This window comes from Trichosurus vulpecula, chromosome 2 (genome assembly GCF_011100635.1).
Source record: "Trichosurus vulpecula isolate mTriVul1 chromosome 2, mTriVul1.pri, whole genome shotgun sequence".
Taxonomy (NCBI): Eukaryota; Metazoa; Chordata; class Mammalia; order Diprotodontia; family Phalangeridae; genus Trichosurus; species Trichosurus vulpecula.
The window spans coordinates 18,996,378-19,260,736 of NC_050574.1; the positions used below are offsets into that span (position 1 = coordinate 18,996,378).

General features: G+C 41.6%; 4 protein-coding genes across 6 annotated transcripts; all 4 read right to left on the minus strand.

Annotated features, from left to right (window-relative positions):
* Positions 1–10,317: 10,317 nt before the first annotated feature.
* Positions 10,318–158,644, minus strand: UBE4B (ubiquitination factor E4B). 3 transcript variants are annotated; one of them, XM_036744285.1, is made up of 29 exons: positions 158,540–158,644; positions 126,598–126,784; positions 92,193–92,328; positions 90,534–90,621; positions 76,071–76,215; positions 73,807–74,035; positions 72,939–73,325; positions 72,057–72,215; positions 61,973–62,114; positions 61,031–61,131; positions 59,475–59,589; positions 54,144–54,227; positions 51,953–52,009; positions 51,067–51,183; positions 50,867–50,965; positions 49,924–50,037; positions 49,331–49,529; positions 48,800–48,938; positions 42,584–42,683; positions 39,961–40,088; positions 39,364–39,462; positions 38,245–38,480; positions 29,648–29,774; positions 21,118–21,262; positions 17,375–17,509; positions 16,866–17,057; positions 13,116–13,290; positions 12,125–12,271; positions 10,318–11,738 (listed from the first exon to the last, which is right to left on the minus strand). In XM_036744285.1, exons 1-29 carry the CDS (start codon positions 158,561–158,563, stop codon positions 11,677–11,679), a joined length of 4,068 nt encoding a protein of 1,355 aa, XP_036600180.1. In that variant the 5' UTR covers positions 158,564–158,644; the 3' UTR covers positions 10,318–11,676. The 3 variants fall into 3 exon arrangements, with proteins under 3 accessions (XP_036600180.1, XP_036600181.1, XP_036600182.1); XM_036744286.1 differs by lacking the exon at positions 54,144–54,227; XM_036744287.1 differs by lacking the exons at positions 72,057–72,215; positions 72,939–73,325.
* Positions 108,596–109,270, minus strand: LOC118837421 (folate receptor alpha-like). Its single transcript, XM_036744288.1, has one exon. It carries the CDS (start codon positions 109,268–109,270, stop codon positions 108,596–108,598), a length of 675 nt encoding a protein of 224 aa, XP_036600183.1.
* Positions 158,645–215,850: 57,206 nt separating the features above from the next.
* On the minus strand, positions 215,851–223,233 carry RBP7 (retinol binding protein 7). Its single transcript, XM_036747088.1, has 4 exons — positions 223,161–223,233; positions 217,571–217,749; positions 217,372–217,473; positions 215,851–216,088 (listed from the first exon to the last, which is right to left on the minus strand). The coding sequence occupies exons 1-4, from the start codon at positions 223,231–223,233 to the stop codon at positions 216,038–216,040; spliced, it is 405 nt and encodes a 134-aa protein (XP_036602983.1). The 3' UTR covers positions 215,851–216,037.
* Positions 223,234–230,797: 7,564 nt separating this feature from the next.
* On the minus strand, positions 230,798–239,829 carry NMNAT1 (nicotinamide nucleotide adenylyltransferase 1). The gene is made up of 4 exons (XM_036744972.1): positions 239,702–239,829; positions 236,057–236,240; positions 234,034–234,179; positions 230,798–233,745 (listed from the first exon to the last, which is right to left on the minus strand). Exons 1-4 carry the CDS (start codon positions 239,817–239,819, stop codon positions 233,357–233,359), a joined length of 837 nt encoding a protein of 278 aa, XP_036600867.1. The 5' UTR covers positions 239,820–239,829; the 3' UTR covers positions 230,798–233,356.
* Between the last annotated feature and the right edge of the window lie 24,530 nt (positions 239,830–264,359).

The window sequence follows — 264,359 nt, forward strand, 5'->3', positions numbered from 1 at the left end:
TACCTTCCATTTATGCTATATAGATCCTGTATGTATGTAACTTTGCATATTTCCTCCTCCATTTGAATGTAAGCTCCTTGAGACCATGGGCCATGACTTTGCTTTTGTTTGCCCAAAGTAAGTTGCTCAATAAATAAATAAATAAATACTTGTTGACAGACTTCCAGGGACTATATGGGACGCTGGAGGTGTAAAGACAAAAATAAAAATAATCCTGCCCTCAATGAGTAGAGGGTTGGGCAGAGAAAACAGGTATGCAGACAAACACATACAAAACAATGTGGGGACTGAGAAACGCTTAACAAACGGGGAGGATCCAGAAAGAATTCTTGGAGGAGCTGGAATCTGAGCTAAGCCTTGAAAGAAGTCCCTCTCTTACTCTTGTGACAGGTGCTTGGAAACACACAAAATATTTTCAGTCAATTCCAACATAGGACCAGTGATGGCAATTCCCCAAACTCCAGGCTTCAAAGTCAACACTTTCCAAGAGGTCATGAGATCTGTCACAAGAAAACAAAGGAGTGGAACAAGAACCAGTGAGGTACTCTGGCCATTTCACAAAGAAATGCAGGAGCCTGGGATAAAATGGAACGGAGCTGAGCTGGAGCTGGGAGAAAGAGGAAGCCTCCAGTTCTGAGGAGAGTCACATCTTTCCTAGTGGTTTCAGAGAAACAGAAGGTCAGCAGGGTTTAAAGACAAAATAAACATGCACAAGTGTTTTAGAAGGAAAAAAAGCATCTCTCTCTTGAACAAAGTTCCACAACATATCTGAGCTGTTGGTTTAATTCATGAGCCTTCTATTTCATCTCCCCAAGTCATGATGAATAGAGCTTTTAAAAACATTCCAGCGATTCATCACATCCGATTTATGACTGAATGAGGTGGATTCTCTGGAAAGTAGTTCTCATACCCTAACTCCGTTCATCTTCTGGGATGAAGGAAAGAGCAAAAACAGACATTTGAGCAGCTCAAAGTATAGGTAACATGCTGAGACGGTCCTTGAGGGGCGTATACTCTAGGACAGGGGCTATACCCAGAGCACAGATACACAACACAGACCAATAAGGCAGTATCACATCCTAAGTGTTTCAGAGATACAAAGTACTGTGTGAGGAGTGATGTCACCACAAATCAACAGGATCTAGTAAGGCTTCCTGGATGGTGAATTTGGGACGGACTTTCTAAAACAGGTGAAAATTTAACAAGCCAAGAAGTGGAGGGGAAGATAACAGGGACATAGGGAAAGAATTTACTCAATCCCTGGGAGGGTGAACTAAAGAATTTCAGGGCAAAGGAGGAGCTTGGAGGCCATCTCATTCAACCCAGAGCTGAATAAGAAGTCTCAGTGTTAATGTTACGTTTAGGGTACCTCTCCTTGAAGACCTCCATTGAGAAGAAAAACATCACATCTCCCAATGTACGTAGCTCATTCTATTTCTGGACATCTCTAAGTATTCATTAGGAAATTCTTCCTTAGGTCATGCTGAAGTTGACTTCTTTGCAAATTCCACTTGATGTTCCTAGCTATGCTTTTTGGGGGGCCAAGCAGAATAATGCCAGGTATTCAGATACATGGAAGCAGCCCAATGCCCTCTTCTCACTTCCTTAAATCTTATATCCAGGTTAATCAAGTCCTCGTCCCTTCAATGGATCAACCTGAACTTGTCCATTGCTGGTCACCTTCCTCTTGATGATCTCTCAAGATCCTGCCCAAAATAGGCCACCCAGAACTGAACATGATAGATAGTAGGTAGGCTCTAAGCAGGGAAGAATATATCAATAGGATGATTCCCCTCTCTAGTCCTGAACCCTACTGCAAGCTACATGAGGTTTTTTTTGACATGTCGTACTGTTGCGTTGTTGACTCACATTGAACCTACAATCAAAATACGTAGATGGATTTGATGGCTGCAGAGGTCCATCCCTCCCTTCCAACTCTTACATTCTGTGATTGTGTGAAAGCCGGATCCCCTCTGGAGAAGCTCCTGTCTAGCCACCCCTCCCGCACCATCTTGTACTTGGAAGGCAGATTTTAAGGTTTTTCACTATCCTTTTGTAAATTTCACCTGATCAGCTTTGGCCTCAATTTCTAGCAGCCAAGATTTGGGGAGGGGGTCTTGACTATCTCCCAACTTAACTCTACCTCCTAATTTTCTGCAATTGGTAAACTTGATAACCATGACTGCTTCGGCCTTTGCCAATCAACCAAGAAGCATTTAAATGCTTCCTATGTGCTGGGTCTAAGTACTGGGGATGCATAAATAGAAATAAACTTTGCCTGCCTCCAAGTAACTAAAACTCTAGGGATTGGGGGGAGGGTGATGCTACATACGTAAGTTTATACAAAATAGATATATGATAAATTTTTAGGACACATGCATCTGGGGCTGGGGGGAGGTGAGGAAACGCTTCATTACATTGTCACTAGAGAGAGTTTTATAGAAAAGAAGGGATTCTGGGAGGTGGTGGTTAGTAAACCAACAACCATTTCTGCCTGCCTCATGTCCGACGCCCATCCATCCTTCTTTCAGCTGACACTGCAATTTTCTAAAGCACATCCCTGTGTCACCCCGCCCCTCCCACCAAATCAATAAACTCCAGTAACTCCCTATCACCTCTAGGATCAAATACTAAATCCTTTACAACCTCCCTCCCCCTTTCTTTCCAGCCATCTAACACTTTTCACCCCACACCCCTATGTACTCTTCGATCCAGTGACACTGGCTTCCTGGCTGTCCACCAAACACCACCACCACCTCTCAGCTTCTGGCATTCTCTCTGGCTGTCTGCCCTGTCTGCAATGCCCTTTTCTCATCTCTGCCATCTTCTCAGGCTTCCTTCAAGTCCCAACTAAAATCTCACCTTCTATAGGACACCTTTCCCGATCCTTCTTAATTCTAGTGTATTCCCTCTTTTAATCATTTCCTATTAATCCTGTCTACAGCTTGTTTGTACATATTTGTTTGCTTATCGTCTTCCCTATTAGATTGTGAGTTCCTTGAGGGCAGGGATTGTCTTTTGTCTCCTTTTGAATTTCTAACACTTAGCACAGTCCTTGGCACATAGAAGGCATTTAATATCTACTGACTAAGCATTTATTACATGTTTGGCACTGTGCTAAAGCCCTGCAGATACAAAGAAAAGCCAAGACAGTCCCTGCCCTCAAGAAGCCCCTGTTCTAATGGATAAGACAACATGCTAACAAGTAGGTGCAAACAAACTGGATATATAGGATAAATTGGAGGTCATCTCAAAGGGAAGGCAATGTATCGGGGGGGGGGGCAGGAAAGGCTTCTTGTAGAAGGTGGGGTTTTAGGGAGTGTCTTGTACAGGGAGCAGCCAGGGTCACTAGAATGTAGTGTATGTGGAGGGGAGGAAAGTGTGAGAACACTAGGAAGATAGGGATAAGTGGAGGTGATGAGAGAATCCAATCTAGACATGGTAGACAGCCAGTGCAATGGTGTAGAGACAAAAGATGGAGTGCTGCGTTGGAAGAAAGGAGACAAAGTCAGTTTGGCTGGACCGCGGTGTGGAGCTTAGTGTGTTAACTGGCTAGAGAATTAGGGGAAGGCTTTAAAAGCAAAGCAGACGAGTTTCTGGTTGATCCTAGAGGTTAAAGGGAGCCCCTGGAGTTTACTGAGTTGGGGGGTGACATGGGCAGACCCACGCTTCAGGAAAATCACTTTAGCAGCTTTGTAGAAGATGGATGATAGTGGGGGAAAGGAGCCCAGCTACAAGACTGTTCCAATAGCCCAGGCAAAAGGTTATTGGGTCCTGAACTAGGGTGATATCTGTAGGAATAGAGAGACTGTGGAGGGAGAAACAAGATTTGGCAAATGATTGGCTATGTGGGGTGAGGGAAAGTGAGGAGCAGAGGATGATGCCAAGGTTGCAAGCCTGGGTACTCGAAAGGCTGCTGGTGCCCTTGAGACTGAAGGTGGATAGAGATTTGAATCACCTGCAGAGATGGTAATTAAACCCACGGGGGTAGATGAGGTCACCAAGTAAAACACACAGAGCACACACATGTGCACACGTGCCCAGGTCCTCCACTTTCTTAAATCACTGATATTTATAAAATGCTTTGCAAACCTTGAGGTGCTATAAAAATGTGACATTATTATTGTTAATTATTTTCTCCAAAGAGTGAAAAAATATACACTGGTACTCATGTGTTGGCTCTCCCCCAATTCTTTGTTCATCCTGCTCCTTCTGAATAAGACAGTGGTGTCTCTGAGTCTGCTTTGCACCCATGGGTTAGGATCTCCAGTTCATCTCACTGATACGTGATGCATTTATATATAGACAAGCCGAGGTGTCCATGAGCATTCACGCTGGCTCTGTTCTTGGATATGACCTCCTGTGCATTTCAAGCCCTGTATGTTAGTCTTTACTCTATTCTGTAGTTCCTCTCCTTAGCACAGCCAACATAAGGAATTTTCACCATTCCCATTTCTTTTTCCGATTAAAGTCCTTTGGATTTTATTTACAAGTCTCTGAGAAAATGCATTCTAATCAGCCATCCTTTGGTGTGCTCCTGCCTATATTTTAAATCATGGTCCAGATATCCGAATTCCATTCTCAGGCATCTTCTTTTTAACCAATTGTTGACTCCCCAAATTTCTCTCTTTTATGAAGCCCTTGTGTTTCATGGGCTGCAGAGATAAAAATACCACCTGTACTCCTAAGGTTTTCTATTTCTTGCCCAAGTTGTAATCTTTAAGCAACGTTTTCTGGGTTTCTTCAGTGGCATCATTTGTGACCACATGGATCACCTGAATGAATGAAAAATGTATTTATTAAACATTTACTGCACGTCAGGCACTGCGCAATCTGAAAATAATACAGTGCCTGCCCTCAAGAATCTTACCTTCTAAAAGGGAAAGATGACACATGTATCTGGAAAGGAAGGAACACATGAGAGTGTTGAGTGTGACAGCAGTCCAGAGATGGCTGGGAAGTAGGGTTGAGGGCCAAGGTCCGGGCAAGATAAAGTCAGAGCCCAGGGTTCGGGACCAGGAATCTTGAATTTTCATGGGAAGAATGTGGAGAGCTGGCAGAATATCCTGGAGATGTCTGGGGAATGACATGGTGGGCCTGAGTCCCAGCAAAAGAAGATGAAAGCTTACTAATCAGAGTCCAGGGTGCCAGGGGCAAGAGCTCTAGTGGGAGGACGAAGCCCGTGTGTAGGCAGCATGGCTTGGAGATTGACGGAAAACGGATGGCAATTATTTGGGAAGTTCTCTGCCACTGGATGTGTGCTCCAGGAAGAGAGCAAACCCTTCTGTCATCAGGGGAATGGAGAAAAAGTGATTTAAGAGAAACAGCAAGTTGTACATAGTAGATTTGCAGTTTTGTGTGTGATCATCTTTTTTTATTATACTGTGTTATAGAAACATTTTATTCCATAAACTTAAATGAAATACATTTTTTAAAAAGTTGTCCTGGTACTTCACCAACCATCACTATTCATTTCTCTTTCCTCTGACCCTGGTGGGAAGACTTCTCCCTTGATAGCAGCAGCTGTGGAACTGCATCACAGAGCTGTGTGGGAAAGCAGCTGCTTTCACTTTAGAGATGGTGCCTCTTTAGGAAAAGTCTCATTACTTTAAAAAAAAATGCAACTATCCAACTTTGCACATGAATGAATATACCTGGTGATATTTAGCTGGTGGGGGGCGGCCATACAATACATGATTCCGGTTTATCTTTGGGTCATCCTTACAGAACGCTGTAATAAATGAGAAATAACTACTGCATTTCTGACTAAGATCTCATTAGATATAATCTCTTAAATGGCAGTCCCACACCACCAGCTGTTTAATGGACATCACTACCTGAAAATCCCATTGGCACCTGCAAGTCAACGTGTCGAAAATGAAAATCATCTTTCCTCCTTAATGTGCCCCTCTTCCAAACTTCCCCAGTCACCAATGTATCTTTCACTCATCACACATCACCCTATACCATTATCTGATTGGTTACCAAACCTTGTAGATTTTACGAAAGCAACTTTAGAAAGCATTCCATTCTCGCCATTCCCATAGGCACCACCACAGCTCAAGCCTTTATAACCTCTTGCCTGGATTTAAGAAACAATCTTCCACACGGGGAATAAAAGAACCTTTCTAAAGCATAGGTATGACCAGTTAATTCCCTAAAAACAAACAAAACCCCTTCAGCATTTCCCTATGAACTCTAAGACAAAATTCAGCCTGGCACTTAAGACCTGCACAATCTGGTCCCAAATGACCTTTCTACTCTCGCTTCACAGTACTCCTCCCTATCCTTCACGTACTACATGTTCTATGCAAATTGAAAGATGTGTCCCCGAAAGTCAATGTCCCATCCTTGCTCCCTCTATGTACTGCCCTAGACCATCCCCATGCCTGGAATACACTCATTCCTCACTTCTGCCTCTCAGAATCTTTATATTCCTTCAAATCTCAATTCTGGTGGATGTTCTCTGAGAAGCCTACCCTGACATTAACCATCTGCTCCCTCCTGAGATGATTCTGTATTTCTTTTTTAGTATGGATGTCATATTCCCACCCTCTACCCTGAAAGAGAATGTAGGTTCCTTGAGGTTGGGGACTACTTTTGTTTTTGTATCCTCAGGCACCAGAGCCTGGTGTATAAAAATACTTAATAAAAAAAGACTGAATTGAATTTAAAGCTTCCGGACCTCACAACCCTACATCACTGGCTGGAAATTAGTTCGATGAGAAGTTTTAACTAACAAGTAAAGGATGGTTCTTTTCATTGCAGTTCTGGCACTTAGACATTAAACCTCTTGATTCTCACACAGATGCTGAAGTTTACATATATTTTATCAGTTAATAAAGTCATTTCAGTTTGGCCAGCATGTTTGCCAGAGCTAACAGGGTAATAACATTAATGGCAGATGATTTTTGTGACTATAAATATAAGGTCTTATCTTTCCAAATTCAATGAGGCAAGTCTATGTCACCAAACACCTCAATAACCACACAGAAGCATGCTATCTTATGCTTCAAATCCAAAAGTAATACATTTTGAAATAAAAGACAAAGAGTTAAGCAGTGTTTCCAATAGAGATTTTTAAATCAAGACAAAGTTTAAGTCAAGACGAACAAGACGCTTGGTCTCATGTCTCCTACATCTGGAAAGGGTCATCTCTAAGCTGTGGATCTCTACAGTACACTTCCAATCTCCTTCTAAGATTTTCCTGTTCATTTAATCAACCAACCTCCTTTTGGACAGTCTACCCTTAAAATTCCTTAAAATCTAGTAATGTCTCTGCTCGAAAGATTAAAAAAATAACCAGTAGATTCAATAAAACAGCAGCAATGTACCTCAAAAATTTTTTTCTATCTAACAATTTTATTTTCAGTTCTGAATTCTTTCGCTGAGCCCTCCCTCTCTCCTGTCCATTGAGGAGGCGAGAAAAACAACACTCCTTACAAATATGTATAGTCATGCAAAACATTCTTGCATTAGCTACGTCCCAAAAATAGAAAAAAGAGAAGAAAATATACTTTAATCTGCGCGCTGAGTCCATCAGTTCTCCTTTTGGAGGTGGTTAGCATGTTTCGTAGTAAGTCCTTTGGAATTGTGGTTGGTCAGAGTTCCTAAGTCTTTCAAAGTTGTCTATCTTTACAACATTGCTGTTACTGGATAAATTGTTCTTCTGGTTCTGCTCCTTTCACTTTGCTTCAGTTCGTACTCATATATCAGTTCATATCAAAAGTTTTCCCAGGTTTCCCTGAAACCATCTCATTAATCATTTCTTACAGCACAATAGTATTCCATCACACTTACATATCACAACTTGTTCAGTCAATCCCCAGTTGATGGGCATCCCCTCAATTTCCAATTCTTTGCCACCACAAAAGGATTGTTATAAAGATTTTTATATTTATGGGTCCCCCCCACCCCCCTTTCACTGATCTCTTTGGGATTTAGACCTGGTATCAGTATCGCTGGGTCAAAGGGTATGCACTGTTTTAACAGCTTTTTGAGCATCATTCCAAAGCCGTCTCCAGAATGGCTGAACTGCTTCACAGCTCCAACAGTGCATTAGAGTTCTTGTTTTCCCACCATCCCTCCTGCATCTATCGTTTTCCTTTTTTTGGTCATCTTAGCCGATCTGATGAGTATAAAATAGCAATCTCAGAATTTTTTATTTGTATTTCTCTAATTATTTGTGATTTAGAGAATTGTCATATGGCTACATACCTCTAAAATTAAAAGCAAAAATGCATTAACTCTAGAGGCAGTATAAGTAGGAATTCAACTCCCTGTGCGGTTGAATCTATCATTTATGTGGCCTCTACAATTTATAGGGCATTAGGGGAATGTAGACAATGACAAGACAACTCTTGCTCTAAGTTTACATCTTTTTGTGAGGGACACACCAAAGACACAGATTTAATATAAGACAATATAAAGACTGATAAAAGACCAAGGACTGAGGTGGTGGTGACCTGACTTAGGATCCAAAAAGATTTTGACAAGATTAGAATGATGGGAATAAATGTCATGTCCTGTAAGCTGGATTTTTTTTTTAAATCAAAAATACAAGTAAACTGTGGAGTTCAAAACATGGGAAAACAATTGGTGTGAAAGAGATGTGAAAGCTTTAGTGGACTATAAAGTCAAAACGAATCCAAGAACGTGACACGGCAATGAAAAAGCCCAAGACAGTTTTAAGTCGCAGTAATGTTTTTAAAGAGGGAAGTGCTATGGTCTGCTATCTTTTGCCTTGGTTAGATGTCAGCAGGGAGCAACAACCGCGAAGGGAGAAAAAAAGACCGCCCAAGATAAAGACCTCAGGCACACCTATGCACAGCAGGCAGGACAAGGGTAACGACCAACTAAGAGAGGGAGGAATGGTTGGCTAAAGAGGAGGAGAACACCAGGCCGGAGCAGGGTCACAAAAACCCAGGGAAGAGTGTGTCTCGAATTGGGCAATAAATAGCTTGGTAGAGCTTAAAACCCTCTAAAAATGTGAGTTTTTATTCTAGATTGGGGAGGCAGGGGGAAGCAGCAGCCTAAAGGTTCAGAAATGAGCTTGACAGAAAGCCAAGCTTCCCCTCATTGTTGTAAGTGGAACTATACTTCAAGGCATCTGGGATCTCTGATGTGGCTATAATCTCCACCACAATGCAGATGACAACCTCTCCATACCTTCACATCCTGTGTGTATAGTCCATGTTCTCCTCTAAGTGCTCAAGGGGGACTTGGTTTAACATGATGTAGGCCCTCTAGGTATCTTCACATGGTGTGTGTACCCATTCGGCACTCAGGCTTGAGTGTGACTGCTTGCTCCCATTACGTGATTAGGCCACATTTTTTTCACATAGCTCCTGGATGATATCCTCTATGACATTTTTGGCTATATGGTGGCCCCTATTTACATCTACCATACATCTCTCCATTTCCCTTTGGGGTATCCACCATTTTGACACCTGAAAGGTTAAGGGTGTTCCATGAACCAGAGAGCCAGAAAAGACTGGTATTTTCAAAGATAGGTTTGTTTCAGGAAACAGCTTGGGATTGTTGAAAGGACTGTGCCAAATCTCAAATGCAATACAGCCCACTCTCTCAACCCAGCTCATTGTTCATCTGCAGTGTCAATCCAGAGTAACTGTACATGAGTTCAAAGGATTGTCCATCTGGATGCTTAACAGTCTGGATAACAGGCAATCTTCATCCCCTTGGTTTTTACTGTCTGGACTGTTAGACTAAACTCTTTTGAGTGGTGGTATATCTTATTAGGAAGGCTCTGTAGTATTTCAGGACTTGATGCAGTTAGTATAATACCAGCTGAAAAAAAGAAGAAAATCTGGAAGACTTCATCTACAGAGAATCCCTCTTCCAACTGAACTCTGGGTAGGAAATCCTTCATGATGGTGGCAAATAACTTTGATGAACACTTCTCCCTTGCTTTGTGACTTGTCAGATAGAAATAATCAGAGGATTGCTGAGGAAAACTCTTTCTACTGATGAATCTACTAGGGAATATGCAGAATTTTAACATGTATAACACCTTGGTGAGTCTTAAAGCCACATTTTGCTCTACTGAATCAAAAATACCAAAGAGAACAAAACACAGTGGGATCTTGCATTTTCTTCACCTTTCAGTCCGTTGTGTGACCAAGGCAGTAATGAGAACCAAATGTCAAAGGATAACACACAACAATGGGAGCGTACTAAATTCAGAAGCTCTCAACCGCACCAACAAAAGATAATTCACCACAGTCAAACGGACACGGCCCTCCTTCAGCTTCTTCACCCGCCCCTTTATCCCCTCTGAAAGAAAAGAGGAGACTCTAGGAAGGTTCCTTGTGAATGTAGATCACCATTTATTGTAGTTCAAGAGTCAGGAATTGAACAGAGGACACTGTCAGTGGAGAAAAAAAAGAAATAGGAAAAGAAAAACAAAATTTTTTAAACAGGCTTAATTTCTTTAAAACACTTCGTGGTTTCAAAATCCTTTTTCCCCCCAAAGGAAATTCAAGAATTCAAGTATTGTATGCAGGGGCAGTAATACAAAATCTTCTTGCATGTGTTGCTGTTTAGAAAAACATGCTTTTAACATTTCCCACACTCTTTCTGCTTTGGTAAGGCCAAGCCATGGACAGAAACTAGTTTTCAACATAAAAATGACCCCTGCTCCCAAACTCGCAAATTCAAGAGTTGAGGAATTTATTTACCCTCCTGGAGGTAAATAGGAAAGATTTAGAACTGTCCCTTAGCATAGTACATCACCAGTTTTGAAATAAAAAAAAAAAAAACCAACCAAAAAAAAAATCCCAAACCCCAACAATATGTTACTTAAGTCCTGATACACTCAAACACCTCCTTTTCTGCAGCTGTTTTCTTAGATTCCTAGTTCAGGGCTTGTTAAAAAGGACCAGAGCAACAAGATTCTCTTCATTTAGTTCACGATAAAAAAAAAAATTTTTAAAGGGACATTTCAAAAGAAAAAAAAAATCCAAATCCTGAAAATATTTTGCCCTTTTTTAAAAAATCACGTGTCACCTAACACCAATTAAAAAAAAACAAAACAAACCCAAATATGTGAATATGATATAAAAATACGATCCCAGGATTAACACTTTGTTGCAGGCACAGTTATTTCATAGAATATATGTGTTTAGAGGGCCAGGGGAAAAAGGAGTTTATTTTCTCATTTTTTTTTTTTTTTTTGCATCACTTAAAAAAAAAAAAGGAAAAGAACCAAACAGCAGTGCAAGTGGGGGCAGGGAGGAGAAAATAAGATTCTTTAGCAGCAAAATGTTCAAAGTTCTAATCACAATCAAATCAACGGATATCTGTTCGTAAAAAATAAAGTTGAAGGGATGCTGCCCAGATCCATTTGTCATTGCTAAAATGTTACAGCTGCAAAAACCCCAATTGTGACACTGAAGGACATGTTTTGCAACATGAGCAACCTCTTAATATGTCCCCCAAGCTATTGACCATCTTTTATCACTTAAATATATGTACAAGAATTAGGCGTTTCCTCTCACTGATGTCCTTCCAGCTCTCTGCTTTAAGTCACTGCTGGTGGGTCCTCTGCATCCTCTGCCACCTCCATCCTTCAATGATTAACCAGCATCACTGCTGCCAAGGTTGCTCCTGCTTGCCTCAAGAGGCCTGGCTATTTCAAGCTGGGGGAAGCAGGGCAGCCTAATGATCAGTGTTCTGTTTCTCTCTCATCCAGGCTTGGATTTGTTCTTTCAATTCTGGCACTGAAGGAGGAAAAGAAAGTAAATAAGGATTAGTGTTCCAAACAAGAGGATTTTGCCCCCTAAGGAATTATACCTATAGGCCTCCAAAATTGAGAAGAAAAAGCCATTCTTTTCATAAGACTGTTTGGTGAAAGTACTAGGGAGGAAAAAACAGGGCTAGGAAGGGAAGAAGAAAGAAGGCATTATGTGGCAGAGAAGAACAAGGGACATGTTCATGTTCTTTGCATGGTTTAATGAGACCAGACACTACAGTTTGTGGAGTTGGCAGACTTTAATTACTCTGTATTTCAGATGGGAATTTTATCATGATCTTCTGTAAGCTAACAGGCAGAAAGGGCTCACCATGCTCTGCCCCTCTATTGACCCTAAACTGCTCAGTGAAGTACCTGGCTCCAGCATGCTCTCTGTCAGCATCTGTCGATTGAAGGGGTCGGTGGGTGAATTCAGCAGGTGCCGAAGAATGATTGAGCGGTCCATGATGGTGCCAGAGGGCAACCTCACAGGATCAGTCATTAGGGTGTCCATTAACGGGTCTGAGAAGATAATGATATTGCCATTAAAAACCTGTCCCTAGCAGTACAGGGCAAAAACAAGGCAAGGATTCTTTCTCAGATACTAGAAAAACAAACTTCTGAAGGAAATCAATTTAAATCTAAGTCTCTGCTAATTCATCCAGTTTTGCATGAGGAGAAGAACTGGATCAGGTCAAGTGCTTTACTCTTTGGAGAAGAAAACCAATCTTTTGACAGCTGCTGCTGGGAAGAAGGAAACAGAGACATAATGTCAGACTCTCAAAGGTTTTGCAATAAAGACAGGAAAGGATCTTCACCATCTTAGGAATTCTTGGAAATTTTCTTTTTTAAAACTGGAATTCTAATTTGTAAAAGGGCTATTTGGTTAGTCTTAAAGAGAACAGATTAAACAAGTCTCTGGACCCAAAGGTAAAAAACTAGAGAGACTAGGCAGATATTGCCAGAGATCACTTTAGAGTTGATGGAATGAAAAATTCCCTAACAATTCGGGCTATCCCCAAATGGAAAAGCCTGATTCAGGATGGAGTGGGGTTCCCCTCTCCCTGAACATCTCCAAGCAAATGCTGAATGCTCATTTGTCAATAGATCATAGAAGGGTTTTGTTTCAGATATAAGCAGGACTAAAGGGCCACTGAGATCCCGTTCAACTGTGAATCTGTGAAATAAGACTAAGGAACTTAAAATAAGACTAAGGATAGAAGCAGGGGGAAAACACATTTAATGCTAAAGAAGCATTGCTTCAAAAAGAAATTGCTGAAATTAAAAAAAATCATAAAATATCTTTAAAAGTTATACAACTCTACAACAAATAATTTTCCTTTCAAAAGAAATGTAATCAGCTTGCCTCTGAATTCATCTGGAGCATCACTGTAATCAATTTCGGCCCGGGCATTCTTGGCTACTATTTCCTCCACCTTCTCTGCCAGCAGCTTAAACTTCTCTATTGCTATTGTGGACTTTATTCCTGCTTTGCGCATCTTCAAAATCACCTCTTCAAATAGTTCCTTGCTATATGATCTCTGAAAAAGAGACGTTTCCAAGTAAGAGATAGAGCAGATTTAATCCAGTGTAGAGTACTAGATTCAAGAAGTGTTTATTCATAGAAAGAAATGCTCAGGTACTGGAAGGAGTCATTGTCTCCCATTCACAATCAATTCCTATTGAAGGTGTTTTAGCTTATGTAGTTTCCCTTGATTGGGAAGCCTCAGATCAGGTAGATGGACTGTTTGGGGCAAATAATGGTCTTTACTTCCACAACAAATAGTAAGCCAAAAGAAATTTGCACATTAAAACCCATTTGATTTTGTTAACTGCTTTAATTTAATCACATAAAACTCAGGCCATAATTTAGTGACAATAGGTGCAAACTACACAAATAAAAGTTCTAAATCTAGGAATCTCAAAGGCCAGGGCAACACTACCCTACAAGTACTTAAGCTGACATCTAACCAGGCAATGTCATGGAGATATTCAGAATGGCTTTAGACCAAAGTCTGTCCTAAACAGCTACCGGGCAAGAGTGGCCGCACCAGGCAGAGATGAACTAATCTCTGGGACAACTAACTTGTTTATTCCTATGACACCACCCTTATTGTGGAAAGGAGGAGGCATACATCTGTTTCTCCCCCTGGGAGCTGAACATCTTGCTGCAAAAATTAGCAAGCATGCAGTAGGAAGAATGTTGGGAAGCAGCCAGTCTGCTGCAGCAAACTGCAGGAAGCCAGATCCACTCAGAAAATCTGCAGTCCCCATAGGCAGCATAAATCAATATTTAAAAAGCAGTTTCCCTTTTATTTCCTGACCCCAAAAAATAAATAAATAAAAAGGGTACAAGTTTAGCTTGGGGGGGGGGTGCTGAGCACTAAACTTGGCAGTGTGGATTAAAAGGCTCTCTGAATCTCTTTTCTCAGGGCGGTCTGTCGTTAAGAAGTTTTCTTTTGAAAAACCTAATACTGCACACTTCCTCATTAGGCCACCTGATAAAAATGTAACCAAAATCCTTCCACAGGTTTAAACTGAAAAAGGCTCAGGAGTAAAATTTTTACTGTGCACTTTTGGGAAAAACAACCAAAGTCCAGAAGCTCAAGAAATCATTGGTTTATTGAACCATGAGCTCCATTATTTCTGATTCTCCTCTGTCTAGTTACCCATTGATCTAGTTCTGTTTTTAAAATCAGTATCAAATGTTTTTGAGGACCACTTCTTTATGAGACATTTGGAGGCCCGAAAGTGCCATTTCCTCTTCATTCTGACTGTTTCCATCATTTCCTGCGATATTCTAGATAATTAGTTTCTTCAAAAGAATTTAAAATTTGAGTACTGTAAAGTATTCTATCAATAGTTTGACTGGTATAGTAATTAAAGTTATAAATTAATTATAAGGGAGCTTCAGAGAGCCTTGCTTCTGGAGTCAGAAATTCTGCAAGGGAATCCTGGTCCTGCAATTTAAAAGTTGTGTGACCCTTGGTCATTTCCTTCCCACTCCTGAGGTCTCATTTTCTCTATTTGTATGTTCTATATGCTGAATGGAAACATATGAACTGATACAAAGATAAACTAAAATGAAGCCAAGAAACAATATAAACAAGGATGACAGCAGTGTAAAAGAAAAGAAACATAAAACAAATAAATGTTGCAAAACTACAGAGAACCAGCATCCCTTCCCACTCAAAGAGATGAGAAGATAACTCCCTACACTCCCATTGGTGGATAGGGGCTCCAACCCAACAACGCTTTATGCACAAGAAATAACATAAAAGTATCCTACAGGAAATAGGACCTCTACTCTTACCCGTTAATTCATCCCCCTCCCCAAACAGAAGCTCTTCCTTGCAACAAGGAGCGGAGTCAAGCAAAACAAAGCAGCGTGTCAGTCACACCCGGAAGCCCATGTTCCATCTGCATCTTTGCCGCTGATTTTTGAGAAGTCACAACTGATCACGGCTTTGATTCCAGTTCTGAAGTCTTTCAAAGTTGTTCTTCTTTACGGTTACTGTGCAAACTGTTCTTGCATTTCTGTTCATACCATTCTGCATCAGTTCAGATAAATCTTCCCAAGTTTCTTTCAATCTGTTAAGTTTGTTCTATATTTTCGGCGTGCTATTTCTTACAGCACAATGTTTGATTATCATTTATTGCAATTTTGTCAGTTATTCCTGATATGACTGACAATTTCCTTGTTTCTAAGTTCTTTGCCACAATGAAAAGTGATGTTCTAGTGAATAACAGTAAACAAACATTAAAGGCCTACTATGTGCCGTGCGCTGTGCTAAGCACTAGAGATACAAATAAAGGCAGAAGGCAGTCTAGAGACAACATGAACTGAACAGAGGCGAGGGAAGGCTACGAGGGCATGCAGAAGTCCTGGTTTTTCTATATGAATTTGCCAGGCTTTTAATGATCTTCATTTACATTGTAGTCACTGTATATATCGTTCCCTTGCTCCATCTTTCCCCCTCTGCTTGAGTTCACACAAATTTTCCTAAGTTTCTCTGAACTCCTCCCATCTATCATATCTGATTGCTCAAATACATTCACGTACCCTAGGTTTGCATTCTTTGATGGGATTATACTTCATTTACAATTCTTTACTAACACAAAAGTACTGCTTTGAATATTTTGGTATACATTGGACATCTGATTCTATCTGACTTCCTCACAGTATGCAAGCTCAGGGGTGGAAGTCTGGGTCAAAAGGTACAGACAGTTCCTGGGGTTTGTGAACTTGTTTTTAAAAAATATTTTTGTAATTGTAATTAGTTTCTTTTGTAATCTTATGCCTTTAAAAACTATTCTGAGAAGAAGTTTGTGGGCTTCACCAATTTAATACACAAAAGGTTCAGGATTTCTGGGATTTTTGTTACTAGACTGGATGTTCTATGTAGCTCCTGAGGTCTTCTAACTTGGAGATTGTGTCATTCTGTGAAAAAGTACTACTTAGAAACAGGTAATCTGTTTTCCATTGATGCACATTCAAGAAACGCAAATATGGGGGCTCAATGACAGGGTAAGGAGATAAAGCCTCTGCTTCAGTTTTTGGTACAGATAGTATAAATGAACTCCTATTCCACGTCTTTCTTCTATGTGGTCTTTTAGTTTCAACAACACAAAAACCCAATCTCGTCTAGCTGAATTTTTTTTTGTGAAAAAAGTGGAAACAGTCTAACATATGCTTATGTTACAGGGCTTTTCTCTCATTCTTTTACCAAAACAAGCAGTTCTAGGAAGTAGTGAAGAGTTTCTCCATCCCAAAGGCTATAAACAGAAGCTATTTATTATAGAATAGATTCTTTTTAAGGTATAGGATGGGTTAGATGACCTCTGACGTGTTTTCAGGTTCTAAGATTCTGTGACTCATCCCATAACATACATGGGAATCAACCCATGAGTATGTGTTGTGACTATGTGACTCATCATTATATTTATATGGTATCGTTCTGTCAGGTGTCATTTTAAAAACCTGCTCTTCTCATTTTTAGGTGGAAAGCCATCAGAAAAGAACAAGTGATTTACATACTGTCATCCAAGGAATGAGCAGTAAAGCACATAGGATACTGAACTTCCTAAGAGCTGGGCTTCACCCTCTAGTACTTACCTGGTCATCTGCAATAGCCTTAGCAAAGCGGGCACAGTCTAGCTGCAAGTAAATATCCGTCAATTGGTCCAAGAGCTTCTTTGGTTCAAACCCATATTTCTCAGGGTTTTCCACTTTCAGGTCACGGCACTTGGGGCCACAGAGTTGCTGAAGATTAAAATTCAGCATAGCAGCCAAGCGTGGTCCAAGTTCCTAGAGAACCAAAGTGACACAGAAACTGATGGTGCCGAAAGCAGTAAGACCAAAAAAAAAAAAAAAAAGCTCTTCTGCCTTTATGAAGCAGGAATACCATTAATCTTCAAGGCAGCTGCACTCATTCCCCTCAATCCCTTTACTCTGCCCTCAAGCTGGAAAGAGATAAATCCATTTGTAATCCCCAATGACTGTATGAATGCTAATGTTCAGAGTTGGAAGCTTAAGTTTCCAGGCCTTCCAACCACTAACATTAAATGGTGACTACAGAAAGAGCAGTCTGGGAAGTGAGCACAGCAAACAGAATCTTCACTCACAGGTCTGAGGAAAGGCTTCTGGACTTGCTTGGTGAGAATATGAAACATATCCACTGTTTCTGTTGCTAGTGCAAGATATGAGCGAGACACACGCTCGTCCTGAGCGAGCTGAGACTGACGAGCCTGCTGCTGGTCCTAGGAAAAGGCAACCAATGTCAAATAAAGGGTCAGCATCTCCCCTCAGTTACTCACCAAAAGGCCACGGAAATCCCCGAGGCAAACGAGGGGCCATCTCTACTCCAGAGAATTTTATCAGTTAATAAAAATGCAGTTTACTTTGACCTTTTTGGAAGGAAATGTTGCTAAGATGTTATGATGTAGAATAAAAACAAATACAACTTTTCATTAATAACGTGGTTATGAAAATTCTTAGCTAGCCCCATGAAAACAGAATCCAGGGATGGAGCCCATTTGCTGCTACGGGCCTACAATGACTTTTTAATTCTTCTGTTTGCTTTCTATGGCTTTTCTCGTCCCTCCCTTCCTCCCCGTCAGGCCGTCACTTTTTCATCTCATCAGTCTGACTCTAGTAGACTTCTTGTATTTTCTAAACTGGCCCTCCCAATCTGCTATGAGTGAAGCAACAGCTTTTTGGAATTGTGCATAAAGAGTAAACGGGCTCTGACTGAGGACCTAAGGGGCTCTTTCTATGAATAACGTATATGAAATCTGACTGAGCACTCACTGTAGTAAAGCAATCCTCCCAATTCCTCCCTAATGGGTTTCCTATCTAACTCCTCCCCAGAAGTGACTGCAAACCTCTCCTTCTCCTCAAGATTTCCATACTGTCCCCTCTCCTCTCTCTCGGCTGAGGCCTGCCTCCTCCTTCATCAGAAAATGGAGGTGTTATGTGATGCAAGCCCCTTAAGCCTTACCATCCGCCACACTCCCTTCCCTTTGGTCTTCGATAACGAGGTGGCCCTTCTCCTGGCCAAGGCCAGCCCCTCTAGAGGTTCCCTTGGCCTGTTCTCTCCCATCTTCTCCTGGACAATTGCCCCCTCCATTCCATCCTCCTCCTGGCTCCTAGTTCCAAACATGCCCGAGTCTTTCTCGACCCTTATGACCCCTTCCACTGTTACCCTAAGAAAGCTGCCTATGCTTGGAATGGCTTCAAGCCCTTTCCTCCTGTTCCCTCTTCAGTCTTCTGACCTCATCACTCAGGTAAACTGCCCTCTCCAGGCACTGGAGCTCTCTTAACCGTACAAGGTGACAGTCATTTTTCAGTCCTCATCCTTCTGGATTTCTCTGCCACGCCTGGAGTTGCTGCTGTCTCTCTTCTCCCTCTACTCTCTGGGTTCTTGTGACACTATTCTCTACTGGCTTTCCTGCTAGGTCCCCTCCTTCTCTGAGTGAACCAAGAGAACCTTCTCTGATGGCTCATTACTGAGATCACTCCTTTAATATTGGGTTTTCCCAAGGCTGTGTCCCGAGCCTTCTCTATACTTTGTGTTCTGCTGACCTCATCAGCTCACATGTCTATGAAGATGACTCTTATATCCATAGAGCCAGCCCCAGTCTCCTTTATAAGCGTCAATCCTGCATCACTAACTGCTAATTAGACATTTCAAACCAGATCAACTCTTGCCTGATCCACTGCAATTGTCTTCTGGGAGAACTTCCTGCCTCTATTCTCCAGCCCACAGCTGCCATCATTTTCCTTAAGCAAAGGTCTGATCTTCAGCAGCTTCTGACCTCAGTGTAGCCTGGGGCTCTGAGAGGTAACGAGGCCAGGATGGGTCAGAGATTGGGCTCACCCCCAGCTCTTCTGCCTCTTGCTGCCAGCCATAATCAAAATAATGAATCACATTTTTATGGGGCTTGAAAAGTTCACAAAGTCCTTCCCTCACAGCCTTCAAACCAGGCATTAGATGATAAAATTATCATTGTTCCCACTTGACTAGGGAAGAAAAGTCTCACTTTGACATCACAGAGGTCTCTCTCCTCCCATACACTGTTTTAGAACAATAACTGAGAGACTGAACTTGGAGAGACACAGAAATGCCAAATGATGAAGTTTAGACATAAATGTTGTATCTGACTAAAAGTGACATACAAGTTATTTTTAATAGCCTTAACTTAGCAGAACTAGCATTTCTTCCATCGGCAGAGAATGAAATGCTGACACTATACATCCATTCATTCAATGAGGATTTATTGTGTACCTACTATGTGCAGGATACCATTGTGTTACTACTGAGTGGGACATAAGAAAATGTCCCTGCCCTCAGAGCGTATACAATCTAATAGAGATATGTACAAACATCTGCAACAGTAATGTCATGTCTGTGTTAAGTGCCTGCCGCAAAGGAAATGCTATAGGAGTGTGAAGAGAGGAGAGACCGCTTCTAATGGGAACAAGGGGGCAAGTGGTTGTGGAGGCCTGGCATGGGAGTGAGGACCTGAACGGAGGCTCTGGATAAGGGGAGGAGTGGGTGAGAGGATGATTGTTCTGACTCAAAAAAAGGAGGAGAGAAGCTGCATTCTAAGGTAAGGAGGCTACAAGTGTGATGTGTGCCTGCAAGTCGTCCCCATGGGCTAGACTACAGTTTCCTGTAGAAAGCTGGCTGGCAGTTAGGCTCGAGCTACATCGTGAAGGCTCTGGAAAGTCAGACTGATGAGTTTATACCTGGGGGACCCTGCAGCCTTGAGGACTTCCCCACACCGGTTTATACTATAGTGACCCAGATGAAACGGGGAGCCACTGGATGTTTTAGGTGGGAGAGTGACATGTTCAAAAGAGCACGTGGCACAACTACACAGAACAGTCAGAAGGTAAAGAGATCAGAGGCAGGAGATGGGCCAGAATGAGTCCAGGCAAGACATAAGGGCATGAACCCTGGCGGTGGTCATGCTGAAAAAGGAACACAGAGCAAGGTATAAAACGCCAAGCTGCTTCTCATTTCTCATGTTATTAAAAAAGTATCATTAAGTTAAGGGGAAAACATTCAAATTCAATATTCCTGCCAAACTTTTACTGAATAAACCTTTTCTCCATTTGCCATAAACTCTCAGCCTTGAGCTACAATCTGGCTTTTGCCACAGTGGAATTCTTTACAGATGAAGATTTAACAGATGTCCCCACTTTCGCACCATGAGGGGACTTGATTCCACAGAGAAACCCAATTCCAAATCAGGCTTTGATGTGGAATAATGTAACGGCTCTGTGGGAGCGTCTGTTTGGATCACCACATCAGGACAATTCTACTGCCTGGGTGACTTAACCAAATCAATGTCAAAAAGAGTGAAGCCTATGATGCTGGGAAGAGACACATTCCCCTCATCAACAAGGTTTCTATATGGCACTGGCAAAATGGAGCCCTTTTCCATTGTTACCTTCATCTGAAACAAAGATCCATCCATTTTTGAATGACTATGACAACACTTGGAATATTTTAGACACATCAAGACAAGCCTGAATAAGCATCAGATTCCTCTCCAGCAAACAGCATCTCAGAGGTCTGCTCTTTAGTTTCCTTCCCAAATATAAGTCAATATGATCAAACAATAAAGGTTTTTCTCTAAGCTCTTTAAAAACTAACAAGAGGTAAAGTTGTCAGGATACATTCTGAGATTTCAAAAGCTGAATCGGTCAATGCTTAGCTGTACACCGAATCCAAGATTGACTCAGACCAACAAGTGGTGACCTCCCGGGGGACTGGGTGAGGGAAACCAATGCACCACCTATGGGAAAGACCGGCCAGGCCACAGAAAGGCCACGGGGGCCTCTGGGGGCACATCCTCACCCGGGGCAGCAGGTCCCACTGCTCCTTGTTCCTCATTTCTTCTTGCACTTCATGGATCCGCTTCAAGGACTCCAGACTCTCATCCAATAAAAATGTTGTGTCATTTATCAGCATGTTTATGTACCGAACAAACTGCTTCCCAGAACTGGAAAAGCAAGCAGAATGCACACGTTTATGTATCACCCCTAGGAAGCACGAAAGGCTCTGAGAAGGCAAAATAGATGTCCTCCAGAAGAACAGGAGCTACTACCTGGACGGTCAATAATACTCCCTATGACATTATCGTTCTCGGCACAAGCAACCTGAGTTATTCTTCACACACTTCGCAGACTGATTGTGTCGCTGGATCTTTGTTTCTGCTTTTTAAAAATACATATCTAACACGTGACCCAAACTTCTTGTTGTAGAAGACAAGCTCTAAGTTTGGGAAACATGGAAACATGTTAAGACTCAACTGAGGCCCAAAAGGAAAAGCTATATGAGGAAAAACTAATCACTATGCAGAGAATAACAGAAACCTTAAATAATCAGCAAAGAAACTAACCAAAGTGATTAGCAGCTTCAACGAAGTAGTAAGGCACAAAATTCACCTGTATCTCAATACAGCGCTAACAAAAACAAAAAGAAATTCCATTTAAATAACTAAAAAATGCATAAAACATCCACCATTAATCTTCCATTCTGGGGTTATACGAGTATGAAATACACTTTACAGAAATAAAAGAAGTCTTAAATAATTGGAAACATTTACTTGTGGTTTGGCTGGGGCAAAACAACGAAAACAATAATTGTGTCTATAGCACCTTACAGATTTAGTGCTCCGTCAAAGTGCCGGGCACTCTCTACAACTAGAAAACACAAAGGATGTAACTGACAAGAGCAGGAATGAAGGGGCCGTTGGCATGATCAGATCTCAAACCACATTTTAATGCAGCATTCATCTAAACTATTCGGCACTTGTTAGAAAATAAAACAGTAGAACAAAGTAGATGAGCAGGACCTATTAACAAGTGAGCGTGGCATTAGCATGTTTAATGAACCCCAGTATACTAACTAGATTGAGGACTCCCTATTTGAGAGGAACACTGGGAAAAGTAGAAAGAAGTTGGAAAGTAACTGTTTGGTCAGGGGTGAGGAACCTGTGGCCTTGAGGCCCCATGTGGCCCACTAGGTCCTCAAGTGTGGCCCTTTGACCATCCAATCAAAAGGTCGAACCTAGAGGGCCACATGGGGCCTTGAGACCGCAGGTTCCCCAACCCTGGTTAGATCAATATTTTATATGACAGCCACAACAAACTTCAGGTAAATATGAAAGGTCACATAGAAAAAAAATTAAGTACCTCGCACAGCTATGACTAGTGGAAGAATTATTTTAAAAAAAAAAAGCTTTATTGATGCCCTTTTTCTTTTAAGTCAATCAACAGACACCAGAAATACTGAACCCTTCTTTTTAACAAAGACAAATGGTTAAGGAAAACCAGCAGAGTGAGACTGTGTCTGACACCCTGTACACCATCGTGCCCTGAGACCGCCGGCCTCTGGGGTTTCATTATCTGTCTTCTAGGACTACAAGAGGTTTTTCTGATCACTTAGAACATGCCTCTCCTTTTACACTGTTACAGTCACTGGGCAACCTCTTCTTCTGGTTCTGCATCAATTGACAGAGTGAAGGACGGCGTGCTAAACCAAAGACAGAGATAATCATAAGGGAAGGCAAAGGACAGGAATAACCACTTATCAAGCACCTACTGTGTGCCAGGCACCGTGCTAGGTGCTTTACACATATTATCTTACTTGATACTGACAACAATGCTGCAAGGCAGGTGCTAGTATTATTCTCATTTTACAGTTGAGGAAACTGAGGCAGAGAGAGGCTGAGTGACTTGCCCAGGGTCTCATAGATAGAAAATAAGAGACCAGATTTGAATTCCGGTCTTCCTGGCTCCCAGCCTAGGCTCTATCTACCACACTGCCTAGGGACTCTAGGAGAAATACAACCTATCAAACTGTATAAAAGAATGCTCCGGCTTTCTCATGAAAACACAAATGTAAAACGATTCAGGGGTTTGTCCCATCTCATACAAACCCAGACCATACCTTTGGCAAAGCTGACAAAGGATGGAAATGGTAAATATGGGGGGGGGGGGCCATGGGGAAGACAGGTTCACTAGTGTAGGTGGATGGAGCTAGGAAGAGTTTAACTACTTTGGAAAAAAATCTGCAATTAGACTAGTAAAGATACTAAACTGGTCATACCTTTTGACTCAACAATATCACTATTAGACATATGTATTACTCAAAAGGAAGTCAAAAGCAAAGGGAAGGCCTCCATACAGACAAAAATATTTACAATATACTTTTTTGTGCTAAGAACAGGAAACAAAGTAAATGCTGGCTGACTGAGGAATGGTGGGACAAACTATAGCCTATGAATGTAGCAGACAGGAATGCAGTATCACTGAGTTGCAAGAAATGACAGTTATCATGAATTCAGGGGAACTTGGAAGGACTTGTTTGAAGTGCAGAGGGAAAGAGTTGAAACCAGAACAATTTGCATAATGAAGAAAACAATTTTTGAAAGACATCAAGTCCTCTGAACTCTGATTAATACAATGACCAACTGTGGCTTCTGACAGTGACTTTTGACAGAAAGGTGGTAGATTACAGGTGTAGAATGTAGTATGCATTGTTTAACATGAGTGGCTGATTTATTTGCATAACTGTTCTGTTTTGTTACAAAGGAGAATTCAGTTGGGTTCATGTGGAGAGTGAATTCACTGGGAAGCAGTAGTGATGTTTTAAAAAGGCAGCAATAAAACACTGCTTTTTTAAACAACAATTAACCGGACCTCTTAAGCCTGTTCACCAGGGCACATTTCTATACTTAGCAGTCCAAGTCCAAGCCTCACCCTCAGATGGAAGCCCTTTTCCCCTGAACTGGCTTCTCCTTCTGACTTCCCCAGTTCTGACCATGGTGTTTGGTTAGTCTCTAATGCTCAAAACTTTACCTTCGACTCACTGCTGTCATTTCCCTTTCACATGACATCAGTTCCTAAGTCCTGTTGCTTCCACTTAAGCAATTTTTACTCTCGCTATTCTTACAGATGCCAACGTGTTCCCACCCACAGGAACTATTTCAATGTCTTTCTAGTAGGTCTTATAGCTATTCTTTCTTCCATCCAATTACACCTTTATCCTGCTGCCAAAACAATTTCTCATGCATGCTTAGAAGGATGTGACCCCTGCCATGTGGAAATTCACTATTACAGTTTATAACCACCTATGGTTGTGTAATAGGTTCAATGGATATTAAGTCTGTCCATTTATTAGCCCTCAAACTCATTACATAACCAGTCTTTTCAAATTAAATATTTCCTCAATGCTATATTTTATACCACTTCATTTGAATGTCATTGCTGATAATAGTCGTCTGCTACTTGTACCTATCACGCTCTCCAGATTACCTACTTCTCAAATTTCCTTTTGTTAATCTATTCTCCTATGAACCTACCACTCATCATCCATGTAACTTTCTGAATAAAATGGCCCCCACACTGGCCACTGTTCCCTATGAATGTCGTTTCCTCCATTAGAAAATTTCCCTGAAATGCAGGGAAGGGAAAGCAGTCTTTGCTTTTTGTATCCCCAACACTAAGCATAGTGCTCAGTACACACTGTGTTTAAGATATGCTTTTTCATTCATTTGCTCACAGACAGATCAGATCACTTAAAGACTGGCGTTAAAAAAAAAAAAAAAGACTGGCATTGGAGGCAGGGGATGGATCAAAACCACTAAGTTCTCTCCTAACTCTAGTCAATTCTCAGCCCAGTTCATTATCTGGCACAGATAAAGTCCAAAATATATAGCTTAATTCAGCAGGCTGCCTACCCAACTACCTGTCAGTCTAGACAATAAAAATCTGTCACCTATTTGGATTTTTTTCTATGTGTCTTATCTCAGCCATTCTCTTCTGAGTGACTGGAATCCACTGAAGAGGGCCTAGAGTATCATGGGACCAGATGCAACAAGACAAGATTATCTACCAAGAGATACCACAATAGGAATCTACCAGAATCTAAAGGATCTTACCATTCATCATCGGGAAATTCCTCTTCCACTGAGAATTTACATAGGACATCCTCTATACGACTGAGTACCTTTGGCACACATATATCAATTACCAAAAGCTGGTAGAACAAAATTGTCTCTGCTGTCGCATCTGTCTAGGAATTTTAAATGATCTTCATGTCAGCACATTTATAGACACAATGTTGGAGGAAGGCCTTAAAGAATGCACTTTGCTCAATGAAGTCAAAGTTATGTGTACACACCACACACACACACACACACACAGAGCCAACAAAACAACAAACCCTAGCATCTTATTTCTGCTATCTCTATTAGTCAAATGGCTGCCTGAAAATGCTGTAGAGAACTGTTACAGATTACCTATTCTAGGGAGCATGGTGGCATATGCCTATAATGCCTGTTGTGAGGAAGGCTGAGGCTGATGGGTGCCTTGAATTCAACAGTTCTGAACTGCAGCAGGCACGAATGTGACCTCCTGGAGCTGGCGTGCCATCAGGATGCCTAAGGAGGTGTCCTGAGGGTGGGTCAGAAATGGAATGGGTCAAAGTTCTCATGTCAATTAGTGGAATCAGGTTGTGAGTGGCCACTGAATTTCCAGCCTGGATGAGAGGAACCGAATCTCAAAAAGAAATAAACAAATGAATAAACAAAGCCTGCCTGTTCTTTGCTCCTATTTTGATTTCAATATGTGCATATAAGATTTTATAAAGAAAAGAAAGTAGATACATGGGTCACAAATTATTAATCTTTTTAATTTAAAGAACAATTTTTGGGGAGGAAGTGAATATTATCATCCATGATCTTTTTGATTCTTTTGAAATCTCCCAAGACAGCTTCAAAATCAATCTGAGTACCTTTAAAAATTGTGCTGCCTCCAGGATGGATTTCTTCTATGTATTTAGCCAGATTCAACAACTCCCCTAATTTCATTTCCACTATAACAGGTACTAAAGCTTAGTGTCCAAATGTGGTGGTTACACTATAATTGACCATGTAAACAGATCAGTCTAGAAATGCTGGCAGATCTGTTCCATTTCAGATCAACTTTCTGTTCTATGTGCAGTTTTCTCTGCAAATGCTCAGGATGTCATGACTCAGTTGGGTATCACGACTTACTCTTTGCAAAGTCGTTCTCCTCACCGTTATTTTTTCATTATTTTACAGGATACTACTTATATTCTTCCGTCCTCTCCTTTGTAGTATTTTGTAACGAGCTTATCTCAGTCAGTGTTGTTCTCTATTTAGAAGGACAGTTTCTGGACTATCTAGGTCTCCCCCTTGTAGTGACAGACCATTGCCATTTCTTAGAGGAGACTGACTAATTACTCATTTTTTCATATTCATCAGCTTATTTCAGCGGGTTAGGTTGAAGATTTTGTCATTCCATGTAGCATCTTGTTTCCTTCTAATCTGGTTGGTTTTGTAGCAGCCAATGATCTAACTGCACAGCTGATTCAGACAGAAATGACACCCATGTCAATTAATACAGAGTCGATTTCTTCTCTGAGACTTTGTACAGTGCTTGAAAATCCAGCAGCCCAATTCTCTTCTTGAATAAAATATTCATCATTTATGGGCATGAGGCTTTTGAATAATCTATAAATCTAAGGCATCTTTTGTTCCTTAATCATGAACCAGCATTCTCTGTTTATCCCTTCAAAATGAAATCACATCATATCCAAGCATAGGTTGGCTCATTGTAACATTCTTGTCAAGTTCTTCGTTCAATCTCTCTACTTCTTCATCTTGCTGCCACTATCTCCACGGTGGTCCTTCTGCCAACTCTCATTATGAGCGCTACAAAGTAAGATGACCAAGTGTCCCATCTAATATTTCTCCTTAATCTGGGGCACACAGTGAAGCCAACTCTGCCAACTCCTTTATTTACTACTCCAAGGAGAGCCCAAGTCATTCTTCCACTCGGGTAAGGCTTCTTTATGTCTTATGATTTCCATTTTAATAAGAATATCCACTCACATATCCATCCATCCATCCATCCATCCACCCATCCATCCATCCATCCACCCATCCATCCATCCATCCATCCATCCATCCATCCATCCATCCACCCATCCATCTATCCTTCAATACTGTATCAACTTGCTTTTTACGTGACAAATAGTTCACATTGAGGGTTCCAAATGTTTACTTTGGGAAAGTTGTGTAATACCTAGCATCCTGCCTCATTATTGCCAACTCCCAATTATCACTACTGAAGCGAAAGGGGCCTGCACAGGGCTGATAGTCATTTTGTATTTTTATATGTTTCATGAATGGCAATGCCAAAGAGTCTATCCTAGTGGGTGACCTACTGGTGATGCTTTTTTTTAGCTGGTTCTCTAATAAAAACATTTAGTCACCGGCACTATACTCAGGGCTTTTCTAGCTCTGTAAAAGCTCTCAGAGCTTACATTCCACTGGCATAGCCTTTGAAACCTAAAACCACCTCCGGGTCACAATAAGCCATAAGGGTATGACTTTTGTATTTCTGACGGAAAGAGAAATTACATTAAAAATGTAAGTATGATTTTATCATTTCACTTCTGTGCCAAAATTTCAAGGGCTCCCTTTGGCCTTTCTTTCTGCATAATCTTTTCTCTTACTCTACTCACCAAAAATGTTGTGCTCTTTTGCCTTCATAGCTGTGCTCACATCATACCCTATACTTGGTATTTCCCCCCTTTTTTGACTGTCAAATTTCTATTGATCTTATGAAGCCCAACCTAGAAGACACTTCCTCCATCAAACTTTTCCTGATACCCATAGTTGGGAAGAATCTTCCCCTGAGACCTCACAAATGCCTTTTAACTGTCTAATGCACTATCATGTTTTGGTCATTATATCTGTATGTGTTTGACTTTTCTCCCCTGATTAACTCTAGGCTCCATGAGGACGTGGACCAGATTTAATCTAAACTCTGCATTCCTCGCAGCACTTAGTAGGTTCTGCACACAGTAGAGTCTTAAGAGATATTTGCTGACTAAATGAATACTGATGCCAGACAAATTTGATTTTATGAAGAGATCTGATCACATCACTTCTCTGCTCCAAAATCTTCATTAGTTTACTATTCCTAATGAATAAATTTGAGTTAGAAGAAATCTCAATGGTCATCTAGACCAAGCTGCACTCTGACAAGGGGTCATCCCAACTTTGTTTTAAGCCCTCTGGTGAGTGGGAGCCCCACAGCCTCCAGAAGTGGCAGCCACTTCCACTCTAAATGAGCTTAAATGGCTAGAGAGCTCTTTCTGATACCCAGCCCAAATCTGCCTCTGCAATTTCTATTCATTTTTCACTCTGAATCATAAAGACCAAGTTGATCTATCCCTTGGTCAGCTGGGGACTCCTCAGTGACTTAATGCCGTCATGCTACTATGTTCTCCCTGAATCTCCTATGAACCCTCACAAAGGATGATCTCAAGACCGCACCACTCGTGTCATGGTCGGCCCTCTGAATGCTCTCCAGTTTAACAGAGGCCTTCCCTTAGATGTGTGGCCAAGAGTGAGTGTATTAATACAGATGTGTTCTGATCAAGGCAGATAATAGAAGCAACATCACTTGCTTATTCCTACATGCCATACCTTTCTCTTGGTGCGGCCCAAAACTGTGTTAGCTATTATGTGCCTGACACAAAGCAGACCCTAAACAAATACTTCTTGAACTGAATTCCGTTAAGAGTATTTGGTTTCTGGGGCAGCCAGGTGGTGTAGTGAGTAGAGCACCAGCCCTGAAGTCAGGAGGACCTGAGTTCAAATCCAGCCTCAGACACTTGACACATGTACTAACTGTGTGACCCTGGGCAAGTCATTTAACTCCAACTGCCCTGCCAACCGCCCCCCCACCCTCCAAAAAGAGTATTTGGTTTCTGTGACTGGCTAACAGGATGCTCCATGTTCTGGCCCCAAATGTCCCTCTTTATCTTCATCATGCCCACTCCCAAAATAAACTACTCTCTGGTCCCAAAGCACACTTAGAGATCTCCAGTGGCCTCTCTGGGTTAATGCAATCTACTAAGTCTCAAAGGTCCTCCCATACCCCTATTCACTTCCTAATTTCCTGCCCAAACTTTAAAACCCAATCAAAAGCTCTCCCACTATATTAAATCTCCCTGGATCTCCTAAGTCAGAAAGTACCCATTTCAGTTTGTTTTATACCTCTCTAATATCTTTGGTGCATAGGGTAAACCTCACAGACAAAACTTTCTCTTCCTAGCACCCAAAAGAACTCTATGTAGAGAAACCACTTTAAAATGCTGTTAAACTTAACTAAAATGGAGGAACTGGTCTAGCAATCAAGTCCAAATTCAGCAGCAATACTCAGAAAACTATGTATCATCTGAAAGCCCCCCCAAAATTGTATGAAAACTAGATATAAGAGAATTCCTATCCAAGATGTTTTCACAAGAGTAAAAACTGTAATTCTGGAAATCCAATACTTACTTGAACTCTTCCATAAAGGTGCCATGGTGGGCTATGTTTTGCCAGAGACTTTTAAAAATGGTGCTGATATGGTATCGGATTGTGAATTTGTCATAGAACTCGCTGGTGGCTCCAGTGTGCTCAACATCTAGAGAGAAAACAGGGAAAGAAGGTACAGTCAAGGCCACATGTTTTCTTACAAAATCAAGTACAGTTGCTACCACTTGGAACCTAAATATACAAGTCTGACAAAATTTGGTTTTATTTCTAGGGGGAATGGCCAGCAAGTTTATCCCTCAGACCCGTATCTCTTCACAACAAAACAAAACCTATCAGGAAAACCCAGGAAAATGAAATCAACAACAGCAATGAGGTTTTATCTACATAAACACAATTGAGCAACGGCTAGAAACTAAACTTTTGTCTTCCTTTCCACCTCCTTAAAAAAAAGACCAAAACGATTCAACTGAATTAAGTCCTGCTCCAGTAGGAAGCTGAGATCAGATTATCGGCTGACTTTTTTTTAGACCATACTTGTGATTTCAATCACTCAATAAACATTAAGCACCTCCTCTCTGCCAGGTATTGTACTAAGTGCTGGAGCTACAAAGAGTCAAAAGACAATCCCTGCCCCTTGAGAAGCGCAGTCTAAAGGGGGAGACGATGTGCCACTGGCATAGCCAGTCAGGGTGAGAAAACAACCTTTAGCCCTGGAGACGGGCACCTGCTCTGCTCATCTGAAAGAGTGGCCTGGGCTGTGATGAAGTTAAGTGACAAGCAAACGGCCACAGAGTGAATGTGTGTCCAAGATGAGCCATAAATCTGGGTGTTCTAACTCTGAGGGTGAAGCTCACTTCTCTACTAAGATGTGCCAAACTGGAGTAAAGATCAAGTTGGGTTAACCAGGTATTATTTAATCAATGACAAGGCTACTCACATTCATGAAACTGCTTTTCAAATAACTTTTTTTTTCTGTAAAATATCAATCAATAATCATTTATTAAGCACCTATGTGCCAGGCACTGCGTTAAGTGCTAAAAAAGAAGTAAAAGACAGCCTCTGTCTTCAAAGAGCTTACAGTCTAATGGGAGAGACAACATGCAAATATACATGAAGCAAGCCATATAAGGGATAAATAGGAAATAATTAACAGAATGAAGGCACTGGCAGGAAGAGGAGTTGGGAAGGGCTTCCCATAGAAGGTGGGATTTCATTTAAAGGAAGACAGAAGGTCAGTAGTCTGAGGGACAGACAAAGAAAATGCCTTAGCTAAAAGATGGAGCACCTTGTTTGTGGTAACCAGCCACGAGGCCAGTGTCACTGGATAAAAGAGTATGTGTTGGGGAGTAACGTGGAAGAAAACTGGAAAGGTAGGAGCGGGCTAGATTATAAGGGAGCTTTGAATGTCAAACAGAGCATTTTGTATTTGATACTGCAGGTGATAGGGATCCACTGGAGATTATTGAGTAGGGGGTGACATGGTCAGATAGGCACTTTAGGAAAATCACTTTGGCAGCTGAAGGGAGGATGGACTGGAGTGGGGAAGAGACTTGAGGCAGGCAGTTCATGAACCAGCAGGCTATTGCAATAATCCATGAAGGAATGAGGGCCTGCACCAGCATGGTGGTAGTGTCAGGGGAGAGAGGTAGGCATATTACAGAGATGTTGCAAAGGTAACATGGATATGGGGGTGGGAATGTGTATGAGAACAGAATTCAGGTTTGTTCCAAAATGTCCACGAACTCCCTGGCCCAGAGATCTTACTGGTAGGTATACCTTTATGGAGGTCAAAAACAGAAAGAAAGCTCCTATATCAACCAAAGTCCTCATTAGCGGCACTTTTGGTGGCAGCTCAGAACTGGATAAAGAAGTAGATGACAATCAATGAGGGAATGATCTAACAATCATGGTATACAAATATTGTTGGCGCATAAGAAGTGATGTAGGGAGCAGAACCAGAAAACGAGGCACACAATGCCCGAGAGGCTGTAAACAGAAACAGTAAAGACAAAAAAAAATTTGTGAAAATGTACCTTTCATTGCAGGGGAGGAGGGGAGAACAAGATGATAGGTGTGAAGTATTACATATACTGCTGGGCACAGGTGATATTGAGAATTGCCCCTCCACTCCTCCCCATCTTTCTTTTTTAATCTTTTTTACAAAAGAAATGGCTCACTTAGTAAGGGAAGAGGGAAGGATATATTTGGAAATGAAAGCAATATAAAATTTAAAGACAAAGAGAAACTGTTAATTTCTGCAGTTAACGAAAATTTCTGTTTAAAAGAGAGGAAAAAGACATAAAATAGAATGACTTACACATCAATAGCTCCAACATGAAGATCTAAAGGTACTTTTATGTACATAAGAACAACATGCCTACAAGAAGGATATAGATATACGTACTTCATCAAGGGATGGGATAGCCTCGGGACTCAAAGTCCCCATCAGAAAGACTCATGAGAACCAAGACAGCCACTTCTACATTCTTGGCACATCCGCAGCACCTGCCCACGGTTAATGTTCAACAAATTTTCTTCTCTCTGCCTACCTTACTTCACTCCAACACACAACCTCTACTATCAACAACAGTGTACCAAACCCCAAGTCCTATTAGCCACTGTTTCTCAGTATGTTTATTTGGTCTTTGTTTGAGTCTGCATCACAGGGCGTCCTCCTATTTGGATACTGGTGACTCCTGTTTTTCTAAGTTCTCTTTCACGGTGTCAGAAAGCTCAAGAGTTCACAGATTAGTGCATAAAGCAACTGCTTTTTCTTCAAATATATACATACACACATATATATGTATATATACACTCCCCTCCCCCATATTAGTCATGTTACGAAAGAAGACACAGACCCAAAGTGGGGGAAATACAGAAATTGAAAATTATATGCTTCAATCTGCACTCAGACTCCAGCAGTTGTTTCTCTGGAGGTGGTAGCATTTTTCATCTCGAGTCCTTTGGGACTGTCATTGTAGTGCTGAGAATAGCCAAGTCATTCACAACTGATCATTGTACAGTATTGCTGTGACTCTGTACAATGTTCTCCTGGTTCTGCTCACTTCACTTTGCATTAGTTCATGTAAGTCCTGTTTTTTTTTTAAGTCTGCCTACTCTGTCATTATAGCATAGTAATATTCCATTACAATCACATAGCACAACTTGTTCAGCCATTCCCCAATTGATACACATTTCTTCAACCTCCAATTCTTTGCCATGACAAATAGGGCTGCTATAAATATTTTTGTACATCTTTTTGTACATCTCTCAGGGGATACGGATCTAGTAATGGTATTGCTGGATCAAAGGGTATACATAGTTTGATTGCCCTTTGGACATACCTCCAAATTGTACTTCAGAAGGGTTGGATCAGTTCCCAACCTCACCAAGAGTGCATTAGAGTTCCAATTTTCCCACATCTCCTCCAACATTTAAAGTTTTCCTTTTCTGTCATATTAGCTAACGCTAATCTGATAGGTGTGAGAGCTGCCTCAGTTATTTTAATTTGGATTTCTCTAATCAGTAGTGATTTAGAGCATTTTTTCACATGACTACAGGTAACTTTGATCTCTTAATCTGAAAACTGCCTTTTCATATCCTTTGACCATTTATCAATCGGGGAATGACTTGTATTCTTACAAATTTGACTCAGCTCTCTATATATTAGAGAAATGAGGCCTTTATCAGAGACACCTGCTATAAAAATTTTTTGTTTTCCAGCTTTCTGCTTTCCTTCTAATCTCGGTTACATTGGTTTTATTTATGCAAAAACTTCTTTAACTTTATATAATCAAAATTATCCATTTTATACCTAATAATGCTCTCTATCTCTTGTTGGGTCATGAATTCTTTCCTTCTCCATAGGTCTAACAGTTAAACTATTCTTTGTTCTCCTAATTTGCTTATGGTATCACCCTTTATGTTTAAATCATGTACCCATTTTGATCTTATCTTGGTATGCAGCGTAATGTGTTGGTTTACACCTAGTTTCTGCAATACCATCTTCCAGATTCCCCAGCAATTTTGGTCAATAGTGAGTTCTTTTCCCAAGAGCTGGGGTCTTTGGGTTTATCAAACACTAGATTACTATGGTCATCTATTACTGAATTTTGTACACCTAATCTATTTCACTGATCCACTACTCTATTTCTTAGCTAATACCAGATAGTTTTGACGCTTACTGCTTTATAATACAGTTTGAGATCTCGTACATCTAGGCTACCTTCCTTCACATTTGTTTTCATTAATTCCCTTGATATTCTTGACCTTTTATTCTTACACATGAATTTTGTTATGATTTTTTTCTAGCTCTATAAAATAATTTTTTGGCAGTTTGGTATGGCACTGAATATACAAATTTAGGTAGAACTGTAATTTTTGTTTTATTGGCTTAGTCCAACCATAAGCAATTAAATGTTTTTCCAATTATTTGGATCTGACTTTGTGTGAAAAGTGTTTTGTAATTGTGTTCATACAGTTCCTGGATTTGTCTTGGCACGTAGATTCCCAAGTATTTTACATTGTCTACCATTATTTTAAATGGAATTTCTCTTTCTATTTCTTGCTGCTGGGCTTTGTTGGTAATACAAAGAAACCCTGATGATTTAGGTGGTTTATCTGATATCCTGTAACTTTACTAACATTGTTATTTACTTCAACTAGCTTTTTAGTTGCTTCTCTGGGATTCTCTAAGTATACCATCATATCATCTGTGAAGAGTGATAGTTTTGTTTCCTCATTGCCTATTCCAATTCCTTCAATTTCTTTTTCTTCTCTTATTGCTATAGTTAACATTTCTAGTACAATACTGAACAGCAGTGGTGATAATGGGCATCCTTACTTCACTCCTGATCTTACTGGGAAGGCTTTTAGCTTATCTCCATTATAGACAATACTTGCTGATGGTTTCAGATGGATACTACTTATCAATTTAAGTAAAATTATATTTTTGAAGCAACATTTTATTTGACCAAACATTTCCTAAACTGTGTCCTAAGTTAAGGATGAGTCAGGTTTCATGCTGCCCACTGCAGGCAACAGCTTCATTTTGCCACTTATAATGAGCTCTTGGCATAAGGGGAGTGAGTGAAAAGAATACTGGACTTGGAGACAAAAGACACTCCCACCTTGGTTCAAACACTAACTTGCTACACGTGACCTTGGACAAGTATCTTAACCTCTCTTAGTTTCTGTTTCCTTCAATGGTTGGCCCTTCCTTCTCAGACTCTCTTGCTGGCTTCCATATTCCATCTCTTAGGTTCAGTTGTACCCTAATACTCAGTCCTGGGTCCTCTCTTTTTCATTATATAGATCTTCTCCCTTGGTGACCTCATTGGCTTTCAAGGTTCCATTATTGTCAAAATGCAGATGCACAAGGTGTCTAGTGATCTGGTCCGATTCTCACTCCTGCAGTCTAATGCCACCTCACCCGCTGTTCACCTTGACTGTTTTACAGGATCACCAATTCAAACCTGCTGTTCTTCCCCTACACGTGCCATGCTTTTGAATTGTCCTTGGTTTTTTTGAGTGCACCATCAACCTTTTAGTTGTCATATGTTACAACCTCAACTTTTTCACTCACATTTCCATGTTCCTAATGTGTTGCCAAACTGTATCTTCCCCATCCAACCATCACCCACATCTGTCCCTTTCTCATCCACAGACACAGCTACCAACCTAGTTTAGGCTCTCAGCAACATTTGCCTGGATGAGTTCAATGGCCTCTAACTGGTCTCTCTGTCTATCATCTTTCTCCACTCCAATCCATCCTCCACCAGTTCCCAGAGTGATGGTCCTCACATCTGACAACATCATTCTTTTACTAAATCAAATGCAGCGGCTCCTTATTACCTCTAGGATAAAACAAACCTCACCATATGACATTTAAAATTCTTCACAACCTGGCTCCTACCTTTCCAGTTTTATTACTTATTATTTGCAACTGACAATCCATTCAGTCTGACCTTTTCACTGTTTCCCATACCTAACGCTCTACCTCCCACCTCTGTGCCTTTGCCCTGGCTGTCCCTCATGCCAGTTATGCACTCCTGCATCACCTCTACCTCCTGTAATCACTTGGCTTAAGTGATGAGTTCTACTGAAGCTCTTCCTGACCCTTTTCTCTCCACCCCACCCTCCCCATTCCCACCTCCACCCCCCCAGCCCTGGACAAATACCCATATCTATCTGTACATAATGTTTTTTTTGTAGAGGATTTAAGCTTCTGAGGTGCAAGGACTGAAGGGCTGTTTGGGTTTCTTTGTCTTTGAATCCCCATTGCCTGGCACACAGCTGGTGCTTCATACACATGACTGTATGATATTACAAAACTAAGTGTGGATAAAAGATCCATTCAAGTGCAAGAGAGACCAATAGATTCTAATATAATAGAGTACGAAACCTTTAATGACACAGGAGCTATCTTCAATTATCTGAAAGGGCTTTTAAAATACTACTCCCTTTTGCAACTACTTATCCATGTGAGGCCAGATTTTATTTTTATATTTCAACCAAACAACAGATTAAATGTAGCAGCAGATATGGGAATCCCCCTGTCTTCTAGTAAGCCAGACATTAAAGAGACTGGAAAAAATATAAAACAATGCCATTGTTCCCATAATTTCTTTTTTGGTTTGGAAAATAGCTGTTTTTCATAAAAAATATTAAATATTTCAGAAATTTGTTGGCTTTAATTTCTAATATGGTAAATACTGATAGATTCTACAGAAACAAAAGCTCTTTGGAGTTCTCAAAAATTTTTACTCTAATGCTACTCCTTAATTGTGTTGTCCTTATAATATCTTATAACGTGTCTTATAATGAGGGTAATCTTCTTTAAAGATGCCTTCCTGCACCATGCCCAAAGGGCTATAACAATGTGCATACTCTTTGACCCAGCAATAGCGCTTCTGGGGTGTATCCCAAGGAGATCATAAAAATGGGAAAAGGCCCCACACATACAAAAATATTTATAGCAGCTCTTTTTGTGGTGGCCAAGAACTAGAAACTGAGAGGGTGCCCATCAACTGGGGAATGTCTGAACAAGTCGTGGTATGTGAATGCAGTGGAATACTACTGCGTTATAAGAAATGACGAGCAGGAGGACTCCAGCAAAACCTGGAAAGATTTACATGAACTGATGCTGAGTGAAGTGAGCAGAACCAGGAGAACACTGTACATAGTAACAGCCACAGTGTGTGATGACTAACCTTGATAGACTTAGCCCTTCTCAGCAATCTAAAACTTTTCCAAAGGATTCATGATGGAAAATTTCATCCACATCCAGAGAAAAAACTATGGAGTAAGAATGCAGAGTGAAGCAGACTCATTTCTCTTTCATTTAGTTTTCTTTCTCATGATTTGTTATAATTCTTCTATGCAACATGACTAATGTGAGAATGTATTTCATAGGAATGTATGTGTACAGCACATATCAGATTGCATGCCGTCTTGAGGAGGGAAGGGGAGAAAAGTTAAAACTTATGAAAATGAATGTTGAAAACTGAAAATAAATTAAATATAAAAAAAGATGCTTTCCTGCCTCCCAACCTTTCAAAACAAAGAAAAAGAGTTCTCAAGAAGTCTTTTGGTGACACAAATGGTCAATTTAATTAAGTATGAGATAGGACTGGGGAATACCCAATCTTCGACTGACACTGGACTAAATGAAATACGGAATTTGGTCCTATTATTCCTTGTTTCTTTGGAAGACCACTTTCTCCTTACAAATTTGGACTTAATTACTAATTGTGTGCTCTCCTCCTCAGCCTTTTCTTGAACTCAAAAAAACCCATTTACATCTTTAGGTCAATTCCTTGACCATATCTTTCCCTTTCCCTACTGCCACAAGTCAACAGACTTCAAGGCCCTCCCCTCCAACACTTTAACTCCCCTATGTAAGTAAACCAACTCAGCTGAATACCGCGCCCCCCCCCCCATTCCAATCACCTATCGACTCCCCATGCCCTCACTACTCATGTACTCTATTTTATCTCTGTCATTTGTCTTTGGGCTTAGTTGGTTCAATGACCTTGGGATATAGCACAAATATGGACCGAGTTCAAAGGTTCAAAGCCTAAATTAACCACTTAGTTTTCTGAGGAGAAAATTTGCTATAACCATAGGCTGGATTCCAGCTGCAGGGAGATGACTGGTAAATGGCACTACAGGATTACAAGAAGTTTGGGGAGTCCAGTACATAACTCAGGAAAAAAAAACCCATTACTGGAAAAGTAACATGGTGCAAATGCCCTCTGAAGGGCAGCAAGGTGGTACCAGAGCGGATAGAAAACTGGGCCTGGAGGCAGGAAGACCTGAGTTCAAATCTGGTCTCAGACAAGCACCAGTTATGTGACCCTAGACAAACCACCTAATCCTGTTTGCCTCAGTTTCCTCACCAGTAAAAATGAGGATAATAATAGCACCTACATCCCAGAGTTGCTGTGAGGATCAAACGAGGAAATATTTGTAAAAAGTGCTTAGCAGAGTGCCTGGCATGCAGCAGGCACTATACCAATGTTAGCTGTCATTAGACACAAAATTGACAAAAACACTAGAAATGAATCTGATTATGACCAATACCAACTATCCCGTTAGAGAACTACAGACTGCCTCACCTGTATAAAACTTCATCAGTGAGGGGACTAGCAGCTTGGTGGAAAGAGGGTGGTTCTCTATCATTTCAAAGAACTTCTGGGTCCGCGGCTGGACAGAAGGGTTGGTCATGAACATGACCTCCACCAATTTGGCCACCAAGTATGGATTCCGGATATAGTTCTGGTTGCAGAGCATCACAACAAGGAACATGGCGATATCCTGAGTACAGGGCTCATACAGCACCTGAGGTGAGTATCTTAGCAGACAGAGAAACAGAAATGGCCAATGAAGTCTCGCCCCTGGTACCTAGTTGGAGCACTAGATACAAGTGAGTGGGTAGTATTATTAATGAACAGCTGATCACCTAATGCTTCTATTAGCCAAAGCATAACTTACTTACTCCTAAATTCTGGCAGTGAAGTCAACTTACGATTAAATCAGGTGAAGAGAATGACATAGGTGCTCCTCCCCCTCAAAATGATTATTGAAAACGAAAGACATTCTCTTTCCAAGTTATCTCTCCTTTTACATGTGGGAAGATTTGTTATGGAGAAGTTGGTATATCTCACAAAACCAAAGAACCAACAATGAAAGTATTTCTGGTTCCAGGGCCTCTGCTCCAAGGATATTTATTTCTCATATCATCCTTTGTCCATCACCATCTCCCAGCTCTTCCCACCCCCCACCCTCCCAACTAGACATTTGCTCTCATCAAATCCACTCCATTTTTCCTGAATACACTAAGCTCCCTGTTACTGTGCTCAGAGCTCTTCCCAGAGCTGGCTCTAACACCAGGGCTGGATTGTTTCCAAGATGGTCTGTCAAGGCAGCAGCAAAAAATGTTAAGCAAAGACGGGAGTGAAAACTGAAGCTTGTAGTGCTGTTCATCGAATGTCATAGAGTTTGTAGGTATAAAATGGGCTACAATCAGAGAACATGTGGGACTGTGGAAATATCACTGTGGTACGGCCCTTTTCTGTTCCTTAGCAGCTGTGGGATCCAGCCCCAAACCATCATCTGTCAAAGACTTGTCTGTAAAGTGGATGGGGTCATGCTGGTGAGAAGACCTTCCTTAGCAGGCTGCTCTAAAGGCTACAGCCATCCGAGTGGTACTAAGGTCAGAAGTGGACTTTACTTACTGTACAATAAAAAATAAAAATTCAGCAACATCTTCCACGTAAAACTCAGGCAATGCTGCAAACACCTTAGGGACATCTGGATTTAAAGGCAGTGTGATACTGTGAAGGAGAGAAAACACAACTTCAGACAAACAAAGAAACACATGTATAGCTCAGGCCCAGAAAGGGAAGTGGCAGCCCCTCCCCTGCCCCTGGCCATCCAGGCACCAGGAGTTGTTGCCTCAACTCTTTTAAGAGTGGTTCTCAACTAACAGAGGAGGCCAGAGGCAGGACCAGTGACTGCCGTCTCTTGTGCTCTGAATCAGCTGGATGTCACATCTTGGGACCCTCTGGTTGTCAATCTGTGATTTGTCTTGACCTCCTTCAAGGGGATACACAGGCACCAAAGCAGGAGTTTTTTTGTTTTGTTTTGTTTTTAAAGAGATTGTACTTAAATGCCATGCCTGTGCTGTACTTCTCCTGGACACGCTCTATGAACCAAGGGAAGCCAAACGCCTCGGCCTTCCAGGGTCTCTGAGCACTAACAAGTTAGGGTGGTCAGGCTGCTTAAAGACAAGAGAGCAAAAAGAAATCTGCCGAAAGGCAGGGCGGCCTTACTGAGGATAGGCAGGGTCAAGGATGCGCAGCAGCAGCTGGATTACGATGCCATAGAAATTCAGACATCTGCGCAGGAAGTTTTCGTCCAGCAAACCTGCATCGGCGCAGGCTTTGCATCGCACCAACTTCTGCGGAAACAAGGAGGAAATGGCCCTATTGAGTACAGTGCCGACATACATGTAAGCAGGATGGCTTAGACCAGAGGTCCCCAAACTTATTTGGCTTACCACCCCCTTTTCAAAAAAAAATTACTCAGCACCCCTCCCTGGAAATTTACTTTCTTTAACCCTTTACTGGTTATTTAAAAAAAAATTTTCCATCATTTCCAAAAAATAAAAATTTTTTTAAAATGATACATCTTAAATTTAATAGAAGACTTATCAAAAGACTTATAAGAAGGAAGTTTGAGGATTTGGCTAATGGAGCTGCTTTCATCCAGTGTGTGCATTCTGGCTAAAGACACAATCACCTCTGCTGGCCAAAGAAGTATAATTGTGAAATTTATAAACTATCCAACTGTTTAAATCTTCAAACAAACATCAAAAAAGTCTATAATCAAACAAGTATTTATTAGGTAAAGAGGAGAAAAATGTATGTGGAACAAATATAATGTGAATAAATACAAGTAAGAAGTAGCTGGATAAAAGGTATTGCAGGAAAAGCACTAAAAGTTGGGGGAGTCAGGCAGTGTTGCATGCAGAAGACTGTGCTTGAGCTGTATCTCAAAGGAAAAGGGGAACACTGGAGAAAATACATTTAAATTTTTGTGATTTAGCTATTTGTAGAAGGATTCACCTGACTCCGTGGGCACATAAATCTCCCCTCTCAATCAGCCCGTTGTGAACCCTCGTGATGTAGTTTAGTCTGTAACCTGACTTAGTTTGCCATGTGAGTCTGTTTATCCAGGTTTGCTTACTTAGGGGATATATGATATTATGATTCTTTCTAATTAAGTTTGTACAACTTTTATGGCTTAAAAGGATACACAAAATTGCAACATGCAAAAGAATTGTCTTTCTCTCTGAGGTAATTTTGTCTATAAAATGCCTCATTTGGCTTCCTACAGCTGAGGAATGTCAAAAAGTCTTCCCTTAATTTTGTCATTCCAATGGTCCAGTTTTGGCCAAGTAAGGTTAATATTAACAGTAAACAATCAGACAAAAATGAGAAATGACATGATAAAATGTAATAAAAGGAAAAGGAAAAATTTCCATCACACTAAAAAGCAGACCATGGGGCCTAAAACAAAACAAAAGACCTCGCATTTGCAAATGAAGTATATATAAATAGAACAATTCATTAATTTAATAATAATTTTTCCATTCTACATTGGTCAATATTTGTTTTTGGCCTGCAGAGCCTAGATGCAAAAAGCCATTCGTTTGCAAAGTGGGAAACCTAACAACATAGGGCCCGTATTGACAAGAAAACAGATCCCCAGAGAAGAGACCTGTCCACAGAACCGTGTACCCACATCTCCTCTGGGACTAAAATAATATTCATATTCTACTCATGAGAAATGGGAACCTTGATCTTTGCTGGGGTCCCAGCACACAGGTTACTAGTTCTCTGATGTCTTAGGGACCTTGAGGAATAATGAGGAGACAGGGAAAAATAGAATGCAGGGCTTGAAGCACCCTTCACAAGGCTTCCAAAGACCCCATTCTTTAGGCTAGGTTAGTCTTGCGTGGGGCGGGGGTGGGGCAGGCCTTATTAAGTACAAGAATCTGTGTTCTTAGCTACTGAGGCTAGGGTCCTTTTGGTAGCAAAGGCCTGAATCTATGTGTCTGACAACCAAGGCTCCTCTAGCTAGACTGGAAGAGGGGAGAAGAGGGAAGAAAATGAAGGAACCAGTTTTCACTAGGCTGGCTCAGTTACTTGTTGAGATAATATATGTATACACGTCAGGGTCGAGCCCCCTTCCTAAAATGATCACAGAAATCTCCACCGAATCAATCAAAAGTAAAGTATGAATAGATCCTCGATCAATCTGAAAGGATCATAGGGAGCTTGTGGTCTTTAGATGAAAGCAGATGAAGCCAAAAGGAAATACCTTGTGATTGGCTGAAGGAGTGAACATGGGAGCATGGGAGCTATGTATAAAAAACAGCAGTAAGCAACCCCTGAGGAAGAACAATTTGTCTCTTGGGGGAGGAGAGAATTTTCTCTCCTCTCTACCCTGCCTCCCCTTGATCAGACAGTGACCATGTGAATTTAGAAAGGTCAGACAATCTGGAGTTCCCATCAACTTCGGTAGCAAGGTTCCCAGAGCGCAGGGGCTGATGGCAAGCTGAGACACATGCTGAAGACAAAGAAGACATGCTGCGGCCTCTCCAAGGACACCACCCCTCAGAGCCCAGCAGAAAGCCGTACCCAAGGGGAGGAAATTGCTTCCAGGATTCAGGAGCAGGGAGCAAACGCAGGCTAAGGTTGTGACCACTCTCCCTAGGCACCCTGGGTGCATGAGGCGAGAGCGTGTTCACTCTCTAGAAGAATGTCCCCATACCTGTGGAAGGAAAATCTGATCTGCTCTACAGAATGACTATCACTTTACACGAACACATTCTAGTCTAAAGGAAAACATGATCTTACTGGATAATTACACCAATTAAATAGTGCGAACCTTGAGCTGAGTTTTGCAACGTTTCAACATTTCCCGATGTCTGGTTGCCAGTGGGGAATCTTTCCATTGATTTTCGTTGTTTTTAAGATCTTCCACAGTTCTGTAATCGAAGGAAAAGCAAAAAATCAAACAGAGGGAAATGTATTCATTTCATCTATTCAATCTGAATTACGACATGAATCAGTCTGTGCAGAAAGTGGCAGTTTATCCTTTTATTATGGTGATATGGGATGTGTGTGTGGGGGGTGGGTGGGTGGGAATATTCTGGACCACAAGCATTCAGTTTCCTTATTTATCTTCCTGGGATGAAAAGATTTCTTTCATCAAATGTTCAGGCTCTGATGCTTACTTACTTGCCAAAATCAAAAAACTGTGTTTTTATCAGAATGGTTTCCTCCTTTATTATTTTTATTATTAAATAAAAGTTCTAAAAACTCTGAGCTGAGCAATTTATCTGGGTATAAGAGGCTAAGGGGAAGAATTCCCTTTTTTCCAAAAAAGGAATCTCCATGAAAAAACTTAAACACTTCATCAAGGGATTATGAAAAAAATGTGAAGGCTTCATGACATTTGTGACCTTACTGATGTACATATGCCAGCAGGGAACCCATACCTGCCTCAGGAGGCCACTCACCACCCCAGGGCATTCCTCTGGGTTTCCTAACATTCTGTGCTACCAAGAGAATGTATAGGCTCTACATCTTGCTCCAAACCCATCTTCTTTTGTAGTTATAAATTTCTTTTATCTTTTGTGCTGCTCTTCTTTTTAAAAAATGTATTATACTTTTAAAAAAGTTAACACTGTCAGTTCCTAGTAACAGCAATCTCCCCCAAAGAGAACCCTTCCTTCAGAACAAAGGAGTGGTGAAACAAACAAACTGAGTCACTGGCCATGTGTGACAACAAATGCCTCATCAGACACCTGGCCAGCACCATTCTCTACCTACCTCTAGATTGGTCATTGCATGGGACTGAGTTATTTTTCACCCACGTGGTTTCTCTTATGTGGGTTAAAACAAACTCTTGAGTAACTATAGATCTCACTCAGATTCTGAATTATTAAGAGGGTTGGAAAAAATCAACACAAAGGGACACGTGGGGAGTGTCACCATGTAGAGGGAATCCCTCTTCCATCTGGACTCTGAGCTGAACACTCTACCTCAGTGGTGTCAAACTCAAAGAGAAACAAATCCCTGCTGGCTACATATTGCCTTAGAAACCACAAATTAACACTGCCTATGTCGTGCTGTATTTTTATTTTTGTTAAACATTTCCCAGTGACAGATTCATCTGCTGTAAGCGTGACACCTCTGCTCTAATCGACAGAAAATGCCTCCAGGGAGCAAAAGCCTCCCTGCTTTATGCCCCATTAAGAACTCTGATATCGTAAGCATCCCAATACCTGCGAGGCCCTGTGGAGGGCATTTCCTGCATTCAAGGAGCTTAATCTACTTGGGGGAATATAACCCATTTTACATAAGGAAGAGCACCAAGAACTAAGCACAGGGGGCAGGAAAAGCTTCCACAAGGTGACCCCTGGAAGGATTATGTATTTGGCTCAGGGGAATGGCCTGTGCAAAGTCAGAGAGCGAGGAGAGAGAATGTTCAATTTCGGGGGTGTGGGAAGGAGAGCAAGTCCATACAGTCAGCCTGGAGCTAGACTTTAAAGGGTCTCAAATGTCAAGGTAAGGAAGGTGTATTTAATCCTAGAGGAAAAACAGAGCCATTAAGTATTCTTGAGCAGGGGGATGATGTGGCTAGACCTGTGCCAAAGGATAATTACTTCGGAAGCTCAGTGAAGGGTGCACTGGAGAGGAGAGAACAATTAAGAGGTTACTGGAATAGTTCAGACAAGAGGTAACAAAAGGTTTAACTCAGGTAAGGAAAATATAGATGGAAAGAAGGGAACAAATATGGATGAGATTAAAAAAAGCAAAACTGACAAGATTTAGCAACTGACTGAAATGGAAGTGGAAGGAAGGAGACAGATCTGGGGTATAACTTCAAGATGGCAAATCTGGACAACTGTAATGCTGGTCACACCCTCAAGGGAAATAGGTGAGTAGGCTGAGGTGGGGAAGGGGGAATTCCTTCCGGACATGTTAAGGACACCAGGGGCATAAATACAGTCACCAGGCTCTAATGCAGAGCTGGCTCCATTGGAGCTGAATCCATTGGAACTCATGAGAGCACTGAGAAAGGATGAAGAAAGAAGAGCAAGCAGGCCAGGACCCCACCCCCCCTGGTGTGGGACAGTGATCTTTTAACAAATCATTCTGTTTCTCTTCAAGTCATCCAACATACTCTCTCAAAAGAGGTCCTTGCCTTATATTTGACACACCAAGAATTGCCTCCCTTTTTCCTTCTCATATCACATCATTCGGAAATCTTCCCCCTATCTCCCCATTCACTGCATTCTCAGATGAAGAAGCAGCCACCCTGTCATATGAACCCCTGATCCCACCCCCTTTCAATTTCTCCAGCAAACTGAACCCTCTATGATCCCCTCTTGCTTCTTACTGTCAACACCTCTCCAGCCACCATATCTTTCTCCCAAGCTTACAAACTCCCATTTCCTAAAAAACTCCATTTGATCCTGCCATCCTGGCTGGCTGGGATACTTTATCTCTCCTCTCCCCTTTGTGGCTAAACTGCTCCAGAGAAAGCTATCTTCTACTGTTTGAGAAAATACCGTTTCCTTTCCTCAACTCCCTTTGCAAATCAAGCTTCCAAACTCGTCATTCGGCTGAAATTAGCTTCTCCAAAGTTACCGATGATGTCTTAAAAAAAAAAATCCTTTCTTTTTCAATCAACAAAAGTCTGTCTTACCAACAATCTGTTAATTGCCAGATCAGTCCTCTGTAGCCTCTGACACTAGGGATCACCATCCTCTCATGGGTTTTCACGTCACCGCTCTCTCCTGGATCTCCTCCCACTCCTTCTCAGTCTGAAAAGGCCTTACAACTGTGGGTATCCCACAAGACTGTCTGAAGCCCTCTTTTCCTCTCACGTGGTAATCTCATTAACATCCATGCCTCCAATGAACATCTCTACGTAGAGGATTCCTAGGTCTACAGATCCTAGTCTCTCTCCTATGCTACAGTCCTGGATCATCAATTGATTTTTAAACTTTTCTAGCTGTATGTCTGATAGCCACCTCAAATTGAATATGTCTGAAACAAAATTTATTTTCTTTTACCCTAAAGCATCTTCCCTATTACCATCAAGGCTACCGTCACCCTTCCCCTCACCCAGGTTCACAAACTCAGTGTCACCTTGAATTCCTCACTCAGGACACACATCCAATTCACTGTCCAACTTTGTCATCTCTATTCACAGAACATCTCCTTCTCTCTACTTACATGATCACAATCTTAGGTCAGACCCTCATCGACTCTTGCCAGAACTATTTCAATAGTCTTCTAAGTGGTCTCTGCCTTAAGTCTGTGTCCACTTGGCTGCCAAGGTAATTTTTCTAAAGCACAGGCCTGATCACGTCACCTCCTGTTCCGGAAGTTTCCATAGTTCATCAAAGATAAGCTCTTCATAACCTGATCCTCTCCTACCTTTCCGTCTTCTTCCCCTCCATGTTATCTAGGGTCCAGCCCCACTAGTTAACTTGTTCCTCTAACATGACGCCCAGTGTCCTGTCTCTCTACTTGGGCATGGGCTGTCCTCTATGTTTGGAATGCTCTATCACGGCAGGCTTCTTGCCCGACTGCCACTTTTCTTGGGAAATGGAGTAATGCCATCCCAGTGTGTGCCAGTCTACTGCTTTTGAGGTAATGGAAGAGGTGTCAGATAAATCTGAGAATCATCTGGCTAGAGAGGATAGCTGAAACTATGGGAGCTGATGGATCACCAAGAGAAATAGCATATAGAGAGAACAGGGCCCAGCACAGACCTTTGAGGGACACTCACAGCTAATGGGCAGGAGGGGAGGCTGGGTGGAAATCCATCCAAAGAAGTAGGAGGCAGGAGAACCAGGAGAGACCAGTGTTATGGAAACCCAGAGAAAAGGGTTCCAAGGAGAAGAAGGCGATCAACAGTGTCAAAGGTTAGAGTGAGGCCAAGATAGATGAGGACTGAGAAAAAGCCAGCAAATTTGACAATGAAGAGATCATTGGGAAGGCAGATTTTTGTTGATTAAAAAAAGAATTTAAGAAAAAATTCATTGGTAACTTTGGAGATGCTAATTTCAGCTGAATGAGTTTGGAAGGCACATGGCAAAGAATTAAGATGATAATGAGAGGAAAGGAAATGGAAGCACTGATGTAGATAGCCTTCTCTAAGAGGTTAGCCAGGAAAAGAGCCGTAGGACGATTCCAGCTAAAATTCCACCTACTATGAAAAGTCTTTCCTGATCCCTCTTAAGGTTTTCTCTCTGAAATTTACTTCCAATTTCTCCCATATGTATCCTTTTGTACATAATTGCTTTCATGCTGTCTCCTGCATAAGACTGCAGGAGCTGTCTTTGGCCTTTTTTGTATCTGCAGCATTTAGGACAGTGTCTTGCATACAAGCCTTAATCAGAAACAGAATGGCTCTACCTCTTCAACGCCTCCTCTTACAATCTGTGGCTTCCTTCAAGGTTCAGCCTAGAAAAGGCAGGCGGCCTTTTCCAGGTTCCTCCAGCTGCCAGTGCCTCCCATCTCCCCTGCACCTTCCATGTGCCCAGATAGCGACATGCTGTCTCTACCATTAGAACAGATACAACTTGAGGACAAGGACTATTTTCTGCCTGTCTTTGTATCCCTAGCACTCTGCACAATCCCTGGCACACAGGAAGCATTTACTAAATGCCTGATTTGGATCTATGCCCAAAAAAGCTATTAAAGTGTGTCTATCCCTTGACCCAACACCACTACGAGGTCTATACCCACAAAGAGATTAAAGACAGAGAAAAGGGACCCACATGCACAAAAATATTACAGCAGCTCTTTTTGGGGTGGCAACGAATTGAAAACTGACAGAGGGTCAATCAATCTGGGGAATGGCTAAAGAATTTGTGTCAATGTGAATGTTAAGGAATACTATTACGCTCTAAGAAATGATGAAGGGGATGATTTCAGATAAACCTCAGAAGATCTGCATGAACTGATGCAGAGTGAGGTGAGTAGATTCAGGAGAACAATTTACAGAATAACAATATTGTAAAAACAACTTTGAAAGACACGGGAACTCAGAACAATGTGAAGACTAACCATGATTAAAGAGGACTCATGATAAAACATGCTACCCACCTCCTGAGAGAAAAGTGACGAACTCCGACTGCAGGCTGAGATATATTTTTTGGGATATGGCTAATGTGGGAATTCATTTTGCTGAACTATTCATGTTTGTAAGAGGGGCTTTATTTTTCTTGTCTTCTCAATGGAGGTGAGGTGGGGGGGAGGGAGAGGAGGATCTTGGTTTGAAAATAAAATATAATTTTAAAAAATGTCTTTGGATTTGTAATATCAAGGAAGCTTATATGAAATCTCATCATATGTATGGGAGATACTTTGGGAGAGTAAACGTTTTGAGGCTGCAGTTGGCTTCACACTTCATGAAATGCTTTTTTAAATAAACAACATACAACAAGCACAACTGGAGCTCTTATTTTTTGCAATTATGTATCATAAAATGAATGAGAATTTAGACCACCTGAAATAACAATTTTCCCATGCAACAGACTAACTTCAGGCACCATTTTTCAAACCACATTTCTAGTATATTGGTTATATGAAGATAAAGCAAATTGTTATAATTTTTATGGGGGAATATTTCTAACAACCCATAGAGACTTCCCCAAATCAAAAAGATGCTTCAGGTCTTGAAATTAAAGCCTTTAAGTCATCATTTGGAAAATGAGAAACAAATATTAGAAGGCACTCTAAAGCAGGTCATTAAGAGACAAAGTTCATTAACAGTCAATCTAGGATGTCTTCCAAACTTTGCAGTCTAGAGAAGCACACTAGACACTCTTTTCAGAGACTCAAGGATTCAACAGGAGAAATATGAATTCTACAGACGAACATAATAATGCAGTGGCTGATGATTAAGTCACCCTCACTCCTACTAGAGTCTGAATGCATGTGGCTAACAAGTATGCTACCATCCGGATTCCTTCTCCATTCAAGGTTATTAGGGACGTGAATTGTGTATGGGAACACATGATCTAGATATTGAGTAATGTCAAAGGGGATAAACAGATGGGGCAGGCAGAGCTCTAACCTGTTAAGCTCCCTGATGGCCCGGAGTCTGCGTATATATCGACGACAGCTTGGCAAAATAGAGAGGTGGTGGGCATGCAGCGTAAGGAAGAAGCATTCTGTAGGGAATTTCGGCTCAGAAAATGGAGACTGATCTCCATCTAGGGGAACATAAGAGGGGAGAATGAATTTAAAAACTAAAATGTATTTAAATACTTCATGACATTTCCCCTAAAATTTCACTGCTATCATGGAAAATTTTTTAAAAAGAATTCTGGCACAATGGAAACTATCTATCATATAGTCTATCATATAGACAACACTTTACTGAAAGACCCATTCTCCCTCCCCGCCAAGGAAATGTTCCAAAAAATAACTATTAACAATATACCAACTCAGCAAAAAGTACTACTGCTGGTGGAAAATTAAATAACATCTTAAGAAAATGTGAAAATATTAAAGTTTATTTAAGAAAATGAAATTAGATAAATGTTAAAATGCCAGGTGATCAGTAATATCAAAATAAGAAACCAACACAAAAGATACCACTCACAAAGTTCAGTCATCCAACTCGTAACCTCCTCCATTGTTGCTTTCACTCGTGTCTCATCACTTGGAAGAACGATACGACACCGTGGATGGAATATATAGGTGGGATCTATTGTTTCCAGCTTGATCTTTGTGCTTAACTGCTGCAGCACCCAAAGGAAATTCAGCATAAATCCATCCGTAGACACCAACCGGTCATCTGTCTGTGAAACAAGGAGAGACGGCATGGCTCAGAACAGCCAAATCACTGTCACTCCTGTGATATGTGAAAAGGCCACGGTGGCTCCAGGCAGGCAGCAGCACTAGGGCTGGAGCAGGGAGCGGGTGATGTCAGCTGCCAAGTATCACACACAGTCGTATTCCTAGCTTACAAACAGAATAATCCAACAAATGCCTCCATTTCAAGGTTCTTATCACTACCGCCCAGCTACCTTTAAAAAACCACCTTTCCATACTAGGCTGGACTTGGGCCAAGGTCTCTGGTAATGCACTCACCTCTTACCCCTCTGCTGAATTGTGAGTGAAACTAGAAGGACATGCTGTCAACTTTTCACCAATGTGCTAGGGGGCAGTATGCGCCTCCCCGGACCTCCTTACCTGCATCTGTGCCTTCTTCATGTTGGCATTGACAATAGCTGCCATGTAACTGAGAGCTGCCTCACGAGTTTCACCATTCAGCAAAATACTATGTAGAATCTTGAACAATTCTTGCTGAAATGTGGAACAAGAATAAACATATCAGTTGCCTTGAAGAATGAACAATTCCCTACCTAAAATCTCTATAAAAGAACATGCTGGGGCAGCTGGGTGGCGCAGTGAGTAGAGCCCCGGCCCTGGAGTCAGGAGGACCTGAGTTCAAATCTGGCCTCAGACTCTTGACACACTTACTACCTGTGTGACCTTGGACAAGTCACTTAACCCCAATTGTCCTGTCTTCCCCCCTCCAAAAAGAAAAAAAACCATGCTGAGAGCAGCACTCACACAAGAGGTGTTTGTCCATATCCAACTACACCATAAAACCAGCTCTAGGGTGCTAACAGGTATGCCTGAGCAGACATCTTAGCTTTGAAGAGGGAGAGACCGAGGAGTGTTTTTACTGCACAAAGAGGCTTTTACCATCTACTTGGCACAACAAAGAAGTAACTATTTCCACAAATATGTACAGACACAAGCCTGGGACTACTCTACTTGCTTCTGGAAGCTTTAGTCTAGGTTCTGGACAAAGAGGGGTCACGCATTTTTCACCACTGTGCTAAATTCATAAATGGGCCCATGTGAGAAAATGTGAACGTTTCAACACAAACGTCCCAACACTGGAAAGACAGCTCAGCCTGCGAGCCCTCTAAGAGAACATCAGTACAAACAACACAGGGCAGGAAAAGGCCAGCTCTTTGAGGGCAAGGACTATTGTGTCCCCAGGGCCCAACACGGAGGAGGCAACTGAGGCTTGTAGAACTGAGTCTTTTACCATTGTCTTGGAGGTTATTAAGAAACCACTTGTGGTTCTTTTGTAAAAAACCTAACTCGGCTGAACACTTACTCTGGCTGATTCCAAATAATGTTGTAGTGACTGGCTGACCACTCGGGTGTTCTCTAGGGTAATGGCAGGCCCTGAGAAATACTTTTCAACCACCTTTGCCTGCAAAAGACAGAATACGGTCAAGCTCCACAGAGTAACATTCGGAAGAGCAGGTCAATGTGCAGGCGAGAGGTGCAGAGAGCCAATGGTCAGGTACTCACATCGTCTTCGGCAAAGACGGAGAGACTGAAGAAGGCCCCCAAATAAGAGAGTCTTTGCAACTCCCGCCCAGAACCCGGGCTTAAGGACTTCGGCAGCCACAAAGGCAAAGAGGCGACCTGCAAAGACACAGAGTTCAGCAGGGCACATATTCAATGCTCAGCCACCTGCGTTGGTAACACGAATCCAAACGGCTTCTATCCCAGGAAGACATTAGGTGACTGTGCTGAAGTCTGTGAAGTTTTCATATGTCAGCCCACACAACTTCATTCACCTCTGTTGGACTTGACTTTAATTTTCAAATTCCAAAGCAAATATTTTGAACCAAAATGAACTCACCCTGCCAAAAAGTTCAAGCAATTTCTCTTCCGCAGGAGCTACTTATTAATAATTAACGAATACTCTCTATTCTGAAATACCATAAAATATAACCAGTCTGAATTTATTTGTATTTTTTCTGTTTATACCTTTATTTAGGTACTTGTCTTTCCCATTAGAATGGGAGGTTCTTGGGAATAGAGATTAATTTTTTGTCTATGTATTCCTAGAATCCAGAATAGTTCCTGGTGCATAGTAGATATTTAAAGAAATACTTATTGGTTACTTAATAACACAGCATTATTGCAAAAAAAAATTATAATTACTCAACATTTGAAATTCAATCAAAAATATTATCTACTACTCAAGAAAAAGTGCTTTTTATTTTTAACAGTTTTGTTATAAATTACTTATAAAGTTTTTAATAATCATAGCTCACATTTACATACTGTTCAATGTTTAAGCAGATGCTTTCCTTATAAGTAGGAAATGTTCCCAATATTGGTTATTTTAAGGAAAAGCTTCAGACCTGTGGTATGGTTATTGGGAGAAAAAAAAAACACCACTTACCAAACTACAAATGGGATGGGTTTTCCCAAACTTAATTTCACAGAGTTCACCTAATGCCTACAAGTAAAATAAGAAAGATTCAGTCAAATATGGTTTACCTAATATACATAAACAGCTGCCTATCAAAAGACACAAGCTACTTGACCCTTGTTTTTATCTTTAACAAGCATTAAGGAATAATAACTATTGATCCTGGCTAAAAAAAAGGTGCTTTCCGTATATGTTAGATGTTAGAGTGGCTACCACTCCACAAAGTTATACAAAATTCCAACAGAGAAACTAGAAAAAGCTAACTTGTACCTGAACCGCATAAAGCCATGGATTGTGCCTAAAGCATTATTATGGTAAGAAGAGATACACTGACTGGCATCTTTGCTAAGTCTCCAAATTCTGCCTGAAATCTGCAGTTGCCCTTCCAAGAGAAGCTTGTTTACCCTACGTCATGGGATTACAGGGGGTCGTTTAACACTAGATAAACCATATTAGGTGTCCTGATGTCAGCCAAAGCTTTAAGGGCTGGGGAGCGGAGCAGCCTCTGCACAGCACACATGCACAGTCACAATTCCTGCTAAGATGATCCACACAAGTTGCACGCCAACCAAGACCACGCCCTCCTTCTGGGGCAGGCGTCAATGATGGCACTTCATCACACTATTGTCCCCAGAACAGAGGCTTTTTGTCTTCTGATCAAGACCAGGACATTCTGTTGATCTTTAACACCAAAAAGTCTCATCTGAAACAGCAACTGAGCTTAAATTCACAAATGAAAAAAACTAAAATGAAAAAGAAAAGCTCCCTTTTGGGAAGGCAATGTTCGTGTAATTTTAAAAAAGGAAAGAAAAGAACAAGAAAACTGTTGTTCAGGAGGGTGCTTCCACCCTGAACTCCACGTCACACGAACGACTCCTTGCCTTGTACTCAATGCCAACGACAGCATCAATGACACAGCACGTCTTATGGTGAATAATGTGATTGGACAGAACCATACAGCATGGGCAGTGGTGGTGGCCCTTAACACAGAGACTGTACACAAGGACAATTTCTCGCATCTTACAAACATTTTCAAATTTCAGTCTTTAAAATGACATTTCTGTTGTTTACTTCCCAGAAGGGGTCTTATAGACTTGGAGCACCTGTCCAAATTCCTCCTTTTATAGGAGAAAGCTGAGGCCTGACAGGTTTGCCCCAGAACATGCATATGGAGGACCAAAGATCTGAACCCTGCTTTTCTGATAGCCCATCTAGTCCTTTTTTCACTAGACACCTGGGGTTCCCTTAGAAGTAAGAGACGCAATTGTGTGAGAGGACAACAGAGCATGCAGGAAAGAAGCCTTTTCTCATGTATATAAAACAAAGCTTTTCTATTAAATACCTCTGTTGACATATTTTAATAAGTTGTTTGTAAAGGAGATTGTTTGACTCCATATTTACATCTTTTCAAATTTTTCTAACACAAAAAAGATCCAGTTTCAAATATCAAAATATTTTTCCTCCAAACAGCCAATATCACAAATTCAAAGCCCGAGAAATCAAATTCTCCTCTTTTTAGTACCACCACTTATCATCAACCATAATCAGATGAGCCTTTAGCTGACAGCTCTGTCCATGTTGCATAATACTTCCTAAAAAGTGCGCAGAAATACAGTAGAAAGGTAAAGTTCTCTGCATAGGAAATCAAGTCTGAACACAAGGCTTATATAGTGTCAAGTCGCAAATAAAGGTGGCCCAGAGAATTATACTGAGGAGATTCAAAGCAAAAATATACTATATATGTACAAAATTAAAATTATGATTTGCTTTAATTTGTGCTTAGAATTGCTTTTAATGCTAAATTTGCATTCCAAACATGTTATGCTTATTACCAGGTGACTCAGGAACTTAAAGTCATTTTAAGTTGCTTTTTTCTCTCCTATGAAGAGACATATTTCGGTAATTGCTCAACTCCTAAAACATTTCCCAACTGGGGGCATGAGCAAAGCCCTATCTTCTGGGCTGCTAATTCGCCCCAATCATTCATCTCCCTGCACGCCAAACATTCCGAAAAACCATAACAAATTATTTTAAGTTATAATTTTAAACTAAGGAATACAAGCAAGGATTAATTATCAATAAAAGGAGGGAGTTGGTAATATTAAACGTAATCTCTGGGAAAAGAAAGTCATCTATTAAAGGGTTAAAAATAAAGCTTTACCATAAGGGGGTATTTAAAGTAGTCACTATCAAGGGAGCACTCTTTGGCAGCAAGAGCCAAACCTTGTAAAATAGGGATAAAGATCTGAAAAAAAAAAAAAAGAAAGAAAAAGCACAATGTTAAGACAATTCAAAAACTGGAACCAGATGCATTCAATAAAGCTCCTTTTCTGGGCCCTGGTCCTTAGCATACAGATAAGGAGAAAGGCACCCACCCGCTCCAGGCTCTCCCCTAACAGGACAGGCCCCGAAGCTCAGGAGCAGCGTGGAGTGAGCCAAGCCCACCTGTTTTCTCTGAACTATCAGAGCCTCTTATGGCACACAGCACATCTTTCTTTATCTGACTATAGTTTTCCAAATGCTTGCTTTATTCCCTCAAGCACAAAAAAGTCCCTGAGAGAAGGGACCACAACCCAGGAATCTTTGAGTCCTCTAAGTACCCAGGGTCAACAGACTCTTGCGGAACCGAGACTTCAACAAGTGCTTCTTGGCACTTGACAAATATATGTTTGTTGAATGAATGGATGGATGGATAGATGGGTGGATAGACGGCTTTGTGGCCTCAATGCCCTTTAGGTGGGACTTCCAGGGAGAGGACAGATTCTGTCCCCTGCCAACCTCATACAAAAGAGCCAGGTGACCTTTATAGGTCACCTGCTTAAACCACGTATGTTGAAATCAAAGTTGTTTTCTCCACATTTCCTCAGATTCATGGATTTGGAGAGGAAAAAAATTCTTACCAAGAAGTTGAGCTTCCCATTTAATTCTGTCCATTTTATTGATTCAATTTGGAGAAAGGAATAACAAAATCAATACCAGATCTACTCTGTTAGTTCAAACTGTCCAGTCCAAAGAAACATACAGCATAACAAAAAGGAAAACATATAACCAAGTTAGAATGGCCTGCTTTCAAAAAGAGTGAAATTGATGGGGCTGCACAAATTTAAGAAATGTTTCCCTAGAATACTCTGGGCATATGGCCACCACAAAGTTTATCCATCACATTTGCCCTCAGGTCTCAATACATTCATCTTTAGGACAGCCTGGTCAAGACTAACAATGTAAAGTAGAAAACATTGAAACTGAATTGGCTAATTCATAACCAAAGGTCTAAAGACCGATGAAGTCAGAAGATGTAGTCTAGGAGCTCGCAAGTAATACCTACCATAACCTTGGAGAATGGGACAATTGTGTTTCCTAAGAGTTTCGTCCCTCCTATCTACTAAGCCCTCTCCCCACTCATCTTCTTGAAGGCTTTTAAAAAGCAGAGTTTGACAAAGGCTCCTCTGGTTGGCACTGTCCTTAAGTGATCTGGAGATGGATGGAAGCACAAGCTGGAGCTCAAGTGTTTGGCTTAGTAGCTACAACTGAACCAGCTAGAGTGGAAGGAACAGATTTTTATAATCATCTAAAATGGCAAGCTAATACTTACAATCAAAAAACAAATCTCAAAAAGACAATTATAAAGAAAACATCCAGCAGTTATTTCATTAAGATCATCAAAAAAATCCTAAAAAAGATAACTCAATAGCACTGTTTACATCTGATACTCTAAACTAAACCCAATTCTAGCAAAAACTTGTCTAGGGAAAAGGGCAAAACATATCATCATAGCTTAACAAGCAATAACTTGAGGGGCAGCTAGGTGGCGCAGTGAGTAAAGCACCAGCCCTAGAGTCAGGAAATGAACTCAGACACTTGACATACTTACTAGATATGTGACCTTGGGCAAGTCACTTAACCCCAACTGCCCTGCCTTCCCCTCTCCAAAAAAAAAAAGTTAGAACAAGCAATAACTTGAGATTTGTTTCCTACTTTAGATTTTTAAAGTATTTGTTTCTATTTAAAAAAAATTATCCCTACAACTTTGAAGAAATGCTGGAGCTACTAAATCCCCAAAATAATGTCTAGTCAACAGTGGTTTATGTCCCGTCCCGCCCCACATTAAAAGAAGAGCTTGGCTTTAATGAGAAGATTTTATAATTCAATCTAGCCAATCCCCTAAGTCAAAATAGAGAAAAACCTCCCCAATCCAAACGTATTTCAATTTACCATCCATTACCAAACAGAAATTACTTTAGCTTTCTAGAGAAAAAAATTCAATGATAAAATACACAAGGAAGCAACATCATTTAAATTACAGCAAAAGTCTGGAGTTAAACTCTGGGCTAAATAACGTGGCCATCAACAACTTCAGTATTCTTAGAGCAAAACTAGGCTGAATGTCACAGAGCCATTGTTGAGCGGGTTTGGATCATGCTCATATTGCTACTGTGATAACCCCAGATAAAAGGAAGATTATTAGTAAGTGGACTCAGCCCAATTCTAGTAAAGCTCATCTCTCTATATTATTTCACAGTGTACATGTAAGGCAGCTGCTTGCAAGGAATGAATATGGTTCTTTCTAAAGTTCTTTTATTGGTTATATTAGTTTCATTATTCATCAGGCTCTTCTCATTCCTGTGACTCAAGAAGATTAAACCAATAAGTGATTTAAAACAAGAAAACCATTCGCAAACAAAACATATGTGTACACAACATTTCAAGTTAATGAACATTTTTACCCATGGAATTTTATCTCCAAATTTAGAACTATATAAAGCCCATATCACCACAGCTTCACAAAATCCTTGTCATTGACCAAAGGCAGAATTTGATTGTACCACAGATGAGCAGCGAGAGCTATGACTGCACTGTGTGTGTCCCCCAAGGCTCTGTCCTGGACTCTCTTCATTTCTCTATTATCAAACTTCATCATCTATCATCCCCATGGGTTCAATGAGCATTTCTAGGTAAATTATTCCCCGAATCACATATGAAGCTGTAGCCTCAATCCTGTATTTTGGTTCTTCATCATCAACTGCTTTTTGGACAACCTGAACTGGAGATACTGCAAACCTAACATGTTCAAAAGAGAACTTAGGATTTTTCTCCCCAAACTCTCTTCTTCTCAGCCTCCCAGTTACCCAGTGACATCCTGATCTCCTGACTCATACTCATCCCACATATGCAATCCACTGCCATAGCTTGTCATTTCTACCTTCACACCTCTCATATGATAGGCAGCTAGGTGGCACAGTGGATAGAGTGTCAGGGCCTGGAGTCAGGAAGAGTTTAAATCCACCCTCGGGCACTTACTAGCTGTGTGACCCTGGGCAAATCATTTAACCTTTATGTGCCTTAGTTTCCTCCTCTGTAAAATGAGCTGGAGAGGGTAACAGGATCTCTGCCAAGAAAACCCCAAATGGTCACGAAGAGTCAGACAAGACTGACATAGCTCAACAACACAAAATCCTAGCTCTGGCCCTTGTCACCTCACCTTGTGTGCTAAGTACCCTTCTAAGAGGTCCCATCTCTTGGTCTTGCTGTCTCATCTCTCCCCACTATAATGCATCGACCACTTAGTCACTAAAGTGATTTTCCTAGAGTAGAGGCATGATGATGTCAACACCTATACTCAACAAACTCCAGGAACTCTCCAAGCTCAAATATGAAGACCTCTGGTACTTTCCTTTCCACCTCCCCAGGCTTCTCACACTTTACATCCTCTATCACTCAGTTAGACTGGCCTCCTTGTTCTTCCTCAAACACCACACTCCCTCCTTCCTAGTCAGCACCCTTTCACCGGCTGCCCCCGTGGCTAGAGGAGGGTCCTCCTTCCTTCACCTCTTCCTCCTGGATTCCTTCGCCACTCACCTCCAATCCTACCTTCTGCAGGGAGTCATTCGTAGCCCTCTTCCTTCCACTGCCCAGATGCTGGTGTGCTCCATCTGGGAGTACTTTCCATCTACTTAGTAGATACACTTCATGTACCTTGTTATTTGCATTATCGTCTCTCCCAATCCAATGGGAGAGCCTTAAGAACAGGGAGAGCAGTTTTGCCTTTCTTTGTACACCCCCGTTTTTAGCACAATGCCTGGCATATAATAAGGGCTTAATAAATGCTTGCTGATTGTCTTGATCATGCCTAAAAAACTACTCAGCAGCCAAGCCAGGGAGATAAACATGTCAGTGGATCCCTTTATCTTTTCTAAGCACAGGTCGACTATCATCTCTGAGAGCAACTTATAAGGAAGAAGAAAAACAGCCTGCTTTGGGAGATGATGCTGTGTTACCAATTCTCAGGAAAACCTTTCAATTTCTAAGCATTCTAATGGAAAGTACTTACTCTCTAACTCTCCAGGGATGACCTATGGTTCTAAACCTGAAAGCTCCCAAAGTCTCTTACTCCACCAACACTTGGTGCTTTCATAACACTTGATACCATGACATCTTAAAAGGACTTAAAAAGAGAACAGTATTATGGCAGAAAAGGTCATTGAGACACTGATATCATACCTAGTTTACAAATGAAATGTTTCAGATCATTGGGCCGCTCTGTCAATACGAATGATTGGTGAAGCTTCCTCTGAACTCTAACTATCCCACCTTGCGGTATCCTTGAACACACTGTCATATCACTGTTTTAACTTTCAATGTATTTGCTTCTTCTCAACAACCAGATTGCAAGCTACTTGAAAAAAGGAGCAGATCTTCTTTACTGTTAGAAATGCTTCTGAGATCACCTGTCTTCGGACATGGGCCAATAAGCCCCAAACCACCCTTGTTTTTGCCTTGGTATCCTTAGCATTTCATGCACAACCTTGAATATTCTAAGCACTTCATAAGGATGGGATGAATTATGAAGTTTGAGATCATTTTACAGAAGAGGAAATTGATTCCCAGAGACCTTCTGTGACTTGTCCATGCTCCCAAGGGGTACAGGAAGGCAGCTCCGCCACATTCCAGGGGCACTTTCTACTCTACTATGATGCTTCTTGGAATCACTAACAGTGGAACTGGGCAGGGGTGGCACTTTTCAAAGGAAGTTTGTGGACCGACTGTCTGATCAAGCTCTCTGTTCAGTAAACATTTACTAAGCACCTGCTGGGTAATGGGAAGACAGAGATGGCAGAAGAGACCAATCACATACAAAGGGTTTGTCATCTAAAAGGGAAGAGATGATACAAGTAGAATGTGGCATGGGCAAAGGTGGAGGAACAAAGAGTGATTCCTCAAAGCTGGGGTGAGCAAGGGGCCTCTCAAAGGAGAAGAGTATTTTAAAATTCCTGATTTAATAGTAAAGTGTCTCTCCTTCCCAACACAAAGAGTAACAGGTAAAAATTCTTTGACATAGGCCACATGATTTTCATCCCTCACATGAAAGGAAGCTACTAGTTATTGCATATATGGAAAGGCTGCACAGGCCCCATCTCCCAACATCCCATCACTCAGCAGCCTTGGTGCTTATGGACTGAAGCTCGAGCGACTGGAAACGCCAGAAGCCTCTTACCTGTTTGAACACTTCTTCATCCTGGTGGGTTGTTCTCACCAGCTCTTGGATGAAACCAAATGGGAGGTTCCTACACAGCATATAGGGTACCAAGAGAGACTGCTGCTGCATGGACCTTTATTCACACAGAAACCAAAAACAATGAAGGCCGCTCATTACAATCTAACTCAAAGATGATTATAGAATCTCCTATTAAAAGAAATAGACTTGGGTTTTTAGGTGCTAAAATTCTTTGGATATTCTGTGTTAGTCATTTACAAGAGGACTCGAGAAAACCTGCTATCAACCTCTCTGTGTCTTCTTCGGTGAAGGCTAATGAGGGTCTGCAAAACAACCACTGTGTCTTTTCCCTCCAGGAAAGGGAAGGGGAAAAAAGGAAGGAAGTGATAGGAGGAGGAAGGGGGAAGGCAGAGGGGCATAGCGGGGAGAGGAGAAAGGAAAGGAAGCCACAGAACTTCTTCCTAGATGCACCTTATTAAAAATGAAGCATGGAAATCTAAGTTTATGCCCATGAAGCAGTAAGAACCTTGGAAACTTCTGGGAGTCATCAAGAAGCAATTGAAATCCTCTGTACAGAACCCCCGTTTATGATATTAAGGAGCATACACATTTTATTTTTTACCAGTACTTAAGTTTTAACAGACTCAGCTCAGAGAATAAAGCCTCAAATTATGTTTTTAAACCTACAAACACCAAACATAGGAGCACAAGAAAGAAGAAGGCAAACAATTTTTGCCAGTGAAAAGCAAGAATGAACTCTGTCAATCCTCATCTGAAAATAGGGGAAGAGATGGACACTAGCATATATTTAAGGTCCCTCCTGACACTGTGTGCTCTAACAGCCCTCCCAGATTGGAAGATATGCTCCAGGGCTCCAACTGCTATTACTCAGAGAATGCAAGTTACTTTGGATCACGGCCTAAGCAAACTATGAGATAGAAGGATAGGTAGGGGAGAGGGAAATCATATTCCACAAGTACCTGAAACTAATCTGAAGATTTTTAATGCTTTCGTCCATCCATGCCATCATCTTCTCCATTATTGGATAACCAAAAGTCGATCATGCCTACATCTACAAAAAGTAGTCTATGGCTTTGATTACTAGATGGTTCTATTTATTTTAACCCATGCTCATCCTGGAGCTTTTTAAAAATAAAAGTCTTGACTCAAAGATTCCAACACATTCCACAAAGCCAGATCCATAGTTATCTTAAGAAGGTATTAAGAAGCTCTCAAAATAAAATGAATTTTAGTTTATTTTCACCTTTCTTTCACATCTGCCACATAGCATAGGGGGAATAGGAGGGCAAGCTTGGGGTTGGGGGAAAGAAAGGGGAGGCATAAAATAAAACCCAGGAATCCCAGGATTTTAGAGATGGACAGGCACTCTCCATTTGCAGAGGGAAAAACTGCTAAGAGTTCGGTAAGGTTCCGTGACATACTAAGGCTTTACAATTACAACAGCATATCAATTCCCAGAAGGTTGCAAATTATTCAACTCAATGGCGATAATTCTCTCACTGTTAAACGCCCACGAATTCCCCAATGCTCCATACCTTGGTTGCGTTAATGAGCCCTGTAACACTAACGCAGCATGGGATATGCACTGTGAGCGGATGTTGCTCAGTAACTGGCTGACCGCCGGTTGGCTGCACATCTGAAAAAGAAAAGTGGAGGGTGTTACGCCAGGAACAAAGACAGCCCTTTTCTATACCAAAAACTGTCCCAAGAAAAGTGATCACAGAAAGGGAATTTTCTCCCTCCCCTATTCACAGTCAAAGGAAAACATTCTACAATAAAATCTCTGCTGACAGGACTTCTTACTGCCCTGATGTCTACTGTCGGCAGAGGAAAGTTTCAGAGTGGAGCTAGTCATTCAATCTAGCATCAACCAGTCCCAGGTCCACAAAGTCAATGGGTCCTCTTGGACTTGCAGAGCTAGCAATGACCTCTATGACCGAGCAGACCAACCCATATCACATGCCACTGGACCATTCTGTGGGTATAAAGGCAGTGTGGCAACGACCAATTTCTTTTGCAATTTAACACTGGGAGGGGCATCGAACAAGTACAAGATGGGAATGTCCTTAAAAACAACAATCAAAGAATCTCCGAGTATAGCAGGACCTCTGGTCTTTAGTCTTACCAACACTTGGACAAGAATCCCATACGTAAAAGACAAAGAGAGCCTCCATGCTGAAGGGGAACTGTCGGGCAGCCCAGGTCCATCTTGGACAGCTCTCACGGTCTGCCTCTCTCCTTCCACCTGTACCACTTCTACTGATTTCTCCGAGCTGAAACAAAATCTAACTCCTCTTCCACATGACAGTGTGGGGACACCTTCGCCATCAAGTCTAGAGCTTTCCCCACTCCATGCCAATCACTGGACTCCAGGGGCCCAAGGAGGAAGGGACAACCACCAAGTGGGATGTTTTGCTCCCTAGCAGAAATCTCCAGTGTTCTGAATTGCTCTGTTCTGCCGGCACACTCCAGCTTACCTTTGGTGCTTTTCTTTCCTCTATTCCAACTCTGTCAAAACATTCGATGAGGTAGTTCAGCATGTCTGTCTCCTTGCACGTTTCAATGGTGAAATGGTCGCTGCAGGAATCAGAAGCACTCGCCCCACCAGAGGCTCCCAAACTTGGGAAATAAAGGTGAGAAGGAGAAGAAAAAGAAAATTAACCTTCTTTATCCAATCGTCTTGAATTAATTCTTTCTGATCATAATTTGTTTCCACAGCAGAAGCCTGTTAGATTCCCCGCAGATCACACAAAGCACAAACCACCGTGCCACAACAACACCTTGATACCTTGTATTGTCTGCTCCATAACAAACCCGTGGCTGCATTTTGGCCCACTTCAAGAAGAAACAAGAAGGTGTGTATGCCTTCGATCACAAGAATCTCAGCTTCATCACTGTTGAGGGGGGAATGTTTGCAGAACCCAAAGGCTAGGGTTGGATAAAGTTCTAGTCATCTAGATGCTAAAACCCCAGTGCGGAGTCACCGCAAGCCAGGCTTCAAGGCTAATACAAGGCTATTTTCTGTTTGGAATAAAACTATATTCAGGGGGTGGATGGATGGGGAAATATGGCACTAAAAGAGTCTCAATTTCAACTCCCATCCTCTTCATTTCTTATGAGGTTTGGAGATTAGTAACTTTTTCTCATCAGTAAGTTGTGAGTTTTTATATCTGATACCGAGTGCCCAGTTTTCAAAAACTTTCAACAAATCATAATGCACTGTGTTGTGAAAAGAGTAATGGATAATTAGAAATTAGAATCTGGGCTGTAAAATAGCTAGGTCAACTTAGCTACCATGTGACATGCACGTACAATTTCTTAGCTTCAGTTTATTAATAAGAAAGAAGGAAGGAAGGAAGGGGGGGGAGAGAGAGGGAGAGAGAGAGAGAGAGAGAAAAGAAACTTCCTCTACTTGTCTCATAAAGTTGTCAAGAGATAAAATGAAAAAAATGGATGGAAAAGTACACGCTAAACTGTGCAGCACTGTAAAATGCAAAGAGTTTCTAAAAAGATCCAGAACATACCACAAATCAGTGTGGAAAAGAGCAAAATGAGGCAAGATCATTAATCAGCAGACCACAGACCAAGTCTTCTTTTCAATTCATAAACTGATTTATTGATATCCACTGAAGGCACAAAGGTTAATGCTGCTCCAGGAAGAACAAAATAAAAAAGAGCTGACACATCACAAAACCCCCAGAAATCTGAGACAAGCTCTTGAGCTGCAATTTTGGGCAATGGAGGCAAGGCACTTCAAACTTTCAAATGAACCTAGGAATGCATCCGGTTTTCTGGGAACAAGCATCAGAAGGCAGTCCCAAACAAGCAAGACGACAACAGTGCCAGACTGGGGTCTGAGGTTTTGTAACTTCCGCTAATTTGATCTACGGTTTCGGGAATCACTACACTATCTCGGTAAAAGACATTAACTTCACTGATAGAGTCAAGAAGCAGGCAGGTAACCACGGGCCAGTCACGCTGCCTGAGAAGGTAATGAGGTGCGTGAACCATCTGGCTTCCTAAGAAGACTTCTCCAGCAGAGGATGCCATCAAAAGAACATCTTGAAAAGGACCTCGGTATTATTCCTTTTGTTCTTATGTTAGTGTTTTGGGTGCAATTTGCCAGAATCTCATGTGTCTCTTTAGCAGTTTGATACCAATATTTCTGTACTGCGAAGTACAAGATGAATAAACCCCTACCAAGCAAAGACGAGCTGGGAAGGCAGAAGGTGGGGAGGGGGAGAGGCTTCACTGAGCAGTGGCAGGCCACATCCCAAGCCCAGGTTCTCACAGAAGGGCATGTGTGCCCTTCTGCTCGCTCTTCTATGTTTGGAGAACAAGTTTTCAACTTTCTGCCTGCTCTAAGACACTCTTGGTGACCACTGCTCAATGGACTTTCCTGTGGAATATCATATGATCAGCAGGATAGAGGAAGAAATATCTTTTCTCAGTTCATGTAAAATGAAAAACTCAAAGTAGGACCTCAACAAATTGACATTTGAAGCTTTTAAAAGTACTTAAGTTCTCCTAACATTTTTCTTCCCGACTTACAATGGGAAGTTACTGCAAGCCAAATCATTACTTCTTCATATACTACTGCACTCGTGCAACCAATGTTTTATAGAAATGGCAGCCTGTCACTGGATCTAGACATGGGTTCGAATATGCATTCTGTTTTGTGTGGCTCTGGTCATCTGTAAAATGAGAGTGAACACTGGACAAGAGCAAAGGTCACTTGGTGAATTGCTCTAAGTGGTATTTTAAAAATATCATGGAAAATGAAAGAGGTTCAAGATTGAAGAAAGGCAAGTGTCCCAATTTTCAAAAAGGGGAAGAAAAAAATCTACAAACTGCCTTCCATTCCTAGGAAAACTCTAGAATTGATCATCAAAAAGCTGACTGGTAGGCATCCAGAAAGGGAAGCAGTGACTACAAAAGAGCCAATGTGGCTTTATTAAGAATGGGTCATGTCAGACTAATCGATAAACTAGTTAATAAGAGGAATGCTATGGCTGTTTACCAAAATCTTAGCAAATCTCATGTTATTCTTGTAGAGAAGAAGGAGAGAGGTGGCCTACAGGGGTAATGCAATTAGGTGACTTAGAACTAACTGGATGGCTAGACTCACATAGTGGTTGTTATTGGTTCTATGTCAACCTGACCAGAGGACTCTAGTAGAGCACCCCACAGATCTGTGCTGAGCCACAGTGACCAGTGATCCCTTAGATGCTAAATCCAATGGACTTTTCTCAGTCCTCATCATATTTGACTGGTCTGCAGCTTCTACATCATGCACCCTCTTCCTGAAACTCTGCTCTCTCCTGTCTCTCTTCCTAGCTGTTTGGCTGTTCCTTCTCAGTCTCCTCTCCATCTCTGGATGGATCTCTAACCAGCCTTCCTTCACATAGACGATTCTCAGATTTATCTATCCAGCTCTCACCTCTCTCCTGACCTCCAGCCTTGCACTTGACCTGACTATTAGACATCTCAGACTAGACAGCCTCTATGCATATTAGAACAAATATGCACCTGTTACCCAGGTTTACAACTTCAATGTCATCCTTGCTTCCTCACTCTCACTTTCCAATGTCTTCGTTCTGTTGTTGCTACCTTTGTAACATTTCCCATCTGTGCCCCTTTCTTTCCTCTGGTACTGCCACCACCCTGGGGTAGGAGCTCATCACTGACAGCTGCTGGCTGGTCTCTCTGCCTCGAATCTTTCCCCAGTCCAGTCTATCCTGCATGTGGACGATCTTCCTAAAGCACAGGTCTGGCCATGTCCTTCCTTCTCCCACAATCAATAAACTCCAGTGGCTCGCTATTACCTCCAGGAGCAAACAGAAAGCCCTTTCTACCTTTCCTGTCTTCTTCCAACTCACTTCCTTCCATGTACTCTATTATCTGGTGACACTGGCCACCTTGCTGCTCCTCACCCAAGATGCTGTCTCCTTACTGCATTTTCACCAGCTTGCTCCCACTCCTGCACTTCTCCCTGTCTTCATCTCTACCTCCAGGCTTCCCCAGTTTCCTTCAAGTCTCAGCTTAATTTGCACCTTCTGCACGGTCTTTCCTGGTCCTTCTTAATGCTAGTTCTTTCCCTATGAGATTATCATCAATTTATTCCATTTTTTTCTAATCTGTACATTTTTTCCCCTATTTTGCAGGTTGTCTCCTCTATTAGAATATGAACTCCTTGAGGGCAGGGACTGTTTCTGTCTTCCTTTGTATTCACAATGCTTTAGCACAGTGCTTGGAACTCAGAAGGTGCTTAATAAATGCTTGCTAACTTGAGTTGCTTGGTGACTTATTCCTATTCTATTTTACATGCCTATGAATGATTTAGATAAAAGTAAATCAAATTTGATGATGACACTAAGTAGAGGATAACAATAAAATGAATATTAAATTCAGAATCCAAATCTTTTTTGACAGCATTGGACCAAATGAAATAATGTGAAATTCAATAGGGGACAAACTATTAACTTCTGATATTTGGTTAAAAAAATTAACATTACCAGTACAAGATAGGGCTAGGCATGGATAGACAATAGTTGTTCAGAAACGGATTTTTTTAGTAGAGAGCAAACTCAATATTAGCCATTACTGTGTTATTGAAGCAAAATAATCTAACACAATCTTGTGCTAAAATAAAGAGCTGCATAGGCTCCAGGAATATTTAATCCCACTGAATCAGACCTGATGATGAACATCAGGCCTCATCTGGAGTATTTTTAAGTGGGGAAGCCACAGCTGAAGGAGCTTACTGAGAAGCGGAAGATTTTTAAAGGGCAATGAGGGTGGTAAAGGACCTGGAGTGCATCTCTTCTGAGGACTGGTGGAAAGGTCAAGGCATGTTTAGCCTGGAAAAGACTCAGGTGATGTGCAAGCTGTCTTCAGGTACCTCAGGACTTGTCAAATGGAAGAGAATCTGCCCACGTTCTGTTGGGACCAGAGAGCAGAACTAGGAACAGCAGAAAAAAGTTGTGAAGAGATAAACTGGAACTTGATGTCAGTAATCAGTGAGAGCCTTCCCGGCGTGGAACATGCACTTTGACAGGAAGCAAGCAAAGGCTGGACAAGAACTTGGCAGGGCGCCATACGAGGGGAGTTCTTTCATGAAAGTGTTGGACTAGATGGCCAACAAGCTCCTTTTCAAACTCTTCCAAATTCTGGGATTCTATGAAGAATTCATGAAAAACTTCTATCCCTGGAGTCTATGATATAGAGAAGCTCTGTTGCTTTTGAGTCGTTTCAGTTATGTCTGACTCTTCATGACCCCTTGGGGGGGGGGGTTCCTTGGCAAAGATACTGAAGTGGGGAAGGGAAGGAGAAGAAATGTGAAGATAATAACTGTTACCGAGTATTTTTAAGAGCTTGTATATGAAAAGCTGCTCTGCTCGGCCTCTGAGAGCAGAACCAGGAGCTACAGGTGACAGCTGTGAAGAAGCAAATTTAGTCTTGACTTATCGTAACACTTCCTTTCAATGAGCATTATCCAAAAGTCCCATGAGCTGCTCTGGAAGGTAAATGGATTCTCTTGCACTGGTGATCTTTAAGCAAAGGCTGAATGACCACTACTTGGTTTTGCTCTAGAGGGGATTCTTGTTCACATCTAGTTTGAAGTAGCTGGCCTCTGAGGTCCTGTCAAACTCTGAAATTCTGTGATAGCATACAGTTTCATGTGAATAATCACCTTCTAAAATACATATTTTTAGGAAGTTGGATTTTGTATATCAAGTTTTCCTCAATACAAGTTACATTTGCACTTTTTAGCAGGTTGAAGCTTTATGAATGGAAGTTATAAAAGAAAAAAAATCTTGGTGTATTTTCATGTCACAAATCACAAAAAAATCACCACCAGAGCAAGAACAGCAATCTGATACCAGAGACCTACTTTGTGGTCTTCTAATTCTCCATGCACAGAAGGGAATGGTATTTGACATTCAAATTCCCACCTTACAAGATTCAGGCAGGGTTAAGTCCATTACCCTTTCTTCCCAACCAAGAATTTGATGCATTTTTCTCGGGATAAGCATCTATCACATCACTGGGTCTAACTTCTGGGACAAGGAGCACCTCTGCACCATAAAGCTTCTGTCACCTAGGATCCTGAATCCTTCCTAATATGACGTCACTACCATGAAGTGACTAGAGACAGGAAACATACTGTCCCTTCTAATCTTCTTTCATTTACTTAGTTTTTTACTGGACAAAAACAGAGGTAGATGCTCAAGTGAGTTGACTCATTATTAATGGTAAAATCTTTGAAGTGCCAATTTTAAGGAAAAATAACAGACTTCTTCATTGGTCTTGCCAAATACTGCTTTAAAACAATCGATGTGATTTCTAGATCCTCCTTTCACTCCTACTTCCTCTACACCTTGAGAGTTGGCAAAGACACTATTTTCTAAGGCTGTAAAGAAGCCCAAATCCCACAGCACTCACAATTTATTCATAATGAAATCTTGCTGAGGAGTCAACAGCACCTATAGAAATAGTCGCCAGGTAGTGTCTCCACAAAGGTTAACACCCCCTAGAGGATGACTGTGGGGACTGAACTGGAAATCGGGCCAGCAGCCTGGAGGCCCTGCTATTCCCAGGGATCTCTGGCTCAGGATGGTTGAGGCCGTGGCATGGAACATGCTGCTCCTAGCGTCTTCTCCCCCAAGATGTAGGCTTGCCTTTTCTCTGGTAGTAGCAGTTTGTGGGAACGACTGGTCCCTTCTCTACATGGGTGGTCCAACACAAATATCTAAGAACAAGAATTATTCCTCATTGGCTAAGTGGTCAAAGGCATAAACAGTGAGCCAAAGAATTTCAAAGTATTGATGCCCATCTGAACTACTGCCACTAATCATGAATAAGAGGCAAATCCAAGCAACGCTGAGGTTTCCCCTCACCCCTGGCAGACTAGCAGAGGTGAAAAGAGATGGGCATAGCTGAAGTTGGATGGGTCATGGGAAGACAGGTCCACTAATAGACTGGGGGCAGAGTTCAGGATCAGTACAAGAATTCTGGCAAGCAATCTGAAATTATATTAACAAAGTACCTAAAATACTCAATATTCTCTTAACAAGAAATTGCACTGCTGGGCACAGATGCCCAGAGGTGAAAAACAGAAAGACCAATGCCAGGTACACCCAAATATTTATAGCAGAACTAGGAACCAAGAAGATACCCAGCAACAGAGAAACACATCAACTGCAGTTTTGTCGTTGTCGTTCGGTCGTGTCCAACTCTTTTTGGTTTTTTTGTTTTGTGTTGTTTTAAATTTTATTTATTTTGTTCTGAACTTAAGAAAATAAAATAAGCATTTCCATAACATAGTAAAATAATACATGAAAATACATAGTAAAAAAATACATGAAACTGCAAATCTATTCTGCACAATTTGCTATTCCTCTTAAATATATAACAAACTTATCCTGTAACTTTTTTTCCCTTCCCCCTTCGCCCTAACCTTAGATATGACTACCATTAGACACAAACACGTGTGCGTATATATATATATATGTGGAAATCCATAGTGTACATACTTTTTTATCATTTCTTTCTCTGTCTTCCCTCATATGTCCTTTGTAGTGAATTTGTACTTAGTAATAGTCAAAATGACACTCAAAGTCGTTCTTAAAACAATATTGCTGTTACTGTATACCATGCTCTTTGGGTTCTACTTGTTTCACTCTCCGTTATTTTGTGCAAGTCTATCCATGTTTTTTCTAATACCACTGAGCTCATAGTTTCTTGTAGCACAGTAGTATTTCATCATGATCAGATACCACAACTTGTTCAGCCATTTCCCAAATGACAGGCTCTTTGTGACCCCTTTCGGGGTTTTCTTGGCAAAGATACTGGAGTGTTTGGCCACTTCCTTCTCCAGCTCATTTTACAGATGAGGAAACTGAAGCAAACAGGGTGAAGTGACTCGCCCAGTGTCACAACAGCTAGTAAGTGTCTGAGGCCAGATTTGAACTCAAGAAGATGAGTCTTCCTGATTCCAGGCCCAGAGCTCCATCCACTGCACCACCTAACTGTGGTATTATGAAATGGAATATTATTAGGCTATTAGCATCAGTGCATGTGAAGAATCTGAACAAGTATGGGAAAACATGAACTGATGAAAAATGAATGAAACAGAATAAGGAAAGTAATATAACAAAGAGAAGAAGATTACTAGAAAGAACAACCAAAAACTCTGTTACATAACCTAATGATCAAGTTCAACCTGGAAGAGAGAAGAAGGTGCCCTCCTCCCTGCTTTCACTGCAGAGGGGGGAGACTTGGGTATCAAGCACTGTATAGAAGTCCAGACTCCAGAGGAGCTTGGTTGGCTAGACAGAACTGTCTTTTTCCACTTCTTTTTGTTCACTGTTACAAAAGGAAGGATCTCTGCATGAGAAAGGGAAGAGCAATGTAACAGGAAATGACAATGATGTAAAAATAAATGATACTAATCAACAGGGGGGAGAGGAAGGAAAACTGCCAAACTATGTTCCAAATAAAACAGTAAAAAAATTAGAGGTCAGTGTCCGGTTTCTCTGTAGTGACCTAGAGAGAGCAATTAACTGTTAGACTCTCCGTATTAACGCAGGTTGGCAGCTCTCTGTAACTTAGAGCCTTGGAGAATTAGCCAAAGCGATGGTGTCAAACTCAAAATGAAACTGGCGGCCACTTGTCTGTCCTTAAGGAGCCCTGTATGTTGCAGATTGCTTAGTTTTAAAATGTAATGTTATGTGTTTACTGTACTTGTTTATTTTATTCAAATACTTCCCAATTATATTTTAATCTGGTGCTGGCCCACTTGGGAGTATTGTGGGCTGCAAGTGGCTTGGGGTTTGGTGGTCCACATGGCTGCTGTGCATCAAGGATGAGACTTGACAGCTAAGCCTTTCTGGCAATGTGACCTCTTCTGGAAAGAGGAAAACAATCAAAACTGACTGAAATTAGGATGACCCAAAGGAGAAAGGGAGAAGACATTTCCTCATACTTCTTCAGGGAGGCAGGGGGAACAAAGATCTAGAGCACTGTACGTCACATCCAACTTATTATTTTTAAGTTCATCTGCCTTGTGCAAATTTTTCCTTTCTTTTTAAAAATTCTTAGTTTTAAGAGAATACTCTTGGGGAAAAGTAGAGGAGAGATACAGTAAGAAAGTAGTTACTGTAAAAAAAATCAATAAAAATCACTATAAAAAGAAAAAGGAAAACAAATGTTCTGGCATAACAAGAAGAAACTTAAGAAAGTTTTAAGTGTATGACTCCTGTCCTTTTGCTGGGTGATTTCCGATTTTAAGTCGTTTTTTTCTATCCAAGGTATGAGATATGATTGAGTTGAATGGAGTTAAAAGTAACTGCTCCTTGATAGGGGATTGGGAGGGAATATATGAATAACTTTACTGAATTCTTTTCTTCCCATCAATTAGGATCACAGAGCTAGAGCACTCTCTAGCACCCACCACCAGCATAACCCAAATCCATTATTAGAGAGAATGATTGTTATATTGACAGGGATGAGGTAAGGGAAGCATTGCTTCTAAAGATAAATTATCTGAACTGGAGCAACAAAAATCCTTTTAACAGAGACGATGCACCAGGCCACAGAAAGTGTATTGATTTTGCTGGGCTTTTACCTTACACAAGCAAGATGACAGCTCTCTATGAATTTATGGGTGAGACAACATCACGCCCAACACAATTAACAGTCTCCAGATCCAACAACTTGCCCAGCGGTGCCTCAACAGCCTCCTCACACTCCAGATGTAACTAAGGGTAAATCTGACTTCTACCTAACTGCTGACACAACAGTCTTCTACTTAGAGTTTCAAGTCATTTTTAGACAGTGGTGATGGGTGCATATTAATTTTGACCAGAAGAAATCTTCACTTAAGGGCAAAGTTATGAGTTAATTGGGTTAGGAAAACAGTTCTTAAATAATCTCACAACAGAAACAAAATTTTTTAAAAAATGACTCTTTGGATTCTCAGGTAAGAATAACTAATGAAGTCATGAAATGTATTTTAATTTATATTTCTATTAATGAAGTGAATGGCTTATGTGAGAAGTTCTCACTAGACTATAAGTGTACTTTTAGAGAACCTTTAAAAAAATTCTTGCCTACTGTCGACATTGGCCTACATAACCCATGCATTAGAGGATTCTTCAATTGAATGCCTAAACATAGTTGGAGAAAAAATTGGCCAAGCTCTTCCTCCTCTCTGTTATCAGTGGCTATTTATGACTTTGTACTGTCAAGAAAACATGGCTTGCAATTTTTTACATGTCTGATAGCCAACAAAAACGCTTCCACAGGAACTAGAAGGTTCGCTTACTTGATCTCCCTGTGTTTTAGGCTCACGCTGTAAGATAAAACCCCTGTGCTGAGTTGTCCTTCTTATCTACAGATCCATGCACTAGTTCCTCATTTGTTCTGGACACTGGTTGCTACACACACCTCACTTCCTCCACCGGCATGCCTTCGAAGCAGCCACTAGAACAGGGCTTATGAAGTGAAAGGTTAGTTCTAAGTGCCTGTGCATGCAATAAAGCTCCATTCCTCAGATACCTGGACCCAAACTGGATACAAGCAAAATCATCATCACCACCACCACCTTCATCCTCATCCTCATCATCACCATCATCATCTTCATTTTCTTCATCGCTACTGTCCCCAGACATATCAGAAAGTGCGAGGAAGAGGAAGGAGAAAGGATGGTCGTACGTACTACCACGACAAAAGTAAAAAAGGGCCATCAGGGAATGCAGCAAAGAAGGTTACAAAACATCTGGCAACAGCTTTCCCTCTGCACCACAAGAACTGTTTCCACCTACATGCAAACAATAGGGTCAGCCAACTGTGGAAACATGAAGCAGACACACAGAAACTCGATGGGTTAAGAGAACTATGATATTGCTTATTAAGGAGGTCAGATTTGCATGCAAAAACGCACAGATTAATACGCCTCAGAGTCAGCTCTGCCCTTGTCTTTAGTAACGAGAAAGAAGGGTTATTTGCTACAGTAATTCAAGGGTAGTTAACACTAGAAACTAGCTGCTCTCCAAGTGAAGTGCACTTCAAATCAATACTCCAGAGGTTAATCTAAAGTGATCTGCTGAGTATCAACACTCAAATTCTAGGCTGATCTTCTATGGAGGTTAACTTGCCAGCAACAAATTTCTGCAGAAGTGAGTAGAATGAGGACTAGAAGAAAAATATCCTGATTCCGCAGGCCTCAATCCTAGCACATTCTCAATCCAAGGCTGGCAGAAGCATGGGATCAGGGATTAGAGCCTACTCAACTAGTTAGCCACACAATGAATTAATTAAACTCAAAACAGAAAAATAAGAGGCTTGTATCTAAGGTTAGTGCTAAACCATTTTTTCCAAAGTCTGTTACTGCCCAGTCCCCAGCACTGCACACAGACAACTCTCTTCTGGAGAAAATACCTAGAAGGAATCCTTAGGGTAGAGGGACGCCTGCTCATGGGACCTGGAGAAGCAGGAAACAAGGGTGGGCCCATGGCTGTGGATCTTTGTCTGGAAGGGCTGGTCGACAGGGCAGGCGGGTTTGGTGAGCTAGACAAAGCAGAGAGGCTCGAGGACCGCGGGGTGGGAGAAGTCGAGAAGCCCCAGGGAGGGGCCACAGTGTAAGGGCGATACCTCGGAGACGAAGCCTGGCTTCCTGCAGGACTTTCTCCTGGAATATGAGGACTGAGCGAAATGGAAGGCACAGATATCGGAGCGGTTGCATTGGAAGGTGAGGCACAGGAGGAACTCGTCACTGGCACATAGCTTGAGAAAGGGGTATTGGGAGTTGGGCTAGTGTCATAGAGGCTACATTAATTGTTGAAAGGAAAAAAAGAAGAGAAAGGAGAAGAAAAAGGCAATTGAAGAAAGAAAGTAGGAAAAACTAACACAAAAGACAGGAACGCTTACTTTCCAACATCATGTTTCCCTCCTCTGTGGGTCCATAAAGCAAGGGCTACACCTGTCTTTCCCTTTGAGCCCTTGGGCACACATCTGCCATGCACATATTCATAATGAGCTAAATGCTGGACAGTGTTAGATTCAGCATTTCTGATTCCTATATCCAAAGCTCATTATGCTAATAAGACACAACATTTGTTTCCCCAAATTTAAGCTTCCAATAGTCTAGCCACAAACCAGAAAACCGAGAAGACGATATCACCTCTGATGATCAAATCCACCCTTAGGAGTGTAAGATCTTATCCAACCTCATTGAAAAGGAAGCTTGAAAGAAATCTTTCCTATACATCATTCCTAGCTAGAGACATTCAAATGGAACCATGCTGACCTGGACAGTGAGCTGGCATTGAAGGAAGCCACATTACAGAACATGGGGCTCGTTCCTGGATTGGATCCTGTACTAAGCATCAGGTTTCTGTCCGGTGACCGAGCTGCAGTTGCAATCGGCTGGGAAGTCGCAGTCAGACTGGCAAAAGGATTCTCATCTCTAGTTTGAGTGGACATCATTAGCACTTCCATTAAAATCTGGCCAATCAAATCCTTAAAATCTGAGAACACTGTGGAGAAAGCAGGACAGAGGAAGTTAGAGTCTGTACCACAGAGGTTTATCCGAAGACCAAACATAGGACAACAGGAAATCAAAGTCACAGACAAAGTAAAGTCCGTGTTGGAGGCACAGGTTTCTGACTCCAACAGTGGCTAACAATCAACCACTGCCAACTGTGGAAGCAGGGTTATCAAACTGTAAGAAAAATGAACTGCCAGAAATGTTCTTCACCCTGTGAAGTCCATCAATTAATGGCAAACTACATGTGAAAATGGTTTAAGTTCCCAAGATTTTAGCGAAAATGGATTGAGACTTTATCCTGCTTTTTCATACTTACCAATGTCACAACATTCCCCTTGCACCTGAAATGCTTTCTTTCCTTCCCTTGGCTTAAGCATCTGTGTGCTCACATTATCCTACACCCCCTGAGATTCTAACCCATCTAAATACTCTATGGTTTAACCATACATTTATAATCTGGTTATTAAAAAGTGCTTGTAAATAGGTAAACAGTGATAGAAGGAATGTTCTGGTATTATGCTGATCAGAATTGAAAATAGACAACTGTTGAGCTCAATTCTGGAGCCTAGGCTAAACAGAAAAGCCCAGATGTCAGAGAGAAATTAGACTTGAAAGAGGATAGAAGGACTTTTTCCTTGTTGTCTTGGCAGAAAGCTAGTCTCTTCTCCCAAGAAAAGTAGCAAGATAAGAAGGGAAGAGAATGTGGTTGGTAATCATAGGAAAAAATATTTTCCCAACAATCTTCCTCTACCTATCCTATGTGGTAATTAGTTAAAAGGAGCCAAGCAAGTAAAAACGCTGAAAGCCAGTGTTTGATGGCTAATATTGATTATCTGTACATCTGGGATGGGCTAGAGCTAGAGGACAGAAAGCCTCACAGTCAGGGAGAGCAAGGTTCACTTCTTGTGTCTAACACATACTGAGTGGGTTCCAATGAATAAGTCACTTAGCTTTTAACCTTTCAATAACCCAGGTATCCAAGTCTCTAAAGCTTTAGGGCAGAGAGCAGTCACTGATTTAGATCTCCCTATTAGGAAGTTTCTAGCCCAGGCATTTCTATTCTGGTGAAATCACACGTCCAGGATGGGTCTCTTCACAGAGTCAAAAGAAATATGGATTGCTCTGATGGAAGAAATGGTTAATGGCAAGGACAAAAAAATGGGAATCCCAATAACACTGTATCAAATTCTACCAGTTCAACTAGTAAGTTGTATTGAAATAGTTTTACCCCAGAGTCCAAATCATGTCCTAAAAGATCCTAGAAGATACAGATGGCACCTTTTAAGCTGTTCAGATGTCATTTTACAAAATGCTGCAAAATAAATTCATGAAAGGATGGGCCTTCTAGGGATATCCCTAGAACCAAGGAGTGATCGATACTGAGGATAATGAAGGCCATTAATTTATTCAGATGGAGCTTTCTTTCATAGGAACCAAAAAAAGTTTATTTTTTACATTTTTTTATTCTAAGTATACCTACCAATAAACCATTCAAATAAACAAAATTTAAAAGACTGCATATAAAGCAAAAAACTCCAGACTATTTACAATTTGTTTCCAGTCTGTTAACTTTAACAAAACAATAACCCAGTGAGAAGCAGCATGACAGTGTGGATGAAGACTGTCCTCCAATTCCACCAGACCTTGGAGAGGCTTGGCCTCTCCCCCACTGGCCATGTGACCCTGGGTAAGGTCCTTCATCTCTCAGTGGCCCTGGCAGATCTCCATGACTCCATGCTTCTGAAGGGCTGCCAAAATTCACTAGTACGTGGAGTTCCTCACACCAATAAAATCATAGGTTCAGTCCCCTCACCCTGAAATAAAAGTCCTATTTGAAAGATGAGGTTATTAACAAGACCAGGAGGAAGAAGGGGGAACGAATAGTTAATTTGGCCTGCTGTCAACAACAAATGCCAGAAACCTAAGAGGTAAATTTAGATAACCCCACATGAAAATAACTCTTAGATCCTGCCTTACTTTATTACAATCAATACAATGAAATATGACAAGACAAAAATCTGTACCTTCTTTTGGATTCTGCTTAAATTGTGCAGAAAGCGAAGTCAAAAAGATGACATCTCTGTCCCGGTCTTTCCAAGAGACACGAAAGATCTTACAGACCAGCTGTAAGGCCTGTTCTTCTGATACCTCAGAACCCGATGACAGTTCCTTTAAAAGAGTAAAGAAAGATTTTTTTGGCATAAATTTCAAACGAAGTTTTGTGAAATATAAGCCAAACATTTCTATAAAGAATAATATTTTACATGATTCAAGGACATCACTAACAGAACACAAAAAAGAAATCATCTAAAAATATTAATTTACTGATAGAAGGAAACAATCTCATAAAGTTAATGACTATAACTGGGAGCTCACGTAAAATCTAGAGCTCCACTGTTTATAACATATTCTCTGAGGGAGTATGAAGGGATAATGACATCATCAGGCAATATCAAGATAAAAAAATCCAGAAAGGATCTATACATTCTGCTCACCCACATGTATTTACATGTTTTTTCATCTCTAAAACAGATCAACATTCTGAACACAAACCATTAACCACTAAAACGCAAAATGTAATCCTTTCTTGCCCACTTAACTGCAAAGTCTGTGAGGACTCGTAACAGGGAAGTGGTGATCTAATATTAATAGCCAAGAAAAGCTTACTGAGAATAATTCTAATCAAACAATATCACATTGGAATTTTTTTAGAGTTATAACCAAGAAAAGCTATAGTAACAGGGCATCTGAATTTCAGCAAGTCAGACAAAAAATCACCCTCTCCCACCTGGAAGGGATTGCAGAAGTTATCTTCGACTCATGCTGACCAGGAATTGCCCCTATAAGAACCCCAAGAAGCGATCACCCAGTCTTTGAATGAAGAACCTGAAGGAGGGAGGGAAGGAGAACCGACTTTTTCCCAAGACAGCTCATTACGCTTTGGAACAGTTCTAATTATTAACAAGGTTTTCTTTACTGTCAAGGTGAAGCCTGTCTCTCAGCAACTTTCAATCATTTTTTTTTTCTAGTAAGTTTTTACCCTCTCAAATGACAGTGCTCAAATGCTATAAAATTGCTATTGCCTACAGCAACCTACCCATAAGTCTTTTCTTTACCAGGCTATAGCGGTCAGATTCCTTTGACCAATTTGTATCCAGCATGATCTAAAAACTACTGACCATCCTGCCTTTCCTCCTGGACCTTCTTCACAATGTCAGTGTGGTACAACCAGAACTTCCACTCCACACATGGGGTGATCAAGGCAGAGTATAACAGCAACGTCTCCTACCTCCTTTTCAGTCCTATGGCTCTCTTAACGAAGACTAAGACTGCACTAAATTTTGTAATGGCCATATTACACAACTCACTCACAATAAGCTTGTAGTCTAGCCATACCATTCCCCATCTTAAAATTGGAAAGTTGATTTTTTTAGCCAAATAGCCCCCTCCATCTTATGCTTGGTAAAGCTGATTTCTTTAATCCAAATGAAAGACATTTGATTTATTCCTAATTATCTATTGTTTTATTACATTCAACTGAAGATCCTAACCTGTCAAGATCTTTTTTCATCCTGACAGTTATCCTTCTATGATCTATTCTTCCTAGCTTTATGTCACTTGCAAATTTTATATCTGTGCATTTATGGCTTTATCCAAGTCACTGATAAAGCTACTTAACAATACAAACCAAGAACTGTCCCCTAGGGAAACCAACCGGAGACCTTCTTCCAAGTGGTCACTGAACCATGAATGAGTTCTCTTTGGGCTCAGTCATTCAGCCAGTTCTCAAGAGGCCCAACTGTACTATAAGCTAGTGCACATCTCTCCATCCTATCCACAGGAATAATATGAGACTCTGTCCATGCTTTGCTGAAATCTAGATAAATCATATCTACTCTCTTTCATTCCCTTGATTCACAAATCCAAGAAGGGAATGAACTCAATTTGGCACAACCAATTCTTTGTGAAACCAGCCTAACTTCGTGATCACTGCTTCCTTCCTTAGATGCTCATTCAACATCCCTTTAATAATACGTTCTTGAAATTTGCCAGCCCAGAGTGGGCAGACTCTCATCTTCCTTTTTCTGAAAATGAGCACAACATCTGCTCTTCTCCAGACCTTCAGCACCTCTCCTATTCTCTATAATACTTCAAAGATCATGGATAGTAGCTTAGCTAATACAGGGGCCAGTTCTTTCTGTGCTCTGGAATGTAGTTGTTCTGGGCCCAGTCATTTCAACTAGTCAAAAGTAGCTAGATTTTCTCTAATTTTCTTTACTTATCTTGGACTTCAGGTCCCCATATCAGACATTTTTGTTCCTTTCTTTCCAGTTTTTCTATTCCTTCCAAGCTTTTTCCTTAGTAGAGAAAACAGAAGCAAAATAAAAGGCTATGTTGTTGTGCTTTGTCTTATCCACCCTAAGTGATGGTCCTATTCCTTCTTGACCCTCTACCTCCTGCATACAGCTAAAAGGATGCTTTCTGCTGTCTGGCTTTCTGTTCTAGCTTCAACTCCTTCTAAGACTTACAACGCTCTCTCTCTCTCTTTGTTTTTTTTTGGCAAGGCAATCAGGGTTAAGTGACTTGCCCAGGGTCACACAGCTAGTAACTGTCAACTGTCTGAGGCCAAATTTGAACTCAGGTCCTCTTGACTCTTGGGCCAGTGCTCTATCAACTGCACCACCTATCTGCTCCTAAGATTTACAACTCTTAACACTAATTACCCTTAAAGGACAATGACAAGTTTTTGTATTTATCCTGTTACCTATCACTACTTCCACCAATCATATTTTAGAAATATCTAACTTGACCAATGAGTTCCCAATGCATCCACATCAGTCTCTTTAGACAACGTCCCCTTACCTCCTCTTTAGAATTGTTTCTTTTCATGTCTTCATGAATTCATTTTCAAGAGTTTCCCATCCCTCCTAGGCTGACCACCCTCAAAGAGGGATCCTACCCAGGCTCTCATCGAATCTTTATGGACTGGAACATACTACAGTTAGATACACCTGCAGCTGGCTGAATCACCATATCCAAAGAGCATTCACTGGTGAAAGGACTGATGACAACCTGGACAGAAGTTCTTAGCAGGGTGCCACAGAGCCCTGCCCTCTTCAACCTCTTTACCGATGACTTGATTGAAGACATATAAGGCAAGCTTATGAAATGTGCAGATGACAAAAAGCTGGAAGACATAGCTAACAAGTTAAGTGTCAAAATCATGAGCCTAAAAAAATCTAGTCAAACTAAAATGATGAGACGAGACTAATAGGATTTTATTTCCTCCCCACTAATTTTCAAGCCCTAAACTGAGGTTCCAGAAAATCCCTAGCATAGGAAAGGGGAGACCTGGTTTAAGAGAAGTTTGTGTGAAAAAAGATTTAAGGGTCTTAGTTGATTAGAAGTTAAAAATGACGGGTACAATGCATATGTCAGAGAATACTAACGCAATCTTAAGATATGTTAAAATAACAAATGGAAGGGAAGGCACAAGAAATAACTAAAAGTAACCTTATGTCAGTAATGGTTGTGCAAGCAGTTGTAAATGACTGATTGGGTGGTTTTCTTATTGTTGAAAGTCAACAGCATTATTAAAAAACAAAATGTGTATATCATGGCATTACAATAAGGATTACACAAGACCCAGCAGCTACTATGTTGAAGGACTGTAGGTCTATATTCTGTAGAGCAAAAGAGCTGAGGTTATGACCAAGGGTAAGTTAAGTATTATCCTGAATAAAAAAAAAAAAAGGACATTTTATGACCTGAAAGACTTTGAGATATTTGTGACAAAGGCAGTGGAATTTAATGGAAAAACTGACATATAACATTCAGGAGAAATATAAGGTAAACATTAAAGACCAATTATAAGGGACTCAATATAGTCAAACTGTTTACTTCTTATATGTGAAAATATTCTCGGCATTCTCATGACTGTCATCATTATTTAGGTAGTCTGGAAGAAAGGCTTGAGCTGAGCTGTATATGATGGAGTGATTCTAAAAAAGTAAAACTGTATGGAGATATAAAAAGGTGTAATTATCTCATATAAATGAGGCATAAAAAGAAAAATTAATACAGAAGAAGCTAGTAGGGGGAAGGGCAGGTAGTGCTGGAACCTTACTCTCATTGGGAATGGGTTAAAGAGAGAATAATGTGTGTATGTGTGTGTATCTAGAAGGTTATAAAAGTCTTCTAAACTCAGGAATGAGAGGGCAAGAGAATAGGGTGGGGGGAGAGGAACTCTTGGAGGGGTGGGTAGGTTAAGGAATAGGAGAGTAAGATAGCAGGTAGCAGTAAAGCAGAGGAGTGAGGAGGGATAAGAATAGAGTGAGAAGGGTAGTGAGGAAAAATAGGAGGAAAACACGCAACAAGTAATTACAGCTTAGAAGGTAAATGGGATGAATTTACCTATAAAACAGAAATTGACAGCAGATTAAAAATTTGGATTCAACAATATACTACTTTGAGGAAATGCTATAAATCTGAGACACACACAAAAATAAAATAAAGCAGGGATAGTAATCAGGATCTCAGACAAAATTAAAGCTAAAATAGATTTAATAAAAAGAGAAAAATAGGAAAACTACACTATGTATCAGCAATACTATTCAATATTATTTTAGACCATTTAAAATAACTAGACGATATAAAATACCTGAGAGCAATCCTGCCTAAATAGACACAAGAACTATATGACTATAAACATAAAACATTTTTATACAAATAAACTCAGATCTAAATAACCGAAGTAATATTTATTGTTCTTGTGTAGATAGAGCCAATACAATTAAAAAATGACAAGTGTACCTAGCTAATCTATTTATTCAATGCCATCCCAACTAAATTACTAAAAAATTATCTTACTGAGTTGGAAAAAATAATAACAAAGTTCAGTGGGAAGAACAAAAGGTCAGGAACTTCAAAGAAACCAGGAAAAAAAAGACATAAAGGAAGCAGATTCAACAGAATCAGTCCGTGAGAGCACTGTTGAGTATAAAATGGTTAATTCTGATTATTTTAAATTGAAATTTTCTTGCATAAATAAAATCTATGCAGCCAAGAACTGAAGGAATGCAGAAAATTGGGACAAAACTTTCATAAACAATCTTTCAGACAGAACGTGACTGGGTTGGAATACTGCTGCGGTGTAGGAAATGATGAGCTGGTTGATTTGGAAAAACATGGACAGACTTGGACATGAGAAGGAAGATGCTGAGCACCTTCAGAGAAACAGGACAGGTGGAAATAAGCATAGTGTGGTCTTACATGTACGTGAATGAGTATATACGTGTATATATGTGCCTGTTTACAGGTATCTACGTATACAGGTATGTATATATGGGCATATCTATCTGTACACCTCCACGTTTAATTGTACCCTCCTTTAGGGAAGGGGAGGGGGAGGGAGGGGGGAAAATAAAGTAAAAAGCACACAGCAGAGAACAAAAGAAAACCTAGAAGGAAGCAAAGAAAAGCTGGGCCATGCTGAAAACATCAAATAGTATTTATTATATAGGTTTTCTCGAAATGGAAATGTATTGTTTTATATTGAATCCTCTCTTACGTTCTGCTGTGCACAAGGAAATGTTTTTTTTTTCTTTTCTCATTTTGTATTTAAGTTTCACATACATTTTTAAAAATTACAAAAAATAAAAACAAAATGTGTAGTGGTGCCTCTTTTGTGAAGTTCACCTCAGGAATTCTCTAACATCCTTAATAAAAGGATTTGTTCCGTGAAATTTGGATTCAGTAAGATGGCTGCATTTGAGGGCGTAGAGGCCACAAGTCCCCCCACCTCCAGGAGGAGGAGGACCCACATGGGAAGGGATGCAAGGTCCCGTACTGCCTCAATTTTTATTATTTTATCCCCAGGGCAAAGCACAGCATGGGGTGTAAGGTAAATGCTTAACAACTGCTGGCTCACTGGGGAAAGGCATTTTTCCAGAATCTCTCCCCCTGTGTTCCAGGTGCAAATTAAGAACAGTTTAAGCAAAGCAGACAATGAATAACTGAAATTTTGTTCCCTTTTGAAGCAGAATGGACAACATTAAAATGTCTATACTCAAGGCCAATACTACCTGCTCTCCTTAATTGTGGAGGCTGAGGATGCTCAACTGGATGGAAAAGGCAAAGCATAGGAAACAACAAGAACTCAGAGGTTTCCTTAAGAATCAACAAATGAGGTAACATTCCTAAAATCCCTCCTAGGCAACCCAACAGTTTCCTTCTTTCTCCATACGAACCTTGTTTTGTTCCCGCTCTACAAAGACAGTGAGACGAGAGAGCGTAAATGTAGACCCAAGTATGGCAGCTTTCCTTCTGATGAAACTGATCTTTCCTGAGGGGATGGGGTGGGGGCGGTGTATGTGTGAGATCTAAGCACTTATGCAGCTCATACTGTGTGCCAGCTTCTGTGCTAAGTGCTTCATAAAAACCTCATCTGATCCACACAACAACCCTGTTATTACGCCCGTTTTACAGTTGACGTCAAACAGCTAGAAAGCATGTGAGGCTGGATCGGAACTCAGGTCTTCCTGACTGCAGGTCCATCACTCGATCCACGGCACCATCTGCTGCCTCTCTATCTATTAGTTCATGCCCTAATCATTTCCTTTGTGCTTCCAGATCAAAAGGCCTGATCACTTTTTTCTCTTCAATATAAAAAGCTAATATTACAAATATAAGCTTGATCATTGTAGCAGGAGAGAAGGAAGGACTGGCTTTTCCTACAATTTTCCTGTAACCACGGGGACATCCTTGCACTTCTGTTTCATCTTGTCTCATACTCATCACCGACACTATGTAGTTCCCAGTCCACCCCACACTCCATACTGTAAGTCCTTGAAGACAAGGGCAAACAATTTTTAATGCTTTTAACTCTAGCACCTCGAAGCACTTAAGATTTCTTACATCAGACTACATTAAAATAAATATGATGCACACAGAGGTGAGTAAGAAGAACAGAAGGGGACAAAGAAAGAAGAAAAACTAATAAATGGATTTTTATGTATAATATATCCATGCCAGCATAAGTATTAAATGGTGTAAAAGGAGCCCGCTAAGGTTGCACTCCAATGATAGATTATTGGGAAATACAAGGAGAGCCAGGTTCTTCAAGTCTGTGCCAACAGAGCAAAACATTTTTTGGGTTAGACTAATTTAGAAAGGCTTTGAGTTCTGGCCCAATAATGGACTTTGCCTTTTGTGTAAGCATTAGCCTAACTAAGTTCAGAAGGGCTCATCACCAGAATAATTACAGAGGGGTGATTTTTATCTGTAACAGCAACCTCAAAGACCCATTTAACAAACCTGAATAGAGTTCTCATCTGTACTTCTGGAGTGAGAAACCACACTGCTAAAAGCAAAGTTCTGAAAAAATGTCATGTTGTGGGCTTACTTGGGTTTGTTTTTGTCTAAAGATAAAATGATAATAATTCTTTAAAAGCAAATTAGCATCCAGACTGAGAGCCAATTTCCTTTGAGTCTATGATGATCACCATAGATGGAATATTGTCAAGAAAGGTGAGAAAGATTCGGACAAGCTGGTGCACCTCCAAAACGTGCCATAAAAGGCACAGTTACTGAAATGGAGAACATTTCCCATGGAAAAGAGAAGACTTAAGGGGGCCAGGATATCAGTGTTTATGGGAATTCTCATATGCAAAGACAAAAGTACAGCACAGTGGAGAGAAGGCTGGTCTTAGAACCAGGGCCACCCGGCTTCAAGTCCTGACTCGCCCAAATCTCTACCTTTCACAGCTCACATTCTTTAAAACTATAGTTTGTATTGGTAGAGGCAGTTTCCCCTTCTAGAAGTTCCTTATCAATGAAATCACAACTGTGAATTGTATGGAACCCACCTACACGTATACTTTGTAATTTCACGTTAGTACTGTGACCAAAAATTATCAACATAAATTATACATTTCGATACAACATAGATGACACATTTCTATTCAAAAAGAAAATGTGTTAGGGGTTTGGCAGCTTCCACATCACTAGAAGCTGGATGCCTCATATTAGGGCTGCCCTGTATGGAGAAAAGGTTTTGACTATCAGGACCCCAAACTAAGAGTTTATGGTACTTCCATCCGCAGATAGAAATATCATTCATTTATAATTATAATTCCACCAAACCCTTGGATTTTAGTAATATATCATTGTTTAAAAATAGTGAAGTCTTGGGCAAGAACTGTACATCTTAAGGTCACAGGTGATGGCTTCATAATTGCTACCAAGTGAAGGTGAAAATTCCAGGAGGGAAAGGCAAAGTTGGGAAGTGGGCAGCTGGTCGAGAAAACAGGATTTTGCTTTCCGTACCATGAAGCTCAGCCAAGAACAGGTTGGTAATAGAGCATTCATCCAAAGAGCTTGAAACATAAAAGGACAAGGATGGGCAGAGAAACAAAGTAAACACCTGTATTCACTAAGCATGTTAAAGCAGCTACCAATTAAAGCAGTAACGATGTAGAGAAAACAAAAGCAGCAGATATACCCTGAAATGTGTAAGAGACAAAATCCACGTCAGCCAACATCTGTGAGGCAGTAGCTCCCATGGCCTCAGATATCTACACACAAATGCAGAAAGCATGGCCAACAAGTAAGGTGGAGAGGACATCCTAATCCAAGAAGGTAAATTTTACATAACAAGTATGACTGAGACTTTGTGTGATAGGACCCACGATTAGAATACTGGCTCTGGAAAGGAATAATCAAACATTCCAAAGGACTTGTGATTTCATCAATATAGCTTTTTCTTCTTATAACGAAGATGACAAACCATCCATGCCTGCCAGTACCTCATTCTCCCATAAGCTGACCACTAGGGTCCACCAAACATGCTAGGGGCCTACCTTGATTTCTCTTTCCACCGTGAAGATAGCAATGAATGGAACATATAAGCAAGTCATTCAGTGGTTCTCTCTCAGGATGCTCATGATCAGTCTATCTTCTTTTTTAATCATATAGTTCGATAACATTCTTTACTCTGCTTCTTCCTTAGAGTTCCTTATTTTGGGGTTGAGTCCTGCATGCATCCACTAAGTATCTCTCCCCTGTTCTGATACTCAATTTTTAATTGTTCAGAAACTGTAATATTTCATGGCCTGTAGCCATACAACACCAGTAGCAGAATATTGGCATCAAAAAGAGCCCTTCTTTTCTGGGAGGGTCATTAGTGGAGCTCTGCAAATTTCTCATGAGAAGTCCAATCAGGTTTCCTCCTATTTAATTCTAAACACAACTCACTGTCCATTTGCAGTGCTACTTCTGTGTATGCATGTATGTAACACACACACACACACACACACATGCACGCACACGAGTTCTGTAGGCTGTTCATGTGACTATCCAACATAACATGAAAAACAGGCATTCTTCATCTACTTGGCTTTTCCTATATAGACGATAAGTCAAAGATCATTTGAGTGAGTGAATAAATATCATCCAGGAGGTTCCAGGGCTTCAGTTAACCAGAACCACATCATGACAGAGCATATGAAGAAATTAACCATCTACATATGGAGTGTGACTTCAACTTAAGACTCAATAAGGGATCTCTCTTGCATGATAGTGGAAAATGGCAAGCACACATCTTCCTGTTTTATGCCTCATGTGAAACTAATGATCAGAGGTTCTTCAAACAAGGTTATTTCTGTTTTTGTATCTTTCAAAGGATCTTGCAGAATTTTCCTGTATAAATGGGAGAAAATAAGCCTTCCTTTAAGATGGTATTGTTTTTGTTTTTTTGAATAATCAACAACCAATAAGTACCACTTATTGTCTACTGCACAGCTTTCCATCGAATGTGTGATGATCTCCTAATTATGTAGCCTCCCAGCCAAGATTTCCTCTCTGGATGCTCTGCCCATCCCAGGCATCAGAGTGTGGCGGTTCAACGTCACTTTAGGGTGAAAGAGCTGGCTATAAAAATGTCTGCGAATCTTTTACGTCTTTCATCTGTTATGTTCCTTCCAGCTTCATCCCTAAATGCTATTGCAATGATTTTGCTTAGTTGGAGCTCTTGCTTCCAAATGGTTTTACGTTCCATTATTTCTATTTTATGAGACAACAGCGCTCATCACACACACCTGCGCACACACACACTCACAGTTACCCTTGGTCGGGTCTCTTTGTAGCAAGGTAGTCAGGTGTTTGCCATCTACGGCACTTTTTGGGTTCCTCTAATCTTGTCGTTAGTTGAACTTCTTCTTATTAAAATAATATAGTCCATCTGTCCCGTCTTCTATCCCTATCCCATTTTTCATCACCAATAATTCCTTAAAAATAGGTTGGGTTCTAGTTGTTTTAAAAGCATGTTGTGTATTTTCCATTTTTATTTTTTCTCCCAGTTTTGCATTAACTTTGATCTTTGCTTCAAGTGGTCTGACTTCTCAAAAACTACTGATTCAGAAATGACTCACACATCATTAATTAGTCATTTCCAGCCCCTACATTCTACAAGAAACTCTTTCCAAGAGGCTTTAACCTCAGCGTCTTTTCTCTGAGATTATCTTCAATTTATCCTGTACTGTAGTTGACGGTTACTTCGATGTTGTACGCTCCATGAGAGCAGGGACTGGTTTTTGCCTTCCTTTGAATCCTCAACACTTAGCGCAGTGAATGGCACGTAGTAAGATCTTATTAAATGCTAACAGACTGACTCACTGCCATAAACTATATTCAATTTCATTCTTAAAAGGTACATTTGGGATTCTCCACGCTCAGTACTTTTAAATTATTCCCTTGAACTAGATATGCTAGAGGTAGAGGCGTGAGGTTCTAGGTGGTAAGCACATCTTCGGCCTCTCTGATTCTTCACACAGGAAATATATTTATTCTCACTTTTGTCACCAAGTATTATAAAATACGTTCATCTGATTTGAGGCGCTGCTTGAAGTCTTTTATAAATGTCTCTCATCTCTCCACTCTCTTCAGTAGATGTTAGTGCATAACCCAGAATTATCTCATTGGGGGGTTTGGGTTTGGTTTTTTAGAAGGGAGGAAAGCAAAAAGTTGTCCAATCCAGACCCTAGAATTTTAGAAAGCTGATTTCAAATGTAGCCAGAAAGGCTGGTTAGGGGCCACAAACTAAATTCTCATTCTAGAGTTAGTAAGAGGGATGAGAAGATTCCCAAGAATGAAATCCTGAAGATACAAAGAAAAAATTCCTATGAAGAGAAAAGACAAAGATGTACACGAAACATGGATGTACTAGAAACTAATGGAATAATTAAAAACTTTGAAAACACATAAAATATGGAATCAAGGGCAGATAATGGAGGATCAAACCTCATGCTTAAAAAATACTGTCTGTTTTACAAAGTGAAACCTAGATCATCTTGTTTGACTACAATAATATGCTATTATCATCATCCCCATTTTACAGATGGAGAAGTTAAGGTTCACAAAGATTAAGTGAGGTTCTCAGTGTCAAACAGGTAGCAAGTATCTGGGACATTATCCAAACCCAAGTCTTCTCAACTCCATGTCTACTTCTCTCTTCATCATACATGGACAACGTACATACAATTAACAAAGACATAGAATGGGCCTGTAATAATAGGGCCAGGAGCACTAAAACTCAAAATGACTTGAGACTGAAGGGCCAAGTAAAGGACAACAAGAAAGAAATGTATTCAAGAAAATGTGGGGCTCCTATTCAAAATGAATAGTATAATGCTAATGGATGGCGAAAAGAAATCAGAGATGGGCAATTTTTGTTTTGATTCTGTTTTTGGAAAAAAAAAAAGACAAAGAACTCTGGATTAAAAAAGAAGAGAATAAAAATGGGCAATATGGAACGAGACACCCAAGCTAAGCAGGGCAGCAGTAAGAAGAAACACCTAACTGCTGTTGAAGAGTTTAAGACCCTGGGCGCAGGTGAAATGCGTGCCTGAGATGCCAAGAATTGGCCGGCACAACAGATGAGCTACTGCCACTGTTTCTCAAAGAGGAAGAGAAAGCGGGGTGGGGCACAGCAGCATGGGGGAAGGACAAACACTGCCCTCATTTTCAGAAAATGGAGAGAAGGATTTGCAAACCACAAACTGCTGTGTATGACTGGGATTCTTGGCAAAACTGGAAAATGTGTTATATGAGTGATCCTTAGTGAATGCCATGATCACACAAAGGGCCAGCAGGGCTTCATGAAGAACAGGTCCTCCTAGCCTAGCCTTTTCTGACAGGCTTCCTACATGGGTAGGTTAGGACAAGGATAGACGAAATTTGTCTGGTCTTTACAAAGCATTTTTAAAAATACTTAGTGCTGTTTTTATGAGGAGATAGACAGGGTGGATGATCGTAAGATTGGGATGTCTAGCTGGGGGCCCAGGAGTCATCATTAATGGCTTGACGTTAATGGATGAGTGGGTCTTTAGAGTGCCTAAATCTGTGCTTATTAACATTTTTCTCAAGGATCTAAAGACATAAGCAGCATGCTTATCCAATTTTCAGGTGACATAATGCTGAGAGACTACATGAAAGAGGAAAAGATCAAAAAAGATACTTACAGGTTAGAATATACGGTCAAATCTATTAAAACAAAATGTAATATGAAAAAATGTAAAGTCTATATTAGTATAGGAAGGAAGGAGGGAAGGGAGAGAGGGAGGGAGGGAGGGAGGAAGGGAGGAAGAGAGGAAGGAAGGAAGTGAAGAAGGGAGGAAGAGAGGAAGGAAGGAAGGAAGGAAGGAAGGAAGGAAGGAAGGAAGGAAGGAAGGAAGGAAGGAAGGAAGGAAGTAAGTAAGGAAGTAAGGAAGAAAGGGAAAAACCTCCAAAAGCTAAAAACAGAGTAGGCAGTGCTAGGCAATAGTCTTGTCTTTTTAAACTCCAGAGCATTTTAGTGGACTACAACTCAACGTAAAGTAGCATTGTGATATGGCAGCTCAATAAGCTAAAGCAATTTCAGGATGCAATAAGAGATGAATTGTGCCTAGAATAGAGATGCTCATCCTCTTGATGTCCTTTGCTTAGATGAGGTCCTCTCTGGGGAAGGACTGTGTTCAGTTCTCATGAGCTGAACAGTCACAAAGACAGGAAGTGACCTTGGGAGAGAACACCGAGGGGGCCATGACACATAGTAAGTAATGGGCAGTCTAACAACTAAGGATTGCACTGGTTCTCCTTGGCCCCAGTGGGGAGAATGAGTAACATGGGGCCAAACTGGCAGAGGGCAAGTCAAGCCTAACAATTAGAGCTGCCCCAAAGTGGGGTGGGTGCCCCTAGTCAGGGACAGTGCAGAGGGATGACTGACTGTTCAGAGAAAAGCTGGACTAGATGACTTTTCAAATGTGTGTGCCTGCATTGAAACTCTCCATACCTGTTGGTACAGTTACTGAAGGGAAGATAGAAGAAATTATCCATAATAATTTTGGGGGGCACATTATTTAAACATTTTTATTTAAAGTTTTGCATACCAAATTATATCCCTCTATCCCTCCCCCTTCCCTGATATAGAAAGCAATCAGATATAGGTTATACATGTGCAATTATGTAAGACATTTCTATATTAGTCATTTTCTACTAGAAGACTCGAATAAAAGAAAAAAAAAGAAAGTGAAAAATGGCAAGCTTCAGTCCGTATTCAATCAATATCTGTTCTTTCTCTGGAGGTGCATAGGATGCTTCATCATTAGTCCTTCGAGATTGTCTTGGATCACTGCATTACTGAGAACAGCTACGTCACATTCACAGTTCTTCATCGAATAATACCACAATAATTTAATTTGGTGGATAATATGAATATAATTACCAGGTATAAACGAACACTGGAAGAAATTTTCTTTCTCACAAACAAAAGGGTATTAGTTAAGTTATCAAAACATGAAGCACAAATATTTTCAAAGAGGGTTCCCAAAAAGGGAAATCTTCTACTAATAGAAGGGCCATCATCAGTTTCTCTCCTATGTCCCACACCTTTCTCAGATTCTTCAGTAAAGTGAAGAATCATGACTCCAACATTTCTCCTACTTTGCTATCACATCCCACCAAGTTTGCCCAAGATCCATTCTCAATCTGCTTTTTCATAGTATAATAATGGGAATTATCTATCAGTTTGTTCACCTGAGCAAGGATGTCCCTACTTAGCTCCAAGAAAAGTCAGCCTGCAAAAGAGAGTTTATTTACTCATCCAAGAGCTTATATTAATCAAACAGAAGCCTGAAGTCTAGAAGCACAGAATCCTTGACCTGGAGGGACTTCGACATCAGAAAGTTCAACCCAAACATGAATGCCTTCCACAACATTCACCTGCTGTCCTTAGATCTCCAGGGATAGAGAGCACACCAGTTTTTAAAAACAGCCAGTTGTAGGAAAGGAAATGTATTAAATCCCTTCTAACAGGGCATATTAAGCTATTACAACCTTTTTTCACAAAAGTGATTGGCTTAGAGGAGCTGTGGTTGTGTGTTTTTCCAACTCAACATAAAAAAGATGGCGCATTGTATAGAAAAGCTGAAGGAGGCATCGGGTTTCTCACCAACCTTATCAGAGAGGGTCCTTTTTTCTCTGCGATCATTTTCATCAACCTCCATATTTTCAATTCCTGAATCTACATCCACCTGGGACATGCTTTAAGTAGAAAGAAAAACAATTAACCTTAGGAGATCCAGATAATTTTTAATATCACCCTTAAGTAGGAGAATGTTCAAAATCAGAGAAAATTACTTACAGAAAAGACCTAAAGGGAACAGGAAGATTTAGAAGGACATGTGGCCATTAACAATCCTGGCCAGTAAGCATTTTTATTTCATTTCTTGTTCTCAACATCCCATTAAAACGGCTAACACTGATCTTTTCATTTTAACTGAGGAAAATGACTGAAAATTTGGACTTTCTAGGTTTGGACTCTCTAAGTTGGAATTTAATTTACCAACAAAACGTAAGCTCCCGAAGGACAGGGACTATATCTTACTTTTCTATTTGTGTCTTCCAGTACTTAGCACATATGAGGCATACAATAAATGCATGCTGATTGATGTTTCCAGTTCTGCTTCAGCCAGTTACACAAACTGTCCACTTACATTCCTAAGTAAGTTTATAAAACACTAAAATGATTACAAACCAGTAAAGGATACATGTGTGTGTGATGCATAACAAGTTAGTGATAATGGAGACAGCTGGGGGCATAATGGATAGAGCACCAGACTTGGAATCAAAAGGACTGGAGTTTAAATCTTGCCTCTTATACCTAACTAGCTGGGTAACTCTGTCGTTGCTGCTGTTAAGCTGTTTTTCAGTCGTTAAGCTGTTTTTCAGCTGTGTCCAATTCTTTGTGAGCCCATTTGTGGTTTTACTGGCAGAGATACTGGAGTGGTTTGCCATTTCCTTCTCAAGATCATTTTACAGATAAGGAACTGAGGCAAACAGGGTGAAGTGACTTGCCCAGGGTCACGCAGCTAGTAAGTGTCTGAGGCTGGATTTGAACTAAGGAAAATGAGTCTTCCTGATTTCAGGCCTGGAGCGCTATCCACCTATCTGCTCCAATGAGACTCTGAGCAACTCTCTTAACCTCAAAATAACCAACTCTGGTTAATCTAACCAGGTACCATATCGCCAATAAGCAATAAGGGTCTGCATGAAGCCCTCAAACATGAAACACTCCACAGATGTTGAAATCCTGTAGTCCCAAATCCCATCAAATATATGAATGACTTCAATATTGTACAATTCCCCTATATTCAATATTAGCTTCACTCTGATAAGTTAGAATCTTCTATGTCGACCTATAAAAGTGCTTACCTGGATATGCCAGTTCCATGGATAAGACAAAGACAGACTACATAAAAAGTCAGTCTGATAGAATGATTACCAACATCGCAAGCATCACTTCCATTACACAAAAATAATTCCAACATGCATAATTTTAAAAAACCACTTGTTATAAAGCTTGGGGTTTGCTGTAATGGTTAAGATAAAAGATCTTGTTCAACAGTCATCCATTAACATTTTCTCACAATAACTAGGATCTTTCTCCATCCTTTAAACATTTACCAGCAGTACTATTTACTGCATGCATGTGTATCTGAGAGCACTGTGAGGAAACAAGGCAAGGAGTTTGAGGGAGACTTCCTTCCAAGGACAGCAAGGACTTGGTATTTCCCACAACCCAATAGCTTTATGGAAAATCTGCCTCCTCTTACCTTTTCTCACAGGAGACACTGTCGATATCCATGCTCTGGGACCGTGAGAGAGACTGTGACTGCGTTTCAAGGCTATTAGACGGTGAGCTGCTGAGCGAACTGACTCCTTCACTGCTCTGGCTTCGATGCGTGACTCCTGAACAGGACAGAGAGGACAACACCGAGAAGGCAATGTTAAAACAGGAGAGCTTCACCAGTTGGATTCAGAGTATTGCCAAATTCAACAATGAATAAATTTCCATCAAGAATTTTCTGCTGCCATTTTTTGTAGGAGCAAAGAACTAAAACTAAAGATGCTCACTGGCTGGGGGTGGGAAACAAACGAGCGTCATGATAAAAGACTATGCTGCAAGAAACAATGAATAGGACAAATATAGAGAAGCCTGGGAAGATCGACATGAACTGATGCGGGGTGAAGAGGAGTAAAATACACACACATACACACATACGCACACACATTGACCACAACAAGGTAAACACAAAGAAAGTTAATGTCGAAAAATTACAAAGAAGAAAGATGAGAAGCCCCTGCCCCCTGTTCTTTGCAGGGGGGAGGGGCCACTGGTGTTGGGACCCTTGTCAGATTTTTTGAGTGTATTGTGATCAGTTTTGATTTTTTTTTACTCTTTATCATCTTTTTCTTTTTAAAATAAATTCTTTATAATATGGAATGGCTCTTCAGAAGGGAGAAGGATATAGGAGAAATTTTAAGTAATGTAAAAACAAAATGCATTAATTAAAAACTTATTATCTAAAAAAAGAATTGTTATTCTGTCACCTGAGGTGACAGTTATTGAAATCACCTAAGAAAATAATAGTGGCATAACAACATCACCCTTAAGTTTATTTACTGCCCCAAATCATGGGAATTCAGTCACATCAGCACATCACTTATTTTCCCAATACCTTCTCCAAAAAAGGGAAGCATTTTAGAGATAAGAAAACGGAGGTGGACAAATAGCGAGGATACCTCTCTGATGGGACCCTTTTCTGCCCTCACTCTGCTAACATGTTAGTTCTGGTCCTCAATATCTCTCATTTGGATTATCACAAGAGCCTTCTGACTCGTCTCCCTGCCTCAAATCTCTTACTAGGCCGGGTCATTCTAGACACCGCTACTCAACTGACTCCGCTGCTTTCCTACTACATCTGGGATCAAAGATGTTTTAAAACCATTCACCACCCGGCCCCAACCTATCTTCCAGGCCTCACTAGACGTCACCCACATTCTCTGCTCTCTCCAAAGCTTAGCTGCTGAATCCAACGGTTCTTTCTCAAACCTTATCCTCCTTGACCTCTCTACAGCCTCAGACACTGTTGATCTCTCTCTCCCCCCTGATTCTCCTCCTACCTATCAAACCAATATTTCTGAGTCTCCTTTGTTGTGTATCCTCATCCGGATCATGTCCTCTAGCCATCACTTCCCCCAGGGCTCTGTCCTGGGCCCTTTGCTCAGTTTATACTATTTCACTTGGTGACAGATTTAATTACTACCTCAACGCTGATGATTCTCAAATCTACCTTTCCTGTCTCTATCTCTCTGCTGAGCTCCAACATGACATCTCCAATTGCCTTTCAAACATCTCAAACTGGATGTGCAGGAGAAATCTTATACTCAAAATGTCCAAAACATTTTCTTTCCTTTTATTCCCCACCCCCACCCCCACCCCCACTACCTTCCCTGTTACTGTAGAGGGCACCACCATCCTCCCAGGCTCAGGCTTGAAACCTAGGTGTCATCTTAGAGTCCTCACCAACTCTCACCTCCATATCCAAGCTGTTAGCAGGGCCTGTTTTTTTTTTTTTCTTTGCAACCTCTCTCAAATATTTCCCATTCTCTCTTGCGACACTGCCCCGACTCTGGTACGGGACCTCATCACCTCACACCTGGACCATTGCAATAATCTGCTGGTGGGTCTGCCTGCCTCAAATCTCTCCCCACTCTAATCCCAAGCTTCTTAAACTGTGGGTCTTGCCCCACGTGGGGTTACGTAACTGATGGCGGGGGTCAAGAAAAATCTGGCAAAACTAAAAGGTTTTTGAACACACAACCAAAAATTAATTCAAAATGAGACACATAAGGAATCTGAGGTATCCATGGCAGCGCTTCTCCATGTTGCATCAAACAACTTCACTGCAGCCTTGGTTCTGAACACACAACATTTGCACTTTGCACTAGGCATGCTGTCATGCCATGCAACACCAACAAACGCTGCGAGATTCAAAACCACTGGATGTTATGAACTGCAGTATTTTTACCGTACATACAGACTTTTCTGCCCTTATAGAAACATAATAAAAAAATTTAATTACAGAAAATAAAAACTTTTAATATTTTCCTACCATCATTCCTTAGCATGTAAGTATAAAATTAGTATATCTTTGGATTGGATTGTGTTAGAATGTTGGATTTTTAAAATTGCTGTGATCTTCTTTTACAGAAACATAAGCACTTAATTGCTGCAAGACAAAAGCCCTTTAATAATATTTCTCCACCATCACTGCTGTACGTGTAAGTATGAACACCAATTTTTAAAATTAAGCACAAATGTAATTTCATACACTAAAGCTAGCATTTATTTGAGAAACTATTAGCAATATTTATTTATATTTTAGGACAAAAATTTAAGTGTCTAAATTTAGATAGAAGAGGTAAAAATACTGATGACAATGTGGCATAATCTCTGCTACCAGGTTGTACTACATCTAAATTGACTAGAAAAATATGTTGTATCATTTTTGCAATATGGATTTACTTTTAATAATGATGATGGTGTGGAAAAACCTCTTTGCTTAATTTGTAATGAAGTTTTGGCTGCAGAGATCATGAAACCAGCCAAACTAAAACCAAGCATGCAGTGAACTGCAATAAACCAAAGGAATATTTTGAACAACTCTTAAAATCTCCAAATAAAGAAAAATAATGTTTTGAGAAGTTTGTTACTGTCAACAAAAAGTATTTACTTGAATCTTACAAAACTTTTTTGATTGCAAAAACTAAAAAGCCTTGCATGATAGGAGAAGATCTTGTGTTTACTGCTGCTATTAAAATGTCAGAAAGTTCATGGGAAAATGTATGGAGATGAAATTCATAAAATTCTTTTATGAATGATAGTTTCCAAAAGAATTTCTGAAATTAGTAATGACCAATTCCAGCAGCTTATTACCAAGCTCAAGGGCAGCCCAAAGTTTGCAATTCGGTTAGATGAAACAACTGATATTTTGAACATGGCGCAATTGTTACTTTATGTAAGATATGTTTATGAAGGAAGCATACATGAGGAATTATTGTTTTATGTAAAATATGTTTATGAAGGAAGCATAACATGAGGAATGGGTTTATCACCCTTTGGGAAGGCACACAAGAGGGGAAGATACATATCTTAAAGTTGATGAATTTTTCACAAATGAAGGTTTATGGTGGAAAAATTGCTTTGGAGTCCGTACAGTCGGTGCTAGAGCAATGATGGGCGAGAATGTTGGATTTGTAGCAAAAGTTAAAGTTGGTGGCAATGAACATATCACTTTTACTCACTTGCAGGATCCATCAGAGCCACTCAAACAGCCAAAAAAAATCACCAGAGTTAGATGTTGTGTTTCGTGATACTAACAAAATCATTAACTTCATTAAAAGACATGCCCTTAATAGCTGTTTGTTTTCAAACCTTTGGAAAGACACGGACTCTGATTACAAAAGCTTATTACTACATGTAAAGGTAAAGTGGCTCTCAAGAGGGCAAAGTTTAAACAGATTACTGAAATTGAAAGATGAAGTTGTTATATTTTTGACTGAGCAAAAACTCGAATTTGTTCATATTTTTAATAACTTATGGCTTTCAAAACTGTTATTTGCTGTACATTTTTGAAAAACTGAATGATTTAAATATGTCACTTCAAGGAAAAATTGTAACATTTATGTTAAAACATAAAAATGGAAATTTTTGCTAAAAAAATTAACATATGGAAGAATAGGGTAGAAAATGTTTCTTTAGAAATGTTTACAGCTATAGATGATTTTGGAACTGAAAATAACCTTCCCAAAGATTTAATTGTAAGAGTTATAATTGATCATCTGAAGTGCCTGGAAACAGTTTCAGAAATAATTCCCTTCAAATTTTGATTCTAAAAAACTAAGTTGGGTTCATAAACCATACTCAACTAAAATCAAAAACATTAGTCATCTGCCATTAAAATTTTATTCAAGAAGAATTTACTGAGTTATCAAGCAACACAAGTTTAAAACTTGAGTTATCTAAAAATTCATTAAATGAATTTTGGCTTGGGATTAAGACAGAATTTCCAACAATTTCTGAAATGGCCCTAAACATACTCCTGCTATTTTGTATTACATATATGCTTATGAGAAAGGACGTTCTCAGTATTGATGATGATAAAATCAAAATACTGATCAACTCTGAAAAATACTGAAGATGCTCCATGTCCTACAGTATCCAATATTCTGCCAAGATTTAATTCTTGTAAAAAGAAAAAGGTAAAAATAAACAAGCACATCCATCTCATTAGGATGCAAATTTGCTTGTCTTTAATAAATGGTAAAATATGTATAACAAAGAATTGTTTTAAAATAAATTTCTTTATGATTTATTTTCAATAAATGATTTATATACCTATTTTATATACCTATATACCTGCGGTCACATAAAAATTTCTCTAGCGACAAGGGGTTGCAAGCAGAAAAAGTTTAAGAAGCCCTACTCTACTCCATCCGCCATTCAGCTGCCAAAGTGATTGTCCTAAAGGGCAGGTCTTATCATGTCACCCCTGCCCCACTCAAAAAACGCCAGTGGCTGCCTATGGTCTCCAGGATCAAATACAAAATCCTCTCATTGGCATTCCCGTCCCTTCAAAGTCCCCTCCTACCTTTCTCATCTTCTTATGCCTTACTCCCCTACATGTATTCTGCAATCCAGTGACACTGGCCCCATGTCTGTTCCAAGAATGAGACACTCCATCTCTGTTCTCCTCAATGCCCAGAATGCACTCCCTCCTCTACTCTAACTGCTGACCTCTCTGGCACCCTAGACGTCCCAACTAAAACTTCCACAGGAAGTCTTCCTTAACCCTTCTTAATTCTACTGCCTTTCCTCTGCTAATTATTTTCTATTTATTTTGCAGATAGCTCTCTTTGTAGATACTTGCTTGCATGTTGTCTCTCCTGCTCCTTGAAGGGAGGGACTGTCTTTTGCCTCTTTTTGTATTCCTAGTGCTTAGCAGAGTGTCTAGCACATAGTAGGGCTTAATAAATGTTTACTGAATGATTTGGCCTTCTCTCTGTTCTTCACACAATACTCCATCTCTCATCTCCCATCTCCTTGTCTTTGCACTGGCCATACCTCCTCCCTGGAGTGCCCTCCCTCCTTATCTCTGCCTCACAGATTCCTTCTCAAGCACCATCTCTTGCATGAAGCCATTCCTGATCTTCACAACTGCTGGTGTTTCTCCTCCCAAACTACTTTGCATTAAACTACTCTGTAAACATTATGTATTTAGGAACTTTATAACTATACTGCATTATGTTCATATATCTTTTATTTTCTCCTCCATTAGCCCCCTGTAAGCAGGGATTGTTTTATTCTTAATACTTGTATTCTCTGTACCAAGCATAGTGCCTGGCACATAGTAGGCACTTCATATGTACTTGTTGAATGAACTGGTAAATATAGCGTCTGCTCTGTAGTGCCCTGCCTCTCTCCAGACAAAGGCGTGCTTTGTTATCTACTGCCAAGACAATTACTTCCTTTCGGGGTTCTTTCATCTTCCATGTTGAAGTTACTATTGTCCATAATGGCCATGGTTCTTCCTACTTCCCTCTGCATCACATTCCTCGGGATTTTCCCTATTTGTCATTTTTTCATATTTCTGGATTTCTGCCCTCTGCTGACAAGGTACAAAAATGAAGACCATAGTCCATCCATGCGGTCCTGGCAGCCACACTTCTCAACAATGAGCTCCAGAGGCTCCCTAATACCTCCAGGACCAATCAAAAGTCCTCAGTCTGGGATTTACTTCCTTTCATTGTACTCAGCAAGGTAGCCACAAGGCCTACTCATAGTCCCTTGAACGTAAGACTCACTCTCCCATCTCCATTCCTGAATTCCCTCACCTCTGCCTCTTAGCTTCCCTGGCCTCTATCAAATCTCAGCTCAAAGGTTTCCTTCCAAAAAGGCATTTCCCGGTCCCTCCCTTGCCTCGCCACCCCCAGCTAATAAGACTTCTCTTTTATATTACTTTCATCTACTCTGTACACTTATGCATGCATACACACACACACACACACACACACACTTAGATATCTATATCTATCTATATATCTGATCATTTACATATAGTTTCTCTAGGTAGAATATATGCTCCTTGAGAGTAGGCTGTTTTTTTGCCTTTCTTTCTATCCCTAATAGTTTGTACAAACCTTGGTACATACATTTAAAAGCTTGTTAAATGACTGACTAGTTGTTGTGCACGTCCTCCCATTCGTTTAGCACAGGGAATCCACCCGCTGTACTGGAGCCTTCTTTGTTTTACCTTAACATCACAAGGATATTAGCGGAGCTTACCCGATGCCTATTGGTTAACCCTGCACACAGGTGGGGGATTATAAGCTCTGCATGCAATGCCACATTTGGTTGGTGGGTTGGTTAGTTCTGTTAAACTGTACTTTTTCCTTCTTTCATTTTTGTTCTTTGATGTAAAGGATGGCTCTTTGGAAGGGGAAGTAAGAGGTATATATATTAGGAAATGAAGATAATGTAAAAATGAAAGATAAAGATCTGAATTAAAAATTGTTTCAAAGGGACATACTGAGGCTCATTTGATGAACAGTGTTAACTTTAACTATGTGTGCTCAATAAAATGCAAATTACAAAGTGTCAGAATAGCAGTGTAGTATAATCAAACTTCTTAAACTGAGTAACTTCATTAAATAAAAACTATACAGTGCTTCTTCTGGACCCACCATTGAAGAGGTCAACACACCAGGAGAAAGAGCATTCCACACAGCTTTCCAAAAAGTGAAGGACTCAAATTTGTAGCCAAGGCAGCAGCGGTTTAAAAGCAACATTTAAGTAAGCTACTGTGTAATTCCGGGCATTCTAAACAACATTGCACTTTATCAGTACTGTAAACAAGTGGAAATGCAATTCTTGTCCTGGAGAATAAAATCTATTTAAAATTGGCACCATAAAAAAACAACCCCATACATTCTAGATGGGAGATATGCCACTTTAAAAGAAACAGTGTGATAAATTTCATTCCTGCCAAGTTTTGCTCCTGATATTTCAGTATTTCCTAAATAAGCCTGGGTGTTAAGTGAAAACAAGAAAATCAGACCAAAAACCTATTTTTAAGTTTTAATGATAATCAGCCTTGTTTTACGCTTATGACAAAATCACATTATTTTCAGTTCAACAAACTAACCAACCCATTAAACAAACCCGACATTATATCCAGAGTTCCCCAATTGTAACCCTCCACCTCTGTACTTTTTCCTTCCTTCATTTTTGTGCTTTGATATAAGGGATGGCTCTTTGACGTATGATAACTCTTCGCTCTCCTTTTTACATTTCACTTCAAGGCCTTCCTAGCAGTTTTAACTTGACAAAAGTTGAGAGGCATCTGACCTGGTGGATAAAAAGCTGATCTTAGAGTCAGGCTGACCTGTTTAAATCCCTACTGTCTCTCTATCTCTCTCTCTCACACACACACATACACACGCACGCTGGATTGATAATCATGTTGACAAAACACTTCTGTAATTATGACATTTCATCTAAGTTGTATGTTTTACAAATTCTCCCCTTAATTTTAAAAGCTCCTACTTAATACCTCATTATATAATTCTGATCAGTGTGGATAATCCCTCTAGCTATGCAGATAATTTAGGAAACTACGGGTAAAAAATTCATCTCCCTTTCTTCAGTGAACCTGGTCGGGAATTTCTCTGAATCTAGCTTAGATGGCAACTGGGAAACTGCTATGTCATTTATTATCTGGCCCACAATGGGACTTGATCAGACCTTCCCATTTACAAGCACAGGCTCTGAGCAGCCATGGGCAGCTTCATGCCCTGAAGAACTATCACAGCAGGACAAAGCTAATTTCAAATTTGTTAGAATAAAACAGATCAGATGTGTGGTCTTTTTGGAAAAAAAAAATCCTAAACAAGCGCATCATTAACTTAGTAAACTGAATACTAAGATTTCTGCACAGATTATAGTAACGAATTAAAAAGTTAAGGCTCAAAGAGCTAACGTTATATAAACACCAAATATCAGAGTATTTTATTTGGCCCATATCATACTCCCATCCTCAAAACTGTTTATAATTTATATACTCTATGCCTTAGCAGACACAGGTACATTATGCTAACAGCTAACCTTCCAACTATAATAACCAGATTTTTTCCCTCAAAAGAGAAACAGCAGATTCCTAAACATTATAAGAAAAAACACAATTGATAAGATACATTAAAATATATAAATTCCTCTCCTTATAGTCTAAGTAATGAATTCATATGCAACCAGCCAATAATTATATGCAAGTGATCTTAGGAAATCCAGATGTTTCAAATAGATAAACTGGCCTTTCTTATCTGACTTGCAATCTTTCTCTGATCTAGTTCATTAACACAATTTATCATACATCTGCCAGGTCAAAAGAGCAGATTATAACTTGATTCACTGGTTTTAAAAATCAATTTTATTCCATCTGAATCCAAATTTTCTCCTCAGTTTTAATTCCTGACAAACCAGCTCCCTCCTTAAAGCCAGCCTATTTGGAAATTTTCTCAGTCAAATGAACTAACCTATAAACAATCTCAATCCTGGAAAATTGCTAAGGAAACATACCTTCTTCCCACCTGTATGACCTTTGGGCAAGTCTCTCTGGACCTTATTTACAAAATAAAGGAGGTGTACTAGACTACATGATAATAGATTTAAAATGGGAAAGGACTTTAGAAAGCACCTGGTCCAACATCTCCATTAGGCCAAGGATGTTTGTTAAATGACTTCCCTAAATATACATAGGAAGCAAAGTGGCAAAGCTAGGATTCAAACACAGGAACTCTGAATCTAATTTCAGACTCTTTTTGTTTCTCAGTCATTTTCCAGCAGTGTCTGACTCTTTTGTGACTCCTTTTGGGTTGTTCTTGGCAGAGATACTGGAGTGGTTTTCCATTTCCTTTTCCAGCTCATTTGACCGATGAAGAAACTGAAGCAAACAAGGTTATGTGACTTGTCCAGGGTCACACAGCAAGTGTCTGAGGCTGGATTTGAACTCAGGAAGATGAGTCTTCCTGACTCCAGGCCTGGTATTCTATCTACTGTGCCACCTAGATGCCCCAACTTCAGACTCAGATGATCTCTAAGATCCCATCAGTTGTAATAGATAGATCTAGATAGATATGGGTCTATCAATCTCTCCACACTGCCAGGAGCAACTGATTTATCTGTGTGCTCTTCTAAGTTTATATGGGGAGCAGGGGAGGAAGAAGGTTAGGGAGGAGACAGGAGGAATGAGGAAGAGGAAGGAGATGGGAGGGAGAGTGTATCAAATTACCTAGATTCAAAAGGAAACAAGGATGTGACTAACTAGGTATGTGTGTGTCACCTCAGTCTCCTCCTCTTCTATTAAATGAGGGGTTGAACAAGATTGTCTCTAAGGTCCTTCCAACTCTATGGCTGCAGGATTCTAATCAAATTCAAACAGGGATGAAAAAGACTTGCTGTTCTTACCACAAATTAAAGTGTAGTCTTAGTCATACCTGAGTTTTTCAATCTATCCCTAAGTCAGTATGACACTATGCATACCATACTTCTAAATTTTCCACTTCATCTGAGACAGGGTGTGGAGCAGAAGAACAGAATCTTTCTATGCCAATGCTGATTAACAACTCTGGGATTTCCTATAGTATGTTCCATCTAATCTGTACGTATCTTGTATCTACCTATTCATACACATCTCTCCCACTACAATGTAACCTCAACAAAGGCAGGGACTATGTCTGTTTACCTGGAACATAGTAAAAGCTTCAGTAAAGCTTACTGATTGATGCGGTCCTAAAAACTCACCTACAGCCTGCGTGACCTTTGCCAAATCATTTCACATCCCAGGCCTCACTTTCATCACCCTCCTGGCTTTGCTTCTGATGTTCCTGGCTTTGATAACGTGGCTACAGAAGTGTCTTCACTGTGCACTCGCCTTTTTTCGGCCTCTGTTTTTGTGTTGTTTTCTCCCAGAAGAATGTAAGCTCTTTGGAGGCAGAAACCGTATTTTTGCTTGTATTTGTATCCCCAGAGCTTAGCATAGTGTCTAGTACACAGTGAGTGTTTAATAAATGCTTGCTGCCTTGCCTATAAAATGAGGCTGTAGGCATCTGAAGGCCCTTCCAGCCCAGTCTGTGCCATTCAGAAATCCAGTGAGTGTGTCACAATCAGGACTAAAACAGGTCAGCCTGACCCTTAAGATCAGCCTTTTATTCACCAGGTCAGATGCCTCTCAACTTAGTCAAGTTAAAACTCTAAGAAAGGCCTTGAAGTGAAATGTAAAAAAGGAGAGGGAGGAGCTAACATGTAGCAAAAATAAAAGGAAGGGGAAGGGGAATGGAGCAAGCATTTATACTTCACTTTCCACATGCCAGACACTGGGCTAAGTGTTTTCCATTTCTCTCATCTGGTCCTCACAATAACCCAAGGGAGGGGGTGTGCTGGTATTATCCCCATTTTTAAGGTGAGGAAACTGAGGCAGATGGAGATTTAGGCGATGTGCCAAGGGTTACACAGCTGCTAAGAGTCTAAGATGGCACTGTGGATAAAGCATTAGGCCTGGAGTCAAGAAGACCTGAATTCAAATTAACAGCACCTCCCTTCCAGGGTTACTGTGATAGTCAAAGGAGAGAAGAACTGGAAGGACCTTAGCACAGTCATGGCACATAGCAGGCACTAGGGCCAGGATGTCTTCCTTATTCCGGCCTATAGCTTGTTATATATAGCTCTTCTCATGTCTTCCCCAAGAGCCCCTGAACTCCTTTGAAAGCAGGGATTGTTTTTTGCCTTTCTCTGAATCCACAGAGTAAGCAGAATGCCTGGCATACAGTAGGTGCTTAATAAGTGCAGGCTGACATACATAACTTGTTGATAAAGGGGAAAGGGGATGACTCAAGGCAGAATTTCCTGTATAACAGCCATCTAACAGCCCAACCAGCCTCTATAGGAAGACCCTAAACAAGAGCAGGTGTGCATCCAAGACCCTAAAAGAAGTGTCTCTCACTAGGGAACAAAGTGTGGTACTGCTCATGCTAAAAACTACTTTCTACTAATGCACAGACTCACACACTAGCAACAAAAGTCCAAATTCTTCCTACTTTAGCTCCCCTCCTCGGCCTCAGAAGAACAAAGTGCTGATTAAACAGGTGCAGTGAGCAAAGCCAGGTGCTAATTACTGGCAATACACACAGAAAAGGAAGACAGCCTCTGCCCCCAAAGGGCTTCCACTCAAATGGGGAAGACAGCACCTAGAGAAGGTTTCAGCTACAGGTCAAGGGGCAAGGTCTCATGGTCCTTGGGCTGCAGTGACCAAGCAGATGTTAATGCCTGTTCTTTCATGTCATTTCTGATAAAAATCGTAATTTTCTGATATTGACAAGGCCGAGCTCTCTGTTCTGGGTCCTCAGTAGCTCCGGCGTAGTGCCTGCAAGGAAAGCTGCCAGGAGTAGTGGGTGGGCTCATCTCCACAGGGTTTACTTCCCAGGATGATGGCTGAGGGCACAGGGCTGGAAGGATTGCTCTCCCCAAGACTCTGGGCTTAGGGACCTGGGCTGTCACCGTGGGGTCTGAGGGGAGATAGTGGTATGTTTGATATACCTAGTCCACAGCTGCCTCCTGTGTCCCCCTCACCCAGGCTGGACTGCTACCCTGTGGGTGGCAGCTGGATCAAAATTAGGGGCATGGCTGGTCCCTTTTTCACAGGAGTTGCTTCACCAGAGGAAGGCTGGGAGGGCTACGACAGAAGCTGGGCATTGAAAGATGGTTAGGATTTGGATGGCTGTGGGGGAAGAAAGTTCAGGAGAAAAACATGAATAAATACTAAAGGGGAAATCAAATAAAAAAATGAGAAAAGCAGAGTGTATGCTCATAGAAAAATTAGGTTAAATGGGTCCAGATTATCAAGGGTCTCATATATCAAGCAGGATAATTAGGATTTAATATGGAAGGGGCAGGGGAGAAAGAGGTATTAGCGAACATCTCATATCTCTTAGTAGAATAAAAATACATTGTACACAGAGACTACCTACTGGTAAATGTGTATTCTCAAGCTGACTTGCCTATAACAGGTACTCAAATATTTGTTATAACGATTGAAAACACTGAAGTGGTGTTATGGGAAGCATTTATGTTCAACTGACACGTATGCAAAATGTACCAGAATGGGGACAATCAGGAGGGAGGGTAAAGAAGCCACTCAGGCTTTTACTGACTATATTCTGGAAGTCAGATAACAGGGTAGCTCAAAGAATTATTCTTCCATTCAAATTATCACCAGAGAATCCTCCTCACAAATATAAAAGGGGGGAAATCAACCTCATTGGTGCCACCTCCCACACATCAGACTGGCTAGGATAACCCCCCAAAAAAGGAAAATAGTGATTGTTGGAGAGGGGATAGGAGAGCAGATAGGTTAATCATTAAGACCTGTGAAGTGGTCTGGTCATTCTAAAAAGCAATTTGGAACTATGTTCCAAAAGTTAATAAACTGTTGCTACTCTGACCCAGTGGTATCACCAGTAGGCTTATATAGCCCAGAGAGATTAAAGAAAGAAGAAAAGCATCTCCATGTACAAAAATATTTATAGCCACTTTTTATAGTGGCAAAGGAATAGAAACTAAGGAAGTATGTATCAACTAAGAAATAGCTGAACAAATTATGGTATGTAAATGCAACGATATTATTGTACAGTGAGAAATGACAAAAGGGATGATTTCAGACAAACCTGGAAAGACCTGTATGAACTGATGAAGAGTAAAGTGAACAGAAGCAGGAGAATAAGAAAAAACAGGAGAATAACAAGCAAGAATTCAAGCACCAAGGGTCAGTCAGGATCAAACAATACTTTGGAACTAACATTATCATAGAAAGGATACCATGGAAAATATTTCAAACGGCAAAATATAAAAAGGCTTACAATCAAGAAAAACTGATGCTTAAGTATTACCCTCTACAAAGGGAAAATGGATCTTTAACATAGAAGACTTTGAAATACACTTTTTTTATTATTTTACCCCCCACCATTACATGTGAATTTTTTTTTAACATTTGTTTCCTAAAACTTTGAACTCCCAATTCTCTCCCTCCCTTCCAACCCTCATACCCCTACACCCTCATTGAGAAGGCAAGCAATCTGATACAGGTGTACAGTCTTGCAAAACATATTTCCATGTTAGCCACGTTGTGAAACAAAACACAAACAAAAAGAAAAAGACAGTAGAGAAAAAGTATGCTTCAATGTGCATTTAGACTCCATCTGTTCTTTTTCCAGAGATGAATGGCATTTTTCTTCATAAGTTCTTCAGAACTGTCTTGGATCATTGTATTGCTGTGAATAGCTAAGTCATTCATAGTTGATCATCATACAGTATTGCTGTTACTGTATACAATGGTCTCCTGGTTCTGTTCATTTCACTTTGTATCAGTTCACGTAAGTCTTTCCAGGCTTTTCTGAGAGCATCTTGCTCATCATTTCTTATAGCACAATAGTGTTCCATCATAATCATAGACAACAACTTGTTATGACTCATTACCCAAATGATGGACATCCCTTCCATTTCCAATTCTTTGCCACCACTAAAAGAGCTGCTATAAATATTTTTTGTACATATAGGTCCTTTTCCTTTTTATCTTTTTGGGATACAGACTTGGTAGTGGTATTGCTGGATCAAAGGGTATGCATGGTTTTATAGCCCTTTGGACACAGTTCCAAATTGCTCTATAGAATGGTTGAATCGGTATACAATTTCACCAGCAGGGCAACAGTGTCTCAATTTTCCCACCAATATTTGTCATTTTCCTTTTCTGATAAGCTGATAGGTGTGGGGTGATAGCTCAGAGTTGTTTTAATTTGCATTTCTCTAATCAATAGTAATTTAGAACATTTTTTCATATGACTATAGATAGCTTTATCTCATCTGAAAACTGCCCGTTCACAACCTTACACTATTTATCAATTGAAGAATGGTTCTTATTTCTAAAAATTTTACTCCATTCTTTATATATTTGACAAATGAGGTCTTTATCAAAGAAAGCTGCTGTAAAATTTTTTTCCATTATGATTATTATGTATTTCCCTCCATCCTGTATTTCATACTTATTATTCTCTCTCTCTCTCCCCTCTCCTCTTCTCCTTCTCTCTCCTTTCACCCTGTTCTCAAAAGTGTTTTGCTTCTGACTTTTACCTCTCACAATCTGCCCTCTCTTCTACCACCGGCCCTCTCCTTTCTTTCTATAATCCCCATTTCCCCTTCTACTTCCCTGTAGGTTAAGATAGATTTCTAAAACCAATTGAGCGTGTCTTTTATTCCCTCTTTGGGTCAATTACAATGAGAGTGAAGTTCGCATGTTCCCCCCTACCTCCTCCATCTTCCCCTCCACTATAAAAGCTCTTTCACGTCTCTTTAATATCAGATAATTTACCCTATTCTACTCTTCCTTTCCCTTGTTTTTTTTTTTTAGATAATCCTCCCATCATATTCAATTCACCTATGCCTTCTGTCTATGTATACTCCCAACTGCCCTATTAAGGAGAAAGGTTTTAGAAGTTACAAGTATCATTTTCCCATGTAGGAATGTAAACAATTTAACCTTATTGAATCCCTTGTGATTTCTCTTTCCTGTTTACCTTTTTGTGCATCTCCTGAGTCTTGTATTTCAAAGTCAAATTTTATCTTCAGTTGTCTTATCATCAGGAATGCTTGAAAGTCCTTTATTTCACTGAATATCTATTTTTTCCCCTAAAGGATTATACTCAGTTTTGCTGGATAGGTGATTCTGGGTTGTAATCCTAGCTCTTTTGTGACCCAGAGTATATATTGCAAGGCCTCTGATTCTTTAATATACAAACTGCTAAATTTTGTGTTATCTTGACTGTGGCTCTGTGGTATTTGAACTGTTTCTTTCTGGCTGCTTGCAATATTTTCTCCTTGACCTGGGAGCTCTGGAATTTGGCTATAATAATCCTAAAGTTTTCATGGGGGTGGGGGGGAGGGAATCTCTTTTAGGAGGTGATCTGTAAATTCTCTCGATTTCTATTTTACTTTCTGGTTTTAGGATTACAGGGAAGGTTCCCTTGATGATTTCTTGAAAGATGGTATCTAGGCATTTTTTTTTAAATTATATGTTTTAGACAGTATAATAATTCTCAAATATCTCTCCTGGATCTATTTACCAGGTCATTTGTTTTTCCAATGAGATTTCACATTTCTTCTATTTTTTTTATTCTTTCGATTTTGTTTTACTGTTTATTGATGTCTCATAAAGTCATTAGCTTCCATTTGCTCATTCTAATTTTTAAGGAATTGTTTTCTTTAGTGAGCTTTTATAACTTCTTTTCCATCTGGTCAATTCTTATTTTTAAGGAGTTGTTTTCTTCAGTGAATTTTTATACCTCTTCTTCCATTTGGCCAATTCTGCTTTTTTTAGAGGTTCTTCTCTTCAATAAATTTGTGTATATCTGTTCTCACGTAGCCAATTCTACATCTTAAGGAGTTTTCTTCAGTGAATTTTTGCACCTCTTTTTTTTCATTTTGTTAATTCTGCTTTTTTAAGGAGTTAATTCTGCTTTACACTTTTTCTCTTTCACCATTTGGCCTATTTTTTTTTTGGATCAATCAACATTTATTAAGCACCTACTTACATATGGACCAGTTACTAGGGATACAAATATAATTGATGAAATGATCCCTACTTGAAGGGAATAAAGAGGATACTTTAGAGAGGGTAGAAATCATATCTCATTTCCCCGAAAGAACAAAAGGGCAGTGGGTGGACTTTGCTATGCAGAAGAAGAGGTAGGAGACTGGAGTTGGAGCTACCTACTTAAAAGTGGGGAGGAAGGAAGGCACTACCTCCCTGGCCCCCTCAGTAGTGGGGTGGGGGGTGTGAAATCCAAAGTGTGGGGGGGTGTAGGTTTCCAAACAGAAAGCTCAGGTTTGAGGGGAGAGAATCCAGATTGGGAAATCAGGGTTTCAGGAGAGCCAGGCTGTGTCAGGCAGGAAGCTGGGGTCCAAGGGTCTCAGACTGGGAGTAAATCTTGGCTATTACAGTTTTACATATAGATTGGTTAGATTTTATGCCTGATGAGGGTTAACCCCAGAAAAGCAACAGCAGCGTCAAAGTCAAGAAGGGGAAACTGGCCCCCCAAATGAAGATGCCTGGGGCAGGGCAAAAGCATAATATTTATCCACAGCTTCACTGGGGTTTCCCTGGGCTGGGTCGAACCACATGTGGATAAATTTGCCACTAGCCCGGCCAAAAGAGCTTGCTTTATAGGAGTGACTCCAAATGTTCTCACATAGGGAGGCTGGTGTTGGGAAGTAAAAGGTGAAAGGGTGGCAGGCAGCCTCAACTGGGCACTTGTTAATCCCTGAAGTCCAATTCCAGTCTTTGTGCCAGTTCTCTTTGCAGGTATATGAGGTTTGGCAGTGCTCCCACCACTGGTTACAATCCTCCTTGCACAGGGGAGCATTCAGGATCCGTTCCTTCCTCCAGCTTGAGGACACCAGCTGGATCCAGGGTCCTAGGTTAAGGGAGCATTTGTAGAGACAAGTATCCTGAATAAAGTGGCATTTGTTGGCTGGGGTCATCTTTCCACAGTTGTCACAGTTGAAGTGGTACAGGTAGGAGGTATCTTTGTGGGCTTCAATGCTGGTGTTTGTTGTGCAGCAAGCATTTTTCTTCCATGGGCTACACTGGTGATGAAGGTCATCTTGTCCACCAGGCTCTGACTTGTGGGGTTTAGCACCCATGCAGACACTGAGCAAATCATCACCCTTCTGAAGTCCATGAGCCATGGCCAAGAGGCCCAGGAACAGCGACCCCCATCTTGGTTGAGTCACGATCTCGAGGGCCTGTCTCCTCTAGGTTCCCAGTGATTCTAAGGAAGCCAGGAGTCCAAAATAATAGCAAAGACTTGCCTATTCTTTTTTTAAGGTGTAATTTCTTTCAGTATTTTTTAGCAAGCTATTGACTCTTTTTTAATGATTTTCTAGCATCACTCATTTCTCTTCCCAATTTTCCCTCTACTTGTCTTACTTGATTTTTAAAATCCTTTCTGAGTTCTTCCATGGCCTTAGCCCAATTCATATTTTTCCTTAAGGCTTTGGATGCAGCAGTTTTGACTCTGTTATCTTCTTTTGAGTTTGTTTTGAGCTTCTGTCATCATAGTAACTTTTTATAGTCAGGATCTGTTTCTGCTGTTTGCTCATTTGCCCAGCCTATTTCATGACTTTTAACTCTATGCTAAAGTGGAGCTTTGCTTCCAGAGTGGAAGCACTATCCCAAGCTTCAGGTTTTTTGTGCAGCTGTTTTCAGAGATAACTCTGGGGACCTGTAAGTTTTTGGTTCTTCCAAGGGGGTATGATCTTGGGAGAGGTGTGTTAACTACTCTCCTGGCCTTGCTCTGGTCTGTGAGCAACCACAAGCACTCTTTTCTGGCCTGGAACTGTGACCAGAGTCCCAGCTCCCCAGCAACCACAAGCCCTGGCATGCTAGTGCTCCTCTTCATCCTGAGACTGAGACCTAGATCCAAATATGGGCAAAGCAACAGAGTCCTACCCCTGATGCCAACAAAGGAACCCCGTAATCTCCTTCTGACTCCCCCTTGCCATCTGAGGGCTGAGAGGTATGGAAACAGTCACTGCCGCCACTGACTCAGGTGCCCCCAAGGCCTACTGTTGGTTTGCTTGGGCATGGCCTGCTCTGTACTGTGCTCTACTCGAACCCTGGTGCAACAGACCTTTCCTATCCACCTTCTAAGTTGTCTTGAGATGGAAAATTGTTCCACTTTGTCCTTTTGTGTGTCCTGCTGCTCCAGAATTTGTTTTGAAGCATTATTTAAAGCTGTTTGGAGGGGTTTCCAGGGAGCAGAGTTAATATGAAGAGCTCAGGTGAGTCCCTGCCTTTTCTCTACCATACTGACTCCATCCCCTTGATTTTCTGAAAAATTCTTGACAAAAAGACTAGGGCCAAGAAAATACTATTAAGTGCAAAAAAAAAAAAAAGAGTGTAATAAAGAATTATAGTAAAGCAAAGAGAGGGGAAAAAAGGCCAGGGCTGAAAAGAAACTCTGAAATGAATGCACAGGACTCATGAAAAAGAGAGTCACTGAAGCAGTTTTTTAAATGCAAAGAAGAGAACAGAGGGAAGGCCGGAAGGAAACAGAGAAATAGGCAGGGACAACTTAAAAAATTACACAGTGAGTTAATCATATATTTAAGAGGAAATACAAGCTGTACATAATAGATTCATATTTTGTGTATAGTTCTCTATTTCTGTTCTACTGTGATGGTGGAAATTTTTTTGTTTTATGTTTATGTTCAGAATTAAAATTAAAATGAAGTTTAAAAACTTAAATATGGATGAACTAAGCAACCTGATAAAAGAGAACAGAGTGATGGAATGGTTAAAAAAAAAAAGCCAACAACTTCTTGCACATTAAAAAAAGTGTAAAAAGTAAAGACATCAAAAGAAATAGGTAAAAATTCAAAAGAAAATGGGAGGCTGGAACAAAATTTACTAGCCATCAAGGGAAAGCAAAAGAGCAAGGGTCACAATCATCCTATCAAAGTAAAGATGGCGCCCAGGCTGGAAATGCTCATTCCTCTCCCAGTCCCACTCTTTATTCTCTGGACTTCATACTGCAGACTCAGTTTCATTCTAACCCTGGAGAAGTCTCTATGCAGGTATCCCACTCTTCTGATTAGCCAGTGCCTGCCTAGAACCTCCATTTGAGGAAGTGTCCAGGCTCAGCCACCCCTTTCTCAGCTGGCTCCATTTCTGACTCAGAAATTTTATAAATCCAACCAGTCACCTTCTCACCTCGGAGCTACTTCAATCGAGGTGGTCCTGTTCTCTAATGAGTGTGCTCTTGCCCCAAATCTCCATTTCAGGAAGTATTCACAGTCTGGTCATGCTTACTTCTCTTCCAGATGTACTCGCTCTCCATATTTTTTATACCTGACCTCTGAGAGCATCTCTACCTGCCAGCTTTTCAGTTCTGTGACCCTAGGGCTAGATGTCAAAATTGTCTGCCTCAGTTTCCTCATCTGTAAAATGGGGATAATATAGTACCTACCTCCCAGGGCTACTGTGAAGATAAAATAAATTGTTAAGTGCTTGGAAAACCTTAGAGTGCTACATAAATGCTAGTCATTGTTAGTAAATTTTTTATTTTCTGCATTTGCGAGGTTTTTATGTGTTAACACATGCTCAGTTTTTATGAAAGTAATAGGCAAAGCTTAGGTTTATGTATACATTACAGATGTCAAAAACTGTTGATGCTGATTGGTTTTGCCTACAGTTTTTCCTCTTTTCAAAAAATTTTTGTTATAAGGGACAGTCATTTAGGAGAGGGGGCAGGTAGAGAAATATCATACCATTTAAGAAAACAGTAGCAATAAAAAGCTATTAAAATAGATATAGGGAACAAATTATAATAAAAATAAAGAAAATACTACCAAACTCCTTTAGGCTTAAGACCTAAACTAGGAAGGAACAAAGCAAAGAGTGACTACAGGTCAATTATTACTAACTACTGTTTCAAAATTATTAAATAAAATCCTAGCAGAATATAGCATAGATTAAAAAATTATCAACTTGGATTCATACCAGGAATAACACAGTTATATCAAAAGCAAGGCTGAAAAGCATATGATTATATCAACAGGTGCAGGAAAATACTCTGAGACACAGAGTAACATTCATTTATACTAAAAACTTTAGAATATGTTGGCACAAAAGAACCTTTTTTAAAAAAATATAAAGTTATTTGGAGGGCGGAGCCAAGATGGTGGCTGGAAAGCAGGGACTAGCGTGACCTCCCTGCCGAGTCCCTCCAAAAACCTATAAAAAATGGCTCTGAACCAATTCTAGAATGGCAGAACCCACAAAACAGCAGAGGGAAGCAGGGCTCCAGCCCAGGACAGCCTGGATGGTCTCTGGGTGAGGTCTATCCCACACAGAGCTGGGAGCTGGGAGCCGAGCCGAGCAGAGCAGAGCCCAGCGTGAGCAGCGCGGACCAACCAGACCAGGAGCCGGGTGGAATGTGCCCTACCACCCTGAATCAGTGAGCTGCGGCAGTTACCAGACTTCTCAACCCACAAACACCAAAGACAGCGGAGAAGGTTAGTGGGAAAAGCTGCGGGAGTGGAAGGAGTTCACAGTTCGGCCACCACCCCTGGGGCAGCGGAGGTGGGGCAGCTACAGCTGCTGCTGCTTCTGGCCCCAGGCCCACCTGGTGGGAGGAATCAAGTGGCAGATCAGAGCAGGAGTGCACAGCCTGCTGCAGATCTAAGCCCAGTCCAGGTTGGGGGTTCTCAGGGAAGGAGCAGTGCTGGTGTGGCAGAGCTGGCACATCCCCCCCAAACGTGGAACATAGAACTCTTTAGTCTACAAGCAGTCATACCCCACTGAAAAATTCAAGGGTCAAGTTAGTTGGTTGGGAATATGGCCAGGCAGCAAAAATGCACCCAGATTCAGTCTCAAACTTTGGATTCTTTCTTTGGTGACAAAGAAGACCAAAACATACAGACAGAAGAAGTTAACAAAGCCAAAGAGCTTACAATAGAAACCTCCAAGAAAAACATGAACCGGTCCCAGGCCATGGAAGAGCTCAAAAAGGACTTGGAAAAGCAAGTTAGAGAAGTAGAGGAAAAATTGGGAAGAGAAATGAGAAGGATGTGAGAAAACCATGAAAAACAAGTCAATGACTTGCTAAAGGAGACCCAAAAAAATACTGACAAATACACTGAAGAAAACAACACCTTAAAAAATAGACTAACCCAAATGGCAAAAGAGCTCCAAAAAGCCAATGAGGAGAAGAATGCCTTTTAAGGCAGAATTAGCCAAATGGAAAAGGAGGTCCAAAAGACCACTGAAGAAAATACTACCTTAAAAATTAGATTGGAGTAAGTGGAAGCTAGTGACTTTATGAGAAATCAAGATATTATAAAACAGAACCAAAGGAATGAAAAAATGGAAGACAATGTGAAATATCTCCTTGGAAAAACCACTGACCTGGAAAATAGATCCAGGAGAGAGAATTTAAAAATTACTGGACTACCTGAAAGCCATGATCAAAAAAAGAGCCTAGATATCATCTTTCAAGAAATTATCAAGGAGAACTGCCCTGATATTCAAGAGCCACAAGGCAAAATAGAAATTGAAAAAATCCATCGATCGCCTCCACAAATAGATCCCAAAAAGAAATCTCCTAGGAATATTGTCGCCAAATTCCAGAGCTCCCAGATCGAGGAGAAAATACTGCAAGCAGCCAGAAAGAAACAATTTGAATATTGTGGAAACACAATCAGAATAACCCAAGATCTGGCAGCTTCTACATTAAGAGATCGAAGGGCTTGGAATACGATATTCCGGAGGTCAATGGAGCTAGGTTTAAAACCAAGAATCACCTACCCAGCAAAACTGAGTATCATGCTCCAAGGCAAAATATGGACTTTTAATAAAATAGAGGACTTTCAAGCTTTCTCAGTGAAAAGACTAGAACTGAATAGAAAATTTGACTTTCAAACACAAGAATCAAGAGAAATATGAAAAAGTAATCAAGAAAAAGAACAAGAAAAAGAAATTGCAAGGGACTTACTAAAGTTGAACTGTTTTGTTTACATTCCTACATGGAAAGATAACATGTAAGATTCATGAGACCTCAGTATTAGGGTAGCTGAAGGGAATATGCATATATGTATATGTTTATGTATATATATATATATATGTGAATGTGTATGTATGTATATATCTATGTGTGTATATATATATATATATAGAGAGAGAGAATGAACGCGGACGCAGGGTGAGTTGAAGATGAAGGGAAGATATCTAAAAGAAATAAAATCAAATTAATGGATGAGAGAGGAACATTTTGAGAGAGGGAGATAGGGAGAGATAGAATGGGGTGGATTATCTCGCATAAAGGTGGCAAGAGGAAGCAGTTCTGTGGGAGGAGGGGAGAGGGCAGGTGAGGGGGGAATGAGTGAATCTTGCTCTCATCAGATTTGGCCTGAGGAGGGAATACCATACATAACCAATTGGGTATCTTACCCCACAGGAAAGAAAAGGGAAGAAGACAAAAAAAGGGGGGATGATGGAGGGGAGGGCAGATGGAGGTAGTCAAAAACAAACACTTTCAAAAGGGGACAGGGTCAAGGGAGAAAATTCAATAAAGGGGGATGGGTTGGGAAGGAGCAAAATATAGTTAGTCTTTCACAACATGAGTATTGTGGAAGGGTTATACATAATGATACACATGTGGCCTATGTTGAATTGCGTGACTTCTTGAGGAGGGTGGGTGGGAAGGCAGGAGGGGGGAGAATTTGGAACTCAAAGTTTTTAAAAACAGATGTTCAAAAACAACAAAAAAAAGTTTTTTGCATGCAACTAGAAAATAAGATACACAGGCAATGGGGAGTAGAAATTTAGCTTGCCCTACAAAAAAGGAAGGGAAAATGGGATAGGAGGGGAGTGGGGTGACAGAAGGGAGGGCTGACTGGGGAACAGGGCAACCAGAATATACGCCATCTTGGAGTGGGGGGGGAGGGTAGAAATGGGGAGAAAATTTGTAATTCAAACTTCTGAAAACCAATGCTGAAAACTAAATATGTTAAATAAATAAATTAAATTAAAAAAATAAAAAAATATAAAAAAGTACCTAAAACTAAAAACAAACATTAAATGGAATAGAGAAACACTATAAACTTTCCCAATTAGAAGAATAAAGCAAGGATGCTTCTTTTCCTCCCTCATATTAGACATAGTTCTAAAATGCTAAGAATAAAAGAATAAAAATGAAGTTCACAAAAAGACAAAATCATCCTTATTTGCTGACAATATGGTGGTTTATAGGAAAAACTACACAGAATTAGTAGAAAAACTGAGATTGTTAATAGGTTCAAGGTTCTAAAATAAACTCATAAAAATCAACAGCACTTCTATACAGAAATAACAAAACTTAACAGAAAATCATTGAAAGAGACATCCTGTTCAAAATAATATAATACATAAAATATATGAGCCAATCTACTATAGTACAACCAAGATCCATAAAGAAATAACTAAAAAACACTCTTTAAAGAAATAAAGAATGAAGAAAAACCACTGGCAGCTGTAGTAGAGAACAGGGAATGGAAAGGGGAGAGACTGTTAGCAAGGAGATAAATAGTCTAGGGAAAAGATGCTGAAAGTCTGAAATGCACTGTTATCTCTGTGTGTAGAAAGTAGACATATAAAAGAAGTGCTGTGGAGGTAAAATTGACAGGACTTGGAAACTGACTTAACATGGAGAATGAGAGCTGAAGATTACTTCAAGGTTGCAAATGTGGGTGACTGGAAGGCTAGCAGTACTATAAATGGAAGTGAGGATAGGCAGGTGGGCTGATGAGACCAACAGTCCAGAAGAGTGATCAGGGTTGGTAAATGCTTGATAACTGAATCCATGGAAGCTAATGAATTAAGACTATCCTTTGCTCTAGTCTGATCTTGCTATTTCTTGACTTTCTCTAGTGAAGGACCCCAAGGATCTGTATTTGGCCCTGTGCTGTTTAACATTTATATCAGTGATTTGAATAAACACATAGAGGGAACACTCATCAAAGCTGCAGGTGACACCAAGCTAAGAATGACTAACAAAGTAGCTTCATATACACTGGGCTAAATCTAGGAAGGTAGAATTCAAAAGGAATAAATGTCAGTCAACAAACATTTATTAAGCACCTCCTATGTGCCAGGCACTATGCTAAGCACTGGGGATACAAAAAGAAGCAAAAAAGAGTCCCTGCCCTCAAGGAGGTCACAATCAAGCGAGGGAGACAACAAGCAGGCAAATATGTATAAACAGCTATATACAGGATAAATAGGAAATAATTAGCAGAGGAAAGGCATTAGATTAAGAGGGGCAAGGTTTTCTGTAGAAGATGGGATTTTAGTTGGGAAGGAAACCAGAGGTAAGGAAGAAGAGCATTCAAAGAATGGGGGGCAGGCAAAGAACAAGCTAGAGATGGAGTATCTTATCCTCAGAAGAGCCAGGAGGCCAGAGTCACTGAGCTGTACAGCTTGTGGAGGGGAGTAAGGTGTAAGAAGACTGGAAAGGTGGCAAGGGGATAGGTTATGAAGAGCTGTGAATGCCAAAGGATTTTGCATTTGATCCTAGAGGCAATAAGGAGCCAATGAAATTTATTGAGTTGAAGGGTGATATAGTCAAGCCTAAGCTTCAGGAAAATTACTTTAATAGCTGAATGAAAGACGGACTAGAGTAGGGGAGACTAGAAGCAGACAGACCCACCAGAAGGCTACACCAAAAGTCCAGGTGTGAGGCGATAAGCGTCTACACCAGAGAGGGAATAGTGTCAGAGGAGAGAAGGAAGCACATTCAAGAGATGTTGCAAAAATGAAATCAACAGGCCTTGGCACCAGCTTGAATTTGAGGGATGAGAGATATTGAGGATGACTCCTAGGGTGCAAGCCTGGGGGAGTGGGATGATGGTGTTGCCCTCTAATAGGAGTATAAAGTCTTGCACTTGGGTTCAAATAAAGTCAACTCCATAAGTAAAAGATGGAAGAAAGCATGCATAGGGAACAGTTGTTCTGAAAAGCATCTGGAGCTTTTAGAAGACTGAAGGAGTCAGTAGTGTGTTACGGCAATCAAAAATGTTGCTTGAGCTGCATTAGGAGAGGCACTGCTTTCAGGAATAAGATGACAATTTCACTTCGCTCCAGCCTGGTCAGACCTCAACAGGAAGACTGTGTTCAATTCTGGGCACCAGAGTTTAAGGATATTAACAAGCTGAAGAAGAAGGAGGAAGGCAACCAGGAGGGTGGAGGCTCTAGGTCTGTGTCACATGGAGACTGGCTAAAAGACCTGGGCATGTTTATCCTGGAAAAAGAAGACTCAGGGTGGACACAGTAGCTGTCTTCAAGTATATAAAGGTCTGTCATGTGAAGGAGGGTCCCCAGAGAGCATAACCTAAAACAAGAGGGGGAAGATGCAAAGCCACAAACTTAGGCTCAATATCAGGAAAAAGTTCCTAATGATGAGAGCCATCCTAGAATGGAAGGGGCCACCTGGACAGGTGGTATCCCCTTCCTTGAGGATCTTCAAGCAGAGGCTGGATAGCTATACAGTCATTATCACCACCATCACTACTATTTTAAATGTAATAGCTTGCATTTACATAGTGCTACTATTATCCCCAATTGAGGAAACTGAGGCACAAGGGTTAAGCCACTTTGTCCACATGCTAGTAAATGTCTGAATCATTCCAACTCAGGTCTCCCACCTCCAAGTGCGGGGCTCTATGCCTGGTGCTGCCCAGGTGCCCTACTTGTCAAGTGTGTTATACTGGGGGTTCTCTTCTGGATGGGTCAGAGAAGATGTTAACTGAGGTTTCTTCCAATTCTCAAACTCTGTGATTCTGTGATTGCATTAATGTCATTCCACAAACCAAGAACATATTGCCCCCCATCTTTAACTTTCAATAGATCTAGCAAGACTCTGATCAGTTTTTAATGTTTAAAAATGTTTTAACATTCTTTTAAAAAAAAGTTTTGAGTTTCAAATTCTCACCCTCTCTCCAGTCCCTCTGCCACATAGTGAGAATGTAAAGCAATATGATACCCATTACACATGTCAAGTTCTGCAAAACATATTTCCATATAAGAAATGTTGTCCCCCAAAAGAACAATTGCAGAAGTTTTAAAAAAAATGTTTCAATCTGCACTCAGAGTTCATCAATTCTCTCTCTGAAGGTAGATAGTATTTTTCAGCATGAGTCATCTGGAATTATTTTGGATCATTATATTGCTCAGAGAAGCCAAGTCTTTCACAGGTGATCACTATTACAATATTGGTGATGCTGTGCATAATGTCTTGCTGGTTCTGCTCACTTTACTTTGCATCGGCTCATATAAGTCTTCCGAGGTTTTTCTGAAACCATCCCCTTTGTCAATTCCTATAGCACAACAGTATTTCATTATATTCACATACAACTTATTCAGCCATTCCCCAACTGATGGACATCCCTTCAATTTCCAGTTCTTTGTCATCACAAAAAGAGCTGCTCTACTTTTGCACACATCGGTCCATTTCCTTTTTCTTTGATCTCTTTGGGATACAGGTGTAGTAGTGGTATTGCTGGGGCAAACACTGTGCAGTTTTATTGACCTTTGAGTGTAGTTCCAAACTGTTCCGCAGAATGGATGGACCAGTTCACAATTCCACTACCAGTACATTAGTGTCCCTATTATTCCACGTCCCCTCCAGCATTTGTCATTTTCATTTCTGTCATGTTAGCCAATCTGCTACTTCAGAGTTGTTTTAATTTACATTTTTCTAATCATCAGTGATTTAGAGTATTTATTCATATGACTATAAATACCCTCGATTGCTTCCTCTGAAAACTCATATCCTTTGACCACTTATCAATTAGGGAAAAGCTTTTATTTTTATAAATTTAACTCAGTTCCCTCTATCAGGAAAGTTTGCTATAAAAATTTTCCCCCACTTTTCTCCTTTCCTTCTAATTTTGGCTATACTGGCTGAGTTTCTGCAAAAAAGAATTTTCTAATTTCACGTAATCAAAATTATCCATTTGACCTCTTGTGATCCTCTCTATCTCTTATTTGGTCATGAACTCTTCCCTTATCCATAGATCTGACATGTAATTTCTTCCAAGCTCTCCTAATTTGTTTATAACACCCTTTATGTCTAGATTGTGTGCCCAAATTTGACCGTATCTTGGCATACAGCGTGAGATATTGGTCTATGCCTAATTTCTGCCAGATGGCCTTCCAGTTTTCCCAGTAATTTTTGTCAAATGGTGGGTTCCCTAGCTTGGATCTTTGGATTTTATCAAACCTTGTGGATTCCACTGATTCATCATTTTATTTCTAATCCAGTACCAAAATGTTTTGATGATTACCTCTTTACAATATAGTTTGAAATCTAGTACTAATAGATTGCCTTCCTTCACTTTTTCTCCCCACTAATTTCCTTGATATTCTTGACCGTTTGTTCTTCCAAATGAATTTTGGTTTTGTTTTGTTTGTTTTTGGTTTTTTATCTCTATAAAATAATTCTATTAGTTCAGTCTACCGACGAGTAATTAATATTTCTCCAATTATTTAGATCTTTGTGTGAAAAGTATTTTATCATCATGTTCATATAGTTCCTGGGTGTGTCTTAGCAGTAAGAATTCCAAGTATTTTATACAGTCTGACGTTATTTTAAATGGAATTTCTTTCTAACTCTTCCTACTGGGTTTTGTTGGTAATACTTAGAAATGCTGGTTTATGCGGGTGTCTGTTATATGCTGTAATTTTCTTAAATTTGTTCATTGTTTCAACTAGGTGTTTGGTTTTTTAGCAGAATCTCTGGGCTTCTCTAAGTATACCATCATAACATCTGCTAAGAGTGAGTTTTGTTTCCTTCTGGTCTATTCTTATTCCTTCAATTTCTTTTTCTCTTATTGATATAGCTAGCATTTCTAGTACAATATTGAATAATAGTGGTGATAACAGGCATCCTTACTTCACCCATGATCTTACTGGAAAGGCTTCTAGCTTATCCCCATTACAGATAATTCTTGCTCTTGGTTTTAGAGATACCACATAATAGTTTAGGAAAAGATCCAATTATTCCTTATTATGTTTTCTGGTGTTTTTAATAGGAGCGGGTGTTGTATTGTCAAAAGCCTTTTCTGACTCTATAATAATGTGATTTTTGTTGTTTTGTTACTGATGTGTTCAATTATGTTTATAGTTTGCCTAATATTGAACCGGCCTCAAATTCCTGATATAAATCCCAACTGGTCAAAGTATGTGATCTTTCTGATAAATCGCTGTAAACTCCTTAGCAGTATTTTATTTAAAATGCATCAATATTCATTAGGAAAATTGGTCTATAGTTTTCTTTATCTGCTTTTGCTCACCCTAGTTTAAGTTTCAGTCATATTTGTGTCACTGAAGGAATTTGGTAGGTTGCATTCTTTTCCTTCCATAACTGTTCATTAGAAGTCTGGTAAAATTCACTTGTAAATCCATCTGATCTGGGGATTTTTTTTTTCTTAGGGAGCTCATTTATGGCTTGTTCAATGTCTTTTTCTAAAACTGGATTATTCAAGTATTCTATTTCATCTTCTGCTAATCTGGGCAATTTATATTCTTGAACATATTCATCCACTTCATTTAGACTATCAGTTTTATTGGCACATAACTAGGCAAAATAACTCCTTAATTTTATCTTCAATCATGGTATATTTATCCTTTTCATTTTTGGTAGTAGTGATTTGGTTTTTTTTTTTCCCATCAAATTAGCCAATGGCTCATCTATGTTATTGTTTTCCCCCCCATAAAACTTGCTCCTTGTTTTATTAGTTAATAGTTTGCTTTTTGTTTTACTTTCAGTTTTATTAATCTGTTCCTTGACTTGCAGGATTTCTACTTTGGTGTTTACTTGGGGATTACAAATTTGTTTCTTTTCTAGTTTTTTCACTCATATGCCCAATTCATTGATCTGCTCTTTTTCTCTTCTATGTATGTATGCATGTAGAGATATAAATTTCTCACTAATTACTGCCTTGGCAGCATCCCACAAATTTTGGTATGCTGTCTCACTGTTATCACCTTTAATGATTTGTTCTGACCTACTCATTCTTAAGAATTAAGATTATTTATTTTCGAATTAACGTTTAATCTGAGCTTCCAAGGCTCTTTCTGAATTGTGATTTTTATTGCATTATGGTCTGAAAAGAGCATATTTAAGATTTCTGCTTTTCTGCATTTATTTGTAAGGTTTTTATACACTAACACATGGTCAATTTCTGTGAAGGGGCAATGTACAATTAAGAAAAAGGTATATTTCTCTTTATTCCATTCAATTTTCTCCAGAGTTCTATCATATTTAACTTTTCTAAAATTCTATTTGTCTCCTTAACTTCTTATTTATTTTATGGTTAGATTTATCTAGTTCTGAGAGAGAGTAAATTGAGGTCCTGGTTTCACTTTCTATTTCTCATGTAACTCATTTAACTTTTCCTTTAAAAATCTGAATGCATATATGTTTAGTATTGATATTACATGTCTGTGGTACCTCTTAGTAAAATTTAATTTCCCTGATTATCTTTCTGTTTCAACTGTTGGTGCTTCTTGTAAACAAAATAATGCTGGATTCTGAATTCAAATCCATTCTAGTTTCTTTTTATGAGCAAGTTCATTCCATTCAGTTATGATTTTTAACTGTATTTCCCTCTATCCTAATTTCTTCTGTTTATTCCTTTTTTTTTCACCCTATCCCTCCTCAAATGTCTGTTTTGCTTCTTACCACTTCCTCCTTTAGTCTGCCCTCTCCCTTATCACTCCTTCCCTTTTCCCTTAGCCCCTTCCTCTCATACTTCACTACTGGCTAAGATGGATTTTGACACCCAATTCAGTGTACAATATGTGTGTGTATGTATACATATATGTATATATATACACATATGTACGTATATAATATATACATATAGTCTTCCCTCTTTAACCTTCTTTCAAGTATTGTCTGCTCCCCCACCTCATCTCCCCGACTCCAACCATTGTAAAAATTCTTCCTTGTACACCTCTTTTATGTGAAATAATTTTCCCCATTCTCCCTCCCCCTTCTCTCAGTACAGCCCACTTTCTCAATCTTTGATTTTTGTTTTGAGATTATCCTAATGTAATAGATTTATACCCATGCCCTCTATGTAAACTCACTCTAACTTCCCTAATGCTGATAAAGTTTTTGGGGTTACACATATTATCTTGCCATCTAGGAATGTAAACAGTTTAACCTTGTTAAGGTCTTCATGACTTCTCATTCTTAATTTTTTTATGCATCTCTGTGAAATCTGAAATAACTGAGGAAACAAAGGTTTAAGCTTCCACACATATCAATTTATTATGCAATGCATGCCAATTGCATAACAAATAGAGACGAGGACTCCTCAGATTGGCAGTAGACCATGAATATGAGGAAGACAGATTTTTATGCACTAAGAGAAAACATTTAACAGGATATAGACCAGGCTATAAGATTAGGTAATCTGATTAGAGGAATGATTAGGATCTTTTCAAGTTGGGAGGGGGAGAGCAAACAGGCACAATTCCCTGAAATCAGAAAAAGACGGATCTCACTCCCCTATCCCCGCAAGGGGTCTATATTCAATCAATGGAACAAGGAAGCAGTAACTGATTTATCAGTACAGGGCCAGTTTTTAGATAAGACATATGGATTGCTTAAGATGTATAACTGTGAGAAAAATCCTTGCATCAAGCTTCAGATCTGACTGGGTCTCTGGTCAGCATTAACCTAAGTCCATTAGTTAAGATAAAAACATCTAAGGAACAGGTAGAGATGGTCCAACTTTCTAGTCATGTTGGGCTATGTTCAAACAATGCAATAAATTTTTCTCACAATTTCATAATTGAATAGAAAGGGAACTGAGCTATATCCAGAAATAATTCACAAGATAGAATCAATATGGTTCACTCAATTCCCGTATCTCTTGAGTCTTATGTTTTAATATCAATTTTTCTACTCATATCTGGTCTTTCATCAGAAATACTTGGAATTCCTATATTTCATTACATATCTGTTTCTTCCCTAACAGAATTATACTCAGTTCTGCTGGGTATGTTATTCTTGGTTGCAATCCAGCCTCTTTGTCTTCCAGAATATGATATTCCAAGCCTCCATTCTTTTATCATGATAGGTGCTAAATCTTCTGTGATCTTGACTGTGGCTCCATAATATTTGAATTGTTTCTTTCTGGCTAATTGCAATATTTTCTCCTTGACCTGGAAACTCCAGAATTTGACTACAATATTCCTGAGAATTTTCATTTGGTGTTCCCGTTTATCAGTTTATATTTTTTCTATTTCTATTTTGCCCTCTAGTTTTAAAATATCTGTGCAGTTCTCCTTTATAATTTCTTGAAATGTGATTTTAAGCTCTTTTTTTTTTAATTGGCGCTTTCAGGCAGTTCTATAATTCTTAAATTATCTCTCCTCAGTCTATTTTTCAGGTCAGCTGTTTTTTCCATGAGATAGTTCACATTTTCTTCTATTTTTTGCATTCTTTTGACTCTAACACCTTAGAGAGTCACTAGCTTCCACTTAACCAATTCTAATTTTTAAGGAATTACTTTCTTCAGGGAGGTTTTGTACGTACTTCTTCAACCATTTGGCTAATTATACTTTTTAAGGAGTTGATTTCTTCAATATTTTTATCCCTCTTTTAAGCTTTTAATTCTCTTTGTAATTTTGTTGCATTGTTTTCATTTCCCTCCCCCAATTTTTCCTCTATCACTCACATTTGACTTCTAATTTTCTGCCCTTTTAAAAAAATCTCTTTCTTTAATTCTTCTAGGAATTCTTATTGAACTTCTGACCAATCTACAATTTTCTTTGAGACTTTGCTTATAAATGTTTTCATGTCATTGTCTTTTAAGTTTGTACTTTGAGCTTCCAGTAGCTTTTTGGGGTCAGGTTCTTTTTTTTGTTGTTTGTTCATTTTTCTAGTGTATTTCTTGACTTTTGAACTTTATGTCAGAGACGCTCGGCTCTCTCAGGGGTGAAGGGGGTGTAGGGGTGTCACTTTCACAAGCTTCGTTTTTTTTGTGCTACTCTTTTCACAGCTAGTTCTGGGGGGCCTGTTAGTTTTTGGGGTTTCCAATGTGGTGTGAGGGCAGCTAGGTGGTACACTGGATAGAGCACTGGGCTTGGAATCAGAAAAACTCATCTTCCTGAGTTCAAATTCAGCCTCAGACCCTTACCAGCCCTGTGACCCTGGGGGGCAAGTCACTTAATCCTTTTTCCCTCAGTTCCTCATCTATAAAATGAACTGGAGAAGGAAATGGCAGACTACTCCAGCAGTCTTCAAGAAAACCCCAAATGGGGTTATGAAGAGTCAGACATGACGGAAATGACTCAACAAGAGTGGTGTGATATGGGGAAAGATATGGTCATTGTTCTCCTGGTCTGTGCTCTGGTTCTTACGCAGGTAGGGTCCCCTGCTCCCTCTCAACCACAACTCCTCTTCCCCTGAACTGCAACCCAGAACTAGGGCCTCTGCTCCCTTGCACCCATAAGTACTCCTCTCTGCCTCTGCTCTAGGCTTCCTCACAGGCCCACAGTGGGTGTCATCACTGTTTTGTGCTGAACTGTGTTCCCAGCAAACCCTTGTCCCCAAGCTACAGACCTCTCCTTCTGACCTTCTAAGTTGCCCTAGGCTGGAAGAATGGCTCACCTTGACCTTTTGTTGGTTATGTTGCTTTAGAATTTTGTTTGACGTATTATTTTAAAGTTATCTAGAGAAGAATGTTGGGAGAGTTTGGCTGGGCTGTTCCTTTTCCTCTACCATCTTAGCTCTACCCCTAGATCAGTTCTTACCTCATTTACAACTCACTTTTACTCTTTACCCTATGGAGAAATTTTTGACCCCTCCTCAAATTTTCCCAGCACACAGATTTTTCCTTTACCCTATCACACTCTAAATTACACCCGGTATATTCTGTCTCCTCAAATGGAATACAAGTTTCTTGAGGGTAAGAGATGTTCTTTTTCCTCTTTGTAACTCCAGTCCTTAGTTCATAGTAGTTGGCTGAGTCTTCAATTCAAAATCTAAATTTATTCGTCTTTACATCCTTCTACATGAATAGCAGTAAGCCTTGCCCCAATTAGATTCTTAAATATTTGCTGAATAGACGCCTCTAAGTTGGCCCTATACTGTATGTATATTCATAGAGAGGGGCAAGTGGGAAGGAAAAAAGGCGATCTTTACCTTTAATCATCAAGGTAAGAGTTTCAATAACTCTTACTCTGGTAATGCTTTTAATTTAAAAAAAAAAATCACATGCCTAAATAAGGAAGAAAGAGAAATCCCAAGATTTTCTAGAAAAAATACATTAACTAACCCATACAATATTGTCACGATGGCAGAAGCACCGCAGGACGGTTCTCTCTTCACCAGTCTATCTCCATAGTTTAGAACTGCAGGATCACCCCTTTCCTTTATGTTTTATAGCATTCTTGCACAAACTGGACTGTATTCTTAAGTTACCTTCCCCCCTAGTTTTTACATTGGCCCTACAACTAAAGAAAATGTGAACTTTTAAGGATCGCCGTCCTTATTTTAGAGATGAAGAACAGAACAGCTCAGAGGTTAAGTGACTTGTCAAATATCACATGGCCTAGGCTTTCCAAGGAGCAGAAAACAGACTCTTCCTGATAGTACCAATGATCTCCCTGGGGATAAAACACTTGAAAAATCTCCCTCGGATATCCTTGTTCATATACAGAGTCAAGGACCACTGGCCGTGTTGGCAGGAATGCTAAGCACAATCAACCAATGATCTATCAATCACTAAAAGAAAATGTAATCTCTGGGGGTAGGAATCATGTCTGCAACACCTTTGCATCACCCAAGCTACCTAGGGATAGTGTTATGGCTGCACTCAGCAGCCACTGAGGTTGCTTAATAAATGATTGTGAAGAAGCGTATTACAACTCTTAGATAATTGAAAAATGAACCACTCTGGCCATTCTGATGGGTTGGCCGCTAGATTTCCAAAATTTCTTAAGAGAAATATGGAAATCTATTGACCTACAGTTGCAAAATGGAAGAAGTTAACTCAAGCTTTAAAATAGTGTCTCTCCTGATACTATTTCTCAAGGAAAAGAAATTAATTTTGAAAAAAATTATATTGCTTGCCTTCTCAATGAGGAAGAAGGGAGAGAATGTGGAGCTCAAAATTAAGAAAAAAACTAATGTTAAAAAATATTTTTACATGGAATTGGAAAAAAAATATTTAAAAAGTTAAAAAAGAAAAAAAACATTACACGTTTGATAGATTAAAATGAACTTTAAAAAAGACACACTGTTAAATGTATTCATCAGGTCAAGGCTTTTAAAACAGCAGTAATATTCCATTGTGAATGGAAGTGTATCATAGCAAATATATTTTAAGAGTATATAGCATTTCAAGATGTTAATCTTCATGTACCTAGAATCTGTCAGAGAAACTATACTATTTGCAGATTTAATGAAATACCATGGTCAAAGTTAAAGATTCCTTTCTAGGATTAAGCTAAGGCTCACCTGATGCACCTATTGGGGAGGTAGCTGGGGTCATGTTGTGGACATTTAGACCAAGATTATGGGAAGGGCCTGGGGCTGGTGCTGCTACAGGAGGGCCTGGTGGGTTTTCTCTCTGTGGAGAGGTAAGTGGGGTAGAGGGCTGTGAAGTCTGTCCACCAGCAAGTCGAGCAAGGCGCCTCCGTCGGATCTAGAAAACAAAGATACAATTTTTAAAGGTAATAAAAATCACTTCCCTTTATATAGTATTTGAAATTTTACAAACTGAGGCATATAAGTATCTTAACTGGTTCTCACAACAAGCATCACCGTCCTTATCTTACAGATGAAGAATAGAGCAGCTCAGGGGTTGAGCGACTTATCAAACATCACATGGCCTAGGCTTTCCACAGAGCAGAAAATGGATTCATCTTGACAGTACCAGTAATTTCACTGGGGATGAAGCACTTGAAAAAATCTCCCTCTGATATCCTTGTCTATATAACGGGTCAGGGACCATTGGCCATGTCTGCAGAATTGCCAAGCACAATCAACCAGTAAACATTTACTAAGCACCTACTATGTGGCAGGTACATAGATCACCAGCTCCCCTACCCTTGTTCCAAGACATCCTTTGAGGATTATCTAAGCAGCTTCAAGGTAATCCACATGTCCCTACATGAGATAAGCTGAGAAAAGTTAATACGTCCTAACCAGTCAAGACTGAAGTAGCAAATCAAGTACAAAGATCTTTCCATGAGGGTCCCTTTTCTCTTACAGTGGCTTATACTATGGTCTTTCCAATCAAACAGATTAAAATGTGTTAATTAGCCCCTATTAACTCTCACCAGCCCTCCCTTACCCCCCTGCCACTCCCCCAAATTCCCATCACAGAACAGATGGCATCTCCAGTAGATCAACGAAGAAAAAATGATTAGCCTCTTCAGATGAACTGGAGAATCTGCTAGTGAGTTAGACTTGGAAATCACAGAGAGGCTACTGGAAGATGAAGCCATGAGACGTGTTCCAGCCACACAAAACCCTTACTTTGAAGGGTGCACTGTCCTCCCCCACTAGCATGGGAATGTATACGAAATTGTACCCATGTGTATATGATTCTGTTGCTTCATTGTCTGTTATTTATTCTGCTATTTTGTCAGTTAAATGTTTTACTATTTGATTTAAAACCCTAGCCTAGTCTGTTGGTAGAGAATAAACCCAATGGGGGCCTCAATTGGTATCTGCATAATTAAAATTACCTAATGAGAGGGAATTGGTCTGGTGGATAGAGGAATGGTTTTGAAATCATGAATTTTGAATGAATTTCCCTACACAGAAGCCATCACAAATGTAGATCAAGAAGAAAAAAGAGATTACCCAAAAGACTCCCCCAACCTGAGGCAGCAAGGTCTTCCCGCTGTGTGGGAGCTGTGCTCTACATGTAATCTACGGGTAACATGAACCTTGACTAAATTTCCAGTAGTCAAGGTGTCCTCATTGAAGAAAGGTGTTTATACCAATCGATACAGTGGAGCTGGCATTTCATCTCACTGTTTTTCAAAACAATAAAGATTTATACAATACCAGTTAAGGAATTTTGACTCAGCAACCCAACTAAAAGGCTTATAGTCTGAGTAGGGTAGAGATAAGAAGAAAAAAGGGCTGTCAGTGCAAAAATGCTCACAGAAGCTAGAAGCATGATCTGTAACAGTAAAAAGCTGGAAACTACGTGCCCAGTGGCTGAATATCTTGTGATATGCGAATATTCATATTTTACTGCGCCACTCAGGATAACAACCAGGAAAATTTTAAAGAACTGTGGAACATGGAGTGATTCTGTATACAGAAAACAAAACCAAACAAACTACATATATGTGTGCATCTCTAAATATACATACTCTGACAACAATTATATAAATGAAGATATCATACAACCAGATTTAGGCTAAGCTTAATGGATAATGTTGGTGCTTTCCATGTTAAAAGTTCAGCATACAGCACCCCAGTAAATTACAAAAGGAAAGAATTATAGTCACAAACCTAAAGTTAGCTAGCTGGCCAAATGGAGGTAAAGTGATGGACCTGGAGTCAGTCAGATCGGAGTTCAGAGCTGACCTCGAATTCTTATTAGCTGTGTGACCCTGGGCAAGCCATTTAACCTCTCTAGGGAGAATAACAACACCTCCCTCCCCGGATAATTGTGAAAATAAAATAAAATGTATTTGGAAAGAGCTGTACAAACTTTAAACCTTTGCAAACCTGTTTTTATAAATGCTGCCTACTATTATAATAAATATCTTATTATAAAATGGGCAACTAGTTGGTGCAGTGGAGAGCGTGGTAGGCCTGGAGAGTCAGGAAGACTCATCTTCCTGAGTTCAAATCTGGCTTCCGACACTGACTAGCTGTGTGACCCTGGCCAAGTCACTTACCCTGTTTGCCTCAGTTTCCTCATCTGTCAAATGAGGTGGAATAGGAAATTGCAAACCACTCCAGTATCTTTGCCAAGAAAACCCCAAATGGGGTCATAAAGAGTCAGAAATGACTGAACAATAACATTGCAAACGCTGCTTTGTATAGTTCTACTTAGTGAATGCTAAATTAAAAAGAATTTTAACTCAACTGATAAACACAAACATACATCCAAAACATGAATCATACTAATAGTTAAGAAAGACAACACAAAAAAGATAAGCCTGTGACGACACACTTTAATAATTTACTGGAAGGTTGCCCTTAACAGCAATGTCCTAATCAAATCACTGGAGTTAAGAGAATGAGAGGGAAGGGGTGACATGGTCCACTGAAGGCTATTATGGTAACAAGGTGAGTCACACACAAACCCGAGAGAAAAGAATGACTCAAAAACATCTACAAGTAAAGCCTCAAAGACAAATACAGCTTCATCACAAGTTCAACCAGAATTCTTAGAAGAGATGAAGGGTTTGAAAATGTTATCATCCATAAGTGCAAAAATATTTATAGCAGCTCTTTCTTTGGTAGCAAACAACTGGAAATTGAGGGGATGCTCATCAACTGGGGGACAGCTGAACAAGTTACGGTATAGCAATGTGATGCAATACTATTTGTGCTATAAGAAACGATGAAGAGGACAGTTTTAAAGAAACTATGAACTGATGCAGAGTGAATTAAACAGAACCAGGAAAAAATAAATTTATACCATGACGACAAGCCTTAAGAACTCTCACCAGCAAAATGAATAACCACAATTCCAAAGGACTGATGATGAAACATGTTACCTCAGAGTATAGAATGAGACTTTGTTTTGGACACAGACAATGTGAAAATTTTTTTCACTTGACTATATACAGTGTTTTTAAACAGGTTTTTTTTTCTTTATCAATGTGGGAGGTGGTAGAAAGAAAAGATGGATTTTTACCAATTGAAAAAAACAAAACTTTAAAAAAAAAAAAACCCCAAGGTATATGAACAGGTAGTCCCTGAGAAAGAAACTCGAATTATCAATAACTCCTTGAAAATGTGCTGAAACTTTTTAAAGAAAGCACCTTGTATCCATTAAATTGGCAAATCCAGTTAAAAATTAAAAAACCAATATTGGTTGATGTGGGTACATATACCCACTATTACACTAGAGGGGGAGGGTGCTATGAGTTGGTACGAGCTTCTCAAAAAGGAAAGACTGACATTCAACGAAACACAAGAATGTTCATTTTTCCTATAGGTCAGTGATCCCATTACTAGGATTATACCTTAAAGATGTTCAAAAATATTTTATATAAACAGTATTATTTTAAATTGCAAAAAATTTGGAAACTGCTCTGTAGTCCAATAATTTAGGAGTAGCTGAATTGTGGTACATAAACATAATGGAATAGTATTGCACCATATATGACAAATAAAAAAATGCAAAAAAATTTAGTTAAATCTATATGAGGTTAATCAGAGTGGTAACAGTATCAAAACAATGTACACTCTGACCGCAAGTGTGTAAAAAATAAATAGAAGTGGCTCAGATTCCATCTACCTCAGATAGAATCTGGCCCGCTTGTGAAAATGAGCGTCATGAAGGGTAAGATTTCTTAAGACAACCCAATATGGGGAATCTGTAATAAACTTTGTTCTTCCTTGACTGTGAGAAGGCTTGAGTCAAATTCTTTCGAGCAGGACCCGGCATGCTGGAATTTCGGGGTCTTGAGCACCCCTAAAAACATATAGTTCCCTGACTTCTTCATATGGTTCCCTGACCAGGAACAACTGAAAATCTCAAGTTCTTCTCCAGCCAGGACTGGAAGGTTTGTAAGCATCCCCCTCTCTGTCCCCTTCTGGCCCTTCAGTTGGGGTTGCTCTCCAAGTACCTTGGAGGTGCTTTTTTCAGCCCTGACCTCGAAGGTCCTAGAAGGTCAGACAGCTAGGAGGCTGTCTCATATTCAGCCTGACACTCTCAGGTTATCGGTCCAGTGATTATGTTGGAGGCCATGGACCTGGGGCACACGTTCTGAAGCATGGAGGACAAGGACAGATGCCCCATCTGGAAGTGTATGCCTGATTCTTTCAATTCTCTTGGCACTAGGGAATTGGGAAAACTCAAGGTACTTTCTTGTGCCTACATGATGGCCTTCATGGAGCTCTCCTGGAACCCCGTCCTCAGAAAAGACTGTAAGATGCTCAGAGCTAAAGCTGCCCCAGAAAGGGGTAATGGGGGTCAATGGGACATTTTGGATGACTCCCTTCTTATGGCCCCCAGGGCTTCGGCCTCTCCCCCTTCAGCCCCTCTCCCTGAGGCGACATCTACTCTGGCCTCAGGGCCTGCCCCTACTGCATGCCCTTCAGTATCTACCACCATGGGCCTTGCCCCCATGCCAGTCTCTGGGGTATCTCCCCCTCTGACTCCTTCCCCTCCTCAGGTGCCAGCTGACCCTTTCTCTTGCCAGCCGGATCCCCTGGCCTTGCAGTCTAATCTAGTTCAGCTGGCACCCCCCCAGCCCCTCCCTCACAAGAAGTGGGACTTCCTATATACCTCCCTAAGCCTCAGTTCCCCACAGAGCCTTCAAGGCTTTTGCCCCTGAGGGAAGTGCCTGCCTCCCCTACTGGGACAAGGAGAGTACATGTTCCATTCTCCATTTCGGATTTCATTCAGGTTAAAGAGAAACTGGGGAGATACTCAGAAGATCCCACTAAGCTTACTGAGGGTTTTAAGAGCCTGTCCCTACAATGTGAGCTTTCTTGGGGTGATTTACACATTCTCTTCTCTACCTGTTATACCACTGAGGAGAAGAGAATCTGGGAACATGCCCCAAAATTTGGGGATCATTTAGCTAGCGATGACCTCACGAAATATCCCCCAGGAACAGCTGCTGTTCCCACTAAGATGGGGCTATCAAAAGAGTGAGGATGGGGGAAAAAAGGACCATATGGTACTCTGCCTGTTAGAAGGCCTAAGAACAGCATTTCAAAAGTGAATAAATTTTCAGAAAATTAGGGAAATTACTCAGGGGAAAAAGGAAAACCCTGCCCTTTTCCAAGACCAGCTAGTAGAAGCTAGTAAAAAGTATACAAGTTTGGATCCTGATTCTATAGAAGGGGTGGTAATCCTTAACATGTATTTCATTTATCAGTCTGCCCCAGATAATAGGAGGAAACTGCAGAAATTGGCAAGGGGACCCCAAACACCTCAGGCCCAATTACTGGAGATGGCCTTTGGAGTCTTCAACAAGAGAGACCTGGTTGTGGCAGAGGAGAGAGAATGAAGGGAAAGAACTAGAGACAGAGAATATGCTCAATTCTTGGCTGCTGCCACAGCCAGGAAAAGACCCAAGGAATGCCCCTCCAGGTTGCCCCTGTGGAGGAAGCCAGCGGCTTGGACCATGGGAAGGCCTGCTTTCGATGCCACAAGGAGGGTCACTGGTCCAAGGAGTGCCCCTCCAGGGTGCCCCCCTCCCCTCAAAGGAAGCCCCCAGGACCGACGTCTCCAGGACCATGCCCAGCATGTGACCAGGAGGGACACTGGAGGAAGGATTATCCCCAAGGTTGGAAAAGTGGTGGAGCCTCCTCCCAGTACCCTGTCCTCCAGTCTTCTCAAGACACGGAAGGAGGGGAAAGCCTGGGGCTTGGCAGTGCTCCCATTTTCTCCACCTCTCTCCCGGAGCCCTGGGCAAAATCAAGGCTGAAGGTAAGGTTACCCACTTTATCATGACTATGTTCTCTTGTGTTAACTAATTACAATGGCCCTACCTGCCCCTCGACCCACTGGGTCATGGGCATTGAAGGGGAAATTAAGGGATGTCTCCAGACATACCATACCCCCTCCCTGGCCTATTTGAGGATCTGTTGTTTGAACACTCCTTCCTTTTGCTCTCCTCTTGCCCTACCCCCTTGTTGGGAAGGGAGCTGATGGTGAAATTGGGAGGTCAATTTTCTCAAGTTAAGTCTCCCATCTCCCTTTTCCCTCTGTTCACTAGAACTCCCCATGTTCCACTGAAAGTGCAGGAGATAGTTGAGCCAATTGTTAGGGATCACGGAATTCCTGGGAGAGCTACTTCTGCCATTCCAGCCATAGTTCCCCTGCAAGATCTAAGAGTGTTCTCCTATTGCAGTCAATATCCAATAAAGCCCAAGGCCTGGGAGGGACTGAAACCATTAATTACCACTCAAGACCCTGACTCACTCCCTCTAGAGTGGGGCCCTAACCAGGCTAAAGCTTTTGAGACTTTGAAAACTAAACTGACTACCACTCCAGCATTAGCTTTACCTAATCTAGAAAAACCTTACACTCAGTATGTTGATGAAAGGAAAGGACAGGCTCTGGGAGTCCTAATCCAGTCTTTAGGACCTGACCCTAGGCTAGCTGCCTGTTTTTCAAAACAATTAGAGTCTATGGCTACTACAGACATTCTAATTGAGGAAGCTTCTGAACCTCTAGGGGACCAACCCTTAGAAGTTCTGACTCCCCATCTAGTTCGGAGTATCCAGGAAGCAGAGGACCACCAAATATCAAGCACTGCTCTTAGATACCCCTGACCTAATTCTGTGGGTGTGCTACACACTCCTGAGCCCCAAAGTAGTGTGGCACACAGAACAGGTAGTTAGAAGAGCTACATATGAAATAGTCATCTTTAATTCCCGCCAGGGAAACCGTCTTTTAGGCCAGAGAAATTGTCATTTCTCTATACTCCTATACTGCTTGTTTGGTCCAGATCCCAAGCCGTCAACTTCCGGATGACTGCTCAGACTGTGTACTCCTTGAACTGGACCCATGGAGGCAGGGCCACCGCTACACCCCTTGTCAGCAGGAAGAAATTTCAGAAGCTGAGACCTTCACCCTTAACCCCAAGGAATTTGGGTCCCATTTGTTTGAGGAGGGAATGATGAGGTTTAGAATATGGGAGTCCCCTTGAACTCCCCTTGAATCTTCCCACTGGATGAGGTATTAGCCTGAGGCCATAAGCCTTTCATTATTGCTAGGCCCAAATCTCTAGGCTAGGTTACTCTAAAGCCAAGTAGTCTGTTATCTCCAGGTAGCCTTCAGCTACTTTCCACCCTTAATCATATTCTCTTGGTTCCTGGAGTCTGACCTCACCCCAGTCCCATCAAGCTCCTCCTCAAAACCCCCCCTAAACCCTTCCTCCCATCACCCCGGAACCACCCTAGATCCCTCCTACAATCTTCGTGTATACAAGTTTCATCTTGACTCCATGAAGGTGCTCAGATTCCATCTACCTCAGATGGAATCTGACCCACTTGTGAAAACGAGTGTCACGAAGGGTAAGATTTCTTAAGGCAACCCAATATGGCGAATCTGTAATAAACTTTGTTTCTCTTTGGAAAAAAAAAAAAAGCAGGAACAAAACCTCCCCCCACCCCAAAGAGTGAGGGGGCAAATGAACACAAACAAGACATTACATTATGTTAAGGTTGGTGTAACATTCTGTATTAAATAAATGGAGGCCAACTTATCCCTGAGATTCCGCAGCTCCACAGCCCGACACTCTTCCCATTACATCATGAGGCTGATCAAGGTGTTGACCACGCGTAAGATTCAGAATCTGAACACCAAGATTCATTCTCAAAGGCACAGAAGGAAGGAAGCAAGAGGCTTCAGGAATGGAGGAGAACATGTGTGAGTTCACCCTGGCAGCAAGTTTCAGGATCATGGATTCCAAGACACAAGACCCCAGAAATCAGAGTCCAATTCCCCTCACTCTGAGATTAGGAAACCAAAGTACAAAGAAGTCATGAAGACTGGACTTGCCCAAGCTCACACAGGATTCCAATTCTGTTCTTCCTGACTCCAGGTGCAGACAGAACACTGAGTGAGGAACAGTTGTGCCCTTTGGCCAGAAGGGCAATGAAGCTAGCAGCACAAGGAAGGTGAGTGCTGGTTGTAGAGTGCCTTAAGGCTATAGGGAGCCCCTGAAAGTTTCTGAGCAGAGAAATGAGAAGTTCAGATTTCCATAGGCCTTAGGAAGATTACTGTGGCAGCTAGATGGAAGATATGAGAAAAAGAAGGGTTACTAGGAGACCCTGAAAGGAGTCTGGAAGAAGAATGATGAGGGTCTGAAACACAATGGTAGTAATATGAGTAGAGTGGGATGGATACAAGTGAGGCAGGGAAGTACAATCAATGGGATTTGAGAATTGCCTGGATAAGGCATGGGAGACAAGCTAGGAGGCAAAGATGACTGAGGCTGTGAACCTGGGCAACTGAAAGGACAGAAGTACCATTAACCAAGAGGTATGTTTGGAGCGGGGCAGTCTTGTTGATTTCCATATTGATAACACACTTGCAACCACTCCCCATCTCTACACTCACAGGGCTTCTGCCCTAGATGAGGCTTTCAGCACCTCACCTCAGGACTATTTCAATAGCCAACTAACTGATCTTCCCCTCTACAATTTACCCCTCACACAGCTGCTAAACATGCATGTGTATTTCTACTTCTATTCCTAAGACATATCGTGACCATATCACAACCCCTACTAAGAAATCTTCAATAACTATCTCTTGTCTGAAGGATTAAAAAAGAAAATCCTCAGCCTGGCATTTAAAACTCCCAACAATCTGGTGCCTACCAGCCTTTCTGGTCTAATCTCATGTGGCTGTTCTTCCTACACCTAGAACAGACATGACCCTCCAGTTCCTACCTCCTCACCCTGGCATGCAAGGTTCCCATGTTGGACACGCACTCTCATTTTCACCACATAAAATCCTAGCTTCCTTTGAAGCACAACTCAGGCACCATCTCCAACATGAGGCCTTTCCTGATCCCCATAAACTCTATCTTTGACAGCAGGCAGGCAGTACCAAGTACAGTACTTGACACACAGAAGGTGTTTTTTTGAATTAAATAATGATAGAAAACAACACCATCAGTATTGTTTTTAAAGACATAAAACAGTAACCCCCCCCCCCCCAATTTAACTTTAAACGCCATACATGTAAAGCCAATAGCCCCAGGAAAGACTACCCATTAAATTGTTACTAGAGGTGAGATCTGAGGAAGAAAACAATGATCAATGTTAAGTTTTCTGCCTTTCACACCATCGAAATCACAATGTGGGTCACCAAATTCTGCTCCCTACTCATGTAAGCCCAGATACCACCAACCAATAAATGTTGGTCAAATTTTATTGGCCAACTCCACTGGAAAATTTTATCCCAGAGAAAACAGCCAATTCATATGCCCTCTCTACAATACATTTAATTGATAACAATGAGATTCAATTATACATAAATTAAAATAAATAGGAAGTGGCAAAGTGGCAGGAAAAATGTTTCCCTAATACAAGTATTTTTTCTACTCTTTTATTAAAGCAGTCTTTTCATTAATATTTTGTTTAGCCAAGAACTGCTTTAACTACATATTTTTTAAGAAATTCTTTCCTTTTTCAGGACATTGAAGGGAGATCAAAAAGTCCACGAAACCTCCTGTTATGCCTGCTTTCACTTATAAATGAAGAAAAAAACACTGTTAAATGGAGAAAGTGGCACGGGTCTGGAGAAGATATCAATGGAGGGGTGTGTGATATTTATTTAACTCTTGGCCCTTGTCAGAAACAAAAGTATAACAGTTGTCTTGTCACAGAATTATCTGTTATTCTAGAATGAGTTCTTTTTAACTAAGATTCTCTGCTCCTTCCACATATCTAATACATGATGTTTCTGAAGATATGGTAATATCTCAAAGAATCTACTGAATCAAATATTAAATTTTGCCATAGTTTGTCATGTGTCTCAAAGGCCAAACAGAAGACGGACTCCAAATAAACAAGGTTCTCCAAATGTTCCTGTTTGTAGATAGCATCACACTAATCACACGAGGCCCACGGAACTCTTCAATGAGCCACCGAATCTAAAGACAATCAAAAGAGACTGGCCTAGGAATCTATGGAGGAAAAACAAAGTGGATGAAGAAGGCACATGACCCGGGTAAAGACAACATTCAGCTACATGGATGGTTCATCAGTATGTCATCACCAACACATGCAAATTTTGGACAGGTACTATAGGAAAAGAATGAGGTGGGATAAAAAATGAAAATGAAGAGACTGGGTTAGATCACATTTGGCAAACTGTAGATCATTCAATGATTACAAGTGGTTTACTGCCACAACATTTCTAATAAAAAAAACTTTTCCAGTGATGTCGCATGGTTCTGAATCATGGAACACCAGAATCACTTGCAAGGGACCCAAAGGGGCAAAGATATAAGAAGGTCACAGAGATGTGGTAAATATGAGAAACTGCACAAAAGACAGATCCAAAGGCACATGTGTCTGGGAAAGGAGGTGGACACATCCGCTGAGGAATGGTAGCTGGGGAAGACAGTAGTAGGTGTGGCAGGTGCCTCATATGTAAAATGTGGGTGATAACAGCACTGACACCTCCAAGGACAGTGGTGAGGCCCAAAGAGATCCTGTTAGTAAAGCACTCTGCACACCTGAAAGCATGACCTAACTGCCAGCTATTGTGAGCAGACACAAGGAGGTACAATGAACAGAACACTGGACCAGAGTCAACAAGACCCAGGCTCCAATCTGGCCCCCAATACTTACTACCTGGGGGATTCTGGGCACATTGCACAGCCTGCTTCCGTCTCCTCATCTGCAATGGGGCTAATAACAGCACCTACCTCCAGGGTTGTTGGGAGGAGAAAAGGAGGTCCTATTACTATGCTAGCTAGTCCTATTACTTCTCCTAGGCTCCCTTTAGGCACGGTGGAGCTTTCTGCTAGGATCCCAGGCTCCAGATGCAGACACCGGAACGAGCCACAGCTCAGCTGCCAAAGAAAAGGGTCCTCTGGATGAGGGCTGGGGGAGGAGACTGAGGCTTACTACTCCCACTCCCCAAGAGAATCCGCCTCAGGGGCTTAACTGGAGGGTTCTACCATGAAGCTGCTCCAGACACAAATTCCATCATCCAAGCCCTCAACCAATCCATCCAGTTCATCCAACAGATTTCAAAGGCATTAAAATGACCAAGGCCTTTTTTCACTTATTTCAAAGCCTACGGTTGATTCAGGGGAGGCAGCCTGATCTTGTTCACACCTCTTTAAGGTCTACACATAGCCCCTCTTCACTTACTTTAAGTAGGGTGGGCAGAGGTAACTGACTAGGCAAGGGGTGCTTCACCTTTTGTGTGTCCTGGACCCCTATGGCAGTGTGAGGAAGCTAGGTATCCCTGCTCAGAATTACATGCTTTTTAAAAAATTCCTAGTTGAAGAAAATGATACATTCCAATTAGAGGCTGATGAAAATAAATATGTACTAAAAAAAACCCTCAGAAAATAAATATGTAATTTTTTCCCATTTAAATTCACAGATCACCTATAGCCATGAGTTACTTTTTTCTTTTTTTTTGGGGGGGGGGGGGCAGAGACGGGAGTGTCTGTGAAACCCAGCATACAGGTTCCTAATCTAGGGTGAGCCCCACCATCCTTACATATGTAAATACCTTAAAGTGCTATGTAAATGCTAGTTATAATTATTAAGGAAGGGCATAAGCATCTGTATGTCACGCACTCCTAAGCATCTTAAAACGATCTCATCTGATCTTCAAATAATCTTGGAACATAGGTGTTGCTACTATCCCCATTTTAGAGCCGAGAAAACTGAAGTGAACAAGTAAAATTACTTGCCCAGGATCATGCTACTAGGAAGTGTCTTAAGGCTGGATTTGAACTCAAATCTTCTGACTACAAACCCAGCACTCTACCCACTGTACCACCTAGCTGCCTCTAGAGAAAAGAGTCTTCCATCTCCTGCTGGAGGGATGCAGAGGAGACTTCCATATTCCCCAAAACAATCCTGGCACATGCCAGGAATCTACCACTTCCTAGAGTTGGCCCTTCCTGCTGCACGGCCTTGTCTCCAGGCGGAGGTGAGAAGAGCAGTCAGACTTCATGACTTCTATCTGTGCCAGCACAAGGCTCATCTCCCAACACTGATAGTGAGAAACTCCCGTGTAAAGAGGAGCAGTCCTGTCTGATCTCAGACTTTCCATCTCATGGCAAGGAGGATGGCCAGTGGAGAGTGGGGCTTCCTTCTCTTGCCTAGTCTCCAGCCTTCCAAAGGAAGAGGAGCAGTGAAACGGGGCCTTGCATTGGACCATCTGACCGTGCTGTGTGCCATACCTCTCATGCTGCCCTGGTCTCCTGCCTGATCTCTAGGCTTTTTTGGGATGAGTGGTGCCTTCCATTCAATGATACACATTCTCTCATCTAATCATACTCAATTACATCCCAGCGATTCTGAACCCTTGGAGGTCACCATCCAAACACCATTCCATAGCCCTTACTACCCAATTCCTTATTCCCATCCCTCTCAATCCTCCCACCCCAAAGTTCCAAACACCACCCAGTCCTTTCACTGTGCCACATCCAGAATGTCTGTTCTAGAGGCAACAAAATTTTTTCCTCTCCCATCTTCTAGCTATTACAGAAACTTGGCTCCCTCATGACCCAGCCTCCCTGGCTACCTTTTCCAATACTGGCTGTCCTTTCCCTCACTTCCTTCAGCTCACTGAAGGCAGGGGAATTGAAATACTCTTTGTTTTCCACAGTCAATTCCAGGTTCTCCTCAGGTCACCATCATTCAGTCACCTAACCTTCATTAAGGTTCATACTACTCATCTCTACCACCCAAACAATATCCCAGGTCACAATGGCTGCCAAGTTTCCTCTCTTCCCCTTCCACTCCAATTTCCATCTGTGTCTCTGCCTCCCAGGTACCCCTGGTGGTACCCTGCCCCCCACACACTTTACAGCTTCCTCTTGTACATTGTCTTCCCCCATTAGATTGCAAACTCCTTGAAGGTAGAGACTGTCTCTCTTTTTTATTTATATCCCCAGTGCTTTGCAATGCCTGGCAAATAGTAGGTGCTTACTTAATGTCTAGTGAATTGAATTGAAATTCCCCAACTCTTGCCCTCTTACTAGGGGACTTCAACATACACACTGACTCTCCTTCAAACACCCTAACCTCACAGATCCTCAACCTAGTCCCTTCCCATGACCTACTCCTCCACCAACCTCAAACCACATACAAGATGGTCACAGCCTTGATACATGACGTTTCTGATGATATGGTAATATCTCAAAGAATCTACTGAATCAAATATTAAATTTTGCCATAGTTTGTCAAGTGTCTCAAAGGCCAAATAGAAGATGGACTCCAAATAAACAAGAGTCTCCAAAGTCCATCACCTACAAATGTACCACCACCACGTTCAAGAACTCCAAAACCCCCCTATTTGACCATAATCTATTGGCTTTCCACTTCTCCATCTGCCTTCCCTTAGCAAACCCTACTCTTCATCTATACCACAACCCTTAGGCCCTTAACCCATCAATTCTCTCCCTGGCCATCTTCCAAGCACTAATTCACCCCTTGTTGAGCCAATTCAACTCTACACTGTCCTATTCTCTCGAGTCCTTAGCTCCCTTATCATTTCATCAATTGTGCCTGACCCTAAGGCTCAGCCTGGGATCATCCATCGCCTACACACATGCTGCTGAACAAAGGCAGAAACAACTACATGACCATTCTGATTAGATCCACTACAAATCTATAGCATACAGCTTCGACTGAGCCTTCACCACCACTAGGATCACAGATTTAGGGTTTTGTTGTTGTTTTTCAGATACATCCAATTCTTCATGACCCCATTTGGGGTTTTCTTGGCATAAATGCTGGAGTGGTTTGCCATTTCCTTCTCCACTTCATTTGACAAATGAGGAAACTGAGGCAAATAGTGACTTTCCAGGGTCATATAACTAGTGTCTGAGGCCAGATTTGAACTCAGGAAGATGAGTCTTCCTGACTCCAGGCCAGGCACTCCATCCACTGCACCACCTAGCTGCCCTCAAGGTACCTTAGAGAGCCTCTAAATTCAACCTTCTCATTTTATGGATTTGACAACTAAAGCCCTGAAAGATTAAAGGTCACACAGAGAGTCAGTCGAACCAGAAGGCACACTGGTTTACTGATTCCAAATCTAATGTCCTTTCCCATATTCTACACGGCCCCTCTTTCCAGTTGGGTAGGAAGGATAAAACAAAAATGGTTTACAAGGGAATGCAAGTCAGGAGATGCTAAGACAGTATCCAATTACCCTCAATAACTTCTAGTAACTTGGCTGAGACGAAATAAATTCCCAGAGAACTTTAAGAACTTACAGAAGTGACTGCCACAGCATTGCTGGGGATCTCTGAGAATGGGGGACTGTAGAATTCTCTCTCAATTTGGGGGAGAACGGCACTGCTCTCTTCTGCTTCTTCTCCTGCCTGTCCAAACAGCCCTCTTTAGGCTCCTTTGCAGGATTACCATTCAGGACATGGACATCCAGCAGGCCTGGACCTTAGGCTGTCCCCTCTTACCTCTCTTGGCATTGTCATCTTTAAGAAGATGATTCACAAAGCAATGTAACTAGCCTAGCCATCATCTTTTTCTCTCACTCTAGTCCCATATCAAAAACTACCTGTTGGACATCTCCTGGATGTCCCAAAGGCATCTCAAACTCAACATGGCTCATAGTTACTGAGGCTCATGTCTGATCAGGTACCCAATCGAGCCAATACTACTTCTGGAATATCACCTACATCAATCCTCTTCTTTCCACTCATACGGCCGCCTTTCTAATGCGCTCTTACAACACCTTCCTGTCCCTCTCCTCTCCAATCCACCCTCCACAGTCCAAGTGATATTCCTTAAGTGAAACTCTAACCACGTCCCTTCCCTGTCTGACAAGTCTCCGGGGGGTCCCAGGTTGCCTCAAGAATAAAATAATGTTTGAAATTCTAAGTCCTTCACACTCCATCTTTTCAAGTGGATTTCCTATTTCACTTAACTACGCGAATGCTGTTATCCTCGGAATACAGGGCGAGCATCCTGAAGGCAGGGATCTGTTTTCATTTGCCTTTCTAGTCCCAGGGGCTGGTATATCACTTAACAACTGATATTCACATTGAATTACTGCTCTCTCCCCAGACTCTACTGTGTCAGCCTCCAAACCAGACTACTCGTTTCTCTAGAACAAAAACTTCCCTCCCCTGTCTCAGCGGCTTTCATTCCCTGCACCTAGGATACTTCCCCCCACCTTTTTCCCCTGTCAAATTCTTACCCATTCGTCAAAGTCCAAGCCAGACCTCACCTCCTCCATGAATCCCCACTATGCCAATCCCTAAGGGGGTCACATAAAATGCTTCAGGTGAAATGTTCTCTTTTTCACAGCAATCACTTGCTTTATATAACTTGGAGAGGAGTCTAAAAGACTGACACATTCTTTAATTCACCATGAAACTGCACTTGTCACACTGGACAAAAACCACAGCTTTGATCAACCATCCATTTTTCTAAGTCTAGCAGTCACTACAGCCCTTAGTTTTCCAAGGGAGTTTAAATCAGGGGAGTCCCTAGGTTCATTCCCACCTCTTGGATAAATTCCTCAACCTCTCATAACATCTGACTTAGTAGAAAGTCATGTCACAACATTCTATCTCCACTGAAAAAGTTCCTTTATTTCCCAAAACTCCCTCTTGGCATATCAGTATGTCAATCAAAGTTCATCCTTCTCTAGAAAGGGATAAGCCTTCCAGCCCCACTGGAAGATTCTGTTTTACAGCCTGATGAAGCTGTCCAGGTCTTCTAGAGATCTTCTAGCAATGCTTCCTGGGTAGCCCTAAATGCAAAAGGGAGCTTCACAGTGGAAATGACACCCTTTGCCAATCTTTAGCACTCTGAAAGTGGCTGCCTTACGCATGACAGGTATTTCTTTTTCTTCCTATCACTGGTTAGCAGCTGGATATTGTTTCTACTGGTCTCATGGTTTGTTCTTCCAACATCAAGAAGTCCATAGCACACATTAGAGGAATCAGTAACAGCTACTCAAGCTGCCAGGTCCAGCTGAAGGTTTGGGTTTGTTTTCTGAAGATTAATTGGGGGTTTTTGCAGAAATGGGTTCTCAATTTTTGTCATTTTGTTTTGTTCTTTCCTTTGGGCTTTGATAAAACTGATCCTTCCTCACACTAACATTAGTTCCAATATCTCTAAAAGTCCTTCTTTAAGAGCTATAATCTTTGCACATTTCCTTGAGAGTAATATTCACTCTTAAAAACCACAGTATTAAAAATAAACCAAAGAATAATACGTGTGGCAGGCAGGCAACAAGCACTTGTTACAAGTTTACCATGTGCCAGGCACTGTGCTACATCGGGGCATTACAACTACAAAGACAGTCCCTGCCTTCCAGAAACTTACATTCTAATGAAAGAAGACAACAGATAAAATGGAACTGGAAGGCTGGGGGCAGGATAGCAGGAACAGTGGCAAAGTCCATAGAGTCAAAAGCACAACTGGGAGGGAAATGGAGCATGGCTGGTCTGGCCTGGCTCCAAAAGCAATTCACCAATGGAAGAAGTGGGCCAGTAATGGCACAGGAATGTGCCGGGGATGAGACAGCAACTATGTCGTCCTAGAGGAGTCCACAAAGTTAAAAAAAGCAGCTCAGCCAGGAGGGGATGGTATATGACACAAAATCCTGCACTCAACTGTCAGAGAACTAACGAAGGTGGGAAAACCATTTCCTTCAAGCTTCACTTGGGTCAAGGTCAGATGTTCCTGAGCAAGCCTAGTGTCAGCAGGAGCACCCACATGTTAACAAATGTAGTTACAAAATGAAACCATCTCAAAATTATTGCTTGTCCCAAGTATGTAGCACACCACTGAAGATCCAAATTAAAAAATATGATTTTTATAGCAGTATAAAGGTTGGAGGAGGAGGAGACAATAAAGGTAAAGGTTATAGCAATAGTTGAGGCAGCTGCTATCAATGCATAGGAGAGAGGCAACAGGAAGAACCAAGAGGGAATGGATTCAAAGACAATTCAGAACTGCAACTGGTAGGTACCAGGAACTGACTAGACTTGAGGTAAGAAGAAAGGAAACTCCAAGACAGAGCCAAGGTTATTAATGGAGGAGCTTGATTTAAGAGTGGATGTGTTCGGAGTGGTGAGAAATAAGTGAGGAGCAGCAAAGGGCTGAGAAGCGAAGATTAGGACCTCAGTGTGGGACAACCTAAGAAGCCCAGAGGAGAATATCTAGGTGGAGATGACCTAAGGGCAGCAGGAGCTCCAATAAAGAACTCAGAAGAGAGATAAGGTCTAGAAATGCAGATCTGAAAGCAAAGTATAAAAGGTGATAGTTGATGCCCTAAGGGTGAAGGAGATGGCCAAGTGTAAGAAGACTAGAAAGGAAGGAGGGAGCCTCTGGCGTTTATTAAATGGGGGGCAGGGGTGACACAGTCAGACTTGCACTTTAAGAAGATCACTTTGACAGCTGAGTGGGGAGAAGCAGGGAAGGCAGACCCAGCAGCAAGTTACTGTAATAATTCAGGGAGGCAGCAGTAAGGGCCTCATCAGGGACTGGTTCTGTAGGCTAAGTGGGAGGGAAGAATCAAGGACAACACGGGGTTGGGAGCTTGGGCAACTGGGAACACGGTGGTGCTCACCCAGTGTAGAGAACAAGGGGATTGTACAGTCTTGTACTACAGTCCTCTGTCCTGGTCAGACATTTAGTTTGCAGGCGTTAAGGGGAATACGACTGCTGTTGTCAAAAATCAAACGGAAGGGGAATTAAGAGTTGTTTTGCTTGGCTAAAGAGGGCAAACTGGGGCAGATTTTGGCTCCATACAAGTACAAACTTGCTAATAATGAAAGCTGTCCAAAACCAAATGGGCTGCTTTAGGAAGTCAAGAACTCCGTATCACTGGAGGTCTTCAAGGAGAGGCTACATAACAACTTTTCAGGAACATCAAATGTAGGTGAGAGTTTTGGACCGGATGACCTTGGTGATCCTTTCAAATGCTGAGATGCTATGACTCAGTATGAGCCAGCAGTGTGATGGGCAGCCACAGAGCCAAGGTGATGCTGAGTTGCATTAGCCAAGGCCGCACCTGATTCAGGGAGGTAGGAGCACTTCGGCTGCTCTACTGTGGTCGGACCACCTCTGGGCATCATGTTTTCGATGTCACAGGGGTGCCGGTAGTAAAATAGCAAGATGAATGGATTTGGGGCTACTCACTGACTAACTGCGTGACTTTTAGCAAGTCCCTCCTTCCCCTCTTTGGGCCTGAGTTTCCTCATCTGTAAAATGAGAGGATTGGACCAAATGGTCTCCGAGGTCCTAGTCAGCTCTAAATCTATGACACTATGGCCAGTGTCCAGAGGACAGTCATTGAGATGATGAAGAAACTCAAATGCACAGCTGAGGTAAGTGGAGAGACTTTAGCCCAGAACACAGGAGCTGTCTCCAAAGGGGTAAGTGGGCTTGTGCTCCTTGGCCCCAGGGACAGAAGTAGAACAAGTTGAAGCTGCGGAAGAGGCAGACTTCAGCACAACCTATAGCAAGACTGCACAGCTGCTGAGCGACCTCAGAGTGGGATGGATTCCCCTGGGACCCACCTGGGCTCTTAAAGCAGACACTGGAGGCCTGTTTATTAGAGATGACACTGACTGAGAACTGGGGAGATGAAAAGACTGCTGAAGTCACCTATAATACATGGATCTGTTTTGCTTTACTTTAAATTTATTTGTTACAAGGAAAGATTTTTATTCGTGTGTGTGTGTGTGTGTGAGAGTGAGAGAGAGAGAGAGAGAGAGAGAGATAACTATAGAGAGGAAGGAGGGGGATTTTAAAAAAGGAAAGAGAAAGGAATATCAGTGAAATATTTAAAGACACATAGAAGGCAGTTCCGAAGGGCCCCCAGACAAGCAGGGCAGGCCAGGCAGATACTACCATGTTCAATGGGAGGCTCTGCAAGAAAGAATGAGGCTGACAACTGTGGGCAGCTCTGCCTCATTTAAGGCCAAATGCTGTACATAACAGGGATTTCACAGTTTTCACCCAAGTCTTCTGTTCTTTGCATGTGAAAATTTTCATGCGTTTAGAATTTTTCAAGTTCATAATAATTTTTGAAAAGACCTTTAATTTCCCTCTCAACTCTGATTCTAAGAAAAGCCACGAATGAGGACACCTAAGTGGCCCTTCTTATGCCAATTTTCATATGAAGCAGACTAAATAACAACACGTAGCAGCTTCTTAATCGGTACAAAGCCCTGCCCTCACAGGCGCTCTGAGGCAGCTAACCCGAAGCACTGCACTCGTTTTACTGATGAGGAAACAGGGCACAGAAAGATTAAGAGACTCCCTCCCTGGGTCACATGGCCAAGTAAACATCCAAACCAAGTCTTCCCCAAGATCAATACTTTTTTCATTACACCATATTGACCCACCTCTCTATATCCCTTCAACTCTAACCTGGGAGAAAAAAGGGACATCATTTTAAAATTGGAAGAAACCCCAAAACCCAAGAAGTGCTTAATAGATATTTCTATGGTATACACATACAGACACTACTGGGTAAGTACAAAGGCCAACTGATTATATTATAGTATTAATGAATCCAAGATTCGAAATCTGATCTGTGGAAAAGTTGGCTGGCAAAAGAAAATTTATTCCAAACCCTCTGCTGGCTCCAGGCAGCTTCAGGCTCCCCAGCATTTCCGGGATTCTCGACCTTTTCGTTTCTCTCTTGCCCTCTCCTGGCATCCTTCAAATCCTAGCTGAAACCCCACCTTGTACAGGAAAACCTTTTCAATGCCTTTGTAATACTAGTGCCTTCCCTTCGGTGATTCTGTCTCTATCTTATTTGCAAATATTTGTTTGCATGTTGTCTCCCCCATTAGACTGTGATCTTCTTGAGACCAGGGACTGTTTTTGTTTTTGTCTTTCTTTGTGTCCTTATCGGTCAACCCAGTGCCTGGTACACAGCAGGCACTTAATAAATGCTTAATGACTGACATGGCCAAGGTAGAAATTAGTTTTGCTTCACTGTGCATATTTGTTACAAGGGTTTTGTTTTTCTCTTTTTTTCTTAATTAGGGGGAGATGGGAGAGAAGACAAAATAAATGCTTGCTAATTAGAAAAAATATGTACTTGTTAAAAATAAAATTTGAAAATATTCAGTAAAGGGAAAATGAGAAAGCAACTCAAAATTATTCACTAGCAGTTATAAAACTGTTCATATCCTTTGACCCAACAATTCCAGTACCAGATTTACAGCCTATGAACCTATCTGTACAACAACATTTATAGCAGAATTATTTGCAACAGCAAAAAAATGGAAACAAACTCTGTGCCCAATGATTGGGAAAGAACCAAATTGTGCCATGTGAACATAACGGTATAATGCCATCCTAAGAAACGAGGAATAAAGAATTCAAAGAGATGCTTTAAGGCTTATATAAAGTTATGCAAAGGGAAAAAAGTAGGTCCAAAGGAACAACCTATGTAAAGGAAGACACTAAATGGCAACAAAGTTCAGGCTGAACATGATGGAAAATGCTGGCACTACTCTGGTTAAGCGCAAGGCCCAAAGAAACCAACTCTCAACGCTCACCTCATACACAGTAATTGGGCAAAGATAACAAAAATCAGTCAGGGTGGGAGGGCTGGACAAAGGCAGGCACCCTGTGAACTGGTCTGGCTATTCTGGATATCAAGACCCAGTAATCCCATTCCTGAGAAAATAGCCCAAAGAGGTAGAGACAGACGTCAGACACAAAGGTCCTATGTAAAACAACATACATGTAGCAACACTTTTTCTGGACATGCATCTGCTGGAGAATAGCAGGAAAAAAACTGTGGTAAATTAATCTAATGGATTATTCTTAAGAAATTAGTACTTTTATCTGTTTTATAAATTGTGTGTATATTGTTTTCCCCTACACGCTAGAAGATAAGCTCCTTGAGGGCAGGGGCTGTCACTTATGTCTTGGTACCCTTAGTAGCAGGCACAATGTCTGGCATGTAGTAGGAACCTTAATAAATTCTTGTCATCTTTGTCATTTCTTATTCAAAGAAACGCTGCAATAGTTATATGAACTGATGCAGAATAAAATAAATGGAAGCAAAAGAATATAAATATCTCTAAAAGAAAGCAGAATGCTGAGCTACTGAAAAACCACTGAAGGTACTGGAGAAGACAGAATAAAACGAACGAACCAAGCACTGTGGGCAGAGGAGGAGATGCCTAGGACAGAATGTTGTTTACGTTGTCTGACAGTCACTGTATCCAGGCGGTTTTGCTTAACTGTATTTCTTTGTTACAAAGGAGGTTTCAATTTGGTGGGATGGGAGAGAGAGGTCCAGAAATAAACGATGTAAAAACAAAAGGCATCAATAAAACTTATTTTTAAAAACTGTTAAAATGTTTAAGTTTTTAAGTTAATGCCCAGCCTTTCTCTCTTTTAAGAAACAAGAATAACAAAGCCATACAGCTGTGTACGGAAATAATCGGCAATCAGCTAGGTTTTTGCTTTACTATTTTCAGGGATTATACTTTTTTGTTTGGTTGATTTTGTATGTTTCATTAAAAGAAAATTTATCAATAAAACAAGTTTCTTTCAAAAACTGTGCAGTACAAGTATAACCCATATCAAAGTGCTTCAGAGAGTGGGGGCAGGCAGAGAAATTGGAACTCAAAATTTTTATAAACAAATGGTAAAAACTGTCTTTAAGTGCAATTGGGGGAAGGGGGGGGGGGAAGTGTTATTAAAGGAAATAAAAAACTGTGATGCTTTAAATGATGCCAGACTGCTTGCTAACCCAAAAGTATCATGTTCACACCAATATTCTTCCACTGAGATACAATTATTTAAAATCATAAAATGTCACAATCTTGAGTGAATGCTACAGGTGGGTACAACCAAGGTGAAACACACTAGCTATCTATCATACAAGAAGCAACAGTGAAAACTTCAAGGATGCCATGACCGCAACTGGAGGCAAGCCTGTCAGATGCTGGGGATAAGGTGTAACATGCACATCCCCACACTCATCTGGCTACATGAAAAGTTAAAAGACCAAGAGGAAAACATATGAAGACGATTCTCTAGGCAGAAGATAACAGAAAGATATGGATAAAGATGCAAGGAGGGAGACTACCCCCTCTGATGATATCACAGACCCACTCAAGTTCTGAACTATAGACAAACTGGGCAAGAAAATACACTGAATCAGTGCAAACCATGGGAAAACAGGCCTAAGCACGCAGCCTAGCTACCTCAATCCCATGGCTCTGCTATGTGAAAGACAGTAAGTATGAAGTATGTTAACATATGGTGGGTCATGATGCCTTCGTAGAAATCCTACAGAGACAACCTTCATCAAGTTCTATGTAACAATTAATTCACTGTGAATACTCTACACCAAACCTTTTCTCTGCAGTGTTCTACAATCAAAGTATTTTCACATATATTCTCTCGTGTTGTTTCTATGTATAGAATGACATTAAGTGTTTGTCTTAGAGCGTCAAAGGCAGAAAGTATCAAAACTTTAAAAGAGAATTGGGTGCCAAGAAGCAGCAGCCCCCATCCCAAAATGTTTACAATTCAATGGTCTGGTGCTGGCTAGTCCTCACGCATCTTGACATTTGACAGTATTCTCACACTGTCACTTGGTTAAATTATGATTTTACAGAATGACATGATTTTAGAGTTTACATTCACTTTCTTGGCTGCCATATCACGCCAGTCATCAACTGAACTTTTAGTCCCCCAGTGTGGACTCTTGTAGCCCAGAACCTTGTTAGATGAACTGCTATCTAGCCACAACTCCCTCTTTACTGTACTAATGATATTTTTAGCCTAAGTGTAAGATTTAACATTTACCCCTATTAGCAGCAAGGTACCATGAGGGAGAGACAAGAGGCAGCATGGGCCAGGCAAGTCAACCACTAGCAGCACGTTGACCACCATCTCCCCTCAGACCTCAATGGTGACAGCCCAGGACCCTAAGCTCAAGAGACTTGTGAAAAGCACTGCTTCCAGCCCCATGCCCAGCATTTATTCTGGAAAGCAGCCCTTGTGGAGCCGTACTGGCAGTGGCCCTACAGGTGCTACGCCCCAGCTCCTGAAGACCCAGAAAAAAAAAGTTCCAGCCACTGAAGTCCTAGACCCTGAAAACAGCAGAAACTTATATGCTAGTGGGTCTGCCTGCCTCAAGTCTCTCCCTACTCCAATCTATTCTCCATTAAGTCACTAAAGCAATTTTCCTAAAGCACATGTGGGCTGACCATGTCACCCCCTTACTGAATAAACTCCAATGGGTCCCTATCACTTGGAAATACCAAATGCTCTGTTGAAATCTAAAGCCTTCATAACCCAGCCCCCTCCCATCTTTCCAGTCTTCCTGCACCTTACTCCCCACCCATACTCTGAGCCACTGACGGTGGCCTCCTGCCTGTCCACCACCAAGACCTTCCATCTCTCAGCTCTGTGCATTTGCTCTGGCTGTCTCCCCTCCCTCCTCAACTCCCTACTCTTCAAATTATGACTAAAATTCTACCTTCTTTAGGGAGCCTTCCTCAATCCCCACCCCCCCCCCCTTAAACTCTACTGCCTTCCCTTTCTTATTTATCCAGTCAGCTTACTTTGTTTATTTGTTCACATGTTGCCTCCCCCATTAGACTGCTAGGGTCATCCCTTGTCCCTGAGGACAAGGACTGTCTTTTGCCTTTCTTTATACCCCCACCCCACCTTTAGCACAGCGAATGGCACATAGTAGGCACTTGATAAATGCTTACTGATAGATATTACCATTTTACCAATGGAAACGATATTAACGAAGTGGCATGACCATCTGCTTTGCCTCTCCACCCTAAGGATCACGAAACTCTGCCATCTAACCTGCAAGGGAAAACTCCTCTGCCTCGGCCATTAGAACGTGAACCCCTGAAGAGCAAAGACTGCTCCTTTTAAATCAGCAAAGGGCCACAGCCCAGATGCCAGGCAGCGCCAAAGGAGGCTTCCTTACAAGCTGACACCAAAGCTGAGTACTTCCCCAGTCCAGCCATTCACTCACCTCTGGATCCATCTAACGGCCCTCCAGTCTAGCCCGTATCTTCTCACCATCTTTTGCACAAGATCAGCTTGAGAGTCTTTATCAAATGCTCTGCTTTTGCCATCTATCTTCTGGACCTGATGTGTTAGAACATCACCATGCTGTACAGTCCTCAGTGAAGGATTAATTTGAGAAATATTTACTACTAATTGTATCACTGAAAACCGGTGCAACGCCAAATATCGCCATGACTGAGACACAACGCATGGCAGAAGCTTTAAGAATGTCTCATACCCAGGTACTAGATACCAGTCTCCAAACAGCTTCTATCCAAAAATCCTATGTCAGATTTTTTTTTTAATTAGAAGAAATTATTTTGAAATGTTCTTTCTAGGTTCTGTTTAATAATGAATAATCCTAAAATCACTTTTCTCAATATTTTGCCAAGAGGTAGATTTATATCAACATATTTGTGAGTTTAAATTTATCACCCTGCTTTAATACTCTAATCTAGGGGTGGGGAACCTGAGGCCTTGAGGCCACATGTGGCCTTCTAGGTCCTTGGGTGCAGCCTTCTGAGTCCGACGTTTGCAGAACAAATCCTTTTATTAAGGGGATTTGTTCTGTGAAGTTTGTGTGAAGATTCAGTCAAAGGGCCTAACATGAGGACCCAGAGGGTCACATGTGGCCTTGAGGCTGCAGGCTCCCCATCCCTGCTTTCATTACAAAATAGATTTGTTAGCCTTCCTTCCTCTCATCACAGCCCTTGCTTTTTTTGACAACCTCTCAAACTGCAGAAACAACTGCTATAATGTAATAATAGGTAACACTTATTTTGTGTTTTAGAACTTACAGAGATCTTACAAACATTCTTGAACCTCCTAGTTATTAAGAGGAGGTATTACATGGGAGGTAGGTATTACAGGTTTTCTGTTTTGCTTTGTTTTTTACAGTTCAGGAAACTGGGACCTAGAGAGATTATGTGGCTTGTCCCTGGTCACAAAATAAGGTCGGAGGTGGAATTGGAACCCAGGTTTTCCTCAAACCAATTCCAGAATTATATAATACTACTCACTCCTTTTCCTGTTAATGATTTAAAATTAATATTAATTGAAAAATAAAAGAAGTAAAAACTTCTCAATCAGAACAGTTTAGAGATGATAAAATAAGATATAACCTGAATGAAAAATGCTTATTGGAGGAAAAAAATCTTTCCATTAAATAACTCCGATATGTCCAAGATATGTAGGCCATGAACAAAAACACAAAAGAACAAAGGATACAAACAATTAATAGCTTAAGAAAGATTGCTCCAAACCACTAAGAATAGAAATGCAAATTAAAATCATCAGAGGTTTCACTTCCTACTGAGTAAATCAGTAAAGATGTTGTTTGTCCTTTATTTTCGAAGAGGGCCAATGACATCACAATGGAATGTCTTGACTCCCAGGCAAACTGGATTAAGTGAGGCAGAGCAGCACAAGGTCATCACCCTCATTCTCTTTTCCAGAATCATCGAAGTCCAATGACAAGCCAAAAGTCAAGATGACTCAAGATGGCCCTGGATGCAGTGGACGACCTTGGGGTCTTTGATGCCTGACCTCAGACTTCATGACGGTCGGAACAAAACTGTTCTCATCTGCCCATTCCGCCAGGGGAAGTCTTCACATGCTGAGAGTAGACACCCCCAACCCCCAATCTGGTTTAGCCCGTCTGCCAAGACGATTTGCTGGGGTGTGGCCACTGTACATGCTACAGCTTCTCGGAAGCCACAGGTGAGAGCTAGGTGACAGGCTGGACACCAAAGGTAGATGAAGAGCCCTGAAGAGGCTTCTGCAAGGCTTCACACCAGAGGGGTGCTAGTCCTCCTTGAACGACCACTATGTACACTGTATATATAACACAGTGCCGGGCACACAACAAGCACTTAATAAATGCTTATTGGTTCAACGGTGATAGGAGCTAGAGAAAATAACAACATGAGCTATATCCCGCCCTCGAAAAGAGTATAATCTAAGAGGGTAATAAGACATGTGCACATACAAGCACACGACATTTAGAACATAATAATACCAACAAATGCTATGAAATCAAATAGAAAAAAAAACTGAGGAAATCCAAGATCTTTTCACCCCAAAATGGTTAAGCATTAGGTAGCAATTGATAGGTTCTGAAGGCAGTGATACTAAAAAGGGAAGATTCATTTCAGCAATTGTGCGGCTTGCTTTTGTCTCTATGGTCCAGAACTATGAAATTGTATCTCTGTAGGTAACTCCCCACCCGGGGTAGCCAGGTGGCTCAGTGGATAGAGTGCCAGGTCTGCAGTCAGGAAGACTCATCTTCCTGAATTCAAATATGGCCTCAAAGACTTACTAGCTGTGTGACTCTGGACCAGTCACTTAACCCTGTGTGCCTCAGTTTCCTCATCTGTAAGATGAGCTAGAGAAGGAAATGGCAAACCACTCCAGTATCTATTTTAGAATTAATCATACATTTAAAAAGGAAATACAAACTGTACATAATATATTTTGTGTAATCCTCTATGTCTGTTCCACTATACTTGTGGAAATTGTCTTACTTTATTTTCAGAATTAAAATCAAAATGAAGTTTAAAAATTGTTAAATATGAATGAACTAAATAACCTAATAAAAAAGAACAGTGATGGAATGGTGAGGGGGAAAAAAAGGCAACAATTTCCTGCATATGAAAAACACATGTAAGAAATACTGAAAGAAACAGAAAGGTGAATTCAAACAGAAAATGAGGGCTGAAACACAATTTACTAGGCATCAAGGAAAAGCAAAAGGGCAAGGGAGGCAATCATCCTACCAAGGTAAAGATGGCGGCCAGGCTCCCTTCCCTCTCGGCCCCACTCCTTACTCTCTGGACTTTGTAAGCCTCAGCGGCCTTCTAACAAAAGGTGGAAGCAGTCTGTGTTGGAAAAGCTGTGGAAAGCAAAGCATGCTAATACACTGTTGGTGGAGTCATGAACTGTTCCAACCACTACAGGAAGCCGTTTGCAATTATGCTAAGAAAGGGGAAGGGAATAAGCATTAATATAGCACCTACTATGTGACAGGCACTGTGCTTTCATGAACTGTAATAATAACAACAATATTTATATAGCACCTACTATGTGCCAGGCACCGTGCTGAGGCCTTGACAAGTATTATCTGATCTTCCCATGGATCCTAAGAGGGTGGTACTAGTATTATCAGCTCCATTTTCCAGATGAGGAAACTGAGGTTCATTGCCCATTGTCACATAGCTAGTAAATGTCTAAGGGCAGATTTGAACTCAGGTCTTCCTGACTCTAGGCTACAGCTCCGTCCACATTGCCAGCAGGTCAAAGGCAGAAAGGTTCCACATTCACCAAAACATTTATAATATTACACTGCAAAATACTTGTAAGTTAACTCTCTTCTTTCATAGGATGCCTTCCCCGACGTCTCTCAGTTCCGCTGCCTTCCCTTTGTTAATTACTTCCTTGCTTTCTATTTGTTTGAACGTGGTCTCCCTTGTTAGACTGTAAGCTCCTCGAGAACAGGGATGTCTTTTTGTCTCTCTGGATCCTCGGCACTTAGCAGCTGATTGACTGATAACAGTATTTTTTGCAGAAGCAAAGAACTAGAAATAGGTTAGATGCCCCTAAACTGTAGAATGGCTAACACTGTGGAACAAGATCACGGAGTCACAGATTTGGAGCTGCAAGGGACCTGAAGAGGCGTCTACTCCAACTCCCTCATTTTACAAATGAGAAAACTGAGGCATCAAAAGATGAAGGAAGTTGTCCAGGGTCACAGAGCTCATATAAGTATGTAGGGGGGATCTGAACCCAAGTCCTTCCTGACTCTACCAAGTCCCTCAATCCCTCTATCCAAACACCAGAATGCCATTCATTACATGAAGGAAATGGAATATCCCTGCACCATGAGAAATGACCATAAGATCCCAGATGGAGAAGTGGAAGAGACCCCAAAGGTCATCAAGACCAACTTCGTTTTAAGGTGAGGAACATCAGAGCCAGGCTACACACCCAGGTCCTGTGCCGGCACAGCCAGAGCTTTGGAGTGGCCACTGACTAGGAAGAATACAGAAAAGCACTGAAAATCTTAGATGAGTTGTTAGAAACTTAAGTTAGCAGAACCAGGAAGAGGGCATACAAAATTGCCTCAACGATGTAAATGAAAAGAAGAAAGGTTTGAAATGGAATGCTGTATAATTGTAACAGGCAAGCGTGGCCCTGAATAAGGGAGAAGCAAAGGCATCTCCCCCACTTCTGGGTGTAGAACACTGTAGACACTGCCAGACTAGGCTGCCTGGGCTGGGCTGGTTAAGCTCCTCTTCTTCTCTTGTCTTCAATTAATCAATAAACATTTATTAAGCACCCACTATATGCCAGGCACTGTGCATATAACACTGCCTTGTTTCTTCTTGGTTCCTGAGGATAGATCTCTAGGTAGGGGAGAGGGAGGAGGAATATGTTAGAAATGATGTTGCAAAAATATATATATATATATATATATATATGCAAATGTCAATAAAAAAAGTTAAAGTCTCCTCATTGACCCAATTTCTTCACTTCAAAATCACCTAACTACTAAACTGATATTATAAACAACTTTTTTTGTTTGTTCTTTAATTAGAGTAGGATCATCTATAGAAGCAATCATCGACTGTGAAGAGCTGATGACCTAACAGTGTGAGGTAATGAGTGTGCAGGATAAACACACACGTAAGGGTTGTTTCCTTTCAGAAGAATGGAAGTGTTTCAAAGGCAGGGATTGTTTTGTTACTGTCTTGTTATCCCTACCATCGTGCACAGAGCAGGCACCTACCAAATGTGAATTGGCTCCAGGTATCAAACCACAAAGGTTTATACAAGTGCCAAAGGGAAGGCCAGCATCCCTTGGGCCTGGAGAAGAGAACGTGTCTGACTGGAAGAAGGGGCAGTGTGTGAGCCGGTCTTCAAGAACTGGGAGGCCATTCATCAGCAGAGGGAGCCGCGGATGGGGGAGGGGGCCCTGTCCAAACAGCCAGGCAGGGACAGAAAGGTGGGAGCAGAGGGCATGTCGGAGAGGGCTGGGCAGTCATGCCAAGTGAAGCTGGATGCTGCCTCTCAGCTTCTCCAGGAGTATGATGCTGCTATACAAATGGCCTGTTTGAAAAGTCTGTGGCACAAGGCAGAGCAGTCCTGGCCTTCAAAAGGGCCAGGTACCACATCACAATTTCGCAGTCTGACTCCTCCCCACCAAGAGCCTGCCCTACCCCAGGCGAGTTTAATACCTAAGTAAACACACTGACCACTGTGGTTAAACCAGCTGCACCAAAGCCTCGTCAGGACTAACTCAGATGGTTGACTACTTTCTTCTGTTCACTGTGGCGTAGTTCTTTGTGAACAATCAGAAGGAACTCTGAGGGAGCTACCAGAGCCCTGCTTTCTGAAAATCATCTTCAAAAAGCAGAGAAAGGAATCTGTGTAATTCCTTTCAGATACAACAGCAATAACTGAAAATGAAATAATTTGTAAGTTCTTTATGTGTATTATCTCATTTGATCATCATAACCCAATGAGGTAGGTACTACATTAAATATCTCCATTTAACAGATGAAGAAATTGAGTCTCAAAGAGCTTAAGCAACTAGGTCACACAAGTGCCAGAGGCAGAATTCAAACCCAGAACTCTCTGGACTTCAAGTCTCTTTCCACTAAAGTCAATGGCTTCCTGCATGGTCTCTACTACAGGAAGAAATGTGCACCAGTCTGAAATGCTGCCTATAAAGCCAGGAGGTAACCCAGACCTCCTTGTCAAACAGTAAAGACGATGTCTCCTCCCGTGTGTCAGTCTGTCAGCCAAGCAACTTGAATGTATAAAGTGCCTACTGTGTGGCGGGCACTGGGCTAAGTGCTGTGAGTTCCTGGAGAGAGCAGGGACTGGGTGGTTTGTTTGGGGGTTTTCTAGTCATTCCCAGTGGTTACTTAGCATGGCGCACAGTAGGCACCAGCTGACTGACAGACTGACATACGATTAACTGCTCTGGCTAATTATACGGGGAGACTGACAAGCAGAGATCTTTGGGTACCTTCAAGGGATCATTAAAAAAAAAAATCAAAAAGAACAGGGCACATTAGAAAATTGTGTTGTTGTTTTTCAAGAAGGTAACTTTCAGGTGCTCGAGCTGAGGTGCTTTTAAAGTAAAAATAACGGTGGAGGTCAGCCCAGGCCTTCTCACCTCTTCCTCCAAATCCACCCCACCTCCTGGAATCCCTTTCTTTCCCCAGACCCTACAAGTAATTAAGGCCTAGCCTAGGGTTCAAGATAAGTTCAAGGTGGAGGGTGAGCGAGGATATGCTGAGAACCTTCCTTCCCTCCTTCTGAGGTAGTCACCCACCCAAGTCTGTGGGAAATTCAGGCCCCCAGTTTTACCAGAGGATTGGCAGCCCTGGAGCAGAACCATGTCTGTCCAAGGCCTTCCCCACCCCCAACACACACACACAAACACACTCACTCACTCACACATACTCACACTTCACAAACTCAGAACACACTCACATATATTCACTCACACTCACATACTCTATCACAGTCAATCTCACACATAATCATCACACTCAGTCTCACACATATTTGCCCACATTCTCTATCACACACATATTTACTCTCAGTCTCACACATTCACTCTGAGAGCCTCAGTCTCTCACACTCATCTATCACACACTCAGTCTAACACATTCACTGAGACACACACCCCCTCACAATAGTCCATCTCAGTCACACACGTACACACACTCAATCTCACAAACATAAACAAGTCTCACACATACACACTTATAACACTATCACACACTTAGTCTCACACATACATACACACACAATACCCTACCACACACTCAGTCTCACAAACACTCAGTCACACATTTACACACTATCACACTCTGGCTCACAATATACACACTGCCAACATTCTATCGCACATTCAGTCACACATAAACACACTTTATCACACATTCTGTCGCACACATACTCACAACACTATCACACACTCATTCTCTCACATATATATGCACACACAGACACACTCTCAACATTCTATCACCCACAGTCTCACAATATACATTCACAACACTATCACACACTCAATCTCACAATACACTCACAAAACTCCTATCACACACGTTCATTCACACTCACACACTCAGTCTCATATATAGACACACACACACACATATATACACAATGCTCTATCACAGCCTTACACAGACACGCTCACAGCACTCTAGTCTCACAATACACACTCACGACACTCTATCAGTCTCACGCACAACACTATCACACACACATTCACAACACTGTCACACTCAGCCTCACAATATACATCCACAACACTCTATCTCACATACACACACTCGTGCCACACTATCTCACATGCTCAGTCTCACACACACACGCCATTCTATCGCACACTGTCACACGCACATGTAGTCCCCCACACTCTATCACACCCCATCTCACACACGTACACACACCCTCACACTCTCTCCCGGTCCCCCCCCTCCCCGGCCCTCGTCGCCCCCTGCCCGGCTCTCACCTCGTCAGCGCTCAGCTCCTCCATCGCTTTCCTCTTAATGGTGAAGGGCGTCGGGGCGAGGGGCGTGGGGGCCGGGGCCGCGGGGCTCGCTGCACGGGCCGGCCGGCCGGGATCCCCGTCGGGGCGCTCTCAGAATTGCATAGTCAGAGGGGAGGAGAGGAAGAGAGGCCCCGCGGAACGGAGCCGAGCGGCGCCCCGGGCGGCCGGGGGAGCTCTGCCTGGGCGCGCGTCTCCGCCGAGCCTGAGGCCGCCCGCGCCGCCTCCCGCTGCCGCCGCCTGGCCCCGGCCCGGCCCGGCTCTGCCGCCCGCCGGGCTGGCTCCTCGTGGCGGCCGCTGCAGCTGCAGCCTGGGCGCTCGCTCGCTCCCGCGCCCCCCGCCTCGCGTGCGCTCGGCTCGGCTCTGGCGGGCCTTCGGGCCCCGGCGGCTGCGGGCTGCGGGCGGGACGAGCGCCGAGGTGCTGCGGGGGCCGGAGCCTGCTGGGCAACCACTGACCCCGCCGCCGCCGCCTCCTCAGCCAAGGCCGGCCGCCACGCCACGCCCCGCCCCGCTCCGACGGCCTGTCTGCCCGCCCGCCCGCCTGCCTGCGCGCCAGAGCCCCGCCGGGGGCCGCGGAAGGGGCCGGGAGTGCGGGTGCGTCGGACCCGACCGCGAAGCCGCCTACCCCTCCTCCTGCCGCTGGCCCCCCTGGCCCCGCCAAGGATTATTCATCAAAACAACAGGGCGGCCATCTTGGAAAGGGATCACGTGACCCCCGCCAGGGAGGCGGGGCTCCCGGCCCCCGAAGGAGGCGGCCAATGAGAGCGCCGGCGTTCCTCTTCTCCCGCTTCTCCCATCCTTCCCTCCTCCCACCCCAGCTCAGCCCCGGCGTCGGGAGGCGGGAGACGGGAGAGGCGGGCGGGGCTAGGAAAGGGGGGCGGGAAGTCGGACGGACGGCTGCCACGGCAACCGCGCGGAGGAGGGCGGGGGCAGGGCGCGGGGACGTGGACTGGAGGAGGCGGGACGAAGACGAGAACGAGGCTGGGGCCGAGGCTGACACAAAGGGGGCCTGACGGGGCCGCGGCTGGGGGGGGCGCTACGCGTCAGCCTACGTACACACCTCGACACGCACACACCCCAGGGCCTGGAGAGGGGGCGGGGCGGAGCTCTGAGGAGAGCCTAGCTGTGTGTCCTCGCTGGTTGTGTGCTCACCCACGGCCCGAGGGGAGGGGTGCAACTCAGCTCTGGGGCAAGACACCCCATGTACACCCCGCCCACGGACACGCACAAATAACCCTCCTCTGCCCACACCCCAGGCCTGGGAGGCCTGACCAGTGAATGTGAGTCCACACCGTCCACACAGACGCACGTACACACCGTGCACAGCGCATAACACACAAATGGCCCTCATCGGCCTGACAAGGTGTGCAAAATATAAAATGCTTAGCGCGTGTGCCACCCAACCAAGGGCCATGGAGGACCGAGCTAGATTGTGTACACACTACCACACACACACAAATATCCCATCACCACATATACACGTTGTGGGGGGGGGGGCTCTCAGAAGGATAGGGCTTCCTGTCCTCACAGTCAGATTGTGCCTTTACCCCTACGCCCATCCAAAGACTTGTGGAGGGGAGCTGGACCTGGGAATGGAACGGCATGTCCCCATCATGGTACTGTAAATGCATCACCTACTTACACATACTTTTAAATCCTCCGTGGTCACTTATATACACACAGAGTGGGATCCAGTCTTTGAAGGGTGGAGCTTCGTGGTTTCACAATCAGACTGTGTACACACCACCCACAAACACTAACACAACCAACATCTCATCACTATACACACATAAATACAACTCATTGACATATGCAAAAATACATATCATCACATAAACACAAGCATACACTGTTACCGTATGCATATCACCATCACATACCTCCATACACACACCTGCCACCACACACAAATTCATTGTACATAATCACACTTATTATACACACAAATACAAATCTATTTCACTGTACACACTAGTAGAATACATCCCATCACCATATAGACAAAATGCATACCCTTCACTATGTATACATGCTAAGACCACCATTTACACACGCAAAAAAATACACCTCACTATATTGCACACACTCCTCATCATACACACAAAACACACACATACACACCATAGTCATGCACTTAACCGTAAACAAACACACCCCATCATGCAGTCTCCTCAGCATATACCCATAAACTCCCTCACCATGAACACAAACACACCTCAGTAGACACTCATACAGTTACTTTGCCATACAAAGTCAAACACACCTTATTGTACAAACATACACACACACACACACACACACACACACACCCTGCAAATGAAATCAAATCTCATTTCTAGAGGCATTCTCACAACAAATGTCTCACTGTTCACAGTCTCATCTTTTTCCCCCCTTGGTCTGCTAAGCTCATCCATCTGTTCCGAGATAGCTGACTGGGTGTGAAAAGATGGAACATGAGTAGAATTTCAGCTAATTTGACTTCGTTGGCTTTTTAAGAAAACATCTTGGTTGAGCTATTTGAATACATTCAGAAGATGATTAAATATGGGAACAGAGTAATAGAATAATGGAAAGTTTTAAATCTCTAGACACACAGTTCAATTGATTCCTCACCCCAAAACAATGAGTAAAAGCAGGGAAATCAGGAGCTACACAGAGAAGCATTTTCTGATAGGCATGTGTATCTGCACTGACATATGGAAAATACAAAGTGTCATTGCCAGGATTGAGTTCCAAGTTTTATCACATACAAAGAAGGTATTTGATTTCTTACCTGGTTGTAAGTTTCAAGATCGTGTTCCAGAATTGCAACAGTTACAATTCACTTCATATAGGCTTAAATTTAGTAACCTGACTGCTAGATATTTAAGGAATTTGTGATTTGAGGAGGCAGGTGGGGGCTTTGTAAAATATCTGCAATCCAGGAAAAGAATTCTTTTGTGAAGAGATTATCTGGAAAACTATTTAAGTCAAGTAGAGTATTGCCAGTAATTATGTGAAAGCAGCTTTCACCTTTGAATTGTCAAAGTTTTGTATAAGATACAAAGATAAAACCAATTCATTTCAATCTGATGTAACCCATGGTTCAGGACCGCCCAAGCTCTGGTTTCACACAGAGTGCATCAGATTTCAGGGACCTCCTCAAAAGGATTATATTTTCTCTTTGACTTGTTATGCCCCCATCCACAGTTTGTTCAAGAAACTAACAAATAAATTCCTGTCTAGATTTCTCCAAGACAACAAAATCCCTAGCTCCTATATTAACACTCAAGGTAAAAATTGCATGTTAGGTAAAGAACAACCTTTATTTCATGCTGAAAACAATGCCAAAGGTTCAAAGGACCTATAGGAACCCTTAACAAACACAGAAAATGCTCACAATAGTTCATAAACTCTTCTCAGAAGGAAATTGAACATGATGCTATCAATCAGGCAACACCATGACCAGATTTCTTATTCCTACATCTTACCTAATCCTTCCTAGATTCATAGGGCTACATTATGGTCCAGATTCCTCATACAGAGCAAATACAGTTTGGAATTATTAGTCATACCTCCCTCCCATCAGACCTGTATTATCTGAATAGCTGACTAAAAATGAGGAGCACTTGGGGCAGCTAGGTGGCATAGTAAGTAAAGCACTGGCCCTGGAGTCAGGAAGACCTGAGTTCAAATCTAGCCTCAGACATTTGACACACTTACTAGCTGTGTGACCTTGGGCAAGTCACTTAACCCCAATTGCCCTGCTGTGTTGGAAATCAAAATGGGCTCTTAGAACTCAGTTCAACCAAGTGCCCTTGAAGAGTTTGGCCTTTGTTTCCTTGATTAGTTTGGGAGTGCTTAGTGACCTCCTTGCCTCAGGGGAGGGCCTAGTTTACATGGGTTTGAGTGGCATGTTTGGGACATCAGAGGCTTTTAGACCACATGGGTTTAAGTCGCCTCTTTGTGACAATTTCAGGTCACGTGGGTGAGTTGCATGTGTGACTCACCCTTGACCCTGAAAAAGATATAAAACCAGGGGTTGTCTTTCTCTTTTTCAGAGCTCTTACCCACAGCCGTGGTGGCAGCATGACTCTGGGCCAGCCCTTGTTGTGAGCTCCTGAGATGAACTTAGATGTTGGTAACTATGAATTGTATTTGGTCTGTCAATGTTTGTAATTTGTTTATATTTGCTCTGAAGTTCAGGGTGCTGAATTTTTCCCCTGAACTAAGTGAATGGTATTTGTATGCCAGATTAAAGTAAGCTTGTTAACTCCTTAACGTTGCTTTCCTTAGTAAAGCATATCAAAAGCACCTGGGCTTTTGCAGCATGCTGGTAGCATGTTTGCTGTTGGGCTTGTGTTGGTCTTTCACCCCCACAACAGCTGCTAGCCGGATTGTTGAAACACCTGCCTTCTCCCCTCCAAAAAAAAAAAAGCATCAATAAAAAAATGTATTTTTAAAAAATGAGGAGCACTCATTTAATCCATCCATCCCCAATAACTATAGTCCCATAGCTCTCCTCCTTTTCGTGGCTAAATTCCTTGAGATGGCCATCTGCAGGTGCCTATATTTCCTCTCTGGGCTGCTAGGTGGTGCAGTGGAAAGAGCACTGGACTTGGAATAGAGAAGACTCATCTTTATAAGACAAGACCCTAGTTGTGTGGCAAGTAACAACTGTTTGCCCCAGTTTCCTCATCTGTAAAATGAACTGGAGAAGGAAATGGCAAAGCACTCTAGTATTTTTGCCAAGAAAACCCCAAAAAGGGGTCACAAAGAGTTGGACATGACCGAAACAACTCACCAACAACAATCCTCCTCTTTGGTGCCCCCCACCCACCCCTATCACTGCCTTGTCATGGCAGAAGGGCCTGTGTAGCAAAATGAAGCTATCAGCTATGATGTACAGGGTTACCCAAGATGGAAAAGTCATAGCAGAGAGTTCTGACAACAGGTGATGCACTGGAGAAGGAAATTGCAAACTTGCCAAGAAAATGTCCTGGATAGTACCAAAATGATAAAAGAGAAGACTTTGGAAGATGAACCCCTCAAGTCATAAGGTGTCCCAACTGGTCCCAATACTTCTTGAAAAATAGAGGAAGAAGAAATGGAAATGTCCGATTTTATATTCTTGGGCTTACAGATAGTAACTGTAACCATGAAATTGATAGAAGCTTTCTCCTTGGAAGGAAAGCTATGGCAAATCTGGACAGCATATTAAAAAGCAGAGACATCACCTTACCTACAACAGTCCATGTAGTCAAAGCTATGGTTTTTCTGGTAGCAATGTATAGCTGTGAGTTGGACTATAAGGAAAGCTGAGTGCCACAGAATCAATGCTTTTGAACTGTGGTGCTGGAGAAGACTTTTGAGACTCCTTTGGACAGCAAAGAGGTCAAATCAGAAATTAAAGAAATTAATTCAGGCTGTTCACTGGAAGGTCAAATACCAAAGCTGAAGCTTAAATACTTTGGCCACATAATGAAAAGACAAGACTCGTTGGAAAAGACCCTGATGTTAGGGAAAATTAAAGGCAAAAGGAAAAGGGGACAGCAAAGGATGAGATGGATAGATAGTGCCATGGAAACAACAAACATGAACTGGGACAGACTCTGAGAGATAGTGGGGCATAGAAGGGCCTGGCACACTACGGTCCATGAGGTCAAGAAGTGTCGGACATGACTGACTAACAATGACGTACTTCCTCTCCTCTCATTCTCTTAACTCTCAACACTCTGGCTTCTGACCCCATCATTCAACTGAAACTGCTCTCTCCAGAGTTACTAATTATCTCTTAATGGTCATATCTAATGGCCTTTCATCAATCCTTATCCTTCTTGATGTCTCTGCAGCTTTTGACACTGATGATCACCCAATTTCCCTTAATACTCCCTTCTCTCTAGGTTTTTGGGACTCCATTCTCTCCTGGTTCTCCTACCTATCTAACCACTCCTCAGTTTCAACATCTTACTCTCTTTCACTCCCTTCATCAAATCTGCTACCAAGTGCTTATGATTCTACCTTCGTAAGATTTCTTCTATATGCCCCCTTCTCTCTTCTGATACTGCCATGACCTTGGTGCAGTCCCTTATCACTTCAGTGTCTGTACTACTGCAATAGGCTGCTTGTTGGTCTCTCTGCCCTGCCATGAATCTCTCTCCATTTCAGTCTATCCTCCACTCAGCTGTCAGTGATCTTCCTAAAGTGCAGATTGGATCATATCATGCCTGAACTCAATAAACTCCAAAGGCTCTCTATCACCTCCAGAAGCAAATATAAAATCCACTGTTTGGATTTAAAACATTTTGTAAACTGCACTCCCTTCTCAATCTTCTCATACCTTCCCCCCACCCCACCCTACCCCTGCCATGTAATCTTCAATTCAGTGACAATGGTCCTGCTGTTACTTGAACAAGACATTACTCTTGGCTCTGGGCATTTTCAGGGGTTGTCCTCTATGCCTGGAATGCTCTTCTTCCTAATCTCTACCTTCCCAATTTCCTGGCTTTAAAGTCCCACCTAAAATCATACCTTCTCCAGGAAGTCTTTCCCCATCCTTCTTACTTGTCATGCTTTTCTTTCCTGTTAATTATTTCCAATTTATCCTGTCTCTAGCTTGTTAGTACATATTTGTTTGCATGTTGTCACCCCCATTAGACTGACAGCTCCTTGAGAGCAGGTAATTTCTTTTGCCATTCTCTGTGTCCTTTGTATGTATTAACTTAGTGTCTGGAATATTTCAGGCACTTAATAATTGTTCACTGGCTGATAATAAATGCTTGTTCCCTGAAAAGTCCCAACAACCTCAATAGCTAAAAAGAAAGAAAGCAATTATGGAGTTGTCTCTTGCTAAAGTCTACTGAGTGGGCACGTCTTCCCTGCTCAAAAGTCAATTGTCTTTGAAAGAGCCTCCCTTCCCTCAAATTCTGTCATTAGGACCAAGAGACCAATAAAGTGATCGCTTCCTCATCGAAAGGCATGGTGTACCCACATCAATAAGGAATTGTGGCATCATCTGAGAGTGGAAGGACTTCAGTTCTGAGCCAGGGCACTTGTCCCTGGAAGTGTCCAGGTGAGCTCAGCTCAGTTCTACACACGCTCCAAAATAACCTCAAAAATGCTCCATAGGATGTGATACAATCCAACACTAAAACAGAATCATGGAATTGATGAGGTTCAGGGAACCATATGTTTTAGGGGTGATCAAGACCCCAAAATACCAACATACTGGGTCCTGCTCAAATTAATTCGACCCAAACCTTCTCAGCCAAAGAAAAACAAAGTTTATTGCAGATTGCCATAATGAGTAATCTTAAGAAATCTCTTGTTTTTACAAGCTGGCCAGACTCAGTCTGAAGTGGATTGAATCTGAGTGCCTTCATGGAGGCAAGATGAGATTTATGTACAGAAAGGTTATGGGAGGGATCTAGGGTGGTCCTGGGGTGGTGGGAGGAGGGGTTTAGGGAGGGTCTTGAGGAGGAGTTCTGATGGAACTGGGGTGAGGTCCAACTCCAGGAACCAAGAGAATGGGATTATAGGTGGGAAGTAGCTGAAGGCTACCTGGAGATGACAGACAATAGAGGGCTAGGGTAACAGACTTGGGTATAGATATTTTTGGAGGACCAACAGTGGGAAGTAGCTGGACAATAGAGGGCTAGTCTAGATTAAGAGGAACCTAGAGATTTGGGCCTACCTATAATGAAAGGTTTATGGCCTCAAGCAAACACCTCAAAATGGGGAGAGTCAAGGAGAGTTCAAGGGGGCTCCCACAGTCTAAACCCCAACAGAATCACAATATTTTAGAGTTGGAGGGCAACTAAGGGAACATTTAATCCAGTCCAAACCTGAAAAGGAACCCCCAAAATGGTTACCCAGCTTCTGCTTGAAGACCACCAAATAGAGGAAATCTACTACCTCCAGAGAAAGCCGGTTCTATCTAACAAAATCAAATTGATTCCATTCCTTAATCAATTCTATTTTTGTAATTAATTCTATTTGTAGTTGATTTTATTCTGTTTTTTCTCATAACCACCTAAGTCCCTTTCTTTGTCTCTGAGCTAAGAAGTCTGTAGGTTCAGAAGTTCAGCCTTCCTCTCTGAGCTAAGTTGTCCCACAAATCACCCTAATTCAAAGAAATATATTATCTCTCATATAGGACTGCCCATTCACGATTAAGGAGACCTTACTAAGGAACCTTGTAAACCCAGCTACAATTAAGAGAGATCTGTTATATTGGCTAATGAGCCTTACAAGATGCACATGGGTGCCAGGAAGTCCATTATCTCTGTTCCTCTAACCAGCCTTGAAGGATGCAGATGAGCTCCACAAATCCATCAGCGATCCTTAATGACAAGGAGGGATTGTTACTAGCCCCACATTCCCAATTTCTGGCCAATCATGTTCTCCCCCACATCAGTGATGCTACCAGTCATATAGTTTTCTTTAGGCTTTGTAACTAATCATAACTTGTTTCCTGCCTATGAAGTCTCGCCTATGGAGTCTTGTTCTTTGCTCTTTGCTTCCCCGAAACACTACAAAAAAGCTAGCTCACCTCACCTCATGATCTTAGCTTTTCTGGGGAAGCTAAGATCCTATTTATTGGTAAATTCACACTTTACTAATAAATTGATCATGTTTGGAGCTTTGTGCCTCAGTTTACTTTAATTTTTACCTCAACAATTGGCGAGCTAGGTAGGAGTGGTGGAGGGAGCCAGCTTAGTCCCTGAGACAAACTCTCAGCTTCTCTTGACCCACCCTAACCAGACCATTCAGTGAAATTTTCACTGTGGGGGACTTCTCCATGGAGGACTGTGGTAGAGACCCAACTCTTTCCTTGATCCCAACTTCTCAAAGCCCCCCTTATTAGGGAAAAGTTTCAACTTTGTTTGTTCGTCTTGGGTGTTTAGTGTGTTTGTTTCAAAATAATTAGACAAGAAACCCTGGAAATCCCCTAAGGGACTTAAACCCTTGGAGAAATTTTTCTTTCTTCAAAGGGGTCCTCTCAGTACATTCTGAGAGGGATTATCAACACCCCTTCAGGAAAGTCTAACCTTGGAGAATTTTTTTTTTACTCTCTCCAAGGGAGGCTCCTGATTCAAGCCTGGAGGGATACTAAAACCTTGGAGGATTTTTCCTTCTCTAAGGGGAGCTCCTGGCTGCAGTCAGAAGGGATTCTAAACCCTTGAAGAATTTTTCTCACTTCAAGAGGAACTCCCAGGGGTTGGGGAAGCTTATCTTCCCAGTCAGATAAATGGGTAACTATAATATATAGAGCAGAAGTAACCTAAGATATATAAGAAAAGACCCAAAATTGGCCTGAAAAGGGACTATGTGCACACTAAATTAATTCTTTGTGGAATTCCATCACTTCTATTTAGAGTTTTGTGACAACAATCACTTATTCGATTATATTTAATTCCCTTTTGGCTACTTCTTCCTCTGTTCCTATTGTCTTGTCTTCCTCACTGTCTCTTCTTCCTCTTCCTCCATCGCCTTCTCTTCCTTCTTCACCTCCTCCTTCTACACCCCCATCTTGTCCTCCTCCTAAAAAAGCTGAAAACTTAGTTCCTTCTGAAACTGAGGAACAACCTACTGGTATGTTCCCTCTCCAAAAAAGACTTAGCTATGACTCAATAGGCACCATCAGTCATTCAGTCCCTCTGACCTCTCCACCTGCAAGAAGAACACTCCCAAATTTGATAAAGATCCTGGGGCTATTATTTCCCAATTTAAGGCTATTTTGGGTGGTATAACTCCACTTAGGGAGATATTGCTGACCTTATGGAGACCCTACTCTCCCCTGGAGAAAGAAGTACCATCACAGAAATGACTAATAGAATGCCCCTAATTGAAGGGGATCCTCAAGACCCTGCAGATCTTCCAAATTGGCCACTGCAAGATCTCCCTTGGAAGCCTAACATTCAGGTTCATTGTATTAGATTGTTGCAAGCCAAGGGTACCTTAAGTGCGGCCATGGAAGCTTGCACCATCAGATTGGAAAACCGGAGTAAACTATGAGACAGTACAGGAGGAGAAAGAAATCCCTATTTTTATGATAGATTGTGCAAAAAAGTACTGAACCATATGAGAGATTATTACCACTTAACCCAGGAGATAAACACATCATTAACACACAATTTGCTAATCAATCACTGCCAGAAATACAAAAACAATTCCATAATAGATGCCCTGGATGGCCAACTTACGAGCATTGCCCTATATTTCTGTGAAGGAAAGGATAAGGAAGAAAAGGACAAAGAAAAGGTGAAATCTTATGAACAGGAACAAACCATCCTTGCTCCTGTACAGACTGTTTCAGAATCTCCTGCACAGGCTATTTTGAAGCCTGCTGTATGGGCTGTTCTGGAAACTGTTGTACAAGCTGTTTCAGAGACCCTATCAAAATGCACAAATCATGTGAGAGTTTTTACTGTAGAAAGAAGGTCCACATTGTCCAAGACTGTAAAAAGAAACAATGAGACCCCAGAAATAGAAGGTAGAGTTCCCAGGGTAACTTTGCTACATAAAAGTATGGCGGATGAAAGGAGGGAGGGGTTGTGAATTCCAGAAATTCTTTTATTTTTTCTGAACCTGATATCCTGGCCTCGGTTATTCCAATTCATTCTTCTCCTCGAAATGGTGAACCCCATGTCACCCTTAAAGTTGGTGACGCATTCTGTAATTGCTTACTAGATAGCAGAGCCTCTGATTCCATTCTAATGAGTAAATCTAGTTCCAACTCTACCTCTATTGGATCTTTAAATATTGTTGGGATCTTGGGAAAGCCTCAGAATGCTCCTAGATTGTCCCATCCCACAATGTCTGTTGGCCCCCTATCTGTTAAATACTCTTTCTTCCTCACACCCAAATTCCCTGTAAATCTACTGGGGCAAGATCTCCTATGCAAATAGTAGCAGAAGAGCTACTATTTCCTGTTCTCCTGATGGTGCTCTGTCCTTGCAGTTACCCGAGGACTCCTTTTCCTTATTCCCTATTCTTATTCAAAATGACCCAGAAATGGTCAGGGATACATTTAGTATTTCATCTGATGTTTTAGATTCCCTATTTACCTCTATGTCTTCAGACATAGTGAGATTTCTGAAATTTGCCATCCCTATTGTCATCAAAATTAGGGGAAGCCCTCCACCATCTAGTATGAAATACCTTTTACCCACGGAGGCTATTGAAGGCATTTCACCCATCATTGAGTAAGGGATCAAGGTATTATAGTGGCTTGCAGTACACCAGTCCTCCCTGTTAAAAAGCTATCCCAAGTCCAGATGGCAAGCCTATTTATCACTCTGTACAAGATTTGAGCACCACTAATGCTTATTTTATCCCTAGGCATCCAATGGTACCCAATGCCTTGTGAGGTTACCTATTTTACGCTAATAGACATTTGCTCAGCACTTTTTATAATCCTCATTCACTCAGACACCCAATACCTGTTTGCCTTCACCTGGAAAAACACACAATGGATGGGGACTCATCTGTCTCAAAGGTGTTTAGAGAGCTCCATTTTATTCTCTCAAATTTTACAATAGGATTTTAATGTCTATCGTTTTCAAGGGCTCCTCTCTGATCTAATATGTCAATGGCCTCCTGCTAACATCTCTCAGCACCTGACTGTGCCAAGAGGTTAGTCATCATCTAATACAGCTTCATCAGAGGGAGTCTCTACATTGAAAGTCCACTGGTACCTTCCATCAGTGGAATATTTGGGATTTATTTTGGCTGCTGGTGCCACCAGTGGCTGTGGTGCTGAAATGGCCAGAGATGGCCGAATGCTGCGGAGAGTAAAAAGAAAACACAAAACACGAGCCAGGTAGAAGAGTAAAGAACAGCTCTGTTTATTTAATCGAGGGACAGGGTTTATATGCCCTTTTAGGCAAGCAGAATCAACAAATCCACTGGAGCGAGGCATTAGCGTAATGCATGACTTCCTCGTGCCTTTGTTCCCCCTTTGCCACAAACAATATTGTGTTAATAGCCCACAGGTGGTATTTAGCACATGTGTGCCGTGGGGGGTTTGGAGAGAGCACATGTGTACTGAGGAGGCTTGAAGAGCCTTCATTCTGAGCAGCACGTGTCTGCCGAGGTGGGGGATGGAGAGCCCACATGCCAAGTTATCAGCCCAAGGGCAAGAACAGGCCTCTGGCCTGTATCTTATCCCAGAATGGACTTTCTCAAAGCTGGCCCTCTACATGGTGGGACTCATTCTGCCTCTGCAAATACATCCAGGCCATCCAGGAGCTCACCACACACACAAGCAAGCCACACTTGTGTGCCATCCTCAGAGTAACCCACTACTATAGAGGGTGAAATAACCAAGCTTCTTGTCTCTCTCACTAAGGACTCTGTTCCAGATACTTTGCAACTTGATCATCAACACCTTTCCACCCTTTCAGACCTCAAAAAGAAGCCATTATCAGCACCTGCGCTGGGATTCCCAGATAAGGTAAACCTTTCACTCTTTCTGTGCAGAAACAAAACAGGGATGTCTTCTGTCATCCTTACTCAAACATTCAGATCCACTCCACACCCAGCAGCTCATTATTCTACTCAGTTTGATTCTGCAGCAGCTGCAGTACCTCTTTTTTGCTAAAGAAGGCTTGTGATTTAGTTTTTGGTGCCCCTTTAATAGTGCAGTACCCCCATAAAGGTGAAGCCTTCTTACCTTGTCCCCAGACTCGAGACTTGCCAGACATGAAGTGAACTTGGTTGATAAAGAAAACATCACTCTCAAGCGCTGTGCCGTCCTCAACCCTGCCACGTTGCTTCCTGTTTTACCAGTTATTGGGGAGCCATTATGCGATTGTGCCTCTGTAGTAGGCATGGCTGAAAAACCTTGTGATGGCCTTTCTGACACCCCTTTGCAAAATCCTCACTTTGTTTTGTATACGAATGGGTCTTCTTTTATAAGAGAAGCTGCTCACTACACTGGTGCCATCATTGTTTTTGACTGTGACCCGGCTTCATTGCCCTCTAACCTCAGTACCAAGGATGCTGGGCTTGTGGCCCTTCCCCAGGTATGTCAGCCAGTCAAAGGGAAGAGTGCCGCTCTTTGTACTTACTCACATTATGCATTTGGTGTCTGCCGTGTTATTAGAATGCCTCGGCTGCAAGCAAGAGGTTTTCTTGACATCTGCCATTAAGGTCACTGCTAATACAGATTTTATCAAAGATCTCTCGTCTGTTGCCCTGGCCGTTGTCCGTTGTTCTGCCCACCCTGGTGGAAGTGACTCTGTGTCAAGAGAGAACAACCATCAATCCCACTATTAGGCCTGTTTCCCAATGTGATCAGAGAAAAAGGAAAAGAACTTATGCGTTCGAAATGTTGATAGCGGCTCTCTTTATGGCAACAAAGAACTAGAAATGGAGGGAATACCTGTCAACTGGGGAATGGCTAAACAAATTGTGTCATATGATTGTGATGAAATACTACTTTGCTATAAGAAATTAAGAGCTGGTTGATTTTGGAAAAATATGGAAAGATTGCATGAAATAATGAAAAGCGAAATGAACAGAACCAAGAGAACATTGTATGCAGTAACAGCAATATCGTTCGAAGAACAACAGGGAATGATTAAGTTATTCTGAGTATTATAAACACTCGAATCAACTACAAAGGACTTGTAAAGGAAGGTGCTCTCCACCTCCGGAAAAAGAATTGAAAATGTAACAAAAAATAAATTTTTTATAAAAGGAAAAAAAAAGAGTGAATAACCTTGCTGATATAGCAAGCTTGCTGCCCTAGAGGTCCCCACATGCTTTTAATCTCTCTCCTTTTTTGTGATGATCAAGTCTCTCTTTCCTATGGTGACTCTGAAACTGAAAAGTGAAATCAACAGTTTAAGGCAAAATAGGTTTGTGGGCTCTAGGTCACTGCTCCCCCGGTGTTTCTGTCACCATACCAGTACTCAATTTAACCAGCATTTACTCAGATCATTGTGAATTAATGGGTGTCAGTGAAGGCCTTAGTGAGTTAAGTAAAACAGAATGAGAGAAATGATTGTTTCTCCCTCATATTAATAATCAATTATTGAATTAGGACCAAGATTTTTTCAGAAGCCTGTAGTTTGTTCAGTTTCTAAAAGACATTGCTGATAATGAGATTAACTTTCTCCTCAATCTTGTTCAGACCCCACTTAACCCTACAAGAAATTTAACCAAAGGTAGGGAAGCCCATTGTGCTCTACAGAGGTTTTGGTGGAGATAATTTTTTTTAAATTAGATTGCCCAAGGCTGGCCAATTTAGAAGTAAATGACATAATCAAAGTTGTATTTCCCCTAACACCTCATGAGAATGGGTTCACCTCTCATTCTGAGAGTCATTCTTTCTCATTATTTGTTAACCAATCAGAGTTGATTGCCACTCTCAGGAATACCCAATTTTCCAGGGGCTTCTGAACTGTGAGCCCACCACTATGATTTGTCTTTGGCATTTGAGAATGTCACTGACTCTTTTATTAATAAAGTGCTAGCATTATTAATAAAATTATTAATTACCCAGAAGTTATGTCCCTTGAACTTTTTAAACATCACAATAATTAAGTTTGAGTGAGTTATTTAGTTAATGTGGTAAGAATAAAAGTCATGATTAATTAACCCACCACGTATTGATGATTATATTATATGTGATTGATTTATAGGATAGATTTATATTATATTAGTTGGGCCTATTATAAGAACTTATTAACTTGTGTTAGGAATTTGCTGTACTAGCACTACCCCTACCCACTCTTAAATGACCTTTGTTTGAAAACTACAATTTCCTTGGTCCCTAGTTACATTTTTCTTGAACCCCAGAATATTGCTGAATAAACCCCTGAAAAGCCTCTGCTGAGATGGCCAGATGGCTGGTGAAAGGCCCAAGAATGTTACTGACAAGGTAGTGATTAATGAACATCTCCCTTGACCAAATATGGGTGTTCCTTCCCTTAACCAAATATGGGAGTTCTTCCACCTCCCCCCGCCTTTAACCAATCATGTGAGTTCCCCTGCTTCCAAAGCTGACTGATCATGGAATTGTACCACCTCATTCTATTTTTGGTGATCTTCCAAGGGCAATAAGACCTCTTCCTAATGAGCAAAGAGATCCTTGATGAAGAAGAAGGTCTTGGATCTAATTGCTTAGGGACTACCAATCTCTCTAATAAATTAGCTGATCTTACTCTACCTTAGTTGTTTTTTTGCTGTGGATTGGAATTATAGGCATATAACCAGAATGCCTTTCAGGCTACCTCCTATGGTGGGCACCCCCTGTCCTATACTCTTTTGAATATTTGTAGATGGATTTCAGCTGTCTGCCTAAATCTGACCACTGTGAAGTCTGCCTTGTTATCGTTGACCAGCTCACCCAGTGGGTGGAGGACCTTCTTGATTCTAGGGCCACAACCACTTTTGTTGCTAAAATACTCCTGAGGGAAAATGTTCCCCACTTCAGCCTACCAGCACATATTGATCCCGACAAGGGCACCCACTTTACTGATTCTGTCCTATTCCAAGTTTACTTTGATCTAGGAGTGGTTCCTGAATTTCACACACCTCAACACCCTCAAAGTTCAGGCTTAGTCAAATGTATGAATAAAGATCTTAAAAGTGTGGTTGGCAAGTTGTGTACTGGGACCGATCTAAGTGGCCTGTTGTTCTTCCTCTGGCTTTATTCTATCTGTGCAGCAAACCAAGGAGGGAATTACATATATCTCCTTTTGAAATGCTTTTCAGGCACCACCACCATCACCCCCAATCCAAGCAAAACCTTTTCCCCCAGTGTACATACCCTTACTAGGAGGAGATACTTCCATTGCTTCCTATATAGAAGAGCTACAAAATTGACTATCAGAACTTCATGACAGAGAAGCTGCAGGACAGACTAGACGTTTGGACTTTTCACTCTTTGATTTTACACTCGGGAGATAAGGTCTACATCAGGAACTTCTGATGGAACAATGGGAGTGAACCAGCTTGGGAAGGACCCTTCCAGAGGTCGCTGACAATCCCAACAGCAATCAAGATCAGAAAAGGATTCCTGAATGTATTGCTCCCACATGAAACCTGCCTCCCATATCAAGTCATAATTTTTCGTTTTGTTTGCTTTCCTTCATTCAGTTTGTTGCTTTTTTCTTCCAAGTCCACTCCTCTGAAGAGAAGTTGAAAAGGATTAATGCTATAAATAACCTCTATGGAGAAGTAGGAGAAGCTTGGCAACACCTCAGAACAACTGGACCTCTTGAATGTTGGGTTTGTTGTCACATCAACCAAAATGACCCTGATCCGTAAGAGATCTTTCCTGTTACTAAAAATGAAACTCTCCCACATCTGGCAGCTGATCCAGAGTATAGCCCTCCACCTTTAACTGGGGCTTTTTATGACTTACGCTTTAACCACTTGCAATCTTAATGTGCCTGATAAAGAAGTACCAAACTATTTGGAACCCAAGGCTATTACACTGAACCCCTTCCTGAATAACCAAGTTATTTTTAAATTCAATGAGTGTCTTGATACTGTCAAAGCTGGGGCCATCTTGCTTAGAGGTATTACTCCTCTCCTGAGCTTCCTTCTTTGTGGGAGAGAGGACCTAACATTACTCTTGATTTAGGAAGGATGAGAAATTGGACTTATATAATCACCTTCCCTAACATTACCAAAGGGGATCCATTTATCTGTTCCAAAGTCTGTCTCCTTGATAGTATTAGTGACAATAGACCCTGATATGTTTCCTTGATCTGCTTTACATACAAGGGCTCTAGATGGATCCAGTATGATAGTGTCAACAACGGAGCTAAATTTCCACCTTCTGAAGTCTCATGGGGCATGGTAACCTAAGACCAGTTTTTCATTCTAATGACAAGGCTTACCAATCTCCTCCCCCAAATTGGTATGGTACCTGTGGAATTGCCTATTTGGCACCTCCAGCCTCAGCCTTTGATTAGTGGTAAAGGAGTCTACTAGAAAGCTGGGGGCATGGTGGCCCAAATGCCAACAGAAAAAAAGAGGTCCTATCCACTAAGGATGAAGTTGTGATTGAGAACCCTGTAAAAACTAGCAATGATTCTTATGAAGTTTTTGTGGCTGCTCATTTCTTATATGGGGATCTCTTTGTTAGAATAAGCAACTAGGAATCTCTCCCTCAAAACTGAAAAATTAGTCTAGGCCTCAAGTATATTCATTACCTCCTTGCAAAGTGAAGTAGATTCTTTGGCACAAATGGCCTTATAAAACCACATGGTCCTAGATCTCCTCACTGCCTTTCAGGGACAAGCCTGTACTATGATTAATCAGTCCTGCTGTTCTTATATCAATAAATCAGGTGAAATTGTAACCAGTCTTTCCAAATTCAATGAATTACAGCTGAAACTCAACTTCCCTTTATAGGTGACCTGAAGTGAATCCCTCTTCTTGGTTCACTTGGTCACAAGGAAATGGCCTGAAAGGTACCCTTAGAAAATGGGCCCTTATTGCCCTCTGTCTTGTTATTCTTTTTAGACGTTGCATTAGTTGCTGTGTACAAGCCTGTTCCAAACTAGCCCCAGAAAAGCCAGAGTCAGTGTGTGCTACTAATCACGACTACATTAAAAAGTTTATAGAATCAACTTATAGATAAATGATCAATGGGAGACATGTTTCCCATGGATCAAAGGGGGGAATTGGGAAAATCAAATTGATTCCATTAATTAATCAATTCTATTTTTGTAATTAATTCTATTTGTGGTTGATTTTATTCTGTATTTTGTCATAACCACCCTTCTTTGTCTCTGAGCTAAGAAGTCTATAGGTTCAGAAGTTTAGCCTTCCTCTCAGAGCTAAGTTGTCCCACAAATCACCCTAATTCAAAGAAACGTATTATCTCTACACATCTTATTGCCCATACACAATTAGGGAGACCTATTATCTTACTAAGGAGCCTTGCATACCCAGGTACAATTAAGGGAGATCTGTTATATTAGCTAATGAGCCTTACAAGATGCACACCGGTGCCAGGAAGTCCATTATCTCTGTTCCCCTAACAAGCCCTGAAAGATGCAGATGAGTTCCATAAATCAATCATCTTTCCTTAATGATGAGGAGGGATTGTTACTAGTCCCACATTCCCAATTTCCAATCATGTTGTCCCCCATATGGAAGGGCAAGCAAAGTGGGGCTTTTTACTGTTTTTTGTTTTGGAGTGCTTCTCAGCACGAAGGCAATCAAGTCCTTTTGATTGAGTCTTGCCTTTGTGTGTAGGAAGGCCCACACCCTTTTACTAATTAGGTAACGAGGAGTGTGAAGCCCTGGGACCCTGAAAAAGGGTATATATATTTATATACCCAGAGGATAGCCATTGAACTCAGAATCGAGAATTGAGAACTCTCAGAACTGTGGGAGGAGAGGTTTTGCTTGGGAGCTTACTCATGTGATTTGGCTAGATGAGACTCTGGGGAACTGTTAAGGATTCCTCCCCCACCCCGCCCCCTGCCCCAGGCTTTGAAAAACCCAGTTGTTGGTGCTTCTCTCTCTGGTAACTATGTATATAACATCTTGGTCAGACAGCTAGAAGCCCTGTCTATTGATGTTTATATAATTTTTGCATGTGTTTTCTCTGAAGTTCAGGGTGACTTTTCCCCTTGAACTAAGTGAATGATACATACATACATATACATATACATATATATGTATATATATATATATATATATATATATATATATATATATATGTTTAAAGTGAGATTGTAAACCCCTTAAAATTGTTTTCCTTAGAAAAGCAGATCAAAGAACCTGTGCTAGCAGCCCTCCTGTGTGCGGGTGTTATTGTTCTTACACAGCCATAGTAGCTGCAAGTAACATTGTTGTTACGCTATATCAATGATGCTACCAATCACATTGATTTTTTTTAGGCTTTGTAACTAATCATAATTAATTTCCTGCCTACAAAGTCTCACCTATGAAGTTTTGTTCTTTGTTCTGTGCTTCCCAGAAAGTCTATTAAAAGGCTAGTTCACCTCACCTTATGATCTTAGCTAAGGAGGAAGCTAAGATCCTATTTATTGGTAAATTTGTACTTAAACAATAAGTTGATCATGCTCAGAGGTTTGTGCCTCAGTTTACCTTAATTTCAACCAATAAACACTTTTAGCTAGCTCCAATTGTTAGATAGTTTTTCCTAAACTGAAGCTTCTCTGCAACTCCTTCTGTTTGGTATTGAAAGCTTTTTTTTTTTTTTTACAAACTTCTCTCTTTTTTTACAGACTTCTCTCTTATTCACTATATCTTTCCATATATTCTACAATTAAGCCACACTGACCGTCCTGCTGTTCCTCACCCATGACACATCACCTCCCATCTCCACGCCTTTGCACTTGCTGTTCCTCATGCCTGGAATGCTCTTCCTCCTCATTTGAGCCTCTTGGAATCCCTGGTTTCCTACAAGACTCAGGTTAAGTGCCGTCTTCTGCAGGAGCACTTTTTCTTGTACTTTCCCCATTGCTACCATCTTCCCACACTCAAAGGTTACTTGTATCTGCTTCACATGCATTTTGTCCTAAAATCTGAAGACAGGTATTAAATGAATAAAAAAAAAAGATGTAGCTTGGCTATTTAGCACCCTTTGTGAGCCTGAGAAAGGGGAAACCCCTCAGGGTCTTCTTGACTGTGATGCTGTCTACAACCTTCTCAGCTGAGAGAAAGACTCTTCTTCGAACTCAGAGGACAGACATAAGGAGCTTCCTAGCGCTCTGACTTAGGGGCATCATTTGCCAGGAATAGATTAACACTCCATTAGCACCCAGGCAAGGGAGCAGATCCAGAAAGCTGTAGACCCCAGGCTTAGTGCTGCCGTTTCAGTGAAAGAGTTCAATGCTGCTGGTTTATTAAAATAAACCCAACTCTGCTTCCGCTGCCAGAGAGAACAGAGAAACAGCCTCACCTGGCTGAGCAGCAGAGAGGCTTAGAAAAGGGACAGGTGACAGGTGCAGATTGTTCACTAAATCACTGACATCCAGGTGGCAGTCTGCACTCACGAGCTGTACTGAGCACGTGGCTTTTCCTCCTTGCTCACTGCTCACTGCGAGGTTTCTTTAAGTGGATGTCCACTTTGGAGTTATACCTATTGTATTAAATCTTCTTAGATTCTATGAGCTCTTGTCATCTATTGTGTTTCTCTCCCTCCCAAGTCATCAGTGTACTGGAAGGGCTCTCCTCCCAGGGTACTGCTACCAAGGTTCAAGATACTGTATGAGCCTGCATCTCTTCAAACCACAGCTCATCAGCCCCCACCAATGTGTGTAACTTTGATCGGTTCTTGTACTTCTTTCTTAAAGAAATGACATCACTATGTTAGAGTCAAGGGTACAGTGTCCTTATGTGGCCGATCAGACCAATGTGAGCTCAGAAGTTTCTACCACAGGTTGGGCACAAATAGTCTGTGTGAACATTTGGGGGTATTCCCTAAATTTGCACATCTTATGTTTTTTTGAGCTATTTCAATTCTGCTTTGCTCAGAGAGCATAGCACCTTCTCTGATATGGGCATGCTATGCTGAGTGGTACTGTGCCAGTGTCTCCAATGTCATGCAATCAATTCCAAAGTTCTTCAGAGACCTTGAGAGTGTTCTTGTATCACTTCTTCTGACCACCATGTGAGCACTTGCCTTGTGTGAGTTCTCCATAAAATAGTCTTTTAGGCAAGCGTACATTTGGCATTCAAACAACATGGCCAGCCCATCAGAGTTGCACCCTCTGCAGTAGAATTTGAATTCCTGGCAGTTTAGTTCAAGAAAGGACCTCAGTGTCTGGTACCTTATCCTGACAGCTGATCTTCAGACAATTCAAATGGAAGTGATTCAGTTTCCTGGCATGGCGCTGGTAGACTGTCCAGGTTTCACAGCATACAACAGTGAGGTCAGCACAACAGCTCTGTAGACTTTAATTGTGGTAGTCAGTCTAATACTTCTTCTCTCCCTCACTTTCCTTCAAAGCCTCCCAAACACCAAGCTATCTCTGGCAATGTGAACACCAACATCATTATCAATATGTACATCCCTGGAAAGTACACTGCCAAGGTAAGTGAACTTACCCACAGCATTCAAAGCTTCTCCATTTGTTGTAACCAATGGATCCACATATGACTGGTGTGGTCCTGGCTAATTGTTGGGCCAAAATGAGCACAAGCAGCAGAGAATTGACCCATACTTGTTGCATCTCAGCCTCAGAGGCCATAATGAGTACACAGTCATTTGCAAATAAAAAAATCATGCAACAACTCTCCTTCCACTTTAGTCTTGGCTTGTACCCTGTTCAAATGAAAGAATTTCAGCAGTAGCTGACCTGGATGATAGTGGCATCTTCACTGATAGTTCAGCCTCATTGAATGCATCTGACAACATTGTTGAAAACATCATGCTAAAAAGCATGGGAGCAGGCATATAGCCTTGCTTCGCTCTATTGGTGACTGGGAAAGCACAAGAACATTGTCCATCATCTAGAACCTGGGCATGCTGTCATGAAATTGACATATGATAGTGATGAACTTATACGGGCAACCAAATTTTGACATAATTTTCCATAAGCCCTCATGACTGACAGTATTGAAGGCCTTGGTCCGATCAATAAATGTTGATTATAGATCTCTATTCTACTCCTGGCATTTCTCCTGGAGACGTGAGGCAGCAAACACCATATCAACTGTTCCTTGGCCCTTTCTGAAGCCACACTGGCCCTCAAGTAGATGAACATCTTCCAAGTAAAGGATCAGCCTATTAAGGAGGACTCTGGCAAGAATCTTGCCAGCAAGGACTAAGAGAGAAACCTCCCCCCCTCCCCGCCCCGTGTTTGTCACAGGACAATCTATTTCCTTTACCTTTATACAGATGGACAATGGAGAGATAACCTCTTCTTGCCATGTAAGCCACAAGATTTCAGTCAGCTTTTGTATGAGCAATGGACTCCCCACTTCATAAATCTCAGCTGGAAAAGAATCAGCACAAGGTGCTTTGCCACAGTAAAGGAGCCTAATGGCATTCAAAACCTCTTCTTCAGTTGGAAATTTGGCTAGAGAGGAATTGACCTGAGGTAAGTGGTCAGTGGCTTCAGTATTGATGGATGAGGGTCTGTTGAGAACACTATGGAAGTGTTCAGCCCATCTCTCCAGGATCATGTTCTTATCACTATTCAAAGTGTCTCCATCAGCACTGAGTAGTTGAGATGCACCAAAGGTCTTTGGCCCATAAATAGTCTTCAGGGCATCATAAAAGTGCTTTGGATTATTACTATCAGCATAAAACTGAGTTTTATCTGCCTCCTTACTAAGCCAAGAACCCTGCATTGCTCTAAGCTTCATCTATACTTTACTTTTGATGGAATTAAATGCTGCCTTCTTAGAGATGGATGAACTATCCTGCTGGTAAACCCTGTAGAGTTCTCGGTTTTTCATTTAGCAGCTTCTGAATTTCCCCATCATTTTCATCAAACCAGTCTTGGTGTTTGCAAGTATTTTGACCCAGATGAGCAAATGCAGTAAATCTCAGAAAGCTGTCCACTTCTTTTCTACTCCACTGTGTGTTGGCTCAACTTTCCCTCCAAGTTAGCTATGAACTATTCCTGTTCAGAAAAGTGCTCTATTCTATTGACATTAAGTTTTCTGGAGGTCATCTTGCCTTAGGGCTGCTGCTTTTGGCTGTGTTCAGGGAAGACTAGTACCTCCGTTGTGAGGGCTACTGAGTCCTTTTCAGGGCTGCTTTCCACCTTTGGTGTCTACCTGATCCACCTAACTTCCACCTGTGGCTTCAAAAGACTGTAGCATGTGCAGTGGCCACACTCTAGTAAACCATTTCGGGCAGATGGGCTAAACCAGGTTGAGGGTAACCAAGAGATCTCAAATCTGTTGGTGAGTTAGGGGAGCATCTAGCCAAAGTATGTGAAGACTTCCCCTGGTGGAATGAGCAGATGAGAACAATTGGTTCCAATGGCCTTAAAGATGGCTGAAGCAGACATTGTAGAGTGCTTAGAGCTTGGTTAGACATCAGAGATGCCAAGGTCATCCACTGCATCTGAAGCCATTATCATCTTGACTCTCTCCTGCCACTGGACTGTGACAACTCTGGAAGAGAGAGTGAGCCTCACTTAAATCCAACTTATGCACAAATTTACCTTTAATGATTAACTAGAAGACATAACTCATTTAAGGCAAATAGGTCTACTGAAATAGAATAGTAACAAAAGTAACAACAGAAAATTTCTCCCATAAACCTGGGGTACACTTGCCTGCAAATATCCGAGACTTCAGTGGGAGGATTCAACACATGTAAAGAGCACCATAGAGGGGGTACATATCTGCATACACATACACACACACAGAATAGTTGTGGCCACTGAATACATAAAAATACATTAAAAATACATAAAAGTTTGTGCCTCTGAAACTATATAACTGCTGATGTCTCCTAATGTTGTTATAATACAGCTTCTAGCAGGCTGGATCCCCATTATCTCTATCTTTAAGGAAGAGTGGATGTTACTATGTTAGCTAAAACTCCATGGACTTTTTCTTCCTAAGGCTTTTTTAGAAATTTTTCTTTTTTTCTTATGAGCTTAACAAATATCAATAAACATGAACATTTCCACACGGGAAAAGGTATAGAAAAAGAGGCTCGTAAATTAAACCATATATTTCTATTATGTACAGTTTTTTTGGAAGTATGTGTTAAATTTAACATGGAAGTACTATCCTTCCTTCTGATTGTTTTTAAATGTTTAGCTGATATTCTCTACTTTCTTTACTTTGTACATCACTATCAAGCCTTCCTTCTCCAGCTCTACCCAAATGCACTCCTTTCTAACAAATAAATATAGTTAAACAAAATCAATTTGCACATTGGTCATGCATATTGGTCTGGACATGTATGTTTAATTCAGTACCTATTTTGTTGTAATTCTTTAGTCATTTTCAGTCTTTGTGACCCCATTTAGGGTTTTCTTGGCAAAGATACTTCTCCAGCTCATTTTACAGATGAGGAAACTGAGACAAACAAGATTAAATGATTGGCGCCAGGTCACACAGCTAGTAAGTGTCTGAGGCTGGATTTGAACTCAGGTCTTCCTGACTCCAGGTCTGGGCATTCTATTCACTTTGCCACCTAGCTGCCCCTGGGTACCTATAGTCCACCATTTCTCTGCCAAGATATGAGAAGCATGCCTCATCATTAGTCTTCCACAGTAGTGACCAGTCATTGCATTGATCAGAGTAATTCAGTCTTTCAAAGTTGCTTTCCTTTATATTATTATCTTTTTGCAAATTATCCTCCTGGCTCTTCTCATTATATTCTTCTTTAGTTCATTCAAATATTACCAAGTTTCTCTGAATCCATTCCTTTCATCATTTCTTACAGCTCTTATATCTAATTCACATGCAAGTGAACAAATCACCTTGATCCTCTTTGAGAACAAAGGACAAACAACCATAACAGCACAATAGAATCTCATTACACTCACTTACAATCATTCATCCAGCTAGTCCTCAAAAAGTTGAGCACCTACTTTGTTCATCATTGTGTTTTCTCTCCCTCTTGTTATATCAGTAAGGCAAAATTCATGACTTCAGAGAGGGCCATGGGCATGCCTGAATGGTTCAGAATCATGAAGTATAAGGGATTCTCTAGGTAGAAGGCAGAAGTACAACATTTATTTAGACTCCAAAGGATCAGATTCAAGGACCAATGCCCACAATTTGATATTGTGACAATAATATTCCAAAACCAATAAGCCCACCCCATTATAGTAACAAGGAGATTATAACAAAATATTATAGCAAGAAACCAAGCCATACTTGTGCTTCCCCTCAATACTAGGGCCCTCCTATAAGAAGATCACTCAGGAATCCTAACTCTCTGCTCAGCACTCTCTTCTGCAGTTCTGCTGACTTCGAGTTCCTTGATCTCCACGACTCCCTCTTATGTTCAGCACTCTCCGTTCTGCATCCTCTGGATGCTGGCCCTCTGCTTCTGAATCCTGCTGCTCTCCGCTCTGCTGCTTCCAGTTCCACTGTGTACAGTTCCACTCTCAGTCCTCAGTTTCTGCTCCACTCCAAGTTCTGTTCTCTCTTTTCGTACAGTCCTAGACATCATCTGACTGACTAGAACGCAGGCACATACCATTGGCTCTGGTCTTAGCAATTCCCTTTAGGGAATTTAGGAATTTGCTAACTAGCCTGGGGCCTCACATCTAATTAATGAATGGGTATGAGCCTGTCTCTAATCAGACCTCCCTTTGTGGACCCTTTGTGAAGCCTATTCAATGGACTGGAAAGATCTTTCGCTTACTGATTGGCTTTACACATATCTTCTTATACACTTTCCTTTCTTTAACTTCTTTACTCTCCATCATCAAAGAAGATGGCAGTAGAAGAGAATGTGACCAACACAAACAATCTAAATGAAGTGGTCTAATCTCACTCCTCAGTCACTCTTCTTTTACCCAGCTAGTCTCTGATCATTGGTTCCTATGCTTTCATTCTCTCCCTGTAATGCCCACCTTATGATCCACCTACCAAAATTAAAGTTTGTTTGGCTTCTGATTATTTCCTCCCTGGCCTTCCTTGTAATTATACCCTTTCTCTTAAATCTCCATTCTCTTTCCCTGCCCCTGATGGGGTGCTTGGGTACTTGTGCTTGGACCCCAATTCCAAGATCACATTTCTTCCTAGCTTCAAAACACTATCCCTGAAAAAAAAAAACAACACTATCCCTGACAGTTTTCTCCCCAGCCCAAGGACACTATGCCTAGCAAATAACTCATGACTGGACCCCAGTAAAAGAAACTATCTTTCCCCATCATAAGAACAAGCTGACCTCTGAAGAAATTCTCTTGTAAAAATAGGACTATCTTGTAACTACAGGACTATCATGTATTGATTCCCAAAGTTATCATATTCAATCCAGAGGTCAATCTATAGACATCAACTCTCAAAGCTATCTTGCCACAGATGTAACAGACCGAAAATACATCCCTGAGAAACCCCTTCCCCTTGTTTCCAGTAATGAAAGACACCAGTGACCAAGGTTGTAAGTTATCATCTAATTAGCATATCTGCCAGATAATCCACTATTTTTTCTATAAAAGCTTTAGCATCATTTCTATTAGGTTGCAGGTTCCTTAAGAACTCTTGCCCACTGAAAAGCATGACGGTAAATCTTTGCCACCTTGACTTAAAGAATGCTTGAGTTTGTGTGGCATGAAAGACCTTCACCAATTAAAAAAAATTAACTTTTAATAAGGCACAATCTCAGGGTGGGAACAGAAACAAATTTTATTTGATTCTCGCGAGAATAGGGCTTCCTCTTCCAGAACAGAGCTAGCAAGGGAAGCAAAGACACAAGGAACAAAGCACCAATAATTATACCTAATGCAAGAGAATTCCCACCCACCTCTGACCCTTCTCACCATCGGCTGGGAGGCAGGCTTACAATCTGAGCACAAAAAGCTACACAAAGAACCAGGAAATCAAGGCACAGAAACTCCAGTTCCCATTCCCTTAGTTAAAGATTACAATTGAAGTGATATCTATAAATCTGAAGAAGGAGAACAGGATAAGGTGAGGGGGAGACCCTCTCCTTTCTTTTACAGTACTTTTACAGTAAAGGAAAGCAGGTCACAGTGACCCTATTCTTACTTAATAAATCTTTGAACCAGAACTAGAAGAACAAAAAGTTTCAGGAGAAAAAAAAGAAATTTTCCCAGAGGCTAAGTAATCAAACTCTCACGGCCTCAGAATTTTTCCACTTCCCTATTTCCCTATTTCTTGATTTTTAAACATTTCTAAGTATAGACATGAATATGAATAGATAAAGATATATATTTGTACATACGTATTCCCTGTGAAGTCTTCATGTTTTGTTTTCTCTACCTCACACAAGTTGGAGAATTCTTTCCAGGTGACCCTATCCAGTACTCCGGTCCTTGAGGAGTCCCAGAATCATCCCCCGCAACACATCACCCCCAGTTGTTAACCTGTTTAATCCAATAGATTTCTACACCTAACTCTGTGTGTGTGTTTTTTAAGCCCCTTTTGGCTAGTTCAGGTAAGGGCAGGGTGTAGAGGGCCAGCTCTGACAAAGTCCATTCTGGGATATAGACACAGGCCAGGTTTTCCCTGGGACCTGTTCTTGCCCTTGGGCTGATAACTCGGCAGGTGGGTTCTCCATCCCCGCCCCCCTGCCCCGGCTTACACGTACTGTTTAGGATGAAGGCTCTCCACTCGGTATACATGTGCTCTCTCCAAAACCCCCATGGCACACAAGTGCTAAACACCACCTGTGGGCTATTAACACAATATTGTTCACAGCAAAAGGGAAACAAAAGCATGAGGAAGTCATGCAAAGGGGAACTAAGCACGAGGAAGGCATGCATTATAACAAATACCTTGCACATGAACTTGTTGATTCTGCTTGCCTAAAAGGTATATAAGCCCTTTCCCTCTGCATAATAAACAGAGCTGTTCTTTACTGTTCCGCCTGGCCCATGTTTTCTTTTCACTCTTGGCAGCATTTGGCCATCTCTGGCCATTTCGGCACCACAGCCTCTGGCGGCAGGTAGGGTTCATGATATGTCTGTTCCCGCAGCCTTCTTCTCAGCCATCTCTTCATGAACCCTAATTATGAAAACTAATAAATCCCTCCCTCTCTTTCTCATTTCTTCTCAATTTATTCTGTCTTGCCTCTCCATCCTATCTTCTCTTAAAACCAAAAAGGCAGAACCAAACTACTCCCAGGCCATGTTGGACTCATAAGGGCTTCTTAATAGTTTAGTCCCTTTCAGTTACTTAAATGTTTACATTTTTTGGTTTTTTCCTGTCTGCTGTGCTTAGTCTTCAAAGATTCTACTGAGCTCTGGCCTTGTCATCAAGAATGCTGGCTTATCATCAGAAGCACCCAGGTAGGGTAAGAAGAAGAGTAGTAAGAATGACATCTTTATATTTGTCCTATTGTCATTTATCATAATCCCATTCAGCCCAGTCCCATCCCACCCACTCTGGAGCAAGGTCTGATCCCTCCTTTCCTACAATAAAGCTCTAAAAGAAAATTCTTTTTTGTTGTGGTTGTTTCTGGCTTTCCAACCCAGCCTCAGCTCCTTCTAAGCTTTAGGCCTCCTGCCATGGTTGTTACAGGACCATGCCACACCTTTATAAATATCCTCAATTAACTACCCTTGCTGCCATCTTCTGCACAAGTCTTTTTTAAGATCTTGACCTGGAAACACCCTTTCTTGGCTCCCTGGTCTCTGACTTAGGCAGGGAACATCCATCCTTGGGTCTCTGGTGTCTGACTTTGGGCTGGGAACATCTATTCTTGGGTTTCTAGTCTCCAACCTTTGCTCAGAAATTAATGAGCCAGCATGTCCACATGCATTTCTGCTGGAAGGGAGCCATTAACGGCTCCTGGGGTGAACCTACCTACAATAATAAGGATAACGATATTAATGATAGCTATGTATGTAGCATTTACAATGTGCCAGGCACAATGTTAAGCACTTTTTAATTATTATTTCACTTGATTCTCACAACAACTTTGGGGGTAGGTGCTATTAATATCCACATTTTGCAGATGAAGAAACTGAGACAAAGAGCCGTTAAGTGACTTGCCCAGCATCACACAGCTCATACACACTCAGATACAGGAAATATCTAAAGCCAGATTTGAATTCAGGTCTTCCTGATTCCAGACCTACCTCTCTGTCTGCTGGTCCACTGAGCTATCCCCATTGCTAGTTCTCCCCTACTCTTCCAATTGCTGGAATCTAGGTTCATGTTATGCTCCAGTCTGTCATTTAAACAAGGAGATGGAAGAAAAAGAATGGCCTTTCACCTCTCTTTTATAGGCCAGTGGGCAGAAGTAGCTCTTCGGATGAGGGTCCATCCTCCCAAGTGTAACGAGCAGGCTCAGTCATTAAAACCTGTCCATTAGAAAGTAGTGCCAAATCAGTCAATTTATCTTGGAGCAGCCCCTCTTAGTAAGATGCCAAAGGACATGTCCATTGTGGTTTAGTTTTCAAATTTTTATTGACATCTTTTACTTTTATATCACTTTTATTTTCCAGTATATCCCTACCTTTGTCAACTAACCAGCAGAAGCAGCTCAGCATTTATTAACACACATCTATCAAAGCTGACAGTATATGAAGTGTCCCACATTCCCCCATGCCCCAGTCTACCAGCCACCCAGTTCCTATAAGGTATCAGAATAAAGCAAACACTATAGGGAGCCTTACTTCCAACCTTTCTATTTTTTTTAATTAATATTTTTTATTTTTAGTTTACAACACTCAGTTCCACATGATTTTGAGTTCCAGATTTTCTTCTTCCCCCTCCCCCCACTCCCCCAGACAGCATGGAATCCAATATATCTTCTACATATAACTTCATATTAAACTTATTTATACAATAGTCAAGTTGTAAAGAAGAATTATGACCAATGGAATGAATCATGAGAAAGAAGAAATAAAACCAACAAAAACAAAAACAAAAGAGAAAAAAAAACCAAAAGAAAAAAAGGAGAGCAAATAGTTTGCCTCAATCTGCATTCAGACTCCATAGTTCTTTCTCTAGATGTAGGTATCTCTCTCCATCATGAGTCCTTTGGAGTTGTCTTTGCACCTTGCCAAGAGCCAAGTCTATCAGGGTTGGTCATCACAGAATCCATATATCTATGGTTGTGTATAATGTTCTCCTGGTTCTGCTCTGTTTACTCAGCATTTTATCGTGTAGGTTTTTCCAGGTTATTATGAAGTCCATATCTTCCCTATTTCTTATAACACAAAAGTATTCCATTACATTCACATACCACAACTTGTTCAGCTATTCCCCAATTGATGGGCTTCCCCTTGATTTCCAATTCTTTGTTACTACAAAAAGAACCACTATAAATATTTTTGTACAAACGGGTCCTTTTCCCACTTATGTGATCTCTCTGGAATACAGCCCCAGAAGTGGTATTGCTGGGTCAAAGGGTATGAACATTTTTATAGCCCTTTGGGCATAGTTCCAAATTGCTCTCCAGAATGGCTGGATCAGTTCACAACTCCACCAGCAACGTAACAGTGTTCCAATTTTCCCACATCCTCTCCAGCATTTATCATTTTCCTGATTTTTCATTTTAGCCAATCTGACAGGAGAGATGTGGTACCTAAGAGCTGTTTTGATTTGCATTTTTCTAATCAGGCTGGAGCAGAATTTATTATACTTCAATTGAGGTTAAAAAAAAAAGCCTAGGGTAGCAATCATGATCTCAGACAAAGAAAAATCAAAAATAGACCTAATTAAAAGAGATAATCCAGGAAACTACATTTTGCTAAAAGGTACCACGGAAATTTTTTTTAATTACGGTAAGTTTCTCTGATAGAAATATTTCTCATTTCTCAAATGGATAGGTAATTGAACCACATTTATAAAAAGAAGAGCCATTCCCCAATTCAGGATAGCCATTGAACCCAGAATCGAGAATTGAGAACTCACAGAACTGTAATTATACTGTGGAAGGAGAGGTTTTGCTTGGGAGCTTACTCATAGGAAGAGTATTCGAGTGATTTGGCCAGACAAGACTCTGGGGAGCTGTTAAGGATCCCCCCTACCAGGCTTTGAAAAACCCAGATGTTGGTGCTTCTGTCTCTGGTAACTATGTATATAACATCTTGGTCAGACAGCTAGAAGCCCTGTCTGTTGATGTGTGTCTGTTTGCTCTGTTTATATAATTTCTGCTTATAATTTCTGTTTGTGTTTTCTCTGAAGTTCAGGGTGACTTTTCCCCTTGAACTAAGTGATTTAGGAATAAAGGCTGATATTATAAGCAATTTGGGAGAGCAAGGAATTGTTTACCTATCAGATTTATGGGAAAGCAAAGAATTCATGACACAACAAGAGATAGAGAGCATTACAAAATGCAAAATGGATAATTTTGATTATGTTAAATTGAAAAATTTTCATATAAAAAAGGCCAATGCAACAAAGATTAGGATGGAAGCAGAAAATTGGGAGAAAATCTTTAGAACGAGTATCTCTGATAAAGGCCTCATCTCTAAAATATACAGGGAACTGAGCCAAATTTGTAGGAATACAAGACATTCCCCAATTGAGAAATGGTCAAAGGATATGAACAGGCAGTTTTCAGAGGAAGAAACTAGAGATATCCACAGGCATATGAAAAAATGCTCTAAATCCAACCTTCCTATTAATGCTACTATCAAATGTTAGCTACCAGTGAATGCATTCCAGACGACTCTGCGCAGGAACTCCCGTCTTGGGGTTCCTGTATCCCTCCAGCCCTCATCAACAGCAATAGAGAAATGGAGGGTATCTGCTGAACCATGTAGAGGAATCAATGGACCAAGCTTCACACACCAAACTGAGTTGTTGCTGGGCCAGTTAATGGAGTTCCCAGTTGAAATGGCAAGATGCAGTAAGAAACAGAATCTTAATGGAGAAGAGCAAAGCCATACATTTCTTTCTCTGATACTGTAAGTTATATGTTTGTTGACTGAATGACTGACATAGGCAGTGCAGGTACAGCTAAGACGGCTGACGGGCAGTATGGGATACTGGCATTGAAACAATTTAGGTGGTACAGTGGCTGGATTGCTAAGCCTGGAGTCAGAAAGACCCTGATTCAGATACACACTATTTGTGTGACTCTGGGCAAGTCATTTTGTTGAGGGAGGAACCAGGGATACAGGAACCCCAAGACTGAAGTTCTTGGACAGTGTTGTTGAGGTAGGGGGTACCCCTCAAGGACCCGAGTACTGGGGAGGGTCAAGGCCATCTGGAATGAATTTGCAGACTCAAGCATTCTTTAAGTCAAGGTGGCAAAGATTTATTGTTATGCTTTTCAGTGGGCAAGAGTTCTTAGGGAACCTGCAACTTTACAGGGGTGCAATTAATGTTTATATAGGCTAAACTATAGCAAAACATGTACCAAGTATGCTAATTAGGTGATTCAGGCAGGTACCTTACCCAGAGTTCACTGGGAAATAGCCCAAAGTGGGGCTACATAGAGGTGTGTTTTTAGTCCTGAAATGTCACTAAATCAACTAACAGTCAGGGCTGACTGGGAAATACCCAGGCTACTCCCATCGATGTCTTATTAGACAAGATAAATGTAAGGGAGTATACATATGTCTAAGTCTAGGATGCATATGATAGGTCAGTGAGTAGTAAATATCTTTATGACCCAGTACAAGGCCAGTTCGGCCAGTGCACGGTCAGTTCAAACTAATAAATTCCATAGGAGCAGCTGGTTACTATATCAGGAAGAGAGATAAATGTTTTGCTAGGGCATGCTGTCCTGTTTTGCTAAAGATAAACTTCTAGGGATAGTTTTGAGGCTAGGGAGAGATGTGATTTTGGAACTGGATGTGATTTTGGAACTGGGGTCCAGGCACAGATACCCCAGCACCCAATCAATTTCACCTCTTTCTCTCAGTTTCCTAAGCTATAAAATTCAGGTAATAAGAACACTTTACAGTGCTGTTGTGAGGATCAATATATTAAGGATTTGCACACCTTAAAATACCATATAAAGGCTAGCTATTTTTCTACTAAGTGGAATACTGAACTTGTTTGAAGAAACCCTAAGTTCAAACTCTCCTTATGACCCTTGACTAGCTGCAAGACCCCAAGAATGTCAATTTCTCTGAGCCTCAGTTTCCCTATGAGTAAAAACAAGCTTAAAAATATCTGATATAGAATAATACCTCTAGGACCTGCATAATAGGGTTGTTGTGAAGTTTGAATGAAATAATATAGAAAAGCATTTTAAAACACTATGCAAATGCAAGTTATTAATTTAAAACTGATATGGTTTTTTGCTAGAGAATTTTTCTTTTAAGATTTTCAATTCCCAATAAACATTATTTTGACAAATTTATAAGGGCATGCTGCCCTTCCCTTTCTCTTTTTGTAGTCATAATACAGCTTGTGAGTCTTAAGGGGTTTTTTAATTGAAAAATTCAAGACGGGGAAGCATATCTCCAATCATATAAGCTATTTCCTGGGGGCCCTTGAAGGATTAATACCAGAATACCTCATTCTGTGATTCATTTCATTTAGATATCCCATGGAGGAGGTCCCACTGCTTCCCTGAGAGGAGCTTCTTCCATAGTTCCCTAGATGTCAGACCTACTTAGCCTATATTTTTCTATGCTTAGTTTCATCCAGTTATCTTTATTGTGCCCCTTTGGACCATACAAAACAATTTGCTTCCTTCGGGGACCACCAGCCACCGGAGCCTTCAGGCAAAACAATTTGTAGAATTGCTTGAACAGTGAGAAAAAGTGTGTCATATTATAATTCCAGCGACCCACGAAGGCGAGAACAATGGAGCTGATACCAAAGGCAGAATCCTAGCTCTAGAATTGGAAGGGCCCTCAGAGACCATCTTCTTCATTTTACGTAGGTGGAAAATGAGGCCCAGAGATAAAGCACACACAGCTGTCACTTTACTTAAGTGGACTGTTCTGTAATGGGAATTTACTCTCAGAAATGGACAATGGAGGCCAGAAGGTGGCCACAGGTTAGAGGGATGGAGCCTGCACACAGTTCAAGGACATGTAGGGCCAGGGCTAGCCATGTGGGAGCCTGACTGGAATCAAGAAAAAGCACGTGGAGAGGTGGGCAGACATGTGGAGGCCAGACATGGACACAGATAGGAAAGGACCAGTAATACAGGGTGAAGGCAGCAGGGACAGAGAGCAGGAAGGAATGGGAGACAGATAAGAGTGGGGCAGAGCATGTAGGCAGGTGGGCAGAGTGAAGCAAAGGTCTCCTCTGTCGAGCTGGAGGTCTCCAGCCAAGTCTCCATCCAGCAGCAGCGGTCTCTCCAAACCCGCAAAGAGGTCAAGAAGGGTGAGGGTTGTAAAAGGATCATTCGATTTGGCAATTAAGAGACCATTAATAACTTTGAAGAGAGTAGTTTCATGTGAAACCAGAATGTGGAGAGCTGAGAAGAGGGGATTGACCAGTAGACAGAGAGAGAGTGAAGATGAGTGAGACAATGGGGATGGTAGAGGGGGCAATCCATTGGAGAAGAGGGGATGGAGTAGGATAATTTGTGTATGTAGAGAAATTGGCCTTGTCACCTCATGGGGAGAAGGCATATGGGTGTTGAGACCTGAGGAAGAGGGAGCTCTTGACAAATGGCTTCAGTCTTATCTGTAAAATAGGACGTTTTCAGCTGAGCGGATTGGGAGTGGGGTGGCATTGGGAGGTGGAGGAAAGGTACAGATTGTCCCGTTTGGAGGATCCCCTGTGATGGGTGGTTTAATGAGCTAATTGAGGAAGTGCAAGTACAGAGGTTATGGCCTGGGAGAGAAATGAGAAGTTGAGGGATGGAAGGTCATGGTGAGGATGAAGAGCAGGGTTTGGGAATAAAAGGCAGAGGGAGAGGTGGGATGACAGCAGATTGTGATCAGACAATGAGATTTCAGAGTTCATGAGCATGAAAGTGGTGCATTCACAAGTGATGGTGAGATACTGAGGTTGGGGGGAAGAATAGGTCATGGGGAATGAGTAAGGTAAGGAAAAGTGTTTGAGGGAGTATTAATATGTATGTTAAAGCCCCCTAGTATAAGGGCAGGAGTTGGGGAGAGGAGAAAGATTGGGAGCCAGGCACTGAACTCATTGAGGAAAGAAGGGAAGTATCTTGGTTGTTGGTTAAGTACCTACTATGTGCCAGGCAGTGGCCACGAGGTGGTAAGTAGATAAAAGTGTCAGGCTTGGGGTCAGGAAGACTCATCTTCCCGAGTTCAAATCTGGCCTCAGACTCTTAGTAGCTGTGTGACCTTGGGCAAGTCACTTAACCCTGTTTGCCTCAGTTTCCCCATTTGTAAAATTAGCTGGAGAAGGAAATGGCAAACTACTCCAGCATCTTTGCTAAGAAAGCCCCAAATGGGGTCGCAAGGAGTCAGAACCAATTGAAGAACAACAGAGCTAAAGGTGCCAGGCACAGTGCTAAGTGCTGGGGATGCAAAGAAAGAACAGTTTCTGCCTTCAGGAGGCTCACAGTCTAATGGGGGAGATAACCTGCAAACAACCATGGACAGACAAGCTAAAGATAGGGTAAGATAATTCACAAAGATTGCTCATCAATCTGTCTTTGGTGGAGTGGGTACTGCCATTTTTCAAGGACAATTCTACACCTCCTCTTCTCCTTCATAAACTCAAAAAACAGTAGAAACAAAAACCAAAATGTCTCCAAGGTTACCCAGAAGATTGCCTGTGGCTGTGGGCAGGATTCTCTGATGATTAATAATCAAACAACGTTTATTACTCATCTTCTAACTGCCAGGCACTGTGCTAAGCACCCCAGGGAAACAAAAATGAAAAAAAAGACAGTCCTTGCCCTCAAGGAACTTACAATCTAATGGGGAAGATGAAACACAAAAGAGCGGAGTCTGGGTGGGGAGGGTGGAGGTACTAAATGTAGGGGAAGAGTAGAGAAGTCAGTGGGACAAGTGGAAAGGTATTGCAGCCAGGTGAGAAATGAGTATAAACACCTCATTTCTAAGATGAGGAAACTGGTCAGTTTCTAAGGAAACTGATTCAGATTTATGAGAATAAGAGGCACTCCCCAATTGATAAATAGTCAAAGAATGTGAAGATAGTTATCAGAGGAAGAAATTCTAGGCATCAACTGGAGAGAAAAAAAATCCTCCAAATCACTAATAATTAGGAAAATGGACATTGAAATAGCTCTGAGGTACCACCTCACATTGAACAGATTGGCAGAGCTGATTTTTTAAAAAAGGAAAATGGTAAATATTGGAGGGGCCATGGGAAAAGAAATATATTAATATACTGTTGGTGGAACCTTGAACTGGTTCAGGCATTTTGGGAAGCAATTTGGAACTATGCCCAAAAAGCTATTAGACTGTTCATATCCTTTGACTCAGCAACACTGCTATTAGGTCTCTACCTTCACAGAGATCAAAGAAAGAGGAAAAGGACCCATATATAGAAAAATATTTATAGCAGCTCTTTTTGTGGCGGCGAAGAATTGGAGACCGAGGGAGTACCCATCAAATGCATCAAAGCTGAACAAGGTACAGTACGTGAATGTGATATTGTGCTGTAAGAACTAATAGGACAGTTTCAGAGAAACCTGGGAGGAGACAACATGTAAAAAAGTAATTAGGTACATACACAGTATGTATGTATAGAGTAGAAGGAAAGTAATCTCAGAGAGAAGGCACTAACATCTAGGGAGACTGGGAAAGGCTGCTTGCAGAAGGTAAGATTTCAGCTGGGACTGGAAGGAAGTCACAAGGTGGTGGTAAGAGGGGAGAATATTCCAGGCATGGGAGACAGAGAAAATGATGCAGAACCAAGAGTTGGAGTGTCTTATGGGAGGAACATCAGGCCAGTGTCACTGGATCATAGAGACAGATATGATGACAGAAGACACCTTTGTATTCCTCCTGGTCCCTTTTTCTCACTTTCAAAGGGAGGGAAGGAAGGGAAAGGAACAAGCATTTATTAAGTGCCTATTATGTGCTATCACTGTGCTAAATGCTTTACGGATATTATCTCATTTGACCTTTACAACAATCCTGCAAGGTAGATGCTTTTATTATCCCCATTTTATAGTTGGTGAAACTGAGGCAAGCAGAGGTTGAGTGACTTGTCCAGGGTCACACAGCTAGGAAGTGTCTGGGACCAGATTTGAACTCAGGGCTTCCTTACTCAGACCTGGTGCTTTATCTACTTTGCCACTTAACTACCTCAAAGACACATATTGGGCATATGTTCTGTGCCACCACGGTCCCCTTCCCCCAAAGCCTTTCCATCAAATTCAGTTCTGCCCTGAAGAGGCTTCATCATTGCTTTTCCCTGTTTTCTCTTAAGAAGAAAACCCCTTTTTAGAATCTAGAGCACCAGGAAAAAAGGGAACAGGGTGAGAAGATGAATATTTGTGGCAAGGACAAGGGCACTTCTTCATTTAATCAATAAATGTTTACTGAGCACCTAGAGTACAAAACTGAGCTAAGTGCTTTGCAGATTACAGGGAGGAAGGGGATAGATGGAATGGAGACAAGATGATGGAGAGAAAGCAGAGACTCATCTGAGCTCTCCCCAAGACCTCTCCTTTAAATAATGCCCCAAAACACATTCTAGAGCAGTAGAACCCACAAAAGGATGAGGCAAAACAATTTTCTAGCCAAAGACTGTAAGAGGGTCGAACAGCTGGTCAGAAGGAGATTACAGGGGTCTCTTTGCTAGCATTAAAGCAGGACTGTTTCTTTCCCCTTACTTGGATCTGGGTTGCAGTCCTGGTGGCAGTCCCAGGACAAGGAGGAGCACTAGCACACAAGAGTTTGCAGTTGCAGGAGAGCAGGGATCCTGGTCACAGTTCCAGGGTGGAAAAGAGTGCTTGTGGTCACTCACAGACCAGAGCACAGGCCAGGAGACTTATAAACACACCTCTCCTCAGATAGTACCATCTTGGAAAAACTGAAAACTTACAGGTCCCTAGAAGTATATCTGAAAACAGCTACACAAAACTCCTGAAGCTTGGGACAGCGCCCCCTCCACCCTGGAAGCAGAACCCCACTTTAGTGAAGAGTTAAAAGTCAAATAACAGGCTGGAAAATGAGCAAACAAAAGAAAAATATGGTGACAAGGAAGATCAAAACTCACACTCAGAAGAAGACAGCAAAGTTAAAACTCCTCTATCCAAAGCCTCAAACAAAATTATAGGGGGGCAGAGCCAAGATGGTGGCTGGAAAGCAGGGACTCACTTAAGCTCTCACCTGAATCTCTCCAAACACCTGTAAAAAATGGATCTGAACAAATTCTAGAGCTGCGGAACCCACAAAATAGCTGAGGGAAGCAGGTCTCCAGCCCAGGAGAGCCTGGATGATCGCTGGGAAGGGTCTATCATATGGTGCTGGGAGCAGAGTGCAGCCCAGCGTGGGCTGTGCCAGGACAGACCAGACCAGGAATGGGCCGGGGCAGGTCTGAGGGCCATGAATCACTGAGCTATTGCAGTTACCAGACTTCTCAACTCACAAATGCCAAAGACCACGAAGCAGGTTAGTGGGAAAATTTCTGTATCAGGGTGAGAGCAGTCTGGCCCCAGGCCTGGGGGTAGTGCAGGTGGCATGGTGGTGGCAGTGGCAGCAACGGGAAGCTTCTGCAGCTGCTTCCAGAGCTCCAGAATCAGCTGCTTCCTGAGTCCCTGTTCACATGGTGGGAAGAATCAAGTGGCAGATTGGAACAGGAGTGCAAGCAGCACTTTGCTGGCACAGAGGCAACTTTGCCCTGCTTGGATCTGGATTGTGATCCTGGTTGGTGGTTCTTGGGGGTGGAGGGGCACTGCTGTGGCAGAGCTTACTGTGTAGAAGTAGCTCTGAAAACTGCAGCATAGCCCCTAAAGCTTGGGACAAAGCACTCTCTACTCTACAAGCAGTCATACCCTGACAAAAAGCTCAAAGGTCAAGTAGTTGGCTGGGAACATGGCCAAGTAGCATAAAAGGACACAGACTCAGACTTGGACTCAGATTCTAGAATCTTTTTTTGGTGACAAAGAAGACCAAAACATACAGCCAGAAGAAGTCAACAAAGTCAAAGAGCCTACATCAAAAGCTCCAAGAAAAATATGAATTGACCTCAGGCCATGGAAGAACTCAAAAGGATTTGGAAAAGCAAGTAAGAGAAGTAGAGGAAAAATCAGGAAGAAAAATGAGAGTGATGCAAGAAAGCCATGAAAAACAAGCCAATGACTTGCTAAAGGAGACCCAAAAAATACTGAAGAAAATAACACCTTAAAAAAATAGAGTAACTCAAATGGCAAAAGAGCTGCAAAAAGCCAATGAGGAGAAGAATGCCTTGAAAGGCAGAATTAGCCAAATGGAAAAGGAAGTCCAAAAGACCACTGAAGAAAATACCACCTTAAAAATTAGATTGGAGCAAGTGGAAGCTAATGACTTTATGAGAAATCAAGATATTATAAAACTGAACCAAAGGAATGAAAAAATGGAAGACAATGTGAAATATCTCATTGGAAAAACCATTGACCTGGAGAGTAGATCCAAGAGAGATGATTTAAAAATTATTGGACTACCTGAAAGCCATGATCAAAAAAAGAGCCTCGACATCATCTTTCAAGAAATTATCAAGGAAAACTGCCCTGATATTCTAGAGCCAGAGGGTAAAATAGGAATTGAAAGAATCCACCAATCGCCTCTTGAAAAAGATCCCATAAAGGAAACTCCTAGAAATATTGTCGCCAAATTCCAGAGCTCCCATGTCAAGGAGAAAATACTGCAAGCAGCCAGAAAGAAACAATTTGAGCATTGTGGAAACACAATCAGGATAATACAAGATCTAGCAGCTTCTACATTAAGGGATTGAAGGGCTTGGAATATGATATTTTGCAGGTCAAAGGAGCTAGGATTAAAACCAAGAATTGCCTACCTAGCAAAACTGAGCATAATGATCCAAGGCAAAACATGAATTTTCAATAAAATAGAGGACTTTCAAGCTTTCTCAATGAAAAGACCAGAGCTGAATAGAAACTTTGACTTTCAAACACAAGAATCAAGAGAAGTATGAAAAGGCAAACAAGAAAGAGAAATCATAAGGGACTTACTAAAGTTGAACTGTTTTGTTTACATTCCTATATGGAAAGATGATGTGTGTAATTCATGAGACCTTTCTCAGTATTAGGGAAGTTGAAGGGAATATACATAGATATAGACTGAAGGCACAGGGTGAGTTGAATATGAAAGGATATCTAAAAAAATTAAATTAAATTAAAGGGTGAGAGAGGAATACACTGAGAGAGGAAGAAAGGGAGAAATAGAATGGGGTAAATTATCTCACATAAAAGTGGAAAGAAAAAGCAGTTCTGTTGGAAGGGAAGAGGGGGCAGGTGAGGGGGAATGAGTGAATCTTGCTGTCATCAGATTTGACTTGAGGAGGGAATAACATACACACTCAATCTTACCCCACAGGAAAGTAGGGGGAAGGGGATAAAAAAGGGGAGATGATAGAAGGGAGGGTAGATGGGGGAGGAGGTAATCAAAAGCAAACACTTTTGAAAAGGGGCAGGGTCAAGAGAGAAAATTGAATAAAGGGGGACAGGACAGGATGGAGGGAAATATAGTTAGTCTTTCACAACATGAATATTGTGGAAGTGTTTTACATAATGATACATGTGTGGCCTATGTTGAATTACTTGCCTTCTTAGGGAGGGTGGGTGGGAAGGGAAGAGGGGAGAGAATTTGGAACTCAAAGTTTTAAAAGCAGATACACAAAAAAAAGTTGTTTTTGTGTGCCACCAAGAAATAAGATATACAGACCATGGGGCATAGAAATCTATCCTGCCCTACAAGAAAGTAAGGGGAAAGGGGATGGGGGGGAGTGGAGTGACAGAAGAGAGGGCTGACTAGGGAAAGGGGCAATCAGAATATAGGCCATCTTGGAGTGGGGGGGGGAGGGTAGAAATGGGGAGAAAATTTGTAACTCAAAATCTTATGGAAATCGATGTTGAAAACTAAAATATTAAACAATAAAATAATTGTTGGGAAAAAAATTATAAATCAGTCTCAGGCCAATGGTAGAACTCAAAAAAGTAAGAGAGGTAGAGGAAAAATTGGGAAGAGAGATGAGAGTGATGCAAGAAAATCATGAAAAAAAGAGTCAAGGGTAGCTCAGTAAAGGAGGCCTAAAAATGCTGAAGAAAATAACACCTTAAAAAACATAATCTGCCAAATGGCAAAAGAGGTACAAAAATCCAATGAGGAGAAGAATGCCTTGAAAATCAGAATTGGTATAACATTGTGCAATGATCAAGTATGATAGACTTAGCTGTTCTCAGCAATACAATGATCCAAGACAATTCCAAGACTCATGATGGAAAATGCTATCCACATGTAGAGAAAGAACTATTCAGTCTGAATGCAGATCAAAGCACACACTTTTCACTTTTCTTTTGTTTTTTCTTTCTCATGGTTTTTACCTTTTGTTCTGATTCTTCTTTCACAATATGACTAATGTAGAAATACGTTCAACTTGATTGTATATGTATACCTATATCAAATTGCTTGCTGTCTTGGGGAGGGAGAGAGGGAGGGAGAAAAATTTGGAACTCAAAATCTTACCAAAAAGAATGTTGAAAACTATCTTTACATGTAATTGGGGGAGAATATACTATTAAGTGCAAAAAAAGTAGAATTAGCCAAATGGAAAACAAGGTACAAAATCTCACTGAAGAAAATAATTCCTTGAAAATTAGAATTGACCAAGTGGAAGCTAATGACCTTATGAGACATCAAGAAACAATAAAACAAAACCAAAAGAATAACAGAATAGAAGACGATGTGAACTCTCTCATTAGAAAAACAACTGACCTTGAAAATAGGTCCAGGAGAGATTATTTAAGGATTATTAGACTTTCTAAAAGCCATGATCAAAAAAAGAGACTAGACATCAACTTTCAAAAAACTATCAAGGAAAACTACTCTGATATTCTAGAACCAGAGGGTAAAATAGAAATTGAAAGAATCCACCTCCTGAAAGAGAGCCAAATTCCAGAGCTTGCAGGTCAAGGAAAAAATATCGCAAGCAGCCAGAAAGAAACAATTCAAGTATTGTGGAGCCACAGTCAGGATAACACAAGATTTAGCAGCTTCTATATTAAAGGATCAGAGGACTTGGAGTATGATATTCTGGAGGGCAAAAGAGTTAGGTTTACAGTCAAGAATCACCTACCCAGCAAAACTGAGTATAATTTTTTAAGGGAAAAATGGATATTCAATGAAATAGAGGACTTTCAAGCATTCCTGATGAAAAGACCAGAGCTGAATAGAAAATTTGACTTCCAAATACAAGACTCAAGAGAAGCATCAAAAGGTGAACAATAAAGGGAAATCATAAGGGACTTAATAAGAGATAAACTGTTTACACTCCTACATGAGAAGATATTTGTAACTCATAAGAACTTTCTAGACAGAGGGCACAGGTGTGAGTTGAATGTGATGGAATAATATCTAAAAAAAACCTTAAGAGGTGAAAAAGAGGAATGCACTGGGAGAAAGGGAAAGGGGAAGAATGGTGTAAATTATCTCACATAAAAGAGGCAAGAAAGAGCTTTTACAGCAGAGGTGGCAGGGAACGCTTGAACCTTACCCTCATTGGAATTGGCTCAAAGAGGGACTATCACACATGCTCAACTGGGTATAGAAATCTGTCTTACCCTACAGAAAAGTGGAAGGGGAATGGGATAAGAGAAGGTGAGTAGTGGAGCTCATAGAAAAGAGGGCAGATTGGGGGAGGCAATAGTCAGAAACAAAACATTTTTGAGGAGGAACAGAGTGAAGGGAGGGAGAGCATATCATAAACAGGAAAAATAGGATGGAGGGATATACAGTTAGCAGTCATAACTGGGAAAAAATTTTGAAGCAAGTTTCTCTGATGAAGGCCTTGCCTCTCAAATATATAGAGAAATAGTCAAATTTATAAAAATAAGAGCTTCTCTCCAATTGACAAATGGTCAAAAAATGTGAACAATCAGTTTTCAGGTGAAGTAATAAAAGGTACCTATAGTCATATGGAAAAAATGCTATAAATTACTACTGATTGGAGAAATGCAAATGAAAACAATACTGAGGTATTATCTCACACCTATTAGACTGGCTAACAGGACAGAAAAGGAGAATGATAAATGTTGGAGGAGATGTGTTAAAATTGATACACTAATGCATTGTTGGTGGAGTTGTTAACTGATTCAACTATTATGTAAAGCAATTAGGAACCATACCCAAATATTTAGAGCAGCTCTTTTCTGGTGTCGAAGAATTGGAAATTCTTTTGTCAATGGATGCTTGTCAATAGAGGAATGGCTGAACAATTTGTGATATAGGCTTGTGAGACTATACTATTGTGGTATGAGAAATAATGAGCTAGATATTCTTGGAAAAACCTGGAAAGACTTACATGAACTGATACAAAATGAAATGAGCCAAACCAGGGGAACATTGTACACAATAACAGCAATATTGTAAGATGATCAACTCTAAATGACTTAGCTCTTCTCAGCAATACAATGATCCAAGACAACTCTGAAGGACGTATGATAAAAAACACCATCCAGAGAAAGAACTGATGGAGTCTGAATACAGATCAAAGCATCCTTTTTTAATTTTATTTTTCTTGGGTTTTTTTTTTGCTCTATGCTTTCTTGTACAATATGACTAATATAGAGATATGTTTTGCATGACTATGTATGTATAATTTATATCAAATTGCTTATCTTCTCAATGAGAGGGTGAGAAGGGAGGGAGAGAATTTGGAGCTCAATTTTTAAAAACAAATGTTGAAAATTGTTTTTATATGTAATTGGGGGGGAAATGAAATAGTAAATTTAAAAATTTAATTAAAAAAAAGAGGAAGGGGCCATTGTACCTACCCACCAGGAGCCTACAGTGTAGTGTTGGAGATGGAATTTTTTTTCTATACTGGGATAATTTTATATTTGTCCTAGTTAAAGAGATTGGTTTATAAGTCATAGAGACTTCCCCTTCTATGCCTTAGTTAGACCCACTTAAGAACATTTGTTGAATGAATCAATGAAAATGCAGGTGTAAGGAATAGGCTAGATCAGCAGGAATGGTGCCAAACACAAGAGAATCAAGAGAGCATAGTGGCAGAGAAGCCAAGTCAGGGAAAGGTTCCAACTAGGGAGTTGCCATTGGCGTCATAGGCGGCAGAGTCTTCAATGTGGATGAGGAATGAGAAGGTATTATTGAACGTGGCAATGCTGAGGTCCCTGGTGACCTTGGAGAGGGCAGTTTCAAGGGAGAAGAGAGAATAAGGCTCATAGAGCTAGAGCTGGAAGGAGCTTTAGAGGTAATTGGGTACATGTGTCTTGCCCAAGGTCATAGTGGCAGAATTGGGATTTAAGTTCCAGGTCCACTCAGCTCTTTCCAGTGCACCACACTGCCTAAGGCAGGTTTCCTGGTCTTAATGGATGGGTAGGACCAGTTCTAGCCTAATTCTTGCTGCATTTTGTATTATGAAACTCAAGCCTAGACACTAGGAGCAGGGTTGTTTCTAAGCACAGTTGTGATACAGGTACAGTTTGTCTTAGGAACCCTATCTCCTCTCCTTTTAGCTTGTCTCTCTCCATTTTTCCCATTTCTTTACCTTGTGTTAACTTGCACTCACACTTGAGGTTTGAGTCTCCAAGTTCCTGCCATTGCAGTGGCCTGACATCTTCTGCTGGGCAATGATACCTGGGAGATTCAGAATCTGGATTTTGGCTCCTTTGTAGATGAAGACTCCTGGTACTGTGGTACGAATAGTGGACTTGCAGGTTACGGCTTCTGAGTGTATATACTCCAAATGACTGAGCAGCGTTGACTTCCCCACCATGGAAATCCCCCAAGTCCAATTCAAGCATCTTGGTTTGGTGCCATCAAACCCTTCTCCTGAGCCATCACTCATCCACTCCACCTTTTAGGGTGATGAGTTCTTGGCAAAGCTTAACAAGACAGGTCTTAAGGAGCCCCAAGTTATGTGCAATGGCCTTGTTCTTTTGAACTCATTCAATCTTGGTTTCAGTCTTTGCAATTTTGGCTAAGATTCCACCAAGCCTGACTTCCCCCAATGCTGCCTGAGATACTCCCATTTCTGGAGCGGGGCTGCTCTATAAGTTTTAGGGAATAACCCTATGGGGCTGAATTCCTCACCTGTTGCTGACAAGCTCCCAGCGGTGTGCTTCCCATTAACAGTCAGTCTCTAATGCCAGTCCTTATGGGTGTGTGCAGAATGCCACTGATGCAATTCCCCATGTGGAAGAGGCCAGGAAAATATGCTTCTAGGAGAGTCATGATGACATGTAGTGGGAATGCCTGGTTAGACTATAGGACAAACACAGACTTTATAACTGGTCCCAGTCTGCCGACCGTGGAGTGAGGAGGTGCCTGTGATTGGCTCTATGTCTCTGCCTCCGTGTGTGTGTGTGTGTGTGATCAACAGAGTTTGTGTATCTCTTTGTGTATCCATTTTTCTTCTGAGCTGATGGCATCTAGCGAGAGATAACATTGGTATGAGGACCTCTGGGACTCACATATGGCTTTACAAACATGTGCCAGCCACTGTACCAAGTACTTTACCATTATTAGCTCACTTGGTCCTCTCAACCCTATGCCTAGATGCTATCATTATCCCCATTTTACAGATGATGTAACTGAAGCAGAGAGGTTAAGTAACTTGTACTGAGTCACACAGCTAAGAAGTACCTAAGGTCACATTTGAACTCAGGTTCAGGTTCAGATTTGACTCCAGGCCCAGTGCTCTATCCACTGAGACACCTAGATGCCTTGAAGACTGTAAATATAGTCCTTGGTTCTTTACCTCAGCACTTGCTCTTTCATTTTAGGTGAAGGAGATCGGCCTGGGGCTCTGACCTTGTGAGCTTTGAAAGGTCAGGAAAAGGAGCCATCTGAGATCCAGGGGACTGGTCATCGAATCCAGTCTGGGTTTTGCCACCAGCCCAGCAGTGATGCCCTGAGGAATGAGGAACAACCTTCAAGACCTAACCCACTGGTAGCTGTCATCTGGGTGTACTGTAATGGGACCAAGGCTATGTAGAAGCTGTGTAAAGTCTGAACCCATTGTCCCTAGAGACCAGTGTGACCCCAGGTGATGGGGGGAGGGGAATGTTTATACTTCTGTTCTTGCTAGATCCTCAAAGTAAATATCCTTTTGGAAAGCCTAATTGATGTTAATTGATTAAATGGAACTAGTGGATGCTAATCACTGGTGGCTAACTTTGGAGGGAGCCACTGGAACTCCACCCCTGACAGTAGAAAAAGGTGCTCCACCCCCTGGGGGGTATCCTTAGAAACCTGAGGTGGCACTGTAGCCAGCCTGGGTTGGTGAGAGTGAGGCCAAAGACACTGAATTAGCTCTAAGCAAAGGTGTTTACTCAAAAGACAAGAACAATATAGATACAAAACATTGCCCTGTATACTCTCCCACAAATGCATATGGTGTCCATGGGAAGAGCGGCCTTACACTCGGAGTACAATGGTCAGGGGGCACAAATTCAGGAGACATGTACGGCAAAGACAACACTATAGGTCTTAAAAGACCTTCCTCTCCTGGTAGAGTTCCCACACTGGATTCTTAAGTTCTGTTCAAGCCCAAGCATGACTCTCAATTGCCAGGGCTAGCTCCTTGAAGATTCTTTCTCCGCATCCATCTGGAATGTGTGCCTCTGCTCCCCGGTGGATGCAATATTTCCTACTGGTTCAATACTGCTCCTTCAAAGCTACTTGGCTGGCATGAAGAATGAAGAGGAGAGAGGGAGAGGGTTTAAAGTCATCTCTACTGTTTGGTTAATGCGGGTTTTATGGACAGCTAGGTGACGAAGTAGAGTGTCAAGTCTAAAGGCAGAAAGACTTCAAATTTAGCCTCAGATTCTTACTAGCTGTGTGACCCTGGGCAAGTCGCTTCACCTTGTTTGCCTCAATTTCCTCATTTGTAAAATGAGCTGGAGAAGGAAATGGCAAACCACTCCAGTATCTCTGCCAAGAAAACCCCAAAAGGGGTCGTAAAGAGTCGGACTCAACTGAAAAACTAAATAACAACAAAGCAACTAGCAATGAGTGTCAAATTGACTTATTAACACTTTATGATTGGATTCTCAGCTTTTTTTTGACTACCTAAATTAAAATAGAAGGAGGAATCCCTCCATATATACACATATTGTCTCCTCTGATAAAACGTAAAGATGCCAAAGATGGTTTCATTTTTGTCTGTGTCCTTAGTGCCAAACAAAATGCCTGGCACATAGTAGGTGCTTAATGAATGCTTGTTGATTGATTCTGCCAACCTTCAGCCCTCTTGTTTCTCAGACTCCATTCTGTTTCTATGATCCTCTCTCCTCAGCTGGTTTTGAACTAATCACAGATAAACTGTTTACTTTTATGGTTTGCAATTTTCCTAGAGTGGGGGTGAGGAGTGGGGGTGACAACCTTTGTAACCCAAAGAAATTAATCTCTAATGATGACGTTTCAGACCTTTCAACAGACAGAAACATTCTTATTGGGGACATTATTCCCATCCAAATGACAATTCTTTTTAGCCACAAATGCATTTAATAACTTAGAAATTATAATATGGTTTCAGATGCTGGTGATTCTTATAGAAGATTTGACTTAAAAAGAGGTAGCTACCTCTAAGGCAGGGAATTTTAACATTTTTGGTGTCATGGGCCCCTTTGGCAATCTGGTGAAACCTATGGACCCTACCTCAGAATAATGTTCTTTAAATGCATTCAGTAAAATAGAGGACTACAAAAGAATCCAATTCTATTGAAATATACTTATAAAAATATATTTTTAAAAACTCAAGTCCAGAGACCTCCGGGTTATAAAGCCTCTGTTCTAAGGTAGGATTTGGGAAGGCCTCTCCTAATGTGAAACAAGGGAATCAAAATAAATTCAATTTTATTTCTTGGGCGCCCTCTGGTGGACATTTCCCCCTTTGTCATTGAAAATCTGGCTTTATTTCGCCAGTGGTGGTGCCCTTTAGAGACATCCTTCCAGGGGTTACATCATCAAGTATTACAGTGCAGAGCTGCCTGTCATCGCCTTTCTTTTTTTCTTTTTCGCTTTTTGGCAGGGCAATTGGGGTTAAGTGACATGGCCAAGGTTACACAGCTAGTACATGTGTCAAGTGTCTAAGGTCACATTCGAACTCAGATCCTTCTGACTCCAGGGCCGGTGCTGTACTCACTGCGCCACCTAGCTGCCCCCTGTCATTGCCTTTCAAAGGCATCTCGAGACAAGAAGCTTGGTTATGAAACCCTACTTCCCTTCTTTCTTCATATTAAAGAGCATGCTTTAAAAGCCCTCAGAGTTGGGGCTGGTGGGGCCAGATAAGAGAGAATGGACTAGACTTTCCTTCTCCCTCCCTTTGAGAATCACTCTAACTAGACCCTCCCACTGTTATCTACCATCCTCCTCTCCCTTCTTCCTTCATTGTTCCTTCTTTCCTCAAGGAGTCAAGGGAGTGGAAAGAGCATGGGATTTATGGTTCCTGATCCTGGGTTCAAATCCCCATTCTGCTACTTCCTATTTAAGTGATCTTGGGAAAGTAAATTCTCCTTCTCTGGGCCTTATTCCTTATCTGTAAAGGGTGGGCCAGGCTGGGGAGGAGTGGGGCAAGGGGAGGGAATTATTATCCAAACCCCTTCTGAGAGGCTTGTGGTAAAGCAGATAGAGCCATAGGAAGACCTGAATTCAAAACCCATCTCTGATGCAATGTTCCAGGTAACTCCATTCTCTATTAGCAGCTCTTGCTTGGTTTCCATACCCTGGAACACTATACCACCCCCCCATCCCCTTAGTGGCTGCCCCCCACGTTTTAGCTTTTTTTTGTGTTATCTTCTCCTCAACAGGTACTGTCTCTCTTATTTTAATTAATTAATTAAATGTTTTTGTTATTATAACCATAATATGTAATAATATAACACTTATTATCATTATAATATTATATAATCAATATATAATATATTGATTGAAATATAATATTGACAAATTATAGCAATTTGTTTTATATTAATTAATGCATCAGCATATATTAAGGTATCGATGTACAATATATCAACATATAACCAATATTACATATCAGTATACAATCTGATTATCATTTAATATCAATTTAGTTACTTCAGTAAGGGCCGGAGCCTGAACTAATCAGCCAGAAGCAAAGCCTGACCCTAGCAGCTTCTTTGTCCTCTTCTTATGTCAACAAGCCCAGATGGGGCTGACTTAAGAGCATTCTTTCCTCTGTCTATGGCCATTAAGGATGAGACCCTTAACCCGAAACACTATCTTGAATGATGGGACTTTTCTTTATCTCAGATTTTATGGACATATACTGTGTTATGGTATGTTAATGGTAAAGAAAATACAGATGTCCTGGATCATGATTTCAAAGGACATTTTGTCCACTCTCTTATTGTATTTACAACCTATCCAATTAAGAAAAGTCCTTTTCTTGTGTCGTGGTTAAACATACATGGAAATCATAAATTTTGAGTGACACAGGCATGCTGAGTAGGAGCTGTCCTGAAATGCATTTAAGCCTTCTCACTCTTTTGTTCAGACTGTCAGAACTTATGCTCTGGCTCCTCGTACGTGCTAGCTTTAAGGGAATAAGCAATATGAATTTACATATCGCCTAGATTGTTTGCCTCCTTTAACCAAACTTGCAGGTCAACGACAAATCATCATTTGTTATCGGTGAGTTGTTTCAGTAATGTCTGACTCTTCATGACCCCATTTAGGGTTTTCTTGGCAAAGATACTGGAACGGTTTACTGTTTCCTTCTCCAGCTCATCTGACAGATGAGGAAACTGAGGCAAACAGGATGAAGTGACTTGTCTAGATCATACAGCTAGTTAGTATCTGAGGCCAGATTGGAGCTCAGATCTTCCTGACTCCAGGGCCAGCTCTATCTACTGCGCCACCTAGCTGCCTGTCTCAATCATTATAATAAATTGCTATTATTATTACTATAACATGTTACATACAATATATTATATAATAATAATAATTATTTATACATTTGAGGACAAATTCTCATTCTAAGTATTACTTTTGTGGACTCAATGTACATGCTGCCTCCTGGTTCATCAGTCCCCTGATCCCAAGCATCACTAGGTGACAGCCACCCCAGCCAGCCCTACCACAGCCCATCCTTCTTCGCACAGAAAAGCAGCCGCATCTCTCCAGATAGCTTGTGGCTGTGCTGTGAGAAGCATTGCAAACACCCCACCTAGTGGTGCCTGGAGTTCATCTTTGTTTAAGCCCACGTCCTCCCTGATTTAGGAAGTTAATTCATGGTTCGATGTGAAGTTGAAACTCGTTTTCCTGCACCAACTGTTTGTGAAAAGTGACAACCCCCAAGCCCATCACAAGATGATAACTCAAACCCAAAGCTGTCAGGTGAGAGGATTGTGGTTGGAAAGGAGCATATCCAGTCTAGGATCTTCAGGTAGGTCTGGCTACGTGTCCCATTCATACCCATAGGGCCACCCCTGAGGGGCCGGGATATCTTTGCACAGCCCTCCCTCACTTAAAAAAAAATCCATTCTTGTGTGCTCTTCCCAATATCAATCACCAGTAATTAGCTAGCACCTCAGTATCATTTAACCATTAGCTTTTATGAAGTGATATTTACTGAGAGATCTAGCAAAAACAAAAGTTACAAACACCACCCCACCCCCCAATACCTGGGTAGAGGGGTAGGGATACTCTTTTCTTTTTTTCTCTCTTATTTTATTTTATTTTTTCTCAATTACATGTAAAAATGGGAATACATTTTTCTTTTTTCTCTCTTATTTATTCTCTTTTTTCTCAATTACACATAAAATGGGGATACTTTTCTTTTTTCTCAATCACATGTAAAAATGAGAATACACTCTTGTTTTTTCTCTCTGATTTTATTTTATTTTATTTTCAATTACATGTAAAAATGAGAATACGCTTTTCTTTTTTCTTTCTGATTTTATTTCTTTTTTTCTCGATTACATGTAAAAATGGGAATATTCTTTTCTATGTCACCTTAGTCTCTGGAAGAATAGGTTTGAACTTGAATACGGCATTCACCCCACCAACTTTTCTTCCGAATGAGCCCTAGTCATATCCGGTACTGCTGGATTGAACTGAGCATGGTGGATGAAGCAGGACTTTGCTCTTCACCATCTGGCTTCCAGAAAATTCCAGCCTGGACTCCAGCTCAGGCCTTTTAGTGCCTTATTCTCTTGACCTCCCTGACTTCCTTTAAGCCCCAACCAAAATCTCATCTTTTACATGAAACCTTTCCCAACCCCTCTTACTTCTAGTGCCTTTTTCCTGTTAATTATCTCCTATTCATCCTGTATAGAGCTTGCTGTGTATATATTTGTTTTCATATTGTCTCCCCAATTCCATTGTAAGCTCCCTGAGGGCAAGGACTGCCTTTTGCCTCTTTTTGTTTTCTGAGCACTTTCCAGGGACTACCTCCAGTCCTCTTGATCTATATCTGGCCACTGGACCCAGATGGTTCTGGAGGAAAGAGTGAGGCTGGTGACTGCATAGGCCTCCCTCACTTAAATGCAATTCACTTGCAGGTCATGGCATCACCTTCCTGATGTCGTGGTCCTCTTTGAGAATGAAGGACAAACAACAACAATTTAGCACATTGCCTGGCACATAGTAGGTTCTTTGTAAATATTGATGGATTGACCTTTTGATATTCACAAGATCATAGCCATCTCCAATTGCCTTTACCTAAAAGCAGGAAAGAATAGATAGAGAAGAGACAGAAGCAACAGCAGGGTCACATGTTTATGCATCCATGGCCCTGGTGAAGACCTGAAGACCTGAAGCCTCTCTTCCCACAGCGAGCTTTGCCTTTGCCTCCTCACTTGAACATGACCAGACAGGAATGTGGACTTAGCTTATTTTTCCACTTAATGTTTTTTGAATACACAGCCTAACAACAATCTGCCTCTTCATTACATGGTTAACCGATGGTAACCAGTTAAGGAATGACTGCTCATGCTCCAAGTTGTGGAGCAAGATCCTTCTATTAGACATCATGATGCTTTTCAGAAGCAGCTTCTCCAGCCTCTTCCATGTGAGGATTATATCACCTGAGCACAGTGTGTATACTCACCAGCCCCACATATTTGTTTTCTAGACAAGAAAACTGAGGTTCATGAGGGTCAAGTGACTGGCCCAAGGCCACCCAAATAAGCTTCAGAGGCAGGATTTGAAACCAGATCTTTTGACTCCAGTCTCAGTGCTTTTCTCTGCTGTACCATATATTGGCTTACAGTATGCCTTGGCGGGTCAGAGTAACTTGTAACCAGAAAACAGACAATGTGTTGTTATTTTAAACATTGTTTTTGTTATTTATTTATTATATAACATTTGTTATCATATAACATTTGGAGTCAAAAAGAAGAGGCTGAACTACCCGCATCAAAGATTAAAAGCTTTATTATTTATTGCCAGCATTTTGTGCATCAGTTTTGTTTTAAGACGAGAATTTCAGTGCAGTAGATTTTCTTAAGAGGAGAGTAACTTATGGACTGACTTGTGTTACCTCAAATAAAAGTAAATTTTATTTAGCTTTATTATTTAATGTGTAACTAGCACCTGTTTGTAGAGCATGCCCTGAAGTGCAAGCATGTTTTACATGTTTTCTTTATTTGATGTACACTGTTCTTTGTACACAATTTAGAATTAATTAATTCCAAGCCCTTGGCTTGAAATCAGAAAGACTCATTTTCCTGGGTTCAGATCTTGCCTGAAACCCTGTGTGACTCCGGGCAAGTCACTTAATTCTGTATGCCTCAGTTTCCTCATTTGTCAAATAAACTGGAGAAGGAAATGGCAAACCACTCCAGTATCTTTGACACCCAAACAGGGTGATGAAGAGTCAGATGCAGCTGAAAAAAATGACTGAACTACAAATTTAGTATATTTTTACCTGTGTCTTTTGTTACCACTAATGCATGATTGTGTACATTGTATACCACTAATGTGTAATGTACAATGTTACCACTGATGTGTAATTAGCAACTTTGAAGTAAATTCATTTTCATATCAGAGGTCACCTTCCTATAAAAAGTGTTCTCTTACCTATGTTTTGTGTGAGGACTACAACCTTATCAGTCTCTACTCCTCCTAAGGGGGAACTGAATGGGAATTGAATTGGAATTAGTTGGAGTTCTAAAAGGGGAAACATTTGGAATTAATTGAAAAATTTGTTTTAAATAACTGCAAAAAAAATTGAGTAAAAATGTTGAGAAAGCAACAAGATCTGTGTATGTAATGTAAAAGGTTTTAAGAATTCTACCTTCTGTGGTATTTCAAATATTAAGCTTTTGATTTTCCAGTTTGTATTTGAATTTCTTAAATATATCAGTATAACAGTTTGCTAACTTACATCACAGAAAGTTAAATGACAGGCAGGACAGAGCCTTAGGCATACCCATGGTTAATGGCCTGGACTTGGATGAAGATCCACCAAAGACTGAAAAAGAAAGGTCAGGCAGATAGATGGCTAACCAGGAGAGAGCAGTGTCACGAAAACCTAGAGAGAAAAGAGTATCAGGGAGAAGAGGGTGATGGATAGTGGCAAAGGCTGCAGAGAGAAGAGAACCCAGCATAGAGCGGGGAAACTGAGCCAATATGGCAGAGTAGCAGGAAGAAGTAGAGCCATATCTCTCCCTTCTCCCTCCCTCCTCCAACACCTCCTAACTCCTCCAAATACATTTAGAAAGTATACCAAGGGGCAGCTAGGTGGCACAGTGAGTAGAGCACCGGCCCTGAAGTCAGGAGGACCTAGGTTCAAATCTGGCCTCAGACACTTGACATGCTTACTAGCTGTGTGACCTTGGGCAAGTCATTTAATCCCAATTGTCCTGCCTTCCCCCCTGCAAAAAATTAATTAATTAATTAAAAAATTAGAAAATATACCAGACCCACCAGACCCAATCCTGATGGTGGGCAATACAAGACCAAAACTTACTATGAGTCTCAATGGAAGGGAGAGAAGGGACATTTTCATTTCATTGGGTTTCCATGACACTGCTGTCTCCTGGCTCATCTGCCTTTCTGGCTGCTCTTTCTCAGTCTTCTCTTTGGCATCATTAAGCCTACCCTGCTGCCTGTCTGTAGGCATACTCCAAGGCTATGTCCTTGGCTCTTTTCTCCTCTCTCTACACTTTCTCTCTTAGCGACCTTATCAGTATCCACTGATTCCACCACCCTCTTTATGCACAGGGTTCCCAGATCTACACACCTAGCCCTAATGTCTTTCTTGAGCTAATACCCAATAATTTCCCCCTCAGATTAATTCTTCTTGACTTTCAATGTGCCCTCTGGAGTCTCATCATCCTGTAAGATCAGATCTTCTTGGACACTTGAACCTCAGTATCCCCTGCCCCCTCTGATTGGAGAGTATGGAGGCTGGGCAGTGGAGAGCTCTTCCCAGAGCAGCTGACCCATCATTTCCCATCCCAGGCACTCCTTTAGACTTTCATCATACCCCTGGCACCTGGTCTTTTTGTCAGTTTACTTTCATGTGTTGTCATCTTCCATTAAATTGTGAGCTCCTTGAGGGCAAGGACTGCCTTTCGCCTTTCTTTATACCCGCAGCACTTAGTACAGTCATTGGCACATTGTAGGAATTTAGTAAATGTTTATTGACTAATTGACATCTTAAACTCAATGTGTCCAAAATAGGACTTAATATGTTTTTTACCCAAACCCATCCATCTTCCAAACTGCTTATTTTTGTCAAGGGTACCACGGCCCTTGTAATTTTACCCATAGAGGACAGAGACCAATTAAATATCAGTTACAATAGTCTAAGCAAGAAGTGATTAGGTCTCAACCAGAGTAGTGGCCCTGTGAGTGGAGATGAAAGACATACTGTAGAGGAATTTGACATCTGATTGGAACCATAGTGTGGGTAAGAAAGGGTGAATAGACAAGGATACTCTTAGGTTGTGTACCTGGGTGACAGGAGGGTGGTAGCAGAAATAAGTACGTTTATAGAAGTGGCAGGTTTCTTTCCTCTTCCTTCCTTCCTTCCTTTCTTTCTCTTTCTTTCTTTCTTCCTTCCTTCCTTCCTTCTTTCCTTCCTTCTTTCCTTCCTTTCTTCTTTCCTTCCTTCCTTCCTTCCTTCCTTCCTTTCTTCTTTCTTTCCTTTCTCTCTTCCTTCTTTTCTTTTTGAGGTGTTGGGGGATGTAACTATATCCATCTTTGACATGTTGAGTTTGATCAAGAAAGTTATTGGATACCCAGACAGAGATGTCCAGTAGGCAGTTGGCATACCAGTCTACAATTCAGGGGAGAGGTTAGGGTTGGATATATAGACTTGGGAGTTAAATGTTATAAAGTTAATAATTGAATAGGGAGCTGAGATCCCTAAGATAAGAGAAAAAGGTCCAAGACAATGTCTTGAAGAATACTCTCAATCAATCATCGAACCTTTATTAAGTGTCTACAATGTGTCAGAAATTATGCTAGAAAGACAATCGTTCAGGAGAGGAGACTGGGAAATAGTAGGACAGATGAGAAAAGCAAGAGAAAGCAGGGTCAGAGAAGCCAATGGAAGAATATTCAAGATGAGAAGGCCATGACTATGTCAAAAACAACAGCGACAAAAGAGAATGAGGACGGTAAAAAGGCCATTAGATTTAATAGAATGGCAGTTAGGAGATTATTTACCAATAATTTATATTTATTGATTACCAATGATTATATATTACATAAATTATATGCATATGTAATGTAAATTACCAATAATTTATAAGCCAATATTTACCTTGGAGAGAGCACGTTCAGGTTGATAAATGGTGGGTTCAGAATCCAACTTACAATCTCTTTGAGCCTCAGTTTCCCCACATGAAAATGATCTTAATTAATGATCACAGGGTTACTCTAGAGAAACTGCTGCTTAAAACTTTGACTCTGCCTCTGGGTCCCCCCAGCTGTGATAGGGGAGCTTGTAAAAATAAAAATAACTTTAAAAGACTTTGTTAAGATGCTTAGGTACATCTTACTCTGTGACCCTGGGCAATTCATTTAACCCCAATTGCCTCACCAAAAAAGATGCTTGGTACAAATAATCTATAAGTCTTAAGAGTTGAGTCTCTGACCAAGTGCAAAGAAATGTACATACATCTCTGACTGAGTCTACACCCCACTTCACCCTCACTCCTCAAGATCCCACCACTGTCCTCCACAGCCTTGCCTCCTCTCCCAGATGACCTCACTTCCAACTTTATCGAAAGAAGAGAAGGTGTCGAGAGCTTTCTCATTTTCCATCCTCTTCACCTCAAAACCTTTGTGTGTCCTTAACTCTCCCCTTCTTTGATTTGATCTCAGAGGATGAACTGGTCCTCCTCCTCCCCAGGTCTAACCAGTCCACTTAGGGCTTTGATCTCGGCTCCTCTAAGAGCTTTCTCCATCAATTATTCTCTCACTTTTATCTTCAGCCCCTTCCTCTTTCAGGGCTCCTTCTCCACTGCCTATTAACTGGCTCAAGGCTCCAAAAGATCTGTGATCTCATAGACGTGATCCAATGGGGCAGGTTGCAACCTATTCATTATGACCCTTCACATAAAACTTGTGCCTGTGTTTTTCAGTAAATCCACCCAGGGGCGTTCACCCAAGGTGTTGGGGCTCAAGGCTCTGCTGCCTGACTTTTTTTTAAAGCACCATTCCTCAACGCTGCTATTCTCTCAAATTATTATCCAATATCTTTCGTTCTGTTCACAGCTAAACTTGCTGAAAATATAATCTCTACTCATTACTTGTTCACCTCATCGCTGCCCAGTCATTCCTTTGTCCCTGTGGCTTTTGACCACACCGCTATACAATCATCAAGCCTTTCAATACCAATTACACGCCAAGTGGCAGATAGTTAGATGACCCAGTGGATAGAGTGCTTCAGCCTCATGAGTTCCAATCAGGCCTCAGACACTTGCCCAGTGATTCTGGGCAGGTCACTTCACCTTGTTTGCCTCAGTTTCCTCATCTGTAAAATGAGCTAGAGAAGAAAATGGTAAACCACTCCAGTATCTTTGCCAAGAAAACCCCAAATGGGGTCATGAAAAGTTGGACACAACTGAAAGAACTCAACAAGAACGATAAATGTCAGGTGCTGGGATACAAAAACTAGAAAGAAACAATTCTTGTAGGTGTTTACAATCTACCAAAGGGAGCTAACGTGTTCATATCTAGGTATATGCAAAACAGATTCAAGATAATTTGGAATGCAGCACCGCACCTAGGTGGGCTTGGACCATCCCAGTGACACTTGGGATGGCTAGGGAGATAAGATACCTGATTGGCTGAGAGATCTCTGAACCCATGACCACATGTGTAAGGAGACAGAGAGAGACAAAGAGGGACATATAGACAGGGAGAAGCAGAAAGGTGGGGAAGGGGAAGAGAGACTTTGAATGGCGGATGGAGGTCCCCGAGACCCAGGTACATGGGGATGAATCAATACCACTGTCAAGACCTAAGAAATTACCAAAAAAGGCTCTTGAGCAGCAAATATAAAGTGTCTCATTGGGAGTCTGAGAACCATGTTTCCAGTCTCACCTCTGTCTCATGTGCGGCCCTGAATGGGTCACTTCCTTTCTCTGGGCCTTAATTTCCTCATCTGTAAAATGATACAGATGGCCTCTGTATCTATGATCCTACAAATCCCTTTGGACCCCTCTGTTGATAAATAACAACTGAACACTTGAGTGGTTTAGAAAAAAAGTTTATTGTAACTGGCCAGACTAAGGTTGTGGCTGTACCCAGGCAAAGTTAATAAAAAGAAAGAAGAGGGGGTGAGTCTTCTGCTCCACGAGCCCTTGCAAGGTTGTTTGACATCAACCCAGTTAGAGCCACAGGTCTCCTCAGGGTGCATGTGCACACTCAGCATTGGCTTTCTCCTTCAGGCTCTCTGGAATCTCTGTTTGCATACTTGGCCTTCGCAGAACATTTCCTGGAGTCAGACGCAGAAGGGAAGAAGGGGATTGGGGGAGGGAAGAAAAAAGGGTGAGATCAGCACTTAAGAACACAATGTCTTCCCTGAGATCTTAGATGGATTAATTACTAGCTCCACAAGCTGGGCCACAATCCAAGGGACTGTGTACCAAGGTGCCATAGGCTTTGGGCAGGAGCCTGTGGGGTTTGAGCAAAACATATTACAAGGTATTTCCCACCTACCACTAATTGATTCTGCAATGAATAAGTGAAAACTTCAATAGTGGTGAAGATCCTTTGGGCCAATCACAGGTTTGTATAACATTGCAACAGGATTTTGTGACTTTAGGGTTTGGAGACTGAATGTTGTTGTTGGTTTGGGGTTTTTTTTTTTAGGGTTGGAGGAGGTAATCAAACATATTTCTAAAGCACAATATTTAGTGGGACCTTGCACATAGTAGGACCTTTATAATGCTCATTGTTGGTTGAACTACAATGGCAGACACAGGAAGATCTGGGCAGAGACATAGTGGAGACAGAACTAGCCTCAGAATCAGCACGACCTCTGCCACATACTGGCTGTAGGACTCTGGGTAAATGGATCACTCTCTCAAGGCCTCAGACAACTCTGTAAGACCATAACAACTGCCACTTTCCTTTGATGGAGGGAGAGACATCCTCCACATGGGCAGTTCCTCGTACCAAGGAAGTCACAATAAGAAGCTGTTGTCTCATAGTCCTGCCTCCAGAGGATTGAAGGTAAGACTCAACCTCCCATCCCCCACAGCACCCCATCATAACCATCTTGCCATTTAGGGTAAAGTTTTTCATTTTGTTTTCACATAGCCTATACAGCAATCTGCCTCTACAGCACTGTGGCTGTGTTGTATGTGTGTACCATGGAACCCTCTGGCAATCAATCTGGTGAAATCTGTAGACCCCTGCTCAGAATCATGTTTTTAAATACATATAATAAAAGACATAGGATTGTGGCACAGTGGATAGAGCACTGGCCCTGGAGTCAGGAGGACTTGAGTTCAAATCCAACTTCAGACATTCTAGTTGTGTGACCCTGGGCAAGTCACTTAATCCAACTGCCTTCAAAAAAGAAAAAAAAAAGACATAGGAAGACATACAAAGGAAACCCAAAGTTAGTGAAAAGAAATATGTGATTTTTTCCCATCCAAATTGATGAAACGTATCCACCACCCCTTGGGAGATGGGGCAGGTGGGGGTGGTCCATGGACCTCAGCTTGAGAAGCTCTGTCTTCCAACAAAAGGAAACAGGTAATTCACAAATACCAGTTGTAATTCGTCCCCTTCAATCCAGTGGGTCCAACCTCGGTTCGCCTTTTCCCCCTTCTGGACACAGGTGAGTCTATCATTGTCCCATGTGACCAAGCTCTGTAGTAAGAGAAAGAATGAAGTTTAGTCCAGGGGGCACATTTCTAAGCCAGAGAGCTCTTGAGCATCAGATATCAGTCATTTTCTCCATCCTTACCTTGCACTTTCTGTTATCTAGGCCTTTGGTATTCTCATCAAATTCCTCTCCAACTTTAAACTGGACAAGGTAGTTGCGGAAGGTGCTGAGCGTGTGGATAGTGAAGCTGTCGCCATTTTGTTTGATCACTTTCTGTGGCTTTACCATCTTCGCTATCTTCCGGGTAGCAAAGTCAATGCCTTGAAAATAAATGAAGAAAAATCTCAGTTGCCTGTTTTGGCTGATTTGAAGGCAGGTAATAATTTGGCAGCTGTCTAAAAAACAGTCAAGGGTGTTCACCGCCAAGAAAGTCAGGGCAATTTGTTGCCAATACCAGATACTTGTGGAAAGTTTTGGGGCTCACCTCTGTTAAGAGGTCATCTGGTTAAAATTGTTTTTACATGTGATTGGGGGGAAAATAAAATACTAAATAAAAAGAATAGGTCATCTGAGGGAAAACAAATAAGAATAAATGGATAAAGAATCCTGACAAGGCTAAAGAGCTGGGGTACTTCATCTTTTTATGTGTGAACCAGGCCCTTTGGGTAGTCTGGTGAAGCCTATGGACCCCTTCTCAGAATCTGTCTCAGCCAGCAGTGAGACTTTTGGATCACTTTGTATAAAGGGTTACAAAGGAAATCAATTCTACTGAAATATAGTTATCAAAATATTTTTTAAAATACCTCTGCCATAAAGGAAGAGCTCAGGAAATGTTTTGAATGTAGCAGATCACAGGGGGTAGTGTTTCTGGCAGACAGAGGAATCTGGCAATTTCTTTTACCAGATATCTGGGAACCAGGAGGCTGTGATTACATTTTCTTTCTTTTTTTTTTTTTTTGAAGGGAAGAAGGCAGGGCAACTGGGGTTAAGTGACTTGCCCAGCTCACAGAGTTAGTATGTCAAGTGTCTGAGGCCGGATTTGAACTCAAGTCCTCCCGTCTCCAGGGCCAGTGCTCTGTTCATTGCTCCACCTAGCTGCCCCTTAATAAATGCTTCTTGCTGTGCCTTGCCCCCCTCTCCTGCTTAGCAAGATATAAGATTGTAAGAAAGATTTTTTTGAAAAAGGGAAAAAAAAATTTTAGAACCCCTCACACACACAACAGCCAAGTCTACATACTTTTAAAATATACCTAAATCTTTTTTCAAAGCATGAATAAAGGACATAAATATGTTCAAATATAACTTGAGGCGCTATCCAAGTCTGTTTTATTGGCTTTTCTCAGCTGTTAGTTATGCTGTTACTTTAATTAGCTTTATCTGTCCCCTAGGTGGCACAGTGGATAGTGTATTGAACTAGCCAGATGGAGAGCCCTAGGAGCATACAGCCATACAGTGATCTTTGTCAATTTTGCCTCACCAGCTAGATTGTAAGCTTTGATTTAATGTTAGCCCAGAATTTACGTTCGGTGATGCCTCTTTGCACTTGGCTCTGAACACTTACGAAAAGACAGAATAGTAAGAAAAACATAACATCTTCCATTTTGTACCATGTGTGACCAAAATGTCATGTGCAGGATTGAGCTGCATCCTCCGGGATTCTGGTGGGATATGGATGGTGGCACTTTGAAATGATGGGATGCTTGCAACCAGCCCCACTGTGCTTCTTGCTTGAGAAATAAGAGACACACAGGGGTCTGATCTCCTCCAGCTGTAGTCAAAGCTGCCAGCCCTTTTTTATGCTATTTTCCTTCTGATTAGGTTTACTTACCACCATCCCCTCACATTGTCATCTGTGTCCTGTGTTCAATTACAACCAACAAAAATCCAGGGCTTGCCAAATCCTTGCTTGGTGTGATTTATAATGGCAGCTCATAGGTATGCAGGAAGAGGTTTTTCATCCCTTTAGAGAGATGGGAAACACATTCCTGCAACCCTTGAGCTGAGGTGCTGAGGGTTGGGAGTGGGTAGTAATGGACATGAAGCCCATATGCAAGTCCCACAAAGAAGGGAGGGTCAGTAATATCATGCCTGTAGGCAAGAGAATAAGCATTTATATAGTGCCTACTATATACCAGGCACTGTGCTAAGTGTGTTTCTTGTTTGTTTTTGTAAATATTTCATTTGGTCCTTACAAGAACCCATTTATGGTTAAGCAAACTGAGGCAGAGGTTAAGTGACATGCCCAGGGTCACACAACTAGTACATGTCTGAGGCTGGATTCAAAATCAGGTCTTCTCTGACTCCGAGTCACACATGTTCACGCACCTGCCTACACTGTCCTATCTAATAACAGCACATGATTAAGTGCACGAGTGCTATGAACAGAAAGCACTATTTTAGGAGGTTAGAAGAAAAAAGGGGGTCACTATGGCTAGCTGAGTTAAGGTTCCTAAGTAGGGACAGGAAAGGGCTAGTGGTATTGTGGAATTCAAGCAGGTAAGAGCATAGAGAAACAGCATGGCATAGTGGGAGCCAGGAAGACCTGGGTTCAAATCCTGCCAGGATGATGGGTATCCATGAGCAAATGTCTTTTCCACTTACTGAGGAATGGCTCATATGCATCAGTGGATGGAGTTTCCATTCTCTGGAAGATCCTCACGCCAATGAAATCACGGCCCTGGAACCAAGACCAGAGCACCAATAGAGGTACTGAGACCAGAATTAAGGGGAGACGTTTGAGGGCATAGGGAACAGAGCTGCCTGGCTCAAAGAGGGGGCCCTAAGCTAAGTGACATCAAAGAACGAGACAGGGGAGCCATGATGCTTTAGGTTTTGCGAAGGACTTTAAAAGTAAACTCTTCAATCCTCACAACAACCCTGGGAGGTAAGTGGTATTATTATCCCCATTTTATGAATGAGAAAACTGAGGAGGAGAGCCAGGGTAACTCAGGTCTTCCTGACTCCAGGTCTAGCCCTCTGTGCACTATGGCGCCACCTAGGCACCACCTTAAGTTGGCCAAAGAGTTTGGACTTGTTTCTGGAGGATTGGGAAGTGGAGGCATTGAGCGAGGATCTCTAGCACACCGCTCGGTAACCCAGCCAAAGAAGCGACCTTTATACATGTTTCACATGCACTATCTTAGTTGAGCCTCACCACAGTTCAGTGAGGCAGATATTTCTGGTGACTAATTATTTTCTTCATTTTACTGATGGAAAAACGAGAACTGACGAGTTATCTGATTTTCCCAAGGTTACACAACCATTAAGTGAGGCTTTCTGAGATATGAACCTAGGTCTTCCTGATTCCAGGTCCTGGGCTCTATCAACCGAGTGCACTGGATATCAGAACATGTCCACAAGCTGGGAAACCTTTTGGAAGCATGCGAATACTTCTAATGATTCCCTAGGTAGCTTAGTGGTGCAGTGGGTAGCGTGTTGGAGCTGAAGTACAATCTGCCCCCATACACTTTCTAGCTTTGTGATCTTGGAAAGTCACCTAGTTTTCTATGGAAGCTTAGAAAAATAGCAGGGAGAGTATAGGAGCCAGGCAGTTTGGGCAGCAGGCCAATGACTCTCCCTATTCAAGAACTGAAATTACTCTGTTATATAATTTGGATTTCTCCTTGGTCACCCACCTTCACACAAAGTATGTTCCTGGGCTTAGACAAAGATAGCTCTTCCTCCTCTGGAGTTAGGAATAGGTATCCCATAGCTGTGTTCTTACCCTGTGCTATATTTTATGCCAATATTATTTCTTAACAGCAAGCTTTGGTAGCCAAGCAAAACTCAAAATCTTCACCTGATTTTTAAAGCTTCACCATCTGTACAAAAAGCTAGGTGAGAGCCAGAGACTCCACAGGGAGGAGAACAATTTTAATAATATCTCACATTTCATGACAAAGAAAACATAAAACCAAGACTCTCTCCCCTTGTAGAAATAAGTCTTAGCTTCCTTTTTCAAAAAGGTTAGGGGAAAGGAGGAAATGAGATTCCATATTAGCAAGTCCATCAGAACCAGGATTAGACTTTTGGCTTCCAGTTAGCTAAAGCATTTATGTTCGTTTCTTTTTCATAGAGTGGGAGAAAAAGCTTTGTGGAGAGAATGGGAGTGGGAGGGGGACCCAATCCCTTTTTGTGTATTAATTCATCAGTTCTTTAACAGCAGACAAAAACTAAATTAGGCTAAGCGTAGGAAAGACATGGATTTACTATAGTAACACAAGTAATGTGCTCCTCCACATTTCATTTAGAAACTGATTCAAGAAGTTATTTGGGAAATTAACAAGTTGATCAGAAGACTCTCGTCTATTTCACAATCAGAAGGTAAACAAAACACCATTTAAAAAGCTTTACCCTAAAGCAACATAATGATGAACTCCACTCTTTTAGGACCTGAATGATCCCATGAGACTATAAACTTCTAGAGGGCAGGAACTTTCATTAGTTGTTGGTCTTTCTTTGAGCCAGAAACAGTGCAGTTTCTGACACAAAATAGGAGCTTAATAAAGGCTTGTTGGACTGGATTAAAACTTGACTAAAAAGTCAGCTCCAGGATTTTCCTAAAGAGTCATCAAGAGAGGTAATTGTCAAAACCAGCACGCTCTGACACTCAGGATCAGAGAATCTTCACAGGCCATCCTATCAAAATCCTACCTTTCACAGATGAAAAATCAAAGTCTGGGTTAGGTTCTTTCCACTGTAACATATTGTGTCTCAGCTATATATCTAGAATCTAGGTTTTTATCTAGAATCTAGATTCTAGATGATAGATAGATTGATACATATATATATATATATATATATATATATATATATATACACACATACATACATACATACATACTTCACCTCATTCTGAACCTAGATCCCTTGTGAATGTTTTTCTAATACCCCTGGAAATCAGACAAGGGCTAAAGCACAGAAGATGTCAAGCCTGTTACTAGACCAGAACACAGAAGGGCAGATTTCTAACAGTGGCATGGGAAAGGCCAGGAGGGCCAGAGGCTGCTCACTTAAGTTCTCTGAAAACCCTGGATGGAAGTGGGGCTTGCTGGCACCAAGTTGCTGCCTCCTTTGTGAGCTACTTTCCCATCCGCTAAGAGGGCACACCATTTGGTTAGAGTAGAAGAGACTGGCTCCTTTTTGGCTTTTAAAAACTCTGCGGGTTCTATTGTAAGGGACTAAGCCCTCCTGGGCCCCTTCTCTCTAGGGAGAGAAAGAGAGAAACAGAGGCAGACAGAGAGACAGAAAGTTAGAGAGAAGGGGGGGGGGAGAGACAGAGAGAGAGAGACAGAAAGACAGAGAGAGACAGAGAGGAAAAGGAGGAGGAGGAGAAGAAGAAGAAGAAGAAGAGAGAGGAGAGAGAGAGGAGAGAGAGAGAGGAGGGGGGGAGGGATGGAGAGAGGAAGGGAAGGAGAGAGAGAGAGAGAGAGAGAGAGAGAGAGAGAGAGAGAGAGAGAGGAAGAAGAAGAGGAGGAGGAGAGAGAGGAGAGAGGGAGGGAGGGAGAAAGGGAGAGAGGGAGGGAGAGAGGGAGAGGGAGAGAGAGAGTGAGTGAGAGAGAGAGAGAGAGAACAGCACGTAGGAACGAGGTCATCCATCCCCTTGCCCCTAAGGCTTGGCAAGGTTAGCACCAGGGCCAGAGGGCATGCCGAATGGGGTACGCAGCTCTCCGGCCAGCACTCCCAGGGTGCCCCCGCTCCCACTTCGAGCACACTCCTCTCACTCCCCTACCTAGGGCCAGCATGTAGCCCTCGAAGTTTTCATTGCTGACCATGTTCCAGGTGCCACTGAGGTCCACGGGCATGTCTGGGGAGCAGAGCCGAAACAGCCGGCCGAGCGTGCGAGTGTATCAGCGAACTGAATGACACCGGCAGCGTGGGCTGCGGGTGGTTCAGCCCTATATGGGGGGTGTGGCGGCGGGGGCGGTACGGGGAGGGAGGATCGTTGAGTGGGAGCCCCTGGGAGCAGGTGGGCGCGGTGGAAGAAAGTTGGAACTGGGAGGAGAGCAAAGGGGAGGAAAGTTCAACTTGGCTGTGAGTGTAGAAACTCAGGAGGCATGGAGAATGAGTCTGGGTACCCTGAGAGTTAGGACCACTTCTTCCTGGCGTCCTCCAGAAGCGAGCTTAGGATCCGTGATGGTGTCTGAAAGGAGCACAAGTATCAGGAGCCCTGGATTTGAATCTCCCTTTTGCTACACACGGGGCTTTGGACAAACAATTCCTTCCCCTTTCTGGGTTTCAGTGTCCCCATCCTTATATAGAATGAGAGAAATAGACTAGACAGTCTCTAAAGTTGCCTCCAATTGGAATGTTGGTATATTGGACAGAATGTTGGATTCAGAATCTGAGGAGCCTGGTTCCAATCTCCTCTGCTTCTGTCAGAAGTGCACTGGTACCTGTGTGACCTTGGGCGTCGCTGTAAATCAGTCGTACCCTAGAGCAGCAGTTTGAGGGGCCATAGATTCTAGTCTGATACTCCTCTCGGACATATGCGATGGAAGGAGCAAGCACCCAGGCCCTGCTCTTCTGCTCCCCCTCTCTGAAGGAAATCTCAGTCTGCTTTAGAGAGAAGCGAGCCAAATTCCAGAGAGATCTACCATGCCACCTGTAAGCTGTGTATTTTTTACATTTAGACAAGCCATGTGGATCTATGTATGTATGTATGTATGTATAATGCATATATACATACCCATAACTTACATCATTTGCAATTCATTCGACAAGCAGTGACTAGATCCAGGCATGGTGCTAAGGCCCTAGGGATGCAAAGAAAAATCAAATCATTTCTGCCCTCAGGGAGCTTATATTCTACATCGGGGGCTTACATTCTATTTATTCAATAAAACAATATGCACATGGACAAATAGATACAAGGCAGTTTCCAGGGGGAGGGAACTAAGAACTTGGGGGAATCAGGACAGGGTTCCTTTAGGATGTGGCTTTTGATTTATTGAGGTCCTACTATGTGCAAAGCCCCATGTTAGGTTCTTTGATTGTTCAGTGAAAGGCTCCCTGAAATCTTGTGTAACAATTGCTCTGGCCTCACTCTCCCAGAGAGAGACTGATACAAATTCCCACAAAAGTTCTAGGGGTAACCCCGTGGGGTTAGGGGTATCGTTCTCTAATGCTATCAGTTTATGTCCCTATGCCAATCACCATTAGCTGCCAGTGAACAATAGCACAGTTCCATTTGATCAATTAACAGAAATTAGCTTTTTTTTCTTAAAGGGATATTTACTTCTAAGATAGAGCAAAAACAGAATAAACACAAACATTTCTCCCCAGTACTCTCTCTTTGCTACTTCAGTCTCTGGAGAGAGTGTGTTCAGATTTAGTGCAGTTTCTGTATAGCATTGGTCCCACCAAGTTCACATCCAAGCCTGGACTCTACTCTGAGACATCCTGGTGACTCACTTACCTGACTTTTTGAAACTCTCTAGGTTGTAGCCTTTACTGTCCTTCACCTAAAATGATTGAACAAATGCAAGGCAGAAAACTAAGACCCAGATTCATGAGTCACATTTTGACCTCAGATGAGAAGGGTCCAAGACCTTTTCCCTTTCTGCTTTGTCTCTTTTCTCTCTCCAGAATGTCACCAGGCAGAAAAGAGTCAACTAAAAGAAAAGGACGAGGTTTGAGTTGATCATTGTCTTTTGAAAGAGGACTAGATGGTCTCTGAGGGACCATCCAACTGAGGTTCTGTGAAAAGGAACCTCAGTTTTAAATTCTGTGAAATAGAGCTTACATTTATATTCTCTGCTCCTATTAGGGGACACCCTGACCCCTGGTCCGTCTCATCCCTTCTCATGCTGTTTTAGCAGGCAAAGTTCATTGTCATTTCTAGCTTAGATAGAAGTCAAAGAGATCTCTTTTCAGTTCTGCTCATTGTAAGGCTTAAATATCTAGGGTTGGTGATTTCACAAATATAAACACACACGTATATATACACATATACACACATATATGTATATACACGTGTGTGTATATGTGCATATGTATGTGTATACATATATATATATGCATAAAATCACAAGGTCTTAGTAAAGGAAAGATGCAGCTTAATTACTTATTTTCTTCTGATCCAGTAATACATATTGACTTATGCATTTGGAAATGGATTATCCAATAACCAGTGACTAAATAAGTGCATGACCTTTAAGTGTTGAAGGTCCACATACGTTTATCTAGGCGTGGCTGTACATTGACCTCCATGTATACAAAACTGAACTACTCACTGAGTAAATGCAGATAATGTTTGCTTTATTTTTGGAAACTCCTGTTCAGGGAATTAACTAGCACAGGGCAAAGGGGCTTTGTCCGAGGATGCCAACATTGGCAAAAGGCATGCTTCTTTCTGGGAGCTGTCACTACCTCGTCCTAAAATTCTCCACGAACCCATGTCACCACAACTGTCCCTGGGTTTCCACTTCTCTCTTCTCTTCAGACTCACTTTGCTCCATTATTCCCATTGGGGCAAAGGTCAGAACCGTTGGAGGACATGCTCTCTCCAAGAGTAACAATCCCATGTTGTTTTGTCCCCATGTCAATTGTCTCCTTCCCCCATCTCTATTCAAATGAATTTGCTCTCAATACAAGTATTACTAGTTTTGTCTCTGCCCCTCCTTGGCACAGGAGGTAAACGTGAATCAAGGAGAATGTGCAAGAATGGATTTATGTTGTATTTGGTCACAATCATTTCCTTCCTCACATGTGATTATCTGTTGGTGTATGGCTAGCAAACTTTGTCCTTCTCCTCTTGGAATCACAAACTGTGTGAAGCAAAGGCTGCCTAGGTAAAGACACCTTTTCTCTGCTACCATTCTCTATCCTCTCATCCCCAGTCACCTTAGCCCTCCTCCTCCTTCCCAGCATCCTTTATCCAGCTCTGCTCTCTTCCTCGATTGTGTCCTCTCTCACACTCCTCACATTCAATCAGTTGCCAAGTCCTGTTTATTTTACCTTTGTCTCAAACATGCCCCGTTCTCTCCTCTGACCCTGCATCAGTCTGATGCAGACCCTCATCACATCACGCTGGACTATTGCAATAACCTTCTGGGGGATCTGCCTGTCTCAAGTCTCTCCCCGCTGTAGTCCATCTTCCACCCAGTTACCGAAGTGGTTTTTTGTCAAGCACAAGTCTGACAATGTCACCCCCTGCTTTAAAAACTGGTGTCTCCTGATACTTCCAAGATCAAATCAAATATCCTCAGTTTGGCTTTTAAAGCCCTTCATAACCTGGTCCTTCTATCCCTTTCCTTTCCAGACTTCTTAGACCTTACTCCCTACCATATGCTCTATGCTCCAGTGACGTTGGCCTTCCTGTTCCTCACACAAGACTACGTTTCCATTGAAGGGCTCACATTCCTGGAATGCTCTCTCTTCCTCATTTCTGCCTCCAGGCTCCCCGGCTTCCTTTAAATCCCAGACAAAATCTCATCTTCTATAGGGAGCCTTTCCCAATCCCCTTTGATTCTAGTGCCTTCCCTCTGAGATTATTCAATTTATTCTGTATATAGTGTGTTTGTACATAGTTGATTGCATGTTGTCTTCCCCATTAGACTGTGAGCTCCTTGGGGGCAAGGACTTGAGCTGGAAGGGACCCAGAGCCTTTGGCTGCCTAATGGATAACTCCAAATTCGAGAGTTCCTGAGTTTAGACACTAGATCTTCTACAGGAAGATTTCCTGATTCCTCTTGCTCACTGAAGAAGAAAGAAGCTGTGGTTCCTAAAAAGCATCTGACATGGTGCCAAGGCTAGATCAGGGTTCCTGATCTAAGAGAATGTAGCAATTCTCTAGCTAAGGATTTCAGGCAGGTGCATGCTTATGAATATTTAACAGTCAGATCTCGGGGCAGGGGGATGTGTTCATGATGCACTTTTAAGTTTAATTTGCAATATTAACATATCCTCCATCACTTCAAGTCTAGGACATCTACAAAGCATAATATCAAGCCCTGACATCAAGTGTTTTGAATGCTCACACTGAAAAAAAATGGTCCTGATTTCAGCTGAGCTAGAAGCTAACAGTGGAGACTACAGGGTAAGTAGCATTCAGCAGCTATCAGTGCAGCAGCATCTGGTGGAGACTAGAGAACAGGGTTAATAGAGGCAGTGCGAAGACATTAGTATCCCTATAGCATCAGAAGCATGAGTTGTTCTTCTCCTCCATCCCTTAGTCACATATGTTCCCTAAGGGTACACCCCTTTCCTTGCCCTTGCCACATGTGCTCCTGCAATGTGTGCCTCTTTATTTGTGACCTCTGTGTGTTTATTCTCTTTTCTCACTCTGGGTATATTTGTAGAAGAATTTAACCTAAGTTTATGGGAGAGATATTTTCTTACAATAATATTTTTGGAAATGCCTTTTTTTTTCAGCTAATTGTTTTCTCTGGCTGACTACTGAAAGATAAATACACTAGTGGGGGCTCATGAGCTGTGGTTTTCAGGATGTGGACCTCACGAAATACCTTGGGTCTTGAGGTAGCTACTCCCTAGAGATCCTGTCCAAGTTGGGAGGGGGTGCTACAGTGCTAACCATAAATCCCCTTTTTGTTCTTTGTAGCAATTTAAGCTTATTTGTAATTTTGACTAGTTTGAAAGAGGCTGTGAAGTGGATAGAGTATTGGATTCAGAGTTACAAGGAGGTGGGTTTGAATTTTGCTTCAAACACTCACCATGGGGCCTTGAGCAAATCAATTAATTGCTCTGAGCTTTAGTTTCTTCTTTATGAATAAAATGTGGATGACACTACTGGCTCTACCTACCTCCCAAGGTTGTTGGACGAGAAGTGCTTCACAAACTTTGAAGTGAAAGAAGAGGAGAAGAGGAAGAAGAGGAGGAGGAGTAGGAGGAAGGAGGAGGAGAAAAAAGGAAGAAGAGGTGGAGGAAGAGGAAAAAGGAAAAGAGAAGAGGAGGAGGAAAAGGAAGAAGAGGAAGAAGAAAAAGGAGGAGGAAGAAAAAGGAGCAGGAGCTAGTATTTATATAGCACTTTAAGATTTGCAAAATGCTTTAGAAACATTATCTCATTTGATCCATACAAGAACCCTGGGAGGTAGAGGCTATTATCCCCATTTTACAAATGAGAAAACTGAGGCAGAGATGAAGTGACTTGTACAGGATCACCCTGCTAGGGAGGTCTGAATTCATGACTTCCTTAGTCTAAGTGTACTGCTGTATTCACTACACTACCTTGATACATTTTAGACTGGAAAAGGACCTTAAAGGACCTGAATCTAACCCCTTTATTTTACAGATGAGGAAATTAGGGGTCATAGGATGGAAAATGATTTATCCAAGGTCATGCAGCTAGTTAGTGGCAGTCAGGACTCAAACTTGTAGTCTGATGACCTTTCCAGTGTATCATGTTAAATTTTAAATTGGCATCCTTCAAAGCACAGCTCTCCTAGGAGATGCCACCTCCTCCCGAAGGCTTTTCCTGTCCCCCTCAATGTTCTCCTCATTAGAATTAGTATGTATATATTCCGTACTTTTTATTTATGCTGTGCAGCCCATTTGAATGTAAGGGCAGCAAATGCAGAGCCTCGCACAATGCCTAAATGTTTGTGGAATTTTAGTGGATTGTTTTTAGAGAGGAGCAGAGTGGGGAATAGGGGAACGGTTTTCTGAGAGGTAAAGTTTTTATTTTTAAGAGTCCTGAGAAGCATCATATAATAATCCATAGAGTGAGGCTGTTAGCTCTCTAGTTAACCAGAGATTCATTCCTTGAATGTAAGGTCTGTTGGGTCAAAAGTACTGGAACTGGACATTACTCAATTGTTTAAAGTATAAAGAACCATGAACTCTGACCAGGTTTCTGGGACGGTTATTTTGGTTCCTGGTGACCAGGGTAAGAGGATGTTGAGATGTTGCACGTACTTCCTCTCCCTGCCCTATTGTTCCAGAACTTGGCCAGAACGTGAATGACCTACAGACGTAACAGTTTCAGTTGAGTAGCTCGAGTCGTGCACAGCTGAAGAAGTAGCATGGCCCACAGATCTGGAGCCATCTAATCCAGACTCTTTCATTTTACAGATGCGGAAACAGAGGCCCAGAGCGGTCACAGAGATAACAACCAGCAGAACTGGGTTCCAGGGCACTTTCCTGGCACATTTCCTCACTCTCTGAGCTGTATCCCATTCCCCTGAAGCCAAGTCGGACTTTGCTCACAGGCTTGCATTAAAGTCTCTGAAGTTCGCACAAAGTGCTCATGTGGTCCTCAACAGCCGCCCTGTGAGGCAAGGAGGACAGACGTTATTACCCCCATTTTACAGACGAGGAAAATTGAGGCTTGGAAAGGTTCACTCTTCTGCAGTCCAGGCAGGTCTCCCGTGGGGCCCAAAACCCCTCTCTGGAGAAGGAAGGGGGCCCCGGACACATTCCTACCAGAGCTCTTGCTTCCTTCCTCCTGAATACACCCCATCATGCTCTGCTAGGCAGTCTAACTATGGACTCAGGCAAGGCTTGACCACTCCTCGTGCCTGAAGATGTAGTTCGGCCACCTGGAGCCCGACGCCAGCAAGGCAGCAGAGGATGAGTTAGGCTGCCTCTGTGGGCTTCTGCCTGGTCTAGCTCAACCTACGTGCTAGGGGGGTTGACTGAAGCGATGTTCAGTTTCTGTCCTGGATGAGTAATATCTCAGTTTAGTCATTCGGTTTAATTACTAGCATTTTGCTGCCCTTTGTAGCAATGAGGGTGATTAGATCCTGGGGCTTTCTCTCATATGGCTCGGTTTGACTCACTGGAACATTGAGTATTTGAAGTGGCCAAAAGCCCTGATGGCATCCAACCCCAATCCATCCATCTCTTATGGAGGAAGAAGCTTGGGTTCAGAGGGCACACAGCCAGGGCCAGTGCTCCTCCTACTCTACCACGCTGCTTCTAACCTCAAGGTGGCATGGACAGAGTCATTGTATCAACTTAAGAGTCTTAATAGGGCACCCCCAGAAGAGTGGGTGACATTTTCCAGATCTGGGAAGCCACTCTTTAATATTTCCCTTCTGTGGGCAACAACAAAAAGAAATTGCTATTTCAGAGATGAAAATTAATTGTCTATGCCTTTGTATTGAGTGGCATCAGTGGCAGGTGGGGGAGCTGAGTGCTATGGGCCCAAAATTTCTGAAATGAGCATGAGAATGGGGTCAGATTTGGATTTAACAATATTCCAAGAAATACATTCAAGGACCTAACTTTATGACACAAAAGGCTTCCCAGTGCTTTGAGAAGTGTGATCCAGAGAATCTGCGGGGTCTTTTGTTTGTTTTTGTGGGAAGGAGGGGCAGGGGTTGGGAAGGTAAACAAATCTTACCCAATAGGGGATAGCAGAAGATGAGAGGTGATAAAGCCCAAATCATTTTTCTAGTTTTCTCAAAATTTTGATAAAATAGAATTCAATTTATTTAAGTCTGTATTCAAAATTGCCAATTACATGAATAAACAATGTACATATGAAAACTCTTCTGACACAAGACTACTCAGTATAACCCTCGCTGAATTATACAATTATGAAAAAAGGAACCCAATAATCCAGCATTATGAAAAACAGATCCTCACAAAAATTCACATTACTTCCACTCAGTCCTTCAATATAGTTTTGTTTAAAAAGCCCACCTATTTTCTCCCTCTCCCTAAACGAACTTGTGACATTCATTAATACTCACTGCCCCATGGACATAATTGCTACAATCTCCATCATTCAGTCCTTGAGGACACCCAAGGCTCTGCCATGCAATTAGCAGCACCCTGAGATAATGAGCTTGGCTAATGTTCCTGGTACACGGTGTGTGCTGATGTTCTAGAAACGCCACAATAACAAGATAATTCTGGCCTGCCTAAGTCTTTTGAAGAGGTCATGCAAGCTTCACACAGGGTCCCAAGGTCGACACATCCAGGGCTTTCCATCGGGTACTGTGTGACATGGCAGAATTTTCTTCTGAGATCTGAGTAATAGAATCTTTGCTCCACTGTGACCTTGGAGTTGAGAAAAGATGGGGGGAGGGGAGAGAGAAAAAGTTGCGAGTATCAGTGTTCTGTTTCCGTGTCTCATCTAACTCCCAAATGATGAGTATATTTCTTCTCAGGGCCGAAAGTCAGAGGTTATAACTGGACAGCTCTAGCTTCCCAATGTCACCGGCAGGCACGATCCATTTTTCACTAGCGTGATGGAGGCCAAGGCAAGACACAACTGTAGTGACTCAGCCTATCTGACCAGGAAGTGGGTGGGTGTCCCAAGGCCTCCAGGCCTGTCCTTGGAATGGGGGGTGAGGTCAATGGGCTACACACACGTGTAGTTTTTGAGGAGGAGAAGGTAAGCCAAAGGGTCCAGCTTAAGCATCTTCATTTCCTATCTTTGTTTCAAGTTCAGACCAGGCTGTAAGTGCAAAAAAAGCTCATGATCCCAGGATGTTTTTTAGGGAACTTGAACTCTATTCCTTCTAGTTCCATCATAGCTGGAAACCACAGCTAGCAAATGCCAGGACTGGGCCATAAAAAGCTGCTTCCTTTCTTCCTTTAATGACTCTCTCAGACTCGCTGAGTTTTTACCTCTAACAACCTCCAAAATATGCTAGTGTTTTCTGAACAAAGTATGAGCTCAGATCCAGGACAACAACCTTGGACTTCATTATTTTATCAATAGCATTAATGAGAATAATTTGACTTTATTCAAATTTCCATGAGAAAAATAAAACATAAGAAAACAGAATGCTGCAGGGATACAACAGGAAATGGAGGTGATGTGAAAATAAAAGCTATCAATCCATTAAAAAAAGAAAGAAAGCTGAGTGCTGTTCAAATAAATGCCTGGATTATCAATGGGAACTTAGGGATGGTTAAGGCACATCACCAAACTTTGAAGGCTCCTATCATAAATATTATCCCCAGGAGATACTAGGAACATTAATCCTAATTAAGTTAAATGCTTTGGGGATAGCTAAATGGTGCAATGAATGGAGTGCTGGGCCTACAGTCAGAAAGACCTGAGTTCAAATCCTGTCTCAAATATACATACTAGCTGTGTGACCCTGGGTAAGTCAATTAACCCCTGACTCAGTTTCTTTATAAAACAGAGTTAATAATGTCAAATCCCTTCAGGGGTGATGGGAAGATTAAGTGAGGTAACATTTGTAAAGCTTTGCAAACCTTAAAGTGCTATATAAATGCCAGCTAGTAGTATCATCATTTTCCCCATTCGGACCTACGTTTTATGCACACGGGACACTGAAGTGTGCAAGGTCCTCTCCCTGACACACACAGGGATCAAGCCTGGAACTGACCAATCTTAAAAAGAGCGGCTGGAGAAGGCCAGCAGGGCTCACAGCCATGACTCAGCCTTGGGTGTTCCTCACCCTAGGGCCAGCCTCCTACCCATCCCATGACATACAGTGTAAGTATTCTAATTCCACACGTTCTTCCCGTTAGGTTTTTTGCACAGCTCTGGATGTTCAATGGAACTTTTTTTGTAGTATTGTTTTAAGAATCCTGTCCTTGAGTCACTCTGGACTAATGCAGGCCACTGAAACCAGAGGGGTCTTAGATAGAGCAACAGTTTGCTTTTGCTTGGCTGGAATTGTCAAACTAGACCCCGAGTTCAGCTTTTTCTTTGCAGCAAACATGACATGTACCTTATTCTGCTCACTGGGCTTTAGAATCTCTCATCCTGAAGCCGGAGAGCTTCCTTCCTGATGAAATGTACTGGGGTTGCTAGATGGATCCGTGGAAGAGGTAAGTCTCATGGCTCAGGCAAAGTAAATTAAAGTTAAAAAATTATCTCAAACTATGTCATTCATCATAGGCCAAGGTAAACTTCAGATAAAAAAGCAAAACTTGTGATTTTTATTATATTCTAACTTTTAACTTGTTTTCTGCTAAAACCTGAGTCACTTCACTTTCAGCGGAGGCGGTCCTGAAGGACGGCCATGGCTGGCAACTCGCCTACTGCTTGGCTTTCAGCAAAGGGGCGAGGATAGAGCCGGAGTTCCTGTCCTCACTCTCTGAGCTGTACAGATTGTGCTTTTCGATGTATTGCTGGACAGGGTCTGGCACCAGGTAGCGGATGCTCTGGCCTCTCCTCAGAGCCCGCCGAATCTTCGTGGACGAGATGTCATTGGTAATCCATTCATTCACCAGGTGAATGTTATTTCTGTGTTTCCAAAGAATATCTGATTCATAGATAAATTTCTCAGCGTTATTTCCAGTCCGGGTGATACACACAAGCCCGTAATTTCCCACGATGGTGGTGATGTCCTCCAGCTTCCACAAGTTGGGGACACCAAAAGACTCCAGAAAATCTGCCCCACACAGCAACTTCAACTGGGGCGGACCTGGGGAGAAGAACATAAGAATGTTTTTTAATGGAAATTTCTCTACTGTCTCCTACCTCAACAAAGATCTTTCCTTAGTTTCTCAGACAGCAGCTGGAAACATGGACTTGGTTTACCCCTCACACCAAGCACGGACAGCATTCCCTACACATCTATCCATGCCTTTCTCCGCCCTATTAAACCTAATAGGAAAAAGAAAATCGTCGCCTGGGTGCTCTGGGCTTTGGAAGCTACTCTGTGTTCCTTCTAGTCACAGGCCCAGAAGGAAGGTCCAGCCAATGTACTAACCCTTTTTTTTCGGTGATGATGGTTTCTTTTCACTAACTTCTTGGCTATTTCCAGTCCTCTTCCTCTTCCCTCCAGGAAGTGCGGGGGAAGTAGAGTCCCGCACGCTATTGTCGGAGCTCCTAGCTTCCAATCTCTGTTTATGGTAGCTGCAAATAGAACAAGAGAAGCCCATGGACATTAAGACAGAAATACTGTCTCCTCTCCTTCCCAGCAGGCCCCAGGTAAAAGGCTGAATTCATTTTACTGTAGTTTCCAGAGCATCTTATGTGTCTAATCATTGCTGGAAATTTATTCTATGTCATCCCCAGCAGTAGAGTCACAGATGATGCCAGTAACAAAACCCTCCTCTCCTGACTCAGTCTCATACTGTCTTTACTAGATTACATTGAATGCCAGGATGCAGAAGGGGGCAGGAAGACTGTGCAAAAAGAATGGACTCCCCAAAGTGATGTGCATTTATGGCCCCATAAGCCAGGATGGGGTTGGCAAAGTCTTCTAGTTAAAACATAAGTGGGGAGGGGTAATGGGCAGCAGGCTTTGGTATTTCTAAAGGTCCACTGTGCCTTAAGTCTCTGCCCACTCCAGTCCCTGCTCTGCGCTGCAATCAAAGTCGTTTTCATAAAGTACAGGTCTGATCAAGTCATCCTCCTTGTCACCAACTCCACGGGCTCCCTATCACCTCCAGGATTTGCACCTCCCTCCCTCTCCTTGCCTCCCCTCAGTGACCATCTCCAATTTACCCTGGCAATGTAGTTGTTTACATGCTGTCTCCCCATTAGACTGGGAGCTCCCCAAGGGCAAGGATTGTGTTTGTCTTTCTTTGAATTGCCCACTTGGCACATAGTAGGTGCTTAATAAATGCTTGTTGACTTGAATCGACTTGCAGCTGAAGCAAAAATCAAAAGGGATTAAAATACTTGGAAGAGAGCAGAAGGAGGTTTCAAAGGCAGCAAAGAAAATCAGGGCCTTGCTGGAACTGCTCGGAACTGTAGTTCATAGTTTCACATATGATCTTTTTTTTTTCTCTTTGCATATGGATGTTCGTGCTTGTTTACATTTATAATATTCATAATAAAACAAGAAAAAAATGTTTAAATCAATGAACCTGCACTGTAAATTCCTCTGTTCTATACTGTGTGACTGGCCTCTCCGAGGGTAAGTTTTGCTCAGCTACTTTCTCTCTCCAACCACCCCCCCCTCCCCGCCCCTTCCCTCCCTTCCTTCCTCTCTTCCTCCCCACTCCACCCCTCTCTCTCCCTCTTTCTCTCTTTGTACTTTGGTACAAGGGATGGTTCAATGAGTAGGAGAGGCTAGGACATATATTCAGAAATTAAGGCAACATAAAAACAAAAGCTATCATAGACATTTTAAAAAATGTACACGCTCACTCTAAAGTCCTGAATGAGAATTCAGGAGGGGGCGAGATGGCTTTTGGCTATATTCAGGAGGGTGGCGGACACTGAGGGGACAGAGATGACAAGACTAGGGGCCGATGATATGAGGTCTGTCTCACAAAAGCAGGACGGGGGCTGTATAGGAGGAGAGGAGGAGAAGCATATACTCCAAATGCTTTCATCCAAAGACTGGGAGGCAGAAGGAAGGCAGGCTCTCTGCCAAAGGGCCTAAGCTGCAGGAAAAGGGAGATGAAATAGGATTCTTTCCTTAGGCAATAAGAAGGTGAAGACAACCTTCTGGGTGGAAGAAGGGTAGAACTGAGAGTCTCTAGAATTCTACAAGTTGCTAGCGGATAGTCATGGGTGAAACGGAAACAGAAATGACAACAGATTGTGTGGCTGTGGAAGGAAGTGTGAAGCCCCCAAGTGTGGGTGGGTCCTTGGGAGATGCTTCAGCTGTACAAAGGCCACATTCTGAAACTTCTTCAGGACACTGAAGATTAATCGTACATTGAAACAGTATGTGGTGGCCTGGGGCAGAGACGGGGGATGCGCTGAAGAGGCTGCAGAGCCCAGGGGCTTGGTCCGTGAGAGGCCCTGGGGGAACAGGGTGAGGTCTCAGTACATACCTGAGCACTTTGGCTGTCTCTATCCATTCCTTATGAAGACTTTCCCAGGTGTCTACCTCCAGCCATTTGGAGGTCTGCGTGGCCAGCTCTGCCATCACTACTCGATGGTGGGCACTGATGAGGCCTTTTTTCTTATATGCATCACCAACAGGCGAAATGATGCCTCTAATGACATTATATTCTCCTGAGTAACAAAGTTGGAATGAAGAAGAGTTAGAATTTTTCATGTGGGCAAAAATTCTGCCACAGCCTGGTAACATTATAAGGGATAAAGTGTTCCTGGGCACTAGAGCTCTGCCATGTCAGCTGGGCTCAAGCACTAGCAAAGCTTATCAAGGTAGAAAGGCTCCAAGTCAGGGCCCAATGAAAAACCAGACGTGAGACACAAAAAAACCCAGCTAAGATACATGGCAGCTCTTCCCTGGAGCATGATGGGGTCACAGCAAGCCACAAACTATCCTTTAAATGGGGAAGGGCCGCAATCTGTATTGGTGGAGGGAGTACCCATACACATTGATAAAGGCACCCTTGAAGGAAGTAGGAATGATGAACAATCTTCTTTAAACTGTAGGACTCTTTTATGCGCTTCTGAACTTAGTGACAGACATCTCTTTGACCGGCATAAAAGACCCAAGAATGAAAGAAGTCCATCAGACCAAGGCTGAAAGGGGCTCAGAGAGCATCTTCGTCCCTCCGCCCCATTATGTCACAGAGCAGAGTGGTTTGCCTGAGGCCACACAGCCAGCTGCTGGGAGCTGAACGCAGGATCTTCTTCTGTCCACAAAGCTGCTGTCCTTCCCCAGCGCTGTCCCCCTGACGCTGCAAAGCTGCCGAGATTCCCTGCCGCTCTGCTCCTCGGCCTGGGAAACAGCTCACCAAAGGATTCCTTTGAAAGGACCAGACTTTTTGGTTTTTTGTTTTTTTTTTGCAGGAGGGAAGGCAGGGCAATTGCGGTTAAGTGACTTGCCCAAGGTCACACAGCTAGTAAGTGTGTCAAGTGTCTGAGGCCGGATTTGAACTCAGGTCCTCCTGACTCCAGGGCTGGTGCTCTACTCACTGCACCACCTAGCTGCCCCAAGAAAGGACCAGACTCTTACTGCTTGCCAGACCTCAGGAATGTCTGACTGGGGCTGTCACTGAAATGATGACCTGACTCCTCTGTGGCCTGAGAATGGCCAGACATCCACCCCCCACATCTCCTTGGGGAAATCCTTCTCCAGCCATGTGGGGGGAAGACATCACTTGATCTCACTGGCTCTGAGGGCTCCTTCTTCCAGTGCCGTGTGTGTGTGTGTGTGTGTGTGTGTGTGTGTGTGTGTGTGTGTGAGAGAGAGAGAGAGAGAGAGAGACAGACAGACACACACACACACACACACACACACACACACACACACACCCCTGCAGCCTCCCCACCCAAACCCATAGAAACACTTGTGCTGCAGTCCCCGCAGGTGGCGGCTCAGAATCAGAGGACTGAGGACTTTATACTTCTTTGTGACAAAAGTGGCCTCCTCAGTTCCTCTCCATTTTCTACTTGAAACAAATGTGAGGGTCAGAGGTGGCCTGCTTGGAGGAGACTCCAGGGGAAGACTTTTTTTCCTTTTAGTTACATTGACACTCCGGTCTTTTTTTTTCCCAATCCTGTTACTTCTAATGACTCCTAGTAACCTGACAGCTTTCCTTCTGCCCCACACACCCTTCCTTCTAACAAAGAAATGCCATCAAACAAACCAACCCATGCCCTGGCTCTGCCCCCTTGGAGCCTCACACGCAAAGAGTGACAGGCTGGGGTGTGTTTCACCAGCCATCCCCATGACTACTTCCTCTGCTGACCAGAATCCCCCAGGAGAGTCTGATGGGGTAGCTGTCTAGGGTTCACTGTGAACAAGCCCACCCCTCCGCCCAGTGCCACGGGATCCTCTTCCTCTGGTTTCACCAAGTACACTATAAATTGGATGTGAAGGGCAAAATCTACAGCTTGGTGCCCTAAATCAATCAAATTAATCCTGCAAAGTAGCTTGGACAAAGGCTCCTGAAGCCAGGACCCATGAATTTTCAGGGGTTGAATGCCATAGAGACTTTTCTATTTCCTCTTCTCTAAAAGTATAATAAAGAATTAATTGGCCTCACTGGTCACATACTCTGATAAAGTGAACCCCACCTCTTTAGTAGTATCCTCACCTAAGGGTATGCACTTGAGTCCAGAGAGAATGTAACATGGAACAATAAACATTCATTAAGTACTTACTGTGTACAGAGCACCAGGCCAATTGGGGAGACACAGCCAGTGCTAGGGGATGGGAATGGGGTCCAGAGGGAATTAGAATTATCTAAGACATCCCTGAACTCAAAAAGCCTCTGGGTCTATTTAGAGGATTAAGCACCAGCATAGGTGTCTATAATACAGGCTACTTCTCAGTACTTATTAAATGTATTAGAGATGCAGAACCCAGGGCTCTAGGAATCCAGGAATGAAGGGGAAGGGCATGGCCAGCCAGGGGGCCTCCCACCTGTATGCACTGTGCAGGCTGTCTCCCATGCCTGAGACACATTTTCACCAAATCCTTTTCTTCCTTCAAGGCTCAGCTTAGCCATCAGCTCCTAAGGGCAGCCTCCTAGCACTGACCCCTCTGCTCCTACCAACTGAATATGTCTTCTACCCCTTACATCTTTTCTAGTGTCTGTCTGAATGCCTGCCTTGCACCCACCACCGACCTGGAATTATACTTGCTTTCTGCCCACACCACATGAGAACATAAATTCCTCCAGAACAAATATGGGTCCTTCTTTTGCATCCTTCTCAGCACCAAATCCCACGCCCTTCCCACTGGACCAGACTGAACCTGTGATTTTGGTGGTGCCAAACTCCCAGGGAGGAAATCCCTTCACCAATGCAGATTACCACTTGCTCTGTAACTCAGAGCCTCAAGGAGGGAGCCTGCTGAGCACTGGAGTAAAGGGCCGGCCCTGGAGTGACAGGACCTATGTTCAAACCTTGCCTCTGAGGCTTAGGACCTTTACAATCTCCCCTTCTCAGGCCTCGGTTTCCTCCTCCGTAAAAGAGAGGGCAGGACTGGAGGCCTCTGAGGTCCCTGCCAACTCTCACACTGTGTGCCTGTCATTCCAAGAGCTATCAGGGGTGGGCAGGGTCCCACAGCCAGGATGTCAGAGACAGGCGTTGAACCTGCCTCCTATATTCCCAGGCAGCTCTCTCCCCACTTGACCACGCTGCCTCTCACCTCACCCAGAAGAGACTAACCGCTTGCTACAGGTGTTTTCTGTGCTGAGGTGATAGCCCCTGGAGGAGGGGTAGGAATTCGACAGGGGAAGGAAGGAAGGGGAGGCCTCCAAGGTCTCAGGCTATAACACGAGCCAAAGCTCAGAGGTGGGAGAGAACAATGTGTGTCTGGGGAGCACAAGTGTCTGGTCTGGCCCAAGCAGTTTGTGCAGAGCACACAATGAGATGAGGTGGGGAAAGTTGGGGACTGCCTCAAAGACCAGGAAAGGCAGCCTGCAGCCTCCTCCAGCAGCACTTAAGGTCACAAAAGACTTCTAAGGGAAGAAGGGCCCCATGTGAGCTGGAAGCCAAGCAATCCCATGGGCCAGATGGCTACAGCCTTGGCGGGCTGGCAATCACTCCCTTACCTGTCGCATTCATGTAGTCCTTGGCCAGCTCAAACAACCTCAGGTGCATGTTGGTGATGGGATTAAAAGAGCCACAGGCCAGCAGGACCACCTCTGTTCTGTCTTCCACATTCTCCATGACTGTACAAGCCACTGAGGAAAGAAAGAAGCAGCAAAGCTGGTGAGGAGCGGTGTGGGGCTAGGACTTCTCTAAAAAAACAGCAACACAAAAACATGACTTCAGCTTTGGAACGCAGGAGATTGTCTACACTGACTCTGGAGAGGGGAAGGCTGTGGGGTCTATACTGACTCTCTGGAGAGGGGGAGGCTGTGGGCCCAAACAGTCACACCTTCTCTCTCATTTCCCAAGGCCTCGTCATCTGCAGCCTGGCCACGACTGGATGACTTTTTCGGCTGTGGCCCCCCATCAAACAAAGTACAAAAGGGTCCTTGAGGGAAAGAGTGACTTGAGCAAGCGGCTTTTATTCATTTTATTTTGACTTTAAGGAACTCAAAAATGTTGAACATTATTTTAATCAATCAATTAACAAGCTTTATTATTAAGCCAGGGTTTCTTAATCTGTGTGTTATCGTGGACCCCTTCAGTGGCCTGGTAAAGCCTTTGGCCTTCTTCTCAGAATGGTGTTTTGTGAAAATTCCTAACTGAAAGAAATGCCAGACTGAACACCACTGCAATCACTGTATACACTCTGTTTTGGGTTGTGCTTTTTTCCCCTTAACGTGACTTTACGTAAACATTTCCAGGCGCTGCCACAGTTCCCATGCTCACCTCTTACAGCATCTATCACGTTAAAAGATTGTACTTTGTTTAGCCCATTCCCCAGTTGTTGAGCATTTGGGGCACTTCCAGTGTTTCACTGTTAAAAAGTGCCCTGCCTGGCAACCCCAGGCCTCTGGTGCTCATCATTGTGACAAGCCTGTTCTAGGGGGGTTGTTGTCATCTTTGTTCCCTGCTTCATCACTGTAATAACAATTCAGCTAGCAGCTGTTACAACAAGAATGCTGCCAGCACAGGTTCTTTTGATCTGCTTTACTAAGGAAAGTGACTTTAAGGGGTTAACAACGTCACTTTAATCATACATACAAATATAACTCAGTTCAGGAGGAAAAGCCAGCACCCTGAACTTCAGAACAAATACAAATAGAAATTACAAACATCAATAGACAGACTTTGTCTGATTCAAATCACAATTCATAGTTACCAGGACTATCAAGGAGTTATCAACATCTGGGTTTACAATTGGGGGAGAAAGGCGCGGCTCTTAACAACAGCTGCCCAGAGTGTCCACATCAACACTCCTCCATGAGTGAGCCCCAGACAAAATGCTAACCTTTGAGGTTTTTATACCCTCTTCAGGGCCAGAAGGATTCACACTTAATCAGCAAAAGGGTGTGAGCCTGGGGTTTAGCACCTAGTTAGCAAAACGGTGTGTACCTGGAGCTTTGCACCTAGTAAGACTTAATCAAAAGCACTTAATTTAGCATTCTAAAAAGGCAAAAAAGTCCCTACCAATACAATCACCAAAGGCCCAGTCAAGGTGTTATCACCACCCTGCTGGCAGCTTGTGCTGTGTGCTGCTATCACTTCTAGCGGATGCTATTCTTGCCCGGCACCACCCTCTCTGAACCATAGTCAAAAAGTGAAAGCATGTGGAATCTCAGTGTCACTGGCTGTAAGGAAAAGGGTGATCTGTGGAATTCTCTGTCATCTAGGTAAAGAAGATAAATGCTCTGCATATTAAAGCACCTCTTCATCCAAAGACTGCCTTAACTCATCTGTGTGGAGATCAGCTGCCTTCAGTATTTACACTGTACTTGAGATTTTCACCTTAATCTAAAGTCCAGCATTTTTTCCCTATTACATACTTTTAAAAAATTGACTCTTTATCAGACCACATCCCTTTCTGATCTAAAGTCCCTGTCCAATACATCAAAGAAATGGTGACACAGAAGAATGGGATTTTAGTGAGATAGTCCATGCCCTCCTCCCTCCACCATTTATTATATTGAAAACAAATGACAGATTTGAGACTCCTATGGCAGATGAATGGCTACAGCTTTGTTCCTCGCCAGGAGATCGCGTTCAGAGGAAAAATGGACTCTGAAGGTGTGGGAGCTGTATTTTCCAAAGAATTTAAAATTAAATTTCTATCTCCTTTTGAAATAAATTATTTTTTCTTCTTTCTACAGAAAAAGACTGCACTGCTATGAATTTCTTTGTATTTATCACCATTTCCCCCCTTTTGTGTTATTGCTTTGGAGGAGATGCTCCTAATTGTAAAATTACTAGGTCAAAAGGTCTAAGAAAGCATTTCTCTCTAGTCCCATGTTGCCAGAGGGTGCCACGCTTGGAGTCAGGAGACTCAGCTCTGAATCCCAGCCCCAGTACTCACTAGCCACATGATCATGGACATGTCCCTTCATGTCCTGGAGCCTGAGCTTCCCACTTGTAAAATGGAAATAAAGAAGCCAGCACTACATACTTCCCAGAGTAGTCGTCAGCAGAGTGCTTTGCACAGACCTTCTCTCTATGTTTGGGGCAGCATGGTGGCTCAGTGGATAGAGCACTGACTTGGAGTCAGGAAGGCCTGAAGTCACTGAGCCTCTATTTGCCTCAGTTTCCTCATCTGTAAAATGAGCTGGAGAAGGAAATGGCAAACCACTCCAGTATCTTTGCCAAGAAAACCCCCATGGATGGAGTCACAACAAGCTGGACATGACTGAACAGCCACAACCTCTCTGTATTTGGCCTATACAAACTAGGTTTGTTTTATTGTTAGTCTCCAGAAAGACTGAACCAGGAGGAGGAGCAAAATGACAGAGAAAAGGCAGGAACTTGCCTAAACTCTCCCAAATCCCCCTCTAAACAACTCTTACACCACACCTCAAAATGAATTCTGAAGTGGCAGAACCCATAAAAGGATGGGGTGAAACAATTTTCCAGCCCAAAATAACTTAGAAGAACTGCAGGAAAGGTCTGCCTCACTTGAGTAAAAGGGGCAAGCCAGCAGGAGGCCCCCAGCCCCAAAAGAGATCAGCAATTGAGGCTCCACGGCTCCAGTGCAGCAAGTCAGCAGTAAGGCATCCAGCTTCTGGCCAGGTGGACCCAGAGCAACAGCCACAACCAGGCCTCATGACCCTGGAACAGCTGGTGAGCATCCAGGCCCCAAGACCCTGATGCAGCAGATCAGTGGCCAGACTCCCGGCCCCTGGCCCCAGAAGATTGGGAGAGTGCCCCCTGTTTCCCAGGGGTAGAGCTCAACTTTAAAAATCACAAAATAGGCTGGAAAATGAGTGAAAGCCAAACAAATAAAAAAATCCTGTCCATAGAAAGCTACTAAGGCAACACAGAAGATCAAGACACAACTCAGAAAAGGCCAAGTGTCAAAATGCCTACATGCAAAACCTCAAAGAGAAATATGAGTTGATCTCAGGCCCAAAAAGAACTCCTGGAAGAGCTCAAAAAAGATTTTAAAAATCAAATAAGAGAGGTAGAAGAAAAATTGGGAAAAGAAATGAGAGTTATGCAAGGGAATCATGAAAAAATAGTAAATAGCTTAGTAAAGGAAAAGATGTACAAAAATGCACTGAAGAAAACAAGTCTTTAAAAAGTAGAATTGGCCAAATGGAAAAGGAGGTACAAAAGCTCACTGAAGAAAATAATTCCTTAAAAATTAGAAGGGGGCAAGTGGAAGCTAATGATTTCTATGAGACATCAAGAAACAATAAATCAAAATCAAAAGAATGAAAAAATAGAAGAAAATGTGATATAGCTCACTGGAAAAACAACTGACCTTAAAAATATATGCAGAAGAGATAATTTAAGACTTACTGGACTATCTCTAAGTCATGATAAAAAAATGAGCCTGGACAGAATCTTTCAGGAACTTGTTAAGGAAAACAGCCCTGATATCCTAGACCCATAAGGTAAAATATTAATTTAAAGAATCCACCGATCACCTCCTGAAAGAGATCCCAAAATGAAAACTCCCAAGAATATTATAGTCAAATTCTAGAACTCTCAGGTTAAGGAGAAAATATTGCAAGCAGCCAGAAACAATTCAAATATCAAGGAGTCACAGATAGGATGACACAGGATTTAGCAGCTTCTACATCAAAAGATTAGAGGGCTTGGAATATGATATTCTAGAACACAAAGGAGCTTGGCCTGCAACTAAGAATCACCTACCCAGCAACACTGAACATAATCCTTCAAGAGGAAAAGTGAATATTCAATAAAATAAAGGACTTTCAAACATTCCTGATGAAAAGACCAGAGACAAATAGAAAATTTGAATTTCAAATATAAGACTCAAGAGAAGCATAAAGAGGTCAACAGGAAAGAGAAAACAAGTTATTCAAGAAGGTTAAATTGTTTACATCCATCCCTACATGGGAATATGATACTTGTAACTCTTAAGAACTGTATCACTATTAGGGCAGTTAGAAGGAGTATACATAGATAGAGGGTGTAGGTATAAGTTGACTTTGATGAGATGATATAAGAACAATTGAGGGGTGAGAAAGAGGATTGCACTGGGAAAAGAGGGAAAAAGTGGTAGAATGGGGTGAATTATCTCACTATTACAGGAGAGGGAAAGAGAGTGGGGGTGGGGGAGTGAAACTTACTCTCATTGGATTTGGCTCAAAGAGAGAATAACATACACACTCAGCTGAGTATAGAAATCTATCTTACTGACAGTTCCAAAAGACTCATGATGGAAAATTCTATCCAAATCCAGAGAAAGAACTATGGAGTCTGAATGCAGATCGAAACATACTATTTTCTCTTTTTTTCTTTCTCATGGTTCTTCCCTTTTGTTCTGATTCTTCTTTCACAATGTAACTAAGGAGGAAATATGTTTAATATGATTGTACATGTATGGCCTATATCAGATTGCTTTGCTTTCTATCCTGGGGAGGGTGGAAGAGAGAGAGGGAGGGAGAAGAAATTTGGAACTCAAAATCTTATAAAAGTGAATGTTGAAAACTATCTTTACATATAATTGGAAAAAATAAAATACTATTATGTGGGAAAAAAGAAAAAAACAAATAAAATAGTAACAATTGAAATAAAAAGAAATCTATCTTACTCTATAGGGAAGTAGGAGGGGAGGGGGAGAAGAAAAGAGGGGGGGCTAATAGAAGGGAGGGCAGATTGAGGGAGGTGTTGGTCAGAAGCAAAATACTGGTGAGGAGGGAAAGAGGGAATGGGTGAAAGGAGAGAGAGGGAGGGAGGGGAAGGGGGGGAGAGAGGGAGAAAGAGGGGAATAGAGAGGGGAAGAGAGAGAGAGAGAGAGAGAGAGAGAGAGAGAGAGAGAGAGAGAGAGAGAGAGAGAGAGAAAACAGGGGAAAATAGGATAGAGGGAAACATACAGTTAGTATAACTGTGAATGTGAACAAGAGATGAACAATATCTTGTTGTTTACAAGAAACACATTTAAAGCAGAGAGACACACACAGAGTAAAGGTAAAAGGCTGGAGCACAATATATTATGCTTCTGCTGAAGTAAAAAAAAAAAAGCAGGAGTAGTAATCATGATCTCAAAGCAAAAGAAAAAACATCTAATTAAAAGAGATAAGGAAGGAAACTACATCTTGCTAAACAGTACCATAGACAATGAAGTAGTATCAATAGTAAACGTATATGCTCCAAATGGAATAGCATCCAAATATCTAAAGAAGAAATTTAATTAGTTATAGGCAGAAATAGACAGTAAAACTGTACTAATGAATTACTTCAACATTCCTCTCTCAGAACTAGATAAATCTAATCACGAAATAAACAAGAAAAGAGTTAAAATAGTGAATAGAATTTTAGAAAAGTTAGATATGATAAAAGTTAGAAAAGACAGATATTTCTCTGGAGAACACTGAATGGAATAGAAAGCAATATGCTTTTTTTCTCAGCAATACATGGCACCTGCACAAAAATTAACTACATATTAGGGCATAAAAACCTCACAATCTAATGCAGAAAGGCAGAAATATTAAATGCATCATGATGCAACAAAATTACATTTTAAAAAAGGGTCATGGAAAGATTAAAAATTAATTGGAAACTAAATAATCTAATCTAAAAGAATGAATGGGCCAAAGAACAAATCATAGAAACAATAAATAATTTCATTAAAAAGAATGACAACAATGAGACAATATACCAAAATTTATGGGATACAGCCAAAGGAGTACTTAGCAGAAACTTCATATCTCTACACACTTACATCAGTAAAAGAGAGAAAAATCAGATCAATGGATCAGGCATGAAACTAAAAAAACTAGAAAAAAACAAATTAAAAATCTCCAATTAAATACCAAATTGAAGTCCTGAAATCAAAGGAGAGATTAATAAAACTGAAAAAAACCTGCCACTGAACTAATAAATAAAAATAAGAGATAGTTTTATTTTAAAAAATCAACAATAATAAAATAGATAAACCATTGGGTTAAGTTATTTTAAAAAGAAAGACAAAAATCAAAGTACTAGTATCAAAAATGAAATGGGTGAATTCATCACCAATGAAGAAGAAATTAAAGCAATAATTAGGAGCTATTTTGCCCAACTGTATGCCAATGAATCTGACAATCTAAGTGAAATGGATGAATACTTACAAAAATATAAACTTCCCAGAATAAGAGAAAAGGAAACAAAATAGAATACTTAAGTAATTCCATCTTAGAAAAAGAAATTGAACCATCAATGAACTCCCTAAGAAAAAATTCCCAGAGCCAGATGGATTCACAAGTGAATTCCACCAAATAGTTAAATAAAAATTAATTCCAATATTATATAAATTATTTGGGAAAATAGAAAAGGAGTACCACCAAATTCCTTTTACAACACAAATAATGGTGCTGATATCTTAAACCAGGAAAATCCAAAACAAAGAAAGAAAACTATAGACTAATTTCCCTAATAAATATTGATGCAAACATTTTAAATAAAATATCAGCAAGGAGATTACAGTAATTTATCAAAAGAATGAAACACTATGACCAGGTGGGATTTGTACTAGAAGTTGCAAGGCTGGTTCAATATTAAGAAAACTATCAGTATAATGACCATATCAATAACAAAACCAACAGAAAAGATAATCATTATCTCAATATGTGCGGAAAAAGTTTTTGACAAAATATAATACCCATTCCTATTACAAACCCTAGAGAACATAGGAATAAATGGAGTTTACCTTAAAATGATAAGTTGTATCTACCCATCAGCAAGCATTATTTGTTATGGGGATAAGCTAAGAACTTTCCCAATAAGATCAAAGGTGAAGCAAGGACGCCTATTATCACCACTATTATTCAATACTGTACAAAAGATGTTAGCCAAAGCAATAAGAGAAGAAAAAGAAATAGGATTGGAATAGGCAATGGGGAAACAAAACTATCACTCTTTGCAGATGATATGATGGTACACTTAGAGAATCCTAGAGAATCAACTAAAAAATAGTTGAAATAATTAACAACTTTAGCAAAGTTGCAAGATATAAAATAAACCCACATAAATCATCAGGATTTCTATACATTACCAACAAAGTCCAGCAGCAAGAGACAGAAAGAGAAATTCCTTTTAAAATAACTGTGGACAATATAAAATACCTGCTAAAGCAAACCCAGAACTATATGAACACAATTACAAAACACTTTTCATACAAATAAAGTCAGACCCAAGCAACTGGAAAAATATTAATTCCTCATGGGTAGACCAAGCCAACATAACAAAGATGACAATTCCACCTAAACTAATTTTACTTATTCACTGACATACCAATCAAACTACCAAAAACCCCTTTTTTTGTATTTTTATAAATTTTTTAAAATTTTTGTAGAGCTAGAAAAAATCATAATAAAATGCATCTGGAAGAACAAAAGGTCAAGAATATTGAGGGAATTAACAAAAACAAATGTGAAGGCCTAGGCCATACCACATCTCAAACTGTATTATAAAGCAGTAATCATCAAAACTATCTGGTACTGGCTAAGAAATAGAGTGGCAGGTACACAAGACTCAGTAATGAATTACCATAGTAATCTACTGTCTGATAAACCCAGAAACCCCAGCTCCTGGGACAAGAACTTAATATCTGGCAAAAAGTGCTGGGAAAAATGGAAAACAGTATGGCAGAAACTGGGTATAGATCAACATCTAACACCACATACCAAGATAAGATCAAAATGGGTATATGATTTAAATATAAAATGTTTTACCATAAGCAAATTAGGAGAGCAAGGAATAGTTTACCTGTCAGAGATATGAAGAATGGAAGAATTTATAACCAAACAAGAGATAGAGAGCATTACCAGATATAAGAGGGACAATTTTGATTATATTAAATTAAAAAGGTTTTGCGCAAACAAAACCAATGAAACCGAGATTAGAAGGAAAGCAGAAAGCTGGGAAACAATTTTTATAGCAAGTGTCTCTGATAAAGGCCTCATTTCTCAAATATACAGAGAACTGAGTTGAATTTATAAGAATATAAGTTATTCCTCAACTGATAAATGGTCAAAGAATATGAACAGGCAGTTTGCAGATGAAGAAATCAAAGCTATCTATAGTCACATGAAAAAATGCTCTAAATCACCACTGATTAGAGAAATGCAAATTAAAACAACTCTGAAGTACCACTTCTTACCTATCAGATTGGCTAACATGACAGAAAAGGAAAATAATAAATGTTGGTGGGCATTTGAGAAAATTGGAACACTAATGCGCTTTTGATGGAGTTGTGAACTGATCCAACCATTCTGGACAGGAATTTGGAACTCTACCCAAAAGCCTTTAAAACTGTGCATACCCTTGAAGCTTCAATAGCACTAGTAGGTCTATATCCCAAAGATATTTTTTAGAAAAGGAGGAGGGAAGTATTTATTTGTACAAAAAAAATTATTTTTGTACAAAAATGTTTTTTTGTACAAAAATGGTTTTTTTTGTACAAAAATATTTATAGCAGCTCTTTCTGGAGTGGCAAAAAAAAATGAATATTGAGGGGATGACCATCAATTGGGAATTGAACAAGTTGTAGTATATGATTGTAACGGAATATTGCTATGCTGTAAGAAATGATGAGCAGGCTGATTTCAGAAAAAACCTAGAAAGACACATAAACTGATGCAAAGTGAAATGAACAGAACCAGGAGAACATTGTACATAGTAAGAGCAATACTATGTGATGATTAACTGCGAATGACTTCATTATTCTCAGCAATACATTGATATGAGACAGTTCCAAAGGAGTCTGATGAAAGATGCTATCCACCTTCAGAGAAAGAACTGACGGAGTCTGAATGCAGATCGAAGCGTACTATTTTTCACTTTCTGTATTTTTGGGTATATTTTTCCTTTGGTTTTGTGTCTTCTTTCACAACATGACTAATATGGTAATATTAGTAAGTAATATTGCTTACTGTCTCAGGGGAAGCTGAGAGAGTCTGTCAATAACTGAGCAGAACGATCCTAAGGGGAGTCCTCCAGCTTCCAATGTGGTGTTCTTTTTTTATGTAGGAATAGTGATAGATCATCTTGGAGAGGTGGCTCGCGGCCAGCCTGGTAAGAGATTAGGAATGGAAAGTTTATCCTCAACAGGCAACAAGTAGCAATGGAAGGTTTCTGAGTAGTGGAATCAAGTGATAAACGAGGTCTTTCAGGAAGGCTTATCTTGCAGGAGTTTACAGGATAGGAAACAGAGAGGCCAGAGACAAGAACAGTTAGGAGGCTTCTGGGTTGGTCCCATGGTGAAATAAAAATCTGGGGTGGTGGTAGTGAAAATGGAAAAGAAGGGGCAGAAGAGAGGCACTTCTGAGGAAGAATCGACATTCGTTCATTTGACATTTACTGAGCCCTACATTGCAATAACAAGCAATTCTATGGGATTTTAAAGTCTGCAGATGATATTACCTCCATCATCTCACTGGGGTCTCATGACTCATGAGGTAGAACCACAAAGATTATTGTTTCTTCTTTACAAATGAGGAAACAGACAAACTAAACGAGATACCCGTGATCACACTGCTAGTGTCAAAAGAGGATTCTGAGGAGACAGCAGCGTGTTACTAGTGGAAAAATCATGGGATACAGAGTCAAAGACCCTGACCAGATCACTTAATCTCCCTGGGCCTTGGGTTCCTAAACTGTGAAATGAGGGAGCTGGATGAGAGGCCTCTAAGATCCCTTCCAGAATTAGGTCTATAAACCTATGAGCCCAAGCCTTCCTGACCCCAAGTCCCACCTTTTACCCACAATGCCTAGAGAAGCACATGGTGCTCTGAAGATATATGAAAAGGATGGGTGCCATTTACATAGCACTTGAAGGTTTACAAAGAATTTCACTTACACCATTTCATTTACTGATCACTGGAGCACAGAGGGGTTAATCACACAATGGCCAGATATCAGAGAGAGAATTTGAACCCAAGCCTTTCCTGACTCCCAGACTAACCTTTTTTCCTGTGTATCATATGGGCTATGGTCCAAACCACAGCAGCCTGTGGATAGGGGTTGAGTTCTAGGCAGAAATCAATGAGACCATTTTTTTTTGTTTTGTTTTGTTTTTTTGGAGGGGGGAAGGCAGGGTAATTGGAGTTAAGTGACTTGCCCAAGGTCACACATCTAGTAATCGTGTCAAGTGTCTGAGGCCAGATTTGAACTCAGGTCCTCCTGACTCCAGGGCAATGAGACCATTTTAAATCCTGCTTTCCTGTTGGGTTTTTTTTTTTTTCACCATTTAATGTTGTTTATAGTGGAGCACTTCATACTTTTTCCCCCAAAAATACTGTTACTGGTAAGAACAGTCTACATGATGAAGTTTCAGATTTTTCTCTATTCTTTTTGGGGATTTTTTTTACTAGTTAAATGTGGATCAGAACTAGAAAAACCAAGGTTCTCTAGAATGTTCTCTGAACACTCATGATCCTGTGGTATAGTGGGGAAAGTTCTGGACCTGGAATCAGAAACCCCAGTTTTGGATCCTGGTCAATTTTAAGCCCACTCTGCCAAGCTACATCGACCTGGACCTTCTCCATCTTGGGTCTACTGCTCCTGGAGAGGTCGGCACCTGCCTGATCTTGCTGGGAGCCAGGCCTCCATACCACCTCCTGGATACTCTGCCACACATGCCATTAGAAAGTGTTCTCTTTGGGGGAAAGCATCCCCAGGGTTTAGCACAGTGCTTAGCACACAGTAAGGGTTTAATGTTTCATCCATCAATTGATCAATCACTCTACCTTGATCCTAGTTAAGTCATTTAACCTCTCTGGGCTTGAGTTTGTTCTTCTGTAAAATGGGAGGGTTGGATAAGATGACTGCTAAGATTCTTTAGCTCTAAATCTATTCTACATGACCAGTATCTTACTTGGTTTCAAATTCCCAAATCGGTAAGGTATATTCAACCAAAAACCAGCCCCAACACTGAACCTTTTTTGGCAAGGTTTGCATATTAACTGCTTGGCTTCTTTTACATACATCTAAAAGCCACCCCCACCTGCTGTGGGTGCCTCATTACTATTCTCCTCACTCCCTTCTCCTTGAAATGTTTTTTGTCTTGTTTTATGTTATGGCCATTTCTGGAAACATCCTCCCCTCCTACTAGATTAAATTCTCCCTTTTAACAGAGAATATAACACCCCATACAGTGACCCCATCTGACAGTGTATGTAACATTCTGTTTCCATTCTCCTTTACCAATGTGCAGACAGAAGTGTTTTATTATCTCTTCTCTGGTACCATGATTGGTTTTCACTGCCTTGGAATTAATTCCTTTTCCTTTCTGTGATAATTTCACGTATGTTGTTGTTTGTCTTCGGGCATATTGTTCTTTTGGTTCTGCTTACTTCATTCTACACGGACCCATACAACTTTCTCAAGTTTCTCTGAACTATTCACATTTGACATTTATTTCTACATAATGATATGACATTCACATACCAGTTTCTTTTTTAGCCAATCTATGACTGATGGACACTTATTCTGTGTCCAGACCTGTTTTAAGTAAAAAATGCTAGTCCAATTTCCACTGGAAAAGAAATTAATGACATTAAATCAGGTTGCTGGAGCAAGACTGTGGCCAATTGTCTGCCTCTGGCTCCCATGGCAACCAAGTCATGGATTACACCTTCCTGGGCAAACTGACCTGCGTCATTACCTGTCAACAGCTGACTGCACTTCTAAGTGAAGCTGGGAGCGTGGGGGATGAGGACAGGCCAACTAAGTTGACTACTGTCACCTGAGCCAGGAGTGTTACAGCTCTGCCTATCAACAGGCAAATGGGAGTCACTGAGAAGCACAGCCAGCCTGGGAGAGCAGAAACCATGCTGTGAGATGCCTCCATCTGACCCCAAAGCTGAGCACCAGGAATGACTCAGGGGACAGGGATATCCACCCACCTGAGGGAGAGGCTTGGGTAAGGCACCTGGGTCCATGACCTTGTTTTTAAAAAATGTTTTGATAACTATATGTCAATATAATTGGTTTCTCTTGTAATCCTGTGTATTTTATTCTATGTATTTAAAAACATGAATCAGAGAAAGAATCCTTCGGCTTCACCAGACTGTCCAAAGGGTCCAAGATGTCACCAGCATTACGAGAACTCCTGACCTTAGAGGCTTAACACCAAGGCTTTGGTTTCTCCTTGTTCGTATAGGTGTTCAAGGATTATCTGAACCATGATTCACTTTAGTTTGGTGCACACGGCCTATCACTTAGGCCACTGGCTTCCCAGACCCATCCATCTTAGGCTGTAAGTATCTCTACCTATTAACCTAGAGCAGGGCTTCTTAAACTGTCTTAAACTTTTTCTACTTGTGACCTCTTCAGCATTTCTTAAATTTCTTAAATTCATAAATCCCATATGAAAGTGCTGGAGAGAGTGGAGATCATGTCTAAATATGGAAGAATTGTTATTTTTTTCTGAGGCATTAGCCAAGTCAAGGTGCTTAATTAAAAATTACTGAGATTTAAAGATCAGGCTGGAGGGGAGAAAAGGGACCAGAATCTTTACTTGTCCAGCTCTCCAAGTGACCATGCAGCATGTTCACAAGAGCCACCTGTGTTTAGGAGGAATCACTAAAGCAATGCCTTATTTTTTTTTTTTCAAAGAGAGCAGAATTTAGACATCCAAATGAAAGCTGCCTCATTCCAAGCAGTCTGCCTCAAGGGCTTCCAACGCATAATTCAGAATATCCTCCATGGTAGCTCCTTTGACGGTATGTTTAATTTCTGCAAATACGCAAGTCTCAGAGCCAAGTCTGGAAAATAGGGAGGCAAGCAAGCTAGGTAATGCCAATTGTGGGTTTAAGCGATTTTGTTCTAAGGCATATATACTTACTCAGAAATCAATTCCCAAAGAGGAGTTCCAAAAATATCTAGCGCTATGGCAGCACTGCTGAAATAACTGTGCTGGGGCCAAGGTGTCTCCACCCCACACGAGGATGTGGAAGCTATGGCACATATGCGTCAAAAATAAATCAGTCTCGTTTGTAACATTAGCAAAAAAATAAGTTGGGGGTAAAGAGAGTTCATATACCACTCAACTCCTCTCAAAAAACCATTCTAATTGCAAAGGGTCTGAATGACATTACTATGTCCTCTGAAGCCAGACAGGACAGAATTGGGCAGCCCCAGCCCTGGGCCCAGGGAATCTTCAGTTAGATGAAACATATCCTAAGTACACGATGACAAGCACGTCATGACAATGATTTGTGCTCTAGAAGCCAAATGTGAAAGACTCAATTGGAAGCTCTCTTTGGGAGTAGTGAGAGAAAAGCTCTAAGGAGTCTATTCCCTCAGGAAGAGGGACTGACTGGTGCTAGGTAACCTGGAGGTCCAGGCTTGTTCCTAAGGCAGAGTCAGCTACACAATGAGCCAGACTCTGAGTGTGGAATCGTGCTGAGGCTGCAAAGAACAGCCTCAGCAGTTTTGAGTTCCGCTTGCTGCCTTGTAACAAAACCCGAAGCTGGTTTCTGGGAGATGATCTTACCCCTGAATAAGTAATGAACAAACTGTGTTCAGCCAGGTGACCATACTCTTCTCTGGACTGGCCATTCTGCTCCTTCACTTCTGGGTCCTGTTCAGGTAAGCGCTTTTCCAGCCCCTGCAGCTGACACTATTGTGTGTGGGAGTCTGGGCACCTTGAGGCTGAGATCTAAAGCTTGTCTTACCTGTAGAGGATCTGTGATTCCCTGAAAACAATTTAACTGCAGCCTGTCCCATGGTTTCTTCTCCTGGCTCCAATCAGATCTAGTCACCTCTTTGAAGATAGAAAATGATTCATACAAAATTTCTAGCGTTAAGTTCAGGTGGGCTAGAGAAAGGTTGGTTTAGGTATAACCTGAGATCAAGGCCTGCTTCTTAGTGCATCCAAAGCCATTTAAAATGAGTCATCGAGAGAAGTTCATTGTAACAATCTCCACATACCCTAGGGACCAGTTCCTACTAGTGCAACATTAGCTAATGTCTCTAAGGATTGAGGGTGACCCAACTAAAATCACTCAGACAGAACAAAGTCCCCTCTAAAGATCCTTTGCTGGAAAATTAGAGTGAGGCCACAAGGGGCCAATGAGGGACTCGGCCACTAAGTCAATGAAGACCAGGGCAATCTGATGTACTTGGCATCAAGAAAGTGTATGCTGATAATGTGGGAGTTCAAAAAGCTGGGACCAACCTGAGACAGAAGAAAAGGCTTAGCTCTTTTAGATCCCAGCTGGATCGGCCTAACTCTGAAGTCAGGAGTTGGATGAGATGACATCCCACGTCCCTTCCAGCTTTCAATCTATGATCCTGTTGTTGCAGAAAATGGACAATTTAAAACAGGCCCCCGGCATCATAGACAGAGCTGGGAGGGACTTGAGAAATCCAACCCCTTTATTTGTAGATGAAGAAATGAAGCCAGAGTCACACAGGTGCAGGGCTGGGATTTGAACCCAGGTCCCCGTCTCCAAATCCAGCACACTTTCCACTATATTACCATCTCTCATATCACTTATCTATTGTTGCAAAGAAAATAAAACCTCTAAAAATTATTCTCTCATCAAAATATCACACTAATGTGAATTAAAATACAGAGAAGTATTCCCATGTTTCATATTCAAAGCAGTTTGGTTCTATGAAATAACCCTCTTGTTGTGACTTGTGGGCTATATCTCCATCCTCACTAATGGCGGAGAAAAAAAGGACAACTGAAAAACCAGGTGCCCAGAGCTGCAGATGGAAGCGAGGCAAGAGGGGATGGCAGCTCCCAAGTCACTGCTGAGCCTGCTGGTTTGGGGATTAAACTGTCATGTGGCACGTTGATTCCAGGCCCAGGTCTGCCCGTTACTGCAGCCAGCCCCTCCTCTGCAACCTGGTGGTTAACATCCTCTTTGCTTTCTTCACCACTGGTAAGTTCCTGACCATTCTAATTGAATACTGAGTCACAGGGGACAAATTGGGCATTTTCTGGGCACTGCTCTGTCTTCCCTGAACTGACATATGGAAACAAAACATGCTGGCTGCATGGCCTGGGTTACTTTAACTTCTAAATACTCTGTGTGTGTGTGTGTGTGTGTGTGCGCGCGCACGCGCGAGTGCGTGCATGCAGATAGAGATATACAGACACAGAAACAGATCAAGGAGGTGCATTTGCACTGAAGAAAGCATTTGTGAGCTCAGTCACCCTCGTCACAGCTCACAGTTTGCTGCTTTTCCTTTCAGGCCTGGCTTTGCTCCTCACTCAGGTGGAACCAGGGCGCAAGGTACTGGGGGGTCTCTTGGTGGTTTTTGGTGTTGCCTCCTTTGCTGAGGGAGTCTGTACTATGGTCTTCACTGCCCTGGCCTCCAACTGCGTAAGTTTCTGAAGGAGTGTGCTCCTAAAGGTTCATCTTAACCTGAGTCATGGAAGAAGGCATACAGGCAAACGGTCCTTCCTGCTCTTCATCCGTGGCTGCCCTTTCCCATCTCTGTGCCTTTGCATTGGCTGTGCTACCTGCCTGGAGTGTACTTGCTCTGCCTCCTCATCTGGTAGATGATACTTGGTAGATGCTTGCTGACTGAATAAAGGAAATCACACCACTGGAGTATTCAGCACATACAAAGAGCAAATGCTTGTATGTGGAGAGATGGGGATGACTACTCAGACGCATGTCTTTATTTAAACAGATAATGATGGGGGAAGGGGGGAGAGACCACAAGACATTCAATTTAACAATTAAGGAATTTTTATTTTAGTCTAGACCTGCGATTTCATCAGTACAGGGAACTCCTGGTGTGAGAACTCCCTCCACCTATACTGTTCAGCAACTCATCTGCAACTTATTGCCTTAGATGAGGCCTTGAGAGGCTCAGTGCCTGTGTGTCAGGGGTGGGACTTGAACCCTCATCTTCCTGACTCTAAGGGCAGCCCTCTATCCACTATATCACATTGCTATATCAAGGGACTTCTATATTAGTGGTTAAAAATTCCGTATTCCTAGAATAATCTAAAAACCACTTATGGTAGTGGCAAGAAAATAAATTGGTGGCTTAGTCTGACATGGGAGTAAATTTCCCGTACCTTGCTTTACCAGCTAAAGAAATATCAATTAGTCTTCCCACAGAAGTCTCCAATGATGCAGATTTTCAATGCTAGATGAAGGAAAAGAATGATTCCTCACAGACACTTTCTTATACAGGAGAAAACCACCCCTGAACTTTACTACCTGTCTCTGTTCTTGTCAGCGGGCAGCTTGGTGTCCACAGGTAGGTACAGAGGGCCGCATTCTCATCGGGGATGAGTGGACTAAACATGGGTTATGGACACTTCAGGAGAAGCATCTGCCAAATCGGGAGCAAGCAAACCAGAGAAAACCCTGATTCTTTTTACGTGGAACCAAAAAGAACAATGGCTTATGACAGACCAGGAGAAAGCCTTCTCACATTGGTCGCATTTCCGTTTTTAAAGATCCTATTTTTTTCCCCTCTCTTTAGTGTTCTTCTCCATCATGGGGCTGATCTGGCTGGTCAACATGGTTTCTCCAGGCCTGATGAAGAACAACCAACCAGACATGGGCATCTGGGTCAGGCTGCTCTCTCGTTTCAGATAGCTGTTTCTGGCAGCCTGGGCGATGAATAATCTGTTGTGACCACAGATTTTTGCTGGCAGCATTCCTATCCAAGTCTCCCATCCCATTTCTTTTAGCTAATCCTTGCAGCAGCCACAGCGGACGAGAAGTCCAATCCGGGCATTCAGAACACAAGGCTGAGTTAGCTTTAACTACTCATATGCACTGACCGATAAACAGCTGAACTCAAACTGGGACTTTCTGAAGCATCAACTTCACCCTCAATACGACCATTTCCCCAAATGCTCTCAAGACATCTGCTCTGACATTCTGGATCTGTTTTCAGTAAGGGCTTGGGGACTGCTTGGAGCGTGGACCTTACCCTAGCATCGGCTAGAAGTGTTATTAAAAACGAGGAAAAAGGAATTGGTAGCATCTTTGTAAAAATGCACAAAGCTTTAGTTTTGAAAGAACAAAATAACTCCGATTGGAGGTTTGAAGAGTCAAGCTGTTGCATCGAAAAATTAGTGGAAACTTTGGGGATGTGACAATAATCCCTGGCACCATACCAAGCACATCCCCTCCCCCATAGGTTAAAACAGCCTTTCTGTATCTCAACATCTAATTGTGATCTTCTAGAGAAAGCAGGTGATTAAATTGCATCATGGCTAGACTTTTACTCCCTCTGCGTCTGTTTACAAATTTGGAATTATTAATAGGAAAGATCTGGTTATACAGATACACTAGACCATCAAATCCATTTTTCATCATACTGGTGTCAGTTACTACAGGGGGAATTGGCTGTTAACATTTATTTCCCAGATAGAGAACAACAACACAGCAAAACCCCTACATGATCACCCAAAAGAGGTAGCCCAATACAGCCGAGAGCATAGGTCTCGGAGTTCCAATGTGGTCTGAAATAATCCTGGGAGAGTCACTAAAACCTCTCTGTGTCGAGTTTGATGAGGGGCTTTTGGCACATTCCCAGACCACCCAACATGGAGGCACCCTGTTTCTGGGAGAAGATACTCAGCCATCCCCCCCAGCCCTCCACCCCTCTTTGGATTGGTGGAATAGCCAGAACAGGCTGTGCCTTTAAAACTACAGGATGGGGACAGTTTAGTTCTCTTACCTGCATCCTCCAGAGAGGATAAAGACGCAAGTTCACCCACAGCATGGATGCCATGAAGTGAGCTGATGAGAGGGGGGAAGGGCTACCTTTTCCTGCTCTCCCTTTTTAGATTCTGTGGGCCCCCAAGAAATGTGCCTGGAGTTTTGGTCTGTTCCATTTGTCTTTTCATTGTATGGATAATGGAATCCTGGAATCCCCATGGAGACCTTGGAACCAGGATTTCAGGCCAGATATGCAGCCATCCAGTCCAGCAGGGAAGCCCTGAGAAGCCAGGATACCTGGGACTCAAGCCCACGGGGAATTTTGGACTTGGAGCTTGGGGCTGTGCTATATAGGAACTGAACTAAACTGTGAGCCTGATGAGGTGCTAAAAGGCAGGAATAAGCCTCCACATACCTGGCACATAAACAGTGAGTGGTAAAAGCTAATCTGACTGTTACATGGTTAAATGGAACTGGGGAGCAGGGAGGAAACACCATTAACGGGGCTGGTGCCAATGGCAGAGAGCCTAAACACCCTTAGCCCCCCTTAATAGTGCTGGAGAAGTATGGGGGAAGGGTGAAATGTAACACACCTGGCCTTCAGGTGGTGGGGGGCCAGAGGAGACACTGCCACACAAGCATCTCTCCAAGTTCACTCATTACTGATGGGTTATAGTCACAGCCAGACCTTCCAGACTGATGAAATCCTAAGTCCGTGACATACTGACTAATTCACAAAGTAATAACTAAAAGTACAGACTTTTCATGTCACTGAGTCCAGCCCTCCTTTCACTTGACAAATGAGGAAACCAAGACCCTGAGAGGTGAGTGCCTTGCCCAAGGTCATGAAGATAGCGAGGAGAGCTGGAATTCCCACAGAGGTCCCGAACTTCCTAAATCCTGCTGGTCATGCTAGCCATGCTCTCTGCCCTCTCTGAAATAACCATTGGCTAGAGCAGTCACTTTTAGCAGAACCTATTTGAAAATAATTACCCTGCTATGAATTCTATTTTAAAATGAGGGGGAAAAGTTACAGTGATAATGGACAATCTCTGCAGATCACTCTGAAAGTTCCAACAACTTACCTCAGTATTATTTTCCCACAAAATGGATTTGTTTCTCTTGGCAGAAAGGTCTGTCTAATATTCCTAACTTGAAGTTTATCCTAGCTTCAGAAAAAATGGCTATTGAAATTATCCTTTTTAGAGTATATGAGTCTAACAAATTCAACTTAAGATTTCATTTTAAACTACAAATTTCGGAGATTAACAGAAACCAAGGCATCCCAAACTGACATTTTCAGGTCATAGATACAAGGTGGACCAGTGCCCAGGGGTGGCATCCCAGGGTAGGAAGAAGCTGAAGGCCCCAGACAGTGTACTGAGAGAGGATTAAGTTCAGAAGTAACAGCAGTGTGACTGTGATCCCAAGAGCAGAGCAGGATCTCAGTTCCAGCTTCTAGCTCAGTCTGAAGCCTGCAGAGAAATTAATCAGGAGAGGAATGCCAGACCAAAGGGAAACCTGCAGTCTTGTTACTCTGAATCAGTCAAGCTTCCTAGCTATCTGGAGCTAACAGTGGTTTACTGTAGTCCAGACCTAACTTCAGGTCAAGAACTTGCAGAGCTCAGACCAGGGGGACATCAATCAGATTTTGTCCTAAATAAGATGACTTTGGGAGCACTGGCAGTTTGTAGGTCCCTGGTTTGAGCTGTCCCTTAGATTCTGGTACAACATAGAACTCAATTCCCCAAGAAAGCAGCAACAGGGCTGGTCAGACCTTCCCTCCAGAAGCATACAAAGCCCAATATAAGTCTTAAGTCAGGAACCAGGCTAGAGGCATAAGCCAACAAAAAAAAAAAATCCCACGATTAAGAAATAACAAAAAAAACTATTACAGGGATAAGGATCCTTCAGACACAAATCCAGGAGAAGAAAATAACTGAAATAACTACCAAAAAGTAGCAAAAAACACAGTTTGGACATACAACTAGAATTCCTAGAAGACAAAAGCAAGAATTTTTTACAGAGTTAAAAAAAATTCTATCAATGAAATGAGAGCACTAGAAGAAAAAATTGGAAAAGAAACAAGAGTTATAGAAGAAAGAACAAAAGTAGAATTAATAGCTTGGCACAAAAGGTACAAAACCTTGCCAAAGCAACAATCTCCTTGAAAATCTGAACAGATCACATAAAAGCCAATAATCTCATGAGATAACAAGAAGTATTAAAACAAAAACAAAAGACTGAAAAAAATAGAAGAAAATGTAGGGTACCTCATTGCCAAACAAACAACTGATTTTGAAAACAGATGGAGAATATTTAAAAATCACTGGACTGTCTGACTTTCATGACCAACAAAAGGGGCAAGACATCATATATCAAGAAATTTTAAATAGAAAACTGCTCAGACCTCCTAGGACCAGAGGGCAAAGTGAAAACAGAAAAAAAAAAATCCTCCAGTTACTTCCTGGAAGAAAAAAAAAGCCAAAATGAAAACTCCCAAGTACATCATAGCCAAAATCCCAATAGTTCCCAGGCCAAAGAAAACACACTGCATGCAGCCAGAAAGAAAGAATTCACCGAGGATTCACAGACAGGATCACACATGATTTAGCAACCACCACCATAAAGGGCAGAGAACTTGGAATACTATATTCCAGAAGGCCCAGCAAAACTGAGTATGATTGGGGTGGCCAGGGGGAGAGAAATAGAGGACTTTCAAGCATTCTTGATGAAAACACCAGAGCTTCAGGGAAATACTGTAGTTCAAACACAGGTGTTGCCTGAAATATAAAGTGGTACACGTGAACAAGCAGCCATACGGGCCAAAACTTACACTGAAATATGAGATGATTCATGTGCCCCCTCTGAATTCTATCATCAGCAGGAGTCATACAGTGAGTCTAAATATACAAGTCCTGGGAAACGATTCTGCTATTCTTGATCTTAAGGGAGGAATGAAACAATCAGGGAGAATGAATATACTGGGGGCGATGGGGAGTGGGAAAGGAAAGGAAGGTTAGGGAAAATAGTCTAACATAATCAGAGTGAGCAAGTAAAAGTCTATACAAATGAGGAGGGGAGTGGCTCTTCACTATTGTCTCAGTATTGTCTAAACTGGTCAAAGGAGGAAAGAATACATACATACACAAGCATAGGTACAGAAACACATTTCACTAAACAGGGAAATAGGAGGGAGAATTAGAGGGAGGACAAATTAAGGGAGGTATTCATCCTAAGCAAGGCAAACTACAGATGCATAAATGTATGTGTAACTTCTTGAGGTGGCAAAGAATGGGAATCTGAGGGGGTACCCAACAACTGGGGAATGGATGTACAAGTGATGAATGTGATGGAATACTACTATGCAGTAAAAAATGAAGAGGATGGTTTCAGAGAAACCTAGAAAGGCTTATACGGACTGATACAGAGTGAAGGGAGTAGAACCAGAAGAACAAGTTGTACAGTGAAGCAGGATGGTAAAGACAACTTTGAAAGAATATCATATATATGTATGTATGCGTATATATATATGTATACATATATATATGCATACATACATATACACATATATAGAACATTTATATATATACACATGTACATATACATACACACACATTTATAAAGACCTTTGTCAAATCTATAAGAACACAAGTCATTCCCCAATTGTTAAATGGTAAAAGGATATGAACAGGCAGTTTTCCAATGAAGAAATCAAAACAGTTTATTAAAAAATGTTCTAAATCATTATTGATTAGAGAAATGCAAATTAAAACAACCTTGAGATATCATTTTAGATTGGCTAAAATAAGTGAAGGCGAAAGCAACAACTGTTAGAGGGGACGTGGAAAAATCGGGACACTAATTCACTGCTGGTGGAACTGTGAAGTGATCTAATCATTTTGGAGAGCAATCTGGAATTATGCCCAAAGAATTATTAAATTGCCCATACATTTTGACCCAGCAATACCAATACTAGGTCTCTTTCCAAAGACGACTAGGGGAAAAGGAAAAGAACCTTTCTCTTCTAAAATGTTTATAGCGGCTCTCTTTGTGGTGGCAAAGAACTGGACATTGCGGAGATGCCCAGCAATTGGAGAATGGCTGAACAAACTGATATGGTATATGATTGTGACTGTACTACAAAAAAATGATGAGCTTGATGACTTAGAAGAACATGGACTTGTACAAAATAATGAAGAGAGAAAAGAGAGAGAATCAAGAGAGTATCATATACAGTAACAGCAATACTGTTTTAAGAACAGCTCTGAGTGACTAAGTCATTTTGACTATTATAAATACCCATATTAACAACAAAAAACTTATAAAGTAAGATGCTATCTGTATCCAGAGAAAGGACTGATAAATAGATGCATATGTGTGTGTGTGTGCACGTGTGTGTGTGTGTGTATACAGACAGACACACACATTTGTGTCTAACAGTAGCCATCTCAAGTTGGGGGAGGGAAGAAAAAATGAAAAAAAAATTAAAGTTACATGATTACTTTATTATATGTTTAAAAGAAATAGCACGATAAATATAGCATCTGTCATTCTAAGCAGCTCTCAAGGAAATCAAGGATGGAATAAAAGCAAAAGAGAAACAGGTCTAAATATCCCCCTTAACATTACCCTGACCTGTGAATGACTTCTTACAATGACATCTTTAGTACATATTATCTGAGTCCTGCTTTAATAACATTACAAAACATTATAACAATGAATACAAGTAAAAAATACTCTTTACAGAAATAGAAAGACATAAATAAATGGAGAAATCTTAATTGCTCCTGGGTAGGCAAAGGCAATATAATAAAAATGATACAAACTAAATTAATTTACTTATTCATTGCCATACCAATCAACTACTAAGGCATTACATAACTTACATGGAGGAGCAAAAGGTCAAGAATCTCAAGAGAATAATGAAAAAGAGGAGCAAGGAAAGGAACTTGGTGGAGTCAGATCTCAAACTATACTACATAGTATTAATCCTCAAAAGAATTTAGTACTGGTTCAGAAACAGAGAAATCAGTGAGTGGAACAGATTAGGTATTCAAAATGCAGAAGCAAACGAACACAGGAGGGTAGTGTTTGATAAACCCCAAAACCCCAACTACTAGGCTCAGGACTCGCTATCTGACAAAAACTCTGATAAAACTGGAAAGCAGACCAGTAGAAATTAGATACTTATAAACATTTCATAAGATATACCAAGATAAGGTCTAAACGGACACGACTTAGATGTAAAAGGCAACATGATAAGCAAATAAAAAGACCAAAGAAGAAATTACCTGTCAGCTCTATGGATGGAGAATTAATGATGAAACAAGGGACAGAGAGGATCAGTTGATAAAATGGGCAATTTTGACTATAAAACATTTTAGAGTTTTTGCAGAAACAAAACCAATGTAGCCACAATGAGAAAGGAAGCTTATAAATAGAAAAAAAATCTTTGGGATGTCCTCTCAGTCATTGCTGGCAAGATTCTTGCCTGATCCTTTACCTGGAAGGCAGTCATCTACCTGCTAGCGTAACTTCAGAAACGGCTGAGGAACAGTCAGTATGGTGGTGGCTTTCCAACAGCTCCAGGGGCAGTACAGAGGTCTGTACACAATCTGAACAAGGCCTTTGATACTGTCACTCATGGGGGCTTGTGAAAAATTATGTCAAAATTTGGTTGCCCAGAGAAGTTCATCAATATTTTATGTCAATTTCATGAGAGCACGCTTGCCCAGGTTCTAGATAATGGACAATGCTCTGGTGCTTTTCCAGTCACCAATGGAGTGAAGCAAGACTGTACTTGCTCCCATGCTTTTTTTAGCACGACGTTTTCCACCATGTTGTTAGATGCCTTCAATAAGGATGAGCATAGCATCACCGTCAGCTACTGCACTAATGGTAAATTATTTAACTTGAAAAATCTGCAAGCCAAGACTAAAGTGGAAGGAGAGGTGGTATATGATTTTTTTATTTGTAAATGACTGTGTACTCAACACAGCCTCTGAGGCTGAGATGCAACAAAGTATGGATTGATTCTTTGCTGCTTGTGCTCATTTTGGTCCAACAATTAACACCCAAGAAAACACAGGTTCTCCTCCAGCCAGCACCATAACATCCATCCATGGATCCGGCAAATGGAGAAATTCTGACTACTGTGAATAAGTTCATTTAACTTGGCAGTATGCTTTTCAGGGACGTACACAGCGGTAACGAGGTTGATGCACGCGTTGCCAGAGCTAGTTCAGTGCCTGGGAGGCTCCAGAGCCATTATGCTGACCTTACTGCTGTGTGCCTGTGAAATCTGGACAGTCTACCAGCGCCATGCCAGGAAATTGAAGTGACTCCATCTGAATTGTCTTAGAAAGATTTTGAAGATCACCTGGAAAAATAAGGCACAGGACACTGAGGTCCTTTCTCAAGCTAAACTGCCAAGCATTCAAACTCTACTGCAAAGAGTAATGTTGTTTGAATACCAAATGTACATTTGCCTAAAAGACTATTTTATGGAGAACTCACAAAAGGC

Bases quoted from the DNA above. Each gene is read 5' to 3' on its own strand.
- NMNAT1 (XM_036744972.1), bottom strand. From the start codon at position 239,819: ATGGAGAATGTGGAAGACAGAACAGAGGTGGTCCTGCTGGCCTGTGGC. The intron at 236,241-239,701 runs GTAAGGGAGTGA...TTTGTTACTCAG, and splicing joins GGACTACATGAATGCGACAG to GAGAATATAATGTCATTAGA. The intron at 233,746-234,033 runs GTTAGTACATTG...TCTTCTCCCCAG, and splicing joins ATCATCACCGAAAAAAAAGG to GTCCGCCCCAGTTGAAGTTG.
- RBP7 (XM_036747088.1), bottom strand. From the start codon at position 223,233: ATGCCCGTGGACCTCAGTGGCACCTGGAACATGGTCAGCAATGAAAAC. The intron at 217,474-217,570 runs GTAAGGATGGAG...CTCTTACTACAG, and splicing joins TAGATAACAGAAAGTGCAAG to AGCTTGGTCACATGGGACAA. The intron at 216,089-217,371 runs GTATTTGTGAAT...GTCTGACTCCAG, and splicing joins AAGGGGACGAATTACAACTG to GAAATGTTCTGCGAAGGCCA.
- UBE4B (XM_036744285.1), bottom strand. From the start codon at position 158,563: ATGGAGGAGCTGAGCGCTGACGAG. The intron at 51,184-51,952 runs GTAAGTGGTGTT...GTGTCTTTGCAG, and splicing joins CCCATCCCATTTGTAGTTTG to GTCGCCTCTTTGCCTTTGTG. The intron at 29,775-38,244 runs GTGAGGCAGTCT...TTTTCTCTCTAG, and splicing joins ACTGATGAAGTTTTATACAG to ATGTTGAGCACACTGGAGCC.
- LOC118837421 (XM_036744288.1), bottom strand. From the start codon at position 109,270: ATGGCTCATGGACTTCAGAAGGGTGATGATTTGCTCAGTGTCTGCATG.